Source organism: Vombatus ursinus, unplaced genomic scaffold, assembly GCF_900497805.2.
Source record: "Vombatus ursinus unplaced genomic scaffold, bare-nosed wombat genome assembly UNPS02014832.1, whole genome shotgun sequence".
Taxonomy (NCBI): domain Eukaryota; kingdom Metazoa; phylum Chordata; class Mammalia; order Diprotodontia; family Vombatidae; genus Vombatus; species Vombatus ursinus.
Window position 1 is genome coordinate 16,214,535 of NW_020954610.1, and position 210,639 is coordinate 16,425,173.

Consider the following 210,639-nt stretch of genomic DNA (forward strand, 5'->3'; position numbering starts at 1 on the left):
TGTGTGTGTGTGTGTGTGTGTGTGTGTGTGTGTGTGTGTGTGTGTGTAGGAAGGACAAGGCAAAGGGGAAAGAGAAGATTTAGTGACCCCTTGGTCACCACATGAGTAACTCTTTTCTTGTTTGTTCACACAGCGTAGGCCAGAAGCAGCTCTTATGTCTGGCCAGGGCCCTACTCCGGAAAACCAAAATCCTTTTCCTGGATGAAGCCACAGCTGCTGTGGATCCTCAGAATGATCTCCAGATCCAGGCCATCCTCAGAGACCAGTTTGCAGATTGCACAGTGCTGACCATTGCCCACCGTCTGCAGACAGTGATGGATTGCAGCAGGTACCCCCTGCAATAGAGTCCCTTAGCCTTTGCCTCTAGGGTCTGAGCCTTACTTGTAGTTCAACTATCCTGAACCCAAGCCTCAACTGTGAACTCAGGCTGCCACTAATTCATTTTTTGTTTTTGTTTTTGTTTTGGCTAGGCAATGGGGTTAAGTGACTTGCCCAGGGTCACACAGCTAGTAATTGTTATGTGTCAGAGGCCAGATTTGAACTCAGGTCCTCCTGACTCCAGAGCCAGTGCTCTATCCACTGTATCACCTAGCTGCCCCATGCCACTAATTCTTAATAATCCTTCCTGACATAACCTGGGTACACAGAAGACCCTAAAGATAGTGAGGAATAAGCCCTGTACAGATCTTTGAAGTAGGCGCTATACCTGAATGGAACAGAAGAATTCAGAGGAAAGAAGATACCCAATCTTTGCCATTAACAGGGCTGTAGTCTAGTTTCAGTCTAGAATCATGGCAGGGCATCCCTATGAAATACATCAGGCCTCTAGATAAAAGTTAATTCCCCTTTGTCTCAAACACATCCTACCTTGCATAATAACTGACATCTGCGTCATACTTTCAAGTTTATGAAGTACTTTACATTCACACCAACCCAGTGAATAAAGTGCCTTATTGGATACTGACATGCACTTGATTGTGTCTTAAACAGCTTAAAAACCTGGGAGGTAGTATTTTCATATTACAAAAGAGGAAACTTAGGCTCCAAAAGGTTAAATAATATGACCATACTTACACAGCTATTAAATGTAAAAGGTGGACTTTGATCTAATGTCTTCCTGACTTATGCAATATCGTACTCCCTGAGATTTTAGTTAGGTTCTCCCTTACCTCCCACAGTGAGTTATAGACATGCTATTCTTGTAGAAAAGGAGAGATGTGGGCTAGATGACAGTACAGGTATTCAATAGATTTGGAATTGGTTTAGACTCAAGAGTAGGCAATAATGGTTCCATGCCAACTTAGGAGGTCTCCAGTAGAATACCCCAGGGGGCTGTGCTAGGCCCTACATGCTGTTTAACATTTTCATAAATTATTTGGATAAAGTATAAATGGCATTCATATCAAATTTATAGGTGATGCTGGGAGGGGTGGCTAGTATATTGGAAGTAGTTGAGATCTAAAAATGTTTTATTATGCTAGAGAATTTGGCTGAATCAAATAAAATAAAATTTAATGAGTATAAATGTAAAATTTTACCTTAAAGAAACCAACATCACAAGTACCAAACAGGGGGACGAGAGGGGCAGAAACAACTTGATAGTTCATTTAAAAAAGATCAGAGGGTTTTAGGGGACTGCCAGTTCAATATTAGTCAACAGTATAATGTGTGATCGCTTTAACAGAGGCATAGCTTCCAGGACTATGGAGGTAATAGTCACACAGTATTTTGCTCTGGTCTGATCACATATGGAATTTTGTGTTTGTTTCTGAACATTACCTTTTAGAAAGGATGCTAATAAGCAGGAGAGCATTTAGAGAAGGGTGATTAGAGTGTCAAAGGGCACAAATCCATGATACTATGAGGACTGATTGATTGATGGGACTGGGCATATTTGCCCCAGGAAAAGAAACAAGCTGGGGGGTGGGGAGATATGACAGCTATCATCTTCAAATACTTGAGAGGCTGGCATGTAGAAAAGAGATTAGATTTGTTCTATTTGACCTCAAGGAGGCAGCTAGATGGTGCAGTGGATAGTGCTGGGCCTGAAGTCAGAAGACCTGAGGTCAACACCCAGCTTCAGACACTTACTAGCTGTGTGACCCTGGGCAAGTCACTTAACTTCTGTTTGCCTTAATCCACTGGAGAAGGAAATGGAAATCACACCAGTATCTTTGCCTAGAAAACTCCACGGACATTATGGTCCACAGGGTCACTAAGAGTCAGATGAGATTGAACAACAACAATCAGAATCAGGAACAATGGGTAGAAAAAGAAAAAGGCAAATTTAGGCTTGTTTAGAAAAACTTCCTAACAGCTAACTATGCAACAGGCTGCCACCAGAGATGGTGGATTCCCCTTTCTTGGAGGACTTCAAGCAGTCTAGATGACCTGTTTGCTGAGTGTTATGGCAGGAATTTTTTTTCTGGAAAGAACTGGGCTAGATGGTCATTAGGGAATCTTCAAACTCAGAAATTCAGTGATACTAGGTACTTAATAAATGTCTGGTGAATTGAGTTTGAGAGTTTTTAACATTAAAACTGAAAAAAAAAATACTAGCTGTTATAGGCCCCACTGACCTCAGGTTGTGAATCTTATAGCTAATTTAGCTTCATAGGAACAATGTGTTTATCTTGCTTTCTTTACTAGGATTCTAGTCATGGACAATGGAGTAGTGGCAGAATTTGGTACCCCACCCCAGCTACTGGCTCAGAGAGGACTGTTCCACAGATTGGCAGAAGAGTCGGGCCTCATCTGATCAAGTTCTGGAGAGCCAGCTATTAATGTCTTCACAAAAGGAGGAGAGCGCATTCACCCACAATCCAGGATAGACTCATGCTTGGCCTAAATTTGAATGCCTCTGTAAAGTGGGACCAGACTCCTAAACCTATGATAAGTGGGTGGAGAGAAAAGGGATCAAAGTCCATTCCATTCAGAGCCTAGTGGATTTTTGTGTTCCAGAGATTCAGATAGATGGCTCTGGGATTATCAATTCATTTCACTAGGCTGTTCATTCTTTATACCCAACTGCAGTATCAGAGGACAACTGAATAGGAATTAAGGCAGGAGTGGGTCCCTACCCTACACAGAGTTAACACCAGCACCCTGTTCACCCTCCCCAGCTTTATTTCTGCAACCTACTGCCACCCTATGTTGGTGCTATGAATAAAGTGCCTACAGGATGCTGTCATGCACTTGTTTCTTAGCTACCTCAAGGCCAGGGTGAGAATTTCCCCTCAGAGCTTGCCCCCTAGGAAACCTAAGGCAAGTCAAGCAGAAAGAGCATGGTATAGTAGGTAGAAGGCAGACCTTGGAGTCAGGAAATGATGGGTTCAAGTCATGCTTCTGATACATATTAGTCAATGAACTTTGATAAGTCACTTATTCTCTTTGTGTCCGAAGTTACACAACTCAATCTGCATTGGTATAATATACAGATACACCCCACTTTTATTTAGATACAGACAAATATTTTCATCTGTGTGAGAACTCTGTGCCCCCTGATGCACTTCAGCAACTCCTGTATACTCTATAGTCTTAATGAATTGTCTCAGCGCATTGAGACATTAGGTGATTTGCCCAGCATCACATTCCCAGTATCTGTCAGAAGCAGGATTTGGACCCAAGTTTTCCTGTATCCAAGGTCTTCTACCTCCTATGTTGTCCATGCCTGTTTTTCTCATATTGAAGTGCCAAACTATGAAAGTTTCTACAGTTGTTTCATACTCAGTATGAAGGAGTCTAACTGTTCTTCCATGATAACTTGTAGCTCATTGTCAAGGTTGTAGCCTTACACATAGCTAGGGTGATGTTAAGGTCTATGTTTCTCATACAAACTTGTATTGCTCATGCCCCGTCCAGGGTTTGGGGGACTTTGGTTTGGAAAAGGGACCTCAGTTTCCATGCAAGTGCTCAGGATAACAAGACATCAACCACATCTAACACTTAATACTGGTGTGACCTGGGGTTACCTCAGAGGGTTTCATTTTCCTTATCTACAAAATGAGGTTGAACTAGATTGTCTCTAAGATCCCTTCCAGCTTTAGATAAATGTTTCTGTGGATATAGGACACACTTCATCTGGCCTATGCTACAGTTGGGCCACTACTCTGGAACTGGAAATGGAAGAGGATTTGGTGCTTCAGATGTGGTTTCCCTTAAGCTTGAATGACATGTTACGGACAACTCTGTTAACTAAGAAAAAACATTCCCCTGTCTTTTCCTGGAGTCAGTGGTAAGTAACCCATATAATTCTTACTTCCACAACATCTCCTATATCCAACTCCGTCTCTGCTTCCATGATCATCACCCCAGTTCAGGCCCTCATTAGTTTTCACTTGGATTTTCGCAATAGCCTCTTAATTTTGTCTCCTTACCTCTAAACTCTCCCCACTCCAATATAGCCTCTACCTCAGTGGTGTTGAACTCAAGCAGAAACGAGGTGAGGGTGAGAATTTCCCCTCAGAGCTCGCCACCTCAGACCCTAAATCATACATAAGGATCTAGGGTGACTGCATACTAACTTAGAAAACCACAAATTAACATCATCTATGCGTTACTGTGAGGCAGCTAGGTGGCACAGTGGACAAAATGCTGGGCCTGGAGTTAGGAAGTTATGAACTCATCTTTCTGAGTTCAAATCTGATCTCAAACACTTATTGGCTGTATGACCCTGGGCAAGTCACTTAACCCTGTTTGCCTCAGTTTCCTCATCTATAAAATGAGCTGGAGAAGGAAATGGCAAACTACTCCAGTATCTTTACCAAGAAAACCCCAAATGGAGTCACAAAGACTCCCCATTTCCTCTGGGATCAAATAGAAATTCCTCTGGCTTTTGAAGCCCATCACAATCTATCCTCAAACTACCTTTCTAGCCTTATACATTATTCAATTTTTTTCTCTATATGGACCCGCCAAACTGTCTTTCTCGCTATTTCTTATACATAATGCCCTATTTTCTCTCTCTAGGTCTTTGCACTAGTTGACTCAAATGCCTGAAATGCAATTCCCTCCTCCCTTTCACCTCTTAAAATCAATTGTTTCCTTCAAAACTCTTAAGGACTACCTTTTCTAGGAGGCCTTTTCTGATCCCCTCAACTGCTAAGTGCCCTCCTACCAAGGTAAATACTTTGTATTTATTTTGTACGTTTATGTAACATCAGCCTCAAAAGCCCCTCCAGCACAGATTCTGGGTGGTTTTTTTTTTTTTTTTACTGCATCTTTAATAAAAAAGAAGTAAGATATTGGGGACAGCTTAACTGTCACTGGGAGCGAGTTAAATCTCATGTCTCAGAGAGACTGTGTGAGGCATAGAGGAAAAGTCAAGTAGTCAAGTCAACAAACATTTATTTAGTATCTACTATATGCTAGGCACTGTGCTAAGTACCAAGAATGAATGAATGAATGAATGAATGAATGAATGAACTAAAGAATTAAAAAGTATTTATATTAAGCACTTACTATGTTCCAGGTAGTGTGTTAAGTGCTGGTGATAAAAAATACACAAAGCAAAACAGTCCTGGCCCTCAAGGACTTTATAATTTAGTATGAGAAAACAATATTAAAATAGAAGTGGGGGTAAGGGATAGGTATTATGGTTAAGGATGTCAGTAATGGAGAGTGGAGTTATAAAGCAATTATTTGAAATGTTCTTTCTAAGGTGGTAGTATAGATTTGACCACTGGTCCCAGAGCTAAATGGGTAGTGAGGAAGGAGTGGACACACAATTCACAGTGAGGCAAGATTATGTGTGCAGAACAGTAGTGGCATGGTGGGTCTGGGCTGGGTTATGATAAATGTTCACCAATCAGAAGCCATAGGCCCAGAGCCAAAGTACTTCAATGCCAGGTCAGAAAGTAGAGACTGAGTCAATTATCATCTTTGACAATGAAGAAACTTATCCTGTGGAAAAGACATCCTGAAAAAAATTGCTGAGAGACTTTGCCATCATGAAAGCTGAATGGTGGAACTATGGTGTTAGCGTCTGTGGAGAAATTAGCAGTTGCGCTTGTTGGAGATGACTTTGGTTGTGATCATAGTCTACACATTTTTGAGATTTAAATCTTAGTGTTTGTTAACGCTGTTAATTGACTGTATAGTCAGTAACACTGATGTTATCTAAACCCACGAGACAGGAGTTTGATAGTGAGAGGTGAACAAAATCTTATGGGAAAAAACAGGGTTCCCCAGTATAAACTGATGGGGGGCTCAGAATTAATTAAGACAGCTATGCATTTCTATTAACCTATGAGAAAACAGATTATCTTAGAACCTGGGTATAAAATAAGGAAATAAACCAGTAGCAGTTGGAGAGGAGTGAAGGTACGTGTAATTTGGACTGGTTGAAGAAACTGTGGATGGATAATCTAAAGAAGACAAGGCTTGTGTGGAGCCATGATGGCTACTTCTAATTAGGTTCCCCCTAAAAAGAAGGTCTTCAGGTAAGGGTTGTCTGACCACTTGTAGGTGATGTTGTTTAAGTAATTCTTGCAGAAGCTCAAGATAGCCGCAGATCTCTTTCCACTCTGACTGTGACTACCAAGAGGAAGCTCAGCATGTTGAGTCAACACCATTCTTCCCTCTTGCAAAGGGAGTGCTTACCCTGCCTTTTCCAGCACGGAACACAAGCAAAGTTCCTTAAGTTTTGGAGCCAGTAGGAAATTAGTTAGCAGGACAGCACAGCTGCAAGCAGCCGAACCTATTTTTTTTCCTTAAAGGATTTTAACACAGGTTAGAGTAGGTTAGAGTCAAAGGTTTTCCTTCAAGTAAAATAAGAAAAGCTGAAATTAGATTAACTAGTCAGCAAACAGTTGTGGTCTTGTCAGACTGTATCTTTACATAAAAATTTCTCTAAACAATTGCTTACTATTATCCAACTGTCTATTCTTGGGGAAAGACTAGCTTAGTTTAGTCATACTCCATGGTAGCATGCTACCATTCACTTGGTAGCACTTACTTGTATTACAGTGCCCAAAAATCTAGCTTTCTAAACCCGTACAGTAAAATTAACAAGGCTACAATACTTTTTCTAGGATTTAGGATTCCAAATTTAAAGGGTCACATAGTTAAAGCTGAAAAATACCTTAGAGGCCATCTAATCCAACTCCTCTCATTTTACAGATGAGGAAACTGAGGTCCAGAGAGGTTAAGTGACTTGTCCAAGGTCATACAGGGAGTGTCAGAAGCGGGATTAAACCCAGATCTCTCACATCCTATCCATTGCTCTATTGTACCATGCTCTCCATTAATGAACGGTGTAAATAATGAACTTTATATGGTATCCTTTGTGCACTGTCCACAAACTGTCCCATCACCTTGCTAGATAGAGTGAAACTGAGGCTAAAGATGAAACAGAAGAGCTGAGTATGACATGTGATGAAATGCATCTGACAACATTCCAAAGATGAACGCACAGTAGAAATGATTTTTGGATCGTGTACAATGCTGCTTCCTTTGCACTGTGTAGATAATGGAGATTAAGATTAACTATTCATATCCACAAGTTTTCTGTATATCTTTTTGGTTTAATTCCATGTTATCTCTATGAGTCTATTTTATTATTACTTGAGTCAGAGGGTGCAGAAATAAATATGCCCTAATACTTCAAAAAGCAAAACAAGTATACTGTGTTCTGATATTATGTAAATCGCTGTGAATATTTCCCCAGCTAAACAGTGTATATGTTGGGGAGACTATAGGTACTCAATTTAAAAAAAAAATACTGAATTAAAAAACAAACCAAAGTCAAGGATAAAAAAAAAAAACAAACCAACAAGCTTATGCACAGACAGAAAGGGCGATAAGTTTTTAAGATCTGAAAAATGAGTATTTGTCATTCTTAATGATTTTCACTTTGTCAACAAACCAATTTAAGCACAATACTTGGCTTATTAGTTACACTTATACTGATTTTTTTTCCTTACCTAGATTTATCTTTGAGAACACGGCTAATTGATTGACACTTTTTAATTTAATTTTATACTCAAAAATCATTTGGAGACTAGTTTTATTAGAGCTGACAAATGAAAAACTGAAAATTACTTAACAAGAGTCGTTTTTCATTGTAATGAGAACATTAGACTATAGTGAGAGTTTATTATGCCACACAAACGCTAGGGAAGGATTAGAAAGGAACATCCTAAAACTCTGTCCTAGGGCTCCTGCTGACTTGATTGGTGGTTGTTTTAGTTTCCAGGATCAGGCTCTAACCACACCATCTCCATCCTCAAATTCACTCTTTTAGTTCTGGAACTATAATCAAAGCAAGTACCATGATTCCTGGGAAGGGTGTGTCAATTTGCCCCAATATAGCTCCATTCACTATCTCTATGAGTTTCCAAACTAAAATGTGCCTCCTTGGCCACCATTACCTTCTATGTGCTGCCCCTTCCCATCAGAATGTAATATGAAAACCACCTTCTTGAAGGCAAGGACTGTCTTTGCTTTTGTGTTTGTATCCCACGTGGTGTTTGGCACACGATTAAGTGCTTAATAAATATTTTTTCCCATTCATTTATTTAAAATGGAAGCAATGTACAAAGTGGCAGAAGAAGCTAGCAAAGCTGAAGTGAATATTGCCAAATTCACTTCCTTTTATGATGAAGGTAGGGTAGTTCTGGTAGGGTTAAGTATTATGAAGTCACTTACCTTAAAGGTCATTCTTTGAATCCACAGGAGGATGTGGCAGCTTCAACTCTGATAAATTTGCTAGCTTGTTGACATATCTGTTTACAGAGGAAGGACACAACACCCAGTAGGTGCTGAAACAGTTGAGCCAGGTGGGGTAAAACAAGTGGCAGAGGTAGAATAGGAAAGTCAATGAAGACAGAGCAAGTGTCACACGCCCAGTGGAAAGAATATAAATTCATAGAAGATGAACTGATCTGGCATGAGAATGCACACTTCAAAATAAAAACTTTGATTTCAGAGAACCAAAACTAACCTCTAATTGGAATTTTCCTAAAGACAGGCTAGCTTTTTTTCTAAAATCATATTTGTCAACTTTGAAACTGTGTATCTATGGCTTTTTCTATTTACAATTTCTTTCTTTGAAATCCTAGCCACTAAGGATAATTTCTAGTTGAAACTGTAGAATTCTTTATACTACATGCGTATCAAGATTCAGTTTCTTAAAAATAAGTATGACAGGCCACAAGCTTTGAAAAATGGTCAGTTGAGTATACTCCAAGAGGGGAAAAAATTACCCATTACATCCAGAGGGACAGTTGGTCATGCAGCTTTATTTACCATTTTATACCTTCTTGGTATTGGGATGGATTTCCTTTCAAATAAATTCATCACATGCTTAGATAGCCACGTACAAGTTGTAGTGAATTCTATGAAGACCTTGCATGTAGAAAACCCTTCTTAATATATACATCAATTTAAGCAAAAGCTTGCACATTAGAATCAGTTCTGTTGTTAAAATTCCACCTTTCACTCCTGGTTCACAAGCAGCAAACACATTGCAGCAGTAGCACAAGGAAAACCCACACAGGGCAAAGTACAGTTTTTACATAGTGTGACCACTTTTAGAGGAAAGACTCTAGTAAGGCCACATTTTTTTTTTAAAATCAAGCTCACAAATTAAGTTTGAGATAGGAGGGAGAAGGGAAGTCAATAGGGATTAAATCAAAGCCTCAGTTTTGTTGTGCAGATAGACTTTGTGTATATAGGCATACACACTAGGTTAAATAAAATAATTTAAAAGTTAGAAAGTTTCATATTGCTCTTTGTCATCAAAAAAAAGTTTGAAACTGTTTTGCTGTCCTTGTTCCCAATTGTTCTGGACAGAGGCAAGGGTGCAGATCCTTTCTTTTCACATTTGCAGAAATTACACTTTTTTTCTTTAGTGCACTGTAATATAACAGCAAAAAAGGAACCGACTCTTAAGACAACTTGATCAGATGTTATCAGATCAGAACCATGGAATATCCCTAGGGAGGTGCCGACCAGTCTGTACTCCATATCATGGATCATCTATTGCCATTTTTGTTCACTTGGGTCCAAATCTCACAACAAAACCAAGTTTTCTCCTTAACACTGTTCCCTTTAGAAACATATACAGTTATACATACGTACATACCCAACTCCACATACACTCTGTCCATACATACACACACAGAAGGTGAATGAAAATTTTTCATTACTTTTGGGAGGCGAGACTTAGTATTATGTTGTGCAAATGATTTGGCTACTACACGAAATGAAGGCATTAGGTGTAAAAATAAGAAGTGTGCTCAGTAAGCCAAAAAAATGTAAACAAACAGCAGACTATCACTAAGCAGTTCAAGTGTGTTAGCACCAGCTCTCAGCACCAAGGGAATTTCCTCATGTTAAATACTAAGTTTGTGATGTATAAAACTTGGTGATGCTTATCCACCTAAAATGTGCAAAAAGACTCATCGTTTGGCTTAAATACACTTGTTCGCTGAGATTCTATCAACTGGACCCAGCCAACATTCATTCCTCTCTTCCCTGAAAACAGTGCCCCAGCAACAACGCAAGCTAGAGTATGCTAAAAGCACATTTAATGTAATGGAAAGAGGGCACTTAATATCATAGGGTAGAGGAGTAAATAGAGAGGTCCCCAAAAACAGTCTAAATGAAGGTACAGTGTACCAAAAAACATGAGATGCTCACTCTCACGAAAGTAAACCACAGATACTGATTTCTCTAATGAAGAGACAGGCATCTTAAAAAAAAATCAATCATCTTAAAATTCAAAACTATGACATTGCTAGGGGAAAAATGTTTGTATTTCAGAATCTGCAACAAGCTATCATTTTCTGGTATAAAGTACCTACTTGATTTAGTCTTCGTTCTATAAATCTCTCCTTTTCAACTCAAGAATAGACCAAAGAAGTGTCAGTTGCTGCAGACAGGTTTTAATATTCTGTCCACATGGAATATTAAAGACAATAAGAATGGAATTTCTGCCCAGATGGGGAGTTTTGTTGTAATTTTCCCTCTAAAATCTATGACTTATAAATCAGTTTGCTTGTAGGAAAAACAAAAACAAAAAAAAACCCCTCACATTTAAGTCTAAATTATTACTATTTTTCTAAATAAGAGTACGACTATATAGGGCTATGAACATGGAAGTTTACATCACTGTTACATAAAATTCAATCGTGGTTTGAAAAATATTCATAGAAAAATTATTGTGAGTTGTTTCATTAAGGGGATGGAAATAGAGTACATGTTGCAGCCACTGATATGCCATGGCCAAATGCTCCCAAGAAGTGTTGATATGTAATAATAAAACGTTTCTCATCTGGCTAATTGCTATTCCTCCCCACCATTCATTCCTGAATCAATTCACATGAATTCAATCTTTCACCAAAGGGGTGGATGATGTTGAAATGTAAAATCTATTAAGGAAACTCTCAAAGCAAGGCAGCTTGGTTTTTCACCACATATCCAGTCAGATGTGTAATGAAATATCACTCAACCTCACCCGCCTGATACCAGACAACCAGGTTCCCTCCCCTTTTTTCAATGATGTGTAGTCTTCAACCTTTCTATGTCCAGTAATTCTTTAATATTACAGTTTGTTTTGCTCGCATGAGAATTACAACTTTCTTTCTTTTTTTTTTTTTGGCTAGGCAATGGGGTTAAGTGACTTGCCCAGGGTCACACAACTAGTAAGTGTCAAGCGTCTCAGGCCAGATTTGAACTCAGGTCCTCCTGAATCCAGGGCTGGTGCTCTATCCACTGCTCACCTAGCTGCCCCTAGAATTACAATTTTCTACAGCAAATCCACCTACTTGCTTAACTGGTTGGTTGGTTGTTGTCCTTCATTCTTGAAGAGGACCAAAATGACATCACTGTTAGAGTCAAGTTGCAGTGTGTCTGACTGTGGCTGATCAGACCAATGCTTAAGTAATCCTAAAAGGAATATCCTTTTTTTTAAACCCTATACACTTTAGTCCATTTAAGAGTCCTTCAATCAGTATTTACTATAGATTTCTTCAACTACTTCTTTTCAAATATGAGGTAACAATAACCACATTCAGTCAAGTTGCTTTAACACCACAGTAAAATAAAGCTAATGGGGAACAGAATTTAAGGCATTTTTTTTTTTTATTTCGGCCAAGGAATGATGCATGCTACAGATTAACCTTTACTTTCCCCACTTGGTTTTCTGAGAACACTGAATTTTTTCTTTCAATTTTTGTTTTACATGGCACTTGGTTAATGGAGGGTAGGAGAATTGTCTCCCTTAATTTACTCCAGATTTTCAAGCGTTTTCTTCAATGATGATGCTTTCTCCTGCAGCTCAGGTCTGCTGTCAGTCTCCATGGTAGTTAATGACTCAATGAGCAGTACTCTGCATTCAGGTGTCAAACTTTCCCATTGTTTAGACTCTACAAACAAAACATTTGAAAGGAAAAATAATTATAGTCTAGTTTATCAAAAAAATAAGAATTAGAAATGTGGGGGAAAAGTTGTGAGTTGAGAAAATACAACCCTGTGGCCAGAGCAACTAATTAAATGTATTTGAATATACCAATGACTAAATTCTATCATTACAGATACATGTAAGAACAATCTGATATAATGTCAATAAGCTGAGTGTTAGTCCTGTTAGTCACACTAAAGAATGTGAAGTGTTTAAACCACAAAGTTTGAAAAGTTTAAGTGGAAAATACTAGGGCATAATCCTATAGTATAAATACAACTCTATTCTAAAAGGATATACCATATCTTTGTAAGAGAGACATAAAAATAACAGAATGTTACTTCCTATGCATTAAATCCCCATACAAAATTATTCCACATGCTGTTCTAGAACTATGAACATTAACTATTTTAAAGAATCCTGATGATTAGAATCAGCGTAAAAAGGGACTCTTTCAACTTTTTTTAACACAGAGGAAAAAAAATCAAATTTATATCCATATATAAACACCAATCAGTTCTAAAAATTCAAATTGGGCAAGTTCTCCAGTACAACAACGAGCATTTACATAATTCTTTAAGGTTTGTAAAATCAAAGTCTTCTTTACGTGTTTCTAAAAATAAACTTTGTAATACTGTAACAAATAATGGAAAAACAAGCAACAGATACCCAGGACTTACTTATGAAAGTGATAGATAACATGGGGTAGGGGGAAATGGGCCTTGAATAAAACTTTGGCAGTTCTCCCTTTATTATTACCAAAAGAAGCTGTTTAGATAATCTTCTGAGAGATTCTAAAACACCAACTTAAACATGCATTAAAAACAGATCAAAACTTGTAAAGAGTAAGCTTTACATCAGATTCATAGATTTATTTCTATTTTATCTATTAATCTACTGCTCTGGTAACCTAAACACTAAGTTCTCTTCTCTAGGCTGCTGTCATAGTCACCAATACCATAAATAACAGAAATCAAACTGTCATATTAAAAAAAAGTAACTTCTATAATCTTTAAATACTATCTGAAAAAAAAAAACAACCCACAAAACTTCTCAAAAGAATTGTAACCAAAGAAGTACAAAAGTCACATGGAAAAGTTATTTGATAACAAAACCCTACTGATAATTAAAGGTTAGAAATTGGCATTACACAGTCTTTGCTTACACACTGCAAATTACTATGGACATTTTTCTAAATCACAAGGTCCTTAGTTTCTCATCCAGATGTATAGTTACAGAAGTAGGACACAAAAACTGGTTTGGACCAGAAGATAGGAAAATTAGGATAGTTCTCAATAGTCAAGTGAAATACTCACCTTCAAGTTTTTGAAGCAGCAACTCTAACACAGACAAAGCTTCTGTTCTTATGGATGTGTAGCTTTTATTTTCTAAGAAGGAAATGATGTTTAAAATTATTATCTTTTGTATTCACCTAAACAGAATGCCTCCTCTAATAAATATAAACAATGTTCTGAGCTCCTGCAGCAAAATGAACCTAATATTACTTTATGTACTCCCAACAAAAATAGATGTATCACACAAATTCATGTCTTACAAAACACTCCTTAAGGAAGGAGACAGAAGTGCCAAAAAGAAATTCTTCCATTTAGCTAATTTTAAGGAGATATAAGTATTACTAGGATTAAAAAATTCAGAGATGGAGAGACCTTAAAGACCATCTAGTCCAACTCCTTATTTTTCTAGATGAAAAACATGAATTGTTGGAGGTTAAGTGATTTGATTAAGAGAAACCAAATAAATAGTGAGCTAGGGTTTAAATCCATATCCTCTGATTCAAATCTAACACTTTTATCAGTATGCCACAATTTTCTTGCTTTCCGTGTTCATCATTATATACCTATTAAAAACATCCCTAAGATATTCAGGACAGCTAGGTGGCACAGCTGATACAGCACTGGGCCTGGAGTCAGGAAGACTCTTACTGAGTTCAAATCTGGCCTCAGACACTTAATAGCTGTGTGAACTTGGCTGAGTCCCTTCACTCTGTTTGCTTCAGTTTCTTCATCCGTAAAGTGAGTGGGAGACAGAAACAGCAAACTGCTCTAGTATCTTTGCCAAGAAAACCCCAAATGGGGTCACAATGAGTCAGACATGGCTGAAAAATGACTAAAAGATACTCTATCAAAATAGTAGACATTAAGAATATAGAGTTTATAACCTGTTGGGGGATAGAGAGATGACTGAACCATGGAAAAATCTTAGGGAAGAAGGCAAATTCCTTAACTCCCAGTCTTCTGTCCACAAACCATACTTCTATTAAATTTTACCTAGGTCTCCATTTCCTTAATTGCAAAATGCAACCCATCAAGGGTCAGGGGGAGTGTGGCTAAAGTCCCAACTAGCTCTAAATCTTTTGGTCTGAATTTGTAAGCTAAAGGCATACAAATCATCCTTTGAATAGCTAATTCCTAGAGTTTTTCTAGGAATTCAAATCTAATTCACTGGAATTTGAAGACTCAATTTTCTTCTCCTTTTTGATTATTCTATCTCTAATCCTCAAGAGACTCATGTTCTCAAGACACTTGTCAGTGGCTGACTGCAAATCCAATTCAAGAGTCAGAGAATCAAATGCTTTTGGCTAAAACTTTTAGCTACTGGATGTATTCTTTTAAAATTTAATTTGGTCTTAAATTAAATTTGATCAATTTAATTGAACTTTTATTTTCATATCACTTTCATTTCCAAATATATTTTCCCCTTACTTTATCCAGAGCTATCCCTTGTCTAATTTAAAAAACAAAAAAAAGACAATAAAAAACAGTTCAGCAAAACTAGCTAAGACATCAACCAATCTGAGCAAGCTTACCTAAAGAATGTGTGATTGATGAACAAGTCTCAAGCAGTATTTCAGTCAAAGCCTCAGAATCTGCATGCTCCTTTTCTAAAAGCATTAACCTAAATAAATTAGAATAAGGATGTTCTATTAAGCAACAGAAATCATTCCAATACATCTTTTCAACTAAAATGTAAGATTTTTATCCATCACTTTAAGTCATTTTTAGCTGACGTGGCAAAAAGCCAGGACACTACTGGATATACATAATCATGCCAGAAGAAAAATAAGAAACCTTTGAAGCATGAAGTGAATTACCCCTGAAAATAGGCATTCATCGACCTCAGAACACCCAGTTGTACTTTCCATGTGCTGAGTTTTAGTCGTTCACACATTAGCTTGCACAACTCCTGACGATAGCAACCTAAGAAAAAGTGCAAATTGAGTCCTTAAACTTAAATTAGTATTTCCTGGAAATTTCTCAGTATTTTCCAGAAAAATCCAGCCAAGTATTATTGTGCCTATTTCCAAATACATTTCTTCAACATAAATTTATTAACTGTTCCATAGAGCCTACCATAAGTGTTAACTTTTAAACTAACTTGACCAACCCTTTCCCTCCCTAAAAAACCTTTTTTAGTTCCAACTAGATTTTATACACTAATGACTTAAATGTTCTTAAGCATTCATATCTGAATTCTTCTGGATATTGCTGTGGCTGAAGATTACATATGGTTCATAGATTCATCTGCATACATAATTACAATGAAAAAAGGCTACCTGTCAATAACGTTAGTTATTGTCACAAAGAGGTTGATGAGAATATTCACAGGTCAGCAGAATCAAATATTATGTTATCTTTGACCATTTCTAAAATCAACCAGACAAGAAGCTAACGATCACATGAAAAAGAAAATGTTCACTTTTAGTCAAGAGCTGTTCCCAGAAGCACTCCCTTAATAAATTCCTTCCTCAAATTTTAAAGTCACTGATGTGCTTACATTGAGTCTCCACATTTCTAGGCCAAGCTTTGCCTATGCTCTCAAAGGCACATAGCAGAGATTCCATCTGAAGCTCCTTTTCCTTTTCATTATCATCTTCTTCATTTTTTGATGTCCGGGCACCAACACTTTCATGAGAATTCTAGGACATATTAAAGAAAAACAAAGATGAAAAATTTCATCTTTTGTAAGAAGTCAATGTTGGAGGAGTTACGGAAAGATAGGCCAACTAATGCATTGGTGGTGGAACTGAGAATCAGTGCAACCATTCTGGAAAACAATTTGGAATTATTCAAATAAAGTGACTAAAATGTCCATATCCTTGACCCAGAGATTCCATTAGCAGGCATATACCTCAAGGAGGTCACTGATTAGAAGAAAGTCCCCATAGAGACCAAAATATTTATAGTAGTACTTTTCTGGTAGCAAAGAACTGGAAACAAAGTAGATGCCCAACAACTACACATATTGTGATACAAAAATGTAATGGTATATTATTGTGCTGTAAGAAGTGACAAATATGATGACTACAGAGAAGTATGGAAAGATCTACATGAACTGATGCAGAATGAATTAACTGGCACCAAGAAAACAATATATATGACTATAACAATGCAAATGGGAAGAACAAACATCACAAAACAACACAAAGTGAATGTTGTGGAATTATAAAGAACAATCATGGCCCCAAAGAACAGCGAGAAATAACTTCCTTCAATTCCTTCACAGAGGTAAGTCTAAGGTTATAGAATATTGCATATATTTCAGACTTTTTTGACATACTAATTCTTTTTCTATTTTTCCTTTAAAAATATTATTATAGGGGATAGCTTTCTGGGAGGGGGAAGAAGATGGAGAGAAATTTAGGCAATGTAACAACAAAAGCTATAAAAAATTTCTATTAAAAAAGAAAAAAGATTCATCTAGTTGTCTAGTGACAACAGCACTAGACTAGGAAGCAGTGATTTAGTTGCTAAACTCATCACCATGTCACTTTTAAGTAAACCATTTAATGCTTCTGTGCTTAACACTGTCATGTCTTGTAGTTGATGGCTCTAACACTGAAAAATTCTAATACTCAATTATCAAAAATTCCATGTATTTTATAAAAACTAATTAAATCACACAGCTTATCATTCAGCCAAGATTCTCTGACTACTAGCTGGCACAGGGTCACGTCCACTGCTTAATGAATGAGGGTCCTGGTTTCATCAAGCTCAGTATACAAAAATATAATGGAATATTACTGTGCTATAAGAAATGACAAATATGATGATCACAGAAACATGGAAAGATCTACACGAACTGGCATACACAGCCAGTGCTGCAGTCAGCAGTGAAACAACTAGTTGCCGGGTTCCTGCAACACTGAAGCTAGCTTCTCTCAGATGTGTTTTCATGGTAAAGGTTGCTTACAAAGAAAAAAGATCAGAAAAGAACAGAGAAAACATTTCCCCCTTTCCTTTTTTTATAACTAAAATAACAAAACATTTCACTGTGAAAACATAGCTTCAGGTTAGCAATTATTACCTTTTTAATCATTGGAACAACAATGTCAGACAATTCCTGGAATCTATCTTCTTTAGTGGCATTGAGTATATCAGCTATACATCTAACAGCTACTATTTTGTATTTGATGTTGTCTTTGCGACACTCCTTCAAAACAGTCTGAACAATCTCATTTATACTGGGCTGATTAGGCACTGACTTTTCCAGCTCTGCACTACAGGATATATGAAAAAAAAAATCATTGATTATTAGAAGTTTTGATTTTCAGTTGAAATCAGCAAATGATATTTTCATGAAAAGAATGCTTACCTACAGGCTACTACAACACAAGCAATGGCTTTTAACAGTTCTTCCTAGGGGATTAAAAAAAAAAGAGAAAACATTTCTTTATGAAAAAATTATTTATCAGGTCCACACATGTCACTGGCCTCCTCCGAATAAATGATTCCATTAGCAATCTCAGGATCATTTAGTTTCCATTTACAACAGACAAAATATTCTGCATTCTATCACACTGCAGGGTTTTTAAAGTTTCACTATTTCCAATGACTATTCCTGTCAACTATGATGTTATACAGTTCAAAAAAGTCAACATTTTAACTTAACTCTAGGCCTGCAAGCACCTAATTATGCACCATCAATGGTCAGCTGTTTAGTCTAATGTGGGTGTCCATCACCTTCCCCCAGGGAAAACCTTACTGAACTCTGTTCTGTCTTCTAAGCCAGATTGAGATATATGAACACTATGTAGTGACCACACTGCTCCAACTTCTAACTTTCAGTATACAGGAAACAGGTTACATTTAATCAAGATGTGGGTAAAGTAGTAAAAGACTGACTAGATCAACCTACCTTCAGACATATGCAGAATCTAACATAGAAAAGCAATGCTATTTCCAGTTGAGTAGTACTCAAACTTTGAAAGATACACATGAATGTAAGCTCTTCACAAGCAGAAACTCTTCATTCTTTGTACCTGTATCCTAATATCTAGCATAGTGCCTAGCACATAGCAGGTGCATAATAAATGCTTGGTAACTGATTGATAAAGGATAGAATACATAGAATTTAATTTATTCTTACTGGAGATACCAATACTTGAAGTCAAGCTAAGTGTCTATTGTAAAGAATTAGATACCTTTAAAATCAACTTGACATGAATGATTCTTTTACCTTTCCTGCCCATGTTCTTCCAGCCAACCCCTGCAATAAAGCACTCATTATCATTCCCAGATACGGAGGTACCAGAGAACTTGTTTGCTTTGCAATAGATGCCATGGCAGCTGCACCCTGGGCTTTCATTTTCCAAGATGGGGACTGCAAAGCTTTCTGGGTAATAACAATCAACTCCTGCATGTATAATCGAATGCCACCAAAGGAACCTACATTAATGAAAGCAAAATTAATATAATTATGAAGGAATAAATTATGCATTCAGCCAAGTGATTTTCTTAAAAGTGATTTGACCCTTTAGACTATTATGCAACCTTACATGACAATTTTTTATAAAAAAGAGACAAAAGTTCAACACCTAAAATGAGCATAAAGACACGTTGCTAAAGCTGTTTCATATATTTATGCTTAATAGAAGGTATTTAGAGACCCAAAGTCATTAGCTAACTGCTGATCTAAAGCACACAAGGATTGAGCTAAATGGGCTTGGTCATGGGGCACATAGGAAGGTAATCCTACGATTAACAAGTTCTAGTTTCAGTTTCAAAGGGAGGGAGGAAGGGATGTAGGGTCACAGACCTGGCACATTTTCCTGCCACACTTCGGTCCACAGAGTGGCTTCATCCTTCTCCCCCTTGTCCTCACTGGCTGTCTCATGCATGCCCAGGAATGCTAGCGGTAAAACTTCCTTAGCATGGCTCTTGAGCACGTCAGGGCTGTAGCGCCCAATAGCATGAATGGTCAAAGCGCACGAACTCTTGTAGATTGGTTCTAAAGACAAGGGGACACACAGACAGGATTTGGCAAAATAAACAAAAAACCTAAATCGAGCTGCTGATGTCAAAGTTGAGAGTACCTTCCTTTTCCATGTACCAGCTGTTAAGCTTTTGTAGCAGTTTTTCAGTGCTAGTATCCCGTGAAGTCTGAAAAGAAAAGAATTCCAGTAATTTTAAAAGATCAACTCATTCTCTTTTTTTTACTTAATTAAATGAGACACCAACCACTTACTCGAACTAAATGTCCCATGGCAAACGCAAAGGACTTCTGTACCACATTATTCCGGTCTGTCAAACCACTGAGCAATGCACTCATGAGTTTTCCTATTGGCAAAAGGCAGAAGAGAATTTAAGGCTTTTAGCCAACTGCTTTGACATTTAGCACAGAATAAAGTGTACCACACTATGACTAGCATTTTTCCATATAAAACCCTAATAATTAATAACCCATAATAAATACATGAAAACTCATGTATTTACTATGCAGGAATTGAGATTATTCCATTAGAAAGGACCCTGGCTATTCCTTAGCTGTTTTCCATTTAATGAGACGAAGCAACTGGTAAAAGTATCTGGGAGATAGTGGATGCTTTTTAATTAATAAATTAACTTGTTCAATAAATGCTTGTTCAATTAAACTGAATTATAATAGAAAGTGCCTGCAAAGTTAATGAGGAAAGAAGCTTTAGCAAACAAGGAAAAACTGGACAGATAATAAAATGAAGTTTTGGTAAATGAAGCCCATTCACTCATTTAGGAATCCTCTGGGGAAGGAAGATTCCGATTTGTAATCAATTATAGGACAGAAAAGTCAGGTCAGATCCACAGCTTTAACAAAATAACAATCATACAAATTATACAACTACATGACATTCATTTGGAAGACTCCACAGTTGTCACTTATTATACATTTTTATTTTAAAATTCCATTACTCTCTCTCTACACGCTTGATAAGAGAGTTTTTTTCCTGTTACTGTCCTGGTATGTTTCTATAAATCAATGGACAGTGATTAATTGTCCAAGGAGGGATACATTACAACATGTTTTTGATTCTCTTAGGAAATAACTAGGCATCACCCACAAAATGAGGACTTAGAAAACTAGAGAAGTCACTGAGCCTAAGGTTACTTAGGTAGCGATTAATCAAAATGAGAAAGGGAAGAAAAGAAACCATGGCAACTATCAGTCACTGATAGATCCAGTTTAATAAAAAACAGTTATTACACAAGTCATTACCATATGTACACAAGATTAAGGAAGGAAGAAAAAAAAAACAACACCTCTTAAGAACTTACCAGAGTAAGGTGTTAAGTCCTGAGGACACTGAGTAGTTAATGACACAATTACATTGGCACATCCTCCCTACAAGGTTACAGAGAAAAACATATCTAAATTTGATGACCACTTTTCTCCACTTAAAAAATAACAAATCCCTTGTTTTGGCTATAATTATTTAAAGAGGAGGATGTAGTAAGTTAACAATAAGAGAAACTAGCTACTCTAAACCTTTAATCATCAACTTATACTGATTGGATCACTCAAAAGGTACATACATGGCAACTAAAAACGATTTCACTGATGTGTTCTGCATTAACAATTCCACTGAATATCCAAGTTGCACAATATAAGAATTTTTAAAAATGAGTTATTAGTGCAGCCCTGAAGGAAAAAAAATGAATGTCGAGTAACAATACTGAACATTTAAAAACACAAATTAGCATACAGATATTATAGATGCATATAGATTGCAAAGTAGATGGCTATATTTTTGTAGATTAAATGAAGAAAAAAAAGCTGAGGCCATGTCCTATTCATCTTTGTATTTCTATCAAAGACTAGCACTCAAAAAATTTGATGAATTTATTGAGGTTTTTTTCCCCTTAGGTAAAATACACTTACCTTAGTACCAAGACCTACACCACTTTTGATCAATTCACACAATCTAGGAACTAGCTCGCCCAAGACAGACACATCTAGGTATTGCAGGCACTAAGAAAAAAGAAAAAATGCAAAGGTAACCTTTAGGAGAAAAGCAAGTCAGGCACAGAGATATAAGAAAAAATACTGTGCAAATTATATGACCATAGAGTTTATATTAATTTGGAAGAGTCCAGGTTTTCATTTATTATACATTCTGACTTAAAAACACCAACTACAGAAAGATAAGTGAACTGTAGTCTCTCTGCTAGTGGCTTGGTCAGTGTTTCTACAAATCAGTGGAATACAGCAGCTTAGCAAAGATATTACCAATAACTCATCATGAACAAAGTAGCTCTACCATAACTTTCTACCCTTCTTCCAAATCAATTCTTATCCAATGCACACCTCAAGATATAGCTTAAAACTCATCTCCTTCAGAATGCCTTTCCTGACTTCCCCATCCCAGTAATATAAGCATTCTTCTACTCTAAGTCCCCTAAGCATACATATTCTAAAATTTTTTAATACTTGCATATATTTTTATTTTAAAAAATATGTTCTTTGTATCCTAACTAGGTTGTGTCTTTTATCTCTTTTGTTTTCCTCCCCCTACTAAGGATAAGGCTCTGCACACAGGAGACACTCATACTCAACTGTTAAATCACTTCATTTGTCCAACGTGTATGACCCAATGAAAGGTACATAAATATTAAAAAAAAAAAAAGCCGAATTAAAGGCACCATTTCCAATAGCTCAAGAATGTTCTCAGATAACCACAAATAAGGATGAACAGTCTAGATTTTTAAATACTTTCTCACACCAGGGCTGGAAGGGGACTTGCATGGTCACTATGGAAACCAATTTCAGTTCCTCACAGCTCTTAAGCATAACCTCCTTCCTGTGAATGAATCAGCAACATCAGTTTCACCCCTATCTTTTCCTAACCACGCTAATGAGTACCTGACCTCCAATATTTACCTTGATTCCTACCCACCATTCCCTATTTGTGCCTCTTTTCCCTTTTCAATTAGCCCCAATTAGATAGTAGTTCATCAGTAAGGAAGTATAATCTGACCCCTTTTTGAAGCTGGCCAAAGTAAAAGAACGTTGTTACCATTCACCTCTTTTGAATAAAATAATATTCTGAAATATTAGTTTTAGTGTCTGGAAGGGGTTTTGTGAGGTTAAGGAGGGCCTGCACTATGAACAAGCCTGAGAATCATTGCTCAAGATTCATTCCTTAATTTCTTGTGTTTCTTCCTTGTGGTAGAGTTACTATGAAGACATAGTTTTAGCTAATAAGTGACACCTGAAAAATAGATTGTTTCTTTTTGCCTAAAGGAGCAATTGTACAATCTGAAATAGTTCCCTTTCAACTTAGATACTTACCATGTTGATTGTTTCCATCATAGGAGAAGATTTAGCAGCACTGAGTCTAGCACTATCCATTGCAGCCTTCAAGAAAAAAATATTGAAATTACTCTGGAGTGCTTAGAAAAATTTCTCTGTAGAGTTCATTTAAAGCACAAACTAATAAGAAGTTCATACACAGAAACCAAATGGTAAACATTCCCAAACTTTTAAAAAGGAAACATTGCCTCATTTTCAATCCTAGCTAAAGAATACTTCCCCCCCCTTTTTTTAATCTTTTTCTTTCATTTATTTATTTTTAGTTTTCAACATTCACTTCCCTAAGATTTTGAGTTATATCTTTTCCCCCTCCCTCCCTTCCCCAAGACGGCATGTAATCTGATATAGGCTCTACATATACATTCATATTAAACATATTTTCACATTATTCATGTTGTAAAGAAGAATCAGAACCAATGGGAGAAACCATGAAAAACAAGAGACAACAACAACATCAACAAAAAAAGAGAGAGCAAATAGTATGCTTCGATCAGCATCCAGACTCCATACACTCATTTTCATCCAGACTCATTCTCTGGATGTGGACAGTATTTCTATCATGAGTCTTTTGGAGATGTCTTAGATCCCTGCATTGCTGAGAAGAACTAAATCTATCAAAGTTGGTCACTGCACAATGCGGCTGTTACTGTGCACAATGTTCTCCTGGTTTGTCTCACTTTACTCAACATCAGTCCATACAAGTCTTTCTAGGTTTTTCTGATCACCTGCTCATCATTTCTTATAGCACAATAGCATTCCATTACATTCATATACCACAACTTGTTCAGCCATTCCCCAATTGACGGGCAGTCCCTCAATTTCCAATTCTTTGTCACCACAAAAAGAGCTGCTATAAATATTTTTGTACATGTGGGTCCTTTTCTTATTTGTATGATCTTTTCGGGATATAGACCTAGAAGTGGTTATTGTTGGGTCAAAGGGTATGCACATTTTTACAGCCCTTGGGCATAGTTCCAAATTGCTCTCCAGAATGGTTGGATCAATTCACAACTCCACCAACAATGCATTAGTGTTCCAATTTTCCTACATCTTCTCCAATATTTATCTTTTTCTGTTTTGTCATATTAGCCAATCTGATAGGTATGATGTGGTACCTAAGAGCTGTTTTGATTTGCATTTCTCTAATCAATACTGATTTAGAGAATTTTTTCATATGATTATAAACACCTTTAATTTCTTCATTTGAAAATTGCCTGTTCACATCCTTTGACCATTTATCAACTGGGGAATGACTTGTATTCTTATAAATTTGACTCGGTTCTCTACATACTTTAGAAATGAGGCCTTTATCAGAGACACTGGTTGTAAAAATTATTTCCCAGCTTTCTGTTTCCCTTCTAATCTTGGTTGTACTGGCTTTGTTTGTGCAAAACCTTTTCAATATAATGTAATCAAAATTATCCATTTTGCATTTCATAATGTTTTCTATCTCTTGTTTGGTCATAAATTCTTCTGTTCTCTATAAAATCTGACATGTAAACCATTTTGTGCTCTCCTAATTTGCTTATAGTATCAGCCTTTATATCTAAATCAGGTACCCATTTTGATTTTATCTTGGTATATGGTGTAAGATATCGGTCTATGCCTAGTTTCCATCATACTATTTTCCAGTTTTCCCAGCAATTTTTGTTAAATAGTGAGTTCTAAAGAATACTTTTAAAAATTAATTAATTTATTTTTAGTTTTCAACATTCATTTCCACAAGATTTTGAGTTCCAAATTTTCTCCCCAATCTCATCCCTTCCCTTGCCCCAAGATGGGGTACCCCTTCCCCTAATCTGCCCTCCCTTCTATCTCTCCCCGCCTTTAAAGAATACTTTTAAATGATATGTATTAGAGAAAAGAAACATAGGTCTCTTCTATCTTACTTTGCTCCTACGAAGAGAAAAATTAATAATTCATTTTGAAAGTTGTATGAAGAGACTTCGGGTCTAAGCCTACCTCCAAAAACCTGGACAAACTATAACCTCTCTATACTTCAATTTCTTCATCAGTTAAAAAATATTTGCTTTACCAACTTACCTAGAATTAGATACATTATGTTATACTAGAGGAAGGTCCTTTTCAGTCCAATACCCTGCCAGATGAATGAAGCTGTAAATTCTTTCTTATTTCTCCTTTCTGATAACTGTTGCTCATTGGTCCTATTCTTCCTCTTTAATACAATAAAAAAATAGGTCTAATCCTTTCGCCACATGATAGCCTTTCAGATATTTGAAAGCTATCAAGTTGTCTTCTCTTCTCTAGGTTAAACATCTTCAGTTGCCTTGACTATGATATGATATGGTTTCAAATCCCCTTAAACCTAACATGCTTTGTATGTTAGGTTCAGTGTCATAAGGAATAACATTTTATTCACTAGGAGATTAAGATAACATGGTAAAAGCTTCCACATTCTCATAATGGGAAAAAAAAAGTTTGGAAACAAAAAGCTAAGCAACAGATTACCTTCCATATAAATAAAGTCAACAATACCCTGTCTGCATAGTAGAATTATTCCTCTAAGGCGAAATTCTGAAAGCTTTACTTTCTAATATTTTCCACATACCCAGATACATGCTACCCAGTTTGACTTTAAACTGATACCCCCACATTTAAACACATATACAGTTTATCAGTCTCATGCCCATCAGTTCAACAAACTGTCCTAAGAAGGTCACCATTCAGAGACTCTTAAATCTGTATAGTGACACTAACTTTAATGGACACTTTGGTAAACAATCTGTTGTCAGTATGAAAAAGACAAAATTATAGTGAATTATGCAATCTTAATAGTTTTTTTCCCCCACTCAAAATGCTTTATGGGGTTGCTATAAGAATAAATACTGAATGGAATATACTTTGTAAAACAATGCTTCATATTTAATGCTTTTTATTTTTCAGATTTATAAAACAATGATTATTTTGGTCTTACTGTCTTTCCCTTCTCTAGCCACATCCCCAAAGTACGTTATTACTTCTACTAATTTTTATACTTCAATTACTATCTTATTTCCTTGTATATTTAGGGTTTTTTAAAATGGTAAAAAGTTGGCAACTTGCCCAACACTCTTCAAAATTTGTTTAGGCTATGAAAGTAAGTTCTTTTAACACCTTACCAGGATTCTTCCTCTGTGAACCTTACCTGTTTTACCACTGACAGAAAGTAATGGGATTATTATTTACTTTGTTTCCTGAATTCATATTTAAGGTACCATGAATTGTGGCTCCCTTCAAATATGTATGTATATACACATATCTATATCTATCTATATATTTTTTAAGATATAAATACTTAAATAGTTAAAACATAGAAACTATTTAAGACATTTTAGTTCTTCCTCAGTTCTAAAATCTAAAGTGATGTGAACAATGGTCTGTACAAATATCCAGGGCCAGTTACAGCTAGAGTACTTTCTTTAATGATCAGTATTTCTGTCACTGGAGAGAAGTACTTACTATACTTCCTCATAATCTCAATAGCCTTACCGTATAAGGTTATCATGGGATATGTGCTTTGTAAACAGTAAAGCACTGTATAAATGTAAACTATGACTCTAATTATTATTAATCCTTTTATACTGTTTTACCTGTAGATAGATGGGACAGTATATAGCGTGCTGGGCCTGGAGTCAAGGAGACTCATCTTTCTGAGTTTAAATCTGGCCTCAGGCATTTACTGGCTGTGTGACCTGGGGCAAGTCACTTAACCTTGTTTGCCTCAGTTTCCTCATCTGTCAAATGAGCTGGATAGGAAATGGCAAACCACTCCAGTATCTTTACCAAGAAAACCCCCAAATGGAGTCACAAAGTATCAGACACAACTGAAAAAAGAAGATACAATTTCTCTAAGTAGATTCTGTTGAAACTGGCATGTGTTAAAAGTCACATTTTACTGAGAGACAGGAAGAATCACCCATGATTTTTATCCCCATTATAATTTCTTTCTCTAGTCTCTAAATCTTCTGATGTGCTCAAAAACCACTTTTAGTACCTTTAATGACCAATTTTTAATTTTTTTTCCAGCATCTAGAAGAGTTGAACTAATAAGCAAAACTCTTTATATGTAACTTCGAAAAATAAAACTGTGCTTTCAAACTTACCTTTTCCTGGTCTGTGGCCCGGAGGCTCAAATAATTGAGAACCTGTGGCTCCAGTACACTTAGAGATTCCAACAAAGCTGGGATGAGTTTGGGGGCATGTGGTTTCAACATGGCACCAGCACTTTTGCTGATCTTCACAAGGGTGTTAATGCTGGAACACAGAGAGAATGCTATTTATATAATGCTAAAAATCAAGAAAGGCCTGAGACTATTACTGAATCCTCTTAAACAAAAGTACAGAATCCCATAAAAAAGTGAGGATATTTCCCAGTTTATTTTGCTCTCATTTTCATTATATAATTTTATGCAAAACTGTTAGCTCCAAATTATTTATTTGAACAAAACTACATTACACACATATATACATACCTATACTGACTTTAACATAAAGCAGTAATTTTCTATAGAATTTTGTATTCTTTTCAGATCTTTTTTTCTTCTGTGTGCATTACATTTGTTGCTATTATTTTGAAATCACTTTAATTAGAAATGTTACAAACATAATTAAAAGATAACGTCCAAAAATCATATGCAGCTTGTAAAGAAACAAGCTAAGAGTCTGTTTTTAAAACAATTCATATTAACTTAAAGAAAATAATGTCTTGATTCTTTATGTCTCCTATGACCATTACAATTTTAAAAGATTTTGATATTTTTCAACATGGCCACATTTTTGTGTATATTATGCTAATTCTGTATCATTAATTTTTTTTCAAATTTCATTGTATTTTTCATATTTGTAACTTTATGAAATAATATTCTATTATATTGATATTCCACTATCTATTCTCCAAATAATAGTAGTGGTGATAGTGGTAATAGTAGTAGTATGAATAACAAAAATATATACAATAGACATTTATTTACATAATGCTTTAAAGGTTTAAAAAGGACTTTTTCACAAATTATTCTGATTATGTCTCAAAATACATCTGTGATGTAGACAGAAGAGGTGTCCCCATTTTACAGATGAGAAAACTGAAGATCAGAGAAGTGATCTGCCCATTACTATACAGCTAGTAAGTGACAGGCCAAACTTAAACCCAAATCATTAATCATTAATTTTCTCTTAATATCAAACAATTCTTGCATTCCTGGTATAGTTCATACTTGATCATAATTACTAATTTTAAAGTATTGTTATACTGTCAATACTCTATTTAATGTTTTACATATTTATTAAAGATATCTGATCAAACTTCCTTTTGTTTTGCTTTATCTGTTAGATTTGGAAATTAAAAACGTTTTGTCTCCTAGAAAATATGAGGAAGAATATTTCCTTTTCCTATGTCTGCTAACAGCATATATAAGAATTATTTGTTCTTTGAATGTCTGAAAATTTACTTTTGATAATAGCATATTTAATGATAGGCTCATAAAAAAACCTGTATTTTATCTCCCTTCGGAGACTGGTTTGCATAAGTTATCTATTTCCTGATATTTCAAATTCAGTATTTTATATTTTTATAAATATTCATCTATTAAAATTTTCTGTTAGTATAGCTGTGTGTACCTCAGCATGTCATTTAGCCTCTAGTATTCTCTAGGACTTCTCAATTTGTACCAGGGGAAGGAGTTCTCTGATGACGAAGAAAACCATGAAACCATGAGTCCTTCACACAGTTACATAAAATAAATTTGACAGCTGTCTTAATTTCTTTTGGATTCATTGTGGTCTTCCTTTTCTTGTTTCTTATTGACATTTGATTTTTCTCTCTTTTTGAATACAAAATTAGCAAATTTTAGTATTTTAAAAATCAGATCTTAATTATATTTCTCATTTAAACTGTTATATTATCTAGTTTAGTGATTTATCTTGATAGTTTCCTTCATGCTTGTTTTTGGTGTATTATTATGTTCATTTTCTAACCTACTTAACAACAAAAACTTGTTAGCTCTTCTTTTTACTTTTCTTCTAATCTAAGCATGCACGGCTATGAATTTGTCTCTGAGTAAAGTAGTATTTTGTCTGCATTGCATACATTTTGATATGCTGGATGGATATCATTACTCTCTTTGAAGCAGTATGATTTTCTTTTAATACAGAGTGGTAGTGGTATAGTAGAAAGAGCACCAGATCTGGAATTCAGAAACTAGTGTTTAATTCTTAGTTTAATTCATTTCATACCTACATGACTCTGGGAAAGTTTACATTACTATATTCTGTGACTTAAGTTTCTGCATTTGTAAAATGAGGAGTTTGGACTCCATAATCTTTAAGGTACATTTTAACAATACATTTCAAGGTCCTAATGACCCTATGAGATCAATTTTTTTGTGACTGTTCAATGTGTATTTGGAGAAAAAAAGTATATTCTGTGCTTTTTCTACATCCATCAAATCGAATTTACTTGGCACTTTATTTAAATTGTTAGCTTCTTTCAATTTATCTTTTGGGAACACTAATAATCCTGAAGTACCCCCTTCATCAGCTGTCTTCTACATCTGTTACTTTCATGGGCATCACTTTCCAATACTTTTCTAGTTATTATCTGGATTTATTTTTCCATTTGAACTAGGTTTTGCCATTCTGTCCTCCAATATAACAATTCATTTTTATTACTATTGTAGTTTTTCTCAAACCAGTTTCTAAACTGCTAAATTACATCATGTCCTTCTTTCTAAGATTCAGTGGCATTCCCAGTCTCTTAATTTCCTCTTTTTATTGCATTTCTTCCTTTAACTTCCTCAATCTATTTATCATGCATTTTATTATGTTATAAATTTGTTTTTATGTCTGTCTTCTGATATTTTTGTTTCTCCTTTTTTGATTCAATATTTTTTTCATCACATTAGATCTCTTAAAGTTTGTTTAATACTTTGGGCAAGTTCAATTTTCTTCTGAGGATTTCCCTCAGTTCTGCTTCTTTCTGGGATTTCAACTGCTATTTTTGAGACTACATTGTAACAGGAGCTTTCCTAAGACCTCTTAGAACGTAATCTCCTACAAGTCTCCTAATCTTTCCCTATTAAATACACAAATGCAGAACACTGTCTTGCTTCTATAATACTTATTTTGCTACACGAAAGCTGTCAAATATGCCGAAATTAATTCAATTATTTTTAAGATTCACAGAACAAGATGAATTTAAAATAGAACAGACCAAGTCCTTCCTGCTTGTAAAACTGTTAATCCAAACAGTATTTTTCCTATTCTTCGCAAAATAAAGTGTCCTAGTATTACTTATTTACTTTATGTTATAGTATTCCCAATAAAGTATTAAATAACTTGTCCTGATTTTCCATTCAAAAGTGTTTCAGATGACCAAATCAAGAATATTTCTGCATGATGCCCACAGAACTTAGTTTTACAAAAGACTATTTTTTTTTTGCGAGGCAACTGGGGTTAAGTGACTTGCCCAGGGTCACACAGCTAGTGAGTATCATGTATTGAGGCTGGATTTGAACTCAGGTCCTCCTGACTCCAGGGCTGGTGTTCTATCCACCGTGCCACCTAGCTGCCCCCCAAAAGACTATTTTTAAAAGCCTCTGAGAAAGCATTATAAAATGCCTGAATCCTTCATTTATGAGTTTCAACCTCAATAATCTTTACAAATATATATATGTGTAAATGAGGTTTTCTTGGAGCATACTACAGCACACAGTTTAAATTCTAGACGATTTAATTTGCCAGTGAGTTTACCAATCCACAAGATACATAATTCCAAGGGAGCTGTTTAGTAACAAGAGAACCTACTTGTAAGCAAAGGCAACACACTGACAGGGAATGTGCAACTAAAATAGAAGCCAAATTTTCCAATAAGAGTATGACATAGGGAAAACCTGTCCTCAGGGTCAAGAAAACGGACTCACCCTGGATGTGTGACCCTAGGCAAGTCACTCACCCTCTCAATGCACAAGGTAACTCTCTAATACTAAGTTGCAAAAAAAGGTGCTGAAAGGCATTGGTAAAAAGAGTTTACTCATAGAGATGTTTTATATACCAATAAACTCACAGATTCAGTTCCTATTCCTATTCATAAAGAAATGTATGCACTGATGTAGAAGGATACAGGGTTTTGTATGAATGTCAATTTTGCCCTATGTCTTTTCTCAAATTCTCTTGGTTCACTTCTAAAAACTATCCCAACTTCATTATCAAATGTTTTAACGATAGGTATCTAACAAAATGTAAGACTCCTTGAGAGCAGGGATTGTTTTATTCTTCAAATTTGTATCTCCAGCACCTAGCACAGCGCATGCTACACAGTAGGTGCTTAATAAATGCTTGCTACTTGATTAATTTATCTAAGAAAGTATACAAGCCATTCACCAATTTAATATGAGACAATTCTAGCTGTATCTTCTGTCATCTCAATGTACCAGGCATGTAGATTAAATATATTTGTTTCATGGAAACAAGAGAGAACAAACCTGAGGGCTCGAACTTCAGTCACAGTGCTCATCATTCCTTTGTCAAGTAGGCAGGGCAAAAGGACAGCAATGGTTCTCTGGCCAGCTGTTCCTTTGGAAGGGTCACACATTTTCACACAAACCTCACATATAAATAGAACAGAAATCAGTGAAAGGGACTTCAGATTCTTACCTAACAGCACTCATCTGACAAACTACCATAATTAATAACTAAGGGCCAAATCAGTTGACCTACTTTTAAAAAGTAAATAATTTTCCATTTTAAAGAAAAACAAAACAGCTCCCTTGAATTAATACAGTCATCTCAACCTTGTAATCAGTCAATGGCTTACATGGTTATAACCCATAACAGTGAAGAGTAAACTCAAAACAAGAAATGCTGATTTAATTTCTTTTGTTATCTAAACTATACAGAGAAGAAATTGTAGGCTGATATATCAGCTTTAGAATTATCTCAAAGGATATGTTAAGTCAAAACGCAAGCTAACATTGCCTAGAAATATTTATTCATTTATACCATATTTCTAATATTTTGAGAATAAAAGTTAAAAATGCACCCCATAAATTCTAAACCTGATATGAACATGCCCTGACAGAATTACAATCAAGGCTTTATTAAGAGTCTGGTAGGTAAAAATTATGTAAGAGAAGGCTGAAAACTACATCGTATATATGAGTACCAGGAAAGAACCTGAACATGCTCATGAACATGCTATGTTCATTTCTGTTCCTTTATTATTCTAAAGGTTAGTTTTATAGTGACTACTTAAAATTTCCTCTTTTCAGAAGAAAAACATTAAAAATGCCAGCACTTCTGACAAACTCGTTGGTTTTTCTATTCCAAATAGATTACTGTCAAGGAAGCAGCAACAAAAGCGAAGGCTGCTGATGTGATTGATATGTACAATGTGAAGAATGATAAACAGACTGGTGGACTTAAAAACACATGTCTATATTTGAAAAAAGCACAGAATATATGTAAGTACAACATAGGTTATAAAAACCTTTAAAACAAGCATTTAAAAAAAATGTAGAATCAAATTAAAACACAGTCAAACTAACTTGATGTTCCATAGATTTCAAAAGGGACATATACTAAGAAAGTTTAATCCCTTCATTAAAACAGGCCACATTAAGAAATGCTTTTTAAAGCATCTCCTGTAATGACTAATTTCTCTTAAGAAAAGCAAGCTTAAATTAGAGTTAGGGAAATTGCATTATTGTACTTGTTTCAAATATGAGATAACATGATGGACAGTTTTAGGTCTAAATGTCATTAAGAAATGACAAGGAGATAGCTGCTCCTTGATTTAAGTAAGAAATGAATTCTTCAAAATTGAACAAATATTCAATTTTAAACTTAAATTTAAACGTACCAAGAAAACTTCTTTATCCTAAGGTGAAACAATTGATCTTTTAACTATGGATTATTAGATTTCAGGTGTTGTTAGATGAATATCTGTATTTGAATGTTGTAACACCTCTCTCATAATTAAATCACTGATAAATATTTTTAAAAAATCAAATAAACAGCTTTACAACAAAAGAGTCATTTGAGACAAAAAAAAATGCTTTTTTTTCTCTACTACATGTATACCCAAATATATCAATAAGATAAAGAGTTTTCACCTTGCTTAAAGTTTTCAAGGCTAGTTCTGCTGCTTTTCGTACAGATTCCTAAAAAGAAAAGGTTAACATCATGTATGAGTTAGCTGAGGAATACTTACTTGGACCTAATACTGTAATGCACGTATCTCTCCCCAAATTAAGGTTTGTGCAAATTTAAATTTTCACCAGGAAGAAGAAATAGTGCTTATACAGAAGCACTATGGGAGGAAAGTCACAGACTTTTGTTTCAGAAATGTATGTTTCTGAAACAGTATGTTTCAGAAAATGTATTACAAACTCAAATTTTTACATCATTAAATATAATTCATCTGTTTTTAATAAAAAATGAAATTAAATGTACTATAAAATGAGTATGAACATATTTATGCAACTAGTTCATCAAATGACTTATTGAATTTCTCACATTAGTTATTTCAGACCTTTTCCACTTCCCTCTCAATCCAACGAATCTTAATACAACACCACATCCCACCCCCAATCTATAGACTACTTTATCCTATTTTAAGGAGAAAATTAAGGTCATGTGATGGTTTTATTTACACTTCTCCACTCACCTCAAAAATCCCTCTATATTATCCTACTTCCTTCACTTCTGTCCCTGAGAAAGAATTTCCCTTCCTCCTTGCCAAGGTTTAATACTCCAGTTTGACTCAAGATTACTGTCCTAACTTCTCCTGCCTCCTCTGGGATCTTTCACCATTAATAACCACATCTTTCTTCTATCTACATTATATAAGCTGCTGCCTGCATCTGATTTTATTCCTGTCTCCTCTACCCTTAAAAAAAGAGCCTTTGCCTTTGACCAGATATACCCTTCCAGATATAATTTCTCCTTCTTTCTTTTCATTGCCAAACTGATTCAAAGCATAGTCTATAATTGCAACCTCTACTTACTCACCATCACTCAATGCTCCACCCTTTAAATTACTAAGATAATTGTTGAACTGTTATTTGCCCTATCTCACCTTTCATTTTCAATCCTCATCCAAAACAAATTCTCTTCCTCCTATTGGGACACTTGGCACACAGCAGGGACTGAATTAGTGCCTGTGGGTTGGCTCTCCCCTCAGTTTCTGCCACCTGATGCACCATTCTGGCAAAGAGCCTCACAGCCTCTCCTTGTTCAGACTTCTAAAGTGCCTTCATGGTGCTGCTTTCGTTTAACCATCTCAAGCAATGTCATAGTTTCAACTACTAGGTGGGAATATTTCTAAATCAGCTCAGGCTACCTCTTTCCTAAGATCAGTCTTGCCAACTACCTGCCTGACAAGCCCCCTTCAATGTTATGCTAACACTTCAAACTCAACATGTTTAAAACTTAAGTCATCATACTGTTTCCCTTGCTTACTTTATTGTTCTAGTCATCTAGGCTTGAATTCTAAAATCTATGACTCCTCATTTCCCTTGCCTTTCTCATCTAATTGATTATCAAGTCCTACAGGTTAGAACATGTAGACGCAGATGTCTACTATATTACATCCTTCTTTGCTTTAAAATCACCACTGTTATAAACCTCAATTCAGGCCCTCATTACCTCTTACCTATATTTCAACAGCTTCCTAACTTGTCTTCATGTCACAAGTCTCAACACACTCTTGCCCAGCTCTGGTTTCATTGCTCTATTCAAAAAAAAACTTCAATAGCTCTCCATTATCTAAACAATAAAGTCCTAATTCCTCAGTCTGGCATTCAAGGTCCAATACTGAACAGGGACCAAACCCATTTTTTCAGCCTTATATCCTGCAACTCCCCTGTCAAGCAAATCTATACTCTTTTCATTACTCCCTCAAAACACACAGAACCCATTCCTCCATGTGATTGATTATATTGTTTCCACAACTTCAGATTCCCTTACCTTGTCAAAACCCTACCTATCCTTTAAGGGAAAGCCCAAAGGCTTTCTAAGAATCTTATTCTGGACAATTAGATATACTTTCTATTCCTTTGAACCCCCCAAAGCATTTTGTCTGTTCTCTTCTCATGGCTATAATATTCTGCTTTGTAATGTTAAGTCTTTTCAGTAATGTTCGACTCTACATGACCTCATTTGGGGTTTTTTTGGCAAAGATACACAACTGATTTGCCACTTCAAGCATACAGAGTTAAGTGACTTGCCCAGGGTCACACAAATAGTATCTGAGGCTGGATTTAAACTCAGGTCCTTCTGATTCCAGAACATTCTTGATGTTCTATCCACTGAGCTACCTAGTTGCCCTCTGCTTTGTATTAGAGTTAATTTATATTATTTTAACCCTCTAATCACAAATAGATTGAATATTCCTTCTATATTTTTATAAAGCAGAGACTCTTAATCAACTTGAAATGTACATACTAAATAATCAATATATTTGTTATACTGATGAAGTTCTATATTACAGGCAAATCTGGAAGTTCTACTTTCTAGAGCAACTCATAATATCTATGATTCATGTGTCTTATCAAAGGCATATAGATGGAACTGATCTAATTATGGAACTTATCATAATAGTGTTACTTTGGAATTTATTTCAATGTGTTCTGCATATATCTCATGAGTCAACCCTATTACACAGTCAATCATATTACATAGGATCTCATCTATACTGACAATGTGCATAGTGACCAAACTTTTAAGATTAAAGAACACATTTGTAGCACTGATAGGTTTCAATGAATATAGAGTTGCAACGATCTTGGGAAATTACAAAACTGACTACTCCATAAAAGGCACACCACAATATTAGAAAACACACATTTCTACTATAGTACCTATTTCATTTAAAAAAATTTTTAAATTAACTTATTTTCAATTTTCAACATTCACTTCCATAAGCTTTTGAGTTTTAAATTTTCTCCGCTTCCCTCCCCTCCCTCCTCCCCAACATTGCGTGCAATACAGTACCTATTTCTTAAATGACAATGATCTTACATTTTTTAAGTCTGAAATTCTCTACGAAACCAATTGAAGTGTATTTTAATATAAACCCAAGTACCTTAATATCATCTTGTACTCTAAAGAGTGTTTCCCATATTTCTGGAAGTTTATCAATGATATCATCTAATGCTCTTCCTCTTAGTAAGTCATTCAAAGCTAAACAGCTGCAAACAAAGATTCAAATATGTAATCCAAATAGATGAGCAACTTTATTAGACTACACAGGAAAATAATGACAAAATCTCCCCATTCTGAAAAGGGATACATTATCTATTTTCCCTACTTAGACCCCTGGTCTAGACTAACCTAAAATGTCATGAATGATGACAATTAACTGATATTCATGCCTCCATAGAAAACCAAGCTACTGTAGATCTTAGGTATAATCCAGTTTTTAGGTGAAGAAAAAACTCATAATTTTTTGATCCATTACCTTCACATAAATGATGCATGACTTTTAAGAAAAAGTTATCTCCTAATTGTCTCAGCCAAATATATGGAATTATATATTTTATTCTAATTTTATTCTTTTAGTACATACAGGCTCATTTCTGAATTGACTATAACAAATCTTATTTTAAAATATAATACCTGGATTCTCGAATTCGCCACATATTGCTAGTCAGGCTATTAATTAGATCTTGAAGAATTTCTTTCAAATATTTATCCACCTGACAGAAAAAAAAAAAGTTAAAATAAGGACAAAAGTGAGACAACAGCAAATAGTATTAAAATTCCTACCTTCTTTCTATGTTGCCAAGCATCATTACTATGTTATTGACATGTATCCTAGATTATGAGAAATCATATAAACTCTCTGTTGGATAGACTTACAGCCAATGACAGGGCAGCTAGGTGTTGGAGTGGATAGAAGGCTGGGCTAGAGTCAGGAAGACTCATCTTCCCAAGTTCAAATCTGGCCTCAGACACTTACTAGCTGTGTGACACTGGGCAAGTCACTTAACCCTGTTTGCCTCAGTTTCCTCATCTGTAAAATGAACTGGAGAAGGAAAGAGCAAACCACTCCAGTATTTCTGCCAAGTAAACCCCAAATAAGGTCATGAAGAGTCAGACACAACTGAAACACCTGAAGAACAACAAAAACAGCTGATAAAATTCTACAGGGCAAGTTGACCCAAGGTGGAAAAGAATTTCTTAAGAATGAAATTCTGACACGAATACAAATTATATCATGAGAACAAAGGGGGTGCTGTCTAGAGTCAAATGGGGAGACACTAGGAACTCATCAACCAACTTAGATTTTTTTTTTAAAAGAACCAGCATAAAGATGAAAGCAAAGGTGGGTAACAATACAAATTCAAATGAGTGATACAGGCTTATGAAAAGAATCATATATACCAGAGATCAGAGGGAACTGAAGATGGTAATGACTGCAAAGGGAACAAAAAATTGGTTGTTTTCTTAAAAAACTCTGCTGGAGGCATAGAACCTTTTCAGGATGGTTGGACCAATTCACAGCTCTACTAACAACATGCTAATGTGCTTGTCTTTTCATAACCTCTCCAGCAGTGACTATTCCCATATTTTGTCATCTTTGACAATTGCTGGGTATGTGGTGAAATTCAACTGTTCTTTTAATTTCAATCTCTCTTATTATTCGTTTGTTGGAACATTATTTCATTTAGTTATGAACACTCTGTGATTCCTCTTTTGTGATCTGTTTGTTCATATCTTTTGACCACTTATCTACAAGAAAATGGTTTTTGGTCATAAAATATTTGTGAATTATCGATCCAGCTTGCATATTGGACACAGGCACTGTTATAAATATTTGATAACAAAGATTTTATCCCATTTGACTGTTCCCCTCCTTATCCTAATTTCTTTAATTTTGTTCAAAGACCTTTTAATTTCATGTAATCAGATTTACTTTTCTTTTCTAATTGCTCCATATTTAAGAATTTCCTCTTCTTCATAGCTATAAAAGGTTATGATATACTTCTCTTTTAAATTATTTTTCAAGTCATGGCATTTTTAATTTATTGTAATGGTAGGCTAATTTCCAGTTTTGCCAATAATTCTTGTCATATAGTGAGTTCTTCCTAAGTAACTGATATTTTCAAGTTTATCAAACTTAACTTATTTCTAATTCTTCTTTGTCTAATCTGTTCCACTGATCCATCTATTTTTTAACCAGCATCAAATGGTTTTGTTGACTACTGCTTTATAATATAGCTTGAGGTCTAGGAGTGCTTCTCTCCCCACACCCCCTTGCATTCCTACTTTTAAAACTATTTCCTTTTATTTTTCTAGATCTTTTGTTCTTCCAAATAAATTTATTTACTCTTGTAAAGTCCTTATTCCTTTAGTAATCTAATTGGTTATGGGATTAACTCTGGCAGTATTGTAATTTTTATTATATTGGCATAGCCTAGCCATGAAGACTTAATTATTTTTCTGGTTATGGAAGTTTTTTGCTGCATTTTGATAGATTAACTTCCAGATATTTTATGCATTTTGAGATTTTTCCTTTCCATTGTTCCCTTTCGGATTTCGTTGTTATTGTTAAAATGCTGTTTATTTTTATGGGTTTACTTTAGAGCTTAAAATTTTATTGAAGCTATTACAGCAACTGTATCAATTAGCTTTTCTACTTAACCCCTAGTATTATCTAAGTAAATCAAAAAGTCTCCAGCTAATAGGAATAATTTTATCTCATTTTTGACTATCATTATGCCTTTAGATGCTCTTATCTTATTAAAATGATGTTATTGTTTATTATGATTTGTTATTGTTTCTATGATCTCATATTTAACCCATTCACTACTAACATTTTACTGTTAAGTTTTAATTAGATCTGCGTTTTTGATTTTGCTACCTGAACTGAGTACTATTTTTATTGTGATATGGTCTAGAGAGCACGTGCTTAGTGTTTCTGATTTTTTACATTTATTTGCAACATTCCTATTCCTGAAACATGGTCTAGTTTCATAAAACAGTCACACTGCACTGAAAGATTGTATATACATTCCCTAGTAATTATATTCAAAAGATTCCATAAATCTTTTAGTTCTAAATTCTGATAGTTTGTTGAGGTCTCTATTTTCCCTTTTACTTATCTTTCTGTTAAATTTGCCCAGCACTGAAAGAAGAATGTTGTGGTCTCTTACTATTATTGTGTTACTATATCTTTCTGTAATTTAATTTTCTAATTTAGATCTTATGATATTTGACATATACTTGATTACATGTTGGCATATATTGATATTGGAATACCTAGGGTTCCACTTGCTTTTTTCATTCACTTTTCTAGTAAATTCTGTTGGAATCTCTCATTTTGAATCTATGTATATCTTTGCTTTTTCGATGTTTCTTGTAAGCAGTAGTTTATGAGTTTTCTTATCCATTCTGCCATTCTTTCTTTCACTTTATTGGCTTGTTTAGCCCACATTTAAAGTTATGAGAGTTAGGTTTAAGGTTTCCTCAATTTTCACCTCTAGGACTGCTTTCCTGAAAGTTATTTTTTTAAAAATCTCCTTATGGCTAATTTTGGTTAAACTATTTTGAGGCAATTTTATGCCCACAGACTCTTTCGCCACCTCCCTCAGATTCCAGTTCTGTTTGTCAACTCTTTCCCTAGTTGAAAGGTTTTACTTAGATTTTTTTTTTATTTATAATTTTTTCTATCTTTTCCTCCCCTCCCCCACCTGCAACCCACAGTTACATCATGAGTTCAGAATATTTACTCTTTCCTTCCTTGCTGCTTTTGTTAGTTTTTCAAACCTGCATCTTTCTATAAGAATTTCTTTTATGCTCTTGATTAATTTTCTTCCATTCCTGTCAAACTGGACATTTTATTTTCTGATTAAGAGTCTATATCCTTAATTATTTCTTTGATAATTTCTTTGTGTTCCTCATGGAATTAATTTCTCAAGTACCTGATTTAAGCTCTATTTTTAACCAATTTCTATACTATTTTTTTTTTTAACATAGACCTTGTCCCATGTTGGAGGTTTTTCTGTTCTTTATCACTCTTAGAAATATCAATTTGTGAAGAAAGTAATGTGGATGGATGTAGGGTCCTATGGTAGAAATAACCCTGTGTCCAAAATCCAACACATTATATTCTCCTCATGATTGTTCTGTTCTTATTGGCTGTGACAACTTATATCTACGACTACGAACCTTCCTACTAGTCTGGGTACCAGCTGCCCTTAGGAACTCACATGTCATACTCCCTCTTCTCTTGGGCCTGAATGTTGTTCAAAAAGGCACAACCCTCTCTGAAAGACAAGGTCTTCTAATAAACCAACTTCACCCAAATTAAACCAACATGAAATCCCTATGTCCCATCACAGGCATAGATTACTTCGCCATGAGAATATTTTTCAAAGAGACCCCCTTTTCTCATCACACCAATTTTAATACTACCTCTGCCATCTCTTCCATGCTTCTGCAGTCCTTCTTTGTATAGAGATTAAAGCTTTTGTTTCAGTTCACCCATGCACTTCAATGGTGTTTATTATGTACTAAGTTCTCCCTTTTTATGTACTCACCTACTCTGCAATTTTGTCCCATTAAATAACTTGTATTATCTCTAAGGGGGTTTCTGGGCTTAATTCCATGGTGCTCCAATTCTGTTCCTCTACCTTCACTTCTCTTTTCCTTTTAAATTCCATTTACAGATTTATTTCCTTGTGGACTTTTTTCATCTTGAAGTTCAGGGTTTTTTTTCCCTTTAAGTAACCTCTCTACATGGAGTAACTTATTTCATGCCTTATTGTTTCTTTAGTGATTATACTTATTTACCTTCTTCTTTGTTTATGTTTTAGATGTTTGCATAGTGAATATTCTGTTCATGTCTTTTTATTTTTAATTCTGCCAAGTGTCTCTCCTCTGTTGAATGTACATCTTTTTCTGATGACTAGTTCAGGTTTGCAAGGTATGTCATTTTTGGTTGTAGTTTGAGCTTCTTTGCTTATTCCATTGCCTTGCACAACTAGCAGGTATAGACTAATTGTGTATTATTCAAATCTACCTTCCTTTACATTTACATGCTTTGTCATTAGAATTGTTAATTTAACCATTATATATCTCAGAGTCTGAACTATAGGGCTTCCTTTTTAGGACTTTTATTTGTCACATTTTTCTGGGAGGCCTATGATCTCTAAAGTTGTCTCTGTGCATCCTGTGTTTAAGGGCAATGGCTTTGGCTTGCATAGAGATCATGTGTGTGTGTGTGTTTTTAATATTACTGCCTTTTGCTTTTCTTTTGCCAGAATTTTTTCCACTCAAGTATTTTGTACTGCAAATTTGTTAAATTCTTTCTTGCTTCTTTGCAGAAACTCTCTACTTTAGATTCTTTTTTTTCTAATCTCCTGAGTATTTTAAAAACTACATTAAGAGCTTTAACTTCTGACACATATTCATTTCAAATATCTCTTCTTATGGATTTAATTTCTCTTTTGGACTATTTAGGAATTTCTTGTTCTCTCGGGATTCCACAGTATTCTTTGTTTCATTAGGTATTAGTTCCCTTGGTTTTATAATGCCTGTTGAGGGTTTAGTGAACTAATCCTTCTAGTTTCAGTATCCTCTCTATTGATTTATTTTTACTGCATTTTCTTCCTCTTGAACTATTTGCTGTTTTTACCTTTTTTCTTATACTCCCTTGCCACTCACTTTCTGATTACTCTCTCTCATTTAAAGACTGGTAACATCAAAGACTAGAATGCAAAGCTGCCTCAGCCTTCTCCTACACTGTGGTAGATTTATGGTTCATCAGTTTTGGTGTCTGCCCCAAATTGTTTCTAGGGGAATAAGACTAACCTCAGCTATGTTTCACATCACTTTTCCTTTAAGTCTGGTGTCTGCCATGTATACATACACAGAAAGTTAACTTTTAAAAACAATTCACTGAGTACTGCCACTAAATGAGATGTAAAACAGGGAGGGAAATGATCACAGGAAGTTTTTATTAACATCAAGGAAATATTAAAGGTGAAAAGAAAAATGATTACTGAATGATGGTAAAGTTCTCCAAATATCCTTTTTATGTACATATCATAATAATTTCAATGAATCTAGAGTACTACCATTAAATTCAACAAGTATTTATAAATGTTTACCCTGTGCCAGGCATAAATTTGTGACAAATATTTCTTATAAGTCTGCCACCTGTAATTCATAAGGAACTGATGCAAACATAAAAGGGTAACATCTAATAAATAATTACTTAAAAGACAGGAACAGGAAGTTCCCAGTAGAAAAATGAATGATTATTAAATATACTAAATGATATAGAATGAAGAACAGAATTGAAATATACGTACTGAAGATAACAATGTATAAAAGAATTTTAACAGTCTCAAAATTCACAAAAATAATTAACAGAGAAAGAGTTCAAGATAGGTCACAGAAGCCAAAAGAATATTTTTGTTACTATAGTATAAATAGTAATATAATAGAAGAAAGTGTAAAGTTTCAATTATGAACTTTTTTATTCTCCCATCTATATTTGTTTTTTGCTGTTATATATGAAATAAGAAAAAAAGATATTTTAAAATTCAAAAGAATCATATGGGATCTGGTGGGTCCTACTTTCCCCATGTGCAGGGAATACCCCATACCTATGTAGTTAGAGATCCAAAGTGTCAAAATAGTATTTTTAACTTAAAAATATCTTTAATTATACCTGAAACGATTGTTTCCCCCTGTGACCCTCAATAAAAGTGTCCACACCTCTACTACACAGCATTTATTGTCCATAATCCACCCGAATTAAACACTATCCCATGAACAAAAAGTCATAGCACTGTAACGACCTAACTTATAAAAAAATAGGAATGTGCTATTGTCGTAGGGAAGATTTTTCATTTAGTGCTATTCTAAATTAGTAAAGAAAAGGAAGGTCAGAAATCACTTAAAATTGAGCAACATACCTGCTATCATTTACTTTTCTTTAGGTTTGCCACAGAAAGTTGGCATTCAGTATCCTAAGCTTCAAATTTAAAACTGTGCATCTTTAGTGTAAAGGCCCTAAACATCTAATAAAATTTTTAACTAGCTGGATAGTCAATTAATCTAACACAGGATGCAATCTCTGATCTGTTTTATGTAAAAAGACTTTTGGGTTTTTCGAGGTTTTTTTTTTAGTGCTTTTGAGCAGCATGATAGCTATATTAGTTAAACAGGAAATTTCTTTTTTGTATTTTTGTACAGTTATGTTTCTTTAATACATAAGGACAAGGACTGCAAGAAGTCTTTCAATGATAATTTAAAATTATAAATCTTAAAGGAATTATAATAGGTAAGTGCCTATCAAGTGATTTTCAATACTGGAACAGTATTGCCAGCTCTCAAGAGTCAAAAAGAGTTAAGACAAGGAATGAGGAAAGTAGTACACATAATATGGAGTACTTTAGGGCTTACAATTCACTTTCCTCAAAGTAATCCTGTGAAATGGAGACAAGTACTATTAACCTCATTTTACAAATAGGGAAACTGAGGCTTAGGGAGAGAATGGCCAGTGGTAACAGAGATAGAATTCCAATCCAGGTGCCCTGAATTCAACTCTAGAGTCTCTTTTCATTAAACCAGGCTGCTTCTCACATGGCATACTCCTTGTCTTTATTATCCCTTAACTATTCTCCTACCTCTTTTAACGAATGTCTGTTGGGTCAATGAATTAATCTAATATATTACACTAGGGAAATAAGGGACCTAAAACATCTGACTAGTATATACTTGCCATAGATTTGTCAATGACCAGTGCATTCCAAATACTTGTCATAGCTTGACGTATTCCAAGATTTGGATCAAACTGATAGCGATAAAGACGAGGGACCAGTTGAGGCAGGAAAGGAGCCAGCTGTTCACCTGCTTTAGTGGCAATCACATTAAAACCAAAAGCAGCTCCCTAAAAAGGACACACAAAAAAGAAAAAATATATGCTAAAGTGAATCACAACATTTTTTATCAGAAGAGACAGGCCACTGTAAATACTCCCCAAGATCTTATATCCACCAACTTTCAAATAAGAGTAGTCTGGAATTAGTATCTTTTCCTGAACAGGTTTTCCTAAACTGAACAGTATCTGACAAATAGCATTCTAGTCAAATATTTCTTTGGAAATTAACAGCACCTTAACTGTCAATGTAGCAGATTTATCTTAGAAGAAAATAAAAACTGCTTTATTATAAAGAGCAGCAGCTTACCTTTCTAGAGTTCCACATGGCATGATGGTTGGCTAAATTCATGAATTTATAAACAAGATCTGGTTGACTAAGATCACTTGCCAGAGAACAAAGCTCTTTATAGGTAGAGAGTCCCTGGCTTGGGGGAAAAAAAGAAAAAAGCAATAATCTATTTCTCCTAATTTATTATTTTTTAAAAATCTACTTATGTCACTGATATTGCAAATACTATACATACAGTTCATTGAAAGTGTATTTCCTTAAATTTGCAAAAATGGAGAGTTTGGGTTAAAAAAAAGAGACTCATACTCATTGAGATTTTTATCTATTATCCCAAATTCATTACAGTTCAATAAAATTTAATAATTCAATTAAAGAAAAGAACATTTATTAGGAAAATATAGCCAATTCAATTTACTGAGTGACAAAGCAATCATTTTTCATATTACTTTCAGATACAGTATATATTATAAATTCAATTATAAAAGCAACTCAAGAGAGAATTAGTAGAGTGGAGAGTTGGGGAAAAGAAGAAACAAGGCAGAGAGGAAGCCCTACTGAGAAGACAGCAATTAGACTAAACAATCAGGCACAGGAGGAAAGGCTGCCTTGAGGTAAGCTATGAGAACAGCTGGGCTGTGGGAGAATTTCAAGAGTAGGAAAACAATGGAGAATGAGTTTCTGCAAACTTTGACCAGGTTTTTCTTGATGTTGCAACACAAACTGAGGCAAGGCTCTAAGCAAAGCAGATTACTACCAGTAGGAAAGTAGGAAGGAAGAAACTGGTGAATGATGAAAGAGACATGGGCAGGGCTGCAGTTTCACCTAAGCAGGTCTCTAAGAAGAGAAACAGCAGCACAAACACAACAAATTGTTTATAAACTAAAAGAGGACTGAGGTTGAAGGGGAGACGACTATACAATTTTAAATGCAGAATTGGTGAAATCCCAAATAATGAGGTTTAACTGTATCATAAAAGAGCATATATAGAACAATTTTAGGAGTATCCTATTCTGCTAATGTTTGTGGAATTTTGAAGAAACATCAGATACAAACCTATTTACAATGAAAAGTGGTAATATTTAGTTAAAAAGACTGAATTCTATGCTACTAGACTTACCCATCTGGTGTTTTGCCAAGGGATACCCCCTGGAATACCACAGTCTCGCCAGAAACCTCATGCTTAGTTCTAGAATGAAAACAGAACTGGCCTTAGATTTTTTTCCCCCCATACTGGTTAATCTATTAATTAACATGGGAGTTTTTTTCAAACCAATGTTTATTGATTGTACTGCAGCAAATACTTTTGACTGCTTACTATGTACCAGATCTACAAATGTTAATTTATCATTTTTCATTTGACTAATCAGCTCTAAAAAAAATACAGAACGTTTAAGTTGCCTCATTAAAAACAGATTCTATTAAAACTACACTGAACTGTGGACTACTGAGAATAAATATTTTATTCCTAAAAAAGACAGAATACAGCAGATACCAATAGTCAAAATCACTGTCCTTTCTTACACTCTCTGACACAAACTGTAGGAGCACAACTGTTCTAACACAGATGGCAAGATACCATCTTCTGGAGTCATTTTTTGTTTACTTGCTCTCTCCCATCCTACTAACCGAGCTTAATTACTGCTTTTTTCAAATCCAATTCCCAGTAGCTACTGAATCCTTTTACTGTTGCCTTTTTCTCTAGCAATCAATATTAACTGAACATTTCTACTTGGTAATAATTAACGTGTTCTAGATAGCATAATAAAAGTAATTTAGAAATTATGTAATATACACTGAAAAGAAAGTTCAATTTCCCCACTTTCAGAGAACATTGTTTTTTGCATTTTTTCATCCCAGACCTGGAATTTTATTAGTGCGATAACTCCCCAGACCTTCCTCCAGAAATGCAGATAGAGTACCTTCTCTCTAACTTACATTCTTAAAGATCTGCCTGCTTAGGGACGGACTAGTACAAGGCCATCCAGTCAGTAGGTGTCAAAAGCAGATCTTGAATCCTAGGTCTTTCCAATGCGAGCTTATTTCATTACAACAGATTTCCCTTCTAAGTATCTGCATATATACATGCTAACATTTCCCCTCTTTGTACTCAGTCTGAAACACTCAAATTTACCTCACCTTTTCCCAGTCATCAATGTTTCTACAAGTGTGGACACCAGTTCCTGTTGATCTTGTTCACTGCCCAGTTCATAAACCAGACCAAGGCCTTTTGAAGCAACATCTTGGCTGAGTTCTACCAAAAATGTGGACAAAGTAATGTTATTTTACAGACATTCAAAGCATATTAAATGCATGTTAAAAAGTTAAAATTTTATTTAAATAAGCTGACAACCAGTCATAATATATATGAATACACAGTATTACAACATAATTGAGTTTATTATCATTAAAAAAATTTGTTTGCCTGATGAGTGTATGTGATTTTACTGGATACTTTAAATGAGTACTACATATATACAGTCTCTGGAAGCTCTGAATTAAAGATAACATTGACATGGACATATGTACACTACATACAAACCCAAATCATTACACCCAGAAACAAATTTCTATAACCTAAGGAAATCTAATTCAGATTTTCACCTAGTTTAACTAAATCTGAACATTTCCATATAAAAATTATTTTAAGGAAAATCAATGAAAAAGTATATGTAAAAGGAAATATTCATAAAGGTCAAGAGAAACATCATGCACTCCTTTCCTCTCTCTTTTTTGTAAAAACACATTTGCAGAATAAAAGACAATGGCCATTAGAATTATAAAGCAAATAATAAAAACAAGAACCAAAGTTTAAATTTCCATTTTAAGTGCAAGGGTGATGGCTGAATTTTTAATTTAAAAACGAATTATTTTGAAACAACTTCTCTAACCCTTCTAAAAAGAGCAAGTTTTATAGAAAAAGTTTTTTTTTCCTATAACATTTAGTTTTCTTTGGTATCGGTACATTAGATTTTTTATTTTATTTGTTTTTTAAAAATACAGATAAGATTATTTTCTTTTCCTCTTCAAATTCTATCTTGAATTTGGGGAAAATGTGAATTACAAAATAATTCTCTAATAAGAATGAATTAAAGCCTATATTTACCAACTACTTACCATCATTATCTGACAGAATTGAAACAAATGCACTTTGAATCTCCTTGAGATGAGACTGGAAGAAAAAAGTGGACTTTACTTGCTGGTACATAAAACTTCATTCAAATATTATTCCTAGCTCTCAGGATTGGGGATTTAGGACAATGCCAAATATCTTAGTACTGTCCAATCTAGACTTATATCCTTGAAGCAACCTCTAATTAAATTGATGTGCAAGATTGTAAGAGCAAAACACTACTCAGATAAGTCTTCATCTTGTCATTGTACTATCCTGCATTTCTTTCTCTCTCTTTCTTTAAAATAACTTACCCCTAACTCTGCCTAATCCTTCTTCCTCATGATCTTCTTCTAATGTAACTATACCTTCAACATTTCACGAAGTCTATCAAAATACCAGGACCATTCCCTTCCCTACTTCAAGTCCATCTTCTGACACAGTCTACTGTGACTGATTAATGGCCTCTATATCTCATTGTCCTTTTTTATTTTAAAAATAAAACATTGTGACCCATCTATAATACCTCTAAATCAGAAATATCACACTTGGGTTTCAATAAATTGGCTCATATTTCTAGCTCACAATTATGGATAATGCTGCTTACCTTGATTTCTTTATGAGTACTCAGCTTCTTCACTAGGGAAAGGAGCCAGATGCAGGCAGCCTGCCTCACATGGGGGACAGGGCTGATAATGTGCTTATTTAAAATTATGTCCAACACCCATGGAACCACATCATTCACTTTGGCCTCTATTGAATGTGAACATTGTAGAGATGAGGTAAAAAAGAAAAAAAAAATAGAAAAAGCATTTTAACTGTTTTAGTTATTCTCTATTACCCCTGAAAAAAAAAAATGAAGTTGAAGGTACCATTCCCTGTAAACTCTGATCCTTAGAATGATCGGTGACTTCACTGGAGTAGGTACATACTCTATTGCATCAAGGCAATTCATAGCACGTCTTAATCTCTTAAGTATAGCAATGACTAAAAATAATTCACCACACAGTTGCCAGCCTTATGGTGCTGGGCTTTCCCACACTTTGTTAGACTGATGCTCAAATGAGAGACACACAATCTGTCACTGGGTTCTTCCTGAGTGAGTTCCATACCACCACTTTGGTCAGTTAGCGAACTGTCACATCCTCATCCATTCCTAATCCCTGTGAAATGAAATCCAAACTAGTAAAGAGCAAACCCTCTTCTCTAACCCATGCTGCCTTCTCTCCCATCCCTGTCCAACCCAATCCAACTCCCCTCCCCAAGTCCCATTTCATATCTGAATGCACCTTGGTCTACTTGATCCTCTGAAATTCCAGCTCTATAACTAAAAACTTCCCTTCATTTTAGACCTCTTCTGGCTCTTACTCAGTCCTAGCTCTGCCAATGATAATGTACCCCTGGCTTTGCTTTTTTTCCTATTTGTACATTCGCTCATACCTATCAACTCAAAGGTCCCAGAGGTAGAATCTGAATATTCCTTGCTGATTTATTATTCCTTGTTGATTAAATGATTAAGATTACTTATTGCCTTCCAAAACAATAGCTCATCAATTCCTGAAACAATTATGAGAAACTCTTTTAAAGTACAGAAATATCTTTGGTTCACAAAGAGAAAGAATTTACTCCATTTTTCCACGTAGGATGGAAGAGGAAACCATATTACTTCCAGGGGAAATTTAGTTATGTGCCAAGAGTGTTCTATGTAGAAGGTACTTTGAAACAGATACTCTGGTTAAAACAAAATATCTGATTCCTCCCCTCTCCTAAGTGGCATATATGAAATGGATATTTGTATGTAAATCAATTTTTTAAAGAGTGTGAAGAAGAAACATCACTACTCTCACAGCATTGACCATTTTTCTCTTTCCACCTTGGTACTCTAATTTTGGCTTCTAGGACACCTTTGCTCTCTCTACATCTGAAAGAACTTGTCCAACTCATACATTCTTGTGGTTTCAAATGCCTCAAGTATATCTATCACTGTAGAATCTATAGAAGAAGTTAAGAATATAAGGTACAGACCTGAAAAAGAATCATAGAGACCATCTAGTCCAAACTCCTCATTTTATACATGAGAAAATTGAGGGCCAGAAAAGTTAAATGATGCCCAGGTCACACAGGTGACCCACCTTCACTCTATAATTGTTATTATTCTGTTTATAATACTTCCACATCTGTGTACCGATGATACTTGAAATTGAAATGGGGGATTTGGGGAAGAGACATTTTCTCCATTGTAATTAAGAATATTCCAAATCCACCAGATTCAAAAATCCGATTAGAATCATCTTCAATTTCCTTCTTTCACTTGTTTCCACAAACTCTAATAAATCCTACTAATTCTTCTTCTAAAAGACTTCTCCAAACTATGCCTTTTCTTTTTTTATCTTTTTCCCCAGCTTTTAAAACTTCAATAATTTTTAAAAGTTGTATTCTTATAATAAAAAGCATCTGAACAAAAAAACATGCTTATCTGCCCTTTACAGTTTGCCAGGACCTCAGTTTAAATCTGTATTTTATTTACTCTTTGTTAACTAGATTTATTGTCATCTTCCCCAGGTTCTTCTTTTATCACTATGCAAGGATTTTTCATGCAATTAAAATCTAAACTAACCGGAAAAGCAAAAGAGTAGCTTCATTTTTGTGACACTGGGACAGCAGCATAGTCACTAAACTTCATCCAGCCTCTTCGAATTTTACACAGACTAATGGCAAGGTACACAACATAGTATATAGTAAATGCTGGAAAGCATTACTTCATTATAATTCACCTGCTTGCTTTTCTTTTCCAATGGTTTCTTTTGCAGGCAGTGAGTTTTTCTACTGTGTTCCCTTTCTTCAGTTTAGACTTACAGAATTTCTGAATCTTCACCACATCTGTTTTCTTAGATTAAGAAATCTTCAGATTAAGTCTGCAGATGAAGCAGTGACAGGCAGGCCTCTGGCACTGCGGCTGCAACTCTTGACTTCTGTCTCTTCCTTTTTTTTTTTGCACAGCTATACATTGTTAGTCCAGGTCCCATCCCCAATGGACAAGCAACTTGCTAACTAGCCTTACAGCCTGTGTCCTTCCTTTAGCTCTACATACTTAATAGATTAGCAACACAAAGGAGCATGGAAACCCCCAAGCTGCCAGTCAAACTTCCCAGAGATTTCCCATAGTGATCAATTCTAGGATTTTCCACTGGTTGCTTATATGATTTTCTCCTTTAGAAACAGACACACAAAATGAGTGAAGACTAAAGCTGGGAGTTATTTTAAACACAGGCCTTTGAAAACTTTCTGGATTGGTGATAAAGCCCCAAACACACACAGAAGATGTTTGAAAATCTAAAGGAAAAGCTGGTGAGATTTGAATGATACTCAGTTCAAACGTTAGTTAATTCTGTTATTTCAACTAGAAACTGACAAAATTTGTCTTCACATTAAAATCAAATTTTTCAGTATGCCTACCTCAGTGGTTTTATATGTACCCCCAGGCCCTTACAATTCTCTCTTACATGGAAACCTCACATACATATGCCAGCTGGGCTAAGTGAACAGAGAAGGAAAATCCTCTGCCATAGAATCAGAAGCAGCTTTCGAGAAAGGCTCACCAGCAAGTGGTGCATACTCTTCTTCGGTGACCAGCCAGGCATCACGGGCAGCCACTGAACTCGTGCCAATTGCAGCACTAGTAATGGCTTCACCAACAGTAAACTGAAGTTCTATTTGCTTTGCCTAAAGAAGGAAGAAATAAAATATAACCATAATAGCTCTCAGGGTAAAGAGAGTGCTTCCCCCATTGTAGAAGTTGCTAAACCAACAATCCTACAAGGATATAAATATGCTGAAATCTTGTTTTCTCAATGTGTTTGCCTTTCACCCCATTCCCTAAGTCAGCTCCTTCTGTCTTTATGAACAAATAATATCACTCTTCCCCTGACTGTGGCCTAAGTCCTACTTAACATACATTCATTTTTAAACTCAGAAGAGAATCAGAGTAAAAATTTCTTCTCAGAACCTGAGATATTGTACAGGGTCATAAGTCAGACTTCTGAATCTAATCATATCAACAATTACACCAATTTCTGCTTCCTTTACCACTCTTTTTCTCATGTTGATTAGAGTAAAGGGGGAAAATCAGTGGAGGCAGAGAGATACCAGAGACTAATTTTAATACTTTCTGGAAAAATATTAACACAATTGCCATCCAAGAGCTAAACACATAAAATAACTTATAAAGATTATCTCTTGCCATACTGGCTACATTTGATTGTCAAAATAATTACTTCAATTATGTGAAGCAAAAGCTGACAATACAACTGAGTAAGTTCTTAAGTTATTTTACCAAAAACCATTTAGTAAACACAAATTACATTCAATCTCCACAAAAATTCAAAAGATTAATCAGTATTTTTTTTAATATACTGTGTATAAAGCCAATGAGAGGGGAAAAACATGTAAGGAAAAAATAAGTCATTTTAGACTCCAGCTGATGGCACTTAGTAACTTGAGAATTCAATGAAATTGCTTTAAGGGGAAAAAGTCACATGAGTTTAGGTATTAATTTTTTTTATATAAAAGTAAAGTGAACTAGATTATCCAGACAATAATAGAGATTTAATCAAATTCTCTTATGGACAAAATTACCAAGATAAAAATCAAGTGATAAATAAAATAGTAAGTTCAGGGGAGTATTAACCCTTTTTTTGTCACTGACCACTCAGACAGTCTGGTGAAGCCTATGGGCCCTTCTCAAAAGAATGTTTTTAAAAGCACAGAGGATTACAAATTAAATCAGTAATATTAAAATCTATAATCAATAACTGACCCCAGGTTAAGAATTTCTTTAGATGATTCAAGGTAGTAGTTGAAATTTACCTCAACAGAATCCATGAGGCCTTGCAAAATTAGCTTCTGGTGAGGAAAATTTCCATCCCCAACTGGAAAATAGCCCAGTGTTTGGATTGCTCGTTCCTTCATCTAAAAGGAGAAAATTTCTTCTTTTAAAAACACATACAAGTTTTATTTTTAAATAGTAGATTCAAAAGGGTAGTTTCCATAACTCTTATAAAAACACCTCAGTTTATCCCTAAGTACCCAATTTCACTAAGCTTGAGTTACTAGCTTTGGAATACAAAGGAAAATAACTCCTAAAACTTAATATATAAAATTAGTTACATATTAAAGAAAAAAGAGAAAAATGTGAGACCTTTATTCTAGCTTTGCTGAACTAAAAATTTTGATTTCAATCTTGCAATTTAATGTTTAGAGTACACATGGTGTAGTGGACTATGAGTTAGCCTCAGTACCAGGAAGAACTGGTTTCAAAGACCCGCCTCTGACACAGATTAGCTCTGTGACCCTGAGATAATCATTCAGAGTTTCATCAACTCTCTAAAACTAAAGCTGGATAGACAGTGGAGTGGAAGACCACTACAAAGTGGGTGGAGGTCTGCATTGGTAAGAGTTCCTTATTCTACTAAAATCATAAATTAAGTTAAAAAAAAAACCAATTAGGTATATGACACTGTTATGTAATTGTTCTTCTAATAGTGAATTATAATATGGTACTATCCATTATGTTTAATGGTCAGAACTACAGAAAGGTTTATCCTCTTTTTATTATCATTATATTGAATCCTACAGTTCACAATTTTTAATACTTTTTTCTTTAGGTGTTTTTATTCTTATGAATACAGGTTTAAAATCAAATAGTTCTTTAAAACTTTTTTTAAAATGCCAATTACTACTTCTTTGAACAAGTGCTCTAACAGTTAACTGAGACACAGACCTCTTAAAATAACCAATGTGTCTCTAGAAGTTAATTGGCCTAATCTAACAACATGAAGAAACAAAATTTTAGGCTGGTTTTTACATCTCTGTATAAATCTCAAGTTTGAAGTCCTTCCTTACGAATCAACAAGCATGTTATCTACACTTGGTTTGCCAAAATTGATAACAGGAATCAGTTTTGTAAAACTAGTTGTACATAGAAAATATCAGTTACTAACATCACAAATGCGTAAGATTCATCTAGTTCATTTCTCACTTACTCCTTTTCAAATAATTCGTATCAATAGGATGTCAAAGCTACAGGGGGACTTAAAGATTATGTTATACAAATTGCTTACTTTAAAGAAGAAAAGAGGGAAAATGACTTGTCTAAAGGTCTACTACTCAGTAAGAAGCCTAAATTCAAACCCAGGCCTTCTGACTACACATCCAGTGCTTTTTTGTTTTTATCTTTAACTACAGAATAATTTTTTTTCCTTTGTCTTTTTTTTCTCCTGCTAGGCAATGGGATTAAGTGACTTGCCCAGGGTCACACAGCAAGTAAGTGTCAAGTGTCTGAGGCCAGATTTGCACTTGGGTCCTCCTGACTTCAGGGCCGGTGTTCTATCCACTGCTCCGCTTACCTGCCCCCAGAAAGATTATTTAGCTTATTTATACACTATTGATATACCTGTCAATTTGATTCTTTAACTTTCCCCCCTCCCCCAATCCCCACCAGTTTATTGCTAAATCCTGCTGACTTCGCCACTGCAATGTCTACTTCTTTTGTGTTCTCTTTTACTTTTACTGCAATCCTCCCATATTTTGGCCATCATTCACTCTCACCTAGATTACTGAAAAATCTCTTTCTAACTGAGCTTGCTACTTCTAAGTCCATTAAGGATCCAATATGAGTCCTTCCAGTGTGGATGGAGTCATCTTACTCATTCACCATTATGATTATGTCAGCCCTTTACACCACTCTGCCTACCAAATAAAGTAAAATCTCCTTTCCTTTCTTTCACAATCTGGGTCTGACCTAAATCCAACCTAATTTCTTACCATTCCTCTTTTCAGAATGGCTTGACCATAGATTATGTGAACTATTCACAAGTTGTGAATAGGTGTTCACAAATATATACTAGGCAGCGAAGGGGTTCACTACCCCCAAGCCTTTGTCATCCTGCCTCCTCCCAACTCTGTCTTTGTTTATGTCATCCCCATAACTAGAATGGACTCATATGGCTTTGGGCATTTTCTCTGGTTGTCCAACAAGCCTGGAATGCTCTCCCTCCTCTGCTTCACCTACTGACTTCCTTGGCTTCCTTAACGTCCCAGCTAAAACCACACCACCTACAGGAAACCTTTCCCAATTCCTCTTAATTCTAGTGCCTTATCTCTCTCAATTATTTCCTATTTACCCTACATATAATTTATTTGTACTTATTTGTTTGCTTGTTGTCTCCCCCATTAAACTGTGAGTTCTTTGAGAACAGGGACTGTCCTTAGTCTCTTTTTGTATCCCTAGCATTCAGCACAGTGCCTGACACATAGCAGGCATTTAATAAATGTTTATTGACTAATTCTATTCCCCAAAACCAGACACCATCTCTGATTGCTGAAATTCCATTCTTTACGGCTCAACTCCTCTATGAAGCTTTCCCTGACACCTCTAAAACTAATCTTTCCCTCTTCAAATTTCTTTCTGTTCTGTATTGATGAACTTGTTCTATACTATCAAATACTGAAATTACATCATGGAACTCCTTGATGTAAACATTCCCTCAAATGATATAAATCACAAACCACCCATGACTGTACCAATCTTGTCTATGTTCACCGATGAATTCACTTTAGAGGGCTGGGATGAGTAGGGACAATTTCTACCTAATAAACCACAGACTTCCCTTGCCTTTTCCTAACATCATGAAGAAACAAATGCAGCATGTGAGCCTCCCATCTGTTATCACTTGTTCACACCATATGAATAGGCCACCTTCTTTTTCAGTCAGATACCTATGACAACATCCTGTATACCACTTCTACTTTGTAATTTCTTATTGGTGACACACTGCAGCCTAAGTAAGCTTACCACATGCCTCTCCATTGACCTTTGGGTGCCAATTTCATTTCTTCAGAAACTGTATACTGTTTTATGACTTATAACCATACAGCAACACTAGAAAAATACTGGTATTATTGCTAGCACCTTTGTTTCATGGAGAATCATGGGATCATGAAAAGAAATTTGCAATTTCCCAAAAGGAATTCAGCCTAAACTTCTCCTGTTATTTAACTCCAGGTCCAAGTTATTATTATTTTTTTTTGCAGTGCCTTTCCAACATTTACAAGTACATACAGTAGGTGACTAATAAAAATCATAGAACTGAACTGGAAATTTTTAAAAATGCACTTGCCTTGTTTGTTTCTTTGCTAGAAGGTATTCTGTTGAGTAAACTTTCTACAAGATGAAGTTTGGTAAAGCCAGATCCCTCATTGGGAATGGGGAGAGGGCCATTTCTACCAATTTCACCCAGGGCTGTACAAGCAGCAATTGCCAGGAGAGGAGAAGTGCTGTCCAAAAATGAACCTGTAAGAACACATAAAAGAACATAAAGAGAATATTCTATATTGTCTTCTTTGTGATCAGAATGAAATTGAGGTATATTTGAAAGCTGACTTTAATTTTGCATCTTTTAAAAATGTACCAAATGTCTGATAAAATTGCATGTGTATGTTTTCATATTTTTAAAAAGTGTCTATCTATTAAGAGGGAATGGAGTACAGTGATTTTTTAAAAGTTGCAATGTTCCAAACAACAACATCTTCCAAGTGGATATCTCAGTGTGAAAAAATTATATAAAGTAGCCACGTATGCTAAAGGTAGAGTACTATCATAGTTACTAAAAAACAGAATAACCTTTGGATACAAAGACATTTCAATTTAAATAAAAATTTTGTTCCTTCAAGGCAGTTTTCTAGGAAAACAATGTACTTAAAAAAAGTATCACACCACAAAAGAAAAGGAAAATACCATTTAATGTAATTGAATCAGCATAAAAAGTATCAATTACCTATTGTTTCAGTTGTACTCTGAATGAGCTGTTCTTGTTCTGGCAAAAATGCAGTCTCTGTGTCTTGCAGCTCTGCCACTTTGGTTTTCTTTTTAGCCAAATAACGTCCCACTGTGAATCCCAAAGCAAGCAAGGATCCATGCTGTATTTCTGGGCTCTAAAGTTGACAATAGGTCAGCATGTCATTGTCATACTTTCTTATAATTTCATTTTAATTCTACAAGTACACATTGTGGCAACTCTTCAGACTAAGTATCAATGGACTAAGGAAAGAAAGTTCTCCATAGTCATTTTAACTTTACTGGCTTTTAATTAGACAGGCCTAAAGTACAAGTGTGATTAAAAAAATAATTGATAATTATAAAATAAATTCTTCCAGCATGATGAACTCCAAAATAGCTTGATTAACTATTGGATCATTTCAATAAGAGGTTTCTTTATGTTACAGAATTAGACTTTCTAACATCTGATGGTGATGCTCTGACAACATTCCACATGCAACTACATCAGCAGGAACAGCACTGTCACAATTAAAATTAAGGTAAAATGAAGCACAAAATTCCAAGCATGATCAATTTATTAGCAAAGTTTGACTTTACCAAGAAAGAGGGTCTCAGACTCCTCATCAACAGCTAAGACTCTAAGGTGAGGTTTACAGATCTTTTTTACAGACAAAAGGAGGATCTATGGGAAAAACAATATAACTGTCTGGAGATCGGATATGTAGGGCTAGCAACCATCCCTCCTTCCATCTTGTTGCTGACTGCTATGTCTGCCTGCAAGGTTAATTACTGGTACATGGATAATAATTCAGACTTCCTTGAAGAACAGAGATAATAGACCAGACTTCCTTAAAGGACAACAAGTGGGACAGAGATAACAGATTTCCATGTTGACATAAAGACTGTTGATTTCACAGAAAAACTGAATTTTTAAACAACTCAGAGACAATAAAACATGATTTAGGCAGTTACAAAAATGTCTGTAGTAATACAGAATTAAATCAATTATGAAGTAGAAACAATTTTTTTTTTCTCAGTGTCAAACTGTCAGGTACCTAACAGGTCCCTTCAGAGAGCTGAAGTCAGGTCAAACTTATCAGTGCCTCAAATAAAAATTCAAGGCAAAATAGGGAGAGCTATATAAAGGGTAGATGTGGAGATCACAGATACATGGAAAAAAGCATGAAATGTTCATTGATCCGTCTATTTGATCAGCTACCCAAGGATGCCTAATTTAATATGTTAAGACATCTTGTGTGGTCAACAGAAATGATTTTATTTTGGAAGATTAGCATGATATTGTATTCTATTCTAATTCCTCTATTGTCAACAGTCCATTCTGTATGTGTGGCCCCTGTACAAAAACAATAAAAAGACAATCTAATAAAAAAAAGGATAAGGTAAATAAAAAATATCAAATTTTCAATTGTTTTAGGAAAAAATGCACAAGAATTTTTGTAAAGCAACAGTTACATCTAGCTATTAGGATCAATTCTTAACAATTCTAATAGGATTACACTGGACTACACAAAACAGGAGGAAGAGTCAAGATGGTGGAGTAGCAAGAAACACATCAAGCTCCCCACCAACCTAAAAAATCACACAGATCGAATCATGACAGGGAAATCCAAGAAAAAGTCACGGTGAGTCATTTTTCCAGCCTAGGTTGGCACAAGGAGAAAGACAGAGGTCTGCAGACCCTGGGAAAAAGGTCTGGCCAGAAGCATTCCTGTGCATGGGAAAAGGCTGTGCACCAGAGGAGGTCCTAGAGCCATATCAGGCCACCCCCAGAGACATTCTAGGAAATCATGACAGCTTTGTCACCCACTACCCAATTCTGGGTCACAGATATAAAGAAGAGTGAGGAAGGGTCCTGTATATAGGGGTAGCATTGTCAGTAGGAAGTCATGGAAGGCCCTGGGAAATGTATTGAGAAAGAGCAAAGTCCCAAAGCAAGCAGCAGCTATGTGGCTCAGACCACCAAGGAGCACAGCAGAGTTTCACTTCTAGCTTCCATCCCAGTCTGAAGCCAACAGAAGAATATCAAGGGCAGAAATAGCAGACCAAAGGAAGAATACAGTTCTGTGACTGAACTAGCAGAGGATCCCAGCTGCTTGAAAACAGCTGAGTCCAGTAGCAGTTTACAACTGCTCACATCCAACAACAGTTCACACCCAAACTCAAGACAGGAATTTGCAGGGATCAGACCAGGGAAGGTAGTTATCAGACACTGCCCCGAACCAGATCACTTTGGGAATACTGAAAGCTTGCAGGTGCCCATCCTGAGCTGTCCTTAAGAGCCTAGAATAAACACAACATCCACAATCTTAAGAAAACAGCAAGAAGTCAGCCCAGGGAAGGTCTGGTCCTTCCCTCAGAAATATGTAGAGACTGGACCAAATATAAAATTCAAAAGCAGAAAATAGGATGGAAAATGGAAAAAAATTGGAAAAAAAAAAAAGAATCCCAACATAAAAATCTCTAACAGTTGCAATGATGCAAAAGCCACAAACCCAGAAGAAGAGAATACCTTGAAAACATTTACAAGCAAAGGTCCCAAGGAAAACATAATATGGGCAAAAATTCAACTAGAATTCCTGGAAGAGAGGATGCAAAAATTAAAAAAAAAAAGAGAGACATTAAAAATGTTTTTTATAAATGAAATAAGAGTGTTAGAAGAAAAAAAAACTAGTAAAGAAATGAAAATTATGGAAGAATTGTAAAGAGAATTAATAGTTTGGCACAAAAGGTTTGTCAAAGCAACAAACTCCCAGAATATTAGGATAGATTAAATAAAAGCCAACAGACAATAAGAAAAATTAAAACAAACTCAAAAGATTTTTAAAAATGTAAGAAAACATTAAGCTATCTCATAGCAAAAACAACTGACCAAGAAAACAGAAAAAGAGAAAAATTTGTAAGCATCACTGCACTAACTGAAGGCTACAACCAAAAAAAAAATCTGGATACAATATTTCAAGAAATCTTTAAAAAAATCTCTTAGAACAAGAGAGCAAAGCAGAAACAAAAAGACTCAACTAATCACCTCCCAAAAAGACTCCAAAGTGAAAACTCTAAGAAACATTATATTGTAGTCAATATCCAGAGCTTCCAGGTCAAATAAAAAATACTGTAAGTAATCAGAAAGAAAAAATTCAAATGGCAAGGAACTACAGTCAGGATCACATAGGATTTAGCAGCGACCCCTAAAAAAAGGTAGAGATCTCAGATGAAGGCAAAGAATATCCAAAAATAATTTGCCCAGCAAAACTGCATAATTTTACAGAAGAAAAAAATGGACCTCTAACAAACTAGAGGATTTTCAAGCATTCCTGATAAAAAAGACCAGAGCTGTGTAGAAACTCTGAAGTTCAAAAACAGGAGTTAAGAGAAATACAGCAAAGGTAAAAGGAACGAATAATGAAATGGAGTATGATAGAAGATGAACAGCAAGTGCGCCAGCATGTATGGAAGGCATTAAATTGTAAGAAGACTGAAAAGATAAGATGGGGCCAGATTATTAAAAGCTCTGAATTCCAACAAAGGATTTTATAGTTGATGCTGGGGGTAAAAAGGAATGATTGAAGTTTATTGACTAGGACAATGCCATGTTAAGGCTTGTGCTTCAGGAAAATCATTTTGGCAGTCATGAAAACCTTCAGCGATATCATCAAAATGGCCACACAGATTATCTGAAGACTTCTTCAGTTCAATTTGAGAATATCTTTTGGTACATTTTATAGAGGGATGATACAGAGGAGAGTACAGAATCTGGAGTCATACCACCTGAATTCAAAATCCTGGTTATCTCAGTTCTGACTTTGGGAAAGTTAAGGAAGCAGAACTATATGACTTCTAATGTACATTAGAACTCTATGAATTCTATGAATGTGTATTTTATATAAATGCACATACATACATACATAATTACATGTATTTGTGTGTGCGCGCGCACACACACCCCAATTGTTTTTTAAAACCCTTAAAATATGAGACAGGTGAAATACATTAAGTACATATATGGATTTCTCAAAGTTTACTTAGTAAGTGATATGATTAGAATATACAATGTTACATATTAAAAAGAGAGTGAAAAAAGTTGATTACTTACATGATTGTCCTTTGTCGTCTTTATAAGGTGCTGTATAGTTGACTTCAACTCATTTCCTGACATTGTAGACACCACCACTGAATAAAATAATGCCACCAATTCTCGCATCTCTTCCTTATTAGTATTCATAAGACTCTGAAAATGTATAGAGAAAGGGAATAAGAGATAAGACAGGTAAGAATTATTCATTAACTAAGGTTTAAATATATATATTTTATGAAATACAAGTACAAATTATTTGATACAGTAATATGGGTAAATTGAACTTGAAATATGAAAATAAAAAGATCCAAAAACAGTAAGATAAATGATACTTGATACTAGTGTTCTGATCTGTTTGGTGCCTATGGGAAAAATAATCATTCAACAATTTCTTCTAAGTGAAAGAGCTACGAATGACATACCACCAAATAATAGATTGCAGTACAATCTGATGATTGCTAAACCATTTTTACTCCATCAATTACCAAGGAATAAGAATTAATTTATTTTTATATCACCAATAAAGTCAAGTTACACAACAGGTAATCTACAAAGCAAAAATTAAAGAAAATATTGAAAAACTAGAAATGTAATTAAAAAGAAAAGAACAAAATAAATTTGAAAGCATTTTTCTATTTTAATTTCAAATTACTTCCTGGCCACAAATATCTTCCATTAAATACGGATACTATCTGGGTAATAGGTTAGTAGGGTGTTTTAGGAAGAGTGAAATAGTCCAGGAGGGAGATGGCAGGTCAAAGCTCCCATGTTATTTATCAGTAGTCAGATTGGACTTATGCGTAGCCAGCACACTTCCAATCTGTTTGACTCAGGGAGATTCAGCCTTAAAATATATAAATTAATATATTTTTGAAAAAATAAAGGGTAGGGAGTTGGCAGATAGTGAAACAAGAAAAAAGTATCAATGAAAAATTTTTAAAACAGATGAGAACTTAAGGAAATTCAGGAGGATAGACTGATTATCAGGTAAATTATATTCCTATTGTGAAAAATATATTCTTTAAAAAATATATATTAAAAGAAGTTCAGTTACATATACAATCTTTTTCTGATCTCTGTATACTGAAATGTTTGCATTTGTTGTTTTAAGTTTATAATAAAGAAAACAAATTTAAAATAGAAACAAATCTTTTTTAACGTTCAACACGTTTTTTAGAGATTTACAATACATATCCTTATAAAAGCTTCATTATAAGTTATCTATTTCACTCTGACTCATTTTATTCCCCATAGTTACCATGGCTAATATTTTCTTATCACCTCAAACTCTCAACTAGATTCCTCCCCTGCTACCGCAGGGCAGCTACATGGTAGAGTGGTTAGAGAGGTGGGCCCAAATCTCACCTCAGATACCTACAAACTTTTTTATCCTGGGCAAGTCTCTTAACCTGTCTGGCTCAGTTTCTTTAACTATAAAATGGGGATCCACATATTAGTACCACATATCAGGTACCTGTTCCTTTCCCCCCTTCCCTACCACTTAAAAACAAATGACTTTCCTAAGAAGACTGAAGTCATCCAATGTAAGCTACTTCAATTTCCTTCTTATAATCCTCAAAATTTCAGTATTATTACTCATTCTCTTTTTCTTTCATCCTGTGAGAGGAGAAAATGTATTCTGTCATTCATTACGTATCACTATGGTATATCCCTCTCCAATGCCCCCTTCAGTAAGTTCCACTTAGAGCTTCTATTTTATGGAGGCGCCTAGGCCCAACAACTTTCATTGGTCTTCTGCCTCTGTTCTTGACTTCCACTGGACTTCACAAACATGACCCTGTGCCATGTACCTTCATATCCCATATCCCAACCCCTTGCTTTTCAACTCCCTTTGTGTGCTGTCTTTCTTCATTAAATTATAAGCTCTTTTAAGAGAGCAGGGATTATGCATACCCTTTGATCCAGCAATACCACTGCTAAGTCTATATCCCAAAGACATCCAAAAAAAGGGAAAAGGACCTATTTGTCTTCTTGTGGTGCGTAAGAACTGGAAATCAAAGGGATATCCATCAAATGACGAATGGCTAAAAAAGCTGTGGTATATGATTGTAATGGAATATTACTGTGCTGTAAGAAATGACGAGCTGGATGATTTCAAAAAAATCTGGAAAGACTTAAATGAACTGATGCATAGTGAAGTGAACAGAACCAGAAGAACAGTGTACAGTTACAGCAATACTGTTTAATGAAGAACTGTGAATAACTTAGCTATTCTCAGCAATATAATGATCTAAGACAATCCCAAAGGACTAATGATGAAGCACACTATCCACCTCCAGAGAAAGAATTGATATTGACTGAATACAGATTGAAGTATGCTATTTTTCACTTTCTTTCATTTTTTTCTTTTCTTCAAGTCTTCTTGTACAAACTAGTATGAAAATATATTTCATATGTATAACCTATATCTGATTGCTTACCATCTCAAGGAAGAGGGAGGGAAGGGACGGATAGAATTTGGAACTCAAAACTTTAAATAAAATGTAAAAAAGAAAACAAAAACAGAAAGGTAAAAAGAGAGAGAGAGAGAGCAGAGACTGTCTTTCTTTTTGTGGAGCACAGGGCCTGGCACATTGTAATTAATAAATTCTCCCTTCATCTCTTTTTTCCTTTCCTTCCTTTTGTTAATTTAGAGAATCAGAGGATTCTAAATAGGAAGGAATTTTAGAGGCCATCTAGATTAGTTCCTTAATTTGAAATGGAGGCTCAGAAACTAAATGATTTGCCCAAAGTCACACAGGTACCAAAGTCAGGATTCCAACCCAAGAACTATGACTCCAAATTCAATGCCCTTTCTAATACAACATGCCTGGTTTTTTTCCCCAACGCTGTTTTTTTCCAGTACCTTGTTCCAACAATTGTTCCTTCTCTCTCAAAATCTTCTCCCATTGATTCCTTCCCCTTCCTCTATAAACATACACAGAACTAACCAACTCTAAAAAGGCTTTCCTGTAACCATTCTACAATCAAGCAACCTTCCCAAACTGCCCAGCACTTCAACATCAAACTTCGTGTAAAAATATTGATGTGGTTGCTTCCAATTACAATGGTAGCACAAAAAAAGCAGCTCTCCCACATAAATCTCACCAAATATCTGAAAAGGGCTCTATAGAAGGACCATCAATAAAGAAAAATGAACAAAAAACCCAAAGAACTCTCGCATTTTCGTTGCTGTGGAGTATCCTCCCATGATTTCCTTTACAAATGGGCTCTGTGGCCTAGCGCCCCCTTCCCCCAAGCCAGGTCACCCATGATCATGACTGCCTGACAGGGGGCTGCTCAGGAGCCGCCACTAAGGTTTACATCATCACAACAAGAACAAGTAATATGGCAGCAATCCCGTCCAGCGGTTCACTCGTAGCAATCCATGACTACTAGCAAAGGTGTTTGGGTTCCACTTCCAGCAACAGCTCCTGTGGAAGTGCTACAACACTGTAAAGAAAATAAACTAAAAGATTTAAGAATCATGATTAATGCAATCACCAATCACGACTCCAGAAGATTGATGATTAATACACTTTCCACCTCTTTGCAGAGAGGTGATGAACAAGAGGAACAAAATGACATACCCATTTTTAGACACAGCCAGTATGACAATTTGTTTTTAGTGACTACACTTATTTGTTATAGGAAAAAGCATTTTTGAAAGGAAGAAGCTAAAGGGAGAATTAAGTGAGATGTAACATTTTTTTTTAAAAAAGGGAAAAAATGAAAAGATGATCAATTAATCATTTTTTAAAACAGGCACAAAGAATTCAGAAAGGACATAAACAAGCAGGATGGTACTGCAATTACTGTGTTAAACTTGAAATTTACAGGAAAACCCAAAATGTACATAGTGTTTTTCCTATTCTCATACAGGGAAATTTTCATATCTGTATGTTAATATGTTAATTTGTCATGTTTGTCAAGTTAATAAAAGGAAAAGGGTATTTTTTTAACTTAAAAAAAATTTTAAAATAGATGCAAGAAAGTATTTATATTTAATACCTCTCCTTATTCAGGCAGTCACTCCCTAGTCAACTTCTTTCAATTTGACTTTCATATTTACTATTGTACTAAAACTGCTTCCTTAAGAGCCAAATTCTCCGTGCTAATCCTTCTAGAATGCTCTGTGGCACTTAACACTATTAATCACCGCCCTACTTCTGTGTACTTTTGCCCTGCATAAAGCTTCAAATATAACAATTTCTCTTAGTTAACCAATCAGCCAATTAAAAAGACCATATTGGGATGCCAGGGATATAAAGACAAAAATGAGTCCTTGCTCTCAAGGAACTTATTAACTACTTGAGCAAATAACACGCATCTAGATAAGTATGTATGCAATAAATATGAGGTAATTTATTAAGAGGAAGGTACTGAGAAGTTTCATTTAGAAGGTGGCATAGAGGCTGGATTTTGAAGGAAACAGAGATTCTGAGAGGCAAAGAGAAAGTAAGGACTATACTCTGGGCATGAGGGGACATGGCAAGAAAGTCAGTCTGGCTAGACCAAACATGCAGCAACAGGAACATAAAACAAGCTTAGAAAGGTAGGCTGAGGCCAGGCTGAGAAAAGGGTTAGAGGTCAAATGGACAAGTTTATATCCTAAAGGCAACAGAAGCTCGTAGAATTTTGGTTTTGATTTTGTTTTTTTAAAGCAATTGTGTGGAGGATGGTCTAGAGTGGGGAGAGATTTGAGGCAGGAAGATTAATTACGAGATATTCAATCAAGTAAGTATTCATTAAGCTAAGCTGGTTACCTAAGTGTTAGGAATTGGGCATGCAAAGACAAAAGCAGGCCCTGTCCTTAAGGAGCTTATATTCTAATGGAGACAATGTGTACATGCAGACATATACAAAACACACAAAAAGCAGGTACAAGTTAACTTGGGAGGAGAAAGCATTCATTAGCAGTTGGGGAAACTAGCAGAGGCCTCCTACAGAAAGATGCCTTTGAAGAGAGTCCAGAAGGAAACCAGGGGTGCTAGGAGACAGAAGTGAGGAAGGAGAGCATTCCACACAGAAGTAGAAAACAGAGTGTCATCTACGACGAACAACAAGTAGGGTGATATGGCTAGACTATAGAATGCATGAGGGGTAATGTGTTAAAAGGTTAGAAAAGTAGGACAAAGCCAGGCTATAGTGGAAATTTAAATAACTGAGGAGTTTATAGTTGATTTAGATAATAAGAAACCATTGGATTGGAGTCTACAGAGTAGTTTTGGTAGATGTATTGAAGTTGGCTTGGAGCAGGAGAGAATTGAGGCAGGAAGGCCTAATAGGAAGCTCTCCCAACTGTCTGAGAAGGGACAAGGGCTTGAACTAGGGCACTAGCCACATAAGGGAAGAGAAGCCAATGCATGCATGTCAGAGATGCTGTGAAGATAGAAGGAACTAACTCTGGCAAATGAGGTTTACCTCCTGAATCAACTCTTCTTTCTCTGTGTTCTTCATTGGCTCCTTGTCTCACTGACCATTTGATCTTTTAATGTCAATATTTCTCAAGATATTTTTCTTTTCCTTCTCCTCACTCTATACTCTCTCCCATGAATATCTCAACTATTATCTCAAGGTCTGACACGTCTCTAGTTCTAGTCTCTCCTGTGGCCCCTTCTAAGCTTGAAACCTATGTCTCAAACTGCTTATTGCTGAAGGCTAGCACAGAGGCACGAAACTAAGTCACAGATGAATCAGTGGAAAGAACAGGGGGTATTTGGCCTGGAATTTTTGGGAAGGACACAATAACCAGATTCAAATACTTTCACTCTAATATGGTGAGTGTAGATTTAACTTTTATTGATAACCTATCAACTAAAAGAGCAGAATAAAGCCATTAGCTTGGAAAAGGGAATGGACTCAGAATGAAAAGATCTGGGTTCAAGTCAACTGCTAGGCTGAGCTGCTAAGTGGCTAATAATTTAACTTCACTGACCATGACTTCTCATCTGTAAAATGAAGATAATACAAGGAAAACACTTTGTAAATAAGCTATGCAAACACCAGTGGTCATTACTCTTTGGTCTATAAGAAATATGCCTCTGACAATAGTCTGCCACAATCCAGAGAATTATGTTGGCATTCCTCAAATATAGTATCAGACAGGTCCATGAAAGAATTTTCAAGGGGATCATAAAAATCTACCTTATAGAGATCCTTGAATATGTTTCATGGTGGCAAAAATTACAAGATGATCTAAAAGTTTTTTTTATGGTAGGGGGGCATAAAGAAGAGTCAGAGGAGTCCTAGTAGGAAGAAAGGTCATATGAACCAAGTTTGAAAAACACTTAAATTTAACTTAAGTAAGTTAAACTAGCACTTTCTGCAGAATCATCAGAACCAAACATATGCATGCATTGGAATTACCTTTATCCAGTCTGTTTTGTCTACAAATTTGGTTGCCAATTTTTCTGGATAGACGGAAACAGCCTCCAAAAGACAATACATTACAGGCAATCCTAAACAGAAATTCAGAATCATATTAAAAACCATCAGAACCAACAAATACGCATTTCATCATAAAACCCCTAAAGTTCTCTTAAAATTCTTTCAAGTTGATCATTATAAAGTGTGTTGCTCTAAAGATGAATATCTTATCATTTCTCAATTGTGCACAGCAAAAATCATTTCAAGGGTCAAGACTATTGTGACTTAGGAGGCAAGCTAAGTGGCACAGTAGATATAACAGGTAGGCATGGAGTCAGGAAGATCAGAGTTCAAATCCAGCCTCAGATACTTTACTGGCTGTGTGACCCTGACCAAGTCACATAACTTTTGTTAGCCTAACTTTCTTGATCTGTAAAATGGGGATCATGATAGAACCAACCTCCCAGGGCTGTGGTGAGGATCAAATGAGATGTTGATAAAGTGCTTAGAAAAGTGCCTGGCACATAGTAGGCACTATATAAAAGCTAACTATTATTATATTGCTGTCACCATCAAGATCATCATTAAAATAAATGTCAAAGAAACCAAGAGAACTGAAGTTCTTATTTTGGAATCTGTAAACTTATGTTTTAAATACTTTGATAACTGTATTTCAATGTAATTAGTTTTCTTTTTAATTGCATATATTTTATCTTATGCATTTAAAAATATTCTAAGAAGTACTTAGAATAAGAATAGGTCCAAAGGGGTCCATTGTGAAAGAAAGATTAAGAATCCCAGAATCAGAATTTCGGTCCAAATGTATAAAAGAGTATTTTTTTTCTTTGCCCATCTAATATGTCATTATGATCTTCACTTTAGAATGACTTTATTAATTAATATGCAACCTGAAGATTCCCCAAGAAAATCTCTTCTTTTGGGTCAACAATTCCCTTCTTTTTTTGGGGAAATTGGGTTTTGCAGTTATACTTAAGATTTTTACCTTAAGACTCAAAGATGACTTCTATCACCATGAAGGACAAGGGTGACCTTCATATGACTAGCTTATGAGATACACCATAGAAAACTCTGGATAGATGATATATAGATAAAAACTAAGCTTTTAACAAAAGCTAATTCCAATATATTTGAGCATAAACTGAATATTTTCCTTTAATTTCAAAAGTAAAATATGTGAATCGCCTAAATTATTTTTGTAAGATCTTTACTATTTTTTATTATCACTGAGGTTTCTTACCTCCAACACCTGCTAAGAGCTGCTGAAGAAGGCCAATATAAATCTGCACTGGATTGTTTTCCCCGCCCTTAGAGGAAGATGATGATGTTATATGGTTGCCAGACATTAGGTTTCTTATGTAACGACCAATTGCTGGGGCATGGTCTTGCATATCTGCCAAGCTCTGTGAGGTGGGAACCACACCTGCGCTGTGAGCAAGACACATTCGCAAATACAGGACTATCTGAGAAGACAAAAAAGAAGACTTTGGATAAGCTACTCAGAAAATGTAGAAGGAGAATAAGGCTTTCAGCTTCTTCTATTTTCCTTCACAAGAACTTAAATTTCCTTAAGGAAGCTATGAAAAAATGACCCTGAAATGCCAATTAATATTACTTCAAGCCATCAAAATTTGTTAAACACAATTAACAAATAAGCATGCAATTTTGAACTATAGTTAAAATCTAAAATCAATTTTGGAGGTCATGCTGATTTAGCTAAAAATTACTACTTTTATGAGCCAAAGATATAAAACATATAGCTAGGCAGAAATCTGGGACAGAATGTGTTTAGAAAAAATATCACGATCAAAAAAGATTTCTAGACCTTGTCAATTGCCATTAAGGATAACACAAGAAAATTTGGAACTTAGGACAAACAGGTCAGTATCAGTTAAGAACCTCTTGATACTGAAGGAAAATAGAATATATTCTTAAGGAACATTATTGAAATTTTCTGTAAGACCTTATAGGATAAGCAATCGTCCTTTAAGAATATTTTATTTATTGATATTAGAAGGACTTGGGCAAGATAATCCTTTAAGATCAATTTCATTTTTATGTCTATAAACTTACAACTAAATTTCCCTAAATGCAGTAAATTACACTATACATCACACTGTTCTTCTTGATCTTCAAAACTTCTATGAACACAAATAACTATTACTTTATACAGATTATAAAATTTAAAACTACACTATTAAAAAAATTCCTAGTTACCAATGAATATAAGTGTATGGGTTGTTAGTTACTGGTTCCAGTGCTGTGAGGCTCTAATTATTATATCTTACTTTGAACTGACAACACATATGTTTATTCTTTTTTGTCTCTGATAAGGCTAATCCCTTTTAGGTTTAAGTCAACCTTTTACTCATAAACCACAATAAACTTAAATTGGAAAAGAAAGGGCCACATTATTTGAAAAAAAAATTAAAGACTACGACAAACATTTCACAACTATGGGTCTGGGGAGAATGCTTAATAAACAAACACACAGAATCATATAAAACAGAGATGATCATAAAGACAAAACAGATCGTTTTGATTACATAAAATTGAAAAGCTTTCACATGAATAAAGTCAATGAAGAGAGACTAAGAAAAGAAACCATTGAATGGGGATAACTTTTTAAAGCAAATCATTGATAAAAGTCTGAAATGCAAGCTATATTGGGAATTGATGTAAATATATAACACCAAGAGCCATTTTCTAACAGATAAGAGATCAAAGGATAAGAAGTTTCTCAAAAGTTGCAAACCATAAATCATTACTATGTGAAAACATTTTAAATTACTAATTAGTTAGGTGGTGCAGTGGATAAAAGTGCCATGCCTAAAGTCAAGAAGACCTAAATTCAAATCTAGCCTCAGACGACTAATTGCTATGCGACCTTGGGCAAGTCACTTAACTGCTCTGTCTCAATTTCTTCAACTGTAAAATGGAGATCACCATAGCACCTACCTCCCAGAGTTGTTATGAAAATCAAATGAGATAATATTTGTACAATGCTTATGGGATCTTGGAATACAATATTCCAAAAGTTTTTTTAAATTGGTTTAGAATCTAGAATAACTTATCCTGCAAAGCTGAATGTAATTCTACAAAGAAAAAAAAATGGACCTTAAGAAGCTAAACAGGTATTCACAAAATGGAAAATAATGGCTGAACAAATTGTAGCATATCAATGTAATAGAATATGATTCCACCAGAAGAAATGATGAAAGAGATTATTTCAGAGAATCCCAGATAGTATGAACTGACATAGAGTGAAGTGAGCAGAACCAGAACAATTACTAAAAAGGCAATAACATTGTAAAGAAAAACAATTTTCCAATATATTAGGTGTTTTTGCTTAACCATTTTTCTTTGTAATAAGAAAGAGTATGTTTAGCAGAGAGGAAAGTATTTCTGGAAATAATTGTTATATAAAAACAAAATCAATCAATGAAATTTTTTTTTAAGAAGATTTGCTTATTTCTAAAACTTGCTTCCTAAAATAAAAGCAGCAGACTAGTTGAAAAATTCAGTGTGTGCATATATGCATGTTGAAGTACGTATATACAGACATATTTACACAAACATACACTACCAATTCACAAATGCGTATTCAAAATATTTATGAAAATCAACACACAAAATGAAGTGAAAGCTCTACCTCTCCAAATGTTGCTGGATTAAAAGGAAGAACAGCAGTTCCTGTCATATATTTGGCTGGAGTTTTCATTCGATGTGAAGCCTAAAGAAAAGGACTACGTCAAAAAAGTAGGATGTAGGAGAGAAAAATCATTAAAAATGATGCATATGTGCAATTTACAGGTCAAAAATAAATTCTGTGGCAACATGAATTTTCCCTCATACTTTCTATTCATAAGAATTCTGTTAAGTATGCATTCAATTTAACACATGTTGAATATTCAGAAGGGTTTGTTTTTAAAGCCATAGTATCTACTCCATAAATTACACCATAACTATAGCAATGCCATGCTATACCCAGGTCTTCCCATACCAGCTACCACAAGGGGATAATAATAAATCCCTTGGAAATATAGATAGAATGTGACAATGGGATAAAAAGAGACGGAGAGGGATTTAAAGGAAGTATCATTCACTCATTCAACAAATACCTAGTGAACATCTATTATGAACAAGAACCTATATGTGGGTGAAGCAATAGTAGCCTATATTATCTCCCTCATTTTGCAGTAAAACAAGAAATCATATATAAGTGCACACTGACATATGCTTTTGGGTCATAAAAACACTGATGATAAGGTTAATATGATGACTGACTAGATGAGTAGGAAGACTGGGCCAATGGAAGTGACAGTTCTATGATTTATGGGACAGCTAAGGAACATAGTGAATAGAGTAAGGGGCCTGACATCAGGAAGATCTGAATTCAGATCCAGCCTCATATACCTGCTAGCTATGTGACCCTGGAGAAGTAACTTAACCTCTGCTTGCCTCAGTTTCCTCAACTGTAAAATAAGGTTAATAATAGCACCTACTTCTCTGGGTTGTGAGGATCAAATGAGATAATATTTGTAAAGCACTTAGCATAGTGCCTGGAACAGTAAGCACTATATAAATGTAGTTATTATTAGTATTATTCAACAGAGAGTACAAACTAGGTAAAAACAGATCCAAACCCCTGCTATCTTCAGAGGAATTAAATCTAAAAATCAACTGTAAAAGTTTTTTTAAAGGTCTGGTACCCACTTTCATCTCCAAAAAAGAGATGTATGTTTGTTTTTAAAGCAGATATGGCTGTTGGAAAGAGTCTTTCAGTTTTGATACTTAAAAAAGAAAAAAAACAAACAAACCACAACACAGCTAAAACCATTACAGGAATGGCATGTCACTGCTTCACATATACTAGCTTCAATGTTTTTCAAGTTCAGCAATGTTTGATTTATTTTGAAAAACAAACTTTCCAATACCTTCTTAACTCCATCGAGACAGCTCAGAAATGCACACATCATTAAAACAGCACTTACTCTGTTCAGTCTAAGTATTTACATTCAATATCAGTCTTGGTTTGTTTTTTTTTAGTATATTTTCTATTTAATATTGTTCAAAAATTCATTACTTTAAATAATATGTGAAAAGAATAGAGGCAAAATACTTAAAGTTTCATTATGGATTTATCCAAGTTATAAATTTATCCGAAGTTACATACTATACCTTCTCTTGAATATAATGTACCATTTCTGGGAAGGAAGGCATTTGCTTGGAAGTACTTTCTTTTTCATTTTTACCCGGAAGAGTTCTTAGGACGCGCTGTGCTTCTCCATGGACTTCCTCTCGCCTTTCAAAAAGAAAATGAGAAAAGGTAAAGTCATTATCAACTAGAAGAGTATGAAGTTTTAAATAAATAACACAGTTCAATTTAGCGATGGCCTGGTGCTTTCTTTAAACAAATTTTCTTGTTCTTCTATAACACCGTATAGGCCTAAATACATTATAAACAATTGATTCTTGAAGATGAACTATTCTGTCACTTTACCTTTATTCTACAACCAATGATATAAACTGCTAACAAATATTCAGTAAGTGTTTATTATGCACCAGACACTGATGGAATTATGGCCCAGGAATATAAATCAAAGAATGGAACAAATCCTCTACTCTCAAGAATAAAATAAATTATGGATTACTCTTCATTAACCATCTCCTACAAATAAAACTGCTTTAGGTTTTTAAGGTTTCTTCAACAGGTTTCTTTAGGTTTCTTCAAATTCTCAATAAAGTAATATTTACCTACAAAAGTATAAGGCTACATGTACTAGGAGTTACAACCATATATACTGATATTACATGTATTATCCTTGACTCATTTCCCTCTCCCTCCCTCTCTCTCACTAATAACTATAAACAGAGATTTAAAATTTTTTAAAAAATGGATTTTCCACAAGGACTACATGAATACCTAGAAGATATGAAGCGACAAATAAAAAAATTCTAAAAGCTTTGGAGGAAAGAAAATGTTATTTGTCCTTTGAGCACAGAAAGTGGTAAACTTTACCCAAAATAAAGCAAACTAAATCAATGTCTCTTTCTCCTAAGAACAGAAGAAACATTAGAACAAACTCAAAAGACAGAAAAAGTAGAACAAAATGTAAATCTGATATAAAAAACTGACCTAGAAAATAGTACAAGGAGAAATAATTTTAACAACCACTAGTCCTAAAAACCATTAAAAAAAAAAAAAGAAACCTAGGTACTCTATTTCAAGAAATCATAAAATTGCCCAAATCAATTAGAACCAGTAGGCAAAGTGAAGATAGAAAAAATCTATACATCATCTCCCAAAAGAGCCAAGAATGACACAGACAAAATCCAGAGATCCCACTTCAAAGAAAAAAAAATGCCACAAGCATACAGGAAGAAAACAGTTCAAGTACTAAGGAACCACAGTAAGGCTCACACAAGACCTAAAAGACTCTACTATAAATAAGAAAATATTTTGGAATATAATATTCCAAAAGGCAAAAGACACAGGATTACAACTAGAATAATTTACTCTGCAAAGCTGAGTATAAACCTACTGAAGGAAAAAAAAAGCGAGAGAGAGAGAGACCTTTAATAGAATAGAGAGGGCTTTCGAGCATTTCTGAGGAAATGATCATTGCTGAATTGAAATTTAAACTCAAGAGTCAAGAGAAATCTAGGGGACAAGTGAATTTATTTAAGCATCTGGAAAGGGGTGTGTGATAATGTAGAATTAAAATTCTATTACTGGGTGAAGAAACAAGTGTTTTTTCAGAACCTTAATGCCTGTAAATGCCTTAAATAACAACAAGAAAAAAAAAGACCACCTAGGGACAGATTGATTGTTCTTAGGCTTGAAGAGAGAAAAGGGGGGCAGGTGTAAAAGGAACTCATAAAGAAAGGAGGAAAATGGAGGAGAACTTGTTCTTTATCATAATTGGGGTATAAAAGAACAGTCTACAAACAAGGAAGAAGGAGTAGGGAGAGTGGGCATCAGAAGAACCTTAAGATCTGAAATGGGGAGGATAATACTAAGGAAGGAATAGTCACAAGCAAAATAAACTTCATGATTCTGGTAGAATTGAGAGGTAGGAGTGGGGTGGGGGTGGGAATGAGGGGCTAGAACAAAACAAAGAACTGGAATCTAAGGATAATTGGGGAATAGATGAAAAAACAATGGTAAATGAATATAATAAAATATAATTCGTACCTAAGAAATGTTTTTTAAAAAATTATTTCAGAGAATCCTGGGTAATATCAATTGATACAAATGAAATGACCAGAACCAAGAGAACAATTTATAAAAAGATAACAACACTGTAAAAAGAAGAACTAAGAAAGATTTTAAGTATGATCAGAGCAGTGAACCACCATGTCTACAGAAGATACATGAAGAAGCATGTTACCCAGTTCCCAACAGAGAGGAGAGAGACGCAAAGTACAAAACAGAGTTTCAAACATCACATGGTGTGGATTCTTTTTTCTTGACTATGCTCATTTTCTGCAGTTTTTTTTTCCTTTTAGTTAACTGCAAGAGAAGGGGTCTAACAATAGTAAAGCCCTCTGACCCCCACCAAAGGAGGGTCAACAAAACCTATTTTTTTTAAATGCACAGAGGAGAAGAGAAAGAAGCTCAGATACAATCATAGACAAAGAAAGTAGTTATGAATATAACTTAGAGAATTTATTACATACTAATTTTTTTAAAGCAAGGAGTATGAAAAGAAAATTCAGTTTCTTTTAGAACCTTTTTTTCTATTCTGCTTGTGTATGTGGAAATGCTTTTTGCATTTTAAGTTCAAAAAAAATTTTTTTTAAGTCTTCTCTGATAACCTCAATAAGTGTTAGTGGCTGTTTTCCTTAACTATATACGTTAAGTACTTCCTCCTATCTATTTGCATTTATTCTTTTTATATACTTGTTTCCTCCATTAGAATGTGAGCTCCCTTGACAGCAGAAGCTGCTCTTTTCTTTGACCTAATATGCCCAGTCAAGCGCATAGTACAAAGCAGGTGCTGAACAAATGCTTTTTATTGAGTAGTTGACATCCCTGGGGAATTCTAGCTGCTCCCCTTACTTCTTTCCTACTCCCACCCTCTCACAGGCTTTGAAGCGGTACCAACATACTCCTTGCTCACATTACTCTTTTCTATACCACTGACAAAAATGTCCGGATCATTCTACCATCCTCAATGATTTTCCACACTTGGATCTCAGTTTTCCTTCAGACCATTTCTCCCAACTTCATCCTTAAAAATGTCAGTATCCACAATGATAACTCTTTGAAATTCAAAAACCTTTTATTGAAAACAACAATGCAAAACACTGTGCTGGGTGATAAGGACACAAAGATAAAAACAAAACAAGATAAAAAAACCAAGATGAGTGCTTTAAGCCTTATACTTAAAACATGCACTCTTAATAAGGAAAAAAAATTCCAAGTCACTTACAATTACATAAAAACAAATTAAAGCAACTCTGAGACTCTATTCACAGCTACAAGATTGGCAAATTTGACAAAAAAAAATGACAAATATTAGAGAACTATAGGAAAAAAGGCTCATTAACGCACAGTTGGTAGAGGTATGAATTGGTTTCAGCTGTTATGGAAAGCAATGTGGAACTAAGCCTAGAAAGTCACTGAGCTGTGCTTATGCTGAGCTAGCAATATCATTACTAGAACCCAAAGATAATGAAGAAATAGGAAAACGTCCTATATATTCAAAAATACTTATAGTAACTTTTGTGGTATCAGAGGAAACTCCAGTGGTGCCCATCAATTAAGGAATGCCTGAACAAATTACTGTATACAAGTGTAATGAAATACTACTGTGCTTTAAAAAAAATTATGGAGGAGATGGTTTCAGAGAAAACTGAGACTTGTATGAACTGCAGCAGAATGTAGTAAAGCAGAACCAGGAGAACAACTTATAGATGAGCAAGATTGTAAAAACAAAAAAACATTTTAAAATATATTTGTCACAGCCAATGCAGGAATTTGGTTTTGCTTAATTATGCATATCTGTTTCAAGGATTTTGGTTTTTTCTCCCTGCACTGCGCCACCCCCCTCCCCCCATCTCCAACATGGAATGAAGGAAAGGGAGAGGGAGAGGAAATTGACTTTTATTATTTTAAAAAATATATTAAATAAATAATTATAAAGAAATTTGCGCTATTATTTCAGCCACCTGACATTACCTTCAGCCCTCTCAAGCACTACACCATTTCTCTGAACACTGCTTTCTTATTTCTAAGGCACTCTAAACTTTGTAGGTAGAGCATGAGGACCTTTCTCATTATCCTCCTATTATCCCTCCCTTTCATAGAGAAACTCCTTGAGAAAGCTGACTAAAATCAATATACACCAATTTCTCTCCTTTCGCTTTCTTATAAACTCTCTTCAGTATGGCTTCCAACTTCATCTTCAACTGATGCTACTACCTTCTCCAGAGTCACCAATCTTCTCTTAAAGACCAAATCTAATGACCTTTTCTCAATCCTCATCCTTTCTTGACCTCTATGAAGCTTTTGACACTGTTGAACACCCTATCCTCCTGGATTCTCTCTCTTCTGTAGGTTTTAATGAAACTGATCTGTTGTGGTTCTCCTACCTCTCTGATTACTCCTCAGTCTCCTTTGCTGGGTCTTTCTCCAACTCACACCCACTAAAAATTGTCCATGGGTCCATGGTCCTTTTCTCTCCTCCCACTGTATCAGAGGCTCTTTATCTAGGATGCAAAGACCCTCCCTCCCCCCCAGGGGTCCATGAATAGATTTTAAGAGGCTCATGAACTTGGATAGGAAAAAAAAATACATCTTTATTTTCACTACCTTCTAAATAGAAATCTAGCATTTCATTTTGGGCAGGGACCTATTGTTGTGAGAGCCACAGTGAACTGGGTTTAAGGCATGGTCTTAAAGAAAGAAATCTAGCTAGTAAACTCCAAGATAGGTAGGTTTCAGCCATCAAAATTTACAGAGGAGAAAAGGAGAGGGGAAGGGAGGGAAGGAGAGAGAGGAGGAGAGTAGGAGCAGGAGTTGACTTGCTCCACTCAAAACAGCTCTACTACTCACAGGCTGTGGTTTGTCCTTCATTCTCAAAGAGGACCATGACATCAAGAAGATGATGCCATGAATTGGATTTAAGTTAAGAACGGTTATGCAAAGTCACCAGCTTCACTTTTTCCTCCAGAGCCATCTGGGTCCAATGGTCAGACATACATCAGTACAACTGGAGATGGCTCAGGATGCAGTGGGAGACCTTGGGTTTTTTAAGCTAAGGTCCTTCTGAGTTCTCGCTTTCACTGAGGCAACACCCATTCAGTGATTATGGCTTCTAGGAAATAAGCCAAGGGATGGCCCCTTTAATAAAATTTTTTTTTAAAAATCCAATTAAATCCAATTCACTCTGGCTCTCACTGACTAGCCAATAATAGGTCCCTGCCAAAGCACCACTTAACGGTTAGCTCTTTGCATATTGTTTTCTTTGTTAGAACGTGAGCTCTTAGAGAGGAGAGACTATGTTTTGGCCTTTCTTTGTATTCCCAACTCTTAGCATAGTAACTGACACAGAATAAGCTCTTAATTCGAATTGACTGACCCACAACCTCTCAAAGAGCTGCAGGCCCATTTTACAAACAGCTTTCTAGTTATCTCCACCTAAATATTCCACCAGGGCCTCAAATTCAATGTCTAAAACCTAAACCCATTTTCCCTAAAAATCTAGCCTTCACCTTTACATCTTTCTGCTTATGGGCTAGTCACTCAGGAGTCTATCTTTGACTCTTCCCTCCCCTTCACTCCAAATAGTGACCAAATTCTGTTATTTCTCTCCAACACATTCCTCTTTCCCTCTGCATGCTCTCCAACTACCCCAATTCAGTCCTTCATCTATTTCACCTAAATTACTGCAGTAACTCCATAAATGATTTTCCTACCTCAAGTCTATTCTTCAATTCCCCTCTCACCCCAATGCCCAGGTATTGTTCTGAATGCCCTTCCTCTAAGCACATTACTCCTCTACTTAGAAACAAACTTCTAGTTTCTCACTGAGTACCAAATAAAATATAAATTTCTAACTCTGTAAGTTAAAGCGTACCACATTCTGACTCCAATTTGTTTTTTTTTCCTCCTATGATCCTACTCCTTTTTATGTAAGTCTATGTTCCAGCTAAAATGGAATTCTTTTGTTATCCTTTTTCCATCTCTTTGCCCTTCTGCATGACACCAATAATGCCCTTAATGGACTACACATCACAATCTCTGTTGAGGTGGCTCTTTCAAGATTCAATCCATATTCCACACTCTTTTATGAAGCTCTCCATAATTTCCAAAAGTGAAGCTGATCACATCCTCCTCACATTTCTCACAGTACTTCATTGAGATCTCATTTGTGCAGGGACTGTCTTCATTTTAATGTATATACTCAACACATATCTCAGTGCTTGGCACATAGTAAGTGCTTAATAAAAGTTTTTTTCATTAATTCCTTCCCTTGAAACATAATTTTGTAACCGTGTTTCCTGATCTCCACATTTTGTGTCCAGCTATCTTTGTATCACTAGCACCTATCACGGACTTTAAACACCCTAAGTAACCAATCAGTTTGATGAATTGAATTGTTGGGCATTACGTGCTGTCCATCTGTTTTGTTTTTCTTGTATTGGTAATGAAGCTGATCTTCAAGTGACGATTGATCTTATTAACAACAACAGTATTCTAGGGTTTCAATTCAATTATCACAGTGTCATCCACAAACAAAAAGAGATGTAGAATCTTTCCATCAATATAGTAGTCTACGTAGACTGTGCGCAAGACATCTTCTACGACAATGAAGTCTAGCGTGCATATGCCTATCTTTCTATATGATGCCCACTGACACTCAGAAGAACGCTGAACATGCAAAGCTATCTCCCTGTTACATATGTTCAGAGGAACACTAAATATGAAAGCAATCTCTCTGGTTATATGTGTCACAAATGCTTGATCTTAACTTATGTGAGAGACATCTTTTTAGAGGAAGACACAGAAGGCTGCACTTTGTTCTACCAAATCAAGTGTTTTTCCCCCAATAAGAAAACAATAGACAGCAGTGTCTTAGATTCTTTATACCTTAGAGTCAACTGTAAAAACCTGCTGATTTGGTATGCTATATAAAATTGTCTACAAAAGTCTGCCTGAACCCTTATGACATTTTCTAGCAAGGATCTGCAGGTATAATAGAAAAAGTAGGTCAATGGTTTGATTGTGGTTGATTTTTCTGTCATCTTTTTGATAATAGCACCATCTTGTCTCAGAACTGAGACATCTTGAAAACTGACTGCAGAATGCCTCCAGCATAGATCTGTGCTCCAAGTATTGGTTAAGTCTAGATGCTCCTCCCCACTGCATTTTAAGCTGGGAAGATGGAAATGTCCTCCAATAACAAGCATGACATTGAAATGTTGTTCAATCATTTCAGTCGTGACTGACTCTTTATTTGACCCCATTTGGGGTTTTGTTTGACAAAGATACTGGAGTGATTTGCCATTTACTTCTATAGCTCACTTTACATATAAGGAACTAAGTCAAACAGAGTTAAGTGACTTGCCCTGGGTCACAGAGCTAGTAAGTGTCTGAGGCCATATTTCAACTCTCGAAGATGAGTTTTCCTACTCCAGGCCCAGCACTCTATCCACTGTGCCACCTAGCTGCCCCATCCCTAAGGGGTAAGAGTCTAAATGTAGTGACTGTATTATCATTTCCATTAAAATAGATATTTTATTCACATCTATTTCTCATCTTTTCCATTTCATCTACAAATGTTCTTGGGCTGATCTGGCTTAGGCAGATTTCACATCAAGTTGTCTGCAGGCTCTGGCAAGGAGATGAAGTGTTTGCTGGCTTAGGTAGCTCCTGGGCTCTTTAAACTCCTTCCATGAACTATTTTGCCTCTCTATATCTTCTCTAAGAAATGGTTACATCATTCTCCTCACTTTTAGTCACTTACAAAACTTTTGAAATCAAAAGTTTGTTTAAATGTGTTAGGGTGGAACTGCTATAATGACTGAGTGTCTTCTCAAGTTTATCTTCTGTTCTATTTTGGTATTAATGTTGACCTTTGTTCTACCAGCTGGTATGACTACAAACAGATACTTGATTTTAAAGTGACTTCCACATCAATACCTAATAGTTGAACATCTGGTAAGGTTATGGCATAATCAAAGGAACACTGGACTTGGTAATTAGAAAAGACCTGATTCAAATCCTTACTCTGTCACCTCCTATTTTGTGTGATGTTGGCCAAATCACAATTTCTTAGAGTGTAAGGGCCTTCAGTAATAAAACAAGACTATTACTACCAAATTGTAATTACATTGATGGTGATGATTTTGCTCATGTTCATCTTGAGTACTACGAGGTAAGATGACCTAGTTAATTCATGAAATTGATGTTTCTTGTTGCCCTTCTGTACACAATTTTAAAATTCCTTTTACACTTTTTCAAAAAGAACTGACGTGCTATCTGTCCATTGGGTTTTAACTTCTTTAGGACTTCCGGGTTTATTCACAGTGTAACTGTTAATATTGCTATAATTCAGTTCGTCTAATAACATGTCTCCTCAATGGATATTGTCTAAAGCTTTCACGTTTAGAATAACAATAAATTCATATTAATGTACTATAAAAGTATATTCACATCAAGTTGTCTGCAGGCTCTGGCAGATTCTTTTAGGAATCGATTAGGAAGTAAAAAGATTGATGGGTAACCTTAAGGAGAGCAACTTCAATTGAATGTTAAGGTGAGAAACCCAATTATGAAATACTAAGAAATGAGGAAGAGGTGAGAAAATACATGAAATGAGTGTATACAGCTTTTTCTAGGAGTCTGACAGTGAAAGAGGAGACATCTAAGACAGCAGTGGCTATGTGACCATGGAAAAGTCACTTAACCTCTTATCCCTCTGACCTATTTTAAAGTCACCCCAATTTTAAAAGACTCCAAATAACAGGTTAGTGGCTGATCTGCATGTCATTGTTTTTACAGTGACAGCTCTTGTCACCAATGAAATCACAGGTCTAATAAAATCACAGATCTAAAGTAAAAATAATTTAAAAAATAAACAAGAAGTTCAACTGAAAGTCAGGGTGGAAAAAAAAGTGAAAATAAGTATAGAAAGTACTCAGTTTAGCTTTACTTTATAATTTAATTTTCACAGCACTTTAAATGCTACAGTATCTATCAACCAAGCTCCAAATAAACTGACTTAGCATTTTTTTTTGTTGATTACTAGCTTCCTAATGGACAGAACACTAAAACAGAAGTTAACAGCCACATAGTAAGCTATGTGAACATGAGTGAGACACTACCTACATTTGCCTGAATCAATGAAATCAGGTTTAGGGAGGGAAAAAGTATACTTGTGGATGGAAGTCCCTTGTAGAATTTACCTGGTTAGGTCAATTATTCTCATTTAATGGAAATTAAGGCCCAATTTTATTTAAATTGTCACGGCAGATTTTAGCTACCTTTCTTTTAATGGCATTATTGATCACATCTTTAATCTATTTAATGGCAAGTCTTTGATCAGGAACACATTTCCCAAGTATAACATTGTTCCTATTGGAAAATAATCTGTTTTAAAACACAATTTCCAGGAATGCATACAGATGAAAAGAAGTGAATGACTATACTCTGAAGTGACACTCTCTCCAAAGCAAACACTTAAGATGTTATGTGGATGTCATCCCAGATACAAGCAAAAACATGCACAGACTAAGGATTGGATTAGATGTATTACAGTCCTGCAAATGAATTCATTATGCAAAGCTTGGGATCACCAGGCATAATTTTATAAGGTAAAGTACAACGACGTTAACCACATGTCTTAGTATTACTGTCAAAATACTGGGCTCGATGCACTACCAATGGTCTGACCCGAAATGATATTCTTGGGTCTTTTTAACTGGCCATAAATCATGTTATTTCTGATCTTCCTCTGGCATAGTCTCTGAAAGCAGACCACAAAAATATCTGAATATATAGCATGTTCCCCTATTAACAACCTTGCCAACCTTTCCTCTCTTATTTCTAATTTCACTGATGCCCTACCTGATTTTCATTTCTTTACTTTGCTCTCACTGAATCAAATCAGACAGGATGGGGAGAATAAAATAACAAAATGGGATATAAGATCAAATCACTTGACATCATTAGAACTTTCTTCTTTTTTTTTTTTACAATGTCTGAGGAAATTCAAACTTTCATCTTAGTAGGCCATCTTTGTCTGAGGGAAATGTTATTTCTACCACCATCCCAATTTTTCAATTTAAGAAATAGTATCATTAAAGCCCCTCAAATTTTACTGATGTTCATCAAATAACTCTTACCTTTATCCCCAAGAAATTCTGCTTGGTTTTATAAAAGATTTCATCCAAGTGGGGTACTGCTAAACATGTATAATTTGACAAAACTTTTAAGCAACTACAACTAAATCTAAATTTCAGGTAACACCTTTGGAAACTTACGGATCTCCTGCAGCTAGTAAAAGTAAGTATCTGGAAGGTATGTGATCTGGGGGAAACACCGTGCTGGCAAATTTCACAGCCACCTGGCGAACTTGGACTTCGGGCTATTTGACATATAAAAAATAAATCAATTATCAGCAACTCATCTAAGACTGTGCAATCATTTAAATATAAATATTTCAAAACTTATAAATGTTTCCATAAAGACAGAACAATCCAAATATACAATATCTTTAACTGGATGTAGTGACAGATATTAATCTGACCAAAATAATTCTACTGTTTCAGAAATTCCACAATAACTTTTGGAAAGTGGCCTCATTTAAAAGTGTTTTTATGTCCTATAAAGAATGTTCTGCTAACCAGGAAAAGTCCTGTAAAGTATATACGTACCCCATGTAAAGTCCCTCTCCTGGAATTGCTCTTCTGTAGCAATTTAACAAAATCTTTCTCTCTGCTAAGCCAATTTCAAAGTTCTGAATTATACATAAGAACCAGAAATAGCTCTTCTGGAGTTGAAATAGAAGATGATCAGGAGACTTCCTCTGTTCCTCACAGTTGAAGTAAGACAACTAACTTAAAAAACAGAAACTGATACTCAACTATAGCCCTAAAGACATATGATTTCCTTTTGAAAGAGCATTGTACTATCTCAAAATTTCTGATCTCCGAATTTAACAAAACAACAAATTTGAATAGATTTAATTACATAATCTTTACCACTAAGAAAGTAGCTTCATATTATCATGATACCTAATCTTTTCATTTTTGAGGACTCTCATTGAACTCTCCCTCAAAACCATTAACTTCTTTCAATCACAAGTGCTAGCAAAAATGGAAATACAAAAGGGGTATAAAAACAAGGTAGTCAGTAATTAGTAACAATGAGGAGGCACAAGAATGTCCCTTTCAGTATGTCTTTACTGTTCTGCCTCCCTAATTTAGCTTAAATATATGACAGTGAACTTCAAAGGATAGTCTAAATTCCTTGATCAAATTAAGATTTTGTCATTTTGAATAGACTTCTCAGTAAGTGGTCAATTGTCTCAAGCTTGACAATTCTGTTGTATGAGAACTGAAAGCTACACTCTCTCCTGATGAAGCTACTACATAGAGATGCAAGCCACGTTCCAGGAAGCCCTCAAATAGACCTAACAATAACATATGATCATGAACCATTATGTACCACGCATCATTAATGGTACTTATAAGTATGCCTGAACTCCCCTCTGTGAATATAATACAAATTTTTATCCTCATTCTTCTGCCATGCTATATCCTAAAACCAGAATGCTCAAAACAAACTTCTGAACTACTGCCAAGAGATTGATATTTCTCTTAACAAATCTGAAAATACTGGCCATAATTCCACTTGACCGAAAAATTTATATTAATCTCAAACACATTTAACCTCCGCTATCAAATTCATCCCTCTACACCTATCATCACTTGTAGGACAAAAATGTCTACAGGCAAATATACTCAGAATTTTTATTCTTCAAGGCAAACAAACAAAAACAGAATGAAAAAGAGGCAGAATACACAGTTATTTTAGTCTATTACTTGATTTATTTTAAGTCTTGAATATTTGCTTATTTTCATACGTTCCCACTGTACATACATGCACGTACAGAAGGTTCAAATGCTCAGTTGCTATTTAAACAAACAAAGGACTACTTATTTTAAAAGAAAGAATATCAAGGCAACTAGGTCTTATACCAGGCTACACTAAAAATACCACCATCATCCTATTCTTCCCTAAAGCTAGAAGACCTTTATTTATTACAGTGGGAAACAAAAGAAAAATGTTTTGTGAAATCTATACCACCATAGTAAGTGAAAATATAAATTCCTTTCTCCATTCTGTAAGGAACGAGAACCAGTTCAAAACAAATTTGCATTTTAAAACTGCGCTATACTTTACAAGTCATCAAACTACTTAAAACAGATTCAAATATTCAAATATTTGACTCTACCTTTATTAAGTACGAAGCTACCAGTGCCTCCATAAGAGTACGCTGGGCTCCTTCCAAAGTACTATATGCTCCAACCATCATAGATAAAGCCTCTTGAATGGCAAGCCTAGTATCAGGCTCTTCCTGAAAAAAAGAAAAAAAAAGGGATGAAAGACAAAATGTTTCTACCCTATCTATCAATAATGTCCTCAGTGCAGGGAAGCATTTCAAGCAGAAAAATCTTACTTAATATTTCTATTCACCTACCTTACACAACGCTTCAAAAAACTGCTGTACAAGAGCAATGTCCTTGGTAAATAAATGAGGCATTCGACTACAAGAAAACAGACACACAAAAATTATTTAAAATAAACATGTTGAGAGGGAAGCAACAAAAGACTGGTTCTGCGATGGGAAGACAAACGCAGATTCTGATGCTACCTGTGAACTATGGCATGTCAATGACCTCCCTCGTGCTCAAGGTTCCTCATCTGTGAAATGAGGGGTAAGGTTGGATAATCTCTGCGGTCTCTTCCAGGTCTAGATCTATGATCCTACAATTCCATGATTTGAGAAAGGATAAAGCTGAACATTTTATTTTTTGCAATCACTTCCCTTTTTGCCTCAAAGCACCATTCACGTGATTCTAGCCAATAATTACATGGACATAAGTAAAGGAAACCACTTCTAACATGAAACATGTTTAAAAGTAGATATTTGTTAAGGTTAGAATGCAAAAGCTCTGTATTAACATAATATGCTTAATATAGAACTTTATTATAGTAGCCACTTGTTCTTCACAATGGTTCTGTGACATATTAATATATAATCAATCAACAAACATTCATTAAGTGCCTACAATGCGCCAGATACTATGCTTGAAGCAAGGGATCCAAAGACAAAACTGAAAGTCTCTACCCTCAAGGAACTTATATTCTATCATGAACACAATACATACCTACATAAGTATACAAAAAGGAAACAAAACTTAAAATTAAGAAGTAGGGAGCACTTAGCATGTGATGTTGGGGGGTGGAGAGAGGAGCCTATGAAGGAGAGGATACTTTGAACTCAAAATACTTTGGAGAGGAACAGTTATTTGAAGAGATAGGTGTGAGGAAGGAGCGTACGCCAGGCATGGGAGACAGGCTGAGAAAAGACAGCAAAGTGTGACCAACAGAAAAAAGATTATTTTGACTAGACCTCAGAGTACATGAAGGGAAAACATGCTAAATAAACCTAGAAAATAGAGTGGACACAGATTCCCAGACTCTTCCTTTCTTCTACAAAAAAAAGAAGATACAATAAACAAAAATCTTTTTTTCCAAGCTCTGAAAAGGACACATTCATACTCCATCTCTCACCTACAAATGCTAAATACCATACGTACAAATTCCCTTAGATATGACACAAGTAATTTTACAGATAATAGTTTACTTACCTGGAAAGCTTTCCAACAGCTGAATATGCCATTGACAATAGTTTAGGATCCTAGACATTTTTTAAAAGATGACAAGGTATTAAGAAAAACTAATGACTGAAATAGCACTAAAATAGTATGTACCTTCTATCAAACCTTTAGTTTTCTTTATATTTCCAACTACCAGATCTTAGAATATGAGCACATGAAATTTAACAAAATTCAATTACATAATACTAAAAAAATTTTTAAATTTCTGTCAAAATCACATCAGGAAGGAAACCATAATATGTTCATGGCTGAAACTGAATGTTTTTTCTTTGCCAGTTATTTTTTTAAGAGGATTTCTTTTTAAGGCAATAATTGGGGGTAAGTGACTTGCCGGGCCACACAGCTAGTAAGCGTCAAGTGTTTGGTCTGAGGCTGTATTTGAACTCAGGTCCTTCTGACTTCATGGCCAGTGCTCTAACCACTACGCCACTAAGCTGCCCCCTCAAGAGGATATTTTAACAGCATATTCTCCGACCTGATGTATCATCACTACGTACTAAAATCTGCCTTCTCTAAACAGAGAAGATAACATGGCTAAGAAGTCACAACTCATTCTACCGAATATAGGACTGAATATAGGCTAGGCTATGTTACATATTAGTTTATAATTTGTCCTTTTTAAACATGCTTTCTTATTACCTCAAACTTAAAAGTATACACAGAAATTTTTAAAAATCCACAATTACCATAACAATGTAAAATACTGTACTCTTAAATAAAATTCAGCTTCAATCAAATGGCTTTAGAAAATTCGGCAGTCTCAACTATAAAGAATATCATGAAAAGTCATCAATATAACCTTATGTCTGTACCTGAATTGTGCCTCAACCCAATTAATCTGCTCTGTTTTATACTGATGTACATGTTTAGAGTTGTAAATTTTCCCCTAAGTACTGCTTTGACTTCATCCCACAAATTTTGGTATGCTCTCATTACTGTCATTATCTTTAATGAAATTACTGCTTCTATGATTTGTTCTTTGACCCACTCATTCTTTAAGATTACATTATTTAGTTTCCAATTTATTTTTAATCTATCCTTCTGAGGCCCTTTACTGAATGTAATTGTTACTGCATTATGGTCCAAAAAGGGTGAATTTAATATTTGTTTTCTGCATCTGTTTATGAGGTTTTTATGCCCTAATAAGATCCCCTAGTATGCCTTAATTTTGTGAAGGTGACATGTATAGCTGAGAAAAAGGTATACTCCTTTCTATTCCCATTCAGTTTTCTGCAGAGGTCTATCATATCTAATTTTCCAAAAATTCTATTTATCTACTTAACTTCTTTCAGATTTATCTAGTTTTGAGAGAAGGGAATGTTGAGGTCCCCCACTAGTACAGTTTCACTATTTCCTCCTGTAACTCATTTAACTTCTCCTTTTAAGAATTTGGACGCTATGCCATTTGGTGCATATATATTTAGTATGGATATTTTCATTGTCTATGGCAAGATGTGGTTTCCCTGATTAACTCTATTAATTAGGTCTATTTTTGCTTTTGCTTTGTCTGAGATCATAATTGCTACCCCTGCCTTTTTAACTTCAGCTGAAGAATAATAGATTCTGCTCCAGCCCTTTATTTTAACTTTGAGTGCATCTTTCTGTTTCAAGGGTTATTTCTTGTAAACAATATCTTATTGGATTCTGGTTTCTAATCCATTCTGCTATCTGCTTCCATTTTGCAAATGAGTTCATCCCACTGACATCCACAGTTATGACTGTTAATTGTGCATTTTTCTCCATACTATTTTCTTCTGTTTATCCTACTCTCTTTTTAGCCTGTCCCTCCTCAAAAGTCTGTTTTGTTTTTGACTACTGCCTTCCTTAATATGCTTTCCCTCTTATTGCTCCTCCCAACCCATTTCTATTATATCCACCCACTTCTCCTTTTCTGTTGGATAAGATGTATTTCTATACCCAACTAAGTGTGTATATATAGTCTTCCTTCTTTGAACTAGTTCAGATGAGAGGGAAGTTCAGTCATTGTCCACCCCTTCCCCCATTTTCCCCTGCACTGTAAAAGCTCTTCTTTGCATGCCTCTTTTGAGATTTCTCCCACTGTTCCTCTCTTTTCCCCCTTCTCCCAGTACACCCCTCTTTCTCACCCCTCTTTTTCTGAGATCATCCCAATATCACTAAATCATACTCATGCCCTCTAACCACCTAACTGACCTCATAATGATATAGTTCTTAGGAGTTACATATATCAGCTTCCCATATAGGAATGTAAACAGTAAATTATTTACATTTCTACATGGGAAGTATCTTCTGATATCTCTTTCATGTTTACCTTTTTATGCTATCTCTTAACCTTACTAAGTCTCCTATGATTTATCTTTCATGTTTACCTTTTTGTGCCTTCTCTTGAATCTGTATGTGAAAGTCAAATTTTCTATTCATTTTGGCTCTTTTCATCAGGAATACTTGAAATGCCTCTATTTCATTAGTTGTGAATTTTTTCCCCCTGAAAATTATACTCAGTTTTGTTGGGTAGGTTGTTCTTGATTGTAATCTTAGTTCCTCTGCCTTCTGAAACATCCTATTCCAAAGTCGGAAGACTTTAACATGACAGCTGCTAAATCTTGTGTGATACTGACTGTATTTCCATATAATTTGTATGGTCTTTTTCTGGCTGTTTCCTTAACCTGGGAGCTCTGCAATTTGGCTACAATATTCTGGAAGTTTTCATTTTGGGATCTCTTTCAGGAGGTGATTCTATTTCTATTTTGTCCTCTGGTTCTAAGATATCATGACAGTTTTCCTTCATAATTTCTTGGAATATGATGTCTAAGCTCTCCCTTTGATCATGGCTTTCAAGTTGTCCAATAATTCTTTGTTGTTTTTTTTTTGGCTAGGCAATGGAGTTAAGTGACTTGCCCAGGATCACACAGCTAGTAAGTGTTATGTGTCTGAGGCTGGATTTGAACTCAGGTCCTCCTGAATCCAGGGCCAGTGCTCTATCCACTGCGCCACCTAGTTGCCCCCAATAATTCTTAAGTTATCTCTCCTCAATCTATTTTCCAGGTCAGCTGTTTTTTCCAATGAGATATTTCACATTTTCTTCAGTTTTTTTTTTCATTTTTTGATATTGTTTTATTATTTCGTGATGTCTTGTAGAGTTATTAGTTCCTGTTGTCCAAGTCTGATTTTTCAGAAACTATCTTCTTCAGTGAACTCTTGTACCTCTTTTTCCATGTGGCCAATTCTATTTTTTAAGGTGTTATTTTCTTCAGTACTTTTTGTACAGTTACTTTTTTCTTACAAAGCTGTTAACTGTCTTTTCAAAATTTTCTTGCATTCTTCTCATCTCTTTTCCCAATTTTTCCCTCTACCATTCTTATTTGATTTTTAAAATCATTTTTTAACTCTTCCAGGAATTCTTGTTAGTCTTACGTCAAACTTACTTTTTCTATCCTTTAAGGCTTTACTTTGTGGGTGTTTGAACATCATTGTCTTCCTCTTCTGAGTTTGTCTTGATTGTCCCTGTCACCATAGTACTTTTTTACAGTCAGGTTCTTTTTTTCGTTTGCTCATTTTTCCAGTCTATTTCTTTAATATAAACTTTATGTTAAAGTTGGGCTCTGTTCCCAGGGTGGGGAGCACAAAAAAAAGCTTTAGGCTTTTTCACATTGTTGTTTTCAGAGCTAGTTCTGGAGGGGTCTGTAAGTTTTTGGTGTTTCCACGGTGGTGTGATCCAGGAAGAGGCATAGTCATTGCTCTCCTGGTTTGAGTTCTGGTCCTTAACCTGGAAGGACTCCTGATCCCTTAAGACTGTAAGTACTCCTCTATGCCTTGGAATTTTGACCAGAAAGTAGTATGGCCAATGGAGTTGCCAAACAACAACTGGTCCTGTGCCTAGTGCCAACACAGGGGTCCCCATGTTATCTCTTTCTAACCACCTTACCAAGGTGGTGAGAGCTCCCAAAGCTGCTACTGTCACTGTTACCTCCAAGATTCAGTGATTGTGTTGCTACACTCCAAGCTAGCCCTCCACCCCAGTGACACAGACCTCTCCTTCCAAACTCCTAAGTGTTCTTGGGCTGGAAAAATGTCTCACCTTGACATTTGTGGCCTTTACCACTCCAGAAATCAATGTAAAGTATTATTCTAAAGTTGTTTGGAGAGGAATATTGGGATAGCTCAGCTGTAAAGTTTTCTCTACACTATCATCTTGGCTCCACTCACCCCAACCCAAATTTCTAATGCTAAAAATACAATTTTTACAACTCCTTTGTGGGAGAGGCAAGTACTGATGACTTATAAAGTGCCTTTTGCTGTCCCAATCACAATAGAGAAGCGGGAAAGTTATTACAAATGGTGGATTTTTGAAGACTTGAATTTATTTTAATCCTCAATTGTAATTTTACTTAAAATTTTTTTTCTCCCTCCTGCCAGCCAGTTCAGAGTACCCTGCTATCTTTGATATAAAAATAACTTGAAGGTTTTTATCAAGTCTTCTATGATCATCAATAGCCAGTTATCAAGTTAAACAGCCTCCCTTAAACAGACCTATTCATACAAGGACTCATGATATAAAATGCTAAGACAGAGAACTGATGGACTCAGAATACAGACAAGCATTTTTTTCCTTTCTTTATTGCTTTTTTTGGGGGGGGAGGGGGAAGTCCATGACTAATGCTGAAATATATTTTGCATGCTTTCATATATATATAGTAGGTATCATATTTCCTGCCTTCTCAATTGATGTAGTAAGGTCTGGAAGGAGGGAGAGAATATGGAACTGAAAATAAAAATTTTAAATTAAAGAAAAAAACCTATCATAAATTTTGATAAATTGGCCAGAGAAAAGACAGAACTAGAATTTACACTACGCCTAAAAGTACACACTTTGGGAACTAAAATGTTTAATATATGATTCTGAAGGCAAAGTTTTTTCATATATTTTTTATATATTAAGCATCTTGTTTAGCCATAAATCATGAAATCTGTGTTAACTGGAAAGCACAAATCCTAGCCCAATCTAGTTCATCTACAATAATCTCAGATTATTAAAAAGATACAACCAAGGAAAATGTGATGTAGAGATTCACGACTTATAAGCCTTGTCTGTATGTATTATGAATAAAAATTGATGCTTCAACGGATTTGTTTTCACCACTGAGGGTACTCACTCCAACAATGCAAATTACAACATCTTCATGCCTTCTCATCTTGCATGAATCTGCCCATTTGTCCCAGTAAGTCAAATTCTCCCAGGAGTCCACCACATAAGCTAGAGGTCCTTCCTCTAGAAAGGTTGATGTTACCTTAACACCAATGGAGAATGAGGGCTGTCCATCTGCTATCATTTGTTCTCACCATATGAGGAGTTCCACCTTTGTTTTCAGTCATATGTCATATGTGCCAGTTCTTTTGTATAATTCTTCTTTGGTAATGAGTAGCAACCTACATATATCTCTCCTTTCTCCACTGGATGACCATCAACATTAATTTGAGGAAGTAGCTTGGTACAGTGCAAGGATTCTTAACCTTTTATGTGTCATGGACTCTTCCAGCAAGTCTGATGAAGCTAATAGAATCCTTCTTGGAATAATTTTTTAAAATTAAAAACTGAAGGAAACACTAATTCAGCTGGAAGTGAATAAAAATGAAAATAATTTTTTTTTCCATTCAAGTTTGCAGATATCCTGAAATCTATCCACAATTCCTTAGGGGTTCATGGACCCTGGGTCAAAAACTCCTTGTATAGTGAACAGATTTCTAGATTTGGAGTCTTGCCTCTAACACGTACTAGTTGTACAACCTTGGTCAGGTCACTTTATCCTCTAAACCTTACAGGATCTCTTCCTAAAATTAGGAGGCTAAAACTAAGGTCCTTTCTAATTCTAAATTTATGATCCTGATATTCCATAGCTTGTAGCCAGGCAGCATCACTAAAAGAATATTGATATTATTTCAGGGAAAAGCTTAGGGGCATCAAAACCACTTTATCATGGACCAAAGGCAGCCTAACCCACTTTTGTCCTTATGTTCCATTCCATGCACAGAACACTGTCCAGCTATGGTGTCTGTACTGGTGGATCGGCTCTATTGGCTATCCACAGATAGGTGGTGTAGTGGATAGAGCACTGGGTGGGAAGGAAGACCTAAATTCAAATCTTATCTCAGACACTTATTAGCTGTATAATCCGGGGCAAGTCATTTAACCTGTTTGCCTCATTTGCTTCACCTATAAGATGGGGATAATAATAGTACCTATCTCCCAGGGTGGTTGAGAGGATCAAATAAACGTTTGTAAAATGTTTAGCACATTGCCTAGCACGCAGTAGGCACTACATAAATGTGAGCTGCTGCTTGTGGTGTTGGTTCTTGCCAGTTCTAACACCTTCCAATTAACTCTTGAAATAGTCATGATATATAGGAGTGAAGCTTCTTTGACCTCTCTACCTCTCTCTCTATGTAAGCCATACTCCTAACATACTATTTTGCACTTATGCCTTCCTTTGCACTGAAATCATAAAATATTAAATTGTATATTAATTTAATTTTGGACAATATCATCATGTTCTTCACAGAATTTCTCTACTTCTTCATCTTCTGTAAAATGTGTTTATGAATAAGCTGCAATTACCTTCCAAGTAGCCATGCAAATGCTTCCCATGAGCACTTCAATATGACAACCAAATGTCTCCTAAAATTGTATTTTTTGGATGCACTAATTATGGCAACTATTTGAGGGGCCTCTCCAAAGAAGGCATGTGAGTCATCTTTCCATTTAGGTGCAATTTTATTATGCCATCAGGTTCACTGGTCAACACTAACTGGATTCAGTGCTTCTAGTACTATGTCAAAAATCAAGTTTTCACATTTAAAATATCAACAGATAAGCTAACATTTACAGACTACCTAAAAATTATCCTATCATATCTCCAGCACTTGACGCAGCAGAAGCAAAAGCAAAGCCACACAAGACTAAGACCCATTTTGCATTCTGTTTTGTTTCATGAGTTGCCATGCCAAAGAATTTATCACCAAGTAGACAATCTTTCCAATAAGGCAAAAGCTGCCAGAAAGTACACCCCACTAGCATAAGTCATTAAGAAACCAGACAAATATTTTCAACATCAAAAATCTAGTTCCCAAATAATGAAAATCATATCCTAGTATGTGCCAAATCTAAATGAGCATAGACAAAGTAAGACCCTAAAATCAATCTTCAGTAGCTGCATTTAAAACCAAATTTTCTTTTTTCAAAGATTTATGAATAGTAATCCTATAAAAAGTCATTTTAAATAGCCACTTCTATAATACATCATTTGAGCATATGTAAAGAGAAGCCACTCACCTCTTTATATTCGTTGATTAGTTTAGTGAGGCCATTTAAAAGCATTGGACCTAATGGCTTAATCTTGATTTCTGGACATCTAAAATGAAAAATAACATTCAAATTACCCCTATTGCTTATAATAAGGTAAAACATTAGTTCATGTCACTGTTTAGTCTTTAAATTGATCTTTTAAATGCAGTTATTTGAAATAAGAGATGTTATGGTTGAACCATTTGAAAAGAAAGTCATAGATTTAGCTCCAGAGGTACATAAATATTTTTCTAAAAAGTAAACAATCACTCCTTCAATATAGGGAGTGAAGTGGATGTATATGACAAATATAACATCTGTAACCACCCATAGAAACAGTTTAAGAAACTTACATTATACAAATATGGTGGACAAATTGCAGGGATAACGTTCTTAATTTTGCATTTGTATTCGCGCCAAACAGTCCATCATACACCACCTATGGAAAGAGAAAACTGTCAGAGATACCAACTTTCTGTCACCAAAAATTATTCACTATTTCCAAACCAGAGCCCTTGTAATACTTCATTTGGATTCAAGACTTTATTCTTAAAAGTTACATACAAACATTCATTATATTAAATTTGAAATCTAATATAAGTGAAGCAAATGGTTATCTGGCTTGAAAAGCTATTCAGAACATTGTATAATTACAATGATCAATCTTGGTCCCAGAAAAGGGATGAAAAAATGCACCACCTCTTTGTTACAAGGGAAGGCCCACTGGTAAGTGAGAAATATATAGAAACAAGTGACCGATAAAAAATAAAAAGAAGAGTTATTGTACTAGTACAACGTACTTCACAGGGTTGTAGTGAAGCAGGTACTTTGCAGACTGTGCAGCACTGCAGGAATCTAACTTTTTATTTTTTCTTTAAAAAAGTAAAGCTAATTACAGCTAAACTGAAGGAAAAAATACAGTTATCAGAGCTCTCCATTAAGCACCCTAGCCACTAAAACACACATAGACTCACTTTCCCAAAAAAACTAATTCATTAGTAATAAATTAATTAGCAATGATTTAACTAATTAGTAATGGATTAGCCGATTCATTACTTAGAGTAAGCATAATGTAACAAACTGACCTTGTAGTAAGGGAATTGAGGGGATTAGGACGGCAAGCGGTTAACTGCAAGAATTGAGTGAACCACACTGACTTGATCTCGGGACTCAAATCTGGAGCTAGCTCAGTTCCCTTTCTATTTAACTATGGATCTAGCCCAAATTCTCTCCTGTGAGACAACTTTATTCAATTGTGGAAATTAAGCATGTTTGAATTGCATTGTTTGAATCTAGTCCCGGGTCGCTGAGAAACTAGACCACCTTTACTTGCTCCTCAGAGATTCTTAACTAAGGACCTGGGTTATGCTGACCAGAAACACAGTCGGACACAAAGACTGACACAAGGAGTTTTCTCACAATTGCACATCTCAAACAACCCATGTCTTATCTGAAAACTGGTCCCATACTGATAAATCAAGTTATTGTTTCCATGTTCCTTTGATTGTTTATAGATACTTGGGAGGAGTGGGACACCTCTTTTTCTGAATTTAGGGAATTATGCCTGTTTGCTCTCCCCTCCTACCAACTTGGAAAGAGCCTAATCTTTCACCCAATTAGAAATCAGATTACCTAATGTTGCATTGTTTCCTTTTAATTAGCCTTATTTGATTGTTTTTAATGTATAAAAGAATGTCTCAACCTGTATTTGGGGTACAGCCCTAAGCTGAGGAAGGGGCCAGGTTCCAATTTGTTAGGCAAATGGCATATATTGCTTAATGAATCAAAATCCTCAGAAGATGGAACCTTTGTTTCCTCAGTCCTTTTTTTTTCATCTGCGACAGTAGGAAATATTGAACTTTGGGAACGTTTGAGAAATAAAGGCTATACTAGGCAAAATGAACATTTTGATCAAAAGTAATGAGGCTGGAAAAAGACAGTTTATGTAAGGGGAAGAGTAAAGATACCCATCTGACTGGAAGAAATTAATATTGATGAATAGTGGGAGGACAAAGAGAGGTAAATATGACAGAAACCAGATTATCAAAGTTTTTGAAATCTTTGTCTGAATGTAGATTCTATAAAAGAGGCAATAAGAAATTGTAAATTTTCAGAGCAAGTAATGTGAACAAAGTAATGTCTCCAGAAATAGCAACAACAAAATGGATTAAAATAAGGAGATGGAAGAGGGAAGAAGAAAAAGGCTACTACAGCAAAATGGCAAACTAGAAGAGTAGTAATGTAACAGAAAAAGACAAATCAGAGATATTTTCAAGTATTTGATGACTGAATTTTCTCTGGAAAGAGAGGAAGAAGAAAAGGGAGATGCACTCTACGTGCTCAACTTTTGATTTGGGGTGATGAATAATAGTGCTTTTGACAAAAATGTGAGAGGTGAGAAGGAAAGAGCTTTGTGTGAAGCAAGTAAATTTGGTTTTCAACACTATAAAGTATAAGGTGATGGCAAGGCATATATGTGCTAGACTGAGCAAGGATTTGTAACCATTTTTATGTCATGGATCCTTCTGACAGTCTGCTGAAGACTACGAACTCCCTCTTAGAATAAAGTTTTTAAATGCATAAAATATATAGGATTATACAGGAACCCAATTATATTGAAACAGCTATCAAAATATTTGTTAAAAAACGAATTCATGGACCCCTAACCCTAAGAGTCCTTATGCTTAAATGAAGCTACCAATAAGGTACTAAGCTAAAATGTTAATTTGGATAACATCCTCAGAGATAACAGCTGAATCTTTGAAAGAAGAAAAGCTTTCCTCACTAACCATCACAGCAATGCAAATTAAAATCTCTCTGAGGTACCATCTCACACCCATCAGATTAAAAGGAAAGAAACTTAATACTAGCTGAATCATGGGCAAACAAATACATTCATTCATTGCTGGTGAAACTGCAATTAAGAGTAACCTGAAGTACAAAGGAAGCTGAAAAAAACAATCACACCCTTTGACTCAATTATTCCATTGCTGAAAGTAGAGCCTAAAAATGTTATAAAAAGTAACAACAGCTAAAACAAGAAAAAGTCTAACCATATAACACTACTGGAAAGCTTAAATAATGTTATATTAATGCAATGATGTAAACTTTGAATAGTATGCTGTAAATAAGACTAGCAAGTATAAGGAATGTCAAGAATTTTGGAAAGATCTTTGTAAAATAATGCAAAGTTTAAAAAAGAAGAACTAGAAGAAAAGAAGAATCTCTAACTACAGCCCCAGAAGAGAAGTGAATGAGAATTAATGGACAAAGAATCCTACTTAGGACTTAGAGGGAGTGACTGAAATATTATATATATATCATATATAAATAATTAGAAAGCAGAAGAAAAGGACACTAGCCAAGCAGAAGTCACAAAGGTAGAAGAAAATCAGGAGAGGAGCATTTCTTAAGAAACAAAGGAAGCATTTCAAGAAGTAGTGATCAGATGTAGCAGAGAAGACAAAGGTCACTGGATTTTGTAGGAGGTAGTTATCACTGATTTTAATGGAATAAGTTTTTGTAGAACAGTAAGGCAGACAGTGGGACATTAATCTAGTACTGGCATTTGACACAGCATGATTAAAAATGAAATGAAGGAAAAGGTAAGCATGAGAGCAAAATTACCAAGGAATGAACAAAAGATAGGATTCAGAGAGCTAGTAGAAGGGCTAAATTTTAGGGGAGTCATCCCTTTCACTTTAGAAAAATAAATGTGAAGACATACGCTGAGGTGAAGAGAGTTGAAATATTGTGGAGATTCTGATATTGTCTTACATCAGTGAAATAAACAGAGGAGGTAATAATTTTAAAGAGAAATGGGGTGGGTTTGCACCTCAAGAGAGAAGACAGTCTGGTACAAGCTTTGTGAGGATTAAGTCCAAAGTTATAAAGGCAGACAGTAGATTTGTTCAGAAGCAGCAAAGACTGAGAGGTAGTGGAGTAGTATAAACCAATGATATATCACATCTGTCCAGCTTTTCTTTTCTTTCTTTTTTTTTTTTGCTTAGTTTTTCTAATAATATTATGTATTGTGAATAGACAAAGCTAAAACAAGTACGATTCATGGCTGGAACTTAAGATGGATTGTCTTAAAAGCAATGTGTGCCAGCAACACCACTTATCTCAAAGAGATCAAAGAAAAAGGAAAGGGACATATACGTATGTTTTTGTGGTGTCAAAGAACTGGAAATCAAGGAGATGCTCACCATTGGCGAATGGTTGAACAAGTTGTTACATATGATTGTGATGGAGTACTATTGTGTTATAAGAAATTATTACAGGTGATTTCAGAAAAACATGGCAAGACACGTAGGAACTGATGAAAAGTGAAGTGAGAAGAACTGGGAGATCACTGTGCACAGTAACAGCAATGCTGTAATCATGATCAGCTGTGAAAGATCTGGCTTCTCTGATCAATACAATGATTCAAAAATAATTCCAAAGGACTCATGATGAAAGAATGCTATTCACATCCAGAGAGAGATAATGAACTCTGAATGCAAATTAAAGTATAATTTTCTCACTTTATTTTTTTTTTGCAATATGGCTAATATGGAAATACATTTTGTATGATTTCACATGTATAACTGATATCATATTGTTTGCCTTGTGGGGAGGATGTGGGAGGGAGGGAGGGAATTTGAAACTCAATGTAAAGGGAGTGTTCAAAATAATAAATAATACAGTTTAAAAAAAGCAATGTGTCCTGGAAAAGATAAAATTAGATAATATATGTAAAGCACTTTGCATATCTTAAAATATTATATTAGGACAAAAATTCAGAAAAGAATTTCATAATAAAAATGATTATTTGAGCATCCGAAGAAAAATGCTCAAAGTGTTTTCAATTATTAATTTTACTATGAGATGTACACCTGGCAAAAATATTTTCTTTTTTTTTTCCAGCCAAAGACAAGGTTTATTAAAGATCCACCATATTGACCAGACTCTTAAGGAATCTGAACATTTTTGAGTTATTGGCTAGACCCCTAAAAGAATCTGAGCCCTTTAATGGAGACAAGATGGACCTTATATACAGAAAGACTGTGGGGGCAGCTAGGTGGCCTAGTGGATAGAGCACCAGCCCTGGATTCAGGAGGACCTGAGTTCAAATCCTGCCTCAGACACATAACACTTACTAGCTGTGTGACCCTGGACAAGTCACTTAACCCCAAATGCCTAACAACAACAACAAAAAAAAGACTGTGGGAGGGATCTAGGAGTAGCCAAGTAGTTTGGGGTGACTGGAGGAGGGTCTAAGGAGGATCTGGATGAGAGTGGTCAGTAAGTCGGGGTGAAGAGAATGCCAGGGACCTGGACCACATGGCCAAGGGAGAATGGAGTCTAGATAGGATTATGAGTGGGAAGTGTCCAGGGGTGATTGAGAGGTAAGAGAACAGAACTGGGAGACTGGGTTTAGCCACAGTGAAAGGCCAGTTAAGTGGATTATAGCCTCAGGCAAATGCTAGAGATTTGGAAAAGTCCAAGGATTTTCCTTTTTAGGGTCCAGAACCCAAAGAAATGGTTTTTTCCTTTTAGGGGTTCAGATACCATCCGTATCATTCCCCCTCAAACAAATGGGAAATTCTTTTGGGGTAAGGGGCAAAGGTCTTGGCTTCTAAAACTGCTTCAAGGTGGCAAGGAGTATAAAGCTGTCCCTGCCTCAAAGGGAAGAGGAAGTTGATTAAAACCAAGCACAGCTGTATCCAGGGGACTATGGGGGAGGGAGGGGGACACTGGGAGGTACCTACTGTTTGCTACCAACTGTAGGTGAATGGCCTGTAGTCTGAAAGACACAAATCTGAAAGAAAAGACTGCAGGGCCCAGATATAGGGAGAAGTAAAAGTGTAAGAGCCCCGTTAAAATAATTTACATTTAACTTGCAGGATTATCTGATCTTGTTACTTTTTCAAAAATTTAAGTAACATATTTGCATGCAGAAGTTTTCCACCCGGGGTTCAATAGTTACACAAATGAATTTGCCAGAGACTGACTTTCACTTCAATTATCACTGAAATTCTCCTCCCCAAACCAAACTGAAGATGTTTCTGATTTAATTTCAGTTGTTTGAGGGTAATGAATGACTACACATTCAGGTCAAAACAGCAAGATCTCACACACTTGCATTGATTTTTTACTGACCACTTGCTCTGATTATACGAATTTGCTATAAAAGGATAAAGCAGGGACTAGATTTCAAGATAAAACATTATTACCTATTCGGATTCAGATAATTCACAGTTTTCCAACCACGCAGTATTAAATCCCCACCTCACTGTCAGTCTCAGGAATAACCAGGTGGGTAACATTCCTTTTCAAAGGAACACAACAGGGAAACTGAGCCAGGAGGAGCCTATATTAGACTAAGGCTAAATTTGTCCTTTAAGCTTTTCCTGATGCAGACTTCCCACCTGTATCACATTCTCTCTGAGTAGCCTGTGGCATTTCTCTCAATGGTGGATTATTGACTATTGATTACAGATTAATTACAGATTATTGACTATTGATTATGATCCATCAGACAACTCAAAATCATTTACGGTCCACAGAGCTTTTACCTCAAACAGCAAGTTTCACTAATCACAGCTTAGGAAAAACTTTTCCTAAGGATTTACATTGCAAATTTTAATTTATCCTGGTGTAAAAAGCCAATCGTTAGAGATTATTTCTATACACTAGCAAATTCTCAGCAAGCCATAACTCAAACAAGCTTTTTGGCAAGTTTACACATTAAAACAATAACCAACAATAACCAAATTGTTTTAGCTGTAACCAAATTATGAAAAGTTGCTTGACATAACTGATACAAAAAGTTTACCAATTTGAAACTTTAAAAAATCCATTACTAATCAGGTGACTTCAGTTTTTTTTTTATTAATTTATTTTGATTTATCAATAATCACTTCCATATGCTGAGTTTAAAATTTTTCTCCCCCTTCCTTCCCACCACCCTCCCCAAGACTGTGCATAATCTGATATAGGCTATACATTTACATTCATATTAAACATATTTTCACATTAGTGATATTGTAAGTAGAAATTAAAACCAATAGGAGGAACCATCAGAAAGAGGAAACAAAACTCAACAGAAGAGAAAAAAATTAGCAATTCGGCTTCCATAGTTTTTTCTTTGGGTGTGGATAGCATTTTTCATCACAAGGCCTCTAGAGATGTCTTAGATCCTTGTATTGCCAGGAAGGGTTAAGTTTATCAATATTAGTCATCATGCAACATGGCTGTTATTGTGTACAACGTTCTCTTGGTTCTGCTCACTTCACTCAGCATCAGACCACACAAGTCTTTCCAGGTTTTTCTGAAGTCAGCCTGTTCATCATTTCTTATAGCACAATAGTATTCCAACATATTCATATACCACAACTTGCTCAGCCATTCCCCAATCGATGGGCATCCTCTCAATTTCCAATTCTTTGCCACCACAAAAAGAGCTGCTATGAATATTTTTGTACATGTGGGTCCTTTTCCTGTTTGTGTGATCTCTTTGGGATATAACCCTAGAAGTGCTATTGCTGGGTCAAAGGGTATGAACATTTTTATAGCCCTTTGGGCATAGTTCCAAATTGCTCTCCAAAATGGTTGGATCATTCACAACTCCACCAACAATGCATTAGTGTTCCAATTTTCCCACATCTTCTCCAACTTTTATCATTTTCCTGTTTTGTCATGCTGGCCATTCTGATAGGTGTGATGCGGTACCTCAGGGTTGTTTTGATTTGCATTTCTCTAATCAATAGTGATTTAGAGCATTTTTTCATGACTATAGATGGCTTTAATTTCTTCATCTGAGAATTGTCTGTGCATTTCCAAATTACTTTACGCAGAGAATCAACATTGCATCATTAACAGTTAAAACTACAACTTTAGAAGAGCAGGCTTAGCCAAGTTCGGAGGCTGAGCAGGATGTGTCAAACCTGGATGATGCTTCCAGGCAAAGGCTGCCCCAAGGCCCAAGGCCCAAGGCCCAAGGCCATTGTCAGTGGGGCCCACACAACAGCTGCTGCCCCTTCCCCCTCCTTCCTTTCACCAGGTGGGGGAAGGCAAATTCAGAGGGAGGGAGAGTGAAACTCTCTAGGAGAGGGATTAATAGATACCTTCTTGACTCAAGGGAAGGGAGTGGGAGAAAGGAGTGACCAGGGTTGTAAGGAGGTGTTTCAAAACTCCTTAATGATCTATCACAAAACCTCCAGAACCTGCTAAGATGTTTTCAGTTGTTCTAACTTTTCCCTGTAACCTCCATGAAGGAGGATTCAGGGGTGTAGAGGGAAGGGAGTAAGTCTCAGAGAACCAAAAAGCATCTGCAGTTTTCCCAATTCCCAAGCACCAAGAGAATTGACAGAATTGGGCATACGCTTCTGAATAGGGCATCAGTCCTTGTCCTCTATGCTGCAGAAGATGTACCCAGATCCATAGCCTTGATCCAAACCAGTGCACCAAGAGCCTGAGAGCATCAGGCCAAGTGTGAGACAGCCTCCTAAGTATCTGCCTAAAAAGCACCTCCAAGCTCTCCTAGGTGCTTAGAGAACAACCTCAACTTCAGGGCAAGAAAGAGCTGGAGGGGAGGCTTACATACCTTTCAGTCTTGACTGGAGAAGAACTTGGGGTTAGGCAGCTTCCCCATACAGGCCACCAAAATGTTGAGGTTTTTTATTTTTTATTTTTATTTATTTATTTATTAGGCAATTGGGGTTAACTGACTTGCCCAGGGTCACACAGCTAGTGAGTGTCAAGTGTCTGAGGCCGGTCTGAGGCCAGATTTGAACTTAGGTCCTCCTGACTTCAGGACCAGTCCTCTATCCACTATGCCACCTAGCTGCCCCTAAAATGTTGAGGTTTAGAGGTCTATGGGTTCTGGGACCCCAAAATCACAACTTGGGTCCTGCCCAAATGAATTTGACTCAAGCCTTCTTTCAGCCAAAGACAAGGTTTATTAGAACATCAGTGGGGGAGAAGGTGGTTGGGGTGGGAGAGATTTTAAGAATCTGACATACTGGCCAGACTCCTAAGGAATCTAAGCATTTGTATCACTAATGCAAGCGGGCCAGATCTTAAAAATCTGAGGCTGGCAAAAATATTTTCACAAAAAAACCTTAAAGATTTTTACAGTCTACAGAATAGAACACTTAACAGTAGAATAAACAATCTAATTTTAGATGTTTAATTTTAAAAGGGGAAAATACCAAAAATCTTATTCATTGTTTTTAAATATACTAACCTATTCCTTGACTGCCCCGAATTATAGGATCACAAGATCATAATTTAGAGTTGGAAAGGACTTTAGAGTTTAGAAAGGACTTCATCTAGTCCTACCCTGTCATTTTACAAATGAAGAAGCTGAGAGTCAAAGAGGTTCTGTGACTTGTCCAAGGTCTTACAGTAAGTAAGCTGGAATCAGGATTTGAACCCCATGTTTTTTGACATCCAGTCCAGTGCTCTTTCCACAGTACCATGCTTAAGTGTACAATAGTAATCCACCCTACCCCCCTCCTCCCATCACACACACACAATATTAGAATATACTGCCAATATACCACTGTCTTTATAGGGGGTGTGAGTGAATATTACCTGAATGTTAGCTGGGAAAGTTTCAGCAGCTTGTTTAGATCGCAGAAGATGAGGAACAATCTTTAACTTAACCCGGGTGCTAACAGGATCTCTTTTCAGTTCTGGTTTCAGAACAGCTCCCTGTCAGAGAGATGTTCCATTAAGAAGAATCTATTGAGTCCAATACCCTCATCTTATCCTGAATGAAACCTTGAGCCCGGAGGAGTTGAGGCCAAAGGCCTCAGCAAGGTTCCTTAGGAACTGAGGTCAGACCCCAAGGTCCTTGTAGCCAGTCAAGTGCACTTCTCACTCTACCACAGTGCTTCACACTTCTGCTAGTGGAGTGACTGTCACTTTCTGCAATGTTTCTAATATTACTAGGAACTATAACTACGGAGAAAAAACAACTTAACATAAATAAATATTCCACCCAATCTAACTAGTCAGATAATGAATTCAGTTCAAGAATTAGAGAGATTTCTGTTGTGAATATAATGTGAATTCATTAACAATTATGCGTAATATCTGAAAAACTAGTTTAAATCGTCCAGGGGCAGGGTTCATAGCTTACTCACAGCACAACTGACATGCTCAATACTCTAGCATACAATAAAATCTGATCAAAACAAACATGAAGAATCAATGGAGATATAACAGTTCAAGTAAATAAAATATTTTTCGTTAAAAGAAAAAGCAAAAATGTACTCACCTCTTTTGTTTTCAGTGGTATATCCCCAAGGTATACTTTATACATCTTGTTAATGATTGCAGGGTTATTCCAGTCAATTAAGCTATGGAATGTTTCAATTCAGTCCATTAAAATTAAGATCTTTACTACTCACTTTTACATTTTATAAAACTGTAACCTCATTATTTGTTAGTAAAAACCTAAACAAAACAGGAAATTAATCTGTGGCAAAATTATAGCCCCACTGTGGATACTGTAAGCTACCTACTAAAAAGAATTTGATCACTGGAAAAATGTCCATAGCATTTACTTGTGCTTCATTCCTATCTATGTATCAACATTCTGTCAAGTTTTAAGTATTTACTCATGCTTTAGCAATACTTCACCCTTATACTTCAGTGTTCATGCACTGTCCTGGTTCAAGAAACTTCTCTTCTGCCTAGAAATCACATTTTCTGTGTTAAATAGTCTTTCTGAACAACACTTTCATTTCTGATTTAAGGTTAAGCAAAAACAGTTAGATGATGTAGATTAACTAGAAGAGTCCACACGGAATAAAAAAAAATAACCCTGTAGTTTAACCAGCCCTAACAACAGTCATACTTGATTATTTCATAGAACCAGCATGTTACAAACAATGTCACTGAAAGGACTCCACAGAGGAAGTTCACTCTACGAATAGAATCAAAGTACAATATTTTGAGGATAATCTTTTTTTTAATACTCAATTATAGATTAAGCTTTACTGTTTATAACTTCTTTGCCCTCCACAACAAAAGTACATTAACTATATTGCTCTCGAAGACACTGAAGGATCTCATATATGTAATATGTAATCATGCCATCATGGAAATACCTTAAAAGTAAATTGTAAGGAAACAAGGTTATGACACCCTAGCCCAAGGTTCCTTTTATCCTTTTCTGTGGGATGTATATTGAATTACTACTTTACTACTACAAGCTAAGGAATACAAAGCTGAGGAGAATTTCTTCCATCAAAAGCCCAAAACCTTCTTCCTCCCACTGCAGCCATTCATACCATTCACTCTCCAATTTTCCTTAAGGATCTTTCCTATTTGGGCTACAACAGTTGATTAAAACTTAATTCTCTTATCAGCTATCAATGGCACTAGGAAAACTTAGTCTTCTTCTCTCTGGTATATGAAATAGGCCTATTGCCCAGTTGTTCTTGGATTCTGTTTTCTCAAGCTACTAGAGCATCTTGTTAGCTACCATTCCTTCTTTTCAAAGGCTCTTAATTACCAATCCACATTTCCTCCAGCTTCTATTCTTTTTCTTTTGTTGAGCATTCAGCCCCTATGGTCCAGACCTCAGCCAGGCTGATGGTTTCCAGGTCCTTTCCTCCCATATACCCCAAGCCTTTATATATTTAGAATAGTATCACCCCAAATAATTTAGCCACACAACAGTTTTTGGCTTTCTATTTCCTGCATCAGATTGCCCCCTCTGCCATTTTCACTCTTTCATTTATTTTCGGTCTCTCCTTATCTAAAGGCCCCTTTTATACTGCCTACAAACATGCCCAAGTTTCCCTCCTAAAAAAACCCTCACTGGATCCTTCTATCCTCACTAACTATTGTCCCATATCTCTTCTGCCCTTTGTAGCTAAACTGCTCAAAAAGCTTGTCTATAATAGGCACCTGCACTTTCTCTCCTCTCACTGTCATATTAATCCCTTTCAATTTAGCTCCTGTTCTTATCATTCCACCAAAATGATGCTCTCTAGAATTACCAATGAACTCTTAGCTGTCAAATTCAATGGTCTTTTCTCAACCATCACTCTCCTTGACCTCTTTGCAGCATTTGAAATGTTGATCACTCTCTCCTCCTTGATACTCTCTTCTCTCTAGGTTTTCAACACACTAGTCTCTCCTGATTCTCCTCCTACCTGACAACTCCTCCTGTTTTCTTTGCTGGATCCTACTCCAGATCATACTCTCTAACTGTAGTTGTCCTTAAGACTTCTGTCCTGAGCCTTCCTCTCTTCTCTATCTGTACTATTTCACTTGGTGATCTCATCACTTCCCCCGAATTTAATCACCATCTCTATGCTGAAGATTCTCAAATCTACCTATCTTGCGTAACCTTTCTGCTGACTTCTAATCTCATATCTCCAACTGCCTTTCAGACATTTTGAACTAGAAGTCCAGAACACATCTTAAATTTAACATGGTCAAAACAGAACTCTTTATCTTTTGCCTTAAACCTTCTACCTCCCACTTCCCTATTACTGGAGAGGGCAACATCAACCTCCCAGTCCCCCAGGCTAGCAAGGTAGGAGTCATCCTTGATTCTTCACTATCTCTCACTCTCTATATCCAAGCTGTTGCTGAAGCCTATCAATTTCACCTTTGTAACATCTCTTATTAAACTCCCCCTTCAAAAGAATTGCTACCACTGTGGTACAGGCACTTACCATCTCATGCTTGGATTGTGGCAAGAGCCTATTGGTGGGTCTGCCTACCTCAAGTAACTGCCCTCTCTGGTCTATCTTTCACTCAGCTACCAAAGTGATTTTCCTAAAGTTCAGGTCTGATCGTATCACTCCCTTTCCCCCCCTCTATAAATTCTAGTGGTTCCCTATTGTCCCCAGCAACAAATACAAAATGTTCTGTTTGACACACGAAGTCATTTATAAACTAGTGACATCCTACCCTTCCATAATTCTTACATCCTGTTCCTTGACAAGTACTCTTCAATCCAATGACACTGGACTCCTGGCTGTTCCATAAACAAGATGTTCATCTCTCAGCTCTGGGCATTTTCTCTCTCTCACATACCTAGAATGCTCTCCCCTCCTCTACTCTGACTACTGATCTCCTTGGCTTCCTGAAGATGCAACTAAACTCTTACTACAGGAAGCCAACCCCAAACCCTCTTAATTCTAGTGCCTTCCTTTTGTTAATTATTTCATATTTATCCTGCATATATTTGTATAAATTTGCGTGTTTGCTCTCCTTGAGGACAAAAACTGTCTACTACCTCTCTTTGTATTCCCAGCCTTAGCACAATGCCTGCTACATACTAGGTGCTTAATAAATGGTCATTGATTGACTTGAAATACATTTACCTAAACTATAAATTGGAATCTCATGGCATAGAATACTTTAGGTTAAAGGGGAGTAGCAAGAATTTGTAGAAACTTTAGTGCTTATTGGGGTAAATTAAACTTGTTTTCCTTCCAAAAAATGTTAGAGATAATAATTATCTTCCATAATATAATTTCACATTAAAGGTAAAAATAGGTAACGTATCAAAAATTTCTCAAAGAACCTTGAGTGACAGCACATAAAACACCTAGGTCCAACAATACAGTTCAGTAAATGTAACGCTAAAATATCTTTCAATGTTAGTACATTTTCATTTTAAAAGACATTTTCATATACTCTCCCCACTTCTCCAACTTAACACCTAATATTTTAACTTCAGCTAAACTCTAGTCACTCACCTGGAGTATCTGTCGTAAATTTATTATATCACTTGTAGGTAGGGAAAGGGACCACTGCATCACAGAAATATTACTTTATGATAAAAACTTTCTGTTATTTTATTACTAAATTCCTTTTCTCCAAGTTTAAGACCTTATCTAAGACAAGATCTTATTTAAGAGAATTTTAGAGCTGGAAGAAAATTTAGAAATCAGATAATCCAAGTCCCTCGTTTTAGTGACCAGCAATGTGGGCCCAGTGAGCTTGACTAATTTAACCAAAGTCATGGAGCTAATCAAGCAATGGCTGAGTAGCACTCATTTGTGGCTTGTAAACAAAATAAATTTCTATGACATTGCATGGTCTTCTCTACTTATACCTTCTAGTTGTTAAGATTAATCTAAACATCATCCTCAGAATCTGAATTTCAAAACCAAGCAAACTAAAACATAACATGCATTTTGTTGCTCTTATTATATAGCTAATTTTACTTGGGATAAAAAAAAGAAGATATAATGCAGACACAAATTTTTAAAAATACTACACGTACATTGTATTCTCTTTTAAAAGCATTTCTAAATATTGTTTCTTTTTTGTCTGTAAGATTCGTAGAAGTCAAATACTGTACTAAAGAAAACAATATTATAATGAGCATTCAGTGCATATTTTTTAAAACTTGCTTAGTAATATTTTTTAAATCCTATATTTCTTTCACATATATAAACTATAAGATTAGTAAACTGTTACCTTTGCTTGCTCTTCAATTCTAAGTCAGCTGCAGTAGCTACACTATGGCGTGTATCACTAGAAGCAATCACTAGGTGTATAACAGCTTCGAGTTCTGGCACCTGCTCAGCCTCTATGAATTTCACTATACCCAGTTTGCACTGTTAAGAAAATGTTTAAAAAACATTAAAAAATGGGGAAGATGGAATCAGGTTTGGAAAGTGCAAAAACAATAGGATTATATAAGACAAAGACTTCATTCACATTTTTACATTTGAAGTATGCATCATCAGTTAAAAGAGTCCTCACAACTATAAGACCCCTGAACTATATGACAGGGTATATTATGAAAAACTAAATCAATGTGATTAAGTCCATATTAATCACAGCTAAAGGTTCTGAGAGGTGAAAACTTAACTTGAAATTCAAATCAGGGAAATTCAGGAGCAGGGGAAGGAAGGACAGAATTTGTAACTTAAAATTTTTTAAATGTTAAAAAATTGGGGAAAAAAAGAAATATTGTATTCATGCAGGTTTTTATAAGTTAAATCAGAATTAGAATAGTACTAACAACCTTAAACTAGATGTTGTTGAATATTTTCATTTTAGTGAGCTAATATGTATTCAATTCTATATTCTAACATAAAAAGAACATGCTACAAAACACTGCATTCTAGTCAATGCATGTGAAATTTTAATACGACATACTCAAGGGGCAATTTATAATTTTACTGGACGTAATACAAATTTCACTAGAGCTACAAAATATAGTAAGACACTTCTTGCAACTTCCGAAAAGCTTCAGTGAACTAGAAATTTATTTACAGTTACATTTACAGAGAATTTTTCCCACACTTATGCTTCTAAAATTTCTTTATTTCATCACATTCTTTTATAATTCCATCTTTTCCTATACTTTAGGGGCAGTAACCTTATTTTTTCCCCTCACTGTGACCACCATTTCCTCTATGCCTTTGTTCTTTTTCAGGTCATACGTCCTGCACTGACTACACTCTCTTCCCTTCTCTTTTTTTCCACGCTTTAGTGCCTCCACTCTCCCTCGACTATCTGTTCTATTATTGATTATGCCTCACATCAAAGTTGGATCAATCACCCCCACTGCCTGCCTCCTTTACTCCTAGTCACATACTACTGACCTAGATAAAAAAATTTAAAAAACTGTGATGATTGGATTCACTCTAAAAATGTTATATAATCTCAACTGTGCCCTTACCAAAGTCACCTTAACAAGTCACAAGTCCTTTTCCATTCTCAACCTTTTCCTGACCTTTCTACACCATTTCACACTGCTGGTCCCTCTGTGGTCCTGAATAATCTCACCTCACCATGTTTCCATGACTCTGCTGCACCCTGGTTCTCGTCTTATCTGTTCAAACCCACTCCTACTCAATCTCCTCTGCTGGTTCTCTATTCTTGTCACACCCAATAACTGAGGGTGTCTCCCAAAGATCTATCCTCAGCTCTCTCCTCTTCTCCCTCCATATTCTTTCAGCTGATGATCCCATCAATTCCCATCACTTTAGTTATCAATTCTATGCAGATGTTTCCAGATGCATTTTTCCACTACTAACATCTCTCTTAAGCTACAATCTCATATTACCAACTGCCTTTAGGACATCTTGAACTGGACCTACTACATGAATCTCATCCTCAAGTTCAACACATACAAAGCAGAACTCATTTTCTTTCCTCCCAAATTCTGCCCTCTACTGACCTCCCCTACAAGTGTGGAAGCATCACCATCCACTCAGGTTTCAGTCAGGTTTGAAACTTTGGTATCGTTCTTAACTACTCAATCTACTCACCTAAACCTTTATCAAACTTTGTCATTTCTACCTTGAACAAACAAATGAAAAAGCATTTCTTGGGTACTGTACCTGTGCCAAGCACCATGGTAAGTGTTTGGGATACAAAAAAGAAAAAGCTAGGCAGTTCCTGATCTTAAAGAGCGCATATGCTAATTGGGGGAGACAACACAAAAAATAAAGTTCAGCCACAGGGCATATGGAAAGACCCACAAGTCTTAAGGGTATGGCAAGGCCCAAAAGTCTTTAGGTTACTTAAGTGGTTAATATGACAATGCCAGAGTATTCCAGAGCACAGAAGCAAAATAAATGTTAAGGCCTAGAGCTTCTTAAGACGCAGTGGCAGGGGAGATGGTAAAGCCATCAGAAGGAATGGAGTATGTTACTTCCACCTTATTCAAACCCTTGACTGCAAGAAGTCAAGCAGCACAGACAAGAAGAGTAAGGAGTAAGTAGCTAAGGCACTCTTCCCACCCAGCAACCCAAGTGGGTTCTGGGCCAGCCCAGCCCAGGACACGGGATGACCAGGCAGCAAGTAGAGCCACTCCCACCAGTGGCAGTGGTGGTAGGGGTAGCCTTCCTGTTGCTTGAATAGCACAATGGGCTCTGGGGCAGCAAGAGCCAGGGGAGGGAAAAGCAAGATGGGCAGCACATATGCAGTGGCAGATACTCTTCCCTCTACCAAAGAGGTTATAAGACATTCTGGCATCCCTTTTTCTCCACTCACATTGCCACCTTCAGATCCTCATCACATCTCTTGCCTGGACTACTTTAATACCCATCTAACTGGTCAGCTTGTCTCAGATCTCTCCCCACTCCAATCCATCCTCCACTGGGCTGCCAAGATGATTTTTCCAATGCACAGATCTGACTACGCTCTGCTCTTCTGAACAAATGAGCTCCAATGGCCCCTTATTGTCTCCAGGATAAAATTTTAACTCCTAATTTGGCATTTAAAGCTCTTCATATCTCAGTATCTCCCTGCCTTGTATACTTTTTATACTTTGCTCTCCTCCATGCAATATACATTGAACAAGGGCCTACTTAGAGTTCCTCAAACATATCACTCATACCTCTCATCTCATGCCTCTGCAATGGCCATCCCCCATGCCTATCTGCTCTGCCTACTCACTTCTACCACTTAATTTCCCTGAATTCGTTCAAAATTCAATTCTGACACCACCTTGTGCAGGACTTTCTTAGTCCCTTCACTTGCTAATACTTTCCTCTCTCAGAATGCCTTTCCTCTACTCTATATATCTCTTGTATGTCCCTAGTTTTCATGTTGTCTCTTTCCAAAAGAATGTAAGCTACATGAAGTCAGGAACTGTGCTTTTTAGGTTCCTGTGTTTGCCACACATTGGCTGGCACACAGTGCTTTTAAAATGATAACTGATTGCTTGTTAATTTGACTTAAAATTGATACTTTCTTAACTTCTTATAGAATGGGAAACCATGTCAGATTTCACATGAAAAAAAAGTTCACTTGCATTATTAGAAGAAAACAAAGGACTTGAAGAGAAAAAGTATACACACTTAATAAGAAGCTTAGAAATGCTTTCTTTCCCTCAAATACAGAATAGAAAGTTATGATACAATACGTCTAAATGAAAAAGGAAGTTTGTAATTTGAAAGTTATCCATACAAATACATATCCATACAAATGTTACTGAGAGGAAAGGATATCCTTCAGCCAAAAAAAATTTTTTATCTTCAATATAAAGGTTTGATGCTGAAAAACTATATAAAATAAACCAAACAATTATGGCAAGCTGGCTTAAATAGTTTTTAATCCAAATTGTTTCTTCTATAGTTAAAAAAAAAAGATATGCAATGACTAGTCCAATTAATATAATGTTCTTTTTAAAGAATTATTTTTCTCTTATATTATTAAAAGAAAAGTGCCCTTCCTAACTAAAAGAGCTATGACAAGGAGAAAGATTTTTGTCAATTTAAAAATGCAATCCTTAATAAAAAGGATTATCTCCTAGCTTATTTAGATGCCACAGGAAAAGTGAGAGATGAATCTATAAATGGAAGTAATTAAAATTTAAGTGCTTTCCATTTAATCTTTTCTAAACATTTCTTTAATATCACTAGCCAGGTTTGCTCTCAATACTTAAGAATCTGGCTATTCTGCCTATTTCTTATAAATGTATTTCTCTATAAAGAAAGTTATTACATGCAATTTGTAAAAAATATTATCTAAGACATGTAATTACTTTAGCAATGATAAATATCTGTCTCCAACTGTGGCCTTTATTTCTCTCTCAATGACAAGAATAATTTGAACCCTGTTTAGATGCAGAATAAATTCTTAATGCCCACTTTAAAATTCCTAAAAAGAAGTTTACCAAAGAAAATATCCTATTACATGTTTTATAAAATGACAGAAATTATAAATGATCATGAAAAAGGGTTGTACCTAACAAGTTTTACTGGCCTAAGACTATACCCAGTTTATACTGCTGACAGATTTGACAGGGGAAAAGTCTTGATTAAGACTAAAAGGAAAAAAAAAATGCATACATTAGAGAAGACCAGGGCTATAGATATATATGTATATAAAGTTAGAAAGCCCAATGCAGAGCTACACAATACCTGCTCTAACTGTTCAGGAGTCCATGGACTGTCTCCAATGACTCGCTTTGCTGCATAAAAGCTCATTCCTGGAGGCGGCTGTGGAATCCCGGAGCCTCCAGCACCACTGGAAGAGGAGCCCTGTGCAGAGGACACATTCTGCCTACTCTGGGATTCATTCAACACATATCTACAAAGGAAATGGAATTTTAACCCTTCTGTTAGTTCAGTGGAATAAAATGTACATAAGAAATCAAAATTTCATTAAAAAGAAAAATCTAAATGACAAAATTATTTCCATAGCCCAATAAGTAGTCTATTATAACAATGCTTTTTCATCCTGTTTATGACATGTCCCTACTAATAATCTCAACTAATAATTCAGTGGAAAAAAGTCTTTTTCCATTCCTGGCCCAAACAACACAACCACAGCTGAGGAAGAAATGTTCCCTGCCATTAAGGGAGCAATTACATTTCAATCCAAATGATTCTGGCACCATGTATCCTGTCAAACTGGACTATTTTATGTTCCTGAGCACGGTCCTCTCATTTTCCCAACCTTGCACCATTGTTTATGCTCTTCTTCAAACCAGGAACGTGCTGTACGGACCGATCTCTATCAAATCCTATCCATATTTCTATTCCAGTAGAATATAAGCTCCTTAAAGACAGAGACTAACTGGTTTTTGTCTTTTCAACTTTTCAAGCATTATAAACTGTAGATGTTTAATAAATGCTGCCTGAACTTAATACTTCAAAGCTTTCAGGAAAAGATACTTTTCCTACATGAAGGCTTTCCAATTTCCCTTGCTGAGGTGGTATATCCCTTCTCTGATACCCAATATGTACTTACTGTACCTTCCTGGAGGCACTCATATTCTGATGTGTATTGTACTCAATTGTATATGGAGGAATATCAGGAAGATGTATATAATGCTCCCACTTCTTATAAAGAAAACTCCTCCAAAAAGAACTAGAAGATGCTCCAGACCAAATCCTGATGAGGAAATCCAAGGGCATAATGATGTCCCAGACTCCTATCAGTGCACCACAATGTTGTTGAGAGTACATGAATACTCTCATGCTGCTAGGCAACTAGCAGCTGTGACCTTAGCTCCAGGTCACAGATACAGAGCAGAATTAGAAGACTTGCAACCAGGGGTGGCAGTCTAGGATGGGCTATGTACTGAGCTAGCAGCAAATTTAGATACAAGTAGCAGTGATGTGGCTCAGACCCCAGGAGATTAGCAGAATCTCAGTTACAGCTCTTATTCCAGTCTGAAACTAACAGAGGAATAACCAGGACAGAAATACCAGATCAAAAGGAAGCCCATAGTTCAGTCACTTTGAACGAGCAGCAGCAGTCTACCTATTCACACTCAAACTCAGGTCAGGAACTTGCAGAGATCAGAACAAGGACGACAGTGATTAAACTTTGCTCTAGATCAGGCTACTTTGGGAACACTGAAAGCTTGCAAGTCCCCAGCTTGAGCTGTCCTTAGGAGCCTAGAATAACACAACACCCAATAACCTAAGAAAACAGCAACAGGATCAGCCCAGGTAAAATCTAAACCTTCCCTCCAGAAATATGTAGAGCCTGGACCTAACATAAAGTTCAAAATCATAAAATAGCATGGAAGACTGAAAAAAAGCAATCCCAACATAAAAACCTGTAATGTCTACAGGGATACAAAAGCCACAAACCCAGAAGAGAATGACTTGAAAACATCTACAAGGAAAGACTCAAAGTAAAATATACCATGGACAAAAATTCAATTAGAATTCCTGGAATACATGAAACGAGTTTAAAAAAAGAGTTTAAAATGTTTTTATAAATGAGAGTGCTAAAAGAAAAAAATTGTTAAAGACACTAGAGAGTTATATAAGAAAGAACTGGAAAGAGAATTAACATCTTGGTACAAAGGTACAAAACCTTCCTTAAGAAACAAACTCCCTGAAAATTTGAATGGATAGAAGACAATGACTCCTTGAGACAACAAAAAACATTAAAAACAAAATCAAAAGATGGAAAAAAAGATCGAAATTGTTAAGGTATCTCACAGCAAAAGCAACTGACTTGGACAACAGATTGAAGAGAAAAAAAAATCATTTGACTACTTGAATTCCATGAACAAAAAGAGATTTTGGATAGCATATTTCAAGAAATCTTAAAAGAACATTATCCAGAGAACCAGAGAGCAAAGTAGAAGAGAAAAAAAACGTACTGGTCACTTCCTAAAGAAATCTCAAAACGAAATCTCACAGGAAAATTATAATGAAAATCCAGAGCTTACAGATCAAAGAAAAAATATTGCATGCAGTTAGAAAGAAAATATTCCACTTCCATAAAGGAACAGAAAGCTTGAATTATGATATTCCAGAAGACAAAGGATATAGGCCTATATCCAAGAATGATTTACTCAGAAAAACTGAGTATTCTACAGAAGGAAAAAATGGACCTCTAATAAAACAGTGGACTTCCAAACATTTCTGATGAAAAGACTTTAGCTGTGTAGAAACTCTGAAGTTCAAATTCAGTAATTAAGAGAAACATAAAAAGGTTAAACATGAATGAACAATGAAAGACTAAACCAGGATGAACTTCTTATATTTTAGTATGAGATAATATATGATATATCCCCTTCTCAACTCTAATATCATCAAGAGTCATAGTGGGAGTCTAATTAGAGGCAGAAGATCTGGGAGTATGGCTTGATGATCTCAAAAGAATGGAAAGAGAGGGGAAGAGGAATATACTAGGGGAAAGGTAGGGAAAGAAAGAGACAATTCACTCACATAATTGGATTGCACAAGTAGAAGCCTATACAAATAAGGAGGAAGAAGTGGGGGTAGTAGCTAACACCTGAACCTTACTCTCAACTGAACTGATTAAAGGAGAAAAGAACATATACACAAATATGTGGGTACAGAAATGTATTTCACCCAGTAAGGAAATGAGAAGAGAAAAGGGGGAATTAGAGGAAGAGTATCCCAAGGGAGAGATCAGTCCTATGTAAAACAAATTCTAAGGATGTACAAAAATAGTTACAGTAGCTCTTTTCTTGATGATTAAGAATAAGAAACTGAGGGGGCACCCATCAATTGGGGAATGGCTGAACAAGTTATTGTATATAAATGTGATAGAATGCTGTTGCACTAAAAGAAATGATGGCATGGATTGTTTCAAAGAAACCTGGTAAGACTTATATGACCTGATACAGAGTGGAGTGAGCAGAACGAGGAGAACAAATTTTACAATCACAACAATACTATAAAGACAAACAACTCTGAAAGGCTTAGGAACTCTGATCAGTTTAATGATGAACCATATTCCAGAGAACTAATAAAGAAACATGCTACTACCTCTGACTAGAGAGGTGAAAGACTCAAGAGTACAGAATACGATATGTGTATGTGAATGCAGATATGTGTATGTATATATGAATACATACATACATGCGCACACACACCCACACCCACACCCACGTATTTTTTTTTTTTTTGGCCAATAGCTTGACTTTTACATGTTTGTTACAGGGTTTTTTTCTTTCATTCTCAATTGATGACAGTATAGGGGTGGTGAAGAGAGGCGGTTTTTGCTGACTGAAAAAAAAATAAAATATAATTTGAATAAAATTATTATGGGTCAACATATTCAAACAACTGTGGGCAACAGTTCCATCTGGTTCCACTATAGCTTATTTGTTGAACTCTTAAAGATATTCTAAGGTCTATATAGGTAGTACAGGGATCTGACATCTGTTAGCTCATGGAAGAGAGAGAGTTTTTGATATATGAGTCTAGGTGGTACCCTGCAAGGTATCTGATAGGTGCCAGTTTTCAGCCTGCAGTGATGTATTACAAATTCTGCTGTTCCTTTGCATAATCTACATTCATCACTAAAGTTAAGGCTCCTTAGAGACAATTCATCAGTAATTTCTGATGATGATAACCTGGTCTTGAATTGCCATCATAAATCCCTCTCTTTCTCCAGCCAAATTACATGATTCAATCATTTGTTCTGTTCTTTTTGGTGAACAAATTGTTGGCTGAGTCCATAGGGGCTGTTGTTTTTAGAGAAACTTTAGATTCTACTCTTGAAACTTGGCTGTTTCACACGTTCCATCTTGAGGTAATCTTTCAGTTACATTCCATAAATCCAATGATGTGTACCTATCATCAACATTTCCTTTCCTAGATCTCTTATAGTCCATTTTATCATTCTGAAAGTGCACGTTAAAACTGCATTAGATGTTGATTTAGGCATGTTCTTCCCACTGAGTTTGATTTCAGGATGAAGCATATGCCTAGACAGAAACAACCACAGTCTTCTCTTTGATAGCTTTATGCTTGATGTATTTTGCCTGCAGAAGAGCAACGTACTTTTAAGTATCAACTTCTTTCACTGGGTTAACATGACCTCTAGATTCAAGCTGGAAGTCTTGAGTCTTATACATTAAATATTTTATACCTATTGAGTCCAAATGACACTATGACATCACTGGAGAAATAGCTCACAAAATGGAGAAGCTGTTTAATGTATTTTTCAGGGTAGTCAAATAATTTGATGTCACCCATATACATAAAATTATTATAATATGAAGTTATAATCATATTATTTTACTAAATAGTTGTGAATATATTGATATTTCCAAATCTCTTAACAACTAGAATTTATATAGTCCTTTGCAGTTTTTTAAAGTACTTTCCTATCAAACTCTATGAAGAGGGTAATGTAAGAATATTATGGTGTAGGAAGGGATGGTTAAACAAAGCATTACAGTATGAGAATGGACTGGATATGGAAGTAACAGAGAAACCAAAGATGACTCATAAGTTTGTCAACCCTAGATAACAGAAAGAGCAATGATATCAACAGAAATAATGAATCATGAAACAGCAATGGTCTGAACAATATGATGAGTTCTTTTTTGGACAGGATGAGTTTGAGGCAACAGCAGAGCTGGAGTTACAGATATAAAAAATGGAACTCAAAAGTGAGAAGTCAGAGCTATCTAGATGAAGTAGTAATCCACATGGCAGGAATAGTTTGAAATTCCTTTAAAATGACATTTAAAGAAGGAACAATAAAAAATGAGATGGGAGTTTTTAACTTACCCATAAGGCATCAGAAGGACATCGAGCATGAAGTCCAAAAGCAGCTGTACAGTCTTTGGTTTCTCAGCAAGATTAAATGGAGAAGCTGCTTTAGACGGTTCAACAGGGTATTTCATGTGAAAAAGGGTTGGTATTAGAAGATGCATTAAGCTGAAAAGATAATTGTTTACTGCAATTATTTAAAAAATAACTTTGTATACTTAGTATGTAAGATATAAAGCAACAAACAGAATATTAACAAATGACCATTATGGCAGTAGGGATTCTTCTCACAAAGATACGCAGTGTTCATGCAAAACAATATATTCAACTACACTTGGTATGAGGCAACTAAAAGTATTATAAAAATTAAAAATAAAATAATCTGAAGAGGGCATTCAGGGTTATATGGTCATTTTTTAATGACTTAAATTTAAAAGTCATCCTCAGAGGATTTTAAAAAAAATTTCGGATAGACTCATGTGAGTCAGCTGTCTACTGAAAGATCTGTTGAAAGCACTATTTAACTTCATTTTCCCTTCGTAAATTTCAACAGTCACTCATCTAACTTAGATCTATAAGTGACAATGAAAAGGGAACTAATTCCCCTCATTTAAAATGTTCCCAGTATTTTATCCTTCAAAAGCACCATGTTCAGAAACAAGCTGTTTTATAAGTGACTAATAGTTTGATGAAATGCCATCCATGCCACACATATAATTTTAGCAGTTACATAAATTAAAGGCTTCAAAATACACACATCACTAAAATGCTGAATTTGCACACTTCTGATTATGTTGGCATTCAGAATTTTAGTAAACAACATTAAGAGGTAACAAAGATTACCTAATACATAGTTGTGAGACAGCTAAAAGAGGTAGGGGTTTCAAATTTTCCTAATTGAAACCAAATGTACATAGTTCTTATTTTAAATCAATGTTAGTACCTTATTATAGACAGAAGTAATAAAGAAAAACCATACCTATCCTGCTGAGGCTGAGGCTTCCCTTCCATTGCAGTAAGAAGTGTAGGAGCAAGTTCGCACTGTTTTTCCACTGGTAAGCGAGGATAGCCCATCTTAACATAAATTATAGTAAAATTCTGTAAAGGAAAGGAGAAAACCAAATATCAAAATAAATGAAATCTGAGTGAAATCAAAACACATGGTTCATAGTTTTGGCAGTAAATCTAAGTTTAAAATTTGCTGGAAACTGATAGCATCGCATCTTCCCTTCCCTAAATATTTCTGCTTCTAGACTTTAAGTCAAATATTAAATTTGAAGAAAAAAAACACCAATCCATCAGTGAATTATAGATACTTGAACTACCAGGTTTGAGGAAAAATTACAATCTGAAGCTCTCATCAGCCTTTACCACTGACAATGAAAAAAAAGGTCTACACACTATAAATTTCTTACATACAGTTTTAAGTTAATTCAGCTTTAAACTAGATTATGACTTTTGGAACAGCCTGTTCATGTACGGCGAAACTGAGGCAGATTCATTAGATCTTTGTTAACTACATTAACTCTTCCAGGTCTAACAATTTTTCATACATACCTCTAATATTATTAAAGAACTCTTATTACTAAATCTAAACATATAGTATTCAACTTCTGCAATATAAAGCTGACATTTTTGTTTTTGTTTCTGAAATAGGGGAACAAGCCTACCTTAAAAATACCTTAAGTTACAGATGTACCTAAACAAAAAACAAGAATATCAAAATTTATTTGGGGAAACAAAGTGCTACAGTTTGGATGAAATATATAGTACATAAATGAGAAACAAGGCTCAAAAGGCAGACTAGAGCTCTCTATGGTGGGCACTAGGGAAGCACTTAAGATGTTTCTATATGGGAACTTGACAGAGTGTGTTGGGTGGATTGGTGAAAGTAAAAACTAGAGACATCTTGGAGTTAATGACAGTCTGAACTAGAATGGTGGTAATGGAAAGAAGTAGATGAGATATTCTAGACATGGAGTCAGTAGGACTTTGTGAAATACTAGATGTGGGAAGTGAGGAAAAGGGAAGAGTCAAAGATGACCATCCAATTTATTAAAATTAAAATGACACAATTTTTCTGGCAACATTTAGTACTTAGATCAAAATATATTTGTAATGTGGTGAAAGGTGAGCAGCTTATCTGACTAAACACATAGAAGAATGCCACTTAACACTTGAACCTTTCTGGATAAAAAAGGTACTGTATCTGTAGCAAAGCCATTTGTTAAAGAGACTAGGCATTATTATATGATATAAAAACTGTTTACATATAGACTCTGAAAATTGTTAACTTTTCAAAAGAAAACAGTGTGATCTGAATCTCATTATCAAGAACCTTTCTTGATAAGTAAGCCTTTGCTTACTTTACCCTTATTTAAGTAACAGATGGTTTTTCAAAAATCCCCTAAAATACCAAAAGGATAAGATGGAAGATATATAAACAAAAAAATTTCAAACCAAACTGTGCCTTTCTTGTTTTTCCCTCTACATTCTTATTTTTCTTTATTTTCAGTCACCTATTTTAAGTATACTTATACTCTAAGACCCTTCCTATATTTTTTTCTTTTGCTAAGGAAAAAGTAACTTATTTTATGACTAATATATAATTCTCTTGAATCTTACAACCTATTTTATTCAAATTCCCTTTTTTGCTGTATAATGCCCCTCAATGACCTACTCTCAGAGTTTTCTTTAAGGACATCTCTCTGGGGAAGTATTCACCAAAAACCGGAATACTGTTTAAAAAGAAAGTATCTTATAAATTTAACTAAAAAAAAATCTAAGCTCAAATTTCAGATTTTGTAACATATTAAGAAAACATTATTAGCCAATGAACTCTGTGAGAAAACCACTCACTGTGACAAAGGAAACCGCAGCAGGATCCTGGTACTGAACCAATAAAGTCTCTACTGGAAGCTGTATTTTTGGACGGCTCTTTATACGTTTATTCAGGTGGACCAAAAGCTCCATGACCTAGAGTAAAGAAGAGTGAATTTCTCAAATTCTCAACTATTACATCATCAATAAATTTAGTATAAAAAAAATTCACTTGGTTTGCATATCAGCCAACAACTCAATTAAGTGAGTGAGGGGTTCTAAATAATAGTAATTGTTAAGTGTTACGGTATTCAAACTAGGAATGATTCTTATAGGTGTTAACATTTTTCTTTCCTTTCTGTATGGTTTCTTTTATGGACCACAGCAAAAAACAAACTTAGACCTAAAGAACTGTATTCTGTCACCATCCGTGCACTTAGAAACAAACTATGTTGTCAAGTTTTGGAGAGTACAACTAGAAACAGAAGAGAATGGGACTGGATTCGGAAAGAATATTCTTATACAAATTTATACGTAGAAAGTTCATTCAATCAGCAGCTTAATTTACCAACTAATAACCACAAGGAAACCTAGCTAGCTTCCATGCAGTTTAAAAACCCTGATCTAGAAGACTGAATAATAGCCTAAATTTACATAGTAATTTATAATTTCAAAAACAAATTTCTCACAAAAACCCTCTATGATAAGTTCTACAAGTGTTATTATCACCAATTCTATGAATTTGGAAACTAAGGTGCAGAGGGAGCAATCTGCACAGTCACAGAGTAAGCAAAAACTGACCTCAGACCTTCTTATGTATAGGATCCAGGGCTGCCTATACTACAGAATACGGTGTTAAGACGTTGGTCTATGGCTGATTTCTGCCAGACTGCTCACCAGTTTTCCCAGCAATACTGAACAAGAAGTACTTTCCTATATATTTTATGTTTTCCACTTTATAAAACACTAGAATGTTAAGTTCCATTATTTCTGATTCTCCCTTGTCTAGTCCATTCCATTGATTCTCCTGCTAGAAGTGATAGACTTAAAATTCAGAATGAGACATACATTTTTGGGCATGGCCAACACAGGAACTTGTTTTGTTGAATTGTACATATCTGTTATGGTTGGATTTATTTTTCTTTATTAAACTGTTCAGTCCTCAGGATGCAGAGAGAGATATAGTATCCAGAAAGTGATCATCTCACTGTACCCTGCCCTAGTCAGACTAAATCTATTATGTTCCATTCTAGGCTGGGCTGCCCAGAATGTCTCTTTGCAGAGACATTGATAATCTAAAGTAGGTCAAGACCAGAGAGACCAGGAAAGCAAAAGGGGCTCAAAAGATGATTCAGCTGAAGGAACTGGGAATGTTATTCTGGAGAAGAGAGACTGCAAAAGCTCTATTATTTCACTTATTGTGGTTACTACTTCCAAAGGTGCAAATCAGATTTCATCTGCACCTTTTCATTTTGTGAGATTCTTGTCCCTATCATGCTGTACCCATAAGAGAAACCAGAAGTGCTGGGGGGCCACCTCTAAATCTCTTGATATTACATGGATACCAACGGAACAAACAGACTACCCAGTGGTTTTCACTTGCTCTCCTTACGTGATGGGCCCACCTCCTTTTCCAGTCACACATTTCTTTGATAATACCATTTATGCCACTCCTCCAGCAAAATTCTTCAGTGGCATGATGTTTTGTTTCAATGGTTGCTTTAGTCAAAGGACCCATCACATAGTAGACTACTAGCTTCCTTAAGGCTCATTTGCCACCTTTGATGCTAATCATTCTGTTTGGACTATTTCCCTCCTCAAATTATCTTTTATTTATTTAGGTGTGCACATGCGACATCATCTCAAATAGGAGATAATGGTCAGTGACCTTTGTATCCCCAGCACCCACAACAGTGTCTTACACTGAGTAAATGCTTTAAAAAGTTTGTCGAAATGAATCTAATCTCCAGAATGGGAAAAAAAGACAGAAATGGTTAATGCTAATAATAATAATAATAAAATAGCAGCTAACATTTAGATAGTGCTTACTACATGCTAGGCACTGTGCTAAGTAATTATATAATGATTATCTCATTGGATCCTTACAACAACCCTAATAGGAAGGTGCTATAATAATCCCCATTTTATAGATGAGGAAACTGAGCCAGTCACAGGTTAAATGACTTGCCCAAGGTCACACTGCTAGTAAATGTCTGAGGCTACGTAGATGTGAACTAAAGTCTTCCTGACTCTAGGCCTGGTGCTCTATCTACCATGTCACCTAGCTACTCTAACAGAATAGAAATTAAGAAAGAATAAGTCCAAGGTAAGTAAAGGGTTAGTAAAAGAGCACCTAGGCACCCTAAGGATGCAAGTCATCATAGTTCAATGGACTGAATTCCAGGCCACTGAAAGAAAGAGCAGATGAAATTTCCAAACCAATGAAATTCTGAAAAATCATGAAAATTAAGAAATGTGATACACAGCTAAAGAGAGGGAAATGTCCTAATTTTCAAAAAAGCCAAGAGAAGAGAGGTTTCTTTCAAACCACATGCCAGTATTTTTTACTTCAATTTCCTGTCAAAATTCTAGAACCTATAATCACAATGATGGTCTTTGAAAATCTCAGAAAAGGAAACAGTGACAACTGAGGGGTAGCATAGCACTCCAGACAGGTCCTGGCAGATTATAATTTCTTTTCTGACAAGGTGACTAGACAGAAATTTTGGCTCAATTTAAATGCAAAACTTCCTGGCTATCCAAAATTGGAACTTGCTATCTTCAGAAATGGTGATTTCCTTATCACTAGAATATTAAAGTAAAACTTAATGATACTTGTCAAGGACATTAGAGAAGAAAGCTCTTCAAGTATGGGTTGGATTTGATCACTTCTGAACTTCTTTCTACATACTGTAAAGCATTAATCCTTGAGAAGTAAAAAAATATATATACATTAAAAAAATTTTTAAAAATTAAATGATTTGGCCTTAATTCAAGAGTTTATAATTCCTTAATATAACTTCACATACATTAAAAATTATATGGCAACATCCTGCTTTGCAGGTAAAATATATCCATCACTTAGTGTCAAAATGGTTACTCAAAATGATGTCAAATTTTAAAACCTGGCTAATGTCCAGGTTATATAAAGAGTTCAGCTTAACTCACTCACTATTTATCATGGACTGCAAGGGATTAGAACTGTTTCCTCCCAAGCATGCTTGTTTTGGTTTTTTGAAGAAACAGAGATACAATTTTAGACAGGGTGAATCATTCCCAGAATAAACTATTTTATGTGTAAAAGTGTTAGCATGCCTACCAGAGCACAGGTATTCCAGAAGGCAGCAATTAAACTTGCAGTACATACTTAATAAATGCCTGCTAAATAAGCGAAGGTTAGACAAGTCATTAAAACCACACAGAACAGGTAATTATAGAATCCCACAAATAATCTCACAATACGTATCAATGTAATCAAGTACTCAAATCAGACATGCTGTCCTACCAACAGGTATAGCACACTTACTTTTTTGCGTACTCCTTCCTGTGTGCTAGACAGTTTGAGCAAAACAGGAGGAAGGAATTTAGAGATAATATTCTGTAACTGCTCATCTGTTTCAGCATGACCAAGTCGTAAGAAGACTCGCTCAAGTTGATCTGTAATTTGAAAAGGAAAAAAAGTATGAAAACATAGCAAATCACAAAATTCAAGTGTCAGAATTTGGTTTTTTTTCCCCTAACCCTCTTCATCGAATTATCAATTATCACTAATAATTAAGCAAAGGCCAACTACTAATGAAGAATCAGAATGTTAATTAGGATAGCTGATAAAATACATATACACAAGTACAGAAGGGGAAGGGAGTGTCAGTCAATAAACTCAAGTGTCAAGAATCTAGGCACTACAATTTTGTTAAGTTAACATATTACCAAAATAACAAGAGAGAGAATCAGTGTAGTGTTCTACTCCATCCTCAAAGCCAGCAAGAGAAATGGTCAGAATGCAATGACTCAGGCCCATAATCATATAACTAGACTCTGATTCAACTATTAACATTCTTTCATATCCAAGAGTGATCCAACATAGTCACTAAATTCTGTTTAGGCAGGAAGGAAGGGTAACTCCCAATCTTTTCTCTTTACTCTAAACTCTAAGGGGCCTTTTGAACCCTTTGTCATTAAGCCCGTATAAGAGTCTTTTTAACTCTGTGGAATATAACCCGTAAGTTCAGGAGATGATATAAAAGAAGAGAGATTTATTACCTTTTGGGGAAGATGACAAAGACCCCTAAAACAGCCTTAGGACCTCAAACCCAGTTCTACATCTCATCAAGAGCCTAGAGTAGTGATAACTGAGCCACTTCACAGAAAACTTAATTGATAGGTCCACAGCCCTACCTACCCTGGATCTGAGGCAGTGATTTCTTCACTTCTCCTTCAGAATCATGCCATTCAAGAGTAGCTCTCTGATTTCCTCATACTCTCTACCTGTGCTAAAATGTATGCATGTATGTATGAACACAAACATAACCATACATGCAGGTTCTTGCCATTTCTTTTACTGGGTCTGAGGATGAAATAAAAAACCTAGTAGAATATACACAAATGAGAAGCACCATGGTGTAGTAGAGAAAGAACTACTGACTTAAATTGGTAGATGTTTCCCCTTGCAGGAGTTCTCTCTAGCAATGAATCAAAGGTAAAGTCCCTATCCTATCCTGTACATACACAAATACGTGTGTGTGTGTGTGTGTGTGTGTGTGTGTGTGTGTGTGAGACAGAGAGAGAGAGAGAGATAGACAGTGAGTGTGAGAGAGACAAAGAGACTTTCATTACACTGCTTAAGAAAACTGTTGTTGAAGCATTAGGCTATTATTCAACTAGGATTGTGAATTATTGCTCCAAGGACTTTTGGACAGATGTTTTAAGGCTGAGATTCCCAAATACGCCCTCTAACCCATCCTATCAAAACCATCCAATCCAACAACCATTTTAATTAGTGCCTACTACAGGCAAAGTGTTGGAAATACAAAGCAAAGCAAAGTCATCAGACCCAGAAGTTTCTTTTTGTTCCCTTGTATTCCTCCATCTAAGTATATACAAGCAGGGTAAGTTTATATGTAACATATAAATAACTTGAAAAGTTCTCTCCTAATAACTGGACAACAATTTAGAAAAAGGACTGACAAAAGATGAAAAAGGAAGTGACCCTTGAAAAAGATAAATGTTGAAAGAAATGAGTGTATTACAGGCATGTACATTCCAGTACCTGTACCAAAACACTGAGGAAGGCAATGGATTACCAAGTTAGGGAAACAGTAAGTAGTCCAGTTCGATAAGCTTGCATAGTATGTGATAGGCGGTAACAGAACACAAATGGCAAAGGTAAGCTGAAGACAGATTGGAAAGGGCTTTAAATTTTAAGCTAAGGAACTTAAATTTTATCCTACAGGCAAAAAGTTCTTAAACAGAACAATGACATGGTCAGACCTGCAGTAGGAAGATTTTGGCAACTGTGTGGAAGATAGATAAGGGATTTTCTTGGGGGTGAGGGGGGCACAGACATGGGAGACAGAAGCAAGTCCAATGAAAAACCTATAGCAATAGTACAGGAAAGATGATAAAGGCCTGGCTATGGTAGTGGCCTTACAAGTGTAGAAAAAAGGATAGACAAAAGAGATGCTGTGAAGATAGAATCTTCATTCAATATATTCTACAACTGATTGGATATGAGAAGTGAGAGGAAGAGTTAACAACAGTACCTCCAAAGTTATGAAGATGAGTGTCCAAAAGAAAAGTTAACCTCAAGAGAAATACTGAAATTTGGAGTGGAATTGGGTTAGGGGGATGGGGAAGGGAGGGAAGAATAGTAAGTTCTCTTTTGTCCATGGTGAGTTTGAGATGCCATGGGGATATTTGGTTAGAAGAGTTTAACAGCAGCTGGTGATGTGGGATTTTAGCTCAGGGCTGGACTTAGGAGTCATCTAAATGAATATAAATAACTGAAGTCACTGGGAACTGGTGAGATCACTAAAAGAGAACATGAAGAAGAAAGAGGGCCCTGTATTGAGTTTTATGGTAGTGGTGTTCAAACGCTTTTGGTCATATGTTTAAAACACTTGGTCACATGCTTAAAATGTCTGGCCATTACTTTAAAAAAAAAGTTTAACACATAACGCCATTGTATATACTTATTTATTTGTAAATTACATGCATGCACTATTATACTAGTAATATACATTATAAAACTTATGGAAAAAACAGATATTAACAAGGGATAAGATAAAAATAAATGATATTTAATCCCAGATTCAAAAGGGTCTAGATGTCTCCTTATTGACTACCTTGTCTACCACCATTAGCAATTGGTATTTCTAGACCACTGCTTCAGAAAAGCTCCAGCTACCATGCCCCAACTCACTCCCTACTTTCCAGAACAACCACAAGAGTCTTGCCATCCTACAGAAAATTCTGCTCTGGGGCAGCTGCTGTCTGAATTGCTGATTGCCATTCCCAGATTAGATCTCAGCAAAGACCCCACCACCAGACCTCCACTTTCCTAGCCATCTCCCCCTTTTTTGTCCCTAAAAACTACCCTTTCTTCTCATTTCCTGCCTCTCCAGTTCTGGAAATATGACCATGATCAAATTCACTATACCACTGTTCCTAAATGGGGTATGTCAATCTACTGCCCTAGAGCCTCATTCACCATCCCTCTAATTTATGAGACCAATAGTTCCACTTCCCTAGCCACTATTCCCCTATACAGTGGGTATAATCTGCTTGAATGCAGGGACTATCTTTGTTTTTATAATTATATCCTGAGAGCTTATCACAGTGCTTGGTACATATTAAACTCTTAATAAATACTTCATTCATTCATTAAACAGAGTGACAGGGTCAAACGTGGACTTCAGGAACATCCCTTTCTCTGTCCTGGGGTATGTCTCCTCATCCCCAGGAGACCATACAAGGCCCTGGGAGAAATGACTGGTCAATGGATAATTAGACCTGCCTGGTATGGGCTGAATGGGGGGTAGGGTGAAGGGGAGAGGGAATACCCCATCCTCTATGTTTTCCCCAACCTATTTTCAGGCTGTGATCTGCTCTGAGGGACAAGGCTGCATTTAACTTTATGAACTCAAAACACTTTTTGCTTTCTCAGATTTTCTGTTAATGATGAAAGAACAGAATAGAATAAAGTTTTACTGATTTTGAAACACCTCCCCTCGCAAAAAAAAAAAAAAAAAGGAGCATTACTTAGGCAGTTATGTGAAGGATAGAGTGGAGAAAGGAGAGACCTAAGGTAGGGAGACCAATAAGGAGGCTATTATAATAATCTAGGCAAAAGATGGTGAAATAGCTGAACTAAAATGGTGGCTGTGTGAACTGAACAAAGATGACAGGTGAGAAATGATAAAGAAGTAAAAATATCAAGTTTTGGTGCCCAGCCTGATATGTGGAGTAAAGGAAAGCAAGAAATGGGAGTACGACACCAAGGTTGTAAACTGTAACTGCAATCAGAGAAGGAAAAAAAAGGATTTTCCATGAGGACTACAGACCAGGAAGAAAAGAAATAATGAAATAAAGGTCCTGCAGAAGGAATTAGACAAATAAGGTACTTACAAGAAAAAAAATGCTCAGATATCTTACCCAAGAAATGAATTTCCTGAAAAATTAGAATAGACCAAATAGAAATCAATGATCCCACAGAACAACAAGAAATATTGGGACAAACATTAAGAGTCAAGAGAAACCTAGAAAGGTAACTCTGAACAATAGGAAAAGACCGTATGATGATATACTGCTAACATCCTAATGAAAGAAAAAATTAGTGTCTCTTCAGAACCTTAATGTCTTCAATGTTTACTAAAAGGTGTTCAATAGGAAAGAGAAGTCCCGGGGACAGATTGGTTCTGTTCAGAGCATTTTATGAAGAGAAAGATAAGGGAGGATAAAAGGAACACATTAGTATGCAGAAAGGAAGAAGGAGGTGAAACTCACTAACTATTCCTCATAACTGGAGTATATGAGAAGAATATACAAACACAAGGGAAGGGGTGTTGGAAATGGGCACCAGATTAACCAAAATGGGGAGCCAAGATGCTGGAGTAAAAGCAGTGACTTGCTTAAGCTCTCCCCCAAACCCCTCCAAATACCTGTAAAAAATGGCTCTAAAGAAATTCTAAAGCAACAGAACCCACAAAAAGACAGAGTAAAACAAATTTCCAGCCCAAGACAACCTGGATGGTTAATTGGAATGGTCTATTGCGCCGGGTGGACACAGGAAAGCAGTTCAGCTTGGGCACACAGGCAAAACAGACCTCAGCAAACCTGGACCAGCCCTCAAGAGGACTAAATCACAGGCAGCTGTGGCCGTTTCCAGACTTCTCAACCTATAGCAGCTATGGCGGTTTCCAGACTTCTCAACCCAAAGACAAGTTAGGAGGTCAATAGGAAAAGTCTGTGACCACGGTGAGAGAGAAGCTCGGTCTTCAGCCCCAATCCCTAAGCGCAGCCCAGGGGTGGTGGCTGCTTCTGGAGCTTCCGGTCCACAGACTGAGAGGGAATCAATGGCTGATCAGAGGGGGATTACACGTATCTCTTTACTGGTGCTGAGGCAGGATTCTCTTGCTTTGCCTGTGCTTAGATCTGGGTCACAGTTCTAGGTGGTGATCCTGGGGCAAAGAGGAGTCCTGGCATGCTGCAGCTTGTAGTGGTGGTGGAGAGGAAATCCTCCTCACAGTTCCAAGGCAGAAAAGAGTGTTGGTGGTCACTCACAGCCCAGAGCACAGGCCAGGAAAGAAGTAAACACTTCACCCTTGATCATACCACCTTGGAAGAACTGAAAATTTACAGGTCCCTAGAAGTATCTCTGAAAATAGCTGCACAAAACCCCTGAAGTTTGGGACAGTACATTCTCCACACTGGAAGTAGAACCCTACCTTAACAAAGAGTTTATAACTCAAGTAATTAACTGGGATCATGAGCAAAATGCACAAAAAAAGTCAGACCATAGAATCTTTCTTTGGTAACAGAGAAGATCAAAACATACAACCAGAAGAAGACAACAAAGTCAAAGCTCCTACATCCAAAGCCTCCAAGAAAAATATGAATTGGTCCCAGGCCATGGAAGAGCTCAAGAAGGATTTTGAGAAGCAAGGAAGAGAAGTAGAGGAAAAATTGGGAAGAGAAATGAGAGTGATGCAAGAAAATCATGAAAAACAAGTCAACAGCTTGCTAAAGGAAACCCCCCAAAATACTGAAGAAAATAATACCTTAAAAAAATAGCCTAACCCAAATGACAAAAGAGGTCCAAAAAACCAATGAGGAGAAGAATGCTGTAAAAAGCAAAATTGATGGGGCAGGTAGGTGATACAGTGGATAGAGCACCAGCCCTGAAGTCAGGAGGACCTAAGTTCAAATCCAGACTCAGACCAAACACCTGACACTTACTAGCTGTGTGACCCTGGGCAAGTCACAACCCCAATTACCAAAAAAAAAAAAAAAAAAAAAAGAAAAAGAAAAAAAAAGAAAAGCAGAATTGGCCAGATGGAAAAGGAAGTCCAAAAACTCACTGAAGAAAATACTTCTTTAAAAATTAGAATGGAGCAAATGGAAGCCAATGACTTTATGAGAAATCAAGACTTTGTAAAACAAAAGCAAAAGAATGAAAAAATAGAAGACAATGTGAAATATCTCACTGGAAAAACAACTGACCTGGAAAATAGATCCAGGAGAGATAATTTTAAAATTACTGGACTATCTGAAAGCCATGATCAAAAAAAGAGCCTGAACAGCATATTCCAAGAAATCATTAAGGAAAACTGCCCTGATATTCTAGAACCAGAAGGTAAAATAGAAATGGAAAGAATCCACCAATCACCTCCTGAAAGAGATCCCAAAATGAAAACTACCAGGAATATTATAAGCCAAATTCCAGAGTTCCCAAATCGAGGAGAAAATATTGCAAGCAGCCAGAAAGAAATAATTCAAGTATTGTGGAAACACAACCAGCATAAAGATTTAGCAGCTTCTACATTAAGGGGCCATAGGGCTTGGAATATAGTATTCCAGAGGGCAAAGGAGATAGGATTACAACCAAGAATCACCTACCCAACAAAACTGAGTATGATCTTTCAGGGGAAAAAAATTGACATTCAGTGAAATAGGGGACTTTCAAGCATTCTTGATGAAAAGATCAAAGCTGAATAGAAAATCTGGCTTTCAAATACAAGACTCAAGTGAAGCATGAAGAGGTAAACAGGAAAGAGAAATCATAAAGGACTTATTAAGGCTGAACTGTTTACACTCCTGCATGGAAAGATGACATTTGTAACTCATGAGACCTTTGTCAGTATTAGGGTAGTTGGAGGGAAAAAAATTACATGTATGTATGTATGTATAGATAGATAAATAGAGGGCACAGGGTAAGTTGAAGATGAAGGAGTGATATCTGGAGAATAAAATTAAGAGGTGAGAGGATTATACTAGGAGAAGGAGAAAGGGAGAGGTAGAATGGGGTAAATTATCTCACATAAAACAGACAAGAAAAGGCCTCTGCAGTGGAGGGGAAACAGGGGAAGGTGAGAGGGAATGAATGAATCTTATTCTCATCAGATTTGGCTTAAGGAGAGAATAACATACAATCTCAACCGGGTATGGAAATCTATCTTATCCTACAGGAAAGTAGGGAGGAAGGGGACAAGAGAGCAGGGGGATGATAGAGAGGAGAGCAGACTGGGGGAAGGGTAATCAGAAGCAAACACTTCTAAGGAAGGACAGGGTCAAAAGAGAGAATAGAATAAATGGGGGTGGGATAGGATTAAAGGAAATAGGGTTAGTTTTTCACAGCATGTCATGGATAAAGGCAAATGGCAAAAAGTTACTTTATTCTGTTTTTAAAAATAAACTGACAACCCACGTCATTTTAGAAATTCCAGCTTTGAGGCTAATCAGTGCAATGAGAAATGAAGGAACTGGAACTGGCTTTGTAAATCTCCTAATATTCTGGTTATCTATGTATAACAAATACATAAGGTTATCTATCATTAATGGAAAATTAATTATTCTGCCAAAATCTGCAGTCTTAATAATCCAGCTGATTATTTAGAAGCCAAGATAGGCAGAATTTAAGAAATATATTTATGAACCTCCCTGGAGATAAGCTCAAAAAACCTCAGATTTTTAGATTTAATAGCAACCCAAGTTACATGGAAAACAAAATTGGGGGATAATATCAACCTCAAATCACAGAATCTTAAAGAGTTAAAAGACATCAATAGAGGTAATCTAACCAAGCCCAAACATAAATCATGCCAAACAAGTGGCTGTTCTCCCTTTACTTGAGACCACTATAAAAAGGGAAAGTCATTCCGTTCACAAACATCTCTAATTGTTACAAAGTTTTTCTCATTGAAACAAAACATCCAACACAGAAATTCCATGTGCTGTTCATGTTCTATCCTCTGGGGCTAATCTAAAACAAGTCTACCTCTCACACCTTATAGCACTTCAAATACTCAAACCTGTTGTTATAACTGTCTTGTCTTTTTTTTTTCTGACTTAAAAGATCCCCAACTCTTCGAACTGATTCTCACAGAACAAGAAATCAAGGTTTTTCATAATCTTAGCTGGCATCCTCTGAATGATCACAGCTCATCAAGGTCCTTCCTAAAATTTCAGGCCCACAACTGAATATAATATTCCAGATATGGTCTGATCAGAGCAAAACATAACAGTATTATAACTTCTTTTCTAAACATTACACTTCTATTAATGCATTACATGATCACATTAACTTTTCTGGCCACCTTGTCAAACTACTGACTCTTACAAAGCTTACAAGACCACTAAAAACTTTAGATCACATTTCCCCAACTGTTGTCTATACATATTTTCCTACTTTACTTGTGAAAGTAATTTGGAGAGCCCAAGTGTACATATTTGTATTTATTTCTACTAAATTTATCTCACTAGATTTCACCCATTGTTCTAAACTGCCAAAATTTTCTGAAATCCTGATTTGGTTATTTGACATGTTAGCTAATGCCTTCAAACAAGTCACTAAGAAAAATGCTGAACAGCATACGGTCAAGGACAAATCTTTGGTATGATCAAATAGACACCATGGAAACAATAAAGAAGTTGTCAATCAGGCCATAATTGGATCCAGCTCTGACTCCATCTATCTCTATCAATTTTATCTACACTTCTCCATCTTGTCCATAAGAAACTTCATGAACTATTTGCTTAAATCTACATATATTATACCTACAGTATAATTGCAAACAATTTGTCAAGTTACTAGTTAACAAAAAAAGGAAATAAGTTTAGTCTGTCATGACTTGTTTTTAGTAAAACCAGGATGGATCTTACTAACGATCACTGCTATACTTTCTAAATGCTCACACATCAGCCCTTTAATAAAGTCCTCAAAAATCATCCCTTTAACCTTATTTCAATGGATATTATCTGTAATCTCATCAATGTGAGTCCCTCATCCAATAGTAAAGATCATTCCTAGCCACACTTTCTTCCTTCAGACTCTAGCTCAAGTGTTCTGATAAATCCACCAATGAAGGGCCATGTAACATTCAGGAAGCTGTCCTCTAGGTCTTTTAACACTAGGTTGGTATAATACAAATAAGCAAGTTTAATTAGTTGCACTGATGTTCACCACTAATTTTTAGTCAAACTTTTTTTAGAATGTGGTACTTAGTATCTTCTAATGCCACAGAAAGACATGGAAAGAAAAAAGACCACTGTATTTAACAATGAATAACCTTTGAATGAGCAAAATGCATTTTCTAAGGCAGAGAAAGAAAAGGAGAAAAAGTCTCATTATGAAAGAAGTTTCTGACAATTTCTGTATGACATATTTTGTACCATGTACATAACTTAAAATCTTACAATCTCTCTCATTTTATTCATAAAATGGATTGTTAGCTCATGGCAAAAACAAAACAAAACAAAACCTAGTACTAGTACAGAAAAAGTACTTTTAAGCAAAAGTGGTTATATAAACAATGCTTGTTAGAAATATACCATATAGCTTTAACTTTTCTCATAAATGATAAATAGAAAACTTTTCCCATAAATGAAGAATGGAAAAGTTAGGGTCAATCAATAAGTATTTATTAACTGCTTACTATGTACCAGGCACTGGTACACAGTACTGACTATAAGGATACAAAGAAAGACAAAACTAATCTCTGTACTCACAGAACTTACAGGTTAACAGCAAAGACATCATGTAGGTAAAGAGGTACATATTCAATAAATACAGAGTAGAAGGAAGGTTAACTTTAGGAAGGCTTAACTGCCTGGGAGTAAAGGGAAGGCCTCTTCTAGAATACAGCATTTAAACTGAATCCTGAAAGAAGTCATCCATGGATGCCAAGAGGCAGAAGTGAAAAAGCATTCCAGGCATGGGGACAGCCAATCCAAAGGCCTGGAGACTAGGGATGGAAATAGTTTTTGTGAGGAAAAGTAAGCAGTCCAGTGATAACTGGATCACAGAATGCATGGAATAGAGCAACAATCCTTTCATGATGCTTGTAAGAACTAGGATATTCTAGCGCCATCACAGTGAGAATCATCATTCTCACAATCATGACCTTGTGACATTGTGAGATGATAACCTACGGCTAAGACCTTGTTCATACACACTTAGCCTAGACATAAACCAGGATTACAAATTCCCTTTATAACTTGAGAAGCAGGAAATTGTTCAAGTTTTTCTACTGTCTAAAATCTTGCCAATTGCACAAATTCCCCCTCAACTACTAACAATACATACCATATTTATTCCCCCATTCTGTTCGACCCTGGTTTCTGCCCTTGAGATGCCAGGCTGTAAAAGGTAAGCTTTTACCTTATCATGCTCAGAACGAATACATAATCTCCTGGCCTTCCCCTACCATTCCTAATCCATTATCTATTATGTCCTTTGGAATACTGCTCTATTTTCAAATGCTCTGTTGCCTCTGTAGCTCTCCCAACACTCTTTCCACCTCTTCACTAACCTGACTTTTCCCTAAAATTCTGCAACCTTCTCTACCTCAGACCACACATTCCCCTAATCCCTCCAGAATCTCTAGGCCATGAGGAAAGGCTGGTAGAGTCCTTGATATCCACTTCCCCTTCCAGACCATTTATTCTTCTACTTCTATTCTTCAAAATAATACTTCCTATTCTGAAGTTCATGAAAGCTAACTATAAACTGTACTTCTATCCTTATTGCTATTATTTACCCATCTTCAATGTAACACTGCCAAAATCTTAAATGACATTAGTAGGTGATTCAGAGCATTCTCTTTCAATATATTCTGGGACTTCAATATTCTTAATATTGATCATTCTTCTGACACCCTAGTTAACGTTCATTTGCCTCCTTAATTCAAGTGACCTCTTTACCACTACCACTTAACTACTAAGCAATATGAACAGGGGAAGAGAAGGGAAAGGAATAAGCACTTATATAGCACCTACTATGTGCCAATCACTGTGCTAAGTTGTTGTTCAGTCATTTCAGTCATGTCCGACTCTTCATGACCCTATTTTGGTGTTTTCTTGGCAAGGCTACAGGAGTGGCATGCCATTTCCTTCTCCACATCATTTTATAGGTGAGGAAACCAACTTAGTTAAGTGACTTGCCCAGGGTCCTACAGCTAGTTAAGTGTCTGAGGCTAGATTTGAACTCATGAAGATGAGTTTTCCTGATTCCAAGACCAGTGTTCTATCCACTGTGCCATCTCATTTGATCTTCACAACAACCCTGAGAGGTAGGTGCTTTTATTATCTCCATTTTACAGCCGAGGAAACTGAGGCAAACAGAGGTTACTTCCCAGGGTCACACGGCTAATAAGTGTCTAAGAACCAGATCTGATCAGTGCTTAATAAGTTTAATAAGAGCTTATTAAATCAGAGATTAGACTAGGTCAAATCAAAGTTCAGTGGGAACGGAACAAAATCTTATTGGTGATGCAAGAAACGGCATGTAAAGCAGTTGTCTGAATCCAAAGACATTAAAAATAATAATAATAAAAGTAGCAGATGCTGGTGAAATAAATTTCTCTGATGCAAATTCCTTTCCTTTGAGCAGCAGTGTGCTCCTATTGTCTCCACTTCACTATAAAATCAGCACTTACATGGAATGAAATACATCTTTCAAAGCTCAAAGCTAAGGCTTAACAGTACATAATTGGCAGAAGACTCCAAGACACGTATATTGTCTAATGATTCCCCATATTCTCTCAAGCCTATGTCACTGCCAATCTACTAGGTACCAGAAGCAATCCTATTGCCTCTGTGAGTCTAGGATCTCAATAATGCATTCTTTTTACCCATCCAAAATTTGTAGGAAAAGGCAAAGATTCAATGGATTCAGGGTTGATGTGCATCTACAGTAACAGAAATCAATAAAACATAGGAGAGAAACTTAGTATCTTAACGATCAATGATGATAATGATCATGATGACAGCAGCACGCACACACACACACACACACACGCGCGCGCGCGCGCGCACACACACACACGAAAAGACCTGCAAAGTGCTTCCCTCATAACTACCCTATATGGTAGGCTGGTGCAAGTATTATTATTCCCTTTTCATAGATTTGAGAATCTCAAGAGCTGAAAGGGACCTTAGACCAAAGAGGTTCAAATGCATGAGTGAAAGGAAAAGGACCTATTACCCATCTTCCAGTTTCTGGTAATAATCAACAATCAACAATCAACAATTAAATAAACAGTGGTATAAATCCAGGGAGGTTAAACTGGAAGTAGACAGAAAATAATATTAGAAGTGGCAGGTGCTGAACTTTCTCTGATGTCAATTCCTTTCCTATGAGCAGCAGTGTGTTCCAAAATATTAAACTTCATACTTATATATTATTACAAATAATAATATGCTTCAAAATATTAAGAGCCTATTAAGTGCCAGGTAATTAATTCTATCTGTTCTTGAAAGTCACTAGTTCACTTCCTTCAAGGTTGCAAATCTCCACAGAATTGACAGGTATGCTTTGAGAAATATCTGCTCCAACAAGCACTACAGTATCATTCTCTGGGGGTACCCAGATGAGAGCCTACAGATAAGCAGTAGCTTAGCCACTGACTAAAGCTTGGGTGGAGTAAAAATATTTGTTTAGGTGAGATATCAAATATATCAAATAGACTATATAAAAAATATAATCTATTATAACCCTAACCTCTAAAAGCAGCTGAGGTGGATGGAAACACAGGCATGAGGAAAAATCTCAGAGAAAGAGTAAACCACAAGCTACACCTAGTCAAGCCAAAATTCACTAAGAAAAGCAAATCAACTGGACAAGGAAATTAAGTACAAAAAAGCATTCTAAAGCTGCAGAAGTTAGCAAAAAGTAAAATGGAACACACCACGATGAGAAAAAGGCATCAACAAAATGAAGAGATGTCCAAGAACTTCCTTGCCCGGGTATTGTTTGGACAACAGCACGCTTGCCACAACTTTTCTTTATTCCAAGAGGTGTGGTAAGAGGGGTTATTTTTAGCTCCTCTCAATTTTCCTGGCCCATTACCCCAATGCTTATTTCCATATCCAATCCTGACTCTCTATGACCTAGCATTTTCATGAGTCATTAGCCATTACCACAAAAATCTTCAAAATCTTTCTCTTTCCACTGGCTCCTTCTCATCCTACCTACAAATTTGCTCAGATATCCCTCCTAATCCTAAAAAGAGCTTCCTCTTGACATTCAGCCTCTCTCCCCATTTCTCTTGTCCCCTTCACAATCACAATCTCTTGAAGAACTGTCCTATGCCCAATATTATGTTTTTCCACTACAATTTCTTCAACCTTTTGCATATCTAGCTTGTATCACCCATCACTCTCCTGAACCTGCTCTTAGAAAAGGTCATAGATATCCTGATTATTCCTTCACTTCTCTTCAAAAAAGGACTCCCTGATAACCCCTCTTTCAGATATACTCTTGATTTTTCTCCTACCTCTTTAACTTCTTACTTTTTGAATTCTTGAACCCTTATATGATGTTCCCCAATGTTCTTTCCTCAGGTTCATTCTTTCTCTATACCCTTTTAATTTGATTTACTGTAATAATTCTGATTAGCAACAGTATACAGAAGATTCCTCAAAACTTCTCTAGCTCTGACCTTTCCCATGGGCTCAATATCCACATCTCTAACAGTTTCTCAAACGCATGTCTAAAGAAGAACATATCTTCCCCTCCCTTGCCAAATCTGTTCCTCTACCTCGTCCTGACTTCACAATTCCCTGTGACTGGCATCACCTTTCACCCAGTCTCACATAACAACAATGAGCATTTACAAATAGCTTCAAAGTTTACAAAGTTTCCATGTTCAAAACTTCAGTGTTACCTTTGCAGCACAGTTTCCTTTTACTCCCCTTCCCACTGGCCTGATGAGTGTTCCTCCCATCTCTCTGTTCTGTGCCTTTGCACAAGTGATCTCACATTTCCGGAATGTACCTCTTCCCACCCGTTGTATAACACTCCTGGCTTCCTTCAAAGCCCAACTCAGACACTACCTCCCACGCAAGGCCTTTCATTTATGTGGCACCCTGGAAAGAGCGCTAACTTGAAGTTAGGAGGACCAAGTTCAAATCCTGCCTCTAATTCTTACTCACTATGTGATCCTGAGCAAGTCACTTAACCTGTCATCATCAGTTTCCACATCTATAAAATGGAGATTATAACAGCACTTACCTCACAAGGTTGTTGAGTGGATCAAATTAAATACTGAGATATTACGTGTAGTTCCTTGCAAATCTTAAAAGTACAATATAAATATTAGCTATTATCCTCCTCCCAGTTTTTAGCACTCTCTTCCTCTTGAAATTACCTTGCATTATTTTGCATATACTTTGTATTTCCTTGTGTACATGCTGTTTCCCCAGGGACAATGTAAGCTCACTGAAGTCAGAGACTGTTTTGCTTTTGCTTTTGTATCCCAAGAAACTGGTAGAATATCTCAGATTTTTTCTTTTCTTAAACCTGACCTGTGATTTTATCAGTTAAATGAGCTACCAAAGAAGGGCTCCCTCTACTAATACAGCTTGATAAATGCTCTGCAATTTATAATTTAGAGTCTTAGAGAACTGCCTGGAGCCCTAAAGTGGCTAAAAGATTTGCAGAGAGTCATACATCCAGCTTATGTCAGAGGCAAGATGAATTCAAGTCTTCCTGACTCAGATGCCGGCACTCTCTCTACTATGCCAAGATGCCTTCTGAAAGACATTTATGGTGGGATGGGAAAACAGGGAAGAAGCCTGATGCAGGAATTTGTTATTTCCCCCTTTCTCCAATTTTTTCTTCAGTAACCAACTCCTATCATTTCTACTTCTTTCACATTTGTGGTATCCCTGTTTTCTACCTCCACTCACTTGCATTAAGACAATAACTTTCCAACTAGTTTTGCCAACTATGTTTTCTTAATCTCTCCCCCAAACATATTTTCACCCCACTATACAACTGATTCTCATTCTACATAGATATGGTCCTGTCACACTTGCCCAAAACTCTTGAAAGAATCTGTTTCCTACCAAAGTTTAAACTCTATAGCCTGCTATTTAATCCTACACGACCTTCTTTTTCTGATCTTGTCTCATACTAGATTCCTATTATTGAAACCAAAATAGATTGACATATGCATGAATTAAGAACTATCACCTAAACTAAGGTACAGTTCAAGCATTACCTTTTTCAGGTTCAGGAAACTGAAAATCTCAATTAGGTTGATGACTTGAAAACTCCATCTTCTACCCTCTTTTCTCTACACTATCTTTCCATAAGTGTTTTATAAATTAGAAGGCAGGGCTCAAATTTATCTACATTCTATAGCCCCATAATATTGACACAAACATACATATATATATACATGCACACATATATGTCTGTGTATATACATATATAGACATGTATACACATATAGGACATGTATACACATATAGGAGGTCTACTTTGGGGATTTGTTCTGCTTAACTATACATGTTTATAACAAGTTTTGTTTTACTTGCTTTTTTCCAATGGGGAGGGAATATAAAAATAAAATACATTCTTAATTTAAAAAATTAAAGCGCATTGAACTCAAATGTGGGCTTTCAATAAATGATCAAAATTTTTAAAAGAGTCAAAAATGTGAGAAAGACTTGGGCTCCAGCAAATGCTACTAACTTGCTTGATATTTCCTATCATTTATATATCTCATAGCAATAATACCAAACCTAGATGTCCTTCCCAGAATAAGTTGATCATTTACAATCACATCACCAGGCTGTCAACTCAGTCTGGAATATTCAGACACCTTCCTATAGTCTCCTTTCTCCCCTCAGAAGGGTTGGAAGATAGAGCACTAAATTACTACCAAAGCCTTCCTTTGTGGAGGGCAGAAATTGGCCTTCTAGCTCACTCTACTGCAGCTCTACTTTGGTTTTAATTCAAAGGAACAAGGTTGCCCCTGTTCAAACCACTCCCCACTACCACCATCAATCTTCCTTTTGTGCGTAGTCTTCCCCCATTAGATTGTAAGCTCCTTGAAGGCAAGGACTGTCTTGGCTTTTTCTTATTTGTATCTCCAACTGGCACAAGGTAGAGGCTTAATAAATATTTATTGAATTGAATTTTATGACCAACCAAAATGACTTCAATTATTATAAACAGCAGCACAAATTTCTCAAAATTAAAATGAACTTAACTTAAATCTAAAGATGTCAGCAATGTATCTCCACCATCCCTGAATGGGGAATCAAAGAATCATTAAATTTCAGACCCAGAAGTGGCCACAGAAATCAAACAGACTACCAATTTCATTAACACTGAAGAAAACAGCTTTGAAAATTTTAAGGAACTTCCCCAAAACCATACTGCTTATTGGTGACTGAATCAGAATTAGAGCTGAGGTGTATTGACCCTTTATATGAACATAGGATTTACAGCTGGAAGGTATCCCATATATCACCTAGTGCCATCTATTCATTTTATGTAATAGAAAACTGAGAGCTAGAAAGGTTATGTGACCTGCTTAAGGTCACTCACAAATAAAGTAACAGAGTCAGAATTCAAACCTAGGGTCCTCTGACTCCAAATGCTTTGCTCTATAAGCAAAGTCACTGTCATAATTCCAAGAATCATTGCCTTAAGGAATGCCACAAGTGAAAGTAAAACTGTTTGATGAGTACAACTTGACTCTGAGCTTTAAAAAACCTATTTAGATAGTTATATTCTTGGGGAGGTCTAGGAGAACTACAACCCAATTCTAATATGAAGGTTTATTTGTACCCTTTTCCCAAGAATTACAAATGCTCCTTTACTATGGACTTTGACAAGAGAAGAGCTATGAAACTATTAAGCAAGTAAATACCACAGTGTATGTTCCTTTCTGATTCATGATAAATCTTTAAGACAGAAAACCTGGCTCAAGTCAGAAGAAACTAGAACTGCTAATTACAGATGTAGTGTTTTTCCCAATAGTACATACAATAAATTTGGATTAACAGAAACCACACTAGCCAGAATTTTTAAATAACTGAAGTTTTATGCTGTATTTAAGCTACAGAGGAAAAGAAGTCAAAGCAAGGGGTGAAAAAAGTGCATCGCAGATTTAAAAAAAAAATTAGGAAAGTCCCATATGGATCCACAAGGACTCCAAGATCTTCAATTGTCCCAGAAACACTGTTTATTACACAGGGCTGCAAAGCAATATTACTGAATCTTTAGCAAATACAGTACAGTTCAGGAGAAAGAGCTTTAGACTGAGAGGGTAAAAACTGGGCTCTAGTTCTACCTCTGCTGTTAACTAGTTGTGTTAGTTAGGACAGCCAAGGCTTCAAGACTTTAGTTATACGACTGTAAGAAGAGAATTTTCTAGATGACTTTTAATATTCCTTGGGCCAAATTAGAAGGAAAAACAGAAACAAATTAATGCTTCCTTCAAAGCAGTCAACTTGAAAGGATATATTTATTCCAAAGATGCTGTTTTTGTTGTTGAGTTGTTTCAGTCATATCCAACTCTGCAAGACCCTAATTTGGGGTTTTCTCAGAGAAGATACTGGAGTGATTTGCCAGCTCATATCACAGATGAGGAAACGGGGTGAAGTGACTTGACCAGGGTCACACAGCGAGTAAGCATCTGAGACCATATCTGAACTCAGGAAGATGAGTCTTCCTGACTCCAGGTTTAGCACTCTATGCACTGCACCACCTTGCTTCCCCCTAATGACGCTGTTACTGTTCAAAATGTTTTGAGTTCCTATGCCCAAACTCCAATAAAATTGTGCATACCCTTTGACCCAGCAATACCATTTCTAGATCTGTATCCTAAAGACATCATAAAAACAGGGAAAGGACCTACATGTACAAAAATATTTATAGCAGCTCTTTTTGTGGTGGACAAGAATTGGAAATTGAGGGGATGCCCATCAATTGGGGAATGGCTGAACAAGTTGTGCTATATGAATGCAATGGAATACTATCATGCTATAAGAAATGAGGAACAGGCAGACTTCGAAAAAACTTGGAAAGACTTACATAAACTGATACAGAGTGAAATGAGCAGAACTATAAGAACATTGTACACAATAACATGAACATTATGAAATGATCAACTTTGATAGACTTGGCTCTTCACAGCAACACAAGAATCTAAGAAACTCCAAAAGATTCATGACGGAAATTGCTATCCACACCCAGAGAAAGAACTATGGAGTCTGAATGCAGATGGAAACATACTATTTGCTCCCTTTTTCCTTTGTTGTTTTGTTTTATTGCTTCATTCTCGTGGTTTCTCCCATTAATTCTAGTTGTTCTTTACATCATGACTAATGGGAAAATATGCTTTATGTGAATGTATAAGTAGAGCCTATATCAGATTGCACGCCATCTTGGGGTGGGAGGAAGAAGTAGGAGGGGCAGAAATTTTAAAAGTCAAAATCTTATGGAAGTGAATGTTGAAAACCAAAAATAAATAATTAATTTAAAAATATATATATTTTGAGTTCCTGTCTGGAAATGTTTCCACAACTAGTTAATGAGCAATACCCCACGACACAAGTTTCATTATAAGACCTCATTTTAAACAACAACAAAAAAAGAATATTGTCCAACTTGATCATCCAATTTAATCACTAGACTTGATTCCAAATGACTGAACTGATTAATGACTGAAATGATTGCTTCAAAAAATCAAATTCCCTTTCTGAAGGACAAATATTTACAACAGCTAATGATATTCAAAATTAAGATGTCTAAGATTCTTGGCATACTTACAAAAGCAACACAAAATATTCTGAGCAATGGCATCATTGGAATAACGGTATTTGAATACTTTTGAAAAATAACACACATAGGGATATTATAAACTTTTTTCTATTTTTTCAAAACACTTTTACTTCAAAACTATACCTCAAACTCTAAGACAGAAATACACTTGAAAACAATTTTAAATAAGGTTTCAAATGAAAGGTTTTTCTGCTTAATCCTCAAATAGCTAGAATATTCACTGAAACAATACATTATTCCCCCAGCAGACTTGTGATTACTGTGTTCACTAACTAAATTACTCTAACCTAGTTCTTGTTAAAATTCTTATCTTTAAACTACATAGAGAGATGATCTTTTAAATAACTAATGTTATGACAAACTTTTAGCAAAATATATAATAAAGATCAACAAAAATGCTAGGATCTCTTCAATAACATAAAAATGCCACAAAACAAAAACAAACAAAAAAGATTTAAATTGGTTTCCAAGAAATAGGGGAAGGGAAAAAAGGATGGGAAAACAGGAGAAACTGTAGAAGCTGCAGATTTCAAACTGCTGCTGCTCAAGGGGCTACAGGGTATAGCTTTTCCCCTCTAGCTTAGATGGGAACCTCTGTTGCTCTGTACCACTCCCATCACGAAAATATAGACTCCACTCCATTAATAAAGGATTCCACCACCCCATTGCCATATAATCCATCACCTATTACTAAAGCTCTAGCTACACAAACCTAATAGAGACTTTTCAAAAATAATTCATCTTTTGGGCTCATAATCCTACCAAGAATTTCCCTAGTAAAGTCAGAATTTGGATGATTTCTAGCTCTTATTTAGGTGCACTCAGTTCTCCTGTAAGCATTAAGTCAGCAAGTCACAGAGCACAGTACAAATTTGTCATCTACAAATGTAAATCAATCTATAAGCATGTGTGTGTGTGTGTGTGTGTGTGTGTGAGAAAAAGGAAAAATAAAAGGATGGTAAGCTCAAGTGAAGTAAATTTTTAAGCACCTTGCACAGTATCTGGTACACAGAAAATGCTTAATAAATACATGCCTGTTGCTTGACTGACTAAAGGATGGTAGCAGACCTGAAAATGTTTGTAGGAAAAAGGGAAAGAGAAAAAAGACATAGATGACTTTTGAGGTATGAAGAAATGAAAACGAAAGAGGCTGCTAAAATTTTCTCAGTAAGTAGAAGGTAAGATCTGCAGAACAGAAAGTGGTATGGGGAAGACAATGAGGGATTGAGAGGCTCAAAAGTATGGAATAGCAGAAGAAAGTTTTTCCTTGTAGCTGTGAAGATCTACTTCATTATTTGAGATAACATGAATTTATAGTGCATCCAGTTGGCACAGTGGTATGACTTTTTCTAGTGATGTTCAATAGCTTGACAGTAAAAGCAAAGAAGGCTGGAGGTACTCCAAGGATGGACTTACAGAGAGTAAAGGACAACAGTACAAGGGGGAAAGGGAATCAAAGTGACAGGGAGAAAGAGATGGAAGAACAAGAAAATAAAATCAGACAGGGGAATTTCAGAATTCAAAATCAAATTGATGCACATTTACAGTTAATGGTGAGAAAATGTGGCCATCCCTGTGGGTGACAAGAAAAAGTGAAGTTGTTGATCATGGGAACTGTTAGGTCAGATGAACTGGAAAGGAAGGAGAGGCGTTTAAGGGATCATTAATGTTCCCGTGTATGAAACCAGGGATAGAGATGAAGACAAAGGCTAAGCCAGGAAATGAAACTGTTAACAAAGGCAAGACTGTAATCAGGAAGCCAGTAGATCAGAGAAATAAGAATCTGGACCAAATGTAAGAAAGATTGATGTGTATACCCTTTGATTCAGCAATAGCACTTCTAGGGCTGTATCCCAAACAGATCATAAAAACAAGAAAAGGATCCACATGTACAAAAATATTTATAGCAGCTCTTTTTGTGGTGGCCAAGAATTGGAAATTGGGGAATGGCTGAACAAGTTGTGCTATATGAATGTAATGGAATACTATTGTGCTATAAGAAATGAGGAGCAAGTGGACTTCAGAAAAACCTTGAAAGACTTATATGAACTGATGCAGAGTGAAATGAGCAGAACCAGAAGAACATTGTACACAGTAACAGCCACACTGTGCAATGACTGACTGATGGACTTAGCTCCTCTCAGCAATACAAGGATCTAAGACAACTTCAAAAGACTTATGATGAAAAATGCTATACACATCCAGAGACAGAACTATGGAGTCTGAATGCAGATGGGAGCATACTATTTGCTCTCCTTTTCCTTTGTTATTTTGTTTTGTTTCTTCCTTCTCATGGCTCCTCCCATTAGTTTTAATTCATGACTAATGTGAAAATATGCTTAATATGAATGTATAAGCAGAGCCTATATCAGATTGCATACCATCTTCGGAAGGGGGAGGAGAAAGAGGGAGAGAAAATTTAAAACTCAAAATCTTATGGAAGTGAATGTTGAAAACCAAAAATGAATACAGTATTAAAAAAAATTAAGGAAATGGTGGGACATGGAAGGCTTCATGTTGAATCCTCTTTGTATATTGGGGGAAAAGACTGAACTTCAAAATAGAGATAGGATGCCAAGTGATGATGACAGAGCAAAGGTCTGGAAGTAACAGGGAGAACCAAAAAGAATGTTAATTCTTTCTCCTCTCCCGGTGTTAATAAAAAAACATGAAAGAAGGAATCACCACTGAAAAAGGAGGCCAGAGAAACCAGCTTTTGATGAATACAAGATATGAAGAATATGAAAAAGTGGAAGTTAAAGGAAAGTTTACAGTTCCCTGATAACTCCTAGAATCAAAAAAAAAAAATAAAAATTATCCAACAGATGCATTAAAAGGATGCATACACACAAAAAGAAACTTTACAGTCTTAGGATAAAATCTGCAGAAATACATACTGAAATCATTACAAGAAATGCACCCCATGCACAGCAAACTACCGATAACAGCACTTTTATTGTAGCAAAGACCTAGAAACAGAGTAAATATCCACTGACTGGCGTTAAACAAATCGTAATACAGGAATGTAATGAAATATTACTGTGCTAGTAGAAATTATAAATACAAAGGAGAATGGAAAGAATTATATGAATACGTACGGAGTGAAGCAGAACCAGGGAAAAGTTACACAAAATAGCTACAAGGCAAATGGGAAAAACAACAGAAAAATAATCAAAATAGAATGCTGCAAAATTATAAGTAACTCAGATAAGTACCAAAGAAAAGATATGACACCTCATCCAGCCTTTTTCACAGAAGTGGGAGAACATGAGTGTAGAACACTACATATAATTTTGACTTTTTTATATTGGTTAGCTCTTTCTCTTTTTTTTATTTTAAGAGCTAACTTTCTAGGAAGAACATAGGAGAGATACAGTGAGAAATGTAGGTAATATAAAAACAAAGGATATAAAAATTACTCCTAAGAGATTTTATAAAATAACAAGATAAACAAGATAGTGAATGTATTAAAACAATTCTGTTTCCTGCCACAATGCCTTTGCCCAGTTCTTGAGACATTAACTAATGATGGTATGAAGCCATCACAATTACATTTAAAAACTAGGCTTTTCTTGCCCAAAATGATGTACATGTGTCATCTATAAAAACTTTCTCTTCTGCTACTGTTTCTGTGGAAACTATTTTCAAGCCTGTTTCAAAATTATTCAAAGAGTGAACATGAGTTTCAAACTCATTTGTTAAAAACATAAAAGTAGGGGCTAGATGGCACAGTGGATAGAGCTCCACCCTTGGAGTCAGGAGGACCTGAGTTCAAATACAGTCTCAGATACTTGACACTTACTAGTTGTGTGACCCTGGGCAAGTCACTTAACCCTGACTGACTTACCAAAAAAAAAAAAAATATGCTTTGAAAAATATAAAAATTAACAGCTTTCAATTAATTTGCAAAAACAACTGATTTATAGTGAGGAATGATGGAAATTTAATGGACAAATTTCAACAAAAACCCTTAGCTAACTGCAATATGAGATAAAGAAAGGGATATCACGATTTAGGAAAAGCGGCCAATGAAGCATTTCTTCCATTTGGATTTACACATCTTTTCGAAGTATCTTTTTCAACTGTGACAGCCATTAAAACTAAGTGTAAAAATAAACTGATCTTAGAAATAGATCTCTGAATTGCTGTACCAGGGTTAAACCCATATTGTCAAAAATAATTAACATATTCAATCACATTGTCCTTATTAAAAATATTAATATGAGGAGCAGGTAGGTGGTACAGTGGATACCGCACCGGCCCTGGAGTCAGGAAGACCTGAGTTCAAATCTGCTCTCAGATAAGACACCTGACACTTACTAGGTGTGTGACCCTGGGCAAGTCACTTAACCTCAATTGCCTCGCCCCCCCCAAATTAATATTTAGTGAACAAAAAGTCTGAATTATTAATAAAAGAGAAATTACTTTATTATTTATTTAATATTTTATCTCATCTTTCTAAAATTTCTATTAGGGTATATATGATATGGTGTGCATAAAAAAGGCAGTACAGGAGTATGGATACATAGTTTACATATACATCTATATTGGAGAGTGACTGCTCAAATTTTTTTACTGATGGGATACATGATTTTAAAATTTTGGAGACCACTGGATTAGACACCTGGCAATAAAACTGGATGAACCTGGAACTGGTTGGACGGCAGGACTCAAAGAGTAGTTAACATTTAAAATATCAACTTAGCAGCAGGCCTCCTGTGAAGTGCCCCAGGTATCTATGTAAGCTTAGCCCTGTATTGTTTAACTTTTTTATCAACGACTTAGTTAAAAGCAAAGTTGGAATACTCATAAAATTTGAAGATGATAAAAAGTTGGGAGGGATAGCTAACACAATGACAAAGTCAAGAATCAAAAAGATCTTGAAAGACCAGTACACTGGCGGAATTAAGAAGAAATTTAGTAGGGATAAATGTTCAAGTCTAACACTTGGGTTCAAAAAAATCAACTTCAAATTTTAAATAAAATATTAACAAGGAGAATACAGCATTATGTCACAAGGAACACCTCAGTTTCTTCATCTGTAAAATGAGCTGGAGAAGGAAATGGCAAAACACTCCAGTATCTTTGTCAAGAAAACCCCAAATGGGGTCACAAAGAGTTGGACACAACTGAAACAACTGAACTACAACAACAAAAAAGGAAACAAAATAATCACTTTTTGCAGATGATACAGTATACTCTAACTTCAACTAAAAAACTGATCAAAATAATTTTAACAACTTCAGCAAAGTTGCAGAACATAAAATAAAGCCACGTAAATCATTAGCATTTCTATATATTACCAACAAAACTCAGCAAGAAGAAATAGAGATACTCCATTTAAAATAACTGCCAACAGTACAAAATACTTAGGAGTCTACCTACCAAGACAAACCTAGGGACGATATGAACACAATCACAAAACACTTGTCACACAAATAAAGACAGCTCTATACAATTGGAGAAATATTCACTGTTCATGGGTAAACTGAGCCAAATAAAATAAAAATGAAGATTCTACCTAATTTACTCAAAGTGCCATACCAATTAAACTACCAAAGAATAATTTTATAGAACTAGAAAAAAATAATACAATATTTACCTAGAAGAACAAAAAGTCAAGAATATTAAAGAAATTGATGAAAAAATGTGAAGGAAGGTAGCCTGGCAGTACCAGATTTAAACAATATTACAAAACAGTAATCATCAAAACAATCTGGCACTGCTCAGGAAAAAAGTGGTAAATCAACGAACAGATTAGTTATATAAGTAATGTAGTAAATGACCATAGTAATCTGATGTTTGATAAACCCAAAGATCCAAGCTTTTGGGGAAGAACTCACTATTTGAGAAAAATTGATGGGAAAACTGAAAAGCAGTTTGGCAGAAACCAGGGGTAGGCCACCATCTAACACCACATAACAAAATAATGTCAAAATGGGTAAATGATTTAGACATAAAGGGTATTATCATAAGTAAATTCAGGGAGCATGGAAAAATGTACCTGTCAGTTCCATGGATAAGGGAAAAGTCTATAACCAAACAAGAAATAGAGAGGATCATGGGAAGTAAAATGGATAATTTCAATTATATGACATTAAAGGGTTTTTGCACAAACAAAACTAATGCAGCCAAAATTAGAAGGAAAACAGGAAACTAGGGTGAAAATTTTCACCACATTTCTCTAATAAAGGTCTCATTTCTCAAATATATAGAGAACTGAGTCGAATCTAAAAGAACAAAAGTCATTCCTCAACTGATAAATGGTAAAAGGATGTAAACAGGCAGCTTTAAGAAGAAGAAATCAAATCTATAAACAGTCACATAAAAATGCTCTAAATCATTATTGATTAAAGAAATACAAATTAAAACAACTCTGAGATACCACCTCACACCTATCAGATAATTGACTAACATGATAGGAAAGGAAAAGGACAAATTCTGGTGGAGTTGTGAGAAAAAAGGTACACATTGTAATGTACTGCTGATAAATTGTGAACTGCTCCAACCACTTTGGAAAAGAATTTGGAACTATGTCCAAAGGGCTATAAAATTGTGCATACCCTTTGATCCATCAATACCACTATGAAGTTTGTATCCCAAAGAGATCAAAGAAAAGTGAAAAGGACCTATTTGCACAAAAATATTTAAAACAATTCTTTTTGTGGTGGCAAATAATTGGACATTGAGGGGATGCCCATCAACTGTGGAATGGCTGAACAAGTTGTGGTATATGATTGTAATGGAATTGCTATAAGAAATGATGAGCTGCATGCTTTCAGAAAAACCTGAAGTCTCACATGAACTAATGCAAAGTGAAGTCAGCAGAACCAGCAGAACACTGTACAGTCACAGCAATATTGTACAATGACCAACTGTAAATGACTTAACTATTCTCTGCAATACTATGATTCAAAGCAATTCTGAAGGACTTATGATGAAAAATGCTACCCACCTCCAGGGAAAGAACTGATGTGAGTCTAAATGTAGATCAAAACATATTTTTTTCTTTTTATACTTTATTTTTCTTAAGGTTTTGGTCTGTGTTTTCTTTTGCAACATGGTTAATATAGAAATATGTTTTACATGACTGAACATTGTAATCGATATCTAAATTGCTTGCTGTCTCAGGGAGGGGGCAGGGAACAGGTGAAGGAAGAGGATATGGAACTCAAAACTAAAAAAAAAAGGTTAAAAATTGTTTTTATGTAACTTGAAAAAATATATAAAAACTTTCTCATAAAAAATGAAGTGACAAGCAGAGATTCAGAAAAAAAACAAAAAAGACTTATATGAAATGATACAAATTGAAGTGAGCAAAACCAGAAGAACACTGTACACTAATTATCGTGTAATATATATCATGCAATATTGTAACAATGATCAACCGTGAAAGATTTAGCTACTCTGATCAAGACAATCATCCAGGACAATTCCAAATGACCCTTGATGAAAAATGCTTATGAAAAATGCTTTCTCCAGAGAAAGAACTGATGAACTCTGAGTACAAACTGAAGCACACTTTTTTTCACTTTATGTTTCTTGCATTTTTTTTTTTGCAACATGGCTAATATGGAAATATGTTGTACATCACTTCACATGTATAGCTGACATCATACTACTTGCCTTCTCAATGGGTGAGGGGGCAGGTGGGGAGAGGAAGGGAGAAAATCTGAAACTAAAAATGTTAAAACAACAACAGTATGAAATACTTGGGAGTTTACCTATTGATGGGGTACTTGTACTAGGACCCCACTTCCAAGATCATATTTCTCCCTAGCCTCAAAAACACTATTCCTGACAGTTTCCCTCCATCCCAAGGACCCTATTTTTGGCAATAACTCATGAGTGGGTCCAGTGAGGCAAACTATCTCTCCCTGTTACAAAAACAAGCTGACCTCTGTAGAATTTCCTTTGTGTGAACAGGGCTATCTTGTACCAGCAGAATTATCAAGTACTGATGGCCACAGTTACTGTATACAATTCAGAGGTCAAGCTATAGACATCAATTACTGAAACTATCTTGTTACAGACAAAAAATAAACCTTTTAGGAAATCTCTCTTACCCCCCCCATTTCCAGTTGTGAATAAAGTTATTGTACGTTATCACCTAATTAACATACTTGCCACATAATTCACTACTTTTTCTATATAAGCTTTAGCATCATTCTTGTTAAGTTGCAAGTTCCCTAAGGAGCTCTACCCATCATGGCAGGTTCCTTGAGAATCTTTGCCTGCTGTATAGTATGACAATAAATCTTTAGCACTCTGACTTAAAGAATGCTTGAGTTTGTGAATTCATTCTAGACGACCCTATCCTCCAGTCTTTGAGGGTTCTCAACCTCTCTACCGCAACACTATCAAGACATATATAGGAACCATGTAAACACAATTACAAAATACTCTTCACATAAATAAGTATCAATAATTGGAGAAATATAAATTCATCTGAAGGAATAAAAGGTCAAGGATATCAAGGGAAACTAAAAAAAATAACAGGAAGGGGGCTTAGCAATACCAGATCTCAAACTATACCACAAAGCTGTATCATCAAAACAATGAGATACTGGGTAAAAATAAGACAGCCTGATCAGCAGAACAAATCATGACAACAGTATTCTAGTGTTTGATAAACCCAAAGATCTCAGCTACTAGGGCAACAACTCACTATTTGACAAAAACTGTCAGGTAAACTGGAAAGTAGTCTGGCAGAAACTAGGCACGAACCTTTTGTTATACTATATATTAAGACAAACTCCAAATAGGTACCTGATTTAGACAAAAAGGGTGATATAAACAAATAAGTTGAGCATGCAAGAAATTACCTGTCAGATCTATAGCTATGGAAAGAATTCATGACCAAATAAGAAACAGAGGTTCACAGGAGATAAAACAAACAATTCTGATTACATATTTAAAAGTTCTTGCACAAACAAGGTCAATGCAGCTAAAATTACAAGATGTAGAAACCTAGGAAAAAATCATTGCAACAAGATTCTCTGATAAAAGTCTCAGTTCAAAGTTATATAGCGGAGTGAGTCAAATTTGTAAGAATAAGCCATTCTTCTACTGAGAAAGGGTTAAAAGATATGAATAGGCAGTTTTCAGAGAGGAAAAAAATCCAAGCTGTCAAGAGCCATTTGAAAAAAATGCTCAAAATCAATAATAATCAGAGAAATGCATATTAAAACTGAGAAACTACTTCATACCAATCACATTGGTTAAGCTGACAAAAAAGGAAAATGACAGGTGTTTAAATGGGTTGTGGGAAAACAGGTACTTTGAGTTATTAACTGATCCAGTCATTCTGGAAAGCAATTTGAAACTATGCCCAAAAAGCTGTTAAACTGTTCACACCCTTTGACCTAGAGATACTGTTACTAGGTCTATACCCTCAAAGAAAGTGTTGGTTTTTCTCTTCTTTGGAGGTCTTCAAGCAAAACCTAAATGAGCACTTGTCAAGCATATTATGGGGCAGCTGCCAGGTCTGAAGTCAAGAAGACTCATCTTACTGAGTTCAAATCTTACCTCAGACACTTACCAGCTGAGTGATGGGCAAGTCACTTAAACCGGTTTGCCTCAGTTTCTTACCTGTAAAATGATCTGGGGAAGGAAAAAGGAAACCACTCTGGTATCTTTGCCAAAAAAAAGCCAAAAGGAGTCACAAAGAGTTGGACACAACTGAAAAATGACTGAACAATAAACAACATATTATAGTGTGAGATTTCTTTCAGGAATGGGTTGGACTACTCCTCAACTCATTCTTAATTGTCAATGAGATTTCCATTCTCATTAATCCCATTCTTCTTTCCCAATCCAAATCCTATAGTTAACCAGCTCAACTCTACTGTTTTGTATTCTCTAATCCCTTGCCCCATAGTCCTGCTTCACAATACTTTGCCAAACTCCAATCCTGTATTATCCCACTATTTTGTCACCTACACTCTTACTCACATACTGCTTTACAAACCTGAAGGAAGTCACACAACTGAAGTGATTAAATCACAAATCTGTTTATGTAACTTTGTGTCTCAACATAGCCAGAAAATCCTTTTACTCCTCCTACCATTCCTTCACACACGGGCTATACATCAAACCTTCTCTTCTGCCCTCAAACCTTCCATATCTCTCCTCATCCCCATTCTATCAGCTGAAGATCTTACTTTATTGAGAAAACTGAACCATTTTACTATGAGTTTCTTCTTCATCTTAAAACCCTTTGGACATCCCATAGACACTTCAAATGCAACATGTTCAAAACTGAGTTCTTTTTCTCAGTAGAGGGTGCTACTATTCTTCTACTCTCCTAATTTAGCAACTGTGACATTATCCTCAACTCCTAAGCCTTACTCACCCAATACATCCAATTAGTTGCCAAATTTTGTTTCTTTCTCTACATTTTTTTTTGTCTAAGTCCCTTCTCTGTATTCACATAGCCATTCCACCTTAGTTCAGACTCTCATCACCACTGACCTGACCATTTCAACGGCCTCCTAATTGGACTCCCTGCCTCAAGTCTCATTCTCCACACAGCTGCCAAAGTGATTGTTTTGAAGTGCAGATGTAACCAATGTCACACCCCTACTCAAACTCAGGTGAATCCCTACTGCCTTTCGTATCAAATATAAATGTATGGCTTTTAAAAACCTTCACAACCTATCTTTCCAACTTCATTATGCATTCTTACCATTTTGGAATTCTAAAGTCCAGCAAAATTTGCCTTTCTTCTGTTCTTTTACACACACGGTCCTCCACCTCTGTCTCAACTCTACCTCACAGAATCCCTCAAACTTCAAGACTGAGCTGAAGCACCACCTTTTACATGAAGTCTTTGAGTCTAACTGTGAATGCTTTCCCCAATTACCTTATATTTATTTTTGTTTATTCTGTATATACTTACATATGTACGTATATATTTTCCCCAACAGAAAGCAAATTCCTTAAGGTACTGTTTCTCTTTTGTCTTTGTATCCCCAGTGTAGAATATAGTATCTGACACATAGTAGGTCCTTAATAAATGATTGTTGATTGATCACTGTGGAAATCCCTTACAAATCTGAATTTCAACACTTCTGTTACTAACAAACACATTAAGATCTAAATAACAGGTCATTTCATCTCAGTACCTTCATCTGTAACATGTTGAGGTTGCATTAAATGGTATCTAAAGTCCCTTCGAGCTCTAAATCTATAACTCCATAATAGAAAAGAAATTCAGTGTGTATGGATGACCTGAATCAACAATGTCCACAGTCACCCAAATTAACACAGATTTAATGCAATACTAAAAGAGCAATGAGTTTCTTTATTGAACTGGCTAATATCATAACAAAATTTAAATGTTTAAAAACAGCAAAAATACTCTGAAAAGGAAAAAAAAAAACATAAAAAATGGTCTTGGATTTCCAGACTTTGAAATACATTAAAAAGTGTTATCAAACCTATCTGGTACTGAGCCAGAAAGAAAGCAATAGAACAGAAAAAGGGTTTCAAATATCAAAACATCAAAGATTTTTATAAATGTATATAAGATAAAAACTAAGGAAGAGCTTCTTTATTTTTTAATGGGAAAGATGGTTAATAATATTTACAAAGTTAAAAACAAACCTCAAACCATTAAAAATACACATGAAATTTCAGCTGGATTAGAGACATATATAAAGAGAATAAAGAAAGCAAGACATTTTTACCTCACTTTACTGCATAAAACTATATATTATATATCTTACTGGAAGGCAGATAAAAACGTAGTGAGCAAATAAAAGAAATTATTGGTAAATATATATGTATATATTCAATTTCATTAAAGTTTTACATTCTTTACAGCAAAAATATAGCATTATCAAGATAGAAAAATAAATTGCGGAGAATAGAAGGCAGATTTTTTTAAATAAGCATTTATTAAACATCTATTGTGCCTAAGCACTGATGAGACAATGGCAAAAACCAGAAAATCTGTTCCTTCAAGGAGCTTATATTCTACTGAAAGAAGCAACATGTATACAGATAAAGAAGTAAAAATATATATTAAGAACATAAAAAGTATGTTCTGAGCAGGAATGGTAACTGGAAGGACCAGAATAAACTTCCTGAAGGTGTTATCATTTGAGTTGAGCTTTGATAGAAGCTAAGGATCCTGAGGAGGAAGTAAAGAAATAGGAGTATAGGGGCAGCTAGGTGGCATAGTGGATAGAGCATCAGCCCTGGATTCAGGAGGACCTGAGTTCAAATCCAACCTCAGACACATAACACTTACTAGCTGTGTGACCCTGGGCAAGTCACTTAACCCCACTGCCTAACCAAAAAAAAAAAAAAAGAAATAGGGGTATAGCTTAAAGGAACATATGCATTGAGAACAACTGAGTACATGATGAAAAGTAATGTGAAATAAGCTTGTAAAAATAGGTTAGAATAAGACTGTGAAGGGCCTTAGAAGGTAAACATAGGAATTTCTCTTTTAGTGTAGAAGCAAAAAGAAGCCACTGGGACTTCTTGAACAAGGGAATGACACAGTCAGTTTTGGGAAGTCTCTATGACACCCAAGTGGAGATTATAGCAAGTAACTGAAAGATGACTGGATCTCTAAAGAAAAATTAAAGTACCTGCACAGAGATGCCAGTGAAATGTATGAAAGGTGAAGAGATCACAGGGAGAGGCCAACAACTAGGGTACACTCACTCATAGATGAGACATGGATGATGACAACAGCAAGTATACTCAAAAGGATCAGAGAGGTAGGCACAAAACCACAACAGAACAGTGTCACAAAAATTCAGGGAAGAGAGAGCTCAGTAGTCAGCTCTTCAAACACAAAACGCAATCACCAATTGATAAACAGTCAGATAATTGTGAATTCAATTCAACAAATGTTTAAGCAACTACAAAGTACTATACTGTGCAATGAAGAAAAAGACAAAATTGAAACAGTACTTGTCTTCAATAAGTTTATACTCTACTAGGAAATACATAATACATACACAAGTTCACAAAGTAATTTCAAGTAGGAAAGTTAATGACTAGGGGAAGGGAGGTATCAGTTGCAGGCCTAAATCATCATGCAAGAGATGTATTTGAAGGAAGCCAGAAATTCAAGAGATATAAGTGACAAGTAAGTACATTCAAATCATGGTACACCAAATGCATAAAACAGCTAGCAGGTCAGTTTTTATGGAAGAATATGAAATAATACTGAACAGGTAGATGGGTAACAGATTTTGAAGGACTTTAAATGTCAGACTGAGACATTTGTCTTCTATACTAGAGGCAATAAGTTAGCCATTGAAGAAGGAGCATTTCTTTTTAGAAATATCAATTTGGTAGTTGTGTGAAGGATAGATGGGAGAGGCAAGGATAAAAGAAGAAACACAATAATAATACCTCACAAAAAAAGCAAAATGAGATACAATAATAATAAGTAATAATCACTTGGAAAATGTTCAACCTCACTAATAATAAATTGAACTAAAACTACTTTGAGGGATCAACTCAAACCTACCAAAATGGCAAAAAAAAAAAAAAGTTTAAAATGACAAAACGATACTAGCAGATGTGGAGAAACAAGTACAAATACTGCTAATGGCAGGATTAAAAGATTCAAATTTATTAAATATATGAAAATTCTTGAAGTAGAATTTGTTTCAGAAATATCAAAGTAGGTGTAACTCAAGAAGCAAGGTTCCATTTTTTTTTTTTACAACATACAGAAGTTTGTATCACGAATGCAATTTCACTGTTGTATACACTTAAGATTATCAAATAAGTAAATGTTTGAATTTACCATCTAATATTACCTAACTCAGTGAGTAGCCACAACTAATGTATTTCCCCTATGCCTTAGTTTTTCCACATGAAAAATGAGGAATGGAATTGTGATTCACTTCACTTGAGGTAGCTTTTAAAGTTATTGGATCAGGGCAACTAGGTGGCCCAGTGGATAGAGCACCGGCCCTGAAGTCAGGAGGACCTGAGTTCAAATCCGGCCTCAGACTTATAACACTCACTAGCTGTTTGACTCAGGGCAAGTCACTTAACCCAATTGCCTCACTAAAAAAAAAAAAAAAGTTATAGGATCAAATACTTTAAAACTAGAAGACAGCTTTGAAATGATATAATCAAACTCCCCCTTCAGAGGTAAGGACATTGACACACAGAGGTGAAGTGACCTGCTCAAGGTCACAACGGTAGTGAGCCCTACCTGGGACACTAGGTCCTCTGAGTCCAAATGAAGCTCTGTGTGTGTCTGTTCTAGAAATACAAGAACTATATGAATATGATTCCTAAGACAACCTTATAGTACATCTAATAAACTGTCCATGTTTTTCTTAACATTAAGGAGATATTTCTTAGTGAGTTTTAACAACAACAATTCCACGTTTGTTTTTTAAAGAGCTAAAGACTAGCTTCCTAAACAATCAGAAAACACATATTCTCAACAAGATTTTACTTAGACTTTCTCTAATTAAGTTTTATTTTTCTTGGGAGAAGGCAATAAATCTATTCCCTCCAACACAACACGTTCTATTACTTCCATGTTCCAACCCAACTATGAGACAAGAGTGAACAGCCCCCTGCAGGTGAGACATTGGGCAAGTCACAACACCTCAATGGGCTTCAGTTTTCTCATTTGTAAAATACGGCGCTTGAGTAAATAATTTCTCATATCCGTTCCAGCACTAATATTTCTATGATCCTAGAGATTAATAAACAAAGGGGGAAAGGGAGAGCAGGGCTGGCACTTTTTCTTTCTGTACACACTCACACGCGTGCACACACATACACACACACACACACAAACATTTCTATATACACTCTAGAACACAAAAGGGACACCAAAAGAATCTTATTTGTAATCATGGGCAAGTACTACTCAGGTATGCCAAAAAAACAGAAATAATTTGAAACCATGAGTCTCCATTTCATGCCTTTTACTTTTAAAAAAAAGAGTATTACAAAATTCCATATTATTTTTGAACTGTCCTGCTTATCTGTGCTTCTTTATGAACTTCCTTCTGTTCTGTGCATTTTAAAAAAATGTTTCAATGGCCCTCATTTTTGGGTATCATTATTGCTAATTTCTCCTCCCCTAACCTCTCCATTAAAAACAGAAGGAGTAATAAACCCTTAACACAAAAAACCTTAAAAAACAATCTAAAATTGAAACAAAGTTTACATTCCTACTAGAAAAGAATGTCTAGATTACTGCCTAAAGCACCATGAGTCAATTAGCATCTAGAAATACAATGTATTTTTGGAGAGAATTTGTCAGGTGACCATGGATATATACTGTCACTTAAAAGGAAATCTGTTCCCTAAGGTCTATGCCCTTCTGGTTCATATTTTAAAAAGATGACTTATTACACATGCACTCTAAGAACCAAAAAAAGAACTTCTAAAAAATGAATAATCTTACTTCATAAACAACAGAAAAAGGGTCTTAGAGAGCCAAGGAAAAGGTAACCAAATTAAAAAGAAAAACTTTTAAAAAATGAAAATATTCCCCTGTAGACAAGGGTATTTCATTATTTACAATACATGTAACACATTCCTAGGATGACTGTGTTGAAGACCTATAAGTGATTACTTCCTATAAATTACTAAATTACTAGTATTACCTCACTGAGTATTATCGGATTCCATTAAGGAATTTCTGAATATTTACATCTGAAATTCAGAAATCATCTTCCATAGAATCTTATGAGTGATACCAATTTCTAACTTTCTCTTAGGGGATAGGGACCTCAGAATTGATAAACCACAGTAATAAGTTTAGCATTCCAATTTTTCTAATGACTTGACATTAAAAATGACACTTGTAATATCCCAAAGCATAGTGGGATGAAAGCTAGATTCAGAGTCAAGAGGACCTTAGCGCAACCAGCTGCTTGCCCACTGTCTTGGGCAACTCACCAAACCTCCCCAAGCATTAGCTTCCTAATCTCTAAATTAAGGAGGTTTGAACCACATGACTTCTAAGGTCCCTTTAACTCCAAATTCATGATCCTCTGCCAATGTATAATACTTGTTAGGAATAGAAAAGCACAATGTTCTGTCACTACACTAAACCTACTCTTCTTCTTCAAGTATAATTATAGATGGGAAGTAATTGACTATTCTGAAGGAAAAAAGAAAAAAAAAACCCGCATACATCTGCATGAGTTCTGCAATGCTTGGCTTTGCTTTTTTTAAAAATCGGACTCGTTACTTTTTCAATCCCATATGGCTTACTAATATAAGAAAGCTATTAATACGTTAACCCTTCCTTAAGCTCATTCATTTGCCTCTAATAAGTGTATTATAAATGATAACATGCAGCATAATGAGGATAAAAAATGTGAAAGCAAAAAATGAATTTACCTAACATAAATAATTCTAATTTCACCTCTCCCAAAAAAATAATTCTTCTAATCCCCCACTTCCTCTGTACCTCCCAATTTCACTTATTTATTTCTGCTGTCCTGCCATCAGTGTTTCCTGGGTTCTCAACAGTCCGTGTGCTAGTAAAGCATAACCTCTGCAAAGTACAGGAAGAGTTAGTGAGATAGTCATCACCTTTGACACTTGTCATGAGCTGATGAATTTTTTTTTCCAGCTACAACAACAACAAAAAAACCATAGGAAATATTTGAGGAGATCAAGGAGTACCCATACTTAGGAAATAGTAAAGCTTTGAAAAGAGCAAGTACCAGGACCAAAATGGAAAAAAGCAAGCCAAAGTTTAACTGACTCTACGCTAGACACTATTAGGTCCATTTCATAAGCTATACTTTCCCTGGAATCCTACATTATGATATCATAGTATCTACAATTTTTTCCTTCACTATCAACAATGTATTAAAAAAAAAACAGCAGAAATGTAGTTGTGATGTGGTAGAAAATCTAGTGATATTGAGAGCCATCAAATATACCATACCAGCATAGAACTGAGTATACCACCATCAAGATCAAATGTTTAGTTAAAAAAGAATCAGTATCATAAAAAATTTGCAATTTTTTCAGTTGAAGAATTCCAAGTGTTATCAGGTACATATGAGTTATGAATGCCATTTTATTTGCCTAAGACAAAGTTAAATTTTTTTAGGAGAATCAGGGCCAGAAAGGAAATAGGAAAATACAGAATTCCCTCACCATCAAGACTATATTTATAATGTCTCTTCTTACCACAGAGTTAAAGTAACCAGTTCCATTCAATGTCCCATTCCAATCACATTTAAAACCAACTTCTACATGCGGACAAGCAAATTAGTTTTCTAGAGTCAAGCTAATAACCAGGAAGTTCCACTATTAAAAGAAAATGATGGTCGGCATACAACATCACTTTAATAGGGTTGGGTTTTTTCCCCTTTTACTGGACATGAATATTTTCCTCCTTAAAGACTGTAAATATTGCCAAAGAGTAATGAAAATGATCTGATTATAGATTCTTCTACATTTTATCAGTATAGCTTACTGCTTAATTAAAGGGGAAAAAATTGAGGAAAACACAGTATGATGCCAAAACCTCTTTTTGCTCAGAGGGCATACAGAATGAACTTTGCCAGTAATCCAAAAAAATTTAAGAAATCTGTAAAATATAAACTCTCAGATTCTACTCTCAGTTACTAGTATTTAAGCCAATTGATTCATAAATTTCTGAATACAAAATAAGAAATGAGAATCATGTTTGGAAAGGTTGATCACCTGCTCGCTAAACTTTTTCAAATCTTGCTCTAAAAATAACTATCATCTTAGGATGAATATCTGAGAGAACTAAGAACAAGAATTTAGTCAATTGCCCCAAATTCTAACTCTGCTCTGTCAATGACTAAGATGTCAATTTTAGTGCTTCAGTTTTCCCTTTTAAAAAAAGACATCCACCCACACCAGAGAAAATTTACAGTAAGTTATTAATTAATCCTATACAAATAAACAGAAACGCAAGGTATAAAAATGGCTCTAACAACATTTTATGATTCTAACTAACCCAACTATTTTCAATTCTGTAAACTTGGCTAAAATAAAAAATTGCAATTTCTTTAGTTTATATTGATATCCTGACTCCCCCTCCCCCAATGGAATACAGTGTTACTGGAAGGATACATGCATGCACATAATGAAATTTATTCCTCTGGCTTTCAGGATTGCCAGGGGGAAAACGTGAAATAAGGAACCTGAGAGAAAGCTTCAAATTGATGGTATGTATTCCTTTAAATGCAACTACATAATAAAATATAGACCCTAAAGAGCTAAATCTACTAACCTCTACAGTCAATGCGAGACATGGTTTATCCAGCCTTGACAAAAATCCTCTGGACCACCAATGGCATTTGTTCATCCACACGTACATATGCAATTGTTTAAAGAATCTATTCTTCAGAGTACGAAAAAAAGAAATACAATTTTAAGATGCAAACTTATAGAGCTGCCACTTTTAAAAAAAATTTTTTTTTAAAAAAGCACTTTTCATTTTTAAGCCAGTATCTTTGAATCTGATGTCTTGGGTTTCAACTCCAAGGTAAGGAAAAACTGTTAGTTAACACCAGGATGAAAAAAAAATGAAAACAAATGTTTCCATATAAACTTTTTTTGAAATACAGGTAACAAAATGCTAAACATAAAAAAAATCCAACACTAAAGTACATTCTACTTTTATTTCAAAATACACTACCAAAGCAACATGGTACAGTAGAAGGTGCACAGGATTCAGAGTCATCGAACCTGGATTTGAACCTCACTTCTGTCACTAACTGTCTTGATCAGGTCATGTTACCTCTTTAGGCCTCCATTTCCTTTCTAAAAAATGAGGGGAATATACAAGATGGTCCTAAGATCCCTTCTGAATCGAAGATATTATGAACTAGGGAAAGCCCATTTTGATGTAGATTTTGATGTAAGATTTGAAATCCTTATTAAAGTACATGTGAATTAGTTAATAAAGTAGTGGTAAGTAAAGGTTCAGCTTTTCAGGATTTGCTCCTTTTGATTTTTTGGCCCAGATCACTGCAGGGAACTCCTTGTGTAGAAACAGTTACTGTGACCTGCAACTAGTCTGTAATTTTTAAGAGTTAGAGAGTTGTCCAGGCCATTGAGAAAGTTAAACTACTTGCCCAAGGTCACACAGCTAATGTATGTCAGAATAAGGACTTGAATCCAGGTCTTCCAGGCTCCAAGCCCAGCCTTCTATCCATGGAGACAGGCTGCCACTTAAAGAATAGTTAAGATTTATAATTAGCAGAGTATAGATCTGTACACAAATACAATCATAACCTACGTTTGAGATCAAACATTTTTAATTACTCCTAACATTCTCCTGTTAATTTACTCAGCAAACACTTTTTCATTAATACAAAGGTAAACTCCAACCTGGAGGTTAAATTAATGAAATTTTATTATAAATGAATATATCAGCATTCATTCAGGAAACCGAAGTACTTTTAAATCCTGTTATAAAATATAGATCCAAATCTCCCTTCTATTACTTACTATACCTTCATGACCCTGGTCCACTCAACTTAACCTCTCTGGGTCTCAGTTTTCTCATATGTAAAGTGAAAGGAATATAGTATATAATCTCTAAGCAACCTTTCAGCTCTTAAAAAAAATTTTTTTAATCCTGTGTAAATTTTCCGCTAAAATCATGTGAAAAATGTTCAATCTCTCTTAAAGGAGCAAAGATATCAGTAAACTAAAGCAAATTTAAACATCTTTAAAATAGTTTACATCTCAAAATTTGAACAAAAGTGTTGTCAACTCTACTGCAGAAACTAGGAGTGTTGCATAAAGACATTAACTCTGAGGAGGTGGAAAGGCCTACATATACTATAGGGCATACAACTATAAAAATGAAAATTCATCTTATTTGTTTGAAAAAGGATTAGAATTCCCTCACATGCAACAGAATCTCTGTATTTCATTCAGAACTCTTGGGATAGTTTGTTGCCCAAATTTGAGTAAGATTCCACCCCCATAATTTTTTTAAATGAGAAATAGAGATGAAAAATATTTTTAAAACACTTGTAATGTCAAAGGGTTTCCAATACAGGATCAAAAAGTCTGAATTTCTTCTTTTTCTCAAAGCCTGTCAAAGATGAAATATGTCCTGCTAAAAATATATAATCTCAAACCATGTTACTGTCAAACTTTTATTCCAACTGGTACAAGTACGAGGAAGATATGATGGAGTCCAAAAAAATTAAGAAATGCAAAGGTCACTGGCATACATTTTGTTGTTCGAGATAACAAAAGAAAAATATCCCAAAGTGTCCCCCCTATCTAGAAATCAAAGCTAACTAAAATTAGAGTCTTTTCAAAAAGACTTTTTGATGGGAGATTTGAGAACTAAAAAATGGGAAAGTACTCAGCATAATTGTTTTTTAAAGAAATACACTGCCTTACTTTTCTGGGAACCAAAACTCTCTAAATATAAATTTAGTAACAAAATAAATGCTCCCAAATTTGTTTGATCGTTAGCTCCCCAAGGCTGAACCTTCTTATTATTTTATTGGACAGAGGTGTGGTAATGCTTTTTATTGACATTGTTATTTGTATTTTACACTTACATTTTCAAAATGGATAAATAATTCTCAAAATGCTAGAGTGATGGTCAGTAACTTTTCCCCCTATGTTTAAGTGCCATCTAACAAAATATACTAGGCAGGACTAAAATGGAAGCTATATGCTCAAACTGCTGGAATGCAATAATACTGACCAAAATTTTAGCATGTCAACTTAATCAAATTAACCTCAACGGAAATGATCTTATCAATACTCACAATCCTCCCACCGGTATTAGCATTTTGTTAAAAGAAACATGAGTTGTATTATAATATCACATGGAGAGAAAAGAATGAAAGATCAGAATGGAATGTAATAATCTCAAGGCTCAAGGAAGAGAACAACCAAACCAACCAGTTCATAAAACCTGGAAAGCAAACTGTCTTCATTTTTATCCTTCCTGTTCAGATAAAAGCTGACATCAAAACCTGGAAGGTGAAAAGGTTGATTTTAACATACAAATTAATGAAGAGATTTTCCAGGAAGATTAGAGAGGGCCTTTACTTTTACTCCTGTCCTTTAGAACAAGCCTCTCTTTAGGGTTATAGCATTACATTAAAAAAAGACATTCAGATACCCACAGTTCTGTTAAGTGTAAATTATAAAGTCTAGCCATAGCAACCACTCATCATCAAGCTATAAGTTTATATGAAGAAAAGTTATATTTTCAAAAATGTTTAACAGCATGATATCCAATTAGTTAATTTTCAATGGCTATATATTTTAAGTCTATCACCAAATTGGATATTACTTGACAGAATATATTACAGGATGTTTTTTCTTGAATTGTCACTATCTCACTGAAGATTAAATTGCTGTAAGGATGACTTATAATTAAGAGGTGCACAATGTGAAAGTACTCAAAAACTAACCACTAACAATATACTCAGAAATTTTCCCCCTCTTCTTGTCAAAAATATCTGTCCCCTATTAATACGACTAATAGACCAACTTTTCCATTTGTTGACACAAAATAGTATTGTTCTATATACCATTCTCTGACTTGAAGACTATAAACCAGACTAGACTTTAAAGCTAAGCATTTATTCACACACTCACACACACACATAAATCTTAAAAATAACTAAAATTCTCACTTCCCATATGACACCAGAATACTGCCAAAGTATTTTCCATTATCTCCAACTTATCAGGTGATTTGATCTCCAGCTGGATCCTCTGTGGTAGTGTTTCTCAAACTGCTGCAAAGGAACCCTGAAACATCCCATTTTTTGTTTGTTTCTTGATGAATCTTACATTATTTTTAACAAGCAATAAGAATAATAATTTTAGATAATTTTACAAGCATTTTGCCAAAGTTTTCTTTTAACTGAAGGGTTCTATCACTGTGGAAAAGTTTGAGCACCAATGCTCTTTGGAAAGTCACAAACAGGAATCAGGATGAAGTATAGCTGGGCTACAATCTGGACCAATGGAGAGTATCCATCTTTAATGATATCATGGATCCATTAAAGTAAGAGTTATATACTCCAAGAAATGCCTTCCTGAGCCTTACAGATCAGGGCTCTAAACTTCTTTGTGTCAACTCCTTCTCAGAATTATTTTTAAATGCATAAAATAAAATATATAAGATTACAAAGGAAACCAGTTATAGTGAAATACTGCTATCAAAATATTGGGGAAAAAAAAAGAATTCACCAATTCTAGGCTAAGAACTTCTTTTCTAGATAGTGGCAAGGCATGTGATATTTTTTTATAAAACCAAATTAAGGTGGATCACAGACTTGGTTCATTACATTGCTTTTTTGGCCAAAAGTACCAATATCAATCATACCAATATCAAACAGAAATCAAAAAACTTAGTTGTCAATTTTGCTTTTTAATAATAGTAATTGCAAATATTTATATACTTTTCCAAGGGTTTACAAAGCACTTTTCAAACATTATCTCATTTGATCCTCACAACAACCCAGTGAGGTAGGTAGGTAAGTAGGTGTTATTATTATTCCCATTTTACAGATGAGGAAACTGAGGGTGGGGAGTTAAGTGATTTGCCTAGGGTCATACAGCTAGTAAGTGTCAAGATTTGAGCTTGGGTAAGCTCACTTTTCAATGGTTCCTATAAAGTATGGTAGGGTATTAAGTTAAAAAATTGCTGGCCACATTTAGATTTCCTGTATCCCCAATTTGTGCTGTCTCTACTATAACCATGGAAATCCTACAATCCTAGAAGACTTTTGCTTCATGAATAGTTAAAATATATTCCTCTGAAATCTTTGAGAAGAAAAGCATAGTTTCTAACATAGAATACTACTGAAAAGCTACATGAATCACAGAACACATTGGTGACAATCACATTTTCTACTTCATCTGTGTGGGTATTGTTTTTCCAAAGAGCCCAAACTCCTCAAAGCCAAAGACCTCAACATACTGCTTTTACATCACACAGCTGCTACTACTATAATAGTCACTTAATAAATAACAATTGAATTTAATTAAAATAAGTGATCTCTGGGAACCTAGCAAAGGATATAGCCATAATATAGTCAAGCTTTCAACATAATGATTGACATTTGTGTCAGTGGGGGGAAAAAGGCAAAGAGACATTCTAAAAATTCAAATTTGCACAAAATTAAAAGAGTAGCTTTTGTCAGTTTTTTTTTCTGCTATACCAGTCCAAGTTGTAAGAGAAAATTTTGCCATTTATATGAAAGTTTGCAGATTGAATGAGGTGGGGGGGAGAAACACTGAAATCAAGAGACCTGGGTTCAATTTGACCTCTCAGCCTCAGGGTCTTTATAAGATGGGATACTTGCACAACACTTTTTATGAAGAAAGTGCTTGTTAAAACTTTAAAGCTCTATACAGAAATGTGAGTTACGCCATTTATCATCATCTTAAATAAAAATGTAATTTACATACTTATGTTTTGTTTTTTTAAAACAAATTATAAACAGAAAATATAAGGCTTAAATCAATTCAAGACATTTATGTGCAGAAATTTTCTTTCAGGTTAAAAATGATGGCTCTAAATTGAACACCAGCTATTTAGGGGTTATTTGTGCATATACCTGACCACTTCTGTAAGTTTCAGAAACCAAAATAGATGGCTTAAGTTAAGAGACTTGTATAAAGCCATACTGCAAGTTATTAATAAAGCTCGTATGTGAACTGATCTATTATTTCTCCAAATGCAATTCTAGAACATTCATTTACTTCCCAAGTAGTATCACCAATAACTCACAATTTATCTAGTATGCATTTAAATACTTTCATCAATACAAGCCTGTCTCCAAACAAAATTCAGTGAAGTTGGCCAGTTTAGAAGATATAGTCAAATAATCTTAATCTGCTTTATGATTCTAATAGCAAACATAAAGTTTTAATGTTTCTTCTAGCTCAAAGGATTTCCCCCTATCATTTTAACAGATGAGGAAACTGAAGACTACAATGGTTAAATGACTTGGACAAGGTCCCCCAGAAAAGCTAAATCTAATTTATTGGCTAATAAAGTACCTTGATTTTTCAAGCTATATGACCTTGGGCAAGTGGTAACAGAGCTTGAGTTTTCTCATCCATAAAACAGGGTAATACTTGCATGACCTCCCTCACAGAATTGTGTAAAATCTCATATCTGAAAACACTTTGTAAACTTCCAAGTGCTATATATATATATATATAATTCTAAACAATTACTATTTATTCCCATATATCACAATCAGTTTGTTTCAAAATAGGGAAATTAAAAAAAATAATTAAAAGTGTTCTTAAAATCTATTATGTAGCTACTTTTATTTGGAAAACAATTGGATTTGCAAAAGATTATAGAAGTCATCCAATCCAACCTTCTCAATGTATTTAGATGACCTACAGTATCTACCTAAAAGTAGGTTCTACCATTTCCTTGTGCTCAAAGTCATCTTAGTACGGTCCTATACTAGTAACAGGTAACGTATACAGTCTGATACATCTACAACAATAGCCCTTCAAATCACATTAAACTGAGATTCACATTCAACAAATATTTACATTGTCCTACCCAGCTCCTACACAGATGTCTTTTCTTACACAGGTTAAACATCTCTAAGTTCCTTCAACCTTTCCTGACAACATGGTTTCAAACCCCCTTATCATCACAGTCACTTTCCTCAGATTCTCTTCCAGTTTCTAATATCCCTCTCAAAACATGCTTAACTTGGAAATAAAATAACAACCTCTATGAAGTTCTCTAACTTCTGCACGATACACTCCATTTTAAAAATTTCCAAACATCATTTCTTTACACTGTAGAAAAAAAGTGAAAGAAATGAAAGTGATTTTAAAGGTTCCTACTTATAAATAAAAATTTAAAAAGGAAGGCTTTCGGTATAGTTGAAAGAACAGTAATTGGAGTTTGAGGACTTGGATTCAAATCCCACTTGTTAAAATTTACTCTTTCTGTGACCTTGGCTACATCACTAAACTTCAATTTGTTTTTCTGCAAAAAGAGAAGATTGGACTAGATGACCTCTAAAGTCCGTTCCAGCTCTAGGTATATGATCCATTTTTTTGGAGATGCCAATCTTAGGCTCTTTTACATGGCAACGTACAAGGACACACATAACACATACACACAAGAAAGCTTTTCTTTAGTCCCACCAAAAAGAACTACATTTCCCATGATACATTAGAATTTAAATACTTTCCGGTGGGCCGGACCTCCAATTTATGTGATGTCACTGCTCCTTCAAAATGGCTCTGATCTTTGGAATGGTTAAAATTTTGCACATAGTGTCTTTCCCCTTGTATCGAGTGTTCTTGGAGTTCTTTCCTGTTATAATACGCAACTTTAACAACCCCTCTGCCCGAGGAGGTGTACGCCTTCCCCGCGAAGGAGGCACAAAAAGATCACCGAGCTTCTCCGGCTACCTTTTAACTAAGAAGCTAAAATGCTGGGGATGGCCGGGGAATGTGACAAGCGTCTCTTCTTTCTGAGATTCCCCTTCCCCCTCCTCCAGCATCAAGGGAAAAATTAATGGGGGAGGGGGAGCCGAGAGTCAGAGATCTCTCTTCTACATTTAACTCTTCCAAGACACCTTCATTTTAAGGTCTCCAGAGAAATGGACAGCCCAGTTGCCCCCACTCTTTGGGGAGCAAGGGGCCCGAGGAGGGGTACCTGATCCTTGCTCCCACCCATGACACATATGCACACACACCTATCACACATACGCACACCCTATAAGCATATCACACACACACCTCACATACACCCATCACACACGTACACATAACATATGCACATTCATCACACACATACGCACACATAACCCAAATCATCACGCACGTATATACATACAGGGACGCACACACATCCCTCCGTTCCACACCACCTGTTCCAAAACCTCCCAGGGCAGGGCAGGCTACGGCTGGGGGGACGAGGGGGGAGGGCCGGACATGAGTTCCGCACACCCCCTCCCCCAAAGCGAGAGGGGCAAAGATTGAGGCCCCGCCCGGAGCTGGGGTTTCAGTTTCACAACATGACGCTGCAAACCAGAGGCCTAAAAAGAATCAGGGCGGCGGCGGCGGCAGCTGCAGGAGCAGCTTCGGCTTCTCCTCCCCCGCCCGGGCCCCCCTCCCTCCACCCACCCACCCCCGCCCTCCAAACCAAAAAACGTCCCCCTCGCGCCCCCCCTCACTCGCCCGGGACTGCCCAAGGACACCGCCGCCCGGGGGGCCCGGCGGAGGACACCCCGTCGGGCCGGGCTCCGCGCTCCTGGCAGCCGCGGGGGCAGCAGCCGCCGCCCCGAGAGCAGAGGAGGAGGGGGAGCCGTTGGTCAGTCCGCCAGGGTCACTTACTGAGCTCGTCCTGAGAGGCGGAGGCGGCCGCAGCCATGTTGCACCCGGGGAAGGGAGGGAGCGAGCGGAGCAGCGGGAGGGGGCGGGGCGGAAAGGAGGGGGCGGGGCGGGGGAGGCCGGAGTGGGGAAGGGGCGCTGCGGGCCGAGGCTTGGCCGAGGCCCAGGCCGCCCCGCTCCCGTTCCCGTTCCGGCTCCTCCTCTGGCCGGGCGGGCTGCGACCTCTCCCCGGCTTCCCTTCAGGCCTCTCTCTCTCCCCGCTGGCGGCGAAATCTCGAGAGGGAGAGAGGCCGCTCTTCCTCCGACCGTTTCTGCGCGGCTCCTACGGCCTGGCTGCAGCCTCTCGGCCCTCTCCCGATCGCCCGCGGTCTCTGTCCCTCTGGGTCCGTCTGTCTCCCCCTCCCTCTATCTGTCTCTCCCTATTTCTCTGTCTCTCGCTCCCTAGTCCCCCGTCTCTGTCTCGCGCTCTCTCCTGCTGTCCCCCGACTTTCCGAAAGCCCGGCCGGGACGGGCGGCGAGGCGGCGCTGCCGGAGCCTCCTCCTCCTCCCCCCCGGGCCCGCGCCCCCCACACCGCGGCTGCGTCTCCCCGCTTCGCTCGCTCGGCTCCCTTTAGTTTTATATTTAGAAAAAGCTGAGCCATCCTCCCCTCTCCCTCCCCCCGCTCCCTCACACGCGCGCGCGCTCCCTCCCCGCTCCTCCCTCCTTCCTCCCTCGCTCCCCTTTCTCTCCCCAGCCTCGGCCGCCCCGCGCCCCCCCCTTCACAGTTGGGAAATTAACTAATCCTAGAGCTCCCCGCACTGTGGGAGATGGGGAGCAGGCGAGATGCCCCCGCGGCTCCCCGACCCTCCCCGCCGGTGCGTGGGGCTTCCTTCCCAGCCTCTCGGCGGCCTCTGACTATTGGGGGGGGCGCTCCTGGGCCCCCTTCCTTCCCCCAGCCCCTCCAGGCAATCCGAGTGCAAACGGGCTCGATGGACGACTGACCTGAGTCCACGGTGACCTCCATGGCCAGAGATGGTGCACTTCACTTGGTGGAGGAGGAGGAAATATGGGTAAGCCGCAAGTGAAAAAGGGAGAGAGAAAAAAATTGTGAGTTTCTCCCCCTATCTGTGGAAGGAGCTTGTAGCAGCCTGAAGAATTTTTCCCTATCTCCATGCGGCACCAGCGGCTTATCCGATTTTGCAAGATGTTATGTTGTAGCCATTGAATTTCTTCAATCACAAGTTGGAAGCTTCATCCTCGGAGCCGTGTGGCGCTGGTTCAGAACCTCGGCAGGCTTGTTTAAAGGGAGAGAAACTCCTAGTCATAAAAGGCCCGCTGAGCGTGTTGCGAGGCTCTGCCTGGCTCCTCCCTGCTAACTTTCAGGCTCCGACTTGATTTGGACAGTGCTGTCTGCAAGAGCAAAAAAGCACCTGCGCCATGATGCTTTTGGTTCCAAAATGCAGAATCCAGAGGTTAATAGTTTTTGGTTCTTGACTTAGAAAAAATGAAAATATTCGAGGTGAAAGGGAAAGGGCCTGGACCTGTGATTTCATTGATAAAGGGAACTACTCCATAGCCAGCAAACTAATATGAGCTGTGGGCAACAACGCCTTCCCTGTGATTCATGGTCTTGAAGAGTAATCTAGAACCCTGAGGTGATGTGTGGATTGACTTCAGGATCATACAGCCAGAATTTTTAAGAGGCAAGATTTGAACTTGGGTTTTCCTAAGCAGGCTCCAAGGCCAGATCTCTTCACATTATGCCATGCTATCTCTCAGGAAAACTAGAATTGGAATATGTTTAATATTTTATTTTACTCTTCAAACAGGAACAGGAAACAAATAGCATATTAAATCCCTTTAGGACGCTGTAGCCAAACTGAACGACCTGAATAAGTCTTGATCTCAAATTTCTTCACCTGTAAAATGAGGGGTTGGACGAGATGACCTGGAAGGTGCTTTTCAGCTGTAAACCTATAATTCTGTGACTACTCACCCTTCTTGTTCTTTGTAGTGTGCCCTGGTTACTCATCACCACCACCTATGCCTACAAATGACCTCTCCACACACATTTTCTCCCAGTTCCTCACCTTCGCCTTCTTCCTCTAAAGGGATGATAGAGTTTAGAAATCGAATGGACCTCAGAGAATCATCATCTAGCCCAGGCCCCTCATTTACCTGATGAGGAAACTGGGGGATAAAAAGGTGAAGTGAGTTGTCCAAGATCATATAGGTAGTAAGTAGTAGAACTTGAATTCAAATCCATTGTACTGTATGACTTGTCATAGCTAAATTTATACTGTAGTTATCTGTGTACATGGCTTATTCCTCCAACAAAGTCCTAAATTCCCCAGGGACAGGAACTGTGTCATGCTTCATCTTTCCATCATAACTAGCACTGTGTTTTGTACATGTTAGTAATTTTTGTTGAATTTCATTGAATTATTAAAAATTTCCTATTTATATTAGCTGTAAAGATTTTTTGGTAATTTTAGTAATGAGGGTTTTTTTTGCATATGTGTGATTTTTATTCTTCTACCTTCAGTTTACCTACATGTTAAGCAGTAGGATACCATATTTTAAGTGACCTTACTATCAAAAATTAAATTATATGACATAGGGTATCAGGTACTCTTTCATGGAACATGGAAAAACATATAAAATTCCTTCCTTGAAATAGGAATCCTTAAAGCCTGAGTTAATGTTGTGAGAATGAGTATGTCAACTACTTTGCAATCATCAGATGAAAGATGTAAGCACTCTACGAAGTTTTATGAGAGAGCAGGGACATAATAAAGATGGGATCATGCTTCAATAGATGATGCTACAGAGCTAGAGTTGGAAAGTATCTCAGAAACCATCTAGGCCAACCTCTTTATTTTATAGATAAGGAAAGTGAGCTCCAAGATGTTAAGGGACTTGCTCGAGGTCCAACAGGTAATTATTATTATAATGATTCTTTGAAACCATTTGAAGTTGTCAGCTGTTTTCCATACTATCTCACATTGTTAGGATATTTGTTTCTTCCCTAAAAACTATCTTTGCTTAGTCTGTACCCTTCTACAGTAACATTTCATCAAATCTATAACTCACTACCCACCAACATCATGTATCCAGATCACAAGAAGGAAGGAAATAAATAGGCCTCTGAATAGCCAAAATATATTTCATAAAGTTCATACCTTGAAGCTGAAGCACTTTACTAATGGAAAAGGCCTTCATTCACAGTCTATTTACTCTTATTTTATATGCCATTCTAACAAGCTTTGTTGTCTGGTATCCAAACATTAGAAGCAGCCACTAAGAAATGATCAGATAGGATATGATAGCCAGGTAAACTGACAGCATAGGAAGGGAAGAAAGCATAAACCACACACACACACACACACACAAATTTTAAACATATTGGATATGAGGAAGTTAGGAGAGAGAAGTGGAGGGGTGGCTCTAGAGTGGCCCTGAATGCATCACTATATTACAAGGTTGTATAATTGGTATTTATAATAATGATAATTTGCATTTCTGTAATGAATGCTTAGGAAGCACTTTCAAATCCATTTGATCCCTGTAAAGACCCTAGATAATAATAACAGTAGCTAGCATTTATGTAGCATTTTAAGGTTTGCAGAGTGCTTTGTAAATACTACATTTGATTTTCACAACAACCCTCAAAAGTGCTATTACCATCCCCATCTTACAGGTGAGGAAACTGAGACAAGCAGAGGTTAAGTGACTTACCCAGGATCACACAAGTGGTAAGTGCAATTTCCTCAGCATGGGTAAATGTCCAGTGAGAATTCCCTCCAACAGCACATCTCAGTTATTTATGATTTACTACATAAGTTCTACAGAGCTGTCTGAGGTATTGAGAGTTTCAGTGACTTACCCAGGGTCACAACACCTTGTAGGTATCAGAAGTATTTAACTCAAATTTTCCTAATCTGAGGAGCAGTACTATAGTTACTATACCATACTAGCTAGTGTCATCTCCATTTTACAGATGAGGAAACAGATGTAGAATTATTATACTGATTCATTTATTATTCATTTGATGAATATTTGTTAAGCATTTACTGCATGAGAACACTCAGGAACTGTGATTCATCAGGAACAACCTATCTTTCCAACCTGTCCATTCCTTTACCACTCTGAATTTGTGATTCACCCTTGTTACAAAACCCTGTTCATTGACCCTTTTCCATTTTCCTATTACATTGGCACTCTGACTTTATTTGCCTCTCTCTATCCCTCCAAAGTCCCCAGGTCAGCTATTTTACATGTCTTGTTACCAGACCTTTGAATCCCTCATTCCCTCAACTTTCTTCTCTACCTACTTCAACAAACCAGTGAAAACCCCTACCATCCATTTTCCCTGCTGCCATTCCCAAGCTTCTTGTTTCAGGAAAAAGTCATTTAAATCCTACTGAATCCACTAAATAAATGTTCAAGCTATCTAAAAGCTATTTGGCAGTCTTTTTATGCATCTAAAAACAGTGGATTGGGGATTAGGAGGCCTGGTTTTTGAGTCCTGGCTCTGCCTCTTAATAGCTGTATGACCTTGAGCTACTTAACTCTCTGGACCTCAGTTTTCTTATCTATAAAAAAGACAGTTGGACTAGAATGAACACTTCTAGGCATTTTTGTTTCCACAGACCTCTCAGGCAGTCTGTTGGGGCCTGTGGAGCCCTTCTCAGAATAATATTTTTAAATGCATAAAATAAAATACATAAGATTACAAAGCAAACCACTTAAAGTACAGACATAATTTCTTCCTATTCAGGTTCCTAGACCCCCTGACATCTATCCAAGGACCAGGTTATGAACCAGACCAGCTGACCTCTAAGGTGCTTTCTGGTTCTAAAGTCTTAAGAGCCTATGACTTCTTGTCCTGTTCCACTCTGTAGTTATTCCAAACCTTATCTATTCTCCTTGAGTTCCCAGCTATGTAAGAACTATTACTGAAGTGGGGAAACAGGAGAAAGGCACAGAAATTTAGAGACCATTGTTTACAATTGTACTCCATCTTCCTAGAAACAATTGAGATTATCGCCTAGGTAGTAATAATAATCAGTTAAATAGGAAGCTATGAAATCTACCTCCCGACACTGAGGTGATAGACTAATATTCAGAAACACATTTCTGAACATGGCCAACATGGGGATTTGTATTGCTTGACTGTGCATATTTGTAGTAGGAATTTAGTTTTTGTTCATTTTTTTTTTCAGGGGAGGGAGAAGGTTGGGAGGAAGGAATTAATTTTAAAAATAGGAAGCTATCAGAATGCTTCTTTCCTCCCCCATCCCCCACTCCAGAGATAGCCTACATGTGTTTTTCCTGTACCCAACCCTACTCTAGTCCTCCTATTCAGAGGGGCAAGAGGAGCAGCCTGTGATGTCCTACCATCTTTAGTAAAAAAAGAAAAGGATGGTTTCAGTAGCATCTCAACACATCATCTATCCCACCTCTAGTCTTTCCCCAGTTCAAGCTATTCTACATAAAGATGTCATATTCATCTTCCCAAAGCCCAAATCCAAACAGTCCTTGGTTTGAAAACCTTTGATATGAAAACGTAACTCCATAACTATAGAGATTCTTTTCAAGCAATTAAAGAGGCAATAACAAAAATCTTTCCATATATTGCTTACAAGAAACGTATCTAATGTGAAAAGATTCAGGATTGGGATAAGGGCTAGATCTGTGACTTCACTAATATAGGGAACTTTCTCTACAACTAGAGGTCAATACTGTCTTAGCAACTTCGAGTCTTGAGAGAGTCGCCTATAGTATTGAGAAGTTAAGTTACTTGCCCTGGCTCTCACAGCTAGCATGTGGCAGTAGCAGAATTTGAATCCAGATCTTTCTAATGGTGAGGCCACCAACTGTAAATCTGCTATGCCACATTGCCTCTCAAAAAGATATAGCTGGATTAAAAATAAGAGTAACAGTAATGGTATATAATAAGGTAGAATTCAAAGTGCAGAGTCTAGGGCAAATCGGGATACAAAGGAGAAAACATACTGGTTTGAGAGAAGACTGGAAATTGAGTTGGGGCTAATCCTCACCCAGAGTTTATTCTGGGCAAGGATTCTTACATGGCTACCAGACCCCCAAATTTTAGGAGGAAGAAGACACCTAGTTTGGAGATGGGAAAAGAATTGGGTAGCAATGGAATAAACACAAACCAAAGAGGAGAAAAGCCATCAACTGTAATATGAGAGAAAGGCTGAAAGACCAAAAGTCTAACGGAGAAATACTAAGTAAATAATGAGTTCACAAGTAGATAAACCAACAGTGAGGTTTATAAAGAAAGAAAGAAAAATAAGTAAAAACTGAAAGGCCAGAACAAGTATTATACCATGACAGAAAATTATTCAAAATTCTCTGATCAAAAAGAGAATTTTTTCAGACTGCCAGAGAGCTTGGGAAAATGACAAGACACTCTAGAATAGTTCAAAAGAAAGATAAAACTTAAAAGAAGGTAATAAGAATGAAATCAGGTTGAAAATCTGAAATTTCAATGCAGAAATTATTTTTTAAAGTACAAGATAGAAAATCTCTCCAAGGAAGTAGAAATTGCACAAGAATAACATTTTTGGAGTATAAAAACATAGAAAGGAAGGGAAAATTACCAGAAGAGAAACAAAAGACAGCTTTAAAGGAAGGGGAAAAGATAAAAGATGGACAATCACAAAAGCAAAGCTTCTCTCCCTAAACTAAAAAAAGGGATCAAGTCTCAGAGAAGTATAAAAATTAATAGTTTTAAAAGTAAAAATAAAACTTTTATTTACTAATTTTAAATTTTGAAATAATTATAGAAAAATAAATTTACGTATAAAAATAAACATGAATGGTCAAAATTCTCCTTTAAAAAGAAAAACAAGCTACTGACTTCAATATTTTGAAACATGAATGAATAAGGAACCCCTTTTCCATGCACAAAAGGGACAGATTTAGTCTTACTCCAGTTAATAGACTTGTCTTCTAATAGTGGTTTTTCTAGCTAGTTCCAAGTCACATTGCCTCACTCCATAAATTCTTCTTATTCTCTTCCCACTACAATCTGGACTCTTATCTTGGGATTCTAGGCTCTAATAAATGAGTAGTCACCTTATCTTGCAGGGAATCAGGAATCAACGTCATTTCCCAATTAATTCCAAAACATGCTACCTCCATTTCTCATCCCCATTTGAACGTAAGTTCCTTGAGGTCAATGTCTTATTTGCTTGCATACCCAGTGCTTATACCTAAAAATCTAATTATGTTCTGGTTATGGGTGAATAAAGAATAGGAAGAAAGAAAGAAGAAAAGAGTCTTAGAGGCAGGAGTTCTTATCTTAGGGTCTGTGAACTTGGTTTTTTAACATTCTGATTACTGTATTTCAAATATAATTAGTTTTCTTTATAATTCTATTGTTTTGATTTATGTATTAAAAACATTCTCAGACACAAAAAAATTAAGAACACCTCCTCTAAGGCATGTAGTGTTTCACTTTCACAGTTTCAATAACAGATAACAAATTTTCCAACTAAACAAAATAAAGACTCAAATATGTAGGCACACCAATTCTAAAAATCCAAGATTATTCCACAAGTATAAGAAACTGAAAGAAATAAAATAGTATATGGCAAAATGAAAAAGCAGCAAGCCAAAAATAACTTCCAGCAAAGTGGAACCTAATCATCAAGGGAATATGATAGACCTCCATCCAAAGACAGGCATTTAAAACATTCCTACCAAAAAAACAAAAAAAAGTAGTGACCAGAATATTCAACTTGCAAACAACCACAAACAAGAGGAACACAAGAATGTGTATAAATAGATACAATTATCAAGAGTCCTCTCTAAGGTTATCTTGTATCATATTTGTGTGTGGTTTGTTACATACTTATATATGTACATGCTTTCTCCCCCATTTGAATGTACACCCTTTAAGTGCAAGGTCTTTTGCTTTTTCTGTGTATCTCTAGTGCCTGATACAGTGCCTAACACATAGTGGGAGCTTAATAAATTAGTATTAATGGATTGATTGACAAAATAAAATATGTACTCTAATGTTTATAGAGTATCCTTTAGAAAGAAAGCAACTGAATGAGGAATAATGCAACAAAGAGGGATAATTAAGAGACAGAAAGAACTAAAGATTTAAGGGTAATTCAATGATTCAAGAGAAGGAGAAAGCTGAATTAATTCATCATGAAATAAATTTCATGATCTACAATCAATACCTTTTATGGGAAAGATAACACTATGTAAAGCTGCACAAACTGAGAAATGGGGAAGTAAGAGACAGAGGGAAGCCAGAAATGTACCTCTGCCTAATACATAGGAAATCAAAGAAGGGATAGTAATTTCTTTAATCTTTTAACAAGACTGAGAGGGCTATGCAAGAACAGAATAAAAGTAATGGAGGAGAGGGACTGGTATTAAAAGATGAGAAGATACCCATTCCATCTCATCCTTGAAGGAGAAAGGAAAGTGTATCACTAGTGAACACCTACATGGAGGGCTGGAGAGAGAGGACTGTAATAATGTTGTTTGAATTAGGATTTTTTTTGGGGGGTAAAGGTATTGAGGGTAGGGAGAGATTTGCCCACATTAGGAAATCTCAGAGAATGAGTTGTACTTCCCAAGGTTGCATTCCATCTCTGAGTCTCTAAGGCAGCTAGCACACACAGTGATAAGGGGCACATAGAACCAAGGTAGATTATCCTGGCCTTAAAGAGTTTTGAGTGAATATGGTAAGAGAAGAGGGTAAACTTCATGACTCAAAACAGAGTGACTCAGCACACCACAGTGCTTCCTCCATGAACTGATATTTTTAAGAGCAAAGCAAAGTAGAAAAAAATAGAGGATGGAATAAGATCTACTAATGCTGTAATACAGAAATCAGAGAAGTGAGTTAAAATTTAGTATTCCAAAAACTCTACCTCCACAAGGGGTATAGAATTAAAAAAGGAATAAGTAAAGTAAAGGCATAGTCAATGAATAGGTCAATAGAATTTAGAACAGACTAGAAGGGATGAGAAGTAAAGAGTACAAAGCAAAGGAAAACTTAGAAAAGTACACTACAGAAGAATGTTACTCACACTAAGGAAGTATGGTGTGGAGGGAAGATTTTGAACTACATACTAACTTGGGCAGGAAAAAGGAGAAGAAACAAATGAATAAATGAAAGAAAAGAGACCTATTTTAAATAATTTAAAGTCAAGGACTTTGGGATAGGACAGATAAATAAGAGCTATTGAGAAGAGATTAATATCAAAGAAGCTTGGCAAATCTAATTTTAGGGTCAAAGTGCTGATTTAAATGAGGAACACGTTGAAAAAGAAAAAAAGAAATGAAGGAAAACATGAGCTTAAAAAATCATCACTTTAAAAGTTTATCATTCAATTAAAAAATAAGCACTTATATACGAGGCACTAGGGCTACAAAAACAAAAGTGAAGTGAAGTTTACAATTTAGGGGAGTTATCTTGGGCATGAACTCAACTGCTCCCCTCCCTTCACAAGCTAGCTTGCTCAGCCATGATGGCAAGTTGCAAGTTACCCATGCTGTGGTGAGATGACACACTTCCAGCTCCTAGTAACAAACTAAAGTCCGTATTTCAGTCAGGTAAGCTGTAAATAGTCAATGTACATTTGTCCCATAGTCACCAAACAGATCTAGAGATCAGAGTTTCATTGCTATTAACTTCAAAGTTCTCATGTCAGTCAAATGTAAATTAGATGCGGAAAAACAGGACACTTTGGCAATCTTTCCAAGTGTTTCTCTCTCACAACTGTCCTTTGTTTCTTTCCCAAGCAGCAAATTAGCAAAACTGTTCACACCTGAGGGGGCACTTGTTCTTCAGTCATTCAGTCCCGTCTTACTCTTTGTGATCCCGTGGCCGTAGTACACCAGGCCCTTCTGTCCTTCACTATCTCTGAAAGTCTGTCCAGGTCATGTTTGTTGTTCCCATGATACTATCTATCCATCTTATCCTCTGCCATCCCCTTTTCCTTTTGCCTTCATTCTTTCTCAATATCAGAGTCTTTTCCAATGAGTCCCATCTTCTCATTATGTGGCTAAAGTAGCTTCAGCTTTAGTATTTGACCTTCCAGTGAATAACCTGAATTAATTTCTTTAAATTTTAACTGATTTGACCCCCTTGATGTCCAAGGGACTCTTAAAAGTCTTCTCCAGAACCATAAGTTTTTCTTGTAGTCTGACTCTCACAACCATACATTGCTACTGGAAAAACCATAGCTTTGACTATACATACCTTTGTCAGCACTGTGATGTCTCTGCTTTTTAGTGTGCTGTCCAGATTTGCCATAGCTTTCTTTCTAAGGATCAAGCATCTTTTAATTTCATGACTGCAGTCTCTGTCTGCAGTGATCTTTGAGCCCAAGAATATAAAACCTGACATTGCTTCCATTTCTTCTTCCTCTATTTGCCAGGAAGTAATGGGATCAATTGCCAAGATCTCATGTGCAAGGTAGACACAAGGTAATTTTGTTTTTCTTGGTGGGGAGGGAAGGCAATCGAGGTTAAATCTAGTGATTTAACAGGGTCCCAGGGTCACACAACTAATAAGTGTCTGAGGCCAGATTTGAACTCAGGTCTTCTTGATTCTAGAGCTGGTGCTCTATCCACTGCTCCACCTACCTGCCCCTCATACAAGGTTTTAGGAGAAGGCAGTAGAACTCGAGGGATCAGGAAAGGTTACATGTGGCACCTGAGCTGAGAATTAAGGAAACTAAATGTTAGAATGAGGAAGGAGTGTATTTCCTGGTATGGAATGTAAACCGTAACAAAAAGTACAAGATGGAAGATGAAATGCCATAAGGTTAAAAAGTGTAAAAAGTTCAGAAAAAGAAATTGAACAAACCATCAATGAATTCCCTAAGAAAAAATCTCCAGGGGGGGGCAGCTAGATGGCGCAGTGGGTAGAGCACCGGCCCTGAAGTCAGGAGGACCTGAGTTCAAATCCGGCCTCACACCAAACACTTGACATGTACTAGCTGTGTGACCTTGGGCAAGTCACTTAACCCCAATTGCCTCACCAAAAAAAAAAAAGTCTCCAGGGCCAGATGGATTTACAAGTGAATTCTGTCAAACATTTAAAGAACAACTAATTCCAATACTATATAAACTATTTGGGGGAAATAGGTGAAGAATTAGTTCTACTAAATTATTTTTGTGATACAAATATGTTTCTGATAACTAAACCAGGAAGAGCCAAAAACAGAGAAAGAGAATTATAGAACAATTTCCCTAATGAATATAGATGCAAAAATTTTAAATAAAATATTAGCAAAGAGATTACAGCAACTTATCTCGAGGATACTACATTATGATCAGGCAGGATTTATACCAGGAATGCAGGGCTGGTTCAATATTAGGAAAACTATCAGCACAATTAACCATGTCAACAACAAAACTAACAGAAATCATATGATTATCTCAATAGCTGCAGAAAAAACATTTGACAAAATACAATACCTATTAAAAACACTAGAGGACATAGGAATACATGGAGTCTTCCTTAAAATGATAGGTAGCATCTATCTAAAACCATCAGCAAACATTATATGTAATGGGGACTAGCTAGAAGCATTTCCAATAAAATCAGGGGTGAAACAAGGATGTCTGTTATCACCACTGTTCAATATTGTACTAGAAATGTTAGCTTTAGCAATTAGAGAAGAAAAAAGAAATGGAAAGAATTAGAATAGGCAAAGAAAAAACAAAGCTATTACTCTTTGCAAATGATATGATGGGATACTTAGAGAATCCTAGAGAATCAAGTAAAAAACTACTTGAAATAATAAATAAATTTAGCAAAGTTTTAGGATATAAAATAAACCCACACAAATTATCGGCATTTCTATATACTGCTAACAAAGCCCCAACAGCAAGAGACAGAAAGAGAAATTCCATTTAAAGTTACTGTAGACATAAAATATTTGGGAGTCTGCCTGCCAAAACAAACTTGGGAACTATATGAACACATTTACAAAACAAATAAAGTCAGATCTAAATAACTGGAAAAATATCAGTTGCTCATGGGTAGGCCAAGCTAATATAATAAAAATGACAATTCTACCTAAATTAATTTACTTATTTAGGGCCATACCAATCAAACTACCAAAAATTATTTTATAGAGCTAGAAAATACAATAATGAAATTCATCTCGAGGAACAAAAGGTCCAGAATATCAAGGGAACTAATGAAAAGAAATCCAAGGAAAGGTGGCCTAGCTGTACCAGATCTTAAGTTGTATTATAAAGCAGCAATCATTAAAACTATCTGGTCCTGGCTAAGAAATAGAGTGGTAGATTGGTGGAATAGGTTAGGTATGCAAGACACAACAGTTAATGACTACAGTAATCTACTATTTGATAAATCCAAAGACTCCTGCTTCTGAGATAAGAAATCACTGTTTTGTTTTGTTTTGGTTTTTTTTGGTGAGGCCATCAGGGTTAAGTGACTTGCCCAGGCTCACACAGCTAGTAAGTGTCAAGTGTTTGAGAAGAAATCACTATTTAACAAAAACTGCTAGGAAAACTGGACAATAGTATGGCAGAAACTGGGCATAGACCAACATTTTACACCCTATACCAAGATAAAGTCAAAATGGGTACATGATTTAGATACAAAAACTGATACTATAAACAAAGAGAAAGCAAGGAATAGTTTACCTATCAGATCTATGGAGAAGGGAAGAATTTATGACCAAACAAGAGATAGAGAACATTATGAAATGCAAAATAGATAATTTTGATTACATTAAATTGAAAAGTTTTTGCACAAACAACCCCAATGCAACCAAGATTAGGAGGGCAGCAGAAAAGTGGGAAAGAATTATTACAACCAGTGTCTCTGATAAGGGCCTCATTTCTAAAATACATAGAGAACTGAGTAAAATTTATAAGAATACAAGTCATTCCCCAATTGATAAATGGTTAAACGATATGAACAGGCAGTTTTCAGATGAAGAAACTAAAGCTATCTATAGTCATGCAAAAAAAATGTACTAAATCCCTATTGATTAGAGAAATGCAAATCAAAACAACTCTGAGGTACCACATCACACCTATCAGATTGGCTAACATGACAAAACAGAAAAATGATAAATGTTGGAGAAGATGAGGGAAAATTGGAATATTAATGCATTGTTGGTGGAGTTGTGAACTGATCCAACCATTCTGGAAAGCAATTTGGAACTGCGCCCAAAAGGTTATAAAATTGTGCATACCCTTTGACCCATACCACTTCTAGGTCTGTATCCCAAAGAGATCATAAAAATGGGAAAAGGACCGACATGTACAAAAATATTTATAGCAGCTCTTTTTGTGGTGGCCAAGAACTGGAAATTGAGAGGATGCCCATCAATTGGGGAATGGCTGAACAAGTTGTGGTATATGAATGTAATGGAATACTATTGTGCTATAAAAAATGATGAGCAGGCAGACTTCAGAAAAACCAGAACCAGGAGAATATTATGCATAGTAACAGCCACATTGTGCTATGACTGACTTTGATAGACTTGGCTTTTCTCAGCAATGCAAGGATCTAAGACAACTCCAAAAGACTCATGATGGAAAATGCTATCTATATACACACAAAGAACTATAGAGTCTGAATGCATATGGAAGCATGCTATTTGCTCTCCTTTTCTTTTGTTGTTTTTCTTGCTTCATTCTCGTGGTTCTTCCCATCAGTTCTAATTCTTCTTTACATCATAACTAATGGGAAAATATGCTTAATGTGAATGTATAAGTAGAGCCTATATCAGATTACATGCTGTCTTGGGGAGGGGGGAAGAAGGAGGGGGCGAAAATTTAAAACTCAAAATATTATGGAAGTGAATGTTGAAAGCTAAAAATAAATAAATTAATTATTTAAAAAAAGAAAAGGGGAAAAAAAAGGAAAAGTGTAAAAAGGTAGAAAGAGCTAGATTAGGGCCATGTTGTGAAAGGTTTTAAACACCTAAAGAGTTTTTTATATATAAACCACTAGATGGAGCAAGATAGGCTGAACTGACAATCAGCCTCAGCTTGCCCAGGGAGAGTATATGCCCTCCTCCCTTCACAGAAGCATGGCTTCCTTTCTTAGCAACACACTTCTCTCCTTTGACAGGGCAGGTGGAGGAGGAGGGGCAGGGAGATAGAGCTTTATTAGCAGCTCATTCCACTATAGGGAAATGGTTTTCCTTTCAAACTCAACATACCAAAATAATCACCTCTACTACACCTGTTTAATTACCTTCAGGGATTTCTTGCCTGTCTCATGTTTCAGGGGACTGACTCTCTCTTTCTCTTTCTCCACTGTCCCTACACTCTCCTTCACACATTCTCAGGTAAATATGAGGCTCTCAAACCCCAAGCCACAAAATTTTCTCAGGCAGGTGTATCTTCAACTTACAAAGCCATAGTAATTTAGGTCTGCTCTCCTCTGGCCTTACACACTTTTTTTTTTTTTTTGGCTTTTTGGTGAGGCAGTCGGGGTTAGGTGACTTGCCCAGGGTCACACAGCTAGTAAGTGTAAAGTGTCTGAGGCTGGATTTGAACAGAGGTCCTCCTGACTCCAAGACTGGAGCTCTGTCCACTGTGCCACCTAGCTGCCCCTATACTTTCTTCCTAGTCTCTCATATACATTCAGGTAAGCAGAATTGGCACAGATTTGAATAGCTATGCATTTTTATGAAAGAGCCAAAAAATACTACCTAAAGGGATGAAAATTCTAAGTATGATCATCTAAGTTGTAGCTGCAAGGGGGTAGGGAGTGAAAAAAACAGTGTGACTGATGGGGAAATGTATAGAAGCAAGGGAATAGATGAGACAGATAAAGGTATAGTGAGACTCTGGAATTACTCTTCTAAAACATATGCACACTAGGAGTTCCAGTTCCCAGAAAGCAACTATCTATATCTTCCCCTTAAAGTTCTAGAAGTAACCCTAAAGGGTTATGGGGTCTTTCCAATTCTATCATCTTCGACACCCATCCAGGTCTGTTTACCCAATATCCCTAGTTAACATCTCTTCGATATCATTGATGCCATTGGTTAGTAGCCTATCCTTTTTATTACTCCACTATCAATTTAACCAGTTACTTTCACCTTAATATTTATTAGCCAACTAACATTAATTAGCATTTTACAAAGGGATATGTACTAAAATGCTACAAGAACCAAAATACAAAATTTTCCCCCAAACTGGGTACAAACTCTTCCATTAACATCTTGTTCCATGGGGAGAATGGGTATAAGCACAAAGCAGTTGCTCAAGTTCACATCTAAATGTGGCCTAGCTATTGGACAAGTTGCTGCCTTGCAGTGTCTCAGCTTCTGGGTTGATCCACAGCTGGGGTAGGCCAAGCAGGGGATTCAGGGCTTTAGGAGGCTCAGCTGCTGGCAAACTCTGGTGTAGATTCCCATCAATAGATGGAGCTCTGCTCCTCTGACCTTTTGGAGTGTTACAAGGCCTTGCACCAAAGGAAAGAAGGCACAAACAGAAGTCCCAAACACTGGCTTGTGTGGGAGGCCATATGTTCACAGGCTGGCTCAATGGGGTGTAAAATATTGTCCCTTTTTAGTGGTTCTCCATTGCTATACAAGAATCTCAAAACGATCGACTTTGCACAGAGATCTTATACAGATAAAAATCATGATTGACTACTGTTCTGGACTAGACTTGACTCAAGTCAAACCCTTTAGAGTTCAGTTTTGAAAATGGAACAAAACAAGATAGTCATAGATTACTTAACAGTCAAGTAAGGGAAATTTACTTATCTGTAGCAGAAGTATAAACAACAACGGTAAGCGTTAAGAAATCCTTGAGCTGATTCAGCTGAGGAAAACCCACAGTGATCCCATCCACAAGCCAGAATCAGAGCCCCTGCAGCTCCTTCTGGCTGCTTTGTACCCAAATGATGAGAAAGTGATGTCAAGAGCCTGAGGGCTGAGCCTACCAAGTCTCAAGGAAAAACTAACCTAACCTGAAGTAAGGATACTGCTCTTGCCACACCCACAAATATAAGTTATGCAGATCCAATAAATAAATATTTTACAGTTACAATAAGTTTTTTAGTTTATTAGAGATTGCTGCTTTCTTAGTACTTAACAAGAGGCAGTCTTGGTGCTTGAAGTGGTCTTCTTGAACCAAAAGTCAAAAAAGAAAAGAAAATCAGCTTCCTAGCTCAAAAGATACTTGGTACCTACAGAGTTTCTGGGACAGCTAGGTGGAGTAGTGAATAAAGTGCTGGGCCTGAAGTCAGGAGGACCTGAGTTCAAATGTGGCCTCAGACACTTAGCTGTGTGACCCTGGCCAAGTCACTTAATCCTGTTCGCCTCAATTCCTCATCTGTCAAATGAGCTGGAGAAGGAAATGGCAAACCAGTCCAATACCTTTGCCAAGAAAATGCTAAATGGGACTCATGGAAAGTCAGACATGGCTGAAACAACAACACAGAGTTTCCTAGACCATATAGAGCTCTCTCTGAAAATATTTAGGACCTGGGATAGACTAGAAATTAGCCCCTGGCTCTCAGGTGAGAAACCAGATCATCCCAGGTGAAACTGTTCCATAATTCCCTTTGTTTTTATTTTCCTGTTTTTTTATTAATTTATTTTGATTTATCAACAATCACTTCCATATGCTTTTGAGTTTTAAATTTTTCTCCCCCTTCATCCCCACCACCCTCCCCAAGACAGCACACAATCTGATATAGGCTATACATATACATTCCTATTAAACATTTTCACATTAGTGATGTTGTAAGTAAGAATTAGAACCAATAGAAGAAACCACCAGAAAGAGGAAACAAAACTCAACAGAAGAGAAAAAAATAGCAAATAGTATGCTTCAATGTGCATTCAAATTCCATAGTTCTTTCTTTGGATGTGGATAGCATTTTCCATCATAAGGCCTTTGGAGATGTCCTAGATCCTTGTATTGCTGGAAAGGGTTAAGTTTATCAATATTAGTTATCGAACAATGTGGCTGTTATTGTGTACAACGTTCTCTTGGTTCTGCTCATTTCACTTAGCATTAGACCATGCAAGTCTTTCCAGGTTTTTCTGGAATCAGCCTGTTCATCATTTCTTATAGCACAAAAGTATTCCATTTCATTCATATACCACAACTTGTTCAGCCATTCCTCAATTGATGGGCATCCTCTCAATTTCCAATTCTTGGCCACCACAAAAAGAGCTGCTATAATTATTTTTGTACACGTCGGTCCTTTTCCAATTTGTATGATCTCTTTGGGATATAGCCCTAGAAGTGCTATTGCTGGGTCAAAGGGTATGAACATTTTTATAGCCCTTTGGGCATAGTTCCAAATTGCTTTCTAGAATGGTTGGATCAGTTCACAGCTCCACTAACAATGCATTAGTGTTCCAATTTTCCCACATCTCCAACATTTATCATGTACTTGTTTTCTCATCTTTGCCAATCTGATAGGTGTGATGTGGTATCTCAGAGTTGTTTTGATTTGCATTTCTCTAATCAATAGTGATTTAGAGCATTTTTTCATATGACTAAAGATGGCTTTAATTTCTTCCTCTGAGAACTGCCTGTTCATATTCTTTGACCATTTATCAATTGGGGAATGACTTGTATTCTTATAAATTTAACTTAATTCTCATATATTTCAGAAATCAGGCCCTTATCAGAGATACTGGTTGTAAAAATTCTTTCCCAATTTTCTACCTTCCTTCTAATCTTGGCTGCATTGGTGTTGTTTGTGCAAAAACTTTTCAATTTAATGTAATCAAAGTTATCCACTTTGCTTTTTGTAATGTTCTCTATCTCCTGTTTGGTCATGAATTCTTCTGTTCTCCATAAATCTGACAGGCAAACTATTCCTTGCTCTCCCAGTTTGCTTATAGTATCAGCCTTTATATCTAAATCATGAACCCATTTTGACTTTATTGCGGTATATGATGTGAGATTTTGATCAATGCCTAGTTTCTGCCATACTCTTTTCCAGTTTTCCCAGCAGTTTTTTTCAGAGTGGGTTCTTATCCCAGAAGCCAGGGTCTTTGGGTTTATCAAATAATAGATTACTATAGTCATTGACTACTGTGTCTTGCATACTTAACCTATTCCACTGATCCACCACTCTATTTCTTAGCTAGTATCAAGCAGTTTGGATGATTGCTGCTTTATAATACAATTTAAGATCTGGAATGGCTAGGCCACCTTCCCCTGCATTTCTTTTCATTAGTTCCCTTGATATTCTGGACCTTTTGTTCTTCCAAATGAATCTTGTTATTATTTTTTTCTAATTCTATAAAATAATTTTTGGTAGTTTGATTGTTATAGCACTAAATAAGTAAATTAGCTTAGGTAGAATTGTCATTTTTATTATATTAGCTTGGCCTACCCATGAGCTCCTGATGTTTTTCCAATTATTTAGATCTGACTTCATTTGTGTGAAAAGTGTTTTCTAATCGTGTTCATATAGTTCCTGGGTTTGTTTCAGTAGGTAGACTACTAAATATTTTATAATGTCTACAGTAAGTTTAAATGGAATTTCCCTTTCTAGCTCTTGCTGTTGCGCTTTGTTGGTAATATATAGACATACCAATGATTTATGTGGGTTTATTTTATAGCCTGCAACTTTGCTAAAGTTGTTTATTATTTCAAGTAGTTTTTTACTTGATTCTCTAGGATTCTCTAAGTATATCAACATGTCATCTGCAAAGAGTGATAGCTTTGTTTCTTCTTTGCCTATTCTAATAGCTTCAATTTCTTTTTCTTCTCTTATTGCTAAAGCTAAAGTTTGCAGTACGATATTGAACAACAGTGGTGATAATGAACATCCTTGTTTCACCCCCGATCTTTTTGCTTGTCCCCATTACATGTAATGCTTGCTGAAGGTTTTAGGTAGATGCTATTTATTATTTTAAGGAATACTCCATTTATCCCTATGCTCTCCGGTGTTTTTAATAGGAATGGGTGTTGTATTTTGTCAAAAACTTTTTCTGCATCTGTTGAGATGATCATGTGGTTTCTGTTAGTTTTGGTGTTGCTATGATCAATTATGCTGATGGTTGCCTAATATTGAACCAGCCCTACACTCCTGGTATAAAGCCTACCTGGTCATAGTGTATTATTCTTGTGATAAGTTGCTGTAATCTATTTGCTAATATTTTATTTAAAATTTTTGCCTATTCATTAGAGAAATTGGTCTATAATTTTCTTTCTCTGTTTTGACTCTTCCTGGTTTAGGTATCAGGACCGTATTTGTATCACAAAAAGAATTTGGTAAGACTTCTTCTTCACCTATTTTCCCAAATAGTCTATATAGTATTGGAATTAATTGTTCTTTAAATGTTTGATAGAATTCGCAAGTAAATCCATCTGGCCCTGGAGATTTTTTCCTAGGAAGTTCATCAATTGTTTGTTCAATTTATTTTTCTGAGATGGGGTTATTTAAGAATTTTGCTTCCTCTTCTGTTAATCTGGGCAATTTTTATTTTTTGTAAATATTTATTCATTTCACTAAGATTGTCAAATTTGTTGGCATACAGTTGGGCAAAATAGTTCCTAATTATTGTTTTAATTTACCTTCCTTGATGGTAGATTTACCCTTTTCATTCTTGATGCTAGTAATTTGGTTTTCTTTTTTCTTTTTTTTAATTAAATTACCCAAAGGTTTATCTAGTTTATTGTTTTTTTTTTTCATAAAACCAGCTCTTAGTTTTATTTATTAGTTCAATAGTTTTCTTAATTTCAATTTTATTAATTTTTCCTTTGGTTTTCAATATTTCTAATTTGGTGTTTACTTGAGGATTTTTAATTTGTTCTTTTTCTAGTTTTTTTAATTGTATGCCCAATTCATTGATCTCCTCTTTTTCTATTTTATTTAAATAAGCATTTAGAGATATAAAACTTCCCCTAAGAACTGCTTTCGCTGCATCCCATAAGTTTTGGCATGTTGTCTCATTGTTGTCATTCTCTTGAATGAAGTTATTGATTGTTTCTATGATTTGTAGTTTGACACAATCATTTTTTAGGATTAGATTATTTAGTTTCCAGTTATTTTTAGTCTATCTTTCCATGGCCCTTTATAACATATAAGTTTTGTTGCATCATGATCTGAAAAGGATGCATTTAATATTTCTGCCTTTCTGCATTGGATTGTGAGGTTTTTATACCCTAGTACATGGTCAATTTTTGTGTATGTGCCATGTACCGCTGAGAAAAAAGTTTGTTCCTTTCTATCCCCGTTCAGTTTTCTCCAGAGGTCTATCCTACCTATCTTTTCTAATGTTCTATTCACCTTCTTAACTTCTTTCTTGTTTATTTTGTGGTTAGATTTATCTAGCTCAGAGAGGGGAAGGTTGAGGTCCCCCATTAGTATAGTTTTGCTGTCTATTTCTTCCTGTAACTCCCTGAACTTCTCTAAAATTTGGATGCTATACCATTTGGTGCATATATGTTTAGAAATGATATTACTTCATTGTCTATGGTGCTTTTTAGCAGGATGTTGTTTGCTTCCTTATCTCTTTTGATAAGATCTGTTTTTGCTTTTGCTTTGTCTGAGATCAGGATTGCTACCCCTGCTTTTTTTTACTTCAGCTGAAGCATAATATATTCTGCTCCAGCCTTTTACCTTTACCCTGTGTGTCACTCTTTTTCATATGTGTTTCTTGTAAACAACATATTGCGGGATTATGGTTTTTAATCCATTCTGCTAGCTGCTTCCATTTTATGGGAGAGTTCATCCCATTCACATTCACAGTTATGATTACTATCTGTGTCTTTCTCTCCATCCTTCCCACCCCCACCCTGTTTATGCTTTTCTTTCTCCTTTCTCCTTTTCCCTCCTCACTAGTGTTTTGCTTTTGACTACTGCTTCCTCAGTCCCTCCTCCCTTCCATTAGCCCTTTCCCTTTTCTTCCCCTTTACCCTTACTGCTTCTTCCCTCCCTTCTATCCCCCCTCCCTTTTTTTTCCCCTTTTCCCTTCTACTGCCTATAGGGCAAGTTAGATTTCTATACCTCACTGATTATGTTATTTGCTTCTTGAGCCAAATCTGATGAGAGTAAGGTTCAAACAATGCTCATCTCCCTCCCTTCTTTCCCTCTGCTGTAATAAGTTTTTGTGTCTTTTCCTGTAATGTAAATTACCCTTGTCTGCCTTTTCTTAGATCAGATTAATCCACTTACTTGGATCCATTTAACCCACTTGATTAGATTTTTTTTTTATCATTACATCAAAGCCAATTTATATCCACCCCTTTTATGTATACTCCTTTAACATGGTGTAATAACAATACAGTTCTCAAGAGTTACAAGTGGCAGCAAGGAGGAGTGCTGGTGTGGTGGAGCTTGTTGTGGGGGTGGAGAGGAAACACCTCATCCCTTATCATTGAACCTTGGAAGAACTGAAAATTTACAGGTCCCTAGAAGTACCTCTGAAAACAGCTGTACAAACCCCCAAAGCTTGGGACAGTACACTCTTCACATTGGAAGCAGACTTTTACCTTAACAAAGAGTTTAAAACTCAAGTAATTGACCGGGATCATCAGTAAGCGGCACAAAAAGAGTCAGACTATATTATCTTACTTTGGTGACAAAGAAGATCAAAACATACAACCAGAAGAAGACAACTAAGCCAAAGCTCTACATCCAAAGCCTCCAAGAAGAATGTGAATCAGTCCCAGGCCTTGGAAGAGTTCAAAAGGGATTTTGAGAAGCAAGTAAGAGAAGCAGAGGAAAAACTGAGAATTTTGCAAGAAAATCATGAAAAACAAGTCAACAGCTTCCTAAAGGAGACCCAAAAAAATACTGAAGAAAATAACACCTTAAAAAATAGCCTAACCCAAATGGCAAAAGAGGTCCAAAAAGCCAATAAGGAGAAGAATGCCCTAAAAAGCAAAATTGGACAAATGGAAAAGGAAGTCCAAAAGATTACTGAAGAAAATACTTCCTTAAAAATTAGAATAGAGCAATTGGAAGCTAGTGACTTTATGAGAAATCAAGACACTGTAAAACAAATCCAAAAGAATGAAAAATTAGAAAACAATGTGAAATATCTTATTGGAAAAACAACTGACCTGGAAAATAGATCCAGGAGAGAGAATTTAAAAATTATTGGACTATCTGAAAGCCATGATCAAAAAAAGAGCCTAGATATCATCTTTCAAGAAATTATCCAGGAAAACTGCCCTAATATTTTAGAACCAGAGGGCAAAATAGAAATTGAAATAATCCACTGATCACCTCCTGAAAGAGATCCCCAAAGGAAAACTCCTAGGAATATTGTAGCTAAATTCCAGAGTTCCCAGGTCAAGGAGAAAATATTACAAGCAGCCAGAAAGAAACAATTCAAGTATTGTGGAAACACAATCAGGATAACACAAGATTTAGCTGCTTCTACATTAAGGGACCGCAGGGCATGAAATATTATATTCCAGAGGGCAAAGGAGATAGGATTACAACCAAAAATCACCTACCCAGCAAAACTGAGTATAATCCTGCAGGGGAAAAAATGGTCATTCAGTGAAATAGAGGACTTTCAAGCATTCTTGATGAAAAGACCAGAGCTGAATAGAAAATTTGATTTTCAAATACAAGACTCAAGTGGAACATGAAGAGGTAAAGAGGAAAGAGAAAATCATAAGAGACATTATGGTTGAACTGTTTACATTCCTGCATGGAAAGATAATATTTGTAACTCATGAGACCTTTGTCAGTATTAGGGTAGTTGGAGGGGAAAAAATGATATGTACGTATATATAGATATAGATATAGATAGATAGATAGATAGATAGATAGATAGATAGATAGATAGATAGATAGATAGATAGATAGAGGGCACAGGGTGAGTTGAAAATGAAGGGGTTATATCTGGAGAATAAAATTAAGGGGTGAGAGAGGATTATACTAGGAGAAGGAGAAAGGGAGAGGTAGAACAGGGTAAATTATCTCACAAAAAAAAAACCCAGACAAGAAAAGGCTCTTACAGTGGAGGGGAAATGGGGGAAGGTGAGAGGGAATGAGTGAATCTTATTCTCATAGAATTTGACTTAAGGAGGGAATAACATACACACTCAATTGGGTATGGAAATCTGTCTTACCCTACAGGAAAATGGGGGAGGGGGAAGGGGACAAGGGAGTAGGGGGATGATAGAGAGAAGGGCAGATTGGAAAATGGGGTAATCAGAAGCAAGTACTTCTGAGGAGGGTCAGGGTTAAAAGAAAGAATAGAATAAATGGGGGGTGGGATAGGATTAAGGGAAATAGACTTAGTTTTTTACAGCATGTCTACTATGGAAGTGTTTTGCATAACTGCACATATATAACCTATATTTAGTTGCTTGCCTTATCAATGAGGAGGAAGGGAGAAAATTTGGAAACCAAAGTTTTAAAAACACATGTTTAAAAAAAATGTTTTCACATGCAACTGGGAAATAAGAAATACAGGAAATGGGGTACAGAAATCCATCCTGCCCTGCAGGAAAATTGAAGGGGAAGGGGATAAGAGAAGGGGGGGAGAGATAGAAGGGAAGGCAGACTAGGGGAAGGGGTATTCAGAATGCGTGCCATCTTGGGGTGGGGCAAGGGGCGAGATGGGGTGAAAATTTGGAACTCAAAATCTTGTGGAAGTAAATGTTGAAAACAAAAAAATAAAAATTACCATAAAAATTTAAAAAAAAATAAAGAGGCATCAATAAAACATTTTTAAAATAAAATATGAAAAAAAACAAGGCACAGCAAGCAGAAACATACATAAAAAATAAAAAAAATTTTAAAAAAGAGTTACAAGTGTCATCCTCTCTTGTAGGGATGTAAACAGTTTGCCCTTATTAACAACATATTGTATCTTTCTGTCCCATTTACCTTTTTATGTCTCTCTTGAGTCTTGTACTTGAAGATCACATTTTCTGTTGAGCTCTGGTCTTTTTATCAGGAAGGTTTGGAAGTCCTCTATTTCAATGAATATCCATCTCCTCCTGTGAAAGATCATGCTCGTTTTCGCTGGGTAGTTTATCCTTGGTTGTAATCCAAGCTCCTTTGCCTTATGGATTATCATGTTCCATGCCCTATGGTCTTTTAATGTAGAAGCTACAAGTTCCTGTGTAATCCTGACTGTGGTTCCATGATATTTAAATTGTTTCTTTCTGGCTGCTTGCAGTATTTTCTCTTTGACCTGATAATTTTGGAATTTGGCTACTATATTCCTTGGCATTTTCAAGTTGGGATCTCTTTTAGGAATTGATTGGTGGATTCTTTCTGTGGCTATTTTACCCTCTGGTTCTAGGACCTCAGGGCAGTTTTCCTTTTTGATTTCCTGCAACATGCTGTCCAGGCTTTTTTTTTCATCCTGATTTTCAGGTAGACCAATAATTTTTAAATTGTCTATCCTGGAGGGATTTTCCAGGTCAGTTGTTTTACCAATGAGGTATTTTATGTTTTCATCTATTTTTTCATTTTTTTGTTTCTGTTTAACTGATTCTTGCTCTCTCAGAGTCATTAGCTTCCATTTGGCCAATTCTAATTTTTAACAAATTGTTTTCTTCTATTAGATTTTGTACCTCCTTCCCCATTTGGCCAACTGTATTTTTTAGGGACTTGTTTTCTTCAGTGTACTTTCTTTCCAGTTGGCCAACTGTATTTTTTAAGGACTCTTCTACCTGTCTCATTTGACTTTTAAAATCCTTCTTGAGCTCTTCTGAGAAGGCTTTTGGGGTTTCAGATGAGTTCATATTCCCTTTTAAGGTTCCAGATGTGGGTTTGTTGACAATGTTGTCCTCTTCAGAATTTCTGCCATGATTTTCACTGTTCTCATAATATGAATCTATAGTATGTTTCTTTTTGCTCATGGTGTTTGATTTTTTCCTGGCGTTTAAAGAGATTGAGCTCTCCTGCTGGGGAGCAGAGGGCACTGACCCAAGCTTCTTGTAATTGAGAACCTAGGTCTTGGTCACTGGCTTTGTGTGCTGGGGCCTCCGATGTTGGCAATTGAAGGCTGTAGGGTTCTGGCAGCTTACCTGGTGTTGGGCTGGAATCAGCAAGTTTGGAACTCTCGGGCTAGATGTTGTAGGGTGTTTATCTGCCTGGGGCCCTTTATAGTGCTGCTTCGCTTATTTTGCTGAGGCTCTGGGAGACCCATTTGCTGTAGAATGCCAAGGTACCTGGTGGTTTTCTGAGCTGGTTTCCACAGGTTCCCCCACCTTCACTGAGGCACTTGGAGGTCTAGGTGTTGGTGTTTGCCTGCCCTATCACCTGGGTTTCAAGATCTCCTCCTGGTATACTGAGGTGGGGCTTTCCGCTAGCTTGCTGGGATGCCTCTTGTTCTGTACTGCTCCCCTTCCCCCAGTTCAAGAAGGGCCTTTCCCATTAATCCCTCAAGTTACCTGGGCTACTGGACTGCTGCTCCCCGATTTTCTTCTGGCTCAGCTGTTCCAGGGTTTTTCCTGGGGTGATATTTTCTGGGCTTTCAAGGTTGATAGGGGAGGGTGAGAGCAACTACCTTTTTACTCTGCCATCTTGGCTCCCAGAAGCAGAAGTCCATAATTCCTTTTGTGCATCAGGCCATCCTGAATGTGGATAAAATTTCAAGGTAGAAATGATTTCTATACAGGGAAAATCAAAATTTCTCCAGGGGTCCCTGTACTATAGACAATGCCTTTGGTGATCGGGTACCTGAAATTTTCCCAAATGAATTCCTGCCACTGCAAAGACCATATTAATGAAATTCCAAATTACTCAACAATAAGACAAGCAAGATAAATTTTATACTAAAGAAAACAGGGCCAGGTAAATCCTAACAAGTTCAATGTTACTGAGCATCTAAGGTTGACTATTTGGAATTTCTAAGCCAGAAGACAAACCTGTCCTTATGGACCCACAGCATCAAAGGATCTTAACAGCAAAATAAGCAGTTTAGGTCTATTAAAAAAAAAAGAGATAGAGAGAAGAAAAACATGAATACTCATCAGCTAGGCACCAGCATTTCTATGGGCAAAAATGCATATTTCTCATGTTAGCCTCAGTACTTATAAGGGGTTCATTCATATAGCTGGTAACAATAGTTTTTTTTTTTTTTTTTTTTGGTGAGGCAATTGGGATTAAGTGACTTGCCCAGGTCACACAGCCAGTATGTGTCAAGTGTTTGGTCTGAGGCCGGATTTGAACTCAGGGCCTCCTGACTTCAGGGCCAGTGCTCTAATGCACTGCACCACCTAGCTGCCCCATGGTAACAATATTTTAACATTCAACTACTCAAAAGTTATCTCAAAAAGCTCATAAAAGAAACACAACAAAAACTTGCTGCTGTAAAACTGTAATCTGAAAAGAGAGAAAAATATTGTCAAAACTAGGGAATTCAAAAACCAAAGCCAGAAGTGAAAAATCTTTCCAATGGGTCCCTGCAAATGCAAAGGGTCCAATATTTTCCCCAAATAAGCCCCGACATGTAGCAAGACTCTGAACTTACTCTCCTAATACACACACACACACACACACACACACACACACACACACAGACATACACATGTACACACACAGAGGTTACCAGAAGGTGACTAGATACATCTCCCCCTCATAGATCAAGACATAACCCCAAAAGATTATGGGAGTCTTTCTAAAATTAACCCAGATGATCCCCCATGTGTAATAAGTTAACCAGGGCCACAGGGACCCAGGGTGGCTCATATTGCAAGAATTTATTTAGCTGGGTAAGATCTGGGACCTGGAATGCTCCTCCCCAAGTCTCCAAGGGAAACTGCAGTTTTCATCTTTGATTGGAGTGGGAAGAGATCTATTCTACTATCTAGCTAAAATTATATTTGCTTACCACATATCAGATATTTGCAATCTATAGGGTATGATAATCCATTTTGGGCTACAGAATAAATAAGTTTAATGAGTATGGTAATTGCTTATTCTCAACTCCTAGCTATCTCCCTCCAAACATTTGTCACATAAAAGACAACTACTGGTAGCAAGCAAACATATTTATCAAAGTAAAGAATAAAAGAAATTGTAAAAGTTTTACAATTTAGGATAGGTGACAGAATAACTTGAGTAAATGGGCACTAACTCAGGAGCAAGATAAACTCTCAGCTCTTACAAGGAAAGAACAATCTTACTGGAAAAGCCCATTCTTAGCGATCTCTTGGAATGCAGGTACTGGAAATCAAGGCACTTGTTGAGGGGGACAGCTTTCCCCACAAGTCTGTGGATCTGGGGACTCCTGTTAGTCATTCAAAATTTTCACCTTGCCTTTCACTCTTGTCTCTCAAGGTAGGCCTTTTTGCTTCTCTCAAGGTTTTTTCTTTGCTGTACACTGTATAGCATCAGCAATAACAACTCAGTCACAGGCTCAGAGATCTTTCAGCCACTCAGGAGGCACATCTCCCCACATATACAAAGCATCACAGAACTATTTTTCTGGGAGCCTGCACAAGCTGCTTGCGTTAGGGCATTATGGAGGAATGGAGCTTTGCTTTCTTCTGGAAGACCCCGCAGAAGTTTCACCAATAGACATGCATGTCTGACTGTCCCGTCTGAATGCAAGGTCCTTGGCCATTAGAGCTATTCCTTGGCTAAGCATAGAGAGTATGACTTGCAGCTTATCCTATTCTGGGAATGTTCAACATGCAACCCCAAGCTGACATTGTCTTGGCCTAGCTTTCACCATTCTCCACTATCAACAAGGGTCAAATCTTTAGTCCTCTCTCTTGCCGTTGTAAGACTGAAACTTAACTAGTCTCAAGATCAGTGAAACCTGGAAATATTTCAAGAAAAAAGTACAAATGCTTTCTTTCTAGTTCCCAGATCTCTGATATTCTCATTTGTATACGAGAGAAGCATTACATATATTTGACTTTAGAGGTAATAGGGAGCCATCAGAGTTTATTGATTAAGGATGTGATATGGTAAAATCAGTGCTTTAGGGAAATAACTTTGGCAGCTGTGAAGAGAATGAATTGAGGTAGAGAGAGAAGCTCGAGGCAGGGAGGCCATCCAGAAAGCTATTTCAATAGTCCAGATGGAAAGTGATAAGGGTGTAAACTAAGATAGTAGCCACATGAATGGAGAGATGGGGACAGATGTAAGTTGTTGGGGTAGAAATAAGATTTGGAAAATGATTGGCCTAAAAGTGAGCAATCTAAGACAACAATGAGTTTATGAACCAGGGTGACTGGAAGAATTGTACTGTCTTCAGCAGATATAAGGAAGTTCAGAAGAGGGGAATGGGCTTGGGAAAAAGATGAGTTTTGAATCTGAGATGCTTGGGGGACCTTCAGTTTATAATGTCAAATAGGCAGTTGGTGATGTAGGATTGAATCTTAGGAATGAGTCCAGGGTTGTAGTCTTCAGCATAGAGATGAAAATTAAATTCATGTGAATTGATTAAGTTACAGAGAGAACGACAGAGGCAGAATGTAAACAGAAGAGAATGTATTTAAAAATCCACTAAAATGAAAATGGGGGGCAAAAAACCCGACAACTTGCTACATAGAAGAAATACATCTTAAAAATGAAGATATATCATTTAAAAACATTCTGAAAAGGGGTTTACAGGCTTCACCAGACAGTCAAAGGCATCCATGGCACAAAAAAAGGTTAAGAACCCCTGATTTAGAATATTTAACATTAACAATGTTAATTGTTATCTTGTATCATTCACTGTTGTTTAATTAAATGTTAGTCTTGTGTCTCTGATAAAATTATAATCTCTTTTAGGGCCAAAAAAAAATGGGTATATGCAGAATGAAGAGAAGAAATTGAAGCAACCTAAAAAGCATTTCACAATGTAAAAAGAATTTTTTATTTGAAATAAGAATATATGACTGTTCTTGATTTATATGAACCAAACAACTCAACAATTAAATTCATAAAAGAAAAATGAAGACTGATATGAGAGCTAGACAAAAAGCACAATAAAAGCAGGATATGTCAACCCTCTGGTATCAGAATATGACAAAATTTAAAAGACTAATAATAAGCAAACCAAAAGATTTCTCAGGCTGCTCTCTGACCATTCATAAAATACAAAACTCTTGTCACTAAGTTGACTTTATTCAGCATTGAAATGCAATAATTTTGTGCAAATGATGGTCTAGTTGACTCACCGCTAATCACCTAAAGTCTAGCATATTTGACTTGGCTGCTTATTTTTCCGATCTATCTCTTCTCTGTGGATCTCAGTGGCCCCTTCTTACATTGTTATTCTTTTCTAGTAAGGCCTCTAAGCAGGATTCAAATAGATAAACTTAAGCCTTCACGTGTCTCAGGGTCTGGAAACACTGGCCACCAACAGTGTGGGTCACTTCCTTTGAGAATAGAAATAGTGTCCAGAGTATCTTCTAGCTCAGCTGATCTCCCTCTGCTGACTATGAAGCCAAAAATGAACTTTAGAAACCATGATATGCAAAACCATACCTAGCCCCTGATTGCCTTTGGGGTCACAGGAGTAAAAAGCATCTTTATCTCTACTAGTGGAAACCCTACTAGGCCCATGTCAAATATCATCTCTTTCACAAATCCTAATGTCTATATCTGGAAGTATTCCTCTAAACTTCCCTAGCATTTTGTTTATACATCTTTTATGGTATTTTTCAATTCTAATTTGTATTTAAAATTATATGTACACATGCCTACTAGACTAAGCTGTTAAGGACAAGTATTGTGTCTTATTCATCATTTTATCCTCCACAGAGTTTAGCATAGTATTGTATCTTGTAATAGGTACAGTACTATGCTAGCCACTGTGGGTCACAAAAAAAAATTGCTGAATGAATGAATTAATCAATCAACAAGCATTTATTAAGCACGTATAAGCAATAATATATTCCCTACTTTTATGAAGCTTATATTCCAAGAAGCATATATTGACATATACATACTTCTGATGTACCTATTATTTCATCAATGTAAGTTCTCTCCAAAATGCAAGTTGCAACCCATCCACATCCTTTCATTGAGGGAGACATTTAATCAATTTTAAATGTGATTTCAGACAGAAGTGTTCTGATGAAGTTTATCTCAATATGTTCTGTCATTCCAAAAACCCATCAAAGATTTCTGGGAGGCCCTAGCTGCTATTTAAAATCACTTACTGACTGCCTATGTGCCCAGACAAACTCAGGGTGGGGAATATGGATACAAATTAATAAAGGCAGGGACATATAGTCTAGTCCTAATATGCATGGTTTCATCATGTTGGCATTTAGCAAATTTATAGTGAATTCATTACATTCTTGGGTTGCCATACACCAATGTGTTGTCATAAAAAAAAGTTGCTGCTTCCTATAAGTGCAGAGGTCAAGCCATATGAATTACTTAATTGTGACTAAAATGCCTGACAGTGGATCATTAGAGGGATGGCCTGTTAACTGAGAGGAGTGCTGATGGTGTTAATCATGTGATGAGGTGGGGGAAATGATAGTTATTAAATAAAGATGATGTAAAAAGGAGTCAAGATGGCAGAGCAGTACAGATCAATATGCCAAGAAAGTAGCAACAAAGGGGCAGCTAGGCGGCACAGTGGATAGAGCTCTAGCCTTGGAGTCAGGAGGACGTGAGTTCAAATCTAGCCTCAGACACATGACACTTACTAACTGTATGACCCTGGGCAAGTCACTTAACCCTGATTGCCTCACCAAAAAAAAGCAAAAAAAAAAAATAGCAACAAGACCAGCCCAGACCCTTCTTATTGAAGTACCCAGGGCCCAGCCATAACATCAAGTCCAAAATCAGGAAGTAGGCTGAAAGAATTTGCAAAAAAAATGAATCTCACCATAAGAAACCATTATGGTAACAGGGATGGCCAAGATACATACGCAGAAAAGAGCAGCTCTAAAAAATCTACAAGCAAAGCCTCAAAAAAGGGGGGGGAAAGCTCAAGCAAAAATTCAATGATAACTCCTTGCACAAGAGATACAAAACCTCGTCCAAGCAACAAACTCCCTAAAAATTAGAATGGATCAAATAGAAGCCAATGACTCCATGAAACAAGAAGAAATATTAAAACAAAATTAAAAGATTGAAAAAAAAGAAGAAAATGTAAGGTATCTCATACCAAAAACAACTGGCCTGGAAAATAGATAGAGGAAAAAAATTAAGAATCATCAAATTACTTGAACACCATGACCAAATAAAATCTTAGACATATTTCAAGAAGTCTTAAAATAAAACTGCCCCAGATCTTTTAGAATCAGAGGGCAAAATGGAAATAGAAGAATCTACTGGTTACCACTTGAAAGAAACACCAAAATGAAAATTCCCAGGAAAATTATAGACAAATTCCAGAGCTTCCAGGTTAAAAAAAAGTGTGCATGTGGATATGATATTGCAGAAGGCAAAGGACATACATAGACAAGAATAACTTACCCAGCAAACCTGAGTATAATCCTACAGGGGAAAAATTGATCTTTACTGACATAGAGAACTTCCTAGCATTCCCGCTGAAAAAAAAAAAAAACAACAAAACAGATGCAAAGAAACTTTGAAGTTCAAACACAGGAATGAAAAGAAACATAGGAAGGTAAATATGAATAAAGTATAATGAAGGACTAAACAAGAATAAACTTCTGCATTCTAATATGGTGAGATGATACAGCTGGGTAGCACAGTGGATGGAGTACTTGGCCTGGAATCAGAACACCTGAATTCAAATTCAGCTTCATACACTCCCTAGCTGTGACCCTGAACAAGTCATTTAACCTCTGTTTGTCTTAGCTTCTTCAACTGCAAAATGGGCATAATAACAGCACCTGCCTCACAAGGTTGTTATAAAGTTCAAATGAGATAATATTTGTTATTGCTTAGCACTATGGCTGGCACCCCTTTTCTACCCCTATCATCATTAGGGGTCACAGAAGGATTTTAATTAGAAAAATGGTCCATGAGTAGTTCCATTATGTCTTGATGATGATCTTAATGGAAAGGAAGGGGAAGAGGAATATATAAGGAGTGTTAAAGATAAGTAATGGATAATTTTTGTTGTTCATCGTGTCCAACTCTTCATGACTCCATTTGGGGTTTTCTTGGCAAGGATACAAGAGCGGTTTGTCTTTTCCTTCTCCAGATCATTTTATAGATGAAGAAACTAAGGCAAACATGGTTAAGTGACTTGCTTAGGATCACACAGCTAGTAAGTGTCTGAGGCTGGATTTGAACTCAAATCCTCCTGATTCCAGGTTGGGTGCTCTAACCACAGCACCACCTAGCTGCCCAAGGGATGATTATCTCACATAATCAGGGCACAGAAGTAGGCAGGTAGACAAAAATACATAGGATGGAGACTACAAGTCCACAAAGGGGGAAGAGATAGTTAAACCTCATTCTTACCTGAACTGGCCAAGGGAGGGAATATACACAAACACACACACACACACACACACACACACACACACACACACACATGCATGCAGGCACAAACACAGGAGTGTACATGCGCGCACGCGCACACACACAGTTGGGTACAAAATACATTTTATCAATAGGGAAATAGGAGAAGAGAAACAGATAATACAAGAAGAGAGAAGGGTAGAGGAAAAGTAGATTAAGGGAAATCCTACACAAAACAAACTCAAGATATACAAAAATATTTCTAATTCTTTTTAACGTAGCAAAAGATGGGAATCCGAGGGGGTGCCCATACATTGGGGAAGGGCTAAACAAGTTATGGTATATAAATGTGATGGAATACTATTGTGCTATGAGAAATAACAAAAAGGATGGTTTCAAAGAAACCTGGGAGGACATGTATGAACTGATTTAGAGTGAAGTGAATAGAACCAGGAGAACAATTTACACAAACAAACATAGTAAAGACAAACGACTCTGGGGGAATGATAGAGAGGAGGACAGATTGAGTAAATCTGGGTAATCAGATTTAGGGGGTAATCAGAAGCAAACACTTCTGAGGAGGGACAGAGTCAAAAGAAAGAAGAGAATAAATGGGTAGGGGGCGGGATAGGATTAAGGGAAATACAGTTAGTTTTTTACAGCATGTCTACTATGGAAGTGTTTTGCATAACTGCACATGTATAACCTATATTGAGTTGCTTGCCTTTTCAATGAGGGTGGGTGGGGAGGGAGGAAGGGAGAAAATTTGGAACCCAAAGTTTTAAAAACACATGTTTAAAAAAAAATGTTTTCACATGCAACTGGGAAATAAGAAATACAGGAAATGGGGTACAGAAATCTATTCTGCCCTACAGGAAAGTAGAAGGGGAAGGGGATAAGAGAAGGGGGGGAGAGATAGAAGGGAGGGCAGACTAGGGGAAGGGATATTCAGAATGCATACCATCTTGGGGTGGGGGGAGGGGCAAGATGGGGTGAAAATTTGGAACTCAAAATCTTGTGGAAGTAAATGTTGAAAACTAAAAATAAATAAATTTAAAATAAAAAAAGTCCCTTCAAAAAAAAAAGACAAATAACTCTGAAAAAATTAAAAACTCTGATCAGTATAGGGAATATCCATGACTCCAGAAGACTAATGATGAAATATGCTACCTACCTCCTGACAGAGAGGTGAAGGCCAATCCAGAAATTTGTTTTGCTTGACTATACGTGTTTGCAATAAGGGTTTTGTTTTTCTTTCATTCTCAGTAGGTGGTAGGATAGGGTTGAAGGGAGAGAGGGTAGATTTTTGCTGATTGAAAAGAATGAAATGCAATTTTTAAAAAAGATGATGTTACAGAGGAGATTTGTAGAGAGATCACTGACATTATGTTACTATATTTTATATACCACTTATTTGTATTGTCATACCCGTAGTCATTGTTGGTGGAAATGTGAAATGGTACAATCATTTTGGAAAGCAAATAAAATGATCAAAGCCCATCTTTCAGGTCCTCACTGCGGTACTTTGTAGTGGAAAATAAACTTTCATGGAAATATTTCTAAATGTACAAAAATGAATTCCAGAGAAAATGAGATCATGGGGTCAAAAAATATGTTTATTCTAGGATCATCAGCACAGCCTTCTACTTTTTTTTTCCAGCAATAAAAACCCAACCTTTCATGAAATATTGGAGCCAATGAAATAAATTTTGTTCATGCACAGAACTACTCATAAGTTTTCCTCTTATAAGTTTAAATTTATTCATCTGTCAAGTTTCTAAAAACTCTTCAGACTAATCTTACTTTCTGATTGCTGAAGTTTGAGTTACATTTTTGTTATGTTAAAAGGCTAAATAAAAAAAGAAATAAGCTCTAGTTCCATTAACTCTCAACCCTTGTGCACACATTGTGCATGCTAGTTGTGACTCAAATCAGCTTACCCTTTTGTATTAAGATTATTTCACTAACTGTTATAGTTAGTAAAGAAAGAAAATGACTGAAATTTTATTTTTCTACTGACATTTCTAATGACAACTTCTAATGTCAATGTTAACCAACAATTAATGTCGTTAAAAAAAAAAACTCCATGTAAACTCCATTAAGGCAGAGTATCTGTCTAAATTTTTTTTATATTTCTCTATGCTTAGCACAGTGCTCTTCATAGGAGGTACTTAATAGATGTCTGGATTAAACTAACAACAAACAAATATTACATGGTACCATCATAGTACTGAGGCTGTGCTCTCATTGCATCATGAGACCATGAGTTTTCCAAATTACATACATTTTCTGGATGATATCTTTCATGCCATTTTTTTTCATCTAGTCATCCTTGATAATATGTTATGATCTATTTAGATCTGCCATATGTCTCTCCTTTGCCTTTCAAGTCATGTGCAATTTTAACTCTGGATGTTGTAGTGGTCCATGAGTCACAGAATCATTTCTAGGAGAATATTGGTGTTGACAACTGCTTTTTTAAAATAATTTTTTATTGATGTCTTCTTTTCAAAAAAATCATAATTACCTCAGTACCATTATTCCTCCTAAAGAGCCAGCCCATATAACAAATAATATTTTTTATTTTTTTATTACAAATAGTATTTTTTAGTGAAAAAAAAATAGCACAGCTGGTCAATACATCAAAAAAGTCCAAAAACATGTGCAATGTGTAATGCCTGTGGGCTTCTCACCTCTATGAAAGGGTGGGCTAGGGTTTTCTCTCATATATCTTCATTTGAGTCATACTTGATCTTTATAATTTTGTTATAGTCACTGGACTTTTTAGTACATGGTTGTTCTTTCCATTTGCATTGTTGTACCTATTTATGTTGTTTTCTTGGCTCTGCTTATTTCACTCTGCATCAATTCGTGTAGCTCTTTCCATGCTTCTTTGTATTGATCACATACATCATTTCTTACAGTACAGTATTCCATTATATTCATGTACCACAATTTGTTTAGCTGTTCCCCAATCAATGGGCATTTACTTTGTTCCTAATTCTTTGCTATGGACAAAAAGTGCTTCTATAAATATTTTGGTGTATCTATGGAGTATTTTCTTATTGATGGCTTCCTTGGGGCCCAGTAGTGAACTCTCTGATTCAAAGTGTGTGGACATTTTTAGTTACTTTATTTGCATAATACTAAATTTTATTTTCTAAAAATTTCCATTTCATAGTTTCACTAACAATGTACTAGTATACTTATGATTCTAAAAGTCCTCAAATTTGACTATTGCCATTTTTTGTCATCTTTGCCAATTTACATAGTGTAAGATGAAAACTCAGAATTGTTTTGATTCACATTTCTTTCATTAGTGATTTGGAGCATTCTTTTGTGTGTGTGCATATGCATATATATTTGTATGTATATATGTGTGTGCATGCACACACACACATATATCTATATCTATCTATATATATAAACTTATCAGAGAAATTTGATGCAGATTTCCCCCATTCTACCACTTATATTTTCATCTTACATGCATTAATTTTATCTGTAGAGAAGCTTTTAAGTTTCATGTAATCGAAGTTATCTATTTTATCTTTTGTAATTATCTTTATGACTTGTTTCATTAAAAATATATCTCTGACTCATACTTATAAGAGGTATATGATCTGTTTCTCTTCTAATTTTTTATAACATGACTTTTAATATTAAGGTTGCATATCCATTTAGAATGTATTATGGAATATGCTGTAAAGTGTTAGCCTAAGCCTAATTTTTGCAAGACTACTTTTCAGTTGCCCCAGCAGTTTTAATCTAGTAAGGCATGTTTTCTAAGGTAAGACATTTCATCAAACATTGGGTAATCACTTTATCAAACATTGGGTTATTGAGTTCCATTGTTTCTGATTCTCCTTTATCTAGCCTATTTCATTGATCTATGGCTCCAGTTTTTAACCAATACCAAATTGTTTTGATGACTGCTATTTATAATATGGTTTGATTATGGAAGCGCTAATCCCCCTTCATCTCTATTTCTTTTCATCATTTCCCTTGATATTCTAGATCCTTTGTTTTTCTGAATGAACTTTGTTATTGTTTTATGAAGTTCTATAAAATATCTCCTTTATGGTATAGCATTAAAAGCATAAATTAACTTTGATAGTTTTGTCATTTTTATTATATTGGCACAACCTAGCCATTTGTACTGAATATTCCTCTAGCTCTTTAGGTTGTTCTTTATTTCTTTAAGGAGCACTTTGTGATTGGGTCTATACACATCTTTGGTATACTTTGGTAGATTAATCCCTAGACAATTTAAGATTTTATAATTATTTGGAATGGAATATCCCTTTCTGTTATAGCTGCTTGGATTGTGTTATTATTGTATAGAAATTTTGGTGATTTTTGAGCAATTTTTTTATTTTGGAGAAATTTTGGAGATTTGGTGATTTACTTTGTAACTTGCAACTTTGCTAAAGCTATTGTTTCAATTATCTTTGATGATCTCTAGGATTTCCAAGTGTGCCATCATATTATCAGCAAATAGGGTTAGTTTTATCTCATCTTTACCTATCTTTATACCTCCTCTTGTCTTACTGCTGGTGCTAACATTTCCAAAACTATATTAAATAATAGTAGGGAGAGTAGGAATTCTTGTTGAGCTCCCATATTTATTAGAAAAGGTTCCAGTGTATCTTCATTACACATGATGCTTGCTTTTTGTTTTAGATTGATGCTTTTTATGATATTTAAAGATGTCCCTGTATGCCATTACTTTGTAGGGTTTTTAGCATAATAGAGTACTGTACTTTGCCAAAGACTTTTTCTATATCTGTTGAGATAATCAGATGGTTTGGGTACCATTTAGAAGATGCCTTTTAGTTCTCCAGCAATTTGTTCAGTTACATATTTTCGCTTTTGTTTATCTTTCTATTAGACTATCTAAAACTAAGAGAAAGAGATTGAAAATAAATACTTATTAATTGGAAAAAACCTACTTCCATTTGGATTCTTAAGGAAGTATTTTCTTCAGTAAGGGTTTGGACTTCCTTTTCCATTTGGCCAATTTTGCTTTTTAGGGCAATCCTCTCCTCATCGGCTTTTTGGACCTCTTTCGCCATTTGGGTTAGGCTATTTTTTAAGGTGTTATTTTCTTCAGTATTTTTTTGGGTCTCCTTTAGCAAGCTGTTGACTTATTTTTCATGATTTTCTTGCAAAATTCTCAGTTTTTCCTCTACTTCTCTTACTTGCTTCTCAAAATCCCTTTTGAGTTCTTCCAAGGCCTGGGACTGATTCACATTTTTCTTGGAGGCTTTGGATGTAGGAGCTTTGGCTTAATTGTCTTCTTCTGGTTGTATGTTTTGATCTTCTTTGTCACCAAAGTAAGATAATATAGTCTGACTCTTTTTGTGCCGCTTACTGATGATCCCAGTCAATTACTTGAGTTTTAAACTCTTTGTTAAGGTAAAAGTCTGCTTCCAATGTGAAGAGTGTACTGTCCCAAGCTTCGGGGGTTTGTACAGCTGTTTTCAGAGGTACTTCTAGGGACCTGTAAATTTTCAGTTCTTCCAAGGTGCTGTGATAAGGGATGAGGTGTTTTCTCTCCACCGCTACAAGAACCAGTGCTCCTCTTCGCCCTAGGACCGCCCCTCAGAACTGTGACCCAGATCCAAGCACCGGTAAAGCAAGAGATTCCTGCCTCAGCACTGGCAAAGAGATCCCTGTAATCCCCCTCTGATCAGTCACTTGATTCCCCCTCAGTCTGTGGCCCGGAAGCTCAGGAAAAAGCCACAGCCCTGGGCTGCGCTTGAGACTTGAGGCTGAGACCTAGCTCCTCTCTCATGGCAGTCACAGACTTTTCCCACTGACCTTCTAAGTTGTCTTTGGTGTTCAGGGGTTGAGAAGTCTGGAAACCACCACAGCTGCCCGCGATTCAGTCCTCTGAGGCCTGCTCCAGGGTTGCTGCGGCCTGTGCGCCCATGCCAAACTGCGCTCCTCTCCCCGCCTGGCGCGATATTCCTTTCCAATCAACCATCCAGGATATCTTTGGCTGGAAATTTGTTTCACTCTGTCTTTTTGCGGATTCTGCTGCTTTAGAATTTGTTTAGAGTCATTTTTTATAGGTATTTGGAGGGCTTTGGAAGAGAGCTGAAGACAGTCCTTCCATTTGGATTCTTCACTGGATAGTCTCCATGATAATAGCAACTAGGTTAGGCATGTATACTCTTGTGATTGAAATTTTGAGAAACAAAGTTCCAAGCACGATCAATCAATTTATTGGTCAGTCTAGCAATAACCAATAAATTGGGTCACTAGCCTTTCTTGATGACCAAACACCCAGAGTGAAGGCTGATGGGGCCTTTTAAACATAGGTGTGTCTTCCTTTTAATTGGCCTGACTACAGATTTCCCCTGGCAAAGGCAAGGCAATCCCACTTGGCAGATGCTTTAATAAGGAGGTGAGTAAAGATTTCTCAACACCTCCCTATTACTTTATCTTTGGGAGACAGGAACAATCCTCAAATGATAAGTTTAGTCTACAGATGAGGAAAGTGGGTTGGCTTTCAGATGGGGCTGATTATACCCCTGACACTTAAGGCTAGTTGCCATGAGACCCAACTGCCTCTAGCAATCTCAGCTAAAAAACAATAACCATCTCAATAAGATTCCACCCCTCTCCACCTTTGTGTTTCCCCCTTGTAGACCAAGTTACCACTAACCTTGATTAGTAAGGACAAAAGACTTGTTCCCAGGGAAGGCATAGCTCAAGCTGGTTTTCTGTCTACAGGGTAAACAGAAGTGAGGGACCCACTTGAGTGAGGCCCACTCTAGTTAATAAGCTAGTTAATAAGTAGATGCCTTGGGGTCTGGGAATGATCATATTACTCAATCATGCCCTTCAGAAATTGCCTGCCCTTCAGAAGTGGGGTCTGACAAAAATGAGGAAAAGGATGGATCACAGAGTAATGTTAGTTATTAAACAATAGAACATAATATTAATTTTCCTCAATATGTAGTGACAGTTATGGTATGGGGTAGTCTGTGGCCTATTCCAATGCCCCCCCTTCATGTAACATCAAATAATATTACAGTGGGGATGATAATAATAATTAACAATTACATAGTACCTACTATGTGCTAGGTACCATGCTAATCACTTCACCAATAGTATTTCAACTTATCATCACAGCAAACCTGGGAAGTAGGTGCTATAATGATCTCCATTTTACAGAAGAGGAAATTGAGGCAGACAGGTTAAGTGACTTGCCCAGACATACAGCTAGTAAGTATCTAAGGTCAGATTTGAACTCCAGTCTTCTTGCCTTAAGGTCCAGTATTCTATCCTCTGAGCCATCTAGAGCTAGACATAAGGCAGGTGTCTAGTCACCTCTTACTTAAGTGTGTGTAAAACCACACAACTCTCTAGGTTTGGCTTGCTCCTCCAACCTGCTCACATACTAGGAACACACTAGGAACTAGTTCCTAGAGGTCCACCCACCACCACAAAATTAAATTCAAACTTTCACAAGATCCTAGGGATAACCCTATTGGGGGAAATATACTTTCCCTACTCACTGTACTTGTTGAGGCTCTATCACCAGGGGTGGGGAATCTGTGGCCTCAAGGACACATGTGGCCCTCTGGTCCTCAAGTGCAACCGTTTGACTGAATCTAAACTTCACAGAACAAATCCTTTTAGGTGGAGTGAAGTTTATGCAGTTTAGATTCAGTCAAAGGGCAGCATTTGAGGACCTTCAGGGCCACATGTGGCCCCAAGGCTACAGGTTCCCCACCTCTGCCTATCCAATATGTTTTCTATCTACATAACCAGTCATTCACAATAATAACCATTCATTTAATAATGACACTTAAATATTAAATCTTAAACATAACCATTCACTTAATAATAAAGCAAAAGAAATAATATTATAGTTACTAATGGGGTGATGGGACCTGGACCCCTAAAAGGAAAAGACTATGTCATTGAAAGCAACCCAGTCCCTGAATTTTCCCATACATTTCAGTGGCCCAGATCACTGGTGCCTCTGTCCAAGGCATCTGGCCCACCCCAGACTACTTTATTCCTTTCACTATTACTCTTGACCCACCCCAGACTATTTACCACTCCTTAATCCCATCCAGATCTTTTCACTGTCCCTTTTTTTGTATATAAATATCAGTCTCACCTTTGCAGATTCCCTAAGAATTCCCTATTGGCCTTAAAATAAACCTTGTCATTTTACTGGAAGAAGGTTTGAGCACATGAATTCATTCCAGGTGGATGCCACCCTGTACCTTGACATTTCAGAGTTTCCAGCAATCCCAAACTGCATCATTTTTGGTGACCCTGTACAGGGAATTGCCTGACCCCCCTCAAGCCCTCCTCCAGTTAAGACTAGAAGGCATATTAAGTCTCCTCTCTATCCCTTTCTCGGTCTCCAAGTGGGGTCCCTCTCCAAGCACCTAGGAAGGCTTAGAGGTGCTTTTTGAGCCTGAGGCAAGGCTGTGGATCTGGACATACCTTCCATCACATAGGGGAGGCCCTATCTGGAAGCAGTATGCCCAATTCTCTCATTCTCTAGGATGCTAGGGAATTGAGAAATTGCAGGTACTTTTGGTTTTCTGGGGCTTACAGGTAAAGAAATGGACAAATTTCCTTCTATACCCCAGGATCCTCCTTTGTGGAGGGACTCCCAGTCCTCGCTCCTGTGCTTACCAGATCCCCCTTCTCTTTTGGCCTCATAGCCACTAGATCTTCAGCCTTGTAGCCAGACTCAGTGGGACTTCCCAGAGATTTGCCTTTAGGTTATCTTTTACAGAATTGGAAAAAACTTGGTCTCTAAGACCTTGAAAAGGAAAGATTTGTGCATGGTCTCAATATGATTTAGAGGACCAAGATAATTGTCTGATTTGTGCAGGGGATCTCTGACAAGCCTCTCTGAGCATTGAATTTTCCCCATCATTATCTGGATCACCCTGTCTGTCTGTTATGTTAATCTGTTCTGTGTTTGTCTCTGTGTGGTGTGAGTGAGTGTCTATGTAATCTGACATCCCGTAAAGTTTAAAATGCAGCCAGCTGGCAAAAGAAGCTTCTAAGGGCTGTAAGCTGAACTTCTCTTTCTCTCTCCCTCTCACTTCCTCCCTCCCTGATTGCAGCAGCCTCAGAGGAGTGGGAGGATGAGATTGAGAAAGAGAAAGAAAAATATTTTATTATTTAGTTTATATGATTGGCTCTCACTTTTGAAAATTTTAAGATTGGTAACTAAGATATTTGAGTTATTTTTAATGCTGAAACCTGTCTTTTTCATCATTAATTGTTTTTTATGAAAGGGACCTTAAAGAGACAATACACATGCATTTCCCTGTTCTGTATTTCTTGATAATAATGAGAGGATTGAAAAAAATCATATTTCTTGTTCCCTCTATTAAGGAATTTCGTGTAACCTTAAAATGTGAATGAAAGACAAATTGTTGGAGAAGAGCCTTTGAGACTGCCTTTTGCTCTATTGAAACAATCAATTGATGAATCAACAAGCACATATTAAAACACTTATGTAATAGCACTGGCAGCTAGATGGAGCAGTGGATAGAGTGCTGGGCCTGGAATCAGGAAGATTCATTTTCTTGAGTTCAAATCTGGCCTCAGACACTTACTAGCTGTGTGACCCTGGGCAAGTCATTTAACCCTGTTTGTCTCAGTTTCCTCATCTATCAAATGAGCTGGAGAAGGAAACAGCAAATAACTCCTCAATCTTTGCCAAGAAAACCCTAGATGGGGTCATGAACAGTCAGACATGAATGAACAACAACATGTGACAGTACAAAGATGAATTAAAAAAAAAAAAGAAATGGTCCCTGCCCTGGGGGGGGGGGGGCGGCCGCAGCTAGGTGGTTCAGTAAATAGAGCACTGGCTCTGGAGTCAGGAGAACCTGAGTTTAAATCTGACCTCAGACATATAACACTCACTAGAAGTCACTTAAACCCAATTGCCTCACAAAAAAAAAAAAAAAGAAAGAAAGAAAGAGAGAATTAGGGACATAACATGCATGCATATAAATAAATACCAGTATCTACAAAGCAAAGTAAATGCAAGGTATTTTCAAACAAATGCATAAATTTTTCATTATTTGCAAACAAATGCAAAACAAACATATTTCCAAATATGGTAAAGGACCATAATAAACTATTCAAACTTCCACCCCT

At 36.2% G+C, this 210,639-nt stretch overlaps 2 protein-coding genes across 6 annotated transcripts in view; one reads left to right on the forward strand and one right to left on the reverse strand.

The window, feature by feature from the left end:
• The window catches only part of ABCC6 (ATP binding cassette subfamily C member 6), a 59,591-nt gene extending 56,401 nt beyond the window's left edge, over nt 1-3,190 (forward strand). For all 3 annotated transcript variants that reach the window (XM_027839642.1, XM_027839644.1, XM_027839643.1), the window contains 2 exons: nt 134-328; nt 2,650-3,190. In XM_027839642.1, coding sequence (XP_027695443.1) covers nt 134-328; nt 2,650-2,758 — 304 coding nt within the window. In that variant the 3' untranslated portion in view covers nt 2,759-3,190. The remainder of the gene's footprint in view (nt 1-133; nt 329-2,649) is intronic.
• Nucleotides 3,191-12,065: 8,875 nt separating this feature from the next.
• On the reverse strand, nt 12,066-170,221 carry ECPAS (Ecm29 proteasome adaptor and scaffold). 3 transcript variants are annotated; one of them, XM_027839068.1, is made up of 50 exons: nt 168,203-168,279; nt 160,113-160,223; nt 123,107-123,237; nt 119,620-119,736; nt 117,740-117,858; nt 116,779-116,928; nt 111,682-111,850; nt 107,276-107,415; nt 103,101-103,182; nt 102,413-102,532; nt 93,184-93,269; nt 92,819-92,897; nt 85,483-85,532; nt 84,309-84,375; nt 84,063-84,185; nt 82,087-82,190; nt 71,773-71,896; nt 70,244-70,324; nt 67,832-68,054; nt 66,574-66,665; nt 60,223-60,357; nt 56,110-56,266; nt 55,453-55,625; nt 52,142-52,243; nt 50,875-50,998; nt 47,883-48,028; nt 47,281-47,335; nt 46,303-46,417; nt 45,284-45,352; nt 44,185-44,302; nt 43,719-43,886; nt 36,599-36,678; nt 36,066-36,171; nt 33,094-33,141; nt 31,465-31,586; nt 27,091-27,241; nt 22,967-23,032; nt 21,557-21,646; nt 20,953-21,019; nt 19,889-19,980; nt 19,737-19,803; nt 19,460-19,651; nt 18,881-19,089; nt 18,017-18,060; nt 17,729-17,921; nt 16,199-16,340; nt 15,516-15,621; nt 15,231-15,319; nt 13,720-13,791; nt 12,066-12,368 (listed from the first exon to the last, which is right to left on the reverse strand). In XM_027839068.1, exons 2-50 carry the CDS (start codon nt 160,132-160,134, stop codon nt 12,229-12,231), a joined length of 5,517 nt encoding a protein of 1,838 aa, XP_027694869.1. In that variant the 5' UTR covers nt 160,135-160,223; nt 168,203-168,279; the 3' UTR covers nt 12,066-12,228. The 3 variants fall into 3 exon arrangements, with proteins under 3 accessions (XP_027694869.1, XP_027694870.1, XP_027694867.1); XM_027839069.1 differs by lacking the exons at nt 160,113-160,223; nt 168,203-168,279 and adding an exon at nt 169,182-170,221; XM_027839066.1 differs by lacking the exon at nt 160,113-160,223 and having other exon boundaries at nt 168,203-168,273.
• Between the last annotated feature and the right edge of the window lie 40,418 nt (nt 170,222-210,639).

Excerpts from the sequence above, each read along its gene's own strand:
- ECPAS (XM_027839066.1), bottom strand. The coding sequence starts at position 168,239 with ATGGCTGCGGCCGCCTCCGCCTCTCAGGACGAGCTCA. Across the intron at positions 123,238-168,202 it reads CGCCTCTCAGGACGAGCTCA|ATCAACTTGAGCGAGTCTTC; the intron begins GTAAGTGACCCT and ends TTCAAATTACAG. Across the intron at positions 12,369-13,719 it reads GCTGCTTCAAAAACTTGAAG|AGTCTAAACAATGGGAAAGT; the intron begins GTGAGTATTTCA and ends TTTTGTTTGTAG.